This window comes from Amblyomma maculatum, chromosome 6 (genome assembly GCF_055883805.1).
Source record: "Amblyomma maculatum isolate TAMU_Amacu chromosome 6, ASM5588380v1, whole genome shotgun sequence".
NCBI classification, from domain to species: domain Eukaryota; kingdom Metazoa; phylum Arthropoda; class Arachnida; order Ixodida; family Ixodidae; genus Amblyomma; species Amblyomma maculatum.
This window is the reverse complement of record NC_139349.1, coordinates 144,051,541-144,339,898: the sequence shown is the minus strand read 5'-3', so window position 1 is coordinate 144,339,898 and position 288,358 is coordinate 144,051,541. Positions and strand designations below refer to the sequence as shown.

General features: G+C 47.7%; 1 protein-coding gene, 1 long non-coding RNA gene and 1 pseudogene across 2 annotated transcripts; 1 reads left to right on the top strand and 2 right to left on the bottom strand.

Moving 5' to 3' along the window:
• Positions 1-84,052: 84,052 nt before the first annotated feature.
• On the bottom strand, positions 84,053-179,220 carry LOC146186952 (uncharacterized). The gene is made up of 3 exons (XR_014707887.1): positions 178,094-179,220; positions 175,618-175,736; positions 84,053-84,291 (listed from the first exon to the last, which is right to left on the bottom strand). It is a non-coding gene; the product is annotated as an uncharacterized LOC146186952 (long non-coding RNA).
• On the top strand, positions 106,541-111,417 carry LOC146186953 (uncharacterized; annotated as a pseudogene).
• Positions 179,221-182,939: 3,719 nt separating the features above from the next.
• LOC146186951 (uncharacterized) lies at positions 182,940-193,310 on the bottom strand. Its single transcript, XM_084607517.1, has 2 exons — positions 192,758-193,310; positions 182,940-189,301 (listed from the first exon to the last, which is right to left on the bottom strand). The coding sequence occupies exon 2, from the start codon at positions 189,296-189,298 to the stop codon at positions 185,945-185,947; it is 3,354 nt and encodes a 1,117-aa protein (XP_084463643.1). The 5' UTR covers positions 189,299-189,301; positions 192,758-193,310; the 3' UTR covers positions 182,940-185,944.
• Between the last annotated feature and the right edge of the window lie 95,048 nt (positions 193,311-288,358).

The window sequence follows — 288,358 nt, the reverse complement described above, 5'->3', positions numbered from 1 at the left end:
CATCGAAGCACAGAACTCGGATATTTCTATCACCTGATGTTCTTTAACGGCAGTGACATTGCACTGTACACAGGTCCCCTGCTTTTAGTTTCCATCTTTTTGAAACACTTCTGCCTCAACCAAGTATTTCCATCACCCAAGGTTCTTTAACGGGCAGTGACATTGCCCGTACACAGGTCCCCTGCTTTTAGTTTTCATCTTTTTGAAAAACTTCCGGCTCAACTAAGTATTTCCATCACCCGAGGCTCTTTAACGGGCAGGGACATTGCACCGTACACAGGTCCCCTGCTTTTAGTTTCCATCTTTTTGAACAACTTCCGGCTCAACCAAGTATTTCCATCACCCAAGGTTCTTTAGCGGGCATTGACATTGCTCCGTACACAGGTCCCCTGTTTTTAGTTTCCATCTTTTTGAAAAACTTCCGCCTTAACCAGGTATTTCCATCACCCGAGGTTCTTTAATGTGCAGTGACATCACACCGTACACAGGTCCCCTGCTTTTAGTTTCCATCTTTTTAAAAAACTGCTGTTCCAACTGCGTATTTCCATCACCCGAGGTTTATCATGTACTGACATCTCAGAGTACACAGGTGCCCTTTTTTTGGCCACCATCGAAAAACTGCCACTTCAACTGGAATAGAACCTCCATCTTTCGGTTCAGCAATCAAGCGCCCTAACCACCGAAACACCAAAAACTCAGCTGAAAAAACAGATATTTGAAAAGGTTTTGACCCGCGCTGCTTCCTCCGCCGTTCGTGTTGCCGATGCAAGTGGAACTGCTGTTGGTGGTGCTGGCGGTGAAATATGCACCGCTCATGTTTGTATTGCCGATCGTACTACTCCTGTGCTGTTCACTGTTATAGACCTCTGTAACCTCTATTGGTCTGTGCCAACTCAGTTATAATTATGCCTTTTGGTCTCTGCGACATGTTCTTGTCGGCATGTTTGTGCTGCGTAGTTTTACGGGTGCCAGCCGAAGCTGTCTCAATACTACAAGAATGTTTGGACGCTGTGTGGAAGAACGACTATGCTGAAGATATCCAGAGATGCTCCCGACTAAAGACTCTCCCGTAGCAATAGAACTTGCACTGCCTTGCACTTTTTCAATAAATGTCGTCTTATTCAGGGTGGTATTTTTTTCTGTCTGCTTGCATTTGAGTTTTATTTTTTTTTGGCTTAGCGATTTTGGAAGGTCACATCTTGAATAAATACAAAAGGGACTGTGACAGACTCTGCAGGCTGGTGGCAGGTTCAGTTGCATGTCCGAGCTATCCGGGCTAGTATAGGTGAACCATTGGAAGAGCATCTTAATGCAGAAATATACAATGCACCTCACACTAGGCCTAATAAATATTAACCTGACTGCTGTTTTGAGTATGCTGTGGGCCAGAAGATAGATTTTTTGCTGTGTAGGCTGTGTGCTACTACATACCTACTAGAGTATGTCTGGACTTGCGAGGATGGCACCATTGATGACACAGCTTTTTCACAATGGGAAATTGGGTGCAGACAGTATCACCACAAACAAAAAGATCAGTAAACAGCTGAAGCAAAATGCTACGACAATGTTTTTATTGGCTCCTCCATTTAGTTACAAAGCAACCCTGCTACAATACAGAGTTTTGGCTGAGCATGCTTTATTTTCAACACTGGACCTTTAAAAAACAAAATACTTGAGCAATGAATTGTGATAATGGTTACAAGAATGGCACTGTTTGTGGCAGTGCATTACAAAAGCTCAGAAATTTTCAACAGATTTTTTTTGCAAGACTGGCATCTTGAGTTGTATAAACACCAATGTGGCACCCCATTTTGCATGTGCAGCTTACAGATGATACAGGTAGTGTTAGCTTGACTGAAATAAACCTGCCGTATTGGACCTGAATAAAGCGTACCCATTGAGAAGCTACAAGCAATGAGAAAAAGCAATCGCAACAAAGTAAGAACGTGTCAGTGTGCTCACCCAGCTGCAATAATCATCAAAGGAAATATGAAACTGTTCAGCCCCATTTGCTCCCTTGCAACCAGCATGCAACAGCAAAAAGAAGCACTAACGCGTACCCAGTGCAATGAAGCACAATGTGAAGAGAATTACAAGCAATGAAAAAAAAGGAAGACTTGTCATAGTGTGGTCACCAGCTGCAATAATCCACAAAGAAAAGATGATACTGTTCAATCCCGTTTGCTCCCTTGCAACCAGCATGCAACAGCAAAAAGATGCACTAACGCCTACCCATTGCAATGAAGCACAATGTGAAGAGAATTACAAGCAATGAAAAAAAAAGAAGACGTGTCACAGTGTGGTCACCAGCTGCAATAATCCACAAAGAAAGGATGACACTGTTCAATCCTGTTTGCTCCTTTGCAACCAGAATGCAACTGCAAAAAGATATGCTACCAACTTCTACTGTTTTTCTAAAGCTGTTCTAGATTAGCCACTTTGGAGTGAAATTAGTAACGGTGAACCATAATCGGCGTGCTTAGAAGAAAACAAAGGACAATGAAAGCGTGTGATGCTTGCTGTGAGGGTAAACAGCAGCCAATTCAGGTAAAGGCACTGAAAGTCAACATGACATGCAGGAAACACGTTCCTCGCTGTATGAACTAGTCCGCCGTGTAATGGCCTGAATGTTCCTGAAACGTCATGTTTCATTTCCTTTAATAAATTTTGGCGAGTGCATGTTTGTTTCTGCAGTTGGCAGTGCAGGTAGGTGGCCGAGTTCACAGTACAGAAAGCTACAAATGCAGACACCCAGTGTTTATGCCAGCACAGCTTGCTGACTACAGCAGCCCTCTCAGCAGCAGCACCAAAAGAAGATAAGTCTACAATGCGACAGAGCCCCAGGGAGGGAATTTCAGCCACAAATTGAAGAACTCGAGCTGCAAAAAGAAACGAATCTGCTTCAAAAACAAAGCTTGAACTAGAGGTTTCAGAACCTATATATATATATATATATATATATATATATATATATATATATATACATATATATATATATATATATATATATATATATATATATATATATATATGCAATACTGCCAGTCTCTAGTTGAGACCATAGCAGGTGGGCATTACATTCATAATATCGACACAATGATGATGACAAGAAATAAAGCAGCTCTACAAAAATACAGTATTAGGCAATTCTTAAAGCACAAAAAACTGAAAATGTGTTATCAAATTCGCACGAACAGCTCACAAATAAAGAACATATACAAGTTCAAAAACGAAACAATGGGATAACAGGCTGTCGACTGCGTTAAACAAGGGAAAGTAAAAAGAAAGCGACATTTGTAACCGAATAATGTCAGCTCACACAGTGGCCTGTAGTTTGGAACAAAAACTTGAAAATGAGTCAGCGTTCAGTACCTATACATGCTCAGTACCTATACATGAAAATAATGTTCTCGCATGTATACCGTTCTTCATGCATCCCTGCCTAGGTGCAAAGCCAGCATTTTTTACAGGTACCAAAAAGGCCAAACTTCCACGTTAGGGAACATTTGTACAGTGCCATTACAGATAAAAAGCAACTCGCTCTGTTCTGCACAGCTGCAAAACTCGGCATAGCGTCGGCTCTCAAAGTACATGCCGTCAGTGATATTAAGAATAGTGCAGAGGAAAATGAACATTTTTCTTGACACTCCAGTACACACTGATGCAAAATAACCTACCTGTGTAATCGAAGTCTGCCTCATCAGCAGCACCGTCCACCATAGGCTGAAACAGCCTCACGACGGGCAAACTGTCGACGGGGGGCTAGTACTGTGCTGAGTCACTGTCGAATTCGTTGCGAATTCGGGTGGCCATGTGGCCCGCCACTGCTCCCACCCGTTCAATGAGAGGGTCCAAACAGCAGGTGCTGATCCTCCCCTTGGAATATAATATTACTTTCAGTCCAGAGTGGCGAGAACGCTCAACAACAAAGTATTCCTATTTGCAATTACCTTCCGCCACTTTCTCTTGCTGTTGGTTGGAAACCATTTGCGTAATCCAGTCCCATACAAATTATTTATTTATTATTTATTTTACTCTCATGTTTTGCACTGAAGAGGGGAGTGCAAAAAATACAAAAATATACACTTTGACTTCAATACAAGAAATTAAACAAGGGATCAGAAAAAGAAATCATAGCGCGTACTCAAAACGCTAAAAAATACTGCAAAATTCGCAGTTGGCTAAAACAGGTCAGTGCATATCAAGCAAAATGAAAGAAAAAAAAGGAACGATCGAGGGCAAACAAGCTGAATGCCAAGATAAAAAAAAAGAACAGTCGAAGGCGGACTGAACAAGCGGAAGCTAGTAAAAGAGTAAAAATGACATTTGTAAGCGCTGCACGAAGGGCAGCAGGCAAGCAGTTCCGGGCGGCGTGTTCTTGGCAGATATGAACGTGCATATGTAAGTGTTTTGCCGAGGTATGGCAACTTTACCGACACATGCAGAAACGTAAATGTAGCGTGTGTGTGAGACAGAGCGTTATATATCAGGTTGTGTTGGTATGCGATGTTCTCGTGCCTACTCGAAAGCATCAGGCAGTGGAGGTCAGGAAAGCAAGGCACGTGCAGATAACGAAAGCAGCAAACAGTAAATTTGGTTGAAAGCGTAATTATCTATGAATACAAAACATGCTTGCAAAAAACGCTTACCGGTCTTGTGACGCTCCCGCTTCTCCTTTGCTGAGCCCTCCTTCCATTTTTGCTTCAGGTTAGCCCAGCACTTCTTCAACTGAAGTGGTCCCGCCGGATAACCCCGTGGTGAGAATTGAATATCCTCGTCACCTCCTTCCAAACCTCGTTTTTCTTTTTTCGGCAAGGAGGCCACATCGGTTTTCTTATATTCCAAATAATTTATATGCTCGGTTACAAGCTGAGCTAATAAACTTTTCTCTTCTGCAGAGAAACGAGGCGCTGCCCTGCGTGGCGAAGGCGTGTTTTCAAACGACGACGCGGAAAGTTGCGACAGGGGCAGCTGCGACATCGTCTTGCCTTGACAGATGGAACGAAGGACTAGAAAGCGACTTGACTCAACGGGTGCAAAAGACGAAAAGACTGCATGGATGGCGTGTTTGGCTCAGCTGATCAGCCGTGCAAGTTGCCAACCGAAAACATGATTCGTGCCAAATAAGCAGAGAGCACTGATCTACAGTGCCCGTTGGAAGCGTTTATCTGCAAAAATCTCTCAAATTATTTACGCGCCTGCTTATATTTACCAAGTTATATACTTTTCTTGCCTGCAACGTGCATTACGGAAACAAATTTATTGTTAATCTCGGTCACAGACGAGCAATGTGCTCTGAAGTCGAAGCACGACCTCGACTTGACGAAGCATGTGCTTGACTTGGCAAAGCAAGTCGGCGTGAGCGTCTATGAAACGCGCTGGCCGACTTGAGTGTTTTGAAGTCGGCTTGATGCTTCGAGCTGACTTGCCCAAGTAAAGTCCAAGCGCGTTTCAAGTTAGATCTCTGCATTCGGGGGTTAGACACACCCTCCATAATCGCCTTAACCAATTACTTTAATGAATGCTGGAAACAAGGCACTTTGCCGGCCGAGTGGAAGGAGGCAAAAGTGGTATTTATACCAAAACCAGGCAAACCGCTTCTCACTACCAATCTTCGACCTATTTCCCTCACTTCTTGAGTCGGAAAATTATTGGAGCATGTCAGTCATACACGACTAAGCAGCTTTCTGGAGGAACGAGAGCTCCTGCCAAACTACATGTTCGGGTTCTGTCCGGGTCTGGCCACTCGAGATGTTTTCCTACAGCTAAAGCACCACATCCTTGATTCAAAAACTCGCGATACACGCGCCATTCTCACCAAAGCATTAGATAATGTAACACACTCTGCCATTCTTAATAATCTACAAACGCTACAAGTAGGCAGCCTCATGTATAACCACATAAGCGTCTTTTTTAGCAACCGAACAGCGACTCTCACACTGGGCCCTCATACGCTTCCAAACATCAAGCTGGGTGGTCGGGGAACCAAACAAGGAGCGATTCTTTCACCGACACTCTTTAACATTGCCGTTATTCATCTCCCCAAATTACGTTCTGAGATTCCAGACATACATTTCGCCCTGTATGCGGATGACATTACAGTCTGGGCATATCGAGGCAGTGACGCCACCGTACAGACTCACCTCCAAACAGCCCTCAACACTATTGACAACTATGTGAAGGAGAGAGGACTATCATGCTCACCGTCTAAATCTCAGCTCTTTATTTACCGACCCAAATCCACACATATCGATAGCCCACCTATCACCCTGACACTTGGAACACAACCGATTCCCGTAGTAACTCAAATCGGAGTACTAGGAATGACTCTCTACTCCCATGGAGCACATAGAGATGTATTCAAAGCAGTCCAGACTCATGCTCATCAAACTACTCTACTCATCCGTCGTGTAGCACCTCGGAAAACAGGCCGTCATGAAAGAAATACGCTTCGCCTCACACAAGCATACGTTACCAGCAGAGTCGCATACGCTCTTCAATACTTATCCCTCACTAGCAAGGAACGTGATCGATTGAACACTTTACTCCGCAGTTGTACAAAAACAGCCCTGTGCCCTCTTCCTGACACTTCAACACTCCGCCTACTCAAACTTGGGGCCCATAATACGTATGAAGAACTCCGTGAAGCAACGCTGACAACCCAGACGTCCCGCCTTTCGCGTACATCAGCAGGACGCGCACTGCTCTCTTCTCTACACATATTCCCAATAGGACTCCCATCTAAAGGCGCCCCATTACCTCCTGCAATTCGCTCCAACATTTTGGTATCCCCTTTTCAAAAAGCATGAACCCAGAACGGGATGGGAAACGTAGAACAGCCAGGGCGCAAGCCTTACACAGACAATATGAAGAAGACCCCAGTGTAGCATATGTAGATGCAGCCACCTATGCAAACACCCATCGTAAGGTACTACCAGTTACTAACAATCATGCAAAACTTATCTCTGGTTGCTAAAGTCTCACCGATTCTACGACAGAGGCCGAGGAGGCAGCCATTGCGCAAGCCATGACATCCACACCCGCTGCGAAAATAATTTCAGATTCCAAAACAGCTATCTTGAACTTTGCCAGTGGTTTAGTGTCATCCAACACCCACAGCCTTTTGCGTTTTTGGCAACCCCGACAGTCTGTGACCCTTATTTGGACACCCGCGCACGCGGGCCTTGCCGGTAATGAAGAGGCTCACTCCCTGGCCCGAGGTCTCACTTTCCAGGTTGGGGAGAAACAGTCTTCCTCAGATGCCGGGGAGTGCGTGCTGTCGTTTCGTGATATCCTTACTTACCACCGTGAAAATAGTAGGACTTACGCACCCCCTGCCCCAAATCTTACAATAACACAAGCTGCCCATTGGCGCAAGCTACAAACTCGCACAGCTCCATATCCCATCCTTCTCCACGCCCACTTTCCTGAGCAGTTTTCTTCTTCCTGCAAGCTCTTTGGCAAACCTGGCGACTTTCTACACATATTACTGACCTTCCCCTCATTCCCTCATCCTCCTTCACCAGAGGTGGCCCTAGGTTACTGGGAGAAGCTACTCACCAATGCCTCCTGTAAGGAGCAGCGCAAGACCATTACATGCGCTCTCGCTCGGATAGCCCTCCAAGTTCTTTCTTTTACTTTGTAAGAGGGCCCTCCGTACATGGAGGGGGTTCTCAAATGCCATGTAGGGGACAACGCCCCCACCCTCTGCAATATTGGCAGTAAATGTTTCTACCACCACCACCACCTCCGCTGCCTCGTGCGGACAGAAGCGAGAAAATAGAGAAGGAAAGAAAAAGAAGAGAGAGAAAGACGCGCGCCACAACAACAGCCGTCGTCTACCACCGAAGCGGTGGCGGGTGCAATGACGGCCTACAACAGTTTAATATTCGGTGGCTGGCTAGCCCCCCCGCAAGCGGCGTTGACCTACCATCCCCGCCCCGTGGTGCCAATAATAACCACCTCCACCACCCATCTCTTCTGTGCGCACGAAGTGTGGGATCGCAGATGGCAGGAATGCTAGACAAGATGAGACTTATCAGGGAGTAAAAAGTAGGGAGTAAAAATTAAGCAAGCTTTTCTATGGAGGAAATTGTTTGCTAGAAATGAAAGCATTAGATCCTGGTAGACGTCCAAACGCTAGCAAGCCACGATGGCGATAAAACTGCCACAGCTGTACCCTTGTTATTCATTCTTTCCTCTCTGTGTCTTGAAAAAACACAAGTAATTGTGGCATGCTCTCTCAGCCCCGATATTACCTCCCGCAACACATAGTTGTAAACGCTCAAAATAACCCAGCAAAAACTCTGAATTTGCAAGAAAATTTTAGCAAACTGTCACACTCGAAATATGCCTATGTTATCAAAATCTTCTTGAACGTTGGCAAACAAGAACTGAAGTAATTGAGAATTGATTGTTTACGCGCGCGAAGCAAGTAGATTCAACGAAACTACGCTTGTGCTCACAATGCAATATTAAGACTGTGGCAATGCAGACAACATGACTAGAATCTGTTTGCATGCAACCAGTTAGCACAATCTGTGAACCACAAGTATTGACTACGTAGTATCTGTTGATATCTCAAACATAAATTTAGAACATCGCAGTGTGCCGAGATGTTTTGAGCAAAATAGGTTTCATAATTTTGCTCTTCCTCTTCGCTGAAAATATATATCCGGAAAAAAGCTTTGCGTTCATATTCTTTTGCTCCGACGGCCATAAAAATCGTTTCAATGTAGCGAAAACTTTAAGATCCCGTGCAGATTTTAGTATTCAGCTCTTTGCTGTAGAGAGGGTTAGGAACACGGATTGGAAATTGAAGTAGGCGCAACATAAGTGGTCGCACAGGTCTCAAGCCAAATTACAGGAAACTCATTAGTGTGGGGATATTGAGAACGCCCATATATAGTGTAACATGTTGCATTTTCTGAGAGGCATCTGGGTAAACCTTCGAAAAGCACAGGACAACATTCCTTCTCAACTTTCCGCCAAAATCATGAGACCGCAGTGCCTAATCCGAGTCTCCAGAGAAAGAGTTGCCGGATAGAGCAGACAGAGAGCTTGTGCTTTTCCAAGAACTGAAGGAAAATCAGGGCCACATGAAGATCAGCCAAGCGAATATGCTGATGACGGCTCCTGACACTAGAATAATCTCTGTTCTGTTTCGTTGCACGTAAAGAAGCATTTCTTTCGACAAATTATTCTATGCTTTAATTTCGCGTTTCATGTACCCCAAAGTGAAGAGTTCAGGTTAGGCTTTGCCTCTATTGGCTTAATTGCGCTCGCCAAATGTGCTCTTTAAGGTAGGTGTTGCTGACTGGCCCAATGGCCCCATGCAGTGTTTTAACGTATATGTCTAACTCCTCAGAATATGCTTGACGTGCTCCGACTTTGCAGTTAAGGCTGGTTCACACTGGCGACACGCGGAGGTCGCGCGGCTGGATTCGTCACGGAGGGGTCGACCCGCGACAAGCGCCGATGGACAACGAGTGTTCGCATCGGCATGCGACTCGCTTCACGACAACCCCTTCACAGAACGAGATTTGAACGAAGAGCCGACTTTAGCGCCTTTACGGACTCTGCTACAGTGCTAATGCTAGATCAATTCGAACTCATTTCGGGTATGATTATGTGCAATTATCAGCGAGGAAGTAGATCTTATTGTTATGCCCATGTTTAGGGCTGACTGTCAAAAACGCTCTAGTTCAACGAAGACGGAAGCGGCGGTGGTGTGCGCGCTGTTATTTGCGGTCTCGCGCAAAAGCAGATCACGAAATCACCTCATGCCAGAGCTTCGAGCACATGATAAAGAGTACGAATACAAACCCGAATAAGTACGTTTCACTCTCGCAGTGATCCTTGACATGTGTGCCCAAGAACACCGGGCGCTGTAATTCGTGCTTATGCGTGCATGCACACTTGAATTTTCCTGCCCAAGGAAGAAGGCAGAAGCGCCACGGGTTGGCTGAGGAGTTCTGCGACTTCAAGTCGGCTCGCAAGAAATCGGTCAGCAAGCGACTCTCTTAAACTACTTTGTGTCGCTGGCGACTCGTTCGGGTCTCCCTCTCCGTGTCTAATCGCCCCCTCCTTACGAACCGTTGCGCGCGACCTCCGCGAGTCGCCAGTGTGAACCAGTCTTCACTGCTACATCATTATATAACGTGTGCCTATAACGAAAGCCAGAGCAATTTTGCCTTTTCTTTTAGTGCACCAATGAAGGAAAAAATGTTCTTTATTCTTCTGCAGTCACATTGCGTTAACGACGAACCTGTAGGCCGTGGACTGGGTGCAGATACAGCCCTCAATTTTGACGCACCAGGTACCACCGCAGGGCTTAGGGCAGCAGTCCAGGCCCTTGGTCGCGCATTCCTCAGGGGTACACTCAACGTACTACAGTCGGAGAAACCTGCAGTCTTCGGACACTTGGCTTCGGCAAAATTTGTCAGGGAAGCAGCGGCAATCAACACGAAGGCGAGGAAGAGCGTGGTTATAAGTGCGGTGGTGCGGTGGAGACAACAGAAGTCGACACCCGTCGCCTGCGTTTTAAGGTCAAGTCATTGTAGTGGTTGTTGCAAACGAACCAGCTAAAAGTTTGTTAGGCGCACCTCTGTCTCTGCTTTGCGATGACCCTGTCGAAATCCAGGGCATGTACGCAGAACAGTGAGGAGACAAACACATCCTTATTTTTCTATGTATTAAGTTTTCGCATGCCGCTATCAAATGCACGTGCCGGGTTCGGATCGTCTTTATTGTACGTATATATACTTACATAAAAAACATCCCTAGTTTTCCATGTATTGAGTTTTCGCAGGCTGTTATCAAATGCACGTTTCGGGCTCGGGTCGTCTTTATTGTACGTCGCATTATTGCAGGCCTGTTGCTCTGCGATGCGATGGAAAACATTTTTGAGTACTGAATCCATGCAGAGCTTACGTAAATAAAAAGAATTGATTTTAATCATAATTTCATCTTTCAGTTAATATTCTCTTTTTCATTCCACTGCTCATTTCAGCATTTAAAAAGCCATGAAAGACGTGTACAAGATTAGCGGTCGTTGAATGCAGCTTTCTGTTTTACGCAGGATGTTTTTTATAGAGCATCTTGCAGCATGACGGATAATTGAACAAATATCTAGCAATGTTTCAGTGATGACTGTGCGTACCTCAGGGCCACTTTCTGAGCTCGCAGGGTTGAGTATTAACGTCGCACCCATCGTTGTCAACTCAAATACGACTGCCGTTCAGACATTCCTCTACGCTTGTCAGTGTAACTATTGTTAACGCCGCTCAGAGATTTTAGTTGTGCATGGGAAGAAAATGTGGAATTTCATAAAATAGCACCAACTTTCCTAAAGCTTATTGCAACAGTAGGACATCTTTAGTTGCCGGCGTGCGTGATAGTGTATTGAGTGAGTTTCTCATGCGCAGATTACACATGTGCATGAGAGAGAGAAAGAGAGAGAAGGCAGAGAGGTTAACCATCAAAGCTTCCTGTTTGCTACCCTGCACTGGGGAAGGGGAATGAGGAGTTTAAAGGAGAAAGATTTGCATGAGCTTTCCGAGTAGGCGCCGAACCTTAGTGAAACACCCCGTATGAGTCACAATAACCTTATACAGATTTCTCTACTTAGCTCATACAAATCTCATTATTTCTTATATATTTCTCATATAATGATTGAGTTTAGTTGGAGATTATATCACATTAGTATGAGTTTAGTATGAAAATTGAATGAGGTTATTGTGACTCAGGGTGTTTTCACATGCGGAAATCGCCGATAGCCGATGCACTTCCAAATGTAATGATGGCTGAGGCTACAGAGCAGATAATTCGAACTTTCCTAATGTAAAGAGATTTGTCGCAAATGAAATGCAGAGAAAGGGAAAGAAGACGACAGGTCTGTTGTAGTTTTTTCGGCGTGTATGGTCTGTGTTTGCTGTGACAGCTGAACAATCCTTTGGTGCTGTAACATTTTGCTCAAGAGAAAGGACGGCTCATAAACGTGTCGCAAATAACGGCATGGCGGTTCGTCCCTTTGCATTTTATCACATCGCGACGGGTACACAATTTCAGAAGGGCGTGCATGTAGAAGTGCATGGCAAGTTTCATATTTATCTTGGTCTGGATATGATCCCGAAGCATGTTCCTATTGATAGACACACTGGGCTGGGTTTCTGTTTAGTTGGGCGGGGATATGGTCTATAATCATAATCCTGGTAAAGGTGCAGTGGACCTTGTGGCTATTCTGTCTGCTGGAAATACACCTTTGTGGAATGAAATTATTATAAACTGCTCACCGGGAAGGGCTGGGTTTAACGTATGTAGAAGTGAATATGCTGAGCAAAAATATCAGTGAGTGCACTGCTGTCGGAAATACGATGCTCTCTTCCGGTAATAGAAGCGACGTATCACCGTACTACGCAGAAAATCAGCATGCAATGTGAAAATCAGCAACTCTTTACAAACATTGCAATTCGCTGAATAACACCAAGCTAAAAAGCTTTATAAGGAAAACCACGGGTGTTGTTGTGGCTGGCCTTTGCCTACACTCGAAGTATTCTAATTTTAACAGCCGCAGATTCAGCAAAGGAGGAGTGTGTATATATTTAAATACGAGAACACAGGCATTGGCCAGATGTCTCAACTCTTAGACATGCCGGTGTCTTTGTCCCCTTCTGCTCTCATCGAGCAGCCGGTATGTCAGTTTGGCAGCTTTGATGGTTGTAATAGGGACCGCCATAAAATTGTTTTGTTTCGACGCGGCATTTACAACTTCCTGCCTGCTGATACGCAAAGTTCAATGCCCAACCTGCTTTTCCCATCACATGTAGAAATATTCACCCCAGGGATATCAAGCAGTAGGAAATTACAATCGCTTCAGCCTCATGGTACAAGTCATCAGAGCTAGATCAGAGACTAGCAAATTTATCAACACAATGCCGACGTCCCGCCTGACACTCCTACGATAAAACTCCTTTACCACTAATACAGAACTGCCGCTTATGAAACACTTATACCCTCAATACTATTACCTCTATTTGTTGCTGAGAAGTATAGACCGCATCATGGCCAGCGTTAAGCTATCCGAATCGAATACTTCCGAACGGTATCTTAAGCCGGAGAGGAACTACAACACGCCCGAGCCGATAGCTCTTTGTGAACCTAGTTGGGGCAGACGTATAGATCGGAATGTTCGTAACAACACAGAAATAACAGTCAAATCGGAGGACGGAGCTGGCTCATAAAGCTGACACTTCCAGACTTACCCATTCTGGCTCTCAAACGACGACAGCAGAAAACGCTGGTATAAACGCAATTCCTTGGTTTTTTGACGCCTCGGGCAGCTCGGCTGGCGTCACAGCGACCTTGCCATGTGCCACGCCTGAATATGGCGTTTGCTAGCGGACACCTCCTCCCCAATCGCCTTTTCCAGCGTCATTATGATTAAGTGTCGGTATTTTATGCCATTTAAAATGTTCGAAGGCAGTAGAGTGCCTAAATTTTGAACCTTGCAGTGGGCTACTGGAGGCGAAATAATAGTACCAACATAAGGAGAACAAAGGTCACAGTTGGTCAGGGAACCTAAGCAAATAATTTGCATTCCAATGGAAGTAAAAAGAGATCGGTGCGTAGCAGGTTTATAACCGGCAGAGGAGAAAGCCGATGCTTCTAAAAGGTAACTCACTGAATTTGCAAAAGAGAAAGTAATCATAAGCGCCATAGGGGCAGGCGGGCAGATTAGATTAGGTCGGTCAGGCTTCCGCACCTGACAGGATTGATAGGACGGATATGGGGGACTTTTGTCCGCTGTTCACGTAGTCAAGCTATCATGGTGATGAAGAAACTGCCACTGAGGATTCGATTCCGGCAGTGGCCAAATTGGCCGTCTATCATCGATTCGTTTCCTGCGTCCGCATATTCCGTACCAATAGGCTCCATGCACACCGGCAGGCGCGCCATCTGGGAAAATGCGCTCAGCGCCGCTGGTGGGAACTTCTACATTCCGATTGGGATCTCACCCCATAGAAACACACGTAGCAAAAATACATAAAATCGTGTTTATTATTTCACACTGTAGCTACCTCGTCATGTCTTCTGAAAGACGCCAAGTGAATCCTAAAACAGATGGCAAAAATGTTAAGTCTGATATCAAAGGCGATATATATTTAAAGGTTCGCGATATGATATTTGTATTACCCGGCTGTCGGAATACCACAGGAGCGCCACACATAGAGATGCGCATCCAAATGAAATGTCTTGTTTCGTCGTATGCTGGCGTCGATTGACGTTAAAGGGGCGACGACAGGGTCGTTTGATGTATTGTCGTTTTATATTTTTGTGAAAAATATACTGGTCTGTGATTCTACTCGCAAAGTTTCAGTGCTTAGTGCGCGGCGCATATTACAAAACTATGCGATAGAAACCGGAATCGGGCCGCTACTCCCACCGAGACCAACCGCCATTTTGAAATGGTCGTGTTACGTCAGAAGAGAATATTCGGCGCAGCGTTGTCTGCAATGCAGGCTGCAGTATAAAAGGGCACGTCTCTTTTGACTTTTTTTCGTGGACGATTGACATAGTGGTCGTCCCTCATGCAAAATGAAGATGTTACCGCACAAAAGCGATATAGAGTAAGGCATTTTTTCTTCAACATAATTAAGGCGCGGTCACACTAGTGGGCTGCGCGGATATGTCGTTAGGTTCCTTAGCTTATCGACGCACTGATCTGTCGCATTGCACCGGCTACAACGCGAGCACGACCAATGGTCACCTATCACCGTAGTGTGAGGTTGTCGACCCCGCAACGCTGATGGAATTGATCAGCGAACGGTCGCCCGATCCGTTTTTGTCGGATCGGAGGCCGAGCGAGAACTTTACACCCGATGAGTGAACGACCTGAACAGCTGCGCTTGTCTGTAGCTTAGCCGTATTAGAAAAATAAAAACAAGCAGGTAGACTTTATATGTCCTCCCTTCTCATCAGCGCCGAACTGCCGGCTCTTCCAGCGACGAGTAGACCTGGTACGAGTACATGGGACTTGGGTATAGGACTTAAGTATGGCGCTTTCGAAAATGTCGGCAGCAGCTACGTTGTCAAGCCGCCTGATGGATAAAGGAGCGGCGCAGATGAAATGTGATGAAGACTACGATGTTCCTTGAACAGCGCAAGTGTGTTGTAGTTGATATTCAGTTAGAGACCTTCTCGCTAAATGAGGTCTTTTTCTGACAACGCGATTCTCATCTGTTTCGGTGCAAGCGCCAAAGCATATGCATTAAAACCAGTGTGTGATTCTATTCACGATTATGTAAATTCATCAAGTAGACTGCTCTGCTTGAATGCTAATTCATCGCTTTTGTTCATTTTGATCTTTTTCTTTAAATTCAAGTTTAACACTCATGCTTTCCCCAATAGTCCACTTCTAATATCTTTAGTTTCGGCAATGCACCCAGGCCAATACCCTGCCATGGGTATGTGCCATTATGACTGAATGCATCATCATCATTGCAGGAGTGTCATTTTTGTTTGGAAACTGCCTCCTTCCTGTCAGCTTGCCAATGCTGTTCTACCCCGCAAGCCTTTTCTATGTCATTACACTATGAGACTGAACTCTAACTTCTATTCTGGTGAAAATAGTGGAGCGCATATTTCATGCCCGCTTATCTCAGTTTATTTCAAAAAATAAACTTCTTTCTCTCTGGCATACTGGCTTCGTCCAGAATGCTCAGTAGGGTCTGCACACATTGACCTGGAGAGCAGAATTGGTTTGACTTGTCGGTCTCGTGAAATTTTTGTTCTAGGTACTTTGGATATTTCAATAAAGTTACAAACAGGCTTGATAACAAGCTTCTAATTTCTTACATAGACGCAATTCTATACAAATTGCTCGTTAACTCCTACTAGTTCTGCCTACGCCGTCGTCGTTCCTACGAGACAAGAAAATATTTACGATCGAATTTCGCACAAGACTACCCCCACTGGATCCGAATTGGACGCATGTTGTGCTGCTGTAAAGTATATCTGTTAACAAACTCAAAATTAGGATGTGTTCTGTGACTCTAAACCTGGCCTACAATCTCTTCAATCGGTTTTGAGCAACAGCAATCATGAGCAACTTGTCGCAGGGGTATGACATCTGCACCATCATGCATTGCAAGAGGGCCACAAAATCATCTACCAGTGGTTACCAGGCCACAGTGGAATAGTTGGCAACGACTCAGCTGAGGATGCTGCTCAACCGGCTTATGATGCAACCAGCATCGTCCAGATACTATTCATAGGAGCCGACGCAGCAAGGCACCTTCGACTGCTCCCCTGAAACGTGACTAGACAATCATGGTCTACGCCAGGAGGCTGGACATCGCGCTCGCACCACTTTGACCAATTACTTCAATTGCACATACCACTCGGCCTCTGCGCAGTGATGCTATAATGTTGTCTCGCCTCTGGCCAGGAGTAGCGCTTACAAACGCCTATTGCCCATCTCATCGGAATGGCAGACTTTCCAACGTGTGAGCAGTGTGAATGCGACGAAACAATTGCGGAGGCGCTTTGTGACTGTCCTCAGTTTGAGCGTGGGCGTGCCCTTCTGGCTGCTACACTCCGCCTCTTGGACTCTCGCCCTCTTAGAGAAGCTAAGATTGTGCGACACCTTCTTCAGAAAAGAAAACGGTGAAAGCGTTCCTTAAGATAATAAAGCACTCGGTGTTGACTTTTAGCTTTTAAGTGTATGCTCTCTAACCCCTTTATCTACAGATCTCTGGAAAAGTGAGACTCCTTTCTTTGGAGCTCTTCCTTTTCTTTTTCTATTTTGTTTTCCTCCCCACGTGTAGGGTAGCCTATTGGGTGCCGCCTAGTTAATCTCGTTGCCTTTTTGCTGTAGTATTTCTCCCGCTCTGATTACTCATTTCATAAAAATTAAATATCAAATTACCTAGTTCCTTGGATTCAAGAATTTTTATCAGGAAGATTCTTTTTATCGTTATCAGGGCGGTATTCCATCTCGCAGATATATACTCAATTTAAGTGGTGCATCCCTCAGGAGTCGGTCCTATCTCCTTTATTCAACATTTTCCTTTCTGCAATACCTATGCAAGACGATGTTCACCTGTACGTTTACGCAGATGGTATTGCCTTTTTCGCATAGTTTACAGATATCCCTACCTTATATCATACCTTTTAGAATTACCTAACCGATCTTGAATCCTGGCTATATATCCTTTCTTTTACTCTGGATGTCAATTAATGTTTCAATCTAGTATTTCCGCTCAGTCAGTCTGTTTTTGCTACTCTCTAATATCAAAAGCATTTCTTGACTTCACTTAATTGCTTGGGTGTTTTCTATATTCCAATGAGTTGGAGACCTCATATTGAACATATTAAGCGTAAAGGGTTCGTCGCATCAGCCACAGGAGGTATGGAATGAGATGACCGGCCCTTGTTATGATCTATAATTTTCTTGCGCGCCCTATTCTGGAATTCGTTTGCGTATTGTTTACAGGCTGCGCTGGTTACAACCTTCGACATCTTCTCCTGAATAATTCGGCCTTCCTATTTTTGCGGAAATAAATGTTCTGTACTCTGAGGCTCGAGTCATTCCCATGGATTCCCGTTTCCAGCAACGTACGTGACAGTTCATTTTAAAATGTGTATGATACTTTTCTATCGTGTTCAGGAACAATTTCAATACTTCCCTTAATTTATTTTTTCGTACATATCGATCTGGCCGTCAAAGACCGCAGGTCGTAAAAGTGCAGTCGCTTTTAGCTCCGTCGTCAGTAGATGTCTTCTCTCTTTCACAAGCCAGTTCTCTTCTATTTCACGTTAATTTGGTCTATGTGGACATTTATCCCAATCACGCCAATTATTTTCCAGTTTCTACCTTGGTTTCCATTTTGCATGATCACATGCACCATTTTCAAATATACTTCATAAGTGCCACTGCTGTTGCACAGCGTGAGGAAGAAGCGAGGGTAGTCGACTTCCTTTTTTTAACTTGATTGGGCTGTTTCACTCTGCCTACCTGATTATACCCTCATTATTATTGCAGAATATTAAGTCATTCTGTGGCCATCCGGAGAGTCTGTTTACATCACAGCAATGTTAGTGTGTTTATGGACGCTCTTTCAGTTTGTGCTGCATTTACTTCTTCTAATGCATCTTTTCGTTGGCAGTTTTTTGACCTAGCGCTGTCTCAGATCCGGGAAATTAGACTTGTGTAGGTTCCCGCCAAATTGCGGAATTTCAATGAACGAATCCACGGACCTTCTTGCGTCATCTTCCTAGCTTCCTTAAATGGTTCTATCCTTTATTTACTTCCCTACTTCTCTTTATGGGTATGGCGACGCGATTCAAACAATTTTTTTGGATGCAGTCCTCAAATGCGCCCTTTCAAACGTTTGACGACTTCCGGCAATTGAAATATAAATGGAATACTTGTCAGTAGCTTTTTAGCCAGTGCGAGATTTGTGTGACAAATTTCAGGTGTGGGATTCCATCTCCTAACTTTCATCTTGATAGGTCTGGCTTTTTTCCTTCAGTCATGTGTTCATACTCCAATGAATCTTGAACGTTGGATCATTTTTTCCTTTCGCGTCGCCGTTTGACCTCCGTCCGAAAACATTTCCTTGAAATTCCTTGCGAAAATTTATCTATACTCTTGGCTGTTCCAAATGTACTTTCGCTTAGCATTACTCAACTGGGCTTCAGCGGCAGGACAGATCGCTCCGCGGAAGATTAACAGCTAGGTATGCGAGCCTATTGTTCCTCCCATTCAGGCTCTTATTGACTTGAAATTATTCTTTTTCTCTTATTAGTATGGCGTTTTTTCTATATTAATTGATATTTACATCTATTAGTGTATAAATGTATAGTCTTATATCAAATAGTGTAACACCCATTTCTTCTGTGGCAAATCCGCCTCGTAGGTACGTGCCATTATCTAAAGGCAAAACAACAGCAATTGGTATCTACAATGCATCGTGCCGTTGCGACAGAGGGCATAATCATCACTGCCATGTGTGGCAGTCTTGCGGGAGGAGTGATCGGCTGCGGCGATAGCGTAGTGTTCTAGTCTCTGGCCCATGGTTCTCCTGTTGCCATTAAAATATATTACTCTCTCTCTCTGGGCAAAGGAAGATAATATTTTTATTCGGGAGTTATAGTTCTGCACCTAGCCACGGGGATGCTTTTTTTCACAGTATCAGAATTACACAAATTGTGGCGTAAAACGACCTTGACCAACGTCCGCAGTAGATGCAGCGCTTTAGAAAAGCTAAAGCATTCGCGTGATGGGTACTGCGTTCAACGCAATTGGCGTGCATCTCATGTTGTAGGAGAATACGGTTCACTACGGATGTGACTCTAAACTCCTGCATGCACAAGGGTGCGCAACTGCATGAGCGTCAGTTTCAGTTGAAAAGCCCTGGCGCTGGTTTGTGCTCGTGGCCTTGGCTAGAGAATGTGATGTTACTGCTGCTGGCATTTATAACCCAGAGAGCGAGAAAATTTGTGCAGACTTTTGTCACCACCAAGGAGGCATTAATAATCTCAGTGTTACCTCGGTCTCAGAAAGCAGCTTTTCGCACAGACGAACTTTAAAAAAACACTTGTTAAAGTACATTTATTGTCAGCCACAATCTTTGAAGGTTTTGCCGCATCGAAGGGCTCGTAGACGTCGGACAGAGAAGGCCTCAAAGGGCAGGTGTCCTTACTCATTCCCCTGCATGTAGGAAATAGAAAACATCAGCAAAAGGAGATTTTCTAGGCCATCAAAAAGCAGAAAGAATTCTTGATGACACAATTGGATCGACGCATTCGATCCCGGCGGAAAAGCAGGCAAATTACGAGGTAGTTATTGCTGGTTTCCGTATTAAAGAGTTGAAAATGATTGTGCTCCTATAGACACCCATTTACTGTAGACGTTTCGGCAGGAGCACTGCCTTCCGCTAGAATTTAGAAAGGCAGGGCTTCTGCGAAATGTCGAAGATTTCGTTTTGCTCAGCCGTTCTCAATTTCAATAATGTTCTGCACCCTGCTGCTTCTTTTCCATTAATTTATTCAATTTTTATATTTGTGTTTTGCGTGTCTTGTCCAAGTGCCCCTAATTCCCTCCTACCGGCTGTACCCTACAATAACCTATGCTTCATTATCCCGGCCTCTTTTCGCCCATTTGCCCTAACAAACGCTTCGAGGTTTCCCACATTTTCCAGTCCTTCGATTTCGCATACACCGAAATATTTCTATTATGCCATTCTGAAGATTCAGTAGCGCGCCGCCTGTTAGCTACCAGTACTAAATATTTGCACTTCACTTGTAATATTTTAGCTTTCGAGAACTTTATACTGTCATGAGTGGTTCTGTGCAAACTTGGTGATTATCATATTTTGCTGTACCGCTGTTGTGGTTCAGCCTTTAAGATGTCCGTCTACTGTGTCGGACTTCTCGGGTTTAGTCCAGACCAACCGCGGCAGCGTTTCTATGGAGGGGAAACGGAGTGGAAATATCCGTGTATATTGAAGAACCCAAGGTGGTCGAAATTTCGGAGTCCTCCACTAAGCCGTCTCTCACAGCGTGAGTCACTTTGAGAGGTTAAATCCTGCAAACCAAACCTCCTCGCTGAAATATCTGTCATACAAAATGCCCCTCGTGCTCACAATTATTTCTACTGACCATATGAACATTACATGACCCATCGAATAACTGCAACTTTTCGAGTATTTTAGTGCAGAAAGAATCAGGACTTGCAAATCGAGCTCTGGAAATACATTCGATTGCGACGCACGTTTTTAAACTGTTCTACAAACAAAACGCAGGAATGATTTGTGTGGGCATATCCACAGCGTCCGGACGTGGTGTTTCAACACGAAGGCATCTCAGCGTGAATAAAGGAGAAACGCTCAAACCGCTGCTCTTTTGAGAGCTTTGGACACCTTCACCAGCGCTACCCTGTCCCGTTGTGCAAAATGCCCTTTACGCTCAGTCCAGGCTTTCTTCTCACGTGACTAAGGCCCACACCCATACTACACAAATTGTCTGAGGCATTGGGGATTTTAGCCTCCATGCTTTTTTCGAGAAATCTAGAGCAAAGAACCATACACCTTCCAACCTTTTCGAGTTTATTACGCGGCTGAAATGTCTGCTCCAAGTCTCCATAGGCACAGTTAGTTGCCTCAGAGCTCAGCAGACTGTGTCTAAATTTGCAACACGAAGGCATCACAGCGTGAATAAAGGAGAAACGCTCAAACCGCTGCTCTTTTGAGAGCTTTGGACACCTTCACCAGCGCTACCCTGTCCCGTTGTGCAAAATGCCCTTTACGCTCAGTCCAGGCTTTCTTCTCACGTGACTAAGGCCCACACCCATACTACACAAATTGTCTGAGGCATTGGGGATTTTAGCCTCCATGCTTTTTTCGAAATTGTACTTTTTATGACACTGGAAGTATACAAGCTGTCTATTTGCGAGGATTGAACAAAGGTTTAAGAATCTCGATGTCGAATAATGAGATTTGAGATCGGTCAAGGAATCTGGCAGCTGCTGCTGAATCCTTTACAGGCCTCACCTGCTAAGCTATTGCTCACGAGATAGTGTTATTCGGTAATACGAAAGGCCTGCGAGAAAGGTTCGCCTTTAGCGCTTACTGAACGTAAAAAGAGAATATTATTCCTAATCTTTCTAGAAACACGCTACGGTAGCGATAAATTATAGGAGAGGTCGTAGATTGGGAGCATAGACTGCACTTACCTCTGACGCACCAGGTGCCACCGCATGGCTTGGGGCAACATTCCAGGCCCCTGGCCGCGCATTCTTCACGCGTGCATTGGGTGAATAGGCAGTCGGAGAAGCCTGTATTCTTCGGGCACTTAGCCTCAGACATGGCTGTCAGTGAGCCGGCGATGATTATAACGGCGAGGAAAAGGGTGCGCATCATGACTGCGGTTGTTCGTCCTAGGTTGACTATACAGAACGGCTGGGCATCACGGTGAATATATATGTTGCGCATAGTAGTGAGCAGCCAAAAATAGCCGTATTTTTCCTGCCAGTACTGTGTCGGAAATAAAATACACGTGTCGACTTCGAGGTCGTTGATACGTTTATATGAGGACATGGGCGCACCTACTGCTCTTGAAAAGCTTCAATACCGCGTGATAGCGGGAAAAAAGCTAAGCTTGACTAACTTTTAAAAAAAAGTCTGTTATTAAAATTGTTGGTCGTAACGGCTGCGTTTTTTATGGCTCAACATAGACAAGTGCCGAAATTCGTTTCCGCTGAGGGCGGCTTTCCAATCTTTGCTTGTTTTTTGATGAATACGTTAACATTAGTCATTTAGAAAGCGGAGAGCATATGCACAGCTTCTTAGCGAAATACATATTCTAGAAAGCCACTTTTCGAGCCCAATCTTTTGAGTTCTATTATTATGAAGCCCACTGTCATCGTCAGTTAGGCGCTAATTTTTTGCGATGTCGTGCAGGTTTGGTAGAAATTACCCAGAGCCTTCTACTATATCACGTCAGATAGCCGGGCAGTAGATCGTTTTGGTGGTCTAGTTGCTTAACCATAGATTGGGATAGAAGTGCACGAAAAGAGACTGGACAAGGGTAATATGAACAAAAAAGACACTACGAGCGCAGAATCTGAACAGGTGGTCACAGCGCTGATGTTTGCACACGTAAAAACAGTATCTTGCCATCTTTACACAAAAAACAGAGCCAGGGTAGAATTGTAGTAGAAGTATTGTAGTAGAAATTTATATCGAGCTAGCTGGGCCATAGTAAGAGACAAGCGTCTACTGGCATGTGTTCGTCGGGAGAAAAGGTCGGCTGAGGTTGTGGAGAGAGGGTGTAGGAAGTGGGAATGGTAAGAAGTTGGGTGAAGCGATTTTCCATTACTTGGACCATTTTGTTGAGCATCGCGTCCATGCGCTGCTCCAGCTTTTCGATAAGGGCGGCGGCAAGGTGCCTGAATTTAGCCTCAAGGCGGGCGTCTAGTTCTGTTACCGCATCCAAGCAAACCTACACGTGTTGCATGACTCTACCGCAGCCGAGAAGATAGGTATGAGGGAAAACAGCTAACTGAACTCGAGCAGCGCTGCACCACCGGGCGTGACTGGTTTCCGCTACACTGAGCATGGACGACTGTGTGCCTGTTTACGAATGAATAGCAAAGTGATCCAGCGGCGCTGCATAAACAGGACTTCTGTGAACTGCATTGCGTGCAGGGCAAAAGGAACTGAGACCTGGTGCGAACGTTTCGCATACAGTGCAGTGACTGGGCACGAGATATATGCGTATGCATATTCTGTGGCAAGAATTGAATTGTGACCAGCTGTGCATGCGCAGCATGCCATGAAGGGTCCTTGAAAAAGGATTGTTCATCTAGGCTGTGTGCTAGCGGGCGAAAAGTCGCGGCCTTTTACTGTTCGGTTTGGCTGGGCAGATAAGTTCCAGCAATCCTCTTGTGCTTGGGTGTGTAAGGCCGTGTTGGCCCGCTTTCAAATGTTTCTGCGCGCACACTGTAGGAAGCGGCGCAGAAGAAGTAACAAAAAAATTTCAGACGGACGCGCAGCCGATTACGCAATTCCGGCCACCGCGCTTCGCCTCCTCGTCCTCGTCGACATGAGCGAAAAGACACGTTGACTCACGCGTGTACCTCACCGCGTGGACCGAATCTTCCTCCCTTTGAGTCCTTGGGAAGGCGGCGTAGCAGCCTATGGCTTCAAGAAACTTCCGGATTTCTCTATCGGGCCGGAGGAGAGGAGCATAATTTTGTCTGCGTTGCGCTGTTTGCACGCGTCCTCTGCGTCTCGAATATTCGGCGGCGGTTATTTGAGAGCGCGCCGTGCGGTGATCGCCGGCTCTGGTTCTCGACGAAGCTACGGTAGCGATAGAAGGCAGGTCTCGGAAAGGAAAGCTATGAGCTCATGTTTCAGGTAACGCACCTGCTCGTGGAACAGGGTGCAGCATGAGTCAGTCCCTTGCGTCACGTTTAGTCGCCTCGCTGTCTTTTGTAAATAAGTTTTCTGTACTTCCTGTTTTTGTTATATAAAATTCAGTTTCGTCTTTTTGCTTCATGTTCTTCGCCCTTCGTCTCAATGTGTGTGTCAACTACAAGTCTCCCGCCAAATCGACGAGCACCTTGGAGAGGCGCAGCGGGAGAGAACATAATGATCTGAATTTACTGCACGATAGAACTGAAGCATTTCTTTGGAATGAACCACACTTAACCTACAATCCGTTTGTCAATTCTTAATCCACCTGCGGATACTGCACATACACCTTACCAATTCACTAATCCTTTAGTTGAAACCTCTACCAACTCACATATGCTCAAGAGAGTACAGTCGTAAGCTGACATGTCATGTGAAAGACATATCAACGTGGTGGCCAACTTTAGCTAAAATGTACGATCGCCCTGCACGGCCAAGCAATAACTTGCCTGACTTGGTACCTACGGCCTTGAATGGTAGATTCCTGTGCCACCCTCCCAACTGGGATGTTCTACCCGAAAGACCTACAAACATTATTGCTTCATATCGCTTGTTTCGACCATAGAGCCTGTCGGCAAAATACTGCCCGGTTATGCCATCTGCAGAATTCTGCCTGCGACAGCTATGCGCATAAAGTTTCGCTGTCAACGTCGACGCAAATGTTAGATTTTCAGTGGAATGGGGGCTTTAACACTACTTTGTGAATAATGAAAGCACAAATATTGTCGACCTGTCTGCAGCACTGTCGCGAAAGTATCAAAATGGAGGAGAGAACGAGACCCGATTGTGTGCATTTGCAGATGTCATAAATAAAAGGCGGAGAAGGAAGACTCCGCAGAACATTCAGGGCAGCAGACGGTGATTACTATATGAAGCCCATCACACGACAAATTACAACTCTTTTACAGTGTTATTGTCCTAGCTGCTGAAATTTCGTTGTTGAATTTGATGCTTCTCCTGAGAAAGTTGTGTGCACATTCCCGCAGGATGATACCAATATATTCCTGAATGACTGTTTATTACTTCGGTATTTATGCCCTTACTAAATTGAACGGAATGGAGTGATCGTCTGCAATTCTGGTATATACTGAGTGAGTACTCGTTTCGCATGCACCAATTTACTGCTTTGATATGGGCTCAAGAAACCAATCGATATACACCAACCCAAATAACAGAACTTTGATCGAAATTTATCCAGAATGTGTCAAACAATATCGGACTTCCATGTACATACTCTTCCTGTGTCTGATAACAGCCAGAGAACGCTTTTCCGTTTCCTTTTTCTTCGGATAGAAGATGAAGATTTCCAACGGAAAATAGGAGCTCCCTACAAAAACAAATTGCTGTTATACTCAGTTCTACTTCAGAATTATGCGTACATTCTGCGTAAACCGGACGGTAATAGGTAACCCAAGCTGGAGTTCGCTCCGTGACGCCTAGCGCTCGGTTTCGGAAAGAACGGAAAGAAGCGACAAAACCTACGCGCTAGCCGCGGCCGCGCAGCGCATGGGGAGTTCACCTCGAGCGCGCACTAAGGGCTGGCGTGTTTTCCGTCGGCTCCGGTGCCTCTCGCCGCGAACTGCGACCCGCCGACCCAAGCGGGGCTGAAATTCGCCGAAAAGCGTCTGGCCCAGGCCGCGCTGCCGCGGCTGCCTCCTCCGCGCGGCGGCTGACGCCGTCTCCGAGCCGAGGAGCCCTTCCGGAGAATATGGCCGCTCTGCAAGCTCAGCGAGGCTACGATCCCGAGACTATGGCCTTGTCCACGGTCCCGGTTGCCCCAACCGAAGAGCTTCCGCCGGGGTCAGCTCTCCGGCATGAAAATCTGTTCAAGCTCGTGGAACGCCGCTCCCAGCGACGAGCCAAGATAGCGTCCTCCGCCGCGTCAGCGAAGTCAGCGCTCTCAAATCAGCAAAATGGCGTCCAGCGCGAGGATGCGTCCCAAGGCGGTTCAGCTCATAAGCCGATACCGAAGTGGAAGCCCAGACCACTTCCAAGATTCCATCGGCATGACTATCAAGTCGTCCTCAAACCCAGCACACCGGTGGCCCTCCGGGATTTGTATCAATGCGGTCAGTTGGGAGAAGCTTTCAAGGCCCTACTGGGTGAGTCGGCAGCAGCTACTCTCAATCTGCTTCCTTCATAGGAGCAAAATCTCGTTGTCACGGGCACCCCGGTTGCCGACGAGGCACATCGCCTCATTGGCGAATTTCAACTTGCCTCTCCGAAAGGCTCCATTGCCATGCGGGGCCATCTTAAGCAAACCGACAATGTTTCTAAAGGTGTCATCACCGTAGCGAGCTGCGAGACCACTGCGTCCCTGCAACAAAAAATTCAATGGCGAGCCGGAGAGATCGTCGACATCCGAAAATACGGCACCTCCAACGCGGCCCAGCTCACCTTCGCCGGGAAGACTGTGCCTCGGTATGTGCATTACAACTCAGAAATTGCCCTGGTCCGGGCATACAAAAGAACAATTCCGGCATGTGTGAAGTGCGGCACAGTTGGACACCGGGCGGACACATGTCCCAACCCGAATGGTGAAAACTGCGGCCTGTGTGGCCAAAAAGTGCCGGCAGTGGAGGGGGTGCAGGCTCCTCACGACTGTCAGCCGAAATGTGCGACATGTGGGTTCGGGCACCCAACAAACTCTCCTGAGTGCTCGAGGAAATTCCGCTCGCCCTCTACGGCCAAGCGCTCGGGGCCTGCAGCAACACGGCATTCTGACGGGAAGCCAAAACACTCCGTCGCCACAACCAAAGACATCGCAAAACGTCAGACCAACATCACAGCGAAAAAGCAGCAAGAGTCCCCTGACGGAGGTGGCGCCAAGGGACAGACGCCTCCGCCACCACCGAATGGGGGAAAAGGCAACAAATCCCATACTAACAAGACGGATGGCACAGCTGACGCTTGGGCCCGTGCCGTGAAAAATGACAAACAGGTGAGTGGCATGGGTGGGGTTGCCTCCTCTCCTCCCCCTCCCTCCCATTCTCACGTTGATATCGAGCTCCAAAAACAGATGGCAGCAATCCGGGCCCAAAATGAGATGCTGCTTACCAAAATTCAAGCTTTAGAAAGCAGATTGGCTTCTAATCCTCCCTGCCCTCCTAGCCCGGAGAACATGGAGAGCGAGCCGGTGGCATCATCACCAGCCTTACCGGCGGTCCTTGCTGAGATGGAGGCCCGCCTGACTATGAAACTTACCTCAATGATCAGTGCAGCAATGGAGCAGGTCCTGACCAAGGTCATGGAGACTGTTCCGGCTATGATTTCAAAACATGTCAGTGAAAATGCCCGCCTTCTCTGACGATCGGGACCCCTGCGGGTTGTGTCCTCTCGACTTCCCAAAACAAGCCGTCGAGTCATAGACTCGGACTCCGAGGAAGCTGCCCCTCACCCGGGGACTGAGCTCCATGCCCAGCCTTTGGGTGCTGGCTCTGAGGTAGTCGCTCCCTCCAAATTTATATTTAATCCTAATGATGGCGGGGCCCCCTAAAAGTAGGCGCTTTCCACCTTCAAACTCGGCTTCCCCATTTACAATAACACAGTGGAACTGCAGAGGTTTCCGTGCCCGCTGTAAGCGGGCCAACTTTCGTCTTTACCTCGCAACTTTTGAATGCTTACCAGCCGTGGTAGCCCTCCAAGAGCCAGGGATGGGCGCCGCACTCACAAGCTATACGACATTCCAACAAGACCCATCGACTTGTCTTTGTGTCCACAAAAATTATACAGCTAATCTTGTCGACCTCGACCTCCAAATTGTATATTCCTATGTGATGGTGACTCTCCTCCCTCTCCGCAAGCAGGACCCACCACTTCACATTCTCAATGTATACTGTCCTCCTAAACTGCAACACATTTCTTTTTCAGACCTCTTCAGCCGAGCGCTGAGAGACGTGGGTCGAGACCCCCTCCTGATTGTAGGCGACTTTAACGCCCCCAGTCGGCTTTGGGGCTACCACCGTGAAGAAAAGCGAGGGCGCAGGTTGGCGGAGCTTGCGTCCACGCTGGGCCTCACTCTTCACACTGACCCCGTCCACCCAACCCGACTTGCTAACTCCGTGACAAGGGACACCTGTCCGGACTTCACCTTTACTTATAACATCCAACATGCAGACTGGGTCAACACAGAGGAGACCCTCGGCAGCGACCACTGCATTATCAATACCACAATCAGAACTCGTCCACTCTCTAAACCCACAACACAAGCCCGTCTCCCAGATTGGACGAAATTCAGACAAAATTTCGACAACACAACATCCATTACAGAGCAAGGGTACACCTCATGGTCCCAGCATTTGGTTTCACACCTTCGCTCCACCGAAACTCAGATTCAGCTTTCAGAGGTGGTATCGGATGTGGACAACCACCTACTCCACCTCTGGGAAGCTCGGCACTCCCTCGTCCGCCGATGGCGCCGGCAGAAACATAACAGAAACCTTAAAGCTCGAATTGCCGACCTCACCCAGCGAGCGGCTGAGTATGCGGCCCAGCTCGCCGACTCTAACTGGCTGGATAGGTGCAACACGGCAGCGCATCAAATGTCCAGCCGAAACACATGGCGCCTCTTTCGCGCCCTCATTGATCCAACTCAGACCCGTAGAGAAACAAAAACATCTTCAGCGTGTAATCCACACCTTCTCTGGTAATACTACACAACTCACGCACAAACTCAGGGACCGATGCAACATACAGGACACCCGTGGGCAAGCGTACTCTTATGCAGGCTCTGAGAACGCTGAGCTTGATCAGCCGTTTAAGCTCCACGACTTACGGGCAGCCCTGGGCAAAATGAAACGTGGTACTGCACCTGGCCGGGACAAAATCACTGTTAAATTACTAGCTAACCTTCCCGACTCAGCTTATACCACTTTATTGGACTACATCAATGCAATATGGCGAGGAGATACGCCACTCCCCATTGATTGGAAAACCGCTGTGGTCACATTCATACCAAAGGCCGGCAAAGCAATAAGCACGGACAACCTTCGCCCCACCTCTCTTACCTCTTGTGTGGGCAAACTTATGGAGACGATGGTGCGGGACCGGTTGTCTGAGTACCTTGAGACACAACATGTCTTCGCGGACACCATGTACGGATTTCGCCCACATAGATCCGCACAGGATGTCTTGCTTCAACTACAACGGGAAGTCCTTGACCCTCTCGAGTGCCCTCATAACGACAGGGTCGTTCTCGCCCTGGACCTTAAGGGGGCTTTCGACAATGTAACGCATGATATTATTCTCACTCATTTAAGTCAAACCAACTGTGGCCACCGTGCCTTCCAATATATCCGCCAATTCCTCACAGACCGCCAATCTTACATCCGCATTCAGGATAACGAACACGGCCCCTTCCCCCTAGGTACCAGGGGAACGCCGCAAGGCGCAGTGCTTTCTCCCCTGCTATTCAATTTGGCCATGATGCGCCTGCCGGCCCAGCTGGGTGCTGTCGAGGGCGTGCAGCATGCTCTGTACGCCGACGACATCACCCTGTGGGCTACACAGGGCTCACGTGGAGACATTGAGGCCAGCCTGCAGCAGACGGCGATTGTAGTAGACCGCTATGCTAGCCGCTGCGGCCTTCAATGCTCCCCACAGAAATCGGAATTTGTGCACATCCGCCCCTCTCCAAAATGCAGTACTAAAATTCAACTTACTCTTCAATCAGGTCCAATTCCAGAAACACAAGAAGTCCGAGTACTGGGACTCTTCATTCACCAACACCGCCAGCCAGACACCACATTGGCTAAACTCCGCAAGGTGGGGGACCAGGTGGGCCGCATGGTCCGCCGGGTTTCCAATAAACGCGGGGGGTTACGAAGCAAGGATGCCTTGCGGCTGGCAAACGCCTTCGTAACCAGTCGAATCCTTTATTCGACTCCATATCCCCACCTGCGGAAGCAAGATGAGGATGCCCTCGAAGTCATTCTCCGCAAAATCTATAAGCGGGCCCTCGATATTCCGGTGACTACCTCAAACCAGCGCCTCATGGCGCTGGGAATGGTGAACACCTTCAGAGAATTGAGGGAAGCGCACCTCACAAATCAATATACGCGTTTGTCGCAGACGCAGTCGGGACACCGCCTTCTTGCCCGGCTCCACATCAAACATACGACACTTATGGAAGAACGGGCACGCATTCCAGCGCCGTGGAGATGCGCCCTCCGCGTTCGCCCTCTTCCCGCCAAAATGGCACACGAAGACCATGATGGCAGACGCCTGGCGCGGGCGGAAGCCCTGGCACGCCATTATGGTTCTAAACCCGGCGTTTTTTATGTGGACGCCTCTAGCCCGCACCATGGGGGGTGGTACACGGCCGCAGTCGTCCACGAGGCGAAAACAGTCAACGGTCTTAGCTTCAGGGCCCGCAATATAACTCATGCGGAGGAGGTCGCCATAGCATTGGCTGCTTCCCACTCTGACTCGAAATATATAATTTCCGACTCGCGAGGGGCCTGTCGGAATGTGGAACAGGGCTGGACCCCTTATCTAACCTACCGAATACTTCAAAATAGCTCCTACATTGGGGACCCCGCTATCCGATATATTATTTGGGCTCCTGCTCATCAGGGGCTGGCTGGAAACGAGGCTGCCGACGCCGCCGCCCGCGCGCTCTCTCTCCGGGAAGTTTCCTCCTCCTCCCCCTCCGACCAGGACGCTGATCTTAATCCGGCTTATACATTAAAAGATATCGTAAATTACTACCAATCTAGCCACAGCCTTTACCCCCGCCCATGTAAAGGCCTTTCAAAGGCGGATGAGCGGCTCTTACTCCGCCTCTATACAAACACACTGCTGTGCCCGGCAGCTCTAAAACACTTCGACCCTGCTTTCTCTGGCAGCTGCCCGCACTGTGGGGTGGTGTCTTCGGACATCTACCACATGGTGAGGGCCTGCCCCTCAAATCCGGCTATCCCCCCTCACCCCAACCCAACCCGGGAGGACTGGGAGGCGACCCTGCTCGGCTGCTCCGACCTGAAGGCCCAACGGGCCTTAGTCGGGCGAGCCCGAGCGGTGGCAGACGCCACTGGGGTCCCGAACTAGGGACCGCCACCTAGTGTTTGTGAGGGTTGGCCCCTTCAGGGTCAGCTCACGCATAACCTCCTGTTTTTGTCCTATATAAATGTTTTCTACCACCACCACCAGCGCATGGTTATCTGGGGAACCTGCGCACCCCGGCTGCGCGGGAGCGCGTGCCAGGCGCGGCCGCACGTGCACACGGAGCAGGTGAAGGAGAATAAGGAGGTGGGGGAACAGTCGCGTAAAGACGCGCAAAATGCAGGCCCTCCTTGCAAGTGGTGTTTCTCATATTTGCTTTTTTTTTCGGTTTTCCGGCTGAAGAGGCTTGCTGGAAACGTGTTTTTATCCGTGCTTTCGAAAGCGAGAAATTATGATTAACTGATTGACTGTCGCCAGTGCTCGCCGCTTCAGGTCCTAAAAGGCGATCGCCGCGAAAATTGTTTTCAAAGAGCGCTTGTTCAAAGGCTCTGAGTCATAAAGAAAAACGCGCATTCGCTACTCGAAGGCGAGAACCAGCGACAGGTATTTTCAGGCACTACAAGTGGCACCTCTGGAGTTGATGAGGCATAGGAGAGTAACGAATAATGCAGAAGCCACGATGTCTCTGTTCATGCTGTTCAGAGAATGAAGGGTGCAACCTCCTCGTGGAGAATCACTGATACGCGTGCACACAGCGACGAGTGCTCCGGGAGCCGGTTGTGGAGCTTCCCTTCCCTTTGTGACTGCTCACTTAAAAGGGCCCCATTGAACTCTGGGGACAGACATTTTAGGCAACCCCCCACAAGATCAACGAAATTAAATGTTACGCCCCTAATGACCCATTCGCTTCAGCATGGTGCCGACTACACAACATGCTACCGGCGCCGTGATGCCTATTTCCTGCGCGTTCTGGACGTGTTCCCTACAAAGGCACAAAGGATACTGCCTTACCCTTTGGGTCTTGCCAACAGCTGCCAGGGGAAGTTCTCTGCTGCGGCGTTACCGTCCGTAATCAATTACCTTTAACGATGAGGGGTTTCTAACGACTTGGGTCACAGACGAGAAGTCCAGGCACGCCATTTTTTGAGGCAGTTGTCTCTCTCCACGAGGCGAACACCGAGGAAATGCGTTATGACTTTCAGTGCAGGCGTGGATAGTTCTCCAGGGAGACATTTGGCTCCGTAGTTCTACAGCTACTCTGTGCAATCCCTAGTTCAGTTATCTTCTCTTTCGAGTGGGATGTTTGAGCCCCGGAAGCACGATCGCCTAAGAGGATAGAACGATTGACATATCTGTTGTTTGAGACCGACTCGGTTCCGCGATCGCCGCTGCGTCACCACCAGGGACAAACAGCGGTGCGAGATGCGAACTGTAGAGATACTTTAGCAAAAAGGGTTGACAACCACCCTGTTACCGCGTCTACCACACCAGTTGTACGAAAGAACGCGCCGAAAGTAAATCATTGTAGTCTTCTACTTCCTTTCTTAGAACGCGATGGCAGCCAGATCGCGGCAGGAGGAAGAAAGGAACAACCACGCGCGCGCACGTGAACACGCACTCGAATGCGGTGGGGAGTAGACGCTAATATGCGTTTCAAGGCAGCGCGGAGCAACCGACGCGGACGTGCTGCGCAGAGGTTTTGCACAGCGCTCCACGGAGGGCGCTGGCACACAGAGAGGCAGAGCGCCGCCTGGCCCAGGTTGTCTCCTCTATTGAGGTGGGCTGGTTGTACATACTGAAGCTTTTAACGAGCTGCCGGTGCAGGGAAATTGCACACGCACGACCACACGATTGTGTTCTGTTCCTCGTCGTTGTCCTACGTGCACAGTTGCACTGCAGTAGCATGAAAAACTTTATATTGCAGCGTACGTTCCGCGTAAACAAGTTCTGTGCACCTCTCCAGCCTTGAGTGAAGCAAGCTGGCTTGGCCTTGGGAAAGTTGCGAGCAGCGAGAAACGCAGGCCAGCTGTAAAAACACGCGGTGTTTTTACAGCTTGTTGTTGAATGTGCGTGCCTATTTCCAGTTTTATTTTTGTCCAAGGGAAGTAATCGTTACTGCTACAGCTCTGTAATAAACATGAGAGCAGTAGAGACGGAGAAGTGCGGGTATTGCATAGCAAAGCCAGATCTGTGTGGTGCCTGCAATCGCTTGTGCCGTACAACATGATCATTCTGCGTAATACCATAACTGTCGCATTTGCTGACGTTGCCTACTAAGCATCAGATGACTCTTAAGTGGACAGTGAAAACTGGGCAGAGAGGAAGATTCTTGAAGGAAACATACCATATGCAAACAGGCCATCATCTTCAGTATCAATAATAATGTTGACACTAAAGTGCCAATGCCTTCTGCTACCAGTGCCACAAGAGCGCGAAAATTTGCACATAGCTTATAACAGCCTGCTCACCTAAATCTCGTGCGTTTATATTTGAAAGCGAAAAAATGTAACAATTGTAAGTTCGGCTAGGCGTGGATACAGGGGTAGCTCACCACTATAAGAGGGCGGAAGATTAGACATCAGGTATTGCAGGCACACCGATAATAGTGTTCGTTCCAGCTGATTGTTATATTACGCATATATCTAAAACTTACATGGACGATCGAGACAAGAAGTGGGAAAGTCCCAGACATACTAATGGTAACTCTCCCTATAAAGAAATTGCTTATTTAATGCCAAAGCATAAGATCCTTATGTCAGCATGATCATGTCCGCAAAATGTACCACCGCAAGTTACTATCTTGTGATGTGATCGCAGAATGACCTCATATGGCATATGTCATCAGGAGTCATGTAAATCACCACATATTTAAACGTGCGGTCATTGTCACAGGCATCAGGCATGAGTAATCGGATGCAAAAGTAGATGACATCTTAAGTTGCGCGATATCATGAGTATGACACCAGTACCAGTGACATGAGCGGCTTGACGACGCCGCTAAGTCACTGCGATGTTCATTAGTCATGACACGTCATGAGTCATGTGACATCACTGCGACATTGTCAGAGAGATTTTACGAGTCCTGTGCGGCATAGTTGATTGCGTAGAGTATATAACGTCACTAACAGTGACGCCAGTGGTTTGACGACGTCACACAGCCAGATAATCTGAAGGCTGCTTGTTACTGCCCTGAATGCCGCGCTACATCGAAGTCTCACTCCAAAAAATGCAGCCTTGGCCATAGGTATTGAAAACCGAGAGCGTAAGATGGTATGTTTGAAGGATTAAAGCATGTTTTCTAAATATGACACCATGTATGTTTTTTCATAATCTTTATTCATTTTTTGCATCATGTTTAAACAGACCCATACAACACTGCAACACTCTGTGGTGGCCGCTGAAAAAGTGCGATATTGCAAATTCGGTCTATATTTTCAGATTCTCCCCCGATTAGGAAAGTTCGAAAACACCAAATTTAAAGTAGTTTTCCGCTGGGTCGTAGGCACATATGAGTTGGGTTTCATCTTAAGTCCGCAGACGTCCACCTACGCCACGCACGGTGGCTCAGTGGCCATGACACTCGGCTCTGAACCGGAATACCCGGTTTTGATCCAGACCGTGACGTTATAGCGATGTTAGTGTACGTTAAATATCCCCAGATGGTCGATATTGTTCCGGAACCCTCCACTACAGCATCTATTTTTCTCTTTCTTTTTCGAATCCCACATTCCTCCCCTTGCTTAAGGCTCGGTTCATGTGTCCACCTAGAAGTTACAAATGCATCATTTTAACAATACATCGTCACGGCTCCTGGACGTTACACCCCGTTACGGCTTCAATGACCAGAGGTCGTCGGTAAGACTCCCTCACACATTTTAAAGCTCGAGTCGACAAGCAGGTTCATGTGCATTAACCCGAAGAACCGTTTAACAACTGTCCAAACCTCGGGTGACCAGCAATTAGAGGACAATTTTGGGACAAAATTGTGCCTCCCCTCCCCCTCCCCCTATTTTTCAAACAGGAATTTGGAGTCGCCGACAGACCAAGTGTCACGAAATGGGCGCACATTTTTACTAAGCCGGAGCAGCGCGAGGCCCGCGCGTCGCCGCATGGTACCTTCCACAAGATTCGAGAAAAACCTGCTTCCCCTCGCGAGAGAGCGCGTCGCCGTCGCCCTCTTTCTGACCACCCGACGATGAAGGTGGCTCGCCAGATTGGAAAACGCCAGACGTCTCTAGAACATTTTACGGGACCTAGCCAATGACGACGCGCGGCTCGACGGGAGGAAAAGAGAGCGCTCTAACCAGCGAAGCTAAGTGTGTGTGCGCGCTAGCTTTGGCGCGTGCTAACAGACAGACGCGGCGCGCCCTATTTAGAGAGACCGCGCCGCTTGTGTAGTGAGTTAATCAGTCAGCCAGTGAGTTGCGTCGTGTTCGCAAGTGCGACAACTGGACTCCCGGGGATCACCCGCTGCTGGCAAGCCCACGAGCCTCCGAGGAAGCGGCGATCGTCTTGCATGGCGGCCACATCGTGACTCTCGAGGCGTCGGACTGCAACAGTGCCCTGTGAACCATTTGGTTTTTGTTTATGTGACTCTATCGTGTATTGTTCTGTATTGTAAGCCCTTTTGTTATTGAATATATCTGTAGTTGCATGCTCAGGGTTTGTATTCTGTGAACCTCTGGTCTGTGAATTTCAAGTGTTCTTGTGTATTCTTTTGTATTGTCTCTTCATAAACTGTGTTTTGTTTGATACTTCTGACTCCGAACCTTAATCTGGCTTGAACCGGCGACAGCTGGGTACCAAACGGCCACCCCCTTCTTTCACTACAAGATAGTTGAATTCCGGCTGAGCTTGCCACGCAGGTCGAGGGCATCTCCTTTGCGACCGGAACAGCTACCCCCACTCACTCTAAGGGTGTCTGGGCGTGTGCGCACAGTTAAGGGAGCATCGTTAATAATACCTCACAATTATTGACGGGTGACACCAAGACATTGCCAAAGGTGAGGTGAGCTTACTGTCCTAAAAATTAAACACCGTCGAGTGGTAGCGTCAAAAGTCGCAATTGGCGTCCGGATCTGAATTGTTTGGGATTGATTGATTGATTGATTGATTGATTGATTGATTGATTGATTGATTGATTGATTGATTGATTGATTGACTGATTGAAAACTTTATTGAGTGCATGGGAAGTCTCGGAGTTGTGGGTGGTCCGCCTATTCCGGCAGCCCAGTGACCTTCGCCGCAGCCTGGGCCCTGCTAACCAGTCCTCGTTGCTTGTCGGGGTCCTCGCTGTACAGAATGGCCTCCCACTGCTACAAATTATGATTAAGAAGTTTATCGATAAAGGGATTTAATATTTATGTCCACACCATGTGAAAACCCGTAGCTATTTCTCCACAGTGTGGGTGCACTGTGGTGTGTAAAGTGATGGGTACCATTGGTGGAGTTTAAATGGTGTAACGAGAGTGTCTGTTTGCAGCCGGCGGAGGGTGTATTCTTCCGCCTTATCTGGAGTTTTGTGAGGTGTGGGGTATGTCTGTCGGGCCAGTCTGTAGGCCTGCTGATTGGAAAACGGTATGCAGAAAGTCGTCGTGTAGTATTCATCAGCGTCGATGCAGCGCTAATGCGTTCGTATTAATAATAATAATAATAATTGAGTGCCGTTTCTGCAATATTTGCTCATTTCGCACACTAGCACACACATAACTCTAAAAGATGGAAGGGAAAGAATGTATGATGTTTTTAAAATTATATTTCCTGTGCTTGAAGATATCAGCTTCAAACGCGCGATTTAGATGCGCTAACGTAAGACATACGATTGTGTAACGTAGGTGATAGACCTCGCTCTATTCAACACTGCCTTATAACCGCTATATGGTTCAGAGCTGGCAATACAGCTGCAGCTATTTCATTACAGGTAATTGATAGGTGTACTTTAAAAGGTGTAAAAATGACTTTTGAGGTGACACGTGCAATGCAGACGGCGTGAATCAGGTGTTGAATGTCAGCTGATCTCCCCCCCTTCGGACTTTTCGCCGATCTGTCGGAAGGGGGAGGAACGTCTGACGAGCTGTGGTTCAGGGGGTGCACTGCCGCGCTGAATAGCAAACTAGTTTTCTGCACATTGATCTTCGCGTAACACTTTCATACTACAAAACGCATCCATACAGATGGACTAATCGTAGAAAAAACTGCCCTTGGGGAGCTTTACGAGTCTACAATCCTAACGATCAGCAGGGAGGTAACACAATGTTTTATACAATTTTAAGAACAAGCACATTAAGGAAACACGAAACAATACACGAAACAGCAATATGTATTCATAAGGAAACTGACACAACGTTGTTAAAAAACAAATTATGAAGTTCTCAACGTGAATACGAAAACAAATCGAAATTATTGTGGATATAATCATTTAAACGAGATGGAAGAGTGTATTGAATGCTTTTTTACCAAGATTTAGTCGAGGTGTCAGCACTGTCCATTCTTCGCCATTTCGAGTTGGATACACTGATTCTTTTTTCTTTAGTTCTGCTAAATTCCTAAGGTTTGTTATATTATTCCTGATTTCTGTTTCGGGAAGGTGACAATAAGGCGATATTTATGCAGAATATGTGCTTTAATCACTCTGGAACGACAAAAGAAAGCTGCACTTGGATTTCCTAACGGTGAAATATATGTATTTCAGAGATATCCTTTTTGCATTAAATAAATACGCTGAAGGTTAGTGAGTACGAAATATGTTAACCGTGTATCAGCTGCGAACCGACCGATATATCTTATGCAAGCTGTTATAGTCAATTCTCTATGAGCGTAGCGATGGCTGGACACGAGTTTAGAACTGAATTTACGGTGCTCCCTCGCTCTACGCACGACGTTATTCTAGGAGTTGACTTTTTACAGCAGTGGGAAACGGCCCTGACCAGCGACAACCCGGACCAGCAAGCCTAGATTATCCAGCTAGTCCGCAAGTCAGCTGCTGCCAGCGGAGCCCTGGACTCGACCACCCAGCTCCTGCGAATTTTTACTGATTATTATGCTCATTAAAAGTTTTCTCTATCTCTCTCTCTCTCTATGAGCGTAAAAAGTATTGCGAAGCCGCCTTCGCCATAGTGCTACGTACATAAGTCTTTTTCTGACGCAGAATTAGAAGCAGCCTCTAAGCAAACTGGTTGTGTCACGAGAATGTTGAGCAGCTTTTAAACGTTCTGGTGAAATTCGGAGTCACTGTCATTGAAGTCGTAAGATATTGTCAGGTATGCGAACTGAAGAGAACTAGGAAGTGCAAAAAGAGGCTCTCCGGAATAGAAGTGGAAGAAGAGGAAGCTCACTATATCTTGGTTAGCACGTCAGGCTAAGGGGCAGAACCACTTTGTAAATAAACCTTTGTAACAGTGTGGTGGAAGGTGCTGAAGGATCACCACGGATTCCTCTCTACCTCGTTCGAGCCGACGACTCGCTGGGCTCCCCACTTTGACACCCACAATGATTCAAGACGGCGATGCACGCCAGCCAGGTCCAGCGGCACGCGCATGGCAGCATTACCGTGAGCCGCGGACCTTTACTCGCAAGGCTGGCGAAGACGTGGACGACTGGCTCACGAATTACTAGCGGGTGAGCAAGTACAATCGCTGGGATGCCACTGTAATGCTGGCAAATGTTTTTTTCTTCGCCTCCACAGCCCTGACATGGTTTGAGAACCATGAAGCGTCCTTAACGAGCTGGGAGCGTTTTGAAGAGGAGATTCGAAATTGTTTCGGGGATACCACGGCAAAACGGAAATGCGCTGAGCAGACTTTATTCCAGCGAGCCCAAGGGCCTGGTGAAACATGCACAATGTACATAAAAGAGGTCCTAAATCTCTGCAAAGCGGTGAATCCGAGCATGTCTGATGAAGACAGAGTTGGCCACCTCTTAAAGGGCATCGCGGTGGACGTATTTAACTTTTTAATTACAAAAGAAAACTTAGATTCTCCACGGCCGTGATCAAGCACTGTCGTACGTTCGAAACTTTAAAGCTGCGTCGCATAACCCCGAAATTCGGCCGTCTCCCTAACGTGACCACTGTTGCAAGCGTGGATTCTCACGAGCATTCACATGAGCCTCCGCATTTGGCCGACATGATTCGCCAAATTGTCCGTGATGAGCTCTCCCGCCATCAAGATGTGAACCGCAGTGCAATCTCCTGTGATAGCTGCTCCCTGCAGGCAGCTCCCATCCAGCGCTCTTCTTGGCGTTCTACCGCACCTCCTCCCGTCCGTGACCACCGAAACGCCACCTCCTCCGCAACAACCCCAGCGACTGGACTTTGCTGATCGCTTCGATCCTGTTACCGAGGACTATTATTTGGACCGTGCTCGTGAACCACCCGTCTGTTACCGCTGTGGTATGCTTGGCCACATATCCAGATTCTGCCGCCGCCGGAACCCGCCACCACGCTACCAGCGCCAATGGACAAATCGCCGTTCTACCGTGAATCCAGAAGTCCGTGACCCGGCCTATCCCCCTCCTTCGGGCTTCTACCGCTACGTACCACCACGCAACGACTCGCCAGTTTCTGATCGCAGCCTGACTCCTCCTGCCCGCCGCTCCCGACAATCGCCTTCTCCCCGCCGTTCTTCTCCGCCACCGGGAAACTAGCGTGTGCCGCCGATGGAGGTGCGGTCGCAATGTCATCGATATTGCCAATTCCTCTACCGGTCGTTATGCTGAAGAACCGCTTGGAAGTGTTAGTGGATGGTGTTTGTGTTATGGCCTTAGTGGATACGGGTGCTACAGTATCCGTGATGAGCTTAGATTTTAAGAACCGTTTCGGCCGCAAAAATATGTTTGGCTGGGATAGAACTGTCATATTTCGAGGTGTAGGGGGAGAATCGTTGCTTCCGCTTGGTATTTGTTATGTAAATGTAGCGATGGCTGGACACGAGTTTAGAACTGAATTTACGGTGCTCCCTCGCTCTATGCACGACGTTATTCTAGGAGTTCACTTTTTACAGCAGTGTGGCGCAACTCTCGACTTCAACAGTGGCGAGATATCAATAAGCCCCAGCCTTCGATCGGCCCTCATAGAAGAATCGCCGCGGGCGGTCCAAGTGTTTTCTGTCTTCGAGGATACCGTCATTCCGGCGATGTCCGCCATCTTCGTCCCAGTTGTGCCTTCGGGCGCGGTTCCCAATGCCTTCGACACTCTGGTGGAACCCGCTTCCCTTTCCGGTGCCAAAAAGAGTGTTTTGGTGCCCCGCAGCGTTGTTCGAGTGAACGAGGGCCGTGCCACGCTTTGGACTGTCAACCATACCAATGAACCTATCGTATTGCCGCGTGGTTTGAAACTCACCGACTTTGAAGAAGAACGCCTTTCTATGCACATCGCCGCGTTCAGTGACGGCGTTGCTCGTTCAACTAGACGTCCCGATCATGCCGATTCCCAGTTTCAGTCCATGATAAATGAATCGCTACCCACCAATGACCGCCGAATATTGATGGAGGTACTTATGAAACATGCGGACGTGTTCGACTTTGCTCGAGATCAGCCACCACCGATTCCGCCTTCCCGCACCAATCACATGATCGACACTGGATCTGCACACCCGATTAGACAGACACCATACCGTGTTTCACCTTCAGAACGTAAGATAATTGACGAACAGGTCTGTGATATGATGCAAAAAGGAATCATTCAGGAATCATCTAGCCCATGGTCCGCCCCTGTGATTCTCGTGAAAAAGAAAGATGGCACCTGGCGATTTTGTGTCGACTATTGCCGCCTCAATACTGTCACCAAGAAGGATATTTACCCGCTCCCGCGTGTTGATGATGCCATTGACTGCCTCCATTCAGCTTCCTACTTTTCATCTGTTGATTCACGGTCCGGATACTGGCAGATACCGATGCATCCGAAAGACAAGGAGAAGACGGCATTCGTGACTCCCGATGGGTTATATGAATTTAACGTGATGCCTTTCGGCCTATGCAACGCTCCGGCTACCTTTGAAAGATTTATGGACACTCTTTTGCGTGGACTGAAGTGGCAAATTTGCATGTGTTACCTAGATGACGTAGTGATTTTCGGGAGGACCTTCGCCGAGCATAACAGCCGTTTAGCGGTGGTCCTTAACTGCATGGAGAAAGTGGGTCTCGTGCTGAACTCTAAGAAGTGCCGCTTCGGTGAACGACAGATCGTTGGGCTTGGGCATTTGGTTGACAAAGACGGTGTTAGGCCTGACCCACAGAGGATTGAAGCTGTGAGCTGCGTCAAAGAGCCCAAGTCTGTGAAAGAACTCAGGAGCTTCTTGGGACTTTGCTCTTACTTTCGACGCTTCATCCCTAAGTTTGCTGACGTAGCCTACCCCCTCACATGCCTCTTGCAGAAAGATATTCCTTTCAAATGGACTCCTGAATGTGATTCTGCGTTTCGCCAGCTCAAGTTTCTTCTTACCTCGCGGCCCATACTACGTCATTTCAGCCCGACAGCTCCCACTGAACTCCACACTGACGCAGGTGGCATCGGCGTGGGTGCTGTGCTCATACAACGGCATGAAGGAAACCAACACGTTGTCGCTTATGCAAGTCGCATCCTTAGCAAGTCTGAACGCAACTATACCGTGACGGGGCAAGAGTGCCTTGCCGTCGTTTTTAGCGAACAGCGGTTTCGCTCGTACCTTTATGGATGTTCCTTTACAGTCATCACCGATCATCATTCACTTTGCTGGCTGGTGAATCTACGCGACCCCTGCGGTCGGTTGGCCCGCTGGGCATTACGCCTTCAGGAGTTCAACTTTACAGTGTCGTACAACAGTGGCCGCCAATACGCTTACACTGACTGCCTCTCGCGGCTGCCTCTCGCAACTACCCTCTGCGATGACAACTTTGACGACTATCTTGCCGCCGTTTCCGTACAATTTCCGGATCTTGGCCCTTTCCAGCGAGAACAACGAAAAGATCAAGACTTGGTATCACTTTTTGAAAAAGCTCGTGATCCGGCATCTGCGAACCCTTTCTGCATTCGCGATGGTTTGCTGTATCGAAAAAATTACTCGTCTGGCGGTGCACGCTTTCTGCTAGTCGTTCCGGCTAGCCTCTACTCCTCTGTTCTACAATCTATGCACGATGACGTTACAGCTGGGCACTTGGGGTTTGCCAGGACTCTTACGCGCATTAAGGAACGTTTCTACTGGCCAAATATGCGTCGAACGCCACAGCGGTACGTGAACTCCTGCGTGCAGTGCCAGCGGTTCAAGCTCCCCACGACTTCTCCGCCGGGCCACTTACATCCGGTGACACCACCGACAACACCATATGAGCAAGTGGGTGTTGACCTCATAGGTCCGTTTCCCCGCTCGTCCAAAGGGAATCGCTGGGTCATCGTGTGCGTTGATCATCTCACGCGTTACTGTGAAACTGCCGCCATCCCTTCCGCCACCGCCGCCGACGTCTCGTCCTTTCTTCTCCACACTGTCGTCCTCCGTCATGGGCCTCCTCGTGTAATTATCAGTGACCGAGGCCGCCAGTTTACGGCAGATGTTGTGGAGCAGCTTCTGCGCTATTGTACTTGCCAGTTGCGTCACTCTACGCCGTACCATCCCCAGACAAATGGCCTCGTCGAACGTACAAACCGGACACTGACGAACATGCTTGCGATGTATGTTGACTCGCGGCACAAGAACTGGGATGACGTGCTTTCTTTCATTACTTACGCCTATAACACCTCGAAGCATGAGACAACTTCCTATAGTCCATTTTTCTTCCTCTACGCCCGTCCGCCTCGACGTTCTCTTGATACCATTTTGCCGTTCTCTCTCGACACCGAGCCGTCTGTTTCGAGCACCCTCTGCCGCGCTGAAGAGGCTCGTAGGGTCGCCCGATTACGCACTCTGGCCTCGCAGGACCGCTCTAAGCAGCGCTACGATCGTCGGCATCAGGATGTCTCCTACCTTCCCGGCGACTTATGCCCGTATTCACAAACGCGCATCGACTCGACGCTCCACCTCCACTCGTTGGAGCGGAGAATACAGTCGCTACTCCACTCCAGGGCCGATTCGGATTCATGAACGCCCCTCGGCGTTTCCTCCGACAAGTTCTCCTCGAGAATACCTCCTCCACTCGGAGCAGCGCAAGTGGCATATGGGGACGAGATTAAGATGAACTTTTGGCCCGAAAACTGCGTGCTGAACTATGTAACATGCTTAGTTTTTCATTTCAAGTCTTCTAAACAACTTTCGCAACCGACCTCGACGTTAACAGCATAGTGTAACTTGTTTTGTGGGCTGGATGAAAATGGCGGCTGTGAAAAATGGCTGAAAATGTTTTCGCATCTGGCAACAGTCGCTGCTGGTGACGTCAGTTTCGAGAAATGGTGTGAATACTTCGGTTTATTTTTTTGGTGTGAGATCTACACTCGGCCTTTGCCGCTTTGCCTTTTTTTATTGCCAGGCTTTGACAGACGTTTTTTATTATTATTTTTTTTTTGACAGGCTTGACCAACTTTTTTTTTACCATGCTTTTTTTTATTGCCGAGCGTCAAAATACATTGCAGGAAAAAAAAGTCCAAGCCACGAACTCCTACCAGCATGGCTCTGGCCTGCTCGGAGGCGAGCTAAACATGCGTGCTGCTTCGCAGCGCATTGCAGCTCATGCACGCTGAATTCGACCCTCCAGAAGAAAATGCCGCGTGCGGTTTCCAAACAAGTAGGGAGCCCTAATTGAAAACGTGCTTGAAAAGCCATGCTCTTCGTCGGCCGCGAATATCCCTCCGTAGGAGGAGCACACCAACGCGCTCCCTCAACAGTGCCGCGCCGGCCGCGCGTCCGCAGACGTACTACGTACCCTCGGGCGACGGGCAAGCCATTTATGTCCGCACAATACAACACGCTGTTCCCCCACAAGTTCGGCGCCGTCTGCGGAAGCGCGCGGGGCGAGCCACGGAAAGTGCGCCGCCACAGCTCGCTCCGGCCGCGGGCGAGCTCACCATTTGGCCAAATCGCGCCTCAACTCTGCACTCGGTGGGCTCCGAAAAGGTTATCCATTTATCCAGTGACGACTGATTGAAATGTACCCGCGCCACACACGCGCAGTGCGACGATGCGACGATCAAACAACACAGACGTCGGTGGCTGATCACGGTTATCCATGTTCGGCGTGTGCGGCAGGGACGGCCGGAGGCTATCCATGACCACATTCGTAAAACGATAGCGTGCCAGAAGTCCCGGGTCACTGTCACTTACAGCTGATGCTTTAGCGAAAGGTTCGGTGCATCCTTGTCGCATCTTCTTTCGTGAAACTTTTGGTATACCGGTAGAACGAATTCCACACAGCGAGCGAGCGATGCGATGTCGGCCATGTTTACAAGTGGAGTGGCGGTCGAGGAGCGGCCAAGGTAGCGTCGTCGCAGACTCGAGATTCTCGAGAAAACTCAAGTTTTCTCCGCCACTGGAGGAGCGATTCGAGTGGAGATTGCTTTGTGAAACGAAAAACAGGCCTCGAGGGCCGCTTGGAGTAGAAGTTCGAGTGAAGGCGTGTTTGTGAATACGGCGGTTAGTGTGGCTCTCGACACCTCTCCGCAAGCGTGGTTTGTCCCAGAAGCTGTTGTCGCACTACACAGGCCCATTTATAGTGCTCAAACGCATCAATGAGTTGAACTACGTCGTGTCTCGCCAATGTTCCCATGGTCGCCCCTTTCGGAAAACACAGGTAGTTCTTGTCGCAAGAATGAAGCGCTGCCACTCTCGCTCGGGACTCTGACTGACAGCCCAGGGGCTTCGTCTGCGAAGGGGCAAAATGTCAGGCAAGCGAACAGGAGAGAACAAGGAAGTGCAAAAAGAGGCTCTCCGGAATAGAAGTGGAAGAAGAGGAAGCTCACTATATCTTGGTTAGCACATCAGGCTAAGGGGCAGAACCACTTTGTAAATAAACTTTAACAATATACAATGCAAGGATAGGCCACCACCTCACTCGAGAGCAGCATTTAATATTTCCAGGCATACTTACCTGTGCAGCACGATTTCTTTGACGACAGCGCCTTTGACCCGCGAGGGTGAAACGAGCCCTGTGGTGGAAGCAAAATCAAAGCGCTGTATAAGTGCAGAATAATAGTACTTTCGGAATGTACATGTACAAGGAGACGATAAGGGGATGTACACGTTACATGTACTTACAAAACAAGCAAAAGCAGAGGCTGTGAAAAGGAGAGTGGATCCAATAAAAGTGGCGGAAATAGCTGCTGCGCATGGCCTGGTGTGCCTCTTGATTTCCATTGATCCTTTAATGCAAAAGTACTCTTGAAATAGGGTATGGAACTCCTTTCTCCGATGACGGACGTCTACTCAAATTGTCTTGACTGCTGCATAGTGTGTTGCTCCTGAGCGACTGGTGGTGCAAGCTGCTTGCTAGTCAGTGTGAACATTATAAGTGCGATTAAAAGATCGGTTCTGTCTTTCTAACCCCCCTCCCCCCCCCCCTCCCCAGGGATGGCAAGATACATGGCTATCAAGATTAGTAACAGTGTGTTATCAGGAAGCTGGAACAGCAGCTTGGACTTTTGGTTATTCATCTACAGGTAAGAGCGCAGAAAACATGGACGGAACACAAGTGCAAGAACACTCAAAAAGCGCTACGTAAGATATACAATGCGATATACAGCGCTCGTTGTGTGTTCTTTCTCTTGTGTCCCATTCATGTTTTTCGCGCTTTTGTGAAAAATCAGGAAGCAGTTTGACAATATTGAGGTCTGACTCGGAATCATAATAATCTATGCCGGATCCATATTGGCCCAGAGCAACATCTATGAGCCAATAGATTGATGGCCCTTCCTCGGCTAGCCTACATGATATCTTTGTATGACATTTGGCAGCTCTTGTATTCCTTTGTGGATTAACAGAATGAGTTTTTGGTAATTGGATATCAACTACTAAACTATCAAATCCCATGGTGGGGCTGTTGATGAGAAACGGACACTCTCGGCTAAGGATTGCTGCCCTACCACATCTTGAAGACCATCGATTTTGCTGAACGCATGTAGTCCTACAGAGCGATGCGGCTGTAGACCACTGACCAGACTTATCGCCTTATGGTGGATGGCTCTATGCTGCCGGCATTGGGTCGTTCTAAGACGCATATACAAATATGCGTACTGGGTTTTGATGTAACTATGAATAGCGCTCGAAAATAATTATTTGGTTGAGACCGTGTCCCTAAAATGAAATCCGAGGACTATGCAAATGTATTTAACTGCCACGTGTACTCGGTCATGGTTTTTCTAAACTCTGCCCTCGCAAGTCAATGTCCTGTCCCATATAAGCATATAATGGGAATACGAACACAGACGAGCAACTGTGACTGCCTAAAGAAATGTACGTGTAGGTTCCGATGACATTCGCTTGCGATTCGGTTGGAATAAGTTGTAAGCAGGACACTACGGCCAGTTTTCATTTCTCTAGAGATCACTGCTGCCAACACGCCCAAGGTATGCGCCCAGCTCAGAAGGAGGAACGAATGACAGCAGAAACGTGTCCGAGTGTCCAGGGAATTCTTTTTGCCGGTCATGAGATATCAACTATGCAAGAGTAAGAATTAATATGAAGTTACTGTGTGAAACAACTTCAGAAGTGTTTGCCATGGCAGCCTGTGAAGGACTGTTCAATGACCATAGCTGAGTGCAAACGAGTAAAATGTCGTGCAATGAAAGGCAATGGTTACAGCGACTGGGCATTGTTCATAATGACAAGAAAACGACCAATATTTCAAACCACGACTTGAAATGACTGCAACTACTGGAAACAAGTTACAATGCTTAGCGATGAACCATAATGAATAAATGATTAGGCATGACCCATAATGACTGCGAATGAATGCGTAAACCGATATTTGAAGCGAAGACTTCAATGACTGCAACTTCCTGCAAAACGGGGAAAAATGCTTAGTTATGAGAAATAATCCCTGCAATGACTTAGCATAACTCATCATGACTTGAATACTACAATGATTGTAAGACAACATTTAAAATAGTCATATCACAACCTGAAGGCTAGGACATCAACAAATAACCTCCTAACTCTGAAAGCTTCCTTAGCTCATTAAGGAAGCCTTCACTAGCGGTTAGGTTTCTTCGTGTTATCCTGGAAGCTTCCTTACTGAGGAGCCCTTAGCAAAGCCGTCCTTGGTGCTTCCTTTGAGCAAGGTAGCTAGCAGCTGCCTTCATGCGCCTTCGTCGAGCTCCGCGCTATATCCGCGCCCTGGGAGAAGCGCTTCACCTCACTACTGGCACACGTGATTCCACTCTCGCGCGCATGGCGAGACGCGAGCGACGCGATCCCGGCTGCACCAAGGTATATGTACCACTTCAGCCATGGCTGCACCGGCGGTGTGACGGTGTGACGCCTGAGAGTGGGGGCGTGGGCGCACCGCCATGGGCGCACCAAGGTCCATGGGCGCACTAGCGCGTCTATTCACGCCATGGAGAGCAGGCAGAGTTAGGGCAGAGTGGGCAGGCAGCTACCCCTAGGGGGGTAAAAAATAGCCCGCGGGCGCGGCATCTCACATCAACAGCGTCAGATGGCGCCACTAAAGCACGGGCTGTAGGTAGCTAGCATACGCACCGCATTTGCTGCGCTGAGAAGGCTGTGCTGTGCGCGCTTTGCGTAGCACCAAAAACTGACATTTGCTGCTCAACTGCATATTTTTGGAAAATTTGCTACCAAGCGAAGATGCTCTGAAAAGAAAAATGTGGACGAGTGACAATAAAGCCGACGAGACGAGTGAAGAGACGGAACAGTAGACGATGCGGTTGATTTCAAAACTCATAGCTGAAGCAAACGGTAAAGCAGGTAAAATAGAGGGTTTACAAAAGTACGTCTGGCAACCATGAGCGGCACGCTGATCCCGCTCTGGCCGCCATATTTTGTTCGCTTCATCCGTTCGCTTCGTGTCCGTCCGTCAGCGCTCGCCGTTCTGTTCGGGCTTTTCACGTTTTAACCTAGCGTGCTGTGCTTGGACCTTTTTTCGGTCCCTGGCGGTTTCTGTTAGCGACGCCTAGAAGCGTATTTTGACAGCCGAGACGTGGCGGGGCCCACCGGCCGCGCTGCCGAGCGCAGTTAGAAATTGCTCTATGAGTCGTGTATGAGCCCCTCGGCAATCCGCAGCGTCATCCCTATCCAGGTACAGTATCCAGAGTTCTGTAATGTGGATTTTTTTTATCTGTGCGCCTTTGCTGTTCACTTAAACGCCTATGCGAGATCATCGCGAGTATGTTTGCTTGGTTTGCGCAATCACCGTCGTTCATCCCACTTTAAGATACTTGGTTGGTGAAATGAGCGAGGATGCAATTTATTTTATGATAAAAGGATCGTGCGTAATTTGACATAAGTTGGACTGGCGCTTAGCGCTTTCCTTCCCATGCCGTCGACGCAGTAGTTGGCATTTGTCTCGAAAATAATCGGGGTCTGCGTAAAAAAAAAAAGTGCCATGGTAATTTGTGCTTCCAGTGATTGAATATTGATTGGTGTGCGATAGGCGACGACGAGTTAATAAAATCGTTGTAAATAATTGATTAATTGATGAAATAAAGAAACTAAAAAAGGAAAAATTGGAAAGTAAGGGTTTAAAGGTAACAGAATGAAAAATCAGTGCTTGGTGATGCTAATGAAAAAAATTTAGAATGCGTAATTTATTAATTGAAATAATTGAAGAATGTGTTCAAAAGTGTCAAATTGCTCAGAATGGAAAGCCGATTGTTGCTGACACATGCGTATTGGTGTATAAAAATATAAAACGTCAAATAAAATAAAAATAAAGAAAGAAGTGATATAAATATAACATAACTTACATAACATAGAAATATAGCATACATAACAACATATAACATACTACACTTGTGTGTAGTATGTTACTTTTGATGAATTCATATTTCACTGCATGGTATTCTTTTCGCCCCTCCTGCTAGGGCCCAGTTAGGTCCTGCAGTATTTGGTAAATAAAATAAATAAATAAAAAAGAGAGCTAAAATATAACACTTGAACAAAGAAAGCATCGTGCGTGTGTGTGTGTATGAGAGAGAGACACTATCGCGTTATACCTTTAACGGCGGAGCTTAAGTGACCCCCTAATTTTTCTACAACTTTATGATATAATATAAATCTGATTTTATGAACACAGCCAGTTGCACAAGGCACAAACACTTCGCAGTATTGTGAGTTGACTTTTCAAATTTCTTTTCGTTTCAGCCGAGTTCCTCCTCCTCCGAGTTCCTCGAAGCTTCCAATGTCAGCGCTTTCATATGAGATTACGGCTTCAAATGTTTACTTTCTGACAGAAGGAATAAACAAGAAATCGACATATTTAAAAGTTCCAGTAAATTTCAGGTAGCTGTGAATTAGCGAACCATCGGGTGACTCGAAAAAATACACAAAAGTGGAGCGCACGCTTCGTTATTTTATCGGCCGCGCTGGCAGGTATAAAACCTTAGCTGCGCGCTCTGGACGTGGACCGGTCGAAACGGGCTGCACGTGAGAATATTACAACACACTAGTGGGATGTCATCTTTTCCTGCTTTTCTAGACGCCGCGGGTTTGGCAGCCGCTTGCTTTTGCAGCGTGAAACACGCACCTCGGGCACACTAGACAACCGTACTGCCCTCTGCACCAAGCACTACCATTTCGTACGACTGTGAAAAGTAGTTTCGGTAATCATGCCCGTGTCTTAAATCCAATACACAATGGTAAATTCCACCTACGTACAAAATGTTTCAAAGAACGTATTTGCACAATAGCGTTGGTTATACATGGATTGCTCCTTCTCCCGTTTCTTCCATCGCAGCATAAGCTTATCCTTCAAGTTCACAAGGCTCCATAGCGCGCAAAACAACCTTGCTGTTTTAGGTGATAGCACATTCTGTGAGCTAGCTCCCAGTCAGAGGGACGTGTAGTAATGCTTTACATGACCCTTGTAAAGCCGATTAGGACTGCAAACGAACGGTCGCATACACGCGTATACCTTGATTCCGTGCGCGTCTACGACGGTGCGCTGCCTGCAGAAGGGCACGCAACAACATGCTGGCATCATTCCGAATAGAGCTTGTAGCTAACAGCGACTGCTGTGATGTTAAAAAATGAAACAATCGCTTGTGAGCATTCCAATGCACCTTTCGGTGCATGCACGGGTTCTACAAAGGCGCACGTTGACAGCGTACTCGATGGGAGGCGCGGGCGGACTGAGCAAAATATGGCCGCCGCGCACAGTTTCTGTTTCTTTCACTAGATGGCGCTAACTTTTGTAAAGCCTCTATTATAATTGTTAAATCTCCTTTTTCCCATCAAATATTTTTCATACGGTCATAACGCCATAACATTCACTCTGATTAATTCAGCTATAATGTGGCGCGTGCGTAAAATGCATATCCTCAACAGAGAAGTCTCAATGGCGAGGATTTATTGCATCCAATGTGGCATTCCACGAATACTTACAGCGGTGATGCCATTGGTAGGTGGTCACGTATATTCACAGAGTGCTAGGAATTTCTTAAAACACCATAATAACTGAAAGCAAGAAAAGCTCGAGACAACAAGCAACTGTTTATTGGTACTGAAAATCGGCAGCCACTCAATTATCAAGTACCTTTTGGCGGCTTTGAGAAAAAAATAAAACAAAAACGCTATGAGCAACGGCTGATCTTCGCATGTAAATTTTTTTTCGCCGTTCTTGTCGTGATTGTTTTAGACCTTTTACATAAAAGTGCAATCGATTCAGCACATAAACCTTGGTCAGCTCTGTTGTGAGGGCATCAAAATGCTGGCTGCAGCCCGAAATTGTCCTTCACAAGCAACATCACATCCGCTACTGCATAGCCTCTCACAGCTGATGAAGACAGTAAATATGTCTTGGAAAAGTTCTTGCGAAGGATAGAGCAGCTCTCCGTTGTCACATATCGCTGTGGACTCTCCGAGTTTGTGTTTCCCTTTTTTGGGCTTTCCAAAATTAATGCCCTGCACTGTGTGCAGTCATTGCGTTTGAGAAAGTTTTGAGCAACATATTTCTGCCATATAATGTATCAGTCTGTCGTCACTATTTGGTCTTTGGCTCCACATACTCTGTGTTCAGCAGGAGTGTCATGAATCATGCGCTCGGCTGAAGCTATAGGTTCCCTTCCTCAATGAGATTGTCTATTGCAGGAACCTTGACTTCTGAAGCATAAGCATTGCATGCACCCAGGAACGAACTGATTTATCCACTAGCTATTAGCTTAACATCAGCATTGCCAGCGAGCACGGTTTTGGCGAGATTGTAGAACGAGAGACCGTTAACAATCAGAAATTAAATTGGTGTCGGATGGTCATCGGGCCCACATGATTGTCTTATTATTGCAAATAAATCTTCTAGGAGATTCTGGCTTGATCTAGATGTTATTAAGTACCTGCATCCATGACCAGCAAGGTAATCCAACAGTTACAATGTGCTCCATATCGTCACCCTCAGGACATCGCCACTTGAATCGCTTAAAATGCCTCCTAATCCTTTCGCATGGCACTGCCAAGAGGACATAAATGAAAGGAAGTCTATTAGGGTTTGTGCCGCTTCCAAATTTCGCGTCTTGCATCTTTCAGCACTGTAAACAACGATGGCTGCTTCCCTTTGGACCATTTATAACCGGTTTGACAGCCGGGAGCATAACAGTGTCGTTACCGCTGACGGCTAGACATCCCTACTTTTCGCTATGAAACACCATGTTCAACACAAATGACAGAGCTTCGTGTACAGAGAGCAGCAAACTGCGCGCGTGAGCAAACATGCGAGAGGAGGCGAGCACAGCCAGATCAGAATTTACCGAGCCAGACCACGCGACTACAGCGCCGCCGCTAATATCCGGGTGTCGTCCGCACTCTCCGCCGCACCGTAATGCATGGGACGCGCCGCCTCCTAACCCACTACCCCCTTCTAGAACACTATAACGTGGGTGACTGCAGCGATGTTTTTACCCGTGCGTATGAATGTGTCTTCGATGAAGCGTACGTGTATCCCCCTGCAGCCAGGTAACTTCGCGATGTGATAAATCCCATGGAAGTCTACTCGGAAGAGGGATTCGCGTTTCGATTCCGATTTAGCAAGGCGTTCGTACTGGCCATCTTAGTGGGGCTGTAGACGATGGCCTACACCGACCTGAGAGGAGCGCCACTTCCACCGCTGGTGAAGGTGCTTATAATGCGCTGCGCTTCTACTACACCGGTGCTACGCAGACTGTGATCGGTAACTTCGTCAACGTTTCGCAGCAGTCCGTGTCGCGCTGCGTTTACGAAGTCACACCAGCCGTGTGCTTACACCTGTTCCCAAAGTATGTGCAGCTCCCCAAAAAAGCAGAGGCAAAAGGAGTCATGGCCCGGTTTTTACAAAATATCCGGTTTCCCGGTGTCACTGGCTGCATTGGCTGCACTCACATCCCCATTGTCAGGAGGATAAAACGCCGAAGTATTCCGCAATCGAAAGGAAGTTTTCTCCATTAACGTGCATGTAAGCTTCCGTCGTTTGCTTTTTTCCAGCGACGTGTGCACTTTATATCATATTTAGGGTTTCCAGGTACGAGATATTTCGATATTGGAAGGTCTTTATGCATGCATTGTCATCTTTTCTTTCATGCTTGTTTTAGTACCTTTCTCACGACGAGCATTGTCGCAGGAGAGTGTTTACGTTTCGGCTCAAGGCCGCGCATTTGTCGCATATATATGTCACGTTCATATTGTTTTGGTGCGCAAACTCTCATACAATCGTCAGAGGTGAGCGAAAATCTTGTGTAGATGTCCAACGAAACCTAAGGCACCGCGTCTTTCTTTCCCCCAAAAACCAGACCAACTAAAGACGTTAAACACTGCGCCAGTCTCTTCTGTGATAAACCGCCAAGCAAAATCATGCAAAACAGTGCTTTCGTACGTCCTAATCGGTTTAAGCAGAGTTAAATCCCAGCTGATTTGTTTACGAACTAACATGAATTACGCGTCAAGTGTGCATGCACTTTTTGGTCACTTTTATTTTACTTTTGTTTCCTTGCATTTGTCTCGGAGTCATGTACCCCTGTAATCAGTCTCATTGAAAGGCATTTCGTTTCGAGCCCGAGGCTCGGAATCTTTCGGCGAATTATCCCACGTGTTTTCCGCGTGTCGTATTATCTGGGCTGAATGTTTTATTTTTATTTTATTTCTTCAATATTGCCGGCAGCCTTTTGATAGCCAAGGCAGGAGTGGGCACAACATGTAATATATTTGCTCCAAAACAGATTACAACAGTATATAAAAACATTCGCGCACAGTAATGTGCTTGCCGAACACATCGGGTTATAAAATGGAGATAATTGCGTTAAATTCGCACCTAAACACAGGAAAAAATATATATATCAGGGGCATTCACTGGAAGAATCAAACAGCTGTTCTAAACTTACTTTCTGGAACTCTGCAGATGAAAATGATTCTGGAGATGATAGGGTTGCTACATTGTAAGGTGACTTGTTCCAATCAGCTATCGTTCTTGGAAAGAACCAGAGCTTGTAGACAGTAGTTCTTCATTGAGGCATTAACATTGTTTTCTCGTGTTCGAACCGCGCACATTTCTTTCCTCACAGGCTGTCACTGGTCCAGAGCTTAAGTTTTACAACGTTGTCGAAAGCTGTCCTGAATCCGTCCACGATAGCCGGATATTTGCCAATAGCAGACTAGTGGCTCTGTATGAACAAGGAGCTATGCCAGGCCTTCTACCTTGGCGACCAGGGCTATGCCTGCCTACCATTCCCGATACCACCTCGGAGGGATCCTCGAACACGTACAGAAAAGAGGTATGCGTTGATATAATGAGGTGCGGGAAAGCACTCGTTGAAAGTTCAGAAAGAGAGTACATGTGGAGACACATTTAAAAAGCAATGAAGTGCCTGGGAAACAACTTGATTCCTCGCCTTTACTCAAGTCGAACATGCATGAAGTTGTGTGTATGAATGAATTTGCACTAGAACAGCTTTGTTGATTCTAATGAATTCTTCGCACACTTTCTGCTTAACAGGTACAACACGAGCCAGGTCAAAGCCAGGAATACCGTGGAACGGGCTTTCAGTGTCTGGAAGAGGCGCTTCGCATGGCCTAGAGTAAAGCTGCTGACGGCCATTGACCGGTCCGCAGTCATCATAACAGCTTGTGCAGCATTTGCGCAATATTTCATGTGCACTGAAAGACCCTTGTCCAGGTCCTGAAGAGGAAGACCCCGACCTGCGTGAAAATTACACCCCAAAGGAATCCGATGCTGATCTGGGCACACAAACCCGTAGCTGCCTTATTTGCTGATGCTTTTACACTGCGCGCTGATATTGACACATGCCATTCATAGGCGACGAAGATTTGAACCGGCGATTCGGAGAAGACGACGAAGCGAAACGGTGCTGCGCTTTTGTGCTGCCTTGACTGGCTGTTGGTGTTCTTCGGTGCCAGAGTGCCAGAGCGCCTTCTCTATAACGTTACGTTACAAATCTGGTGGAGGAATAGCCAGGTATCGATCCAGTCCTGCATAATCAACCTGTCAATACGGAGCTTACCCCCGTACATCAACGCCTCGGCCGCCGCCTACGTGGAGAGCCCCCTGAATTTGGACCCCTTCCGGCCGCTACCAGGACGACGCACCCTCAGACGGCCGTAGAACCTGCTGCAATGACATCTGAGAGCAGGCTTCCCACCCACATTCTGTGTCATCAGCCGCGAACACCCCCCTCTTCTCATGGCGACGTGTTCGAGGACGCCGAGGACTGGCTTGAGAACTACGAGCGAGTTGCTCGTTACAACGGGTGGACTGATGAGCGTAAGCTCCACAACGTGTTCTTCGCTCTTGAAGAGTCTGCACGGACATGGTTTGAAAACCATGAGGCTTCCTTCCCATCCTGGGCAGCCTTCTGTCGTGATTTCAAAGCCACGTTTCCTAGCGCCGACCGCCGGGAGCGAGCGGAAGCTGCGCTACACTCGCGCATTCAGCGCCAGAACGAGAGCGTGCGTATGTTCTTTGAGGACATGACACGCCTTTTCAACCGTGCAGACCCACAAATGTCAGAAGATAGGAAGCTGCGTCACCTGATGCGGGGCGTTAAACAAGAACTTTTCGCGGGACTGGTGCGCAGTCCACCACGCACAGTGGCGGAGTTTCTCAGCGAGGCAGCGACCATGGAGACAACGCTGCAACACCGAGCCCGTCAGTACAACCGTGACGTGAACATCATTAGGTCCGACGCACCCCCTGTACATGTCGGCAGTGACATGGACTCACTACGCAATCTCATCCGTTCTGTCGTGCGGGAGGAACTGCAAGCGCTCCGGATGCCTTGCAACGCAGCATCTTTTCCTTCATTGGCTGAAGTCGTCCGGGACGAGGTGCGTATGGCAGCTCAGCAAGTTGCTGACGTTGTTCCCCAGCAGCGCGTTCCTCACCAGACGTTTGACGCGAGGCCCACCTACGCGTCCGTCCTGAGTAAGGCTCCCCCGCCAGACCATAGTATCAACGCCGCAGCTCCAGCAATGGAGCCGCAGGGTCCCCGCATGGAGCACCCCGCATGGAGCCGCATGCAGCCTCGCTACTCCCCTCCGGCAATCTACCAGCCACTCCGTAGAAGTCAAGTATGGCAGCCCCGGGATCGTCGGCCCCTGTGCTATCATTGCGGTGAAGCCAGTCACCTATACCGGGCATGCCCGTACCGCCGCGTCAACATGCGGGGTTTCGCCTCGGAGGGCCTCTACCCTCGGAATGCAGAACGGCCTACTGAGATTGCAAGCGACCTTGCAGCGCGACAGTACCCCGTCACATCCGGTTACCAAGAGCGTCGGTCTACGTCCCCGACGAGCAACCGTTCGACAAGTCCCCACTCTTCCCGACGCCGCTCTCCCAGCCCTGGCCGGGAAAACTAATACCAGCGGCCTTCGGAGGCAGGGTCGCTGATGTCGGGAAATGTGGAGATCCTCCGTCATCGTCAGGCCGACCCGACGAGATTTCACTTGTGTCAGGTAGCGACAGCATCCGGCATACTACCTCCGATTTGTGTGTAACGATTGATGGAGTGGATATCACCGCGTTACTCGACACTGGTGCCGATTATTCTGTAATGAGCCGTGGTCTCGCCCGAGAATTGAAGAAAGTTTTGACAAACTGGTCCGGCCCGAAAATTCGTACGGCGGGAAGTCACTTGATTGAACCTGCAGGCAAGTGCACAGCGCGGGTCGGCATCCATGGTTTTGTGTATGTCGGAGAATTTATCGTGCTTCCTGAGTGTTCGAAAGACTTGATCCTTGGTCTAGACTTCCTGCAGACCAACGGCGCCGTCATTGACCTGAAAGAAGCGCGTGTTTCTTTTTCGACGAAACGAGCCGTGGCGCGCATTGAAAACGAAGATCCGGATCTGAACGTTTTGCGTATAGTCGACGATGACGTGAGGGTTCCGGCACGTTCTAGTGTGCTGGTTGTTGTAAAGCATGATTTGTTCCACGATTACGAGGGCATCGCCGATGGGCACCTTCCACTACTCCTCGAGAAGGAATTAGCCGTTGCTCGAGGACTCGTACAACTCCAGAACAGTTGTGCTACTGTCCTCCTGACAAATTTTGCTAAGGAGATGCGGCATCTCGCCAAGGACACGGCTGTTGCCGTCCTTCACGATGTTACTGCCTTACCTCAATTATGCACCGCCGGAACGAACCCTAAAGAAGAGGCCGCACCTTGTCATGCTCTGCAAACCGTTAAAATTAGCTCCGACTTGAGGCCCGATCAAAGGAATCTTCTCTCGGCTCTTCTGAGCGATTTCGCAGACTGCTTCGCTACAGGCTCGAAGGTCGGTCGTACTCCTGTCGCCAAGCACCGCATCATCACCGATGAGACCACGTTACCGGTATGCCAGCGCCCGTACCGGATTTCTCCTAAGGAACGTGACGCCATTAAAACGCAAGTGGATGAAATGCTTGCGGACGACGTGATCCAGCCTTCGACGAGCCCATGGGCGTCGCCAGTGGTCCTTGTCAAAAAGAAAGATGGCACCTTGAGATTCTGTGTCGATTACCGAAAGTTAAATAACGTGACCAAAAAGGACGTCTATCCGCTGCCCAGGATTGATGATGCCCTCGACCGACTACGCGATGCCAGGTACTTCTCATTAGACCTTAAAAGCGGATACTGGCAAATCGAAGTGGATCAGAGAGACAGAGAGAAGACTGCATTTGTGACGCCCGACGGCCTATACGAGTTTAAGGTGCTTCCGTTTGGTCTTTGCTCTGCGCCGGCCACGTTCCAACGTATGATGGACACGGTTTTATCAGGTCTCAAGTGGCAGTCGTGCTTGGTGTACTTAGATGATGTTGTTATTTTCTCGCCTACTTTCGAGCAACACTTGGACAGGTTGCGCATCGTGCTTCAAGCACTCAAAGGCGCGCAACTAACGATCAAGCCTGAGAAATGCCACTTTGCTTTCAAAGAACTACGCTTCCTCGGCCATGTTGTCAGTGCACAGGGCGTTCTCCCTGATCCCGAGAATACTACCGCAGTGTCAAATTTTCCACGTCCCACCGACAAAAAGGCACTTCGACGATTTCTAGGTCTTTGTTCGTACTATCGACGCTTCGTCAAAGATTTTTCTAAGATAGCTGAACCACTGACAGCACTAACCAGAGATGACATACCCTTCCTGTGGGGAGACGATCAAGAGCAAGCCTTCCAGGAGCTTAGAAGCCGGCTACACAAACCCCCAATTCTCGCCCATTTCGATGAAGACGCCGCAACAGACGTACATACTGATGCCAGCAACGTTGGCCTCGGCGCGGTACTCATTCAGTGGCAAGGCGGAATAGAACGGGTTATCGCCTACGCGAGCCGAACACTCTCACGATCAGAGGCGAACTATTCGACAACGGAGAAGGAGTGCCTTGCGGTAATCTGGGCCATCAGCAAGTTTCGACCATATTTGTATGGACGACCCTTCCGTATTGTCAGCGACCATCATTCCTTGTGCTGGCTGGCAAGCCTTAAAGACCCGTCTGGACGCTTAGCTCGTTGGAGCCTCCGTCTTCAAGAGTATGACGTCACTGTTGTGTATAAGTCGGGACATAAACACCAAGATGCTGATTGCTTGTCACGCGCGCCATTGGACTCCACTGCAGTGGAAAACGCCGACGATTTTCCCTTTATTGGGGCCATTACCCAATGCCATATGGCTGACCTTCAACGCAAGGACCCGGAACTGGCACCGCTCATCGATTATCTGGAAGGACGCGGTGGTAGAGTACCGCTTGTTTTTCGTCGTGGCTTGCAGTCATACGCTTTACGAAGTGGAGTTCTCTACAAGCGCAATTTTGAAAGATCCAAAGAGACATTTCTACTCGTAGTGCCTACGCACCTACGGCCTGACATCTTAAGCGCTTGTCACGACGAACCGTCCTCCGGCCACTTGGGAGTTAGTCGTACGCTTGCAAGAATTCGGGAGAAATACTATTGGCCGAAATTATTACCTTCAGTGCGATCTTACGTAAAAACCTGCCGTGATTGTCAACGCCGAAAGACTCCACCCGTGAAACCAGCTGGATTTCTTCAGCCGATCGCTCCACCGAAAACTCCTTTCCAACAAGTGGGGATGGATCTTCTTAGTCCTTTCCCGAAGTCAAGTAATGGAAAGCGTTGGATTGTTGTCGCGACAGACTACTTGACCCGATATGCTGAGACCGCGTCGCTCACAAATGGAACTGCCACCGAAGTCGCAGAGTTTTTTGTCCACGACATCGTGTTGCGTCATGGCGCTCCGGCTGTTATCATTACCGATCGCGGGGCAGCTTTTACGGCCCGCCTGACTAAGGCTGTACTGAACCTTACACACACTAGTCATAGACGGGCCACGGCATACCACCCGGAAACTAATGGCTTGGTGGAACGGCGAAACCGAACTCTGGTCGACATGCTGCCTATGTACGTGGATATAGAGCATAAGACCTGGGATCAAATCCTCCCATATGCCACGTTCGCATATAATACGGCACTTCAGGAGACGACGCGGCTCACACCCTTCGAGCTTGTCTTCGGCCGTCGAGTGACCACTCCACTGGATACAATGCTGCCCGTATACACCGACGACGAAGATGAGCTTGACCTGGACATTGCTAGTTTTACCCAGCGTGCGGAAGAAGCACGGCAGCTGGCAAGGCAGCGCATATACCTACAACAGCAACTAGACGCTGACCGTTACAACAAGGGACGGCGCTTCGCTACCTACGAGCCTGGAGACTATGTCTGGATTTGGACGCCCGTTCGTCATCGTGCGCTGTCTGAAAAATTGCTGCGCCGGTACTTCGGCCCATATCGTGTCCTCCGCCGCCTCAGCGACGTTACTTACGAAGTTGAATCCGCGACCCAAGATCCCTCAAGCCGCAGACGACGCAAGTTCACTGATGTTGTACACGTCGTCCGGATGAAACCCTACCACGATCGCCCCGCTGACTATTCTTGAGACTGATGGTCAGCTCATCGCATCAAGCAGCATTTGCAGCATCGAGGCGATGCTGCCAAAAAGGGGGGCAATGACACATGCCATTCATAGGCGACGAAGATTTGAACCGGCGATTCGGAGAAGACGACGAAGCGAAACGGTGCTGCGCTTTTGTGCTGCCTTGACTGGCTGTTGGTGTTCTTCGGTGCCAGAGTGCCAGAGCGTCTTCTCTGTAACGTTACGTTACAATATGATGGCGTGGACTCTGTGCAATGGTACAGCCACTGCTGTCAGTAATGCATAACTGATTGAAAAGCTATCTCTTATGTTTCAGCCCCAAACAGTGTGTATCTCATCAGTCAGGCGGACACAGTCATCAGTAAAAAACAGCATATACAGCATGCCAACTGTGCTCTGCGTAAAAATTCTTTGTGTTGCAAAAAACGAAAAAAAAAAACAACAAATGGAGGCACATTGTTGATGTAGCAGTTTAAAGATTTTGTTGAAACTTGAAAACATTTAACAATCGCACTGAGAAAACAAAAGAAAGAGTTGAGCTCAGAAACTGCGCATGTTTTGAGGCTTCATAATGAAGTTGCAAGCACCGCTCTTGGCACAAGTATTGTTGTCAGTCCTGTCACATTGTCCCTTCCTTCCTCGTCTCCATGGACATGCAGCATCAAGTGTTACCACAACGTGCTCCCATAGGGTGCACGATGTGGTACAATTGGCTATAGGCTCACAAGGACAGGTGACGTCGAAACACATGAAAAAAATTTAATAATTGACTAGTCGCCTACAAAATAAAATAAAAGTTCAGAAATATGTTTATCATCTGTGATGGAATGTAATTACGGCCCTAACTGCATTTTCGTGATTCCATTTGAACATAATGTTTAAAATAATGTAGGTCACCAAATTGTTGGTTGCACGTTTTCTTTCAAGTATGCTTTAGGCATTAGAACAGATGGATCACCAGGAATTCATATACAAACAGATTGAACCACTACTTCATGTTGTTTCGGTTTCATTAACCAAATGATTGTTGTGCCAGGCTGTTCGCCTTTAGGTACAGTGACTCATTGTTTCATTAATCGTGACTAAACACCATCTTCGTATCACAGGCACCATTTAGTTGATGAAAGCAAAGCAACATCAAGAAGAAATTCATTTATCTTGCAGTTCTAGGCAACAGACTCTTGGTGGTCCATGTATTACAACATATAACGCATAATTTGAAAGCTAACACACAACTAAAATTTGATGTCCGTAGTCCTTACTGCAAGAGTGCGAAATTAGAATTCTGCTATGTGGAGTCGGCTGCCGGCAGCTGCTTACCAAGGACAGCCTGCTTCAGTTTCTGCGCACTTTCTTTTTCTTTTAAAATCCAAAGCCGCAGTTTATGTAGCACCTTGCGCTTGTTCCTCTCATCAGCCTGCTGTTCCCTCATGTTGATCATTCTGCTCTCATGCTCCTCTGTGAGAAGCCGAAGCCTTTCCCTGTGTTCAGTTTCTTTGCGTGTTTTTTTTTTCACTCCTTATAGCATCAAAACGAGCCTCGAGCTCGGCGTCAAGCGTCTGCTGCAACAGCGCTAACCTGCCTCCACAGGCATGCTGCACACTTGGTCCAGTTGCTGTCCTTCGGTTATGTGCAGAAGCATCCGTTCCATGCACTATTGTTTCAGGCCCTGTGATTCCATGGCTCATCTGTTGCTCCATCTTCACTTTTCCTAGGTGGTGTACTTGAGTTGTGCACTGCATAGCTGCCACATCACTTGAGCGGTGCTCGGGTGTTCGCTCTGCAAAAAAAAACAAAAAAAAAAACAAAAGCTTCCAACATGAAAAGCACATATATATAACACGACATAACGTAATTATGTAGAAGAGTTACTGTTTCCGTCTGGTGGACTTTCAGCGTATTTCAAAATGAAAAATAAAATAAAGCGGTCAATAATGAGACCTCGCGACGGTTAAACCACGTATTGGTTAGCAGCAGAGACCACAAAAAATCGCATAACAAAACAGAACGCATAATCAGTTTCTTTTTTTTTTACCACATTACCCACAGCTCCTGTTTGTCAATACAGTTAGGGGGAGGGGTGGGGGGCAGTCAACAGAATCATTATGGTATAGTGGCACAAAAACAAAATATAACTCATCTTAAGTTGTTGCAAACAACTACAAGCATAGATACTACAGCAGTGAGGCAAATGATTCATTAGATTTTTGGAAACGACTTCCTGGAGCAATTTATACCATTAATCTATTTTGGGGAAAAAAATGAATTCCACCATTTGCCTGCGGAACTTGATTGCTATATAGTTATCGCTATGCTGATGACTTCGACAGTACAAGGAAGCTGGTATGCACCTTACAATATTTTAGAGAACGCACTCTCACGCGAGCAGCGTATCACTGTACAAACAAAAAAACCTTATTAGGTGGTTTGGCATGTCTATACCTAACACCCATACACCCTCAAAACAAAGTGGCTTCCGAGTGCCAGAACACCCTAAAAGAGAGTGCTTCCGTTGTCATAAGATCCTTCTATGAGGCCAATGTACTGGGGTGTATTCATCAGCATTACAACATAATGCAGGTTGTCTTCCATATTGTCTCATATGCGGGTAGCTTGCAGTAATATATTACATTCCTTTATATGGTATTGCATTTGCTACTAAGCATTTCCTAATGATTTTCCTGTGTTCATATTTGCAATTAAGCTCAATTGTATACCTGGCAACTATTTGGCACGCCAAGCGAGCACATGATACTACCAGGCTGAAGCTACATACAATTAGTATAATATTTCCAATTCCCCGTACCAGTATCAAATATTTTCTGACCTTCAAATGAGCATGTCTTGAAAAAAAGTCACAGCTCCACAGAGAATGATACTGAGTTTTTTATTCAGTACTCGCAGAAAGTTCGGACTTTTGCAATGAAATAAACCCACAAACAGTGTACCTTGGCTTGAACACAGGAACACCCAATAATTGTTGCTTAATAAGCAACAGAAAATATCCAGTCCGTTGGCATATGCAGGTTGGATAACCAGTAAAATCCCAATACGGCAACAATGACCTCTGATGTGTCGATTACTCGATGCAGCTGCTGCAGCTTCATGAAGAGAAACAGCTCCTCAGCTTCTTCAGCGCCGCTCACAGAGTTCACAACGCATGGTGTGGCAGTCGTTCCTTCTTGTTCCTGGGTAAAATCGTGTGAATAAAGATCATGAAAGACCAGCTAAGTAAATATGCACTGCACATGTCAAAAAGCAAATCAACAGCATTGCCTTTAGTGCATTTTGGTCATAACAATGCTCCCTTTGTGTAGAGCTCGACGCTGTAAATGCACCTGCTCGGCTGCCACTGATGGTTATCTCAAACCCAGCTACAATATAAAGCACTGTCATAGGTGGCACCGAAGGCATGTAGCTGGTAGTTCTTCACCAAGTCATGAATGAGAGCACTGTAAGCCCAATTCATTTGGATGCACAGGACATGCTGTCACGTCGTATGTTTAAATTATGCCAGCTTGATTCTTTTTTTAATAAAAAGGGCTACGTTAAGGCTATCTCATCAAAAGCACCTGTGATAGAGAAATGTCCTGCTTTCGACGACGTTTAATTTCAAGCATTCTAAATCATTGAATAAAGCCAGAGCCATAGTAAAAACTGCTGACAGCCCATTAAGCTAAGCAGAAGAAAAAAATCCCTGTTGGATACCACACTTGCAACGTGAACATAATTTCAGCTTGAAAGAATTATTGTTTTGCAGACATGTAATGTAGGGTAAAGCACCAAAGTGCTCTCTGTTATCAAAAGCACTGAACAACGGTTGGTGGAGAGCCGCAGGTCGCAAGCCGAGGCAACATTTCGACAAAATGAAATGGCTGCGTCTGCGTAGCGATCTAATCACTGTTAGTGTTTATATGTGTTTTTTTCTTCCAAAGAAGAAACGCCAGAGAGAGAGGGAGGGAGGGGAGAAGAAGTAGGGCAAGCAGTGAATGAATGTTGCTTCAGTATGCATTTCATAGCCTGAAACCGGTGTTTAGCGTCATAAATAAAATAAAAAGCTGCAGCAGCAGAAAAATTGTTTTTCGGAAAACGTCTACTGACAGGCCATTCAGATGTATCAAAAATTACACTCTACAATAAAATTTACCATGAATGTGGCAATATACCAAAACATGGAAATATTACTACTCCTGTAACTAACCTGAGTTATAAAGGGTGTCCCATGCCTGACGCACGCAGTTCTAGGAGTGTGATATCCTGCATAAATGTATCAAGGTTGATGGGATGCCGCAACAGAGTTGACAGGCAGGAATCGGTCTGAAGCTGGGTGCACAGAATGCACTGCATCTTTAGCCATCTTGCTCTTGTCAGTGATGAGTGGTGACAGGACAGGGAATTTCAAGGTAGCTGCAAATAATGAAGGCAAGCCTGTATGAAAAACAGATACTGAGCGGTGATAATTATGGCACCTGCACGCACTTAAGTGTGATTAGTTTGATAAAAGTTGGAAATGCGATTCACAGAACAACAAGAGAAAAATATTAGCCCACGAGAATGGGAAAAGAAATTGAAGAACATTAGATAAATACTGCTGCAGCATTCTTCACATTATTAATTCATCTGCTGAATTCTTAAAAGAGGTAGCTATTTGTTACTGAAGAAAAAAAATCAGAAATGGTGCGGGCTAAATATTATAAGCGTAACCTTTAACCAGGCACTTTGCAGCTGCAGTGAGTGACAGTATAGACGATAGATGCATTTTTGCATTCAGGAACATGCACATCTTTGTGTATTTGCACACAGAATAATTTCGAAATGCTTATTGAAGAAATATTGCGTATAAGCTAGAAGTGTTTTAAATTATATTGGGAGACACCTCGCAAGGAAAACAACCTGTCAATGCCATTCATTGACTTAACAACAAAATAAGAAACAGCAGAAAATTTAAACGTGAACAAGCTCTTGAAAGCCACTGGAAGACATCTGCACCTCTGCACAGGTTGCATCTCTTCTATTCAGAGGAGTGGTGAAGTTTATCTAGCATATGTTGGCGAGCTATAATTCATCAAGGTTTGGAGGGCTGATAAAGAACACTCATACAATACATGGTACGGCCGAGTGCTTGTCTTCCACGCTGTGTCGTGTGTGTTCTGTCAAGTCTTTGTACGAAGAGTGGTGAATCTTGCGAGTGGTACAAAACATACATTTTTGTAGACTAATGCAGTGCTTCAACTCAGTCCATTTAGTTAAAGAAAAATGACCTTGTCGAGTCTGGTTCAGCAATACAAAGATCAAAGAAAGAAACCGGTAGCAAAAGAAAGGACAACGGAGTAAGGTTCAGGAGGACGTTTATTAATATTTTTTCAAAGGCCCCTATAAACAAGGATCAATAATATTGTTACGGACGAGCAAGGTAGAAGAAGCGGGCAGTGGCGCGGGCAGGAGCGCTCGCACTAGGCCCGCTAACATGTTCATTAAACGTCATCAACACCGCCATCGGTCATGTAACTCGGGGAATGAACTGCAAATAAAGATTGATGACCTAGACCGGAAGAGTATAAAGGTAGGCTTGAACATCAATATGCAGAAGGCTAAGGTAATGTTCAACAGCCTCGGGAAGGAATAGCAGTTTACGTTAGGTAGTGAAGCATTGGAAGTCGTTGGCGAATATGTCTACTTAGGACAGGTAGTAACCGCAGATCCCGACCATGAAAAGGAAAAGATATTATCAATACGATCACCCCTCCGCTCCCTGCCCACTATCAAGCTACATGCTATGTGCAGGAAGACCCAGTTGGCAGTGCATAACCGCCCTCTTCCTCGATGCAGGCCGAGCCTCCCTGATGAGGAGGTTCGCAAGAGGCATCTTACCAATCAGAAGGCGTGCCTTCGTCCCTGCGACGTCGGGAATTAATGACCTGTGTCCCTTCTGCTTGGCTCCAGAGACAGCGGAGCACATCTTTCTTGACTGCCTAATTCCCGCAGCAATCCTAGAGCGTCTGAGAGATATGTTCGGCCCCTCCGGGATCCCATACCCCACCGTGCGCTACTTCAACCCGCTTCCAAAGGAAGGGCGCAAGCAGTTTGTCTTGACACTGGCAGAGGTCAACGATCAGGTGTGGTTGGCCCGCTGCAAAGCGGCCTACTCGAACAAGACTCCGAGCCTACATGAAGTGAAGGCCAAAATCAGTAAAGAACTATGGTTCCACCTGGAGAGAGAAAGACGCCACTTAGGGAGAAAGAAGCTTTTTGAAGATGGGGACACCCCATGGTGATCTTCAAAGAAGAAAACGGAAAACTAAAAGTGAGATATTAGAAGACTTGCTCGCGTCAGGCTTTGACCCACCGGGGTGGTATGGACGTGGTGCATATGCACTGCGACCCCGCCCCGGTGGGAACAGGCCGGATTGCAGAGCCCCTTGGCTGGGAAAAGCCCGCTCCCCGAAACAAAAAACTCCCAAACCTTGCCTTGCCTGAGGTAGCCGTAGGATGATGATGGTCGCAGGTTGAGGTCTGTACCCTCACAAGAGGATCGCACCTAGTGCATCCTTCCTTCCATCTGACAAGGCAAGAAGTGCCGTTGGAGCAGATGGAAGCTCCGGTGGTTTATGTGACGGTTTACCGTCTTCCCCCGTGCATCAGCGACGAGGCTCTCGCTGCGGCGCTTTCCCCGTTCGGAAAAGTCCGATCCGTCTCAGAAGTAGCGTTCCAGTCTAGGAGCCACGTCCGGAACGGGACGCGGCTGGTCAAGTTGGAAATGACGCGGTCACCCCCCAACTTCCTGATAGTAACTGGGACCCGCGTGATGCTGGAGTATCCAGAAATGAAACACGTGTGTTCCAGATGCGGCTTTGAGGGCCACATTGGCGCTGCTTGTTCGGCGGTATAACGCTGCGGTTGCTGCAGCGCTTACGGCCATGATAATGCGAGTTGCCGCTCTGCGTGCAAGCGCTGTGGCGGCGAACATCCAATGGTGGATTGTGTTCTACCGCGCTCTTATGCAGAGGATGCCAAGTCGTCCTCAGAGCCTGGCGTACAACCCGAAAAGGCCGCGAACCTGCAGCTGTCCGTCATCATCCAGGAGCCCAGCAGGGACGCAGAGAAGGACGACGCCGAGGCCTTGACGTCTGAGGAACTCTCTGACGGGGCAACCACGGAGCCCTCCCCCATAGCGAGCCTGTGACGGAGGTGACAACTTCTCAGAGCGACTCCGAGACTTCCTCAGACGTACCCGGCTCTGAGTCTCGTGCATTGGAGTGGCAACCTGTGGCGGGCCAGCACACGCATGGCGACAAGCTGCAGACGACGCCCGCTCCACCCCAAGTAGCACACATTACGTGGCCCACCTGGGGCCCGTATGGGCAAGTTGGGCTTGGGCAGCCACGATATCACCCATGAGGGCCCCCTTTAGGGATCAAGCGGGCAAGCCCAATTTGGGCTTGCCCCTGCTTTTTCCTATATAATGCGAGGAAGGGGCTAACTGAGTACACATTCCCACATCTTGCCCTCAAGGGTCCCGCTCGGGGAATTTTAAGGCCGATGCAAAGAAAATTTGGGCTTTGCGTAGAAAAAGCCTGGGCTAATCTAATTGGGGTTGCCCATTCAAAAGCACAATAGGTCCCGCATGGGCCGCGGCGGGGATATATGCGGGTATGCCCGCGCATTGCCTACATGGGACCCTTGAGAGATTCTCGAGGGAAGGTCTAACGGAAATGTAGGCTTCATGCAGAAAATTCCTGGGCTGCCCACCAAAAACCTAGATTATTTCCGCATGGCCTGTAGCGGGGCAGGAAAGGCTCCTTCCCGCTTCTGCCCGCATCGGCCTCTTGCGGGGCACTTTAGGGCACATCCGATGCAAATGTGGGCCTAGAGCGAATAGTAGATGGGCTAGCGCCAAATGTGGCTGCCCACTCAAAAACTGAATAGGTCCCGCGTGGTTTGCATCCGGGCTGAAAAGCGAGCATGCCTCCACGCTGCCCACATGGGTATATATTGGACTAATTGCGGGAAAATGCAACGTATATTCGTACTCCATGCGATAAAAATAAGATAAGCCCAATTGAGGTTGCTCATGAAAGGCCGCAGTTGGCCCCAAATTGGCCGTAGGCGGGCATACCGCTCTGAAACGTCTTCATGCTCTATTTAAGGTACTATTTTATTTATGTAATTCATCTTATACCTGCCGCTAATTGCATCTTCTGGATTTTTCACATAAACATTCTATGCATATCCATGCCATGAATAAAGGCTATCTAATTTTACTCTAAAAACTACGTTAATTATGCAGTACTGGCATAAACAATATGCAGCAGTAACGGTTTCGCTGTACGAGTATGTACTGAACTAACTCAAAAATTTTCCTGCGCCATTATTTTTCTACATACACCACCAAAATAAATATTCAGACCCACATTTAAGGGGTGATGTGGGACAGCCCACATAATTGTAGTGAATTGGGAATAAATTTTTGTTATGTCACTGAGTTTCGAATACAAGATAAATAAATAGTGCTCATTAATGTTTCACACTTGAGGACTAATGGAACTTGGGCAGCCCCGAAAATACCAGATTCAACACCACGTGGGCGAGCCCGAAACGGAATGGCCTCCGGAAAGCCCGCGCCGGAACTATTCAGGTGTTGGAGGGATTAATAGACATAAAAATTAAAACCTTGATCAATGGGGCGGCACTGTCTTCATAAAGGTAGGACCCATTAATGATTCTGGTATGCTGCCCATATTCAGCTATCGGGGCTGAATGCGGGCAGCCGGCTGCCCACACGGATAAAAACTGGAACCAATCACGGCAAAATTGGGCAGTGCATGCGGGCCCCCCTGGGTACGTATTGCAAATCCCGCATGAGGCCCCTATGGGCTTCCCCCACGAGCCCAACGCGGGCCCTCACATCATAGCCCATTTTGTGCTACCTGGGACATGTGAAGTCGGCATATCTGGAGGCTCTGCTGAACGCCCCGCGTCTCCTGCACTTGGCAGCTTCCGTCCCCATCCTTCCGAGTAAGGAAGCCTGGCGTTACGGTGGCAAGACGCTCTGGCTCCGCGAGGCCGCAACGCCTGAGTGCGGGCCGCGCTATGAAAGCGCCTTTGCCGGACGATGGCAAGCGTCACTTTTCCGGCACAGAGACTGTGCATCTTCTTCGAACGCATCAGCGCCCCATAAGAAGGTGCGGAAGGCACCTGACGGCTCCGAGATAGACTTCTCGGACGACGAGTCGTAATCACCATGGCGCTGCCTTTCAGACTCAACGGCCGCTGCGGACGCACCCTCTTCCTCCTCTTCGCATGTCTGGCGGTGGCTTCGATGCGGCTCAGTCGGCGCCGACCAGCGGCCATCGCTTCTCGCTCCCGGCTAATAGTCGCCTCGGTGAAGGGTAAACTGCGTGCGTTTCGTGCAGTGAGTGAGTGAGTGAGTGTGTGTGTGTGTGTGTGTGTGTGTGTGTGTGTGTGTGTGTGTGTGTGTGTGTGTGTGTGTGTGTGTGTGTGTGTGTGTGTGTGTGTGTGTGTGTGTGTGTGTGTGTGTGTGTGTGTGTGTGTGTGTGTGTGTGTGTGTGTGTGTGTGTGTGTGTGTGTGCGCGTGTAACTGAGGCTTTGTTTGCACAGACGCGCGCGCCACACGGACCATGTCGAGGCCCGGGCCCGCAGGAATCAGCACTCAACTCCGCGAGCGCCTCCCTAATTATGATTAGCGGACACGTTTACAGACTTTGCCCGACAAACTTTTCCGTGAGTCTGTTATGTTCTCCGTTTCTTTGATATGTGTAGTCGTATTTGTTCCTCGTCCTTTTTATGATGGCTATTTTTAGTTTTGCTTCCTTTAACGCGCAAGGCTTTCGCCACCCTTACAAGCACAGGGAGGTGCTTCATCTTGCGCGTTTGAATCGAGCAGATGATTTGTTTTTGCAACAGTGCAACTTCCGCACCCCCAACGATGTCCTTTCCTTTCGTTCTCGTTTTAATGTTGAGGCCTTTTTCTCGTTAACGGATTCACGGTGTTGTGGCGTAGGCGTGATCTTTCTTTCACCAGCATACAGGGCATGTGCTCATTGTACATATGGCATAGATGGGTGCGTGATTGTCGTTGACATTTTTCTGGATGGCCGCAGGACTCGTTTTTTCAACGTATATGCGCCATTCACGCGTAGTCTGACAAACGAGTTCTTTAGATCCATCATGACATACTCCCTCGACGACGCGCCCCATGTTCTGATCGGGTATTTTATTGTTTTTTAGACACAATGCGCGACATCAGGGGGCCTGGCCTGGGTGCCTCCAATTACCACGCGAAAGAACTTTGAAAACTAGTGCGATCATTACACTTAGACGACGCGTGGGTCACTCTTCACAGAGACCATTTCGAGGCAACACGAGTCTGGGGCCAGAGCGCGAGCCGAATAGATCGAGTTAACATCCCCTCCGCCATGGCACCTGACTTGCTACAGTGCTAGGTCTACAGTGCCCACCAGGCCTTAAACTATGTGATCACTTCCCGGTCACGGTTACTCTGCGAGCAGCCCCGGGCCGTGCAAACAGCCTCCTGAGGTGGCGCGTGGATGCAGTGGTACTACGCGATGAACAGTGCTTCACTGATGAACGCCGGGAGTTGTGCTTATCTGTGGCCGCAGTTAGTGACATAACACCTGCTACCTGGGACGCGCTGAAAACACGCTGGCGCGATGTTCTTGTGTGTGCGGGGAAGGCGCGGCGTGTCCGCATTACAACTATTCTGAATGACGTTCTGCGCCGTATGCGCATCGTACGGGGCGGCGAAACGCTTACGTTCGCAATGCGCGAATATCTCGAGCCGCTGCGCGAGCGTCTCGAGACATTCGCGCATCGCGAGCGTTATCACAGCATCCTCGAAGACAGTTCACGCGCATCACTCTCAGCGGGACCATCAAACGTGCAGCTTGAGGATGCCGCGGACCTCGGACACGCTCTAGCCGTTGGCCAGCGCAGTAACAGGCGAACTCGCGTGGAGAGCGTCACGTTTGCGGACAGTACGACGTCTTCGGAACCCGCGCACATCCGCAACTCGTTTACCGAGCATTTCGCGGCCCTCTTTTCGTCCCAAGGCCTCCACCAGGAGGAGAATTTTCAAGAAGCTCTCGGCTCCTTCTGTGGGCCTCTTCCTCAACTCCCAGAAGATGCATGTTCGGCACTTAAGGCCGCTGTACGGTCACTATTTGGGCGCTGCGCCCGTCCGCTCGAGGACGCATCTGCCAGGTCCTAACAATGGGGCGGACGGAGGCATGCGACCTCCGCGCGGCTGCCGCACAGAGTTCGTCAACTTCAACTTTTGTCGCATGCGTTCTGGAGGCGCATCGCAAGCTCCTCCTACTTTTTCAAAAATGGCCGCCGACCGAGCGTAGGCGAAGAAAGGCCTAGGCGGACGGTGCCTGTCGATGAAAGATAGACTTCATGTCGCTATTGCTCGTTTATTACGATTATTCGAAGCGACTGGAAGTTTGCCTTGCCATGTGCACAAGCATCGAGTGACAGTTCCCCCAGTTGAGTTGGCCTGCACCGAGTTGACGAGTGGCCGACAAACCTACGGAAGATTTACTACTGCTACACAGTTGCGGTGCCTCGACGTGTTTATTTGGAGCCGTTTGTGATTGCTGCAGGATTTTCCCAGACAGCATCAAGAAGCAGCTCCCCGCAGTGAATTAATTCCCTGTGCGCGTATACAGTTTTATAGCAGCGACAATTAGTGCGAGTGTAGCGAAAGTGATACGCTCGGAACGACTGCTGTTTTGCCAAGTTGGTGAAATCGCCTGCAAGTATATCTGTTACGAGTGAAAAGCCCACTGCGCACGCTTTGTTTTCCGAATGTTGATATGAATTTTGAGCTGTGCTAGTCGCATTCATTCGTCTGCGTGCAGCGATCGCGAGCAATCACTGATATCAATCGTGTTTCGTGTATGTGCTGTGCTTCAGTGTGAAGTGCCCTTTCTGAAAACTGTGTTTTACGTGCGCGAAACGATTTTGGCTGCACGGAGAAGCGTCGAGAAGCCGGCAACAATCTGCTGCGTGATGCTTCGTGAAGTATGTTTGCGATGGTTGCTTGTTATCGTTGCTTCGCGTGATGTCTTGACAGATGCGTTTATTGGGATTAATCGTTGTACTCCGAATGCTCTCATTACAACCGTGCGCGGACGGCATTGTTGTTAGTGTTCTTGGCCTCTTTATATATAGGTATGAGTTGTGGGCACACAACCACGGCGGGCTTGTAACCAAGTTTCAGTGCCGAGAAAAAAAAAACGCAATGCATTCTTGTTCTGTGAATGGAACGATTACCGTAGAAATGGCTGAGAAAGCTAAGAAGGTGTGTAAGATTTTTCAGGACAAGTGTAATAGATTGGGCAGTGTTATATGGTACAGGAAGAAAAGTACAAACACAAGCTGTAATGAAATGCCATCTTATGTGTTATTCAGTTTCCCCATTGGAGCAGTATAGGGCTAGAAGGATGGAAGTTTTCTGCACATTGTGCAGGACAGTCCTCATGATATTCTCATAAAAAAACGCACTGTGAGCCATAATAATAAAGAGTAAGAGTACCTGCAAGCAAGATCTCAGTAGAAAACCACCTGCACGGAAGTGTATAAGGCTCTATGGATTCAGCTTTATCATGCGGCTCACAGAGCATAGTGTGAACCTTGGGGTGCAAATACATGGCACAAGGCAAATGTTTACATCTGGCATGCTTAAGCTGCATGCAGTAACACTTTATGAGAGTGATGAATGCTGGTACTCTCAAGTATGAATCAAGGAGCAAAAATTTTAGGGATATTCATAGCATAAAATAATGAGTAGAAGGTATGTAACACGGTCACACAAACACTTTCGATACTCATTGAACTCTATCTGCATTCAACTCGTGCAATCGTGCCCGAGCCTGCTTGGATCGAAGCTGTTTCTGAGCGCTCTTGAGTTTTGAAGCACATCCGAGAGCGGGCGTCGCCACCCTCGATGTCACCTAACGCACACGAAGGAAGCTTCTCAGTGGTCATTCAAAACAGCCGTGCAGCACCGGATGCTTCAATGCTTCCTGAAAACCTCAATGAGGATCACAAGTGTTCGCGTCGCAGAGGTGTAAGAAGGAGCAGGTAATTTCAGACTGAGTTTGCTAAGAAATGGGCTGCTACCACAGTTCTTTCAAGTGCATTACAATGAAAAACCAAAGGTATATGCAGAAAATTGCATCTCATAAGCTTTTGTACTCTCAAGACGTGCAGTTTGCACATGTAAGCACTTCAGACGTCGCGTGAAATCCTGTGAACAGCTGACCAGCGGCATTGTTTTGCAATATACATTTCCCTCATGGTCTATGAACAGCCAAAAAAAAATGCTTTTCATAATGGCAATAACATGCACCTATTATTTACTGCAGATTTCCTGCTCTCATTGATTCTTTTTTTTTTTAATTTTTACTTTTTAATTATTTCGGGGTTGAAATTGCCTGCAAGTATTTGATTCATTTGAAAAGCTCACTACACATATCTTGCATTCTGAATGCTAAAATAAAGTTCGATCTGTGCAGGTAGTCGCGTTTGTTCTTCCCCCTGTAGTGACCATGCATGCACGGCTTTTTCCCTGTGACGTGTCAATCATAAATATTGATTGTGGCTCGTGTGTACTGTGCCTGAAAACAGCCTTGGGTGCGATGTGACCTTTCTGGAAACTATTTTGTATTAATGAAATGATCTCCACTGTCTGCTTTCTGATGTCACTACAGAAGCATCGGCACCACTCAGTGGCTAGATTCTTCATGAAGTATAATTCTTGCAATTATAGCTAGGTTATAGCAAGCCTGTCTTGTCTGTGCCACGTCTTTATTTATTCTTATTTTATTTATTCAGTGATTGTGTGGGCAATACATGGTACTGCCCGTGGGGCAGGACAAAAGGAGGTAATTAGTCTCCTGACGAGGTCCTGGCCCCACTGGGCGCAACAGCAGTGGGTACAAAGTACAGGCAATGCACATGCAACTACATACAACAATCTTCACCGTATATGAAACAAAAACACATGAAACAAAAACACCGAGTTAAAAACTATCACCACAGTACAAAATACGCATTCAGACACGTGCCAATAACAAAACATAAGGAAATGTAACAACAGTTATGAAACTCTTGAACAATGTAAAAGAGTAGCACAATACATTTCGATTTCGCATCTACTTTAGTCATGTATTTGGTTTTCTATTGAAGTGAAAAGAGGTTTTATTCTCCGTTTGAAAGTTGGCAGACTTCTACTTGTTCTTGCGATGTCAAGTATGTCTGGGTAATTATTACATAGTTTCATGATTTGATGATCAATTGTCTGTTTAGCATAATTAGTCCGAGGTTTATCTACAACAATGAAAGTCCTCCGCAGATTGTGACCAGTCTCCCTATTTAGATAATGACTAGAAAATCTATTATAATTGCTCGACACTTCAGAAAATACGTACACAGATAATTTATGCTTGTATATATCGTGGAAAGGTAGGATATTATGTGTTGCCATGAACGTTACGGTGTCTAAACTTTCCTTATATAATGCTCTAATGGCCCTCCGCTGCAGTGCAAATAGTCTATCATTACTAGTGTAATAGGGCGTTTATTGACGCTCAGATGGAGACCTGTGAGGACAGGACCTTGCAACGGCGAGCCCAGCGTACTTCTTCTTTGTCTTCGTCGCACACCGCACAGGTGCATGCCGATGGCTGAAGTGCTATCACAGTACATTTTCCCCCCGGGTAAAAAAAAGGAGCCATCCTGGCGACTTATGGCGCGGAAAGCACAGCGGGGTCATAGAATGGCTTCAATCGGTTCACGTGAACTGTTTCACGACCACGGCGACGCAAGTCCGCAGAGGACGTGACGGGCTCAACTACGTAGTTGACTGCAGATGTTTGCTGGAGGACCCTATATGGCCCGTGGTAGCGAGCAAGAAACTTCTTTGAAAGGCCAGGGGTTGTGGAGGGCACCCAGAGCCACACCAGTGTGTCCGGGAGATATGACGAAGCTTCGCCGGTATCACGGAGGTATTTTTGTTGCCACTGATTTTCTGTTGTGAGAGAGCGGGCGAGCTGACGGCATTCTTCTGCGTACGTGACGGCATCGGATAGCGGGGAAGATTCGGAAACGTCAGGGCGGTAGGGAAGAAGTGTGTCCATAGTACAGGGTGGCTCGCGCCCGTAAAGGAGAAAGAATGGAGAGAATCCAGTAGTGGCCTGTGTCGCGGTGTTATATGCGTAAGTAACAAACGGTAGAACTTGGTCCCAATTGGAATGGTCGGTGTTCACGTACATAGCCAGCATGTCATCGAGATTGCGGTTAAAACGTTCTGTCAGTCCATTCGTCTGAGGGTGGTACGAGGTAGCGGTGCGGTGTATGATGCGGCATTCTTTCAGGAGAGCCTCAAGAGCGTCTGATAAGAAAACGCGTCCGCGGTCACTGAGCAGTTCGCGAGGGGCACCATGGCGAAGAACCAGGTTTTTCAGAATAAAGGCAGCCACGTCGCGTGCGGAAGCAGAGGGCAATGATGATGTCTCAGTGTAGCGGGTTAGATGATCCACTGCCACGATAATCCAGCGGTTGCCAGCTGAAGTTGTAGGAAGGGGACCGTATAGATCTATGCCGACACGATCAAACGGACGGGCAGGACAGGGCAACGGCTGCAACGAAGCAGAAGACTTGAGAGGAGTTTTTCGGCGTTGGCAAGACTGGCAGGAGCGGACAAAATGGCGGACAAAGCGGTACATTCCACGCCAGAAGAAGCGTAGACGCAAGCGCGTGTAGGTTTTCAACACTCCGCCGTGGGCGCACTGGGGATCAGTATGGAAAGCAGCACAAATTTCGGCGCGGAGATGACGGGGGATGACTAAAAGCCACTTCCTTCCGTCGTGAAGATAATTGCGGCGGTAGAGCAGCCCGTCACGAATTGAAAAATGGTGAGCTTGGCGGGCAAGCGCCCGAGACAGACGACCTGGAGAGTGACTTGAAAGAAAGTCCAGAAGTGTAGATATCCACGGGTCGCGCCGCTGTTCCGTGGCCATGTCAATAGTGGCAAGCGAAGACAAATCGTAGGCGCAGATCTCATCAGGCAACGAAGAGGGAGGCAGCGGTGAGCGCGAAAGAGCGTCCGCGTCAGTATGCTTGAGGCCTGAGCGATATATGACACGAATGTCATACTCTTGGAGGCGAAGAGCCCAGCGAGCAAGGCGGCCGGACGGGTCCTTGAGGGATGCCAGCCAGCACAGAGCGTGATGATCAGTGACCACATAAAATGGTCGGCCATAGACATACGGACGGAATTTGCCGATGGCCCAAATAATGGCCAAGCATTCTCTTTCCGTAACAGAATAATTGGACTCTGCCTTGGTCAAGGTGCGGCTTGCGTACGCCACCACATAGTCTCGGATACCAGGTTTGCGTTGGGTGAGAACGGCGCCTATCCCAATACCGCTAGCGTCAGTGTGAATCTCAGTTGGCGCATTCGGGTCGAAGTGGCGGAGGATGGGAGGCGAAACTAAAAGACGGCGTAAAGTGTTGAAGGCGTCATCACAAGCAGGTGTCCATGCGCAGAGGTCGGAGCTGCCGGAGAGGAGCTGGATGAGAGGAGCAATAATAGAGGCGAAATTTAAGATGAAGCGGCGAAAGTAGGAGCATAGGCCAATGAAACTTCGTAGCTGCTTCAGTGATTTTGGGTGTGGGAATTCGGCAACTGCACGAAGTTTGGTGGGATCGGGAAGAATGCCATCCTTAGAAACGACATGACCTAGAATTGTTAGTCGGCGAGCAGCAAAGCGGCACTTCTTCAGATTCAGTTGGAGGCCGGCGGTAGCGAGACAAGTGAGAACGTCCTTCAGTCGGAGCAGGTGGGATTGAAAATCGGTAGAAAAGACTACGATATCATCGAGATAGCAAAGACAGGTTCGCCACTTGAATCCACGAAGCACAGTGTCCATGAGGCGTTCAAAGGTGGCCGGGGCGTTGCAAAGCCCAAAGGGCATGACGTTGAATTCATATAATCCATCTGGTGTGATGAAGGCAGTTTTAGAGCGGTCAGCGTCAGCCATTGGCACCTGCCAGTAGCCAGATCGTAAATCCAACGAGGAGAAAAACTCGGCGCCCTGCAAGCAGTCTAGTGCGTCATCGATGCGTGGCAGAGGATAGACGTCCTTGCGCGTGATCTTGTTGAGCCGGCGGTAGTCGACACAAAACCGGAAGGAGCCATCTTTCTTAGGTACCAACACAACTGGAGACGCCCAGGGACTGTGGGATGGCCGAATGACACCCCGACGGAGCATGTCGTCCACATGATCAGCAATTACTTGGCGCTCCGAAGCCGACACGCGATAGGGGCGCTGGCGCAAAGGTGCAGTTTTACCGGTGTCGATGGTGTGCTCTACGACAGACGTGCGGCCCAAGTCAGTTTGAGGAAAGTCGAATGAAGAAGCGAAGTTCTGCAAGAGGGCGACAAGTTGATCACGTTGCGCAAGTGGAAGATCAGCATCAATAGCATGTTGGAAAACGTCGGAGGGCGTCGAAGCGGTCGCAACATCGCAAGAGCACAGACTAACGTCGAAGGAGGGGGTTGAGTCAGCAAGAGTGGTGATATGACTGGGATCAAGCTCTTCAAGACGTCCAATGCATTCGCCACGGAGCAGGACTGCTGGGCAAGAAAATGGGTTCGAGGCGTAAAGTGCACTCTTGCCGTCTTGAATTTCGAGAACTGCGAACGGAAAAGGAGGCAGGGATGACGGGAGGTGGCTTCGGAAGGTGTAAAAATCGCAGTCAAAGGAGTTACCCACTCACAAGACAGTGGTATGAGGGCAGCAGAGAACGGAGGAATGTCGGTGTCATGGGCGACGAGAAGTTTTGCAGTGCGGGGAGGGGTATCACAGAAGGGGGCATCACAGAGGGGGGCGAAGGCAATTTGTGCACGAGCACAGTCAATAACGGCTTGATGAGTCGATAGAAAATCGTATCCGAGGATGATATCATGCGAGCAGTTCGGCAGAACAATAAACTCGATGGGGTACAAGACGTCTTGAATGAGCACACGGGCTGTGCAAGATGCGGAGGGGTGAATGTGCTGTGATGAGGTGGTGCGGAGCGAAAAGTCGGAAATCGGAGTGGTCACTTTGCGAATTCGACGGCAGAGCGCTTCACTGATGACGGAGACGGCTGCACCGGTATCGACGAGAGCGAGAACTGTGGCGCCTTCTACAGAAACTTTGATAACATTAGCGGGACGACATGGAGGACTTGAGGAATTCGAAACAAGCGCAGTTCTTGCCCCCGGAACTGCGACTGTTAGTTTCCCTCAACGGTGCTGGTAGAACGTCGCAGCATTGGAGAAAGCGATCGGCGCCGAGGAGAATGTGATCGACGAGTGGTATAGGTTTGGCGATCTTGTGGGACAAATTGAGAACCGGGCGGAATCATTTGCGAGCGTGAGTCGGTATCGTACGGGTAAAATCGAATGTCAGGCTGTGAAGGTTGGAGGCGCTGGCGACAAAGGCGCGCAACATGGCCCGGCCGACCGCAGGCATAGCAAATCGGAAGGTTGTCCGTAGTACGCCAAGGTTTCATAGGATGTGGGTGGAACCTTGAGGGTGGGGCTTGAAACGAAGGCTCAGCATGCGGCGGTGAACGGTAGGCAGGGACCTGCACATAGGAGCCAGACGTGGGCGAAGGTGGTGGCCTAGCCGTTACTTGGGCATACGTGAGAGGTGCCGTCACTGGCGGCACCACGGGGTTGGACGGCAAGGCATCAGCGACGTGTTCTTGCACGACACGGCGTATAGCAGGGGCCAAAGATGGAGCCAGTTCAGGAACGAGGCGGCCCGAGTCTTGAAAATGGGGAAGGAGTGAGATTTGACGTGCGACCTCTTCACGAATAAAATCTTTGATCTTTTGATTCAGCGGGCTCCCTTCAGAAGTTGGCGAACCACCCAGGGCTAATGCGGATACGCCTTCGTCGCACACACTGGAGCGGCGCCTAGAAGCGCGCCGCTTGCGGAGCTCGTCGTAGCTCTGGCAAAGCTTAACGAGTTCACTAACGCTGGTGGGATCTTTCGCTACCAGCATCTGGAAGGCGTCCTCAGAAATGCCCTCGAGGATGTAGCGGATTTTGTTTGCTTCCGGCATGGCCGGGTCGACTCGTTTGCAGAGGTCAACGACGTCTTCTATGTAGCTGGTAAAGGTCTCATCAGCGCGCTGAACACGATCGTGTAAACGTTGTTCGGCACGAAGCTTACGCACTGCCGGGCGGCCGAACACTTCCGCGAAATTCTTTTTAAATGTCGACCAAGATGACAGGTCAGCCTCATGGTTGCGAAACCAGAGGTTCGCCACGTCCGTCAGATAGAATATGACGTTACTGAGCTTGTATGAGTCATCCCACTTGTTGTAGCTGCTTACTCTTTCATAGGATGACAGCCAGTCGTCGACATCTTGATCGGCCGTGCCGCTGAACAGGCAAGGGTCACGCTGGCGCACGACGCCAGCACACATGATCGTGGGTGGAACGGCCGGCAGCGTCGAAGTGTCTTGCATGGCGGTCGTAGAGGGTAGTGTACGGCTTCGCAGTTCCAGTTTGGGTGGGATCGTACCCCGCACCTCCACCAATTGTAATAGGGCGTTTATTGACGCTCAGATGGAGAGCTGTGAGGACAGGACCTTGCAACGGCGAGCCCAGCGTACTTCTTCTTTGTCTTCGTCGCACACCGCACAGGTGCATGTCGATGGCTGAAGTGCTATCACAGTACACTAGTATTAATTCCGGTACCCCATACTAAACAACAGTAATTAAAGAGAGAGTGTATTAGTGAGAAATAGAGCTGCTTTTTGAGCCTGACAGGGATAAGATTTCGTAGGCGGCTTAACATTGCAATACATCTCGCTACTTTCATTCTTACATTTTCCACATGGTGGGACCATGTTAGGTTTGACTGGAAAGTAACACCTAAGAATGTATGACAATCTACACGCTCAAGCAAAGCATCATTATAGTACAGGGTCACATTGTTGAGAATGGGCTTGTTTTTTGCAGAAAATATCATATATTTTGTTTTTCTAGTATTTATTTGAAGCTTGTTTGTATGTACCCATAAACCAAGGTCATTCAGCCATGCGTTCGACGTGGTCTCAAGTTCCTCAAGGCTCTGCCCAGAAAAAAAGACACTTGTGTCGTCAGCGTACAGCAACACCTCACCCGCAGTTGAAATGTTAATTATATCATTTATATACAGTATGAATAACAACGGGCCGAGTATAGAGTCCTGAGGAACGCCGTATTTAATGTTTTCTTTTCCCGACGTAATGCCATGTATGGAAATAAACTGAGCCCTCGAGTGTAAATAACTCCGTATAAGACTTTGTGCTGTGCCTCTAAAACCATATGCCTCAAGCTTACTGAACAAGATATGGTGTTGTATAGAATCAAACGCCTTACGAAAGTCTAGGTAGATTTCAACTGTAAATAACTTGGCTTCGATGTTACGGATGATTTTATCTTTAATATGCAGCAGGGCCATTTCGGTCGATTTCCCCTTCTGAAATCCGTACTGCTGTTCAACTATCACTTTCCTTGACGATAAAAAAGTGCTAAATCGTTTATATAGGATTCGCTCTGCAACCTTGGAGAACAGTGACAACACTGAGATTGGCCTGTAATTGTTTAACTGATTGTATTTACCACCTTTGTGTATTAGAGTAACGCGAGCAATTTTCAGTCGTTGTGGAAAGATACCAAGGGCTAGCATTTGATTGGAAATATGAGATAGGGGCTATGCTATGTCTTGATTAATCGTTATGTTGTGGGTGCTGGGTATCATGATGGTGTGCCGACAAAACTGTTAATTTTCTTGCCTCTCTGAAAAAGGTACATATCTATGATAGGTACCGAGGGTTTGGTGCTGAGCCAAAAACGAGGAGAGATTCATGTCCCAATAGAGCACATGCCGTGTAATTAACTTCTGTCGTTCTATCCTTAGCTCAACAGATCAAGATGCCACCAAATGAATGGCTAAGAAAGATGGTAAGGCCCATTATAAGACTGTAATGAATTAGGCAATATTATGGTGCAGAATGAAAAAAAATGTACAATCTGAAAGGCATTTTCAACTTGGCTAAACATTCTTCCAGTTGCAATGATACAACAATATACAGGTACTTGCACACTTTTACCAGGGCAAGGCCCTTGATCACACTGAGGGGAAGACGAATTCAAATAACGAGTTGCAACTGAGCAAGATGAATTTTCAAACAAGTTTTCTTGAGACTAAACCATGAAGGTTCGATAGTGTCAACCCTCTACAGCATGATAATTCCGATAGAATCCCGGGCGTACAACCACATTATCTTGCATTGCCTTGAGCTGCATAAAGTGATGCTTCTTGAGAATGTTAAATGCTGGTGCTTAGTGTAGCAAGAAAATGGAAATTACTTGGCAAGAACCAAATGTTGAGGAGAACCAGAATGGGAGGATAAACATTTATTTTCTGGCTTCAAAGACCACTATACTGGTAACAGATGCGTGATGCTACAACTGGGGATATGCATATAACAGCTTAAGTTTGCTGCTACAGACAGGCAACATTCATTTTTTGTTCATGGTAGAGCATGCAGAAATCTGGATAAAATATCCTTTGCTTTGTTGAATTTCCTGGCTTCAACCAGAGCAGTGCAGCATTACTATCAGGCAACACAAACAGCTTGAAATCTCAAAAAAGCCATGTTACACACACCTAAAATCACTGGAGTGCTTCTAAGTATTCCACAGATATGGTTGTCAAGTGAAAATTCATGCAGTTTCATCAGCATGTACCTAGTTAGCAATCTCGAACTGACCGAAGGCTTAGTGCGCTTCACGACTCTGGAACACAGCACCTTAAAGCATGTTATGTGTCCTCTCAGAGCAATGTACTTCTCTTTCCCTGTTGAGCTCAGTGGCTATTTTTATAATATTCCCCTAAATGAAGCTGTCACTGTATACACTCATTGCAAGGACCCCTTTGTATGGAAAATTCCACAGAGCCTGTCTTCACATGCAACACTGCACGAGTGTGAAGAAGTAAAACCACAGTACAAGGTTGCATGCTTGAAGAAAACACAATTGTAATGAATGAGCAAGAGTAGTGCTTTGCCAACTTATCTATTCCTTCAATTTGTCGGAATGGCGCAGTGGTTACGGCACTCGACTACTGTTCCCAAAGACGCGGGGTCGAATCCCGGCCTCGGCGGCAGCTTTTCGATGGAGGCGAAAAGCAAGGCGCCTGTGTGCTGTGCGATGACAGTGCACGTTAAAGAACCCCAAGTGGTCAAAATTTCCGGAGTCCTCCACTACGGTGTCTCTCATAGCCTGAGTTGCTTTGAGACGTTAAACCCCACAAACCAACCAACCAACCAACCAACCAATTTGTGACAGAAAAGAACCCAGCAATATAGTCATCCACACTGCTCAAAGGCAAAACAGCATTGTCTGCTAGTGTTCAAGGTGCGATCATCACTATCATATGTTGTGCATACCACTGTGTATCACTGCTGCATTACAACAGCACCCCCCCCCCCCCTCTCGTCTACTTGGGGACTACGCATTTCCCAAGTGTGAAACTGCATGTACTAGTTTCTATCCAGCCTTAAGGGGAACAAAGTGGAAACGAAAAGCACAAAAAAAAGGCGCACAAGAAGCAGTAGTGCTGGCCAATGTTATTCGATGCAGCCCAAAGGCCTGGAGAGTGAATGAAGGGAAATGACAATGGCAAAGAAGGAAATAAACACACTACAGCGCAGGTAGGAACACATCCAAAAAGCTTCACAGGAATTTGGGCATGATCCTGGAAACATCTAAAAAGTAACATTGAAACAGACAAAAAAATAAAATCAGGAATGCATATAGAAACCTACACGCATCTAACACGGGACAGGATGACGTATCCTGCAGCATGAGCTCTTCAGGCGAGCAGAATCTGGTGGGGGGATCTAAACTAAGGGCTATTGAACCAGGCACAAACTGGAACCTTCCTGTGGCAATGAAGCGAGGGCGCCATTACGCATTCAAGAAATAGTAACCCAGCATAACATGATCAATAAAACGGCCCAAGAACACGATCACAGGAAAAGAAGAGGGATTGAAAGGCGCTCTTTCCATCTTCTATTCCTGTGATCATGTCCTTGCGCCGCTCAAATGGTCAGTGTGAACCAACTAGCATTACAGCAAGTACTACAAGCATAAAATGGTCAGCACATGTAGCATCCTAGTGGCATGTTTCCATTGCAAGGCAGATGCTGTTTGAGTTACTAAATGGCACATATGGATGAGTTGCGAATGACTATTACATATGCATGCATCCTCTGGTAGGTATGTAAAGCCTCACTGGTCCATACATTTACATTCAATGCTTTTGTAGAGACAGACTCCCTGACGAAGGATCCTGCAGCGGTTGACCAAAGCATGAAATATGTTTTTTACGGTACACCTGCTGCTTGGTGATATTGTAAAATGACCCAGAAGCCTCCATATGTGCCTGTAAATACACAAAATTCACTGAGATGAGCAATTCAAAACGCAAAGCTACATTAGATGGGTTTTTAAGCGTAGGTTGCATTGAGGAAAAAAAACACTGCCAGTTTCAGTTGATTAAGGAAATAAGCAAGTATACAAAATGCAACCATAATTTCAAACGGTTCGATGGTGGGCATAGCCAGCATTTTTTTAATCAGTCTCGAACAGGCCAGGTGGTTGTAAACAGTCAATAAAATAATTTTTCTTGGATTGACAAGATTATCCAGCAGCTTTCTCACTATATGTAATTATAATATTGACCTAGTAAACATCTTGCAGTTCAGTGCTGCTTTCCTTGCCTCTGTCTTAGCATTCGTTACTTGTTACACGAGCCACCGAGTATAAAACATCTGGGTTTGCAAGGCATTTAGCCTCCCGTGGCAAGGACTCCTAACATCCACACACACTTGCTTTCTTCCATTTTTCTTTTATTTGACAGTTCAGAGTTCCAAGCACAGTTTTCTTTCTCAGAAGAGTATTGAATTCTCAGAGGGGATATTTTATTCAATATCACAAGGTACAGTTTTGTCGCGACTCTTTTGGAGAACTGCACTGTGTTTACATGCCACTACAATTAGTATCTGTTCCTTAAATTGTATTGAGGATCTGTGTATTCACTCCACGATGAACTTGATGTATGGGCTTGCAGGATAGTTATGTAAACAGAGCAAAGGACTCGGGTAGGTAAGTACACTAGTCATAGAAGTATAGTATTTCGTGTTCACAGACAAGTCAAAATTCCATCAAGTCTGCATGCTGTCCTGGCAACTAAGTGACATGCCATTACACTTGGTCACTGTTTTACAATTAGCCCCTAGACAGTTTTTCTCTACAAGTGGGGACCCTTAGCTGATGCAAGGCAGTGGGCGCTAAGTATTTCTTGATCCCAACTGACCGCTCCGGCCATGCACTATTACTCTGTCGTGCAGTGACGCGACTTTTCAGTGCTTACTCTTAGCTGTATTGTTTTTAAGTATGAGAAACAGTGAAATAAAACTAAAACTACAACAGAAGAATAAAACACTCATTCCACACAAAACATCCAATATATACATATTTGTACTTAGAATAGTCACTTCATATCATGCAATGTTTCGAAAACTTTATGGACTCTTCCTCAGCAGCAGCACAATTGTGCCATAATTCTTGTTTATTTGTGCTCAGCACTAACTGTACAAATATTTCACTTGAAGTTTGACTGGTAGAGGCTGTCTCAATCGGTAACAATTCTTTTCAGTACATGCCGCAGCTGAGTAGCTTGAGCTGTGTTGCATATTAACACTCAATCGCCAGATTTCATTTGCTACTTTCTGTGTCTGAAATGACAAAAGCAGTGCACACACATGAAACCTAGGAAGACCAAATGGCATAGGTCAAGAAAAGGAAGTGTATGCTGCACTTGACATGAAGGCACTTATTAATATAGGCAGCACTGAGCACAGAGATGGAGAAACTAGTATTACGTACTGGGGGGCATGCGAATTGTAGTTTTGCCAACCAAACTGATTATGAATAGCATAGTCTTGCTGCTGAATCAAATATGAATAGTACTGAAAACCAAACTGAATACAAATAAACTAGTTGAGCAGCTATTTTAAATGTCTTTGAAGAAGTAAACACATTGAATTTTAGAGATAATTTGAACATGCACTGTTTGAATCATTTGCTATGGCATGGATACCATAACAAATGATTCCATGCACTTTTAAAATTTGTTACTGTCATGAACCTCGACACATTTTCTGCGTGCAAATGCATCTCATATGCAACACCACAACTGTACGTTGCAGCCAGAAATGAGGATTACGTGGCGAAATGTACGCCACTAAGAGATTGCTACCACCGGGGAGAACCGCACGGAAAACAGTGCTTCTGTACATGTTACAAGTGATGTGCATGTTTGTTTATGCTTTGCAGTCTATTTTCTCGCAGTAAAACAGGCGTGTTGTAAAATGTGTTCAGCCTGTAATTTCGGATGAAAACATTAAATGACCAGCTCCTGCATCTTTGCCGTGAGTGCTATACCGAAGTGAACGCGCGAACACTGGCAGGAGAGATATAAATATATACACTTTGCCTTTCGATGTATACGTCCGGGAGTACCTAAAAAATTCGTGCCGTCTTCTCCTCATACTAACATAAACACACCAAGTAGACGGCGAAAGGAAGTGCCGCTGGTGCATGCGTGCGTCTACGCTGTTGCTGGATGATTGCATCGCCGGCGACAAATCGATTTGATAGCCGACGATCGAGAGCCACCTTGAAGAGGAAGTTTCCCCAAACCAGCGCCGCAGCCGTCATATGCAGCGTTTCGACGTTCGAAGCAGCGCGCGCCGGGCGCGCCAATCAGAGCGCTGGAGAAATCCGCCACCCAAATGATGCCCAAAAGTGACCGTATAGCACCCTATGCGCCTCACGTGCCGAACGCGTCCGCCAGCTGGCGGAAGGCGGACGAGCGCAGCGCCTCTAAAAACGACCATACGGGGGTACGGGGGCCTTTAAGGAGCCGGCAACTTTGGAGGAGGTGCGTTGTGCCTTAGGCGCCATGAACCAGTCGACCGCTCCCGGTCCTGATGGACTCGTAACCAGTTTTTATTCTACTTTCTTTGACATCCTAGTTCCTTCTTAAGCTCGTAAATTGTTTCCTCTAGAGCGGCACCAAGCCGCCCTCGTTCAGTGTCGGCCGTATCGTTCTAATACCGAAGGAGGGCATGACGCCGTCGAGTCCCTTATCGTGGCGACCGATTACTCTCCTAACACCGACTATAAACTTGTAGCCACAATGCTGGTCCGTAGGGTGCGAATCTACCTTTAGGACTTGGTTAGCGCATACCAGTCCTGTATTCAGGCGTATTCGAGGTTTTCCATCAGCAGGACAGGAGACTGTCGTTGTATCTGCATACGCGGACGACATTTCACTCTTCGTGCGTGACAATGACAGCTTCATTGTTATTTTGAACATCTTTCCAAAATACGCAGCTGTATCAGGAGCGCAGCTCAACCCGAAGAAAAGTAACGCTCTCCGCTTCGGTCAGTTCAGGGACCCTTTAGCCGCTGCCGTACCTTTTGTGGACGCAGTGCGTGTGCTTGGCGTGCTGTTTGAGCCGAGCTGCCATGGCGTCCATGAACATCGCAGTAGCCAATCACACGCAATGACGCGCCTAGATAGAGAGCACCTAGTACTATTCACTAGCATGAAATTCCGAGGCATAGCCTCTAGTAGGCCATTAAGCATGGCGACGAACCGTAGGAGCTTGGTCAAGTTGGAGGCCCTTGAAATATGGAAGTGGAACTCCCGTGGGACTCGCGGAAAGCAGGGTCTTCTAAACAACAGATCACAAATTGCACAGCGCCATCAGATATACTCGCCCTTCAGGAAACCGGGTGCTGACACACTCTCGCGGGCTGCTCGGTCTACCGGGTGTAGAGGCAAAGCAAGTGCCCCACGCTGGTTGCCTGGCATAACGCCAGGTAACGATGGCATTGCCAACGACACGATAAGGAACCTGTACAGGAACGCGATCAAACGTATCACTGAATGCAACACTGGGAACCGGGGACCATACCGACAGCCCAGACTCATGCGGAAATAATAATACAAGAGCACATTCAGGCCCACCTTCTTAAGCAGAATATGACACTCATACAGACATAAGCGGTCAGGAACACGCTGAGTGTACTGGGCATGAAAGATGCTTGCAGAGAAATTAGCAGAACGTGGGGCATATCACATAAGATAAGCGCGATCATTAAGGTCAACCTGATTCCAAAACCATGCGTCGAAAAACGCGCAAATCTCTACGAGAGGCAAGATCGGAAGTACACGAAAGAAGTTGCGCAGAAAAAAATTACGCATACGTCGACACGACCACATACTAAGAGCAATACGGAGCGGTAGCCAGTGTGGTTGATCACCAGCTCAGGAAATTCAACTGCGCCTTGTACAAAAGAAACAATATACTTAAGTCTGAGAAGGCGGCAATCGCTCTCGCCATTACCCGCAAGGGCGAGGAGACCACTTTACAAATAATTACAGCCTCGCAAAAAGCGAGCACAAGGTACAGCAGCAGACGCATCACTGTGGTCATCTGCATGCTCAAGGCAAGAAAAATCCCCTCAAGATGTTCTATTACGTGGAAACCCGGCCATGACACTCTTAAAGGCAACCAACGTGCCGACGCTAATACCCGAGCATACGCCAACCAGAAGGCGCAGACCGACGGGGAACTTCGCAGTCACTAGACGATATGGAGCCCTCCTTGAACACCAAAGAGCGCTATGGAGAACCTACCGACCCCGTCCTCACAAAGACCTTAATAAAGAGCCGTCGGTTGTGTGGAGTAACCTGCAGACTAAAGCCGCATTAGGCGTAGGTGTCCTATTTATTGCAGTGCGCATAGCTGCCGGAAATCCCATTTACTTAGCTAGCGACCGCACATGTTCACGCTGGGCCATTCGGTACGATAAGTTTTTTATGTACAGCGAACAACCGCTCTCAACGTGGCGCCGGTTAGCAAGCGGCTTCTAGCTGAGATCGGGGCTCTTCAAGCTGAAAATGAGCATATCATCGTCTGTGCGCTCAATCTACGCTGATGGATGAGTAATAGAAGAATTTTCGTGTGTCAAATCTTCGACTAAAGATGCCGGTCCGTATGGCCTGAGAGTGGTCTTGCACGCCATCTTCCGCCATCGCGCTTCCCCAATACTCTCTTGCCAAACATCTGATGCCGCCCTCCCCGTAACACTCGGTCAAAGGAGCAAGGTAGCATCTTTGACCCCCGCTCCCACGTAGTTAAGGCGCGCGGTCCGCCTGGATACTTGCTTGCGATGTTCAGTTTACCAGTACCCCGGAGCGATCTTGGACACAAATCGGGGCGTTGGCTCAAGAGGTTGTACTGCTGACTCCAAACAATAAGTCGAGGCGCGCGACATCCACGGAAGCATCCGCGGAACGCGTCGCAATAACTCGCCCCCTCACCCCCCCCCCCCCCCCCCCTCGAAAGGCGCGGTTTTCTGCTCTTTTACGGTGGACTTCTCTCGGCTCCTTTCTGTGGCCCGACCGCAACGTTGGCTCGGATCGGCCTTTCGCAACAGGCCAGCTGTTCCCTCACTTGTTGTCAATGGTGCCGATGGGCTGCAAGAACGCACTGGGACGAAGCGGTCATCCACAACAGCCATAACTTCACTTTTCTAAAGTAAGAGAAGCATTTGATTGTTTAGAGTTTGTTCGCACATGAAACAAGATTGATAAACCTCTTACTGCTTTGACTCAGGGCACTGCCATTTAGCAGTCAGAAATCTTTTTGCACTTATCTCGGTGTCATTTCAGTCACTGTTCTAGAGAACAGGTGTCTGCCGAACTTTTTTTTATAAGAGGCAGATAATTACACAGTGAAGAAGATTCCGCACTGCAGATGATAATGCTGCGGGCAGACACAATCACCGACACAACACCAATAACGCCAGTGAGCTGAGACACTGTAGCAGCGTATACGAGCGTTGGATGATGTCATCTGCTAGCTGGTTTGCGCGTGAAATCTGGGAGTACCGGAAGCCCCGTGAGCGGAAAGGGAAACTGAAATGGCTTTGCGTATTGGTCGCGCTGTAACCGACGTCTATCTGCTAGTCGTAAATGTTGCGTATCGCCGACATTTACGCCCATGCTGGCTGCAGAAGTTGCGCATCTTACGCTCAATGCAACAGTTGTCTGAACAGACAAATTACGTTTTATTGCGTTTATGCTTACGATCGTTTCGAACGATTCGTAACGTAGTCTGAACGCGGCTTGACACATACCCCAATCTGAGTGTACTAAATCAACTCAGCAAAAGTCATGCAACATATGAGAATAAATGCCCGCTATGTGGAGAACACGCTACGCTTTACCATGTCACATGTGCTTGTCAAAAGACAAAGGTCGCGCCAATAAACAACACAGAAACACAGGAGCAGTGGTTGGCTGTGCTGTCCTGCCCGACGCCTGATGACCAGCTCAAACTGATCGTCAGAGCTCGCAAGACGGCAAAGGCTCCTGGGGCACTGGACTAAGGGCACCGCACAAGTGAATCCAAAAGCTTTATGCAATGAAGTTTTTCACTCACTCACTTCCGTAGAGTACTCGGCCGTCTTAACCACTGCGCCACTCTGTGGAGAGGATTCCATAACTGCGTTTAGCTGAGCTAATCCGCAGCAATCTTTAAGGCGAAAGCCTTCCTTGGTTAATAGTGAAAATCCCGCTTGGACAAGGTGTCCTTGAAATCTTTCCGCAAGGTGTGTCCGCAATATTCTGCGGGATATCAGCGAAGTTCTGCCCAACGTTTCAACCTAAAAGGGAATGGAACTCCTACCACTTGGGCTAAATTACGGCTAGAGCACATTACAAAACTTTCACAAATCTATGAATCAGCCCTCACTCCTATTAGTCAAGAGGTCTGCTGGTCAAACTCGACCACTAGAAACGCGGCGGGCCGATTGGTTTGTGACAGGCTTGTGACTATGTGTGATGTGATTGTAGCATAATTCCGCTCCTGATTCAAATAACTCTGCAGCACACAGAAATGAACATTCGCTGAAAGTATAGTGGCTGCACACAGTAACACCTTGTAAGCACGACAAACAAAAGCCGCTTCTCTATAAACTATTTTACACTGCTTTAGGTTTTCTACAACATCGCGCTATTTTTGTTTCCTTCCGAGAGTTCGTGCGCGCGTCTTTCACCCCAGCAAATGAAATTAGGCATACTTGGCGATGATTTGCGAGAAACTTAAATATGTTATATATAATTGATACCTTAAAGTTTCCTTAATCAGCGATGGTATTTTAGAGCCTTGGTTTAGGTCTTACGTTTCACGTAAGACTGGACGGACTAGCCAAGATCTATCGTGTGGAAATATATTTCCTCCGGCTTTTGGTGAACTCTTAAGCACTTTGTTTGCTTTTTACTGCATAAATGAGCGGGCGTTTCATGAAAGAACTGCTTTTAAATCTGTTTTAGTGCAAGCTTTCGTGGTCTCGAGGATAATGTACGGGATGGCATTCCTTAACCTCTCCTGGTCTGAAATTGAAAACTTGGAGACACTAATTGGGAAAGCCTGCAAGACGGCGCTGGAGCTACCGAACTCCCCGCCAACGGCAAAACTCATGTCTCTAGGAGTACATAATAGCCTCAAAGCGATGTGGGAAGCACAATGGAACTCAAAACTCAACAGGCTCTCCCTCATAAAATCAGGCAGAGAACTGCTCAAAAAGGTTCATGTTAACCTCCAATATACAATTGACCAAAGGGAAGAGGTACCACGAGCTCTGAGGAGACGCATCAACGTGTACCCGATTCCGCAGAATATGCATCCGGCATATAACATCGAAAGAAAAAAAAACAAGAGGGGAAGCCCTGCAGAAGAAATGGGACGAGCAACTCAACACACTTGACTTGCACACAGTAGGACCAAAGAACGGAGTGATGACTATTGTAGTCTCAACGCCTTCAAGATTGCTGATGAACTGCGCCTCGGTAAAAACGTCCAACCCCACTCACGCAGAGGAGGCAGCTATTGCATTGGCTGTAGCGTCTAACCCAAACGCTTTTGTGCTCACGGATTCCCAGAACGCCTGTCGCAACTTCAACAACGGGTTGATTCACAGGTTAGGGATGTCATTACTGAATAAGCATCCACCCAGCCACATCTCAGTCATCTGGTTTCCTAGTCATCTGGAAACATCAGGAGGAAACGAGCCGCCCACAGACAAGCCCGAGCTCTTCTATACCGGGCGTTTCCCCCTGATGACCATGGAAGGTTCACTGACCTAATAGCTTCAGCAGTTTATGCTGGCAACCTCGCGCCATATAGAACTTACGGCTCCGTTGCAGTTTCCGGTGAGAATTGTGACAGAAACTGCATTTTTTGTTTCCTGTAAACCAATTTGAGATGCCGCTGATGCCTGCTTCTATATAATGTACGGCTCGGCATTTGAGAAAGCGCCAAGTGAAAGGTGCCGCACGGACGTCTGGATCGAACGCCCGGCGGGGTCAGCTTCGTATAAGCGTGGATGGATGAATAACAACTTTTATTGTCCATCATAAATGGAGGCCCTTTACTCCCCACCCCCTGCACGTAGGCCTAGGGGATGGGGGCTGGAGCCTCCGCGACTGATGGCTAACAGAGACTTTGTCTATTCGCGGCCTCGGCCCCCAGGAGGACGGCTTGTTGCTGCCGAGCGGGGTTTTCGCTCCGCAGCAGGGCTTCCCCGCTCTTTCTGCTATTGATACCTTCCTCGACTCCAAAGGAGTCGACGCATTTCCGTATGATGTGGTCGAGGGTACCCCTCTCTCCACATGGTTTAGAAAGATCATTTTCATTTTCCCCTGGTAGGACGTGAAAGGCCGCGCATATTAGCCAATGAAGGCTTTCGCTTTAAAATTCGTCCTAGCCCGCGGATCAAACCGGGCTAACCAAGGCGGTTAGCAGATCAGATGGTAGGGCGACAGCGAATTGATCAAAAAACGATTAGAGGGTCTCCGATATATCTTAATACGAGATAGATAGACTAAACTTTAATATCCAACAGTACAGATAAGGTGAACGACGAATGCCTCCTCTTCTCTCCTATCACTTGTTTCTTATAGTTTGCCGTTAATGGTCGTCGTTTGGCGTATTGGTCGTTCAGTTGTCATGTTGAGTCAAGCTTAGCCATTGTAGTCATTACCACTCATTAAGATTATATTCTGATTTCCAGTCAGCTGCGGTCATTACAAGTCGTTGTATGAAGTCATTCCTTAGTCATGCTGAGTCATGCCTAGCCATTGTAGTTACACGGCCGCTCGATAGAAGCTGCGGCCTGCTGCGTCGCGCCATCGTCAATGGGCAAGCTCATCCTTGGAGAGTTTACACTTGCGCCCGCTATTTTTGCTGAGGACGCCACTGTTCGGGGAGACATCGCCTCCGCGGTCGCCGGCTCTGAGCGCGTGGTTTCCTTGCTTTCTGGACGCGTTCGCCTCTTGTCTGCGTGGTTAACGATAACTTTACTGTGTGCGCGTGTGTAAGCACGTTAACGTCGACACGGGACGCGCTTGCTTTGTAACGCGAAAGGCTTTCTAAGCTTATGGAGCGAAAATCTCTAGCAGAAGCTGTGCGTACCATCTGTGCGCTGATGTATCAATCGCAAAAGCCAGACGGGTGAGGAGGGCGAATAAGAATGAAAATGTTTCATGGTGATAGGTAATTAATAAAAGTTATAGACATCGATAGAGGTAATGACTAATACGGATGACCAATAATGATGAATAATAATGACTAAACATGACTTGTAATGACCAACATGTCAAACGACAACTTGTAGTGACCACAACTGATTGGAAATGAGTAAATCTGCTTAGCTATGAGCGCTAAGAAGTACAATGACTAGGCAGGCATGATTCTTCATGACTATGAAATGACCAATATATCAAACGATGACTTGTAATGACTGCAAGTGCGGCCAACGATAGGAGAAGAAAGGCAGGATTTCGCCGTTCTCCTCTTAGTCATCTTAGAGTCCTTTTAAATTTTTATACGCTGTGCTAGCTTCAGGCAACAGCAGCAACAAGGAGTGGAAATGCTCCCACTTCTTCTGAAATAAAAGCTGCGCTGAAGTTAATAAGTCCAGATGCTGAAACATAATTTCCTACCAGCTGACGTTGAACCTGCTGCCAGGGATACCAGATTGGTCTGTTTGGGGATTCATTATAGGTTAACAGCGTGAACAACGTGCGGGAACACATGAGAAGACGACACAAGAGCGCTAGTTGTGTCGTCCTCTTGTCCTCTTTTCCTATGTTCCCGTCACGTTGTTCACGTTGTTAACCTATAGTTACCGGGGAGCTGGACAGTGAACTAGGACCTTTAACGATGTATGTGAAGCAGATTAACACGTTGAGGTGACACCATAAGCTTTACTCGCAGGTTATGTTGCGAGGACTTATGAGGAAAAGGCACGAAGGATGATTTTATATAAGCATACAATTTGTTCTAAATTTTGCCGCTGGTCTGAGTCGCTTTGCAAGCAAAGCAGCCTGTTCATACAATATTTGTTTATACTCTTGAGGCTGTATGAGCCGACGCGATAAGGTGAAAAGCTCCCTTCCACGGACAACCTGCCGCCCGCTTTGTCAGCGAAAAGTCGGAAAAATACCTCTTTAGCAAGAGGCACTTTTGGTGGTGATATTGTAACAGTTGTTAGACTCAAGAATTGCTGCAACCGATGAACGAGGGCTCCGAGAGACCTGAATCAGGAAAGCGGGCAACAGGAACGGGCGGGCACTTCAACGTCCTCTACTTCGTCCCATTTCGCTCATTCTTCTTCTAGCTCTAATGCACGTGTCAATATGTCCAGACACCTACGGCGCAACGCGAACACACGACATGTTCAAGGTGGCAGGAGGTGCTAGCCCATAGAGCGTCAATAAGATGTAAGGGTGAAATGGGAAATAAAAGTGGGAGATCCCAAATCAGGCACGCTGCTCCTACAGGGCACATATGCACGTTCGTACGGCTTCGGTAAAGAAGGCTTTATATATGTGTGGGGTGATATTTCATATACTGCGGTGGCTTTCGACTGTATTCTAATTACTATGCGACAAGAGCGGTAATTAAGGGATGTGTTGAATAAGCGGGTAGCAAAGTGCGGAGTATACACTAACAAAGATCCTCAAGGGGAGTTAAGAACCCCGAGTTTTGTTTACCTCTACCAAGTTGTTGCATTACACGATATTTGGTAATGGTTTTAAGGATACATGTCAGTCGTACAAGAGCCGGTTGCAGGAAACCTGAGGTAGCTGGACCAGCTACGGGTTAATTAAAAACACGGACAATGGAGGCATGACGTACCCCGCAAGGGAAGAAATCAAGCTTTGTCAGCTTACGCGTTCATTCATTAACCGGATAATGATGTCTCAACAGGTACGACGAAACAGCAAGCTGTGTACTTTTGCTTTCAGTTATACAATATGATGCGATACGATAAGTTTTATTTTCCATCAAGGATGAAAGGAAACCAGGCTAAAAGCTGCGGCCGCAGCTTGACTGGTCCTCCACCCCCCCCCCCCCCCCCTACATAAGAGCGACAGAGCGACAGGTGCCACTTGACAGCAACGCATACAATACCAACAGAAAATACTGGTTACACAAAAGATATTGGCGTGGACAGCGCACAAGGTCCACAACAATGTACAGTAGCAAACAGACATTCTAGGCCCGTAGATAGAGTCTAAGAAATCCAAACATTAGGTAACTTTGAAAAATGAGATAATCTATGCAACTATCTTGCATTTGAAATCAGTTTAGTCACATGCACACACGGCATTCCAAAAAAAAAAGGAAAACAAATGAGTATACTAATGCATCAGAAATGATATCACCATAAGATAACACCACAAGAAAGTCATATCATTTTCAAAAGTTATACAATACTAATACCGAAAGAAAATGTTCTTAAGCAGCTTGACATTCAGCTGTAAAATGTCGGTATTATTAGACGAATAGGAATTTAAAAGCGATGGGACAGAGTATTTTAGTGTTAGCGCACCGTAATTTGTTCTACTGAAATCAACTTTCCAGATTTCGGGTTTCCGCGTGGAATGTCCAGACGAAACTTTTGGAATTAAGTTTCCTAAATTTGTTAGGATATTACTATTCTGCTCCCTTTCTTTGATTAATGCGACACATAGATTGTATTTGTACATGCCTTTCACATGCAAAAGTCCCAGCTTTTGAAACAATCATTGCACATTGGCGTGGTACATAGAGTGTGTAATTATTCTAACCACCTTTCTCTGAAGCCTACTGTGTTTCTGCATATGAGTCACTGTAGTAGCACCCACACGAGATTGTAATAATTAATGTAAGACAAAAAGAGAGTTATATAAAAGCATCATAACATTCTTAGATAAGAAAAACTTTTTTCTATGCAGAATACTAATTACTGGCGCAAGCCTAGAACATATGTAATCTATGTGTCGTTCCCAAGACATAGTGTCTGTAAAAATGACTCGTAAGGTTCTAAATTCACGCACGATTTCTATTTCCGAGCTATTTAACTTAAGTTTTAACTCCGACGGTACCAGAGTCTTGTTTTCGCACAGAAAACGATCGCTTTTGTGTTATTTTTGATTATTAAAGCGTTCTGTTTTGCCCAATCTCTAAATAACGCCGAGTTTGCAATGTTAAACAGTTCTGTACAGTTTTCTGAGACACAAAAAAATGCTAGTATCATCAGTATAGATAACGAACTTGGCCTGCGCTTCTACACGGATGATGTGGTTTAAGTATGCATTAAATGGGAATGATGTTAAAATGCTTCTCTGAGGAAACCCCGACTGCATACGAACTACACTTGCGGAATGGTCATTAAGCTTAATATTGTACGCGATGTGAAAGGTATAATTTAATTAGCTCTAACGGTAATCCACGAACACCCTACTTATTTAGTTTTCCAGGAAGCATGTTACGATTCAGATAGTCAAATGCCTTGGGGAAATCTAGGTATAGCCCCAGTACATACTGTTTGTTGTCTATGTTTGTTAGAATGTATTTTTTTTTATCTAGCAACGCAAGTTGTGTGGATCTAAATTTCCGAAACCCATACTGCGCATCAATTATGCTGTCTGTTTTTTTCAAAAAAGGGATTCAAGGCGCAGCAGCATAACTTTCTCCAACCCTTTAGAAAATAAGGAAGGATAGAAATTGGGCGGTAATTATTAAGAATGTTTTGATCACCTTTTTTTATAAATAGCCCTCACCTTTGCTATTTGCATGTCGTTGGGAAATATTCCAGAGCTTATACACAAGTTAAATATGTGTGTTAGGAAAAGTGATATAATATCAAGAACATATTTTACAGGCTTAATTTGCACATTGTGCATATCACAGTTGGCTGAGTTTTTTAGCTGTGTGAACGTTAAATACACTTCATTGTTCGTCACAGGACTGAAGAATATACTTCTGGGGTTTTCCTTAACGATGTGCTCTACGTGACTAGGCAATACAGGTAGAGGTAAGTTTACGAAGTGCTCTTTAAATGCATCCGCCAAAGCAGGACCAGAAACCAACTTGTTATTGATCTTAAGTTCACTAATCGGACAGGGAACTTGTGAACGGCCAAGAACCTGATTGAGATTTCACCAAGTAGACTTGGAATCATGCTTTACTTCACTAAAGGAACTTGCAAGGTAATCACTTTTAGCCTTTCTGATTTAAATATTAAGGCTATTTCTATACTTCTTAAATTCTTTCAAATGAATAATGTCTCGGGACTGAATTAACCTATGGAACATGTCATTCTTAACTCTAATTTTGGACATTAGGTAATCATTTATACAAGGTTTTCTTATTTTTCTAGACACGCTGATGGTGCGGAAAGGAAAATGTTGTCTGTAAAGCTCGACGAACTTATCAGTGAATAAGCAGTATGAGGCATTAGGACCTGTTGTTTCTTGAACTTTTGACCAGTCCACACTTGATATTTCATTACGGAATCAGTCTAACTGCGATGGAAAAATCTGCTGATAGGTAACTGTTATTTATTCTCCTCTCGTTTTCAAAAAGTTTCACACAAATAAAAATAGGCAGGTGATCACTGAGATCACAAGCAAGAACACCCGATTTGACTTGATGATCTGCGAAATTGGTTAATAGGTCAATTAATGTTGACGAACAAGATGTAATACGAGTTGGAAGGAATATGGTGTTAGCTATGCTTTGTGATTCAAGCAACAGCTCAAATTCTTTGACACGACTAGATATTGTTTGAAGCATGTTTAAGTTGAAATCTCCGCCATAGACAAGGTCTAAATTAAAATCATTAGCGTACGAGAAAAGAGATTCAAGAAAATTAAAGAAAATTGTGAAATTCCCTTCAGGGGGTCTGTATACCGTAACAAGGACACTCTTGCCGCTACGCAAAGATAATGCCTCAAAATCTCTTGTTGATTTAGTGAACGATGGAAGTATATCATAATTTACACCCTTCTTTATCAACATGGCAACGCCGCCTCCTCTGCTATAGCTACGATTAACATTGCATGTCTGGCATTCCGAAAAGAAAATTGCGTCACCATCGTCACGATACCATGTTCCGGTCAACATAAGTACACTGAACTGGATCTTGATTTGATTTAACAGAACTTCCAGTAGAGTTGTTTTATTTCGAGCAGCTTGCATGTTCGCGTGATATACTTTAAATGACGACTGAAAGGCGCTGCCAACAAAATTATCAAAATCCTTTAGAGGTACATATTGTGTGTCCATGACAAGTTTTGAGAAAAAATATATATGAAAGAACACCAAAGAGAAGTAATGAAGGTTGCTGCTTGCAACATTATCCAGTTTATTTAAGGCTTGAATGCGCCATGCACGTTCGCCATTCCTTCGCCGAAGGAAAATCTTAGCATTCCTGTGCCAGGCATACTGAAAGTCATGACCTTTGGCCCAATTCTTTGCTGCATAAAGCAGTTCTCGTGAGTGCTTTGTCAAATTCTCCTCAACGAACACTTGGGATGAATAATTACTTAGAGCCTGCCTCTTTTCAAACCATTCTTCTCGTGTCTCCTGTCTGACAAAACGAAGTATAATGCCAGGAATCTTGCCGCACTTGGACGGAAGGCGGTGAATAGCGACAACGTGATGTTTTGGTTAACTCTGGAATATCTACCGTTTCAGCGAGAGCATTGACCTCATTAAGCAGATTTTCGTTTTAAGTCTGGGGATTCCATGAAACTCTAGATTATGTTTACGGTTCCTCAATTCAAGATCATTTAATTGTTACCTCAGAGTTTGCACTTCTACTGTGTCTTTCTGTTCAAGCTTTTGTACCTTAGCTTTAATTTCCTTGATCTCTGTGTCATGACGTGCAGTGTCAGCAAGAATTTTGTCGTATTTTTTAGACAAGAGCTCTACAGCTTGCTGAATGTTTAGAACGGTATCCTTCAGGCTGCTCAGAAGCACTCCACGTTTCTCCTGTATATATCTGCAAGAACGAGACTAATCTGAGGGACTTCATCTGCTGATTTCTCTAGCGTAGCTACCTCTGAAACGTTGTTTTTTTTTTTTTAGTCCACCTCGTGTTCGCCCTACTCGGCATGTCTGGCACCGCCATGCCTTTCTCGTCGTTTCCTTCATGGAATTAAACTGGGATTCTTTGACCCAAGAGCATTTCCCTAAGTGATTTATCTAATTGCAGTCACTGCATGTCAAGTAGGGATCTTATTTGTCCAGTTCTGTCGTACATAACAAGAATCTCAGTTCATCAGTCATGTTCACAACCATATTTTCTGGCAGCAGCAGGCAGCAGCAGGGAAGACACAAACAATAAATAAAAAAATAAAAACCAGCCTAAACGGCCCAAGTAAAACAAGACTTACCTGCGAAAGTGAAACATATTGATTCCTCCCTGTACACAGTTCCTGCAGCTAATCTGTGAAAACAATGACCGTACCCACGCTGAGGAGCAAGGCAAAGTATTTCCAAGTTGCTGCACCCACTGCCGGAAATGTCAACTCAACAGTGGAGCGACGTTCAAGGCTATGGCATAAACCTCTCCCAATTAAATGAGATTCTTCGCCTCCTTTGTGTGACAATGCAATAAACGTACCTAGCTGCTCGCTGAAGCTTGGCTGCAGTTGCGCTCGGAAGCGTTTCACAACTTCGGAATACTAAATGTATTTTTCTAACTTATGACAGTTAACATCTTTGACATTCCATAGAAATGTGCTGATTATTGCATACTTGTGATCACAGGAAAGAATTAGTTTCACAGCTGGAACACTCGATGCGCATTCTTCCATTGCAAATACAAACGCGCAAAATTATATGGGCTCGCGAGCAGCAAATTAAAATAGGAATAAAAAGCTGTCGGCGCATATACGTAGCACCTTGAGGTAGACCGGCACTATAAAGTGCACTCACTTTGACTGGTTAAGTACAATGCCGACAGCCATGACAGCGTTCTGTCGTACAAAGTCTAAGGTCTCCAACTAAGTCGAAGATCCCAAGCTATGATCTAGATTTTACCTAATAAACACCTTCCTATTTCCACCGTAACATTTGTCAGAGAGAGAGAGAGAGAAAACTTTTAATATGCATAATAATCAGTAAGAATTCGCAGGAGCTGGGTGGTCGGTGCCCCTAGTCCAGGGCTCCGCTGGCAGCAGCTGACTTGAGGACTAGCTGGATAATCCAGGCTTGCTGGTCCAGGTTGTCGCTGGTCAGGGCCGCCTCCCGCTGCTCGTGTGTCGGGCATGGCACTAGTAACGTTGGGTCAGGTTTGTCCTGGCATTCCCAAGAGATGTGATAGAGTGTGGGGCTTGCACCGCACCAAGGATAGTAACTCGTGTATTTTGTTGGGCTTATCTTATTTAAATTGTGAAGATTAGGGAATGTGTTTGTTTGTATTTTTCTCCAGTCTATAGCGTCCGAGGAAGGAAGTTGTTTGTGTGGTGGTGAGAAAATTCTTCTTTCTAACCGTAGGTGTTCCAGCCTGTCGCCGTAGGGTCCTAGGAGAGGGGTGGGGTAGGGATGGGGATCCGCCCGGTTTGTGAGAGCTCGGGCTAGATCATTCGCTACCTCATTTCCTTCTAAGCCTTCGTGTCCAGGTGTCCATGTAATTGTGTGCGTCTGGGAGATGGAACGTAATATTGCACACGCTCTTCTGTGAGGTTTTCCGGCCAGGTAGTCCCTGCAGGCTGATTGAGAGTCCGTCACTACGTGTGATGACTTCTTTTGGTGGTCTTGTGTTTTTATGGTGATGGCTATTGCCAGTGATTCCGCTTCCGCAGGATCCTGCGCATAGATCGAAGCCTGAATAATTGGCCTCTTCTGGTGGTCAACTGCACCTATTGTGAACTTGCCAGACTCGCCGTAAGCCCCTATGTCCACGTAGACAACTTCCGCGTCTTTAGACAATTGTTTTTCCAATGATTTGACTCTGGCTTTCCTTCGACCCTTCTGTAACTCATGGTGCATGTGCTTGGGTATCGGGTTCACATAGATGTTGTTTCTTGTGGATGTCGGAATTTGTGATTTGATCTCAGAAGTTCTTAGTGTCTGCCATAGCCCTAGTTTTGACAGGATTTCCCTACCCGCCTGCGCTGTTGTTAGGCGTTGTTTCTGACTCTCTAGAACCGCCTCCTTGAGCTCCTCGAAGTTGTTGTGCACTCCGAGTGCCCAAAGACGTTCCGTTGATGTTGTTGTTGGGAGGTTTAGGGCCGTTTTTTAGGCTCCTCTTATGATAGTGTCAATGTCCCTTTTATCAGTGATTCTAATTTCGTGATATGGGAGCCCGTAGGTAATTCTGCTAACGACTAGGGCTTGTACAAGGCGGAGGGTGTCCTCCTCCCTCATCCCTTTCCGGTGCCAGGTCACCCTTCTAATCATTCTGGAAATTTGGTTGACTGTGGTTTTGAGTGTTTTGATTGTATAATCCACTGTCAAATTGCTTTGCAACCACAGCCCCAAAACTCTGATCTTGTCCTTCTCTTGAATTGTCTGGTCTCCTAGAGAGAGCTGAATTTCTCCTGGGGACTTGTAATTTCTTCTGTGTAGCCTGATAAGTTCGGATTTTTCTGGGGAGCATTGAAGACCGCTCTCCCCGGCAAATTCCTCGACTAGTTCTATAGCGGCTTGCAGAGCTTCTTCTTTTTGCGCCAAGGATCCCTGAGTAGCCCAGATGGTGATGTCGTCCGCGTATAAAGTGAAGCCAATATCATTGCGGGTCAACAGTTTTTTTGCTAAATTTATCATTGCTATGTTAAATAGCATTGGAGAGATTATAGAACCCTGCGGTGTACCTTTGTTCGGCATGGGTACTTTTGGTGATCGGATCTCTTTAATTCCTATGGTGGCTGTGCGATCTGAGAGGAAAGCCTTCACGTATTTGAAAATTTTCTCTCCGCAGTTGATATTGGTTAATTCTTGCAATATGGTTTGGTGGCCAATGTTGTCGAATGCTCCTTTGAGATCTAGTGCCAGAATGAAATTTTCGCCTTTTCGGGGTATGGTGCTGATGACTTCTTCCCTAATCCTGAGGAAAGCATCTTGCGTGCAGAGTTCCTTGCGGAAGCCCAGCATGCAGGAAGGAAAGATGTTGTTTTCGTCTATGTAATTTTGGAGCCTGAGGTGGACTACTTTTTCATAGAGTTTTCCCAGGCAAGAAGTGAGGGAGATAGGACGGAGACTCTCCACAGCCGGTGGCTTTCCAGCCTTTGGTATGGTGATGATATCCGCGTGTCTCCAAACTGATGGGACCTGTTCTTTCTCCCACAGTTCTTCGTTGATGTACTTCGTTAGGTCTTGCAGATGTTCGGTGCTTAAGTTACTAATCATGGCGTAGGTGACTTTGTCTCCTCCAGGGGCAGTGTTTCTTGTAAATGTAAGGGCGGCTGAGAAGACCTCCGCCAGTGTTATGGGGGAGTCAAGGGAGGGGTTTGGTTGACCCGCATATGAAGTTTGGCAAGCCGGAGTAGGGTCTCCTATGTATTTCTTGTGCATGGCGGTGATCAACTCTGCATCTGTGCCCGGGTATTTATGGGCTATGGTGTGGAGGGTTCTTCTTGTGGCCGTTTTGGTTTTTGAGGGGTCTATCATGCTTCTTAATATTGACCATGATTTAGCCGTGCTTAGGGTACCTTTCAGCGAATTGCAGAAATCTTTCCAGTTTTGCTTGGCGAGCTTTATAGCATACTGTTGTGCTTCAGCCGTAACCTGTGCTATCTTCATTTTAAGTTTTCTATTTAATTTTTGCATTTTCCACCGTTTTAAAAGACTTTTTCGGGCTTCCCATAAATGTAGGAGATGTCTGTCTACTTCTGGGGTTTTTGTCGTTGTGTTGATGGTCTGGGTCGTTTTTGCATGAGCATCCTTTAGGCTTTGAACCCAATCTTCAATTGTTGTGATGCCGTCGTGTGGCGGTCTAATTTGTCTGAACTTACCCCAGTCCGTTATTTTAGTAGAGCCAATGTTCCTTTTCATACGGGTTGTCATTAGGGATAAGCTAAGGATTTTGTGATCGCTGCCGAGTGTTTCTTCTAGATTGGTCCAGGTGCAATGTCTTATGTTTTTGGTGAAAGCTAGGTCTGGGCAGGTGTCTCTGCTTACACTGTTTCCTATTCTAGTGGGGGACATGGTGTCCGTCATAAGACAGAGATCCAGCTGCTCAGCCGCTTCCAACAACTTGGTTCCCTTCGGGGTGTCCTTGTGGTAGCCCCATGCCGTATGTACAGCGTTTAGGTCCCCCATAATAATAAGGGGGTTCGTTCCCGCTATGCGTGTGCATTCCAGTAAAAGTGGCTTGAAATCTTCCTGCGTGTTGCTTGGAGGACTGTAAAGGTTTAGGACAAACACACTCTGCTTTCTTCTTTTTTGAGAGATGACCTCAATGAGAACTTGATTAATTTCACTGAAAGGAAGGTCGTGCGGTATGACTGTTAGTGTGGGGGCCACTAGTGTAGCTATTTTAGGTGCCGTGTCATGGGTGTATGTGAGGTATCCTTTGAGGTATGTTGTGCATCCTGTTTCTTGGAGACAGATGACGTCATTTGTTAGAGAATGAGACTAAAAAGGTTCGCTATAAGCCGCACTTTCAGAGAGGTTGCTGGCGGTAGGACTACACTCTTTAGTAGATAGCGCTGGCAACTTAGAACAGGTTGACATCAATTTTTTTTATACAAGCTGTATGCAGGAATGAGTAAATGGCGTGAAAATAACACGCATGGAATTCGCGACATTGGGATATAAAGGGCTATGCATTAGGCTACCGTGGCCGCTGAACAACTTCGAATTGTTCACAGCCGGGTGACATTTCATGTGAAAAACAACTTGACCACTCCAATCGAGTAGCCTTGAACTACTGTCACATTAACTTTTCAGTGTACGCTCCAGTACATCCTTGCCGAGTAGCGCTAACTGCTGACATGCTCACAATAGACATGCCAGCAAATACGAATTCATTTTGCCAAATTAACAGATCTCTTATATTCTTAAAATAACAGGCTCCTATCAAGCCGACGCCTCATTCCAAGCGCAGCCAGGCGCAGCTCTCCGCGCGCGGCTCTCTCCGAGCGGTGGCGCCGTGGCGGTGGCGGCGGGAAGTAGGCGCATCCCGCCGGTTTCGGGCGGCACTGCAGGCGGCACCTAGTGCGCTTCCATCGAGCGGCCGTGGTAGTTATTACTACTCATTAAGAATATTTACTGATTTGCAATCAGCTGGAGCATTTACAAATTGTTGTTTGCCATACTCGTCATTCCGTAGGCATGATGGATCATGCTTAGTCATGCCTAGTCATTACCAATTATATATAAGCGTATTTACTGATTTCCAGTCAGCTACGGCCATTAAAGTCGCAGTTTGACGTACTGGTCATTCCGCAGGCATGATGAGTCATGTTTAGTCATTACCGATCATAGCTAAGCATATTTGCTAATTTCCAATCAGTTGCGGTCATTACAAGTCGTCGTTTGACAGATTGGTCGCTGCGTAGTCATTATATCCAATTTATGATCATTTTATTAGTCATTATTATTATTACTAACTCTATCGAAATCTGTCGTGTAACTTTCATTCATTACCACTCACCAGCAACACTTACAATTCCTAATTTATCTCACACATTGGTTATAACAAATTGGCACTGCGAACAGATCCAACGCATAGATCCTACGCACAACTCTTTCGCTCGGGATTTCGTTCCATGAGCCTAGAAGGGGTTTCGCCTTATAACTCGAAGTGGGAATGGTGTTGATCGGATATTTAGGGGAAACCCTCTAAATAGAGTAGATTTGTAATAAGGGAGTGATTACTCATTGAAATCCACCCAAGCGCAAGCATTTAGCTCCAGAGAACAGCTATACAGCTTTCTCAGAAAATTCGTAGTTAAACAAAATTCGCCTTGTCACGAGTATCGAACCCGGTACCACCACCTTCCCAAGGCAGTCGATCTAGCAGTTGAGCTAACCAAGGCGGTCAGCAAATCAGATGGTAAGGCGAGAGCGAACTGATCAGTAACTCGACGTGGGAAAGGTGTTGATCAGATAATTAGGGGAAGTCCCCAAGGTGGAGTACTTTTCTAATAAGGGAGTACATGCGGCTACAAAGATTCCTTTGTAGCCGTATAATGGCTGCATATCAGTTCCCTAATTTTACACCTGAGATGAGCATTCTGGCACACGTGATGGGTGGTTTAGAAGCGAAAGATATCAATACGCCAGCTTTTCGAGCCTTCACGTCACGGAGGTTTTCACCTTCAAGTGACCTTGCCAGATACTTCGTCTTTCTTTTTTTATTAACCAATTTATATTGGAGGCAAAAGCTTCAATAAGCTAGGTATAGCAGGTCTTCGTGTGATAAGTTTGCCCTTCAAGTGACATTGACCAAAATAAGTGTGGGTGTCCACAATTGTGTGGTGTTCAGCCATCCTTTCTCGCCCCGCCGCGGTGGGGCAGTGCTAAGACGTTCGGCTACTGTGCCGGAGTACCCGGGTTCGATCCCGACCGCAGGCACCTGCGTTTCGATGGAGGCGAAACGGAGAAGCGTCTGTGTGCTGTGCGATGTCAGCGCACGTTGTTGCTGCGACTGTAGAAAGAAGGAAAATAAAGTGCACGGGCCTGCTACGGGCTCTGTAGCTAAGCCACATCCGCTGCCTGATTTAAAACTGATTTATTTATAGGAAGGGAAAGGCGCGGTAACTGTCTCACTTGTTTTCTGTGGACACCGCAACCGCGCCGTAAGGGAAGGGAGGAAGGTGGGAGTGAAAGTGGAAAGAGAGAAAGAGGAGCCGTAGTGGAGGGCTACGGAGAAATTTCGACCACCTGGGGATCTTTAACGTGCGCTGACATCGCACAGCACACGGACGCCTCTTCGTTTCGCCTCCATCGAAACGCAGCCGCCGAGGTCGGGTTCGAACCCGGGAACTCCGGACAGTAGTCGGGCGTCTTACCACTGTACCACCCCGGCGGGGGAAACGTCCGCTGCCTCTTGTGGACAGAAAGAAAAATAGAGAAGAAAGAAAGAGAAGGAAGTGGGAGAGAAAGACGCGCGTCGCAACAGCCGTCGTTCACCACCGAAACGGTAGCGGGTGCAATGACGGCCTACACAGATAAAAATGCGGTGGCAGGCTAACCCCCACCGCAAACGGCAGTGACCTAGTGTTCTTGGTGACAGCGGCAACGCCACAATGCTTAGCCGATGTTTGTTTCTTGTGTAGTGCCTAGAATGCATCACCGTAACACCGTTCTTCGGTCCCCCTGCGCTGCCTGGCGGGTGCATCGCGGTAACTACAGGTTCCCCTTCGACGAGCAAGGTGCGCGTAGATGCAGGATCTTTTCTTTACTCGGACTATCCTATCGCCCCATTGTGCGATAGTGAAGATATGTCCGTCTGCACGGCCATCGTCACTTATGCTCCTTGCTGGTCCGTCATCATTATCGAACAACCAATCACCATCGGCAGTAGTCCAGTGACGTCGCTTGCCAAGGATATAAAAGCACGGGACTTGGACTGTATCTTCAGTGGGCTTGGTGACAGCGGCAACGCCACAATGCTTAGCCGACGTTTGTTTCTTGTGCAGGTATGTTATCTTCCCCATGCGTATTGTGTTCGATCTGACGATCGCTTCTTGCTGCTGTTACCTTGCCCACGCAGTCTTGCCTCAGCTTCACATGCTTTGTTTTGTTTCAGTCGTCGTCTCTTGTTAAGTGGCGATGTCGAGCTTAATCCTGGGCGGCCAGCGAAAAATAATTTGTCAGCCAAGTCAGGTGATAGACGAGCAATTTTTTTCTGATTTTCAAGCAGTTGCGAAAACATGGAAACAACGGAGGTAACTGAAGTTGTATCATTTCCAACAACGCCTAAACCATCTTTGCCGCAGGCGCTGAACCAGAAGAACCATTTCTAGAGCGTGTTGCAGGTTGGTTGGTTCATAGGAAGGGAAAGGCGCAGTATCTGTCACACTTGCTCTGTGGACACCTGAACCGCGCCGAAGGGAAGGGAGGAAGGTGGGAGTGAAAGTGGAAAGAGAGAAAGGGGAGACGTAGTGGAGGGCTACGGAGTAATTTCGACCACCTGGGGATCTTTAACGTGCGCTGACATCGCACAGCACACGGACGCCACTTCGTTTCGCCTCCATCGAAACGCAGCCGCCGAGCTCGGGTTCGAACCCGGGAACTCCGACTACTGTGCCGGAGTTCCCGGGTTCGAACCCGACCTCGGCGGCTGCGTTTCGATGGAGGCGAAACGAAGTGGCGTCCGTGTGCTGTGCGATGTCAGCGCACGTTAAAGATCCCCAGGTGGTCGAAATTACTCCGTAGCCCTCCACTACGTCTCCCCTTTCTCTCTTTCCACTTTCACTCCCACCTTCCCCCCTTCCCTTCGGCGCGGTTCAGGTGTCCACAGAGCAAGTGTGACAGATACTGCGCCTTTCCCTTCCTATGAACCAACCAACCTGCAACACGCTCTAGAAATGGTTCTTCTGGTTCCGCGCCTGCGGCAAATGATGGTTTAGGCGTTGTTGGAAATGATACAACTTCAGTTACCTCCGTTGTTTCCATGTTTTCGCAACTGCTTGAAAATCAGAAAAAAATTGCTCGTGATGTAAACGATATCAAGCAACAGTCCTTAGCTCGTTTTGATCCTCTTGAATCTCGCGTAGCAGCGCTTGAATTGTCTTGTGGCCACGAACGCGAAGAGCCGCGCCTTGATCTTCCTCAAACTAACAGTAAAATCACAAACGTATTTAAAAAAATGACTTAGGAAAGCGTTCAAGACGCAATAACATTATTGCGCATGGCCAGGCTGAGGAAGAAGAAGAAACCAGTGACACTCTGCTTGGCAATGTTTCTCTGTTATTTGAAGAAAACCTAAGAATTCAATGTCTTCAAATCGAACGTTGCTACAGGATAGGCAAAAAGCGCAGTGGTAGGGTTCGTCCAGTTGTTCTGAAACTGCTTGATTTTCGAGATAAAATCAATGTAATGAAGAATGTTTCAAAACTTAAAGGCTCTGAAGTTTACATTACGGAGGACTTTTCGCTTAGGGTGCGGTCTATTCGACAGAAACTCTGGGACGCCTCGGCTTCTTTTCGCAGTAACGGTTCTCGGGTACGGCTGCATTTTGACCATATGTTTATTGATGGCGTTCGGGTACGATTGGGATCACGTTTCAAATTATTTGGTTGTGCTTTCTTGTACCCCACCCGAGCCAGTTAGCCAGCATGCAATTACTTCTTGTGTAGAAAATGTGCATTCACCATTGCCAACAGCTGGTCCATCTATTTCATCACAGTCCCTTCCACCCACCAGTCCTAAGTGACTCGTTTGTGATTCTGTGAAAAATTCGACCCTACTTAATGTTCTCCTGGCGAATGCAACGTGAATTGTTTAATTCCGCTGTCGACACGTGCGAGGCTCATATTATCGCAATAATAGAAACCTGGCTTCATCCTAACATACACGACAGCGAGATATTTGACGACTCCTCCCGTTTCTCAGTTTATCGATGCGATCACACTTTGCGACCAGGCGGTGGTGTTTTGCTGGCTATATCTAAATCAATACAGTCTTATCACATTCCTCTGCAAACTAACCTAGAATCTGTTTGGGCATTCATGGAACTAAACCATCAAAAATACGTTATTGGTTGGTTGGTTGGTTGGTTGGGAACTTTGGGATATTCACGGGGGGTGGGGGGGAACCGGACACGGGTTATGCCGGCCTAATATCGCGGCGGCACTCTTGGTGTCCGGGGGGTGGGGAAGTGGGATGTTGGGAGGGGTGGGGGGTATCGACCTCCTAACTATCCTTCCACGTTCACATCAGAACTTCATGATGTGCTTAACCTTGTTGTTACACGCTATCCTGCAGCACCCATCACTTTGTTGGGTGATTTTAACTTTCCTGAGCTGACGTGGTCTTTAGAATCAACTAATAAAACATTCCCATCGTCGCAAGGCAATGAGTTCCTGAACTTTGTTCACTTTTTTCCCTTTCCCAACTAGTAACGTAACCAACCCGGGTATCAGATACCACTGCTAGCACTTTAGATTTGGTATTAACATTCCATTCTGATCTTATTTCTCACTTGACCTGCATGCCCGGCATAAGTGACCACTCTCTACTCTCTTTTAATTTCTGCATTCCATCGAATAATGCTGACAAGAAAATCAGGCGTATACGTGATTATAGCCGAGCTGATTTTCAGGCCATTAATGAAGAACTAGCTTCATTTGTGGATGTATATTTACCAGATTTCAATAACCGCCAGGTGGAAGTGAACTGGAGCATTTTCATTGCTAAAATTAACGAACTAACAGAAAGATATATCCCTCTAAGCACCATTACAACTTATAAAAATGCGCTGTGGTCTAACGCTCACCTAAAAAGGCTTTCTAACAGAAAAAAAAACGCTTTTACCGCATTGCTAAAAAATTTAACTCTATTTCTAAATGGGAAAATTATCAAGCGTCAAATAGCGCGTATATATCGGCAATGAAAAACGCAAAGGCTCACTTCCTACAGCACACTCTGCCGAACATGCTTACAAATGATCCCAAAAAATTTTGGCGTACCATCAATCCCGATAAAAATCAGTCAATTCAACTGCTAGATGAAAATGGCTCAACTATCGCTGATACTGATAGTCCTCAAATTCTGAATGAAACTTTTTGTCGTAATTTTGTACCTTGTCCTAACATCTTTCCTTCAGTAGAACAGTGTCGATTTTCAATTATCGATGCAATATACGTCGAGACCCAAGGGATAGAAATATTAATAGAAAATCTTAAACCTTCTACAAGCCCTGGTGCTGAGTTAATTAACGCTAAGTTCTTGAAAAGTACTAAACTTTATTCCTCAATCATCTTCTAAAAATATTTCAGCAGTCACTCGATACATCTGAGCTTCCAGCGGACTGGGCAATCGGCAAGGTCGTTCTACTGCGCAAGTCAGGTAGTTCAAATTCCCCTCTTAATTACCGCCCAATATCGCTAACCAGTATTCCATGTAAGATTTTTGAGCACATCTTATACACTAAAATAGTTAACTTTCTTGGATCTAACTCCTTCTTGACTAACGCTCAACACGGCTTTCGCAAATTATTTTCATGCGAGACACAATTACTTACCTTCACGCACAAAGTTCACGCTATTCTTGATCGTCGTTCATGCGCGGACTGTATTTTTTTTAGATTTTTCGAAGGCTTTCGAGAAGGTTAGTCGCAAACTACTTCTTTTTAAACTGAGCAAGCTAAATCTTCACCCCAAAGTTTTAACATGGTTAGAATATTTTCTTTGTAACCGAACACAGTTTGTACTAGCTAATAACATTCCTTCTTCATTGTCTTCCGTACTCTCTAGGGTTCCACAGGGCTCAGTCCTAAGACCGCTTCTGTTTCTAATTTATATTAATGACCTCCCTTTTTGCCTTTCTTCTAACGTTCATTTATTTGCAGATGACTGCGTAATATTTCGTGAAATTAATGACTCTAACGACACTTTTCTTTTGCAAAAAGACCTTGACGGAATCTGTGAATGATGTACCACGTGGTCAATGCAACTAAAATAACCAAATGTAAAGTACTACGTGTGTCGCGCATTTCGACCCAGCCCACTTCTTATCATCTTAATAATATCGAACTTGAACAAGTGCCTTCATACCGCTATTTAGGCGTTCACATAACAAGAGATCTAACTTGGTCTTTTCACATCACTTCCGTAATTAACAACTCCAACCGCGCTATCGGCTACCTTCGTCGTAACTTTTTTTCTGCTCCCATCTCACTTAAACTTCTGCTCTACAAAGCTCTAGTTCGCAGTAAGTTGGAATATGCTGCATCCATTTGGGATCCCTTTACTGAAAACCTAATCAGCACCCTCGAACTAATTCAGAATAACTCGGCACGTTTTATCCTTCGGAACTATAACCGTACCGCCAGCGCAACATCTATGAAGAGTACATTAAAGTTAACATCTCTTGCTAGCCGGCGAAAGTACGCTCGTCTTTGTTTAGATAGGTTTTATGCGCACAAAAAAACGACACAAAAAGACAAGGGAGACAGGACGGAGCGCAACTTTCAACTGTTTTATTCCGGAAATGTACACGACATTTATACCAAAAAAATTATCATTGCATAATCATCAGTGCCACGTGCGAGCCCAGGAAAAGCACAAAGGAGGGCACAAGTCACTCACCTCTTATATAATTTATCTAAAAAGACAAATTCTTTATCATACATTGTCAGAGATGGTGCGCTTATACATGAACTTCCGCTTTTTCTAATACGGTAGGCCTCAGCCAATTCTCGCGTAAGCGTGTCAGTGCTCCTGCACAAGATGCCGGTGCCTTGTAGCGTTGCATCACACAGTTTTTCTGCTTTCTGTTTATGGTCATTATCTTTTCCACACTCACTGATGTGCGCCGGCAGGTGTAAACCGGTACCGTTCCTCCGCCGGCGCACATCAGTGAGTGTGGAAAAGATAATGACCATAAACAGAAAGCAGAAAAACTGTCTGATGCAACGCTACAAGGCACCGGCATCTTGTGCAGGAGCACTGACACGCTTACGCGAGAATTGGCTGAGGCCTACCGTATTAGAAAAAGCGGAAGTTCATGTATAAGCGCACCATCTCTGACAATGTATGATAAAGAATTTGTCTTTTTAGATAAATTATATAAGAGGTGAGTGACTTGTGCCCTCCTTTGTGCTTTTCCTGGGCTCGCACGTGGCACTGATGATTATGCAATGATAATTTTTTTGGTATAAATGTCGTGTACATTTCCGGAATAAAACAGTTGAAAGTTGCGCTCCGTCCTGTCTCCCTTGTCTTTTTGTGTCGTTTTTTTGTGCGCATAAAACCTATCTGAGTATGAACCAACTAGCCCCACAACGCATATTACTGGAACGTCTTTGTTTACTTCATAAAATAATGTTTCATAACCCCAGTCTTCGCAGCGATCTTATACCTCTCCCATCATATGTTTCGTCACGAGTTGATCATTCACATAAAATCGGTATTCCTTTTTTTAGAACTAAACATGCAGCCGAGTCTTTCCTCCCGCGAACAGCAAAGGACTGGAACCACCTTCCCACCTTCCATTGTTGATCATCAGCATTTTTGTTCCGCGTTAGCTAATATTGTATGATTAGAATTGTAGCACCCTGTACACAACTGCATATCTACTGCACTGTATATATATCTATTGTATTCTACCACCCCCCCTTAAATGCCCTCGGGCCTTGAGGGTAAAATAAATGCAATGAAATGAATCCTAGCCCCGCAGGGCCAGGAGCAACCACTGTAAGCGCACGTTAAAGATCTCCAGGCGTGTGGTAGAGTATGTTTCGGGAGGTTAAGTGCTGTTTTGTATGCCTGACGAATGAGTGTGTCACTTTCTCTGTTTCTGCCTTTGTAGACAGAGATACGGGAGTGAATATACCATTCGGCTGATAACAAATGCCTGTACAAGCCCCGGAGATCGTGCTCTCGCATGCCTCTGTGCTTGTTCGCTATTCGTTTGATGAGTCTGATAGTTTGGTGGGTGGTGATAGTCAGCTTCAGGATTCTTTCTGTGTTGAGTCCATTGATTTGCAGGAACATTCCCAGAACTCGAATTGTGCTGACCTCGGGTACTTGGAGCAAATGGTGAGGTGTATGGAAGCGTTTTTTGCTTCGTAAGGCGGCATTTTGGGTGGAGCAACAAGAGTTCGGATTTGTTGGGGGAGCAAGCTAGGCCGATGGATGCTGCGTGCGTTGCCACTACGTCCGCTCCTGCTTGAAGAGTGTCCTCTATGTTTCCTACATTTCTCGTGGTTGTCCACAGGGTAATGTCATCCGCATAGAGGGTGTGGGAGAGGCTTGGGATTTGTGTTAGTTTGTGGGCCATCGGAATGAGGGTGACGTTAAATAGTAGGGGGGAGAGGACTGATCCCTGGGGTGTTCCGCGATTGCCTAGGGAAAAAGTGGGGGATTCTATAGGACCGAGTTTGAGTTCCGCGATGCAGTCGCGGAGAAAGGCTGCGATATATGAGTGGGTGCGTTCTGCTACCCCTAGGCCTGACAGGGCGTCAAGGATTGAGTCGTGTTGTATGTTATCAAATGCTTTGGTGAGGTCCAGAGCCAGTAAGGCTCTCCTAAACATGGCAGTACACAACACAATCCAAGAACTAGTGGAAGCTCATCGTACTGCCCAGATCAACAGACTTTCCTCCACAGAGACGGGCAGGTTCATTCCCGCCGCGCTAAAACTCTAACCAATTGGTGCACTCATTGAAAACAGCCACCTAGTTCCCCAACACATCCGGGACAACCTTACCGTATAACCCCTACCTAAAAATATGCACCCTGCTCACAAGACACGACGAAAAGCTCGAGCTAAGGCGTTACACAAACCCCGCGCGACTGACACCGAAGCGGCCTACGTACACGCGGCAGAATACTGTCAACCCACAGCACATGTCGTCAGTGTGATGTCTAACACTTTCAATAACATAGTCTCTGCCTCTGTCAAAGCAAAAACGTCGATAGAAGCCTAAGACGCAGCCATACAGCTAGCCATCTCCTCTTCCACTGCTACACTCATTTTCAGCGATTCTAAACCCGCCATTCAAAGTTTCGCAAGAGGGAAAATACACGCAGTCGCCCATCAAATGTTAACCTCTGGCTCCATAGCTCCCCGACCCATTCACATCGTCTGGGTACCAGGCCATGCAGGTAACCCCGATAACGAGGTAGCCCACTCAACTGCTCGAGCGCACGTCAACCGAGCGGGGCATACTGAAGACTGGGGAAGCACGCGAGACAGACCTATCATGATATAACACTTCACTACCGAGAACAACGACTCTTATATCCCCCACCTCACACCTCTCTCTCAAAACACCATCAAATAATCTGGCGACAGCTACAAGCCAAAACCTTTCCCTTCCCAGCTTGCTTGGCCTTGGCACACCCTGGTCAGTACAACTCCACATGCTCTCTACGTGGCGCACCTAGAGCCACCTTCAATCACATGTTTTTATGCGAGGATTTCAAGGCACGCCCCAATGGAGCCTCAGGGACCAAGAGGGTTGAGAGATCGCGGTCTCCAGCTCGGACCCAGCAGTGCAAAAGATGAGGGTTGACTGGGCTGAAGCGGTCGCTGCCAGTCACGGCCTGACAGATACCAGCCGGGATGCGTATTTGGGTTTGCTCGGTACGGTGGCTCCGCAAGGGACAAAACGACAGAAGAGACGAAGAAAGCGGGCTGTTCCGACTAGCATCTACCGCCCCCAGGAGCCGAGCAGCCTAGCGATTAGCGGCGCATGCTTTTTTAATGGGCGTCATGTTAGACGCGCGGCACTAGCTTGAGAGAGCCTATAATGCTACTACTACTACTACTACTACTAGTACTACTACTACTACTACTACTACTACTACTACTACTACTACTACTACTACTACTACTCTATAATAATAATAATAATAATACACAGAGTAATATTTATCTGCTAATGATTATTATTAACATTATAATTATTAGTAGTAGTAGTAGTATAGAGGAAGACTCGTTTCAAGAAGTTGGCACTGAATTGTCTGTAGGTAACGGCCGAATTAACTGGCTAAATATTATCTTCATAGTTTTAATTAATAATAATAATAATAATAATTGGTTCACAGAAAGGGAAAGGCGCAGTACCTGTCACACTTGTGTCTGTGGACACCTCAAGTACTCCGTAGCCCTCCACTATGGCACCTCTTTCTCTCTTTCCACGTTAACTCCCACCTTCATCCCTTCCCTTATAGCGCGGTTCAGGTGTCCACAGACACGTGTGACAGATGCTGCGCCTTTCCCTTCCTGTGAATAAATTACTATTATTATTAATAATTAAAACTGTGAAGATATTTCGCCAGATAATTCGCCCGTTACATACAGAGAATTCACTGACAACTTCGTGAAACGAGTCTTCCTCTATACTACTACTACTACTACTACTACTACTAATAATAATAATAATAATAATAATAATAATAATAATAATAATAATAATAATAATAATAATAATAATAATAATATTAATAATTAATCATAATATTAATAATAATACTAATTATAGTAGTAGCAATAGTAGTAGTAGTAGTAGTAGCAGTAGTAGTAGTAGTATAGGCTCTCTCAAGCTAGTGCCGCGTCTAACATGACGCCCATTGAAAAAGCATGCGCCGCTAATCGCTAGGCTGCTCGGCTCCTGGGGGCGGTAGATGCTAGTCGGAACAGCCCGCTTTCTTCGTCTCTTCTGTAGTTTTGTCCCTTGCGGAGCCACCGTACCGAGCAAACCCAAATACGCAGCCGGGATTAGGTACCACCTGAATCCTTGTAATGTACCCGGGTTCCCACAATAAATGTTTTACTACCACCAAGATGTCCAGATGGCCGATATTACTACTCAGTCCTCCACTACGGCTCCTCTTTCTCTCTACATTTTCACCCCCACCTTCCTCCCTTCCCTCCGGCACGTTTTAGGTGTGCACAGAAACATGTGTGCTATACTGCGCCTTTTCTTTCCTGTGAACCAAATAATATAATTATTAGTTTCCCCAAAACATACCTTAAACGAAGAGGCAGGCTCCGCCGCGGTGGTACGGTGCTAAAACACCGGACTACTGTGCCTGTGCCGGAGTACCCGTGTTCGATCCCGACCGCCGGCGGCTGCATTTCGATGGACGCGAAACGAAGAGGTATCCGTGTGCTGTGCGACCTAAGTGCAGGGTAAAGCTCTCCAGGTGGTCAAATTACTGGGGAGCCCTCCACTACAGCACCCGTTTCTCTCTTTCCGCTTTCACTTCTGCCCTCCTTCTTTCTCTTGTGGTGCGGTTGAGGTGTCCACAACAAATTTGATAGATAATGCGCCTTTTCTTTCCTATGAACCAATTAATATTATTAAACGGAGAGGCAGGTGCCATGCTAATCTGTTTTGTGCGATGGCCGCACATGTTAAAGGCGTGACCAAATTACTTTCTTTCCGCTTCAACTCCCGCCTTCTTTCTCTCATGTCAGGCAGATATTGAGCCTCCCCTTTATTTTAAACTAACGTGCAATATAAAAGCAAAATATGAATGAATGATCTTCAAATGAATAGGTGTAGGTGTCCACAAATCCATAAGTAAATCAGTCGATAGGTAAGGAAAGGCGCACTGTCTGTCACACTTTCTCTGTGGACACCTAATCGCTTCGTATAGCATGAGTGAAAGGTTGGAGTGAAGTGGAAAGTGAGAAAGAGGAGTTGGTAGTGTGCGGCTACTTTTCAATTTCGACTAGAGTTACTATATAGGCTTTGCCAACGTTCCGCGTTTATTTCTTTGGCCGCCAAGCAACCATCTAGAACCGTGAAGCCAACCCAACAGGCACGCTGGTTGTGTTGCAGTAGTAGTAGTAGTAGTAATAAAGTTATTACTGCTACTACTACTACTGCAACGCAGCCAGGGTGCCCGTTGGTGGTGGTAAAACATTTATTTTGGGAACCAGGGTACATTACAAGGATTGAGGTGGTTCCTGATCCCGGCTGGTGCCTGTCAGGCCATGCCTGGCAATCTAACGGGCACCCCGGATGTGTTGATTCATCCGTAATCGGAACAGCGTGCCGTGCTGTGCGCGAGCTGTAGCGACGTTGACTTCTTTAGATTAAGATAGCCAAGGTAATTCCTCCTTCATTGCTTTCAAGTCTGGATGTTCGGATCCTGCAAAGACGACGTATGGCTTTGCTGCACAACTTGGTTGCTTATGGGGCACTTTCGCGCAACTCTGGTAAAGCCTATATAGTAACTCTAATTTCGACCACCTAGGGATCTTTAAGTGCGCTGATATCGCACAGCACACGAATGCCGCTCCGTTTCGCCGCCAAGCGCAGCTGCCGGCGGTCGGAATCGAGCCCAGGTACTCCGACGCAGTAGTCAATAATTCCGTGGCGCCCATACAAAAGTATCATTTCCCAAACCCTAATTTAAATTAAGAAAACCTGCGGATTGAAACGCGGGTAGTGAACAGACTATAGATGCAACACAAAGCTTTCGCTCTGTCAGTAGGTTCTGCCTATGCTTAAACCCGCATAATTTTGGTAATATAACCTGTTTGTCCTATAATGCACTTTGTTATATCTTACTTGGATAACACGCTTTTTTAAGATCCGCAAACAGTCATCTAATCATTCTAGTAGATATATGCACTCAAGTAAGACATGTGATCCTTTCTGTTTATATTTTGTTTGTCGAAATTGTATAGGGCTTAAAGAACTTAAGAGGTCACTAGAGAAACTGCTTTCGGAGAATGAGACATTGCTAGCGACGCCGCGACGTTTTGAAGCGAACGTTTTATTGTGCCAGGTATCAGCCATAGTCAACCTGGGCGTCGGCTTGAGCTCCAGTGAAGCAGAGGTCAGTGCGGCTTAACTATGATACCACCTATGCCATACCGCGCTTTGACCTTTAATATTTGACGACAGCTACAGCACCACGTGTTCGCTCTGGTAGTTGGTAATAACGAGTCCATATCATATTCTCGCCAATTTAATCACTGTTATACTGTCTACCCAAGTTTATACCTCAGCCTAGCCAAAGCATAATCACGCTTTGGATTAGCCTGACTATGCTCAGCAGAGTAAAACCCCAGCCAGTTTTTCATCAACTATCTATCGCTGGCTACCTACCACTTATTATTTTACCTCCAGATATATCATTGTATATTATCATATCATTAATAATATTACATGGACTATCTTATCAGTAATTGTGTTATTACTAATGATTTTAAAGGTAAACTTGTTACAATCAACCTCATCGCTATTTATTTATAAACAGTTATTTTATCACAAACCAACCAGCAGTAATTATCTAGCACTGATTATTTATATCAGTATTGTTATGACTAGTAATCACGAAATATTTTGTCATTATATTCCTGTTATCATTACCCTTTATCTACTGTGAAATGAACGAATATTGTACCAGATATACCAGGTTTTTTTCGTTCAGTTCAGAAAACGTTTTTCTGAAAAACGAGGCTATTCTTTCAATTTCATGGGGTTATGTTCATTCAGGAATTCCATGAAAACATTGCCTAATTATGGCTTCACCGAATGGCATTGATGTCTTGCGGAGAAGTTTCTTGCTTAGTTTGGGTGCTGTTGTGCCCGGCCAAAGCCGCGCAGAAATTCAGCCGGACGCCAAACTTCTCCGGCGAACGCCTCCTTCACAACATCTGGATACTGCTCTGCAGAGCACCAGTGCACTAGAGGCGAGCCGTGCCAAGGGGAGAGCAGCGACGTGTTTGAACGCTGAGCGTCCAGACAGCTCGGCGCCGTGGCCCTGGCGGTGGACCCCTTCTCGTCCGCCGGCATATTTGAAGCAAGGGCGCAGCAAGCTCTCCCATTGGCCCTGTGAAAGGGCTGCCGTCGCATTGGACCACTTGAGCGTCAACGGTTTCTCGGTTACGGAGACTCAAGTGCTTCCGTTCGAGACTCCGAGTGTGAGTTCGTCACTAGCGTCCATCGGGAGCAGTTCGCCCCCTGAGGGAGCGGACGCGGCGGAATCTCCCCGGCCGTCGCTGCGCGAGAACAGTCGCGTATGGCTATGTTAGCTTTCAGCCCCAGAGCCGAACTGGTTGTGTAAATGCCTGTAAATAGTGTATAAAGTATTTTCTTCATCTCACCAGCGCCGAGTCCGATTCATTGCTACCGGCCAGGGAGCTGAGAGCCCTCGTTCACGAAACGGGTGACGATCGCTACGCAACCAACTCCTTGGAACAACCCTGTTGACAGTGGGCTACTGTGTGATAACCCCACTGGCACAACAGTGCGCAATGAAGAAAGGAATAAGGCGATAAAATGATAATAAAGTGGAAAAACATACACAAGTATAGTGCCTACATTTCAGAGCTTGTCAAGCAAATTTAGCAAGACACTTTCATTCGGTAATATTCGAAGCGTAAGTATGGCACGGAACAGATGCCCACAACACTGTATGCACCAGTACTGTTTCCATTTTTTTCTTTGATGCATCTTTGCTCCCAGGCTGGCAGAACGCAATGCATCTGCGCATTGATATTGCCTTTTTCTCTGTCGGGCTCACTAAGGGAAATGTTTTCGTTGGAATGGCGGCAAGTTGCTTCGTGAGCAATTCGCTCGGTGTGGCGTCGTCTCTTCATTTATTCATTTTATTTGAGCATACTGCAGGTCTGTAGGGCTGCAGGACATTGAAGCATAACATCATTAAAAATACAGACCATATAAAATGAGACACAAAAAGTCAATACAATGCAAAAAGCTCTAACTATTTATTAGTCGTTAAAATATGTTTAACGGAAGAGACCGAGCATCATCAGGCAACGAATTCCAGGATTCGACTACTCGAGGAAAGAAGCTGTATTTAAATGTGTTCGACCCAGCAAAATAAGGCGAGATATTGAGGGGATGATGTCTTCTAATATTATGGGGCTTAGCAATAATTAAGTACTTACTGGAAGAAATCCGGAAAGCTGAGTTCATATTACAATGCTGAAATTTCAGTGATTCTGTGCGCCGGCGATCAGAGAGCGGTAGCAAACTCAGGAATGAAAGCGCTGCAAAACGTCAAAAATCCCTATCAAACCTCCGGCAAAGCGAATCGCTTTACACTGAATGGCCTCGGCTTCAGTTATGCCACATTGTTTGTTGGAACTCCAGACAGGTTAAGCTTATTCTAGTAGCGGCCGGGTAAGTGATCTATACATTAGTAGTTTAGTATTTCTAGGGGATGAGTTGATTGTGCGACTGAGGTAGACTTTTTTCATTCCCTTTAATGTTATTAAATCTATGCGTTTGGACCAAGACATACTGGGAGTGAAAACGAGACGAAGGTATATTTATATTCATTAACACTCTCAATGGGAGTATTGTTAACTTTCTTGGTAAAACCAGAAGGCAACGGCTTGCTAGTGAAAGCCATAGCAATGGTTTTACAGGTATTGTCTTTGGCAGGCATTCGTCCATACGTCCAGAGGCCGTATGGTATGAAATCCGCTAGTGTAGTTTCCGAGTCCTTTGAGGATCACATATGGGCCAGTGCAGCGCGCTAGCATTTTCTGGTGTAAGCCGCACCTTCTCGCAGGCTTCCAAAGCCAGAATACGTCACCGGGGAGGTAGGTGATCTGGCGATTGTGGTCGTAATAGCAAGCTTTCTATCGCTCTTATGCCGCCAAAGTCCTCAGCCGGCCTATCCGCAGAGCTTCTTCAGCCGGGTAGAGCTCCAGCCAGGCCGAGCACGGGTCATCGTCAGTGGAAAATGGAAGGATGGTGTTGAGGGCCTGTCAAAGGGAACAGGCGTATAATAGGAAGAACGGACTGCATTCGTAGTCTCTCTCCTAGCAGTATTGAAGGTGAATGGAATGAACGTGAGAACACAGTCTCGGTTTTTATGGTCCGAAGCAACGTCCATTGGAAGAATATTGGTGAGGGTTCTGTTGACGCGTTCTGTTAAACCATTTGTTTGAGGGTAGTAAGGGGTTGAATATCTGAACAAGATGCAAGTAAACGGAGAAGTTCATCAATTTCATCGGCGGTAAACTAGCGGCCACTGTCACTTATCACAACTGTCTAGGGCCCATGCCGCAAGATGACTGAAACCAGCATAAAAAGAGAAACTTGGTACTCTGTAACGGCGGGAAGAGCGACCGTCTCACAGTAGCGAGTAGGATTGTCCATACTACAACAATCCAACGATTGCCTTGCGACTTTGGGAAAGAACACAAAACGTCGACTCTGACATTCTCAAAAGGATCTTTGGGCGGCATTACAGGGTGAAGCATTTTGAGGAATACACCTGTTGAAATTTTGTGACATGGCACTGAGGACAGCTAAGCCACATGCTGTTAATTCATGTGGCGCATCGGAGGCCAAAAAAACTCCCTCCTTGTATCATATCTGCTTGTGCGCGTATTTATCTTTGCTTCCAAGCACACACGTGCCGACCCTTCCCTTCGTGATAACCTTTCCTTTCACTCTACCCTCTCGCCCAACGTGGCTTTATATACGATGCAATAAACGCCTTCGGGCATTCGTTCCCTCGACACATACTGGTGTTCGTCACTCTGTCAGTCGCGATGTCAGATACATGGTGTCAGAAGTGGGATTGAAGCACCGCACCGCAGTGAGAAGTACGGATAGGCCATGGACAGTGTCAAGCCACCAGAGTCGCTACGCATAACCGGAGATGATGGAAAAAACTGGAAGCTTTTCAGGCAGCGATTTGAACTATTTTTGAAAGCGACAGAATGCACTGAAAAGCCACGGACAGAGGCGGCAAAGACAGCGTTGTTACTGAGCATTGCAGGCCAGGACGCCATCGAAGTTTTCAACAACTTCGTATTCGCTGAAGGAGAGAACAAGGAGGACTTCGGCACCGTGGTCAACAAGTTTGAAGAATATTGCGTCGACCAACAGAATGAGGTGCATGAGAGGTACGTGTTCCGCACCCGAGTACAGGCAGAAGCAGAGCCCTTCGAGAGTTTCTTGCGGGACCTAAAAAAGCAAGCTCAGTATTGTAACTTTGGCAGTCTCACAGAAGACATGGTTCGAGACCAGATAGTGTTTGGCACGAACTCGACAAAGCTGAGGGAAAAGCTGCTGAGGGAGAAGAAGTTAACCCTTGAAATAGCGATTGCAACTTGCAAAGCAGCCGAGACTTCTGCACGCCAGAGCGTCTTGTGGACAAAAGGAAATGACGCCCAAGTTGAGGCTGTCACTTCAAGCCGAGCAACACTACGCCCACCTCAGCGACGACTCGTGTGTTCCCGGTGTGGTAGGTCACATGCACCTCGGCAGTGCCCAGCGTTCGGCAAAGTTTGTCGTATTTGTAATGGTCCAAACCACTTCGCCATATGTTGCAGATCAGGGAATCTAGTTGCTGAAATACAGCACGACGGCAACATCGACGTTCTAAACGTCTCTATCTGCACCGTCGGCACAAACCGCGATTGGCTCGTCAAGGCAACGATCGGCAAGAGAGAGGTATCGATGAAGGTAGACACAGGATCTCAAGCGAACCTAATTCCCCTTTCAGTGTACCGAAAGCTGAACGTCGGTCCCCTGAAATCCAGCACGGCAACTTTACGCTCATACAACGGTGGCATAATTAAGCATTGCGGCTTAGTTTCGGTGCCCGTCATCATCGGCGACAGAAAGATCTGCACTGACTTCTTCGTGGTAAGGAAGGATTACCAGGCTATCCTGGGACTTGATGCGAGCGAACGCCTTGGGCTACTTCATCGAGTGGTCGACACTCCTTGGTGATGTCATCAGCGACAAAGGAATCTGCCCGAATCCAGCCTTAGTCGCCAGTCTAGTGCAGATGCCAAGGCCCGATAACAAGCTTGCAGTTCAGAGGCTGCTGGGCGTGGTTAATTACTTCAGTAAATACTTGCCATCTCTAGCCCAGAAAACGGCTGCTCTGCGATCTCTTATCAAGCAGGACGCAGTGTTTGACTGGACACATAATCATGACAAAGAATGGAGAGCCATATGCAGATCACTAAGCGAGAAACCACTACTTACAGTTTTTGATCCATGCAGGCAAACAAAAGTGACGTCAGATGCCTCCCAGAGCGGTATTGGATCCGCCCTCCTGCAGAGTTGCGAAGACGGCTGGAGGCCAGTGGCTTACGCGTCTAGAGCTCTGACAGATACAGAGCAACGGTATTCTCAGATAGAAAAAGAGGCTCTTGCTCTTGTATTTGGCTGTGAGAAGTTCTCCCATTTCATATATGGGCGGTCGCTGCTACTTGAAAGCGACCACAGGCCACTCATTGATATTTCCAAGAAAGCTATTGCCGATATGCCGCCCAGGGTGCAACGTTTTTTTTTAAGACTTCTGAAGTATGATTACACACTGCTGTTTGTTCCCGGAAAACAGATGGAGCTGGCGGACATGTTATCGAGAGCACCGGGCACTGGAGACGTCACTGCGGTGGACACTGACGACGTCGAAGTTCATGCCATCAGCGTCGTGGCAGCACTCGTAAGTGAAAGTACGTCAGCTAGATTAGCACAGGAGACCGCTTCGGATCCATACCTTAAGGATGTCCTGCAGCAGATTACGGAAGGAAAACCTATCGAAGGCCAGCTTAAAAACGTGGCTTCTGAGCTTTCGGTAATTAACGGTATGTTACTGAAAGGGACGAAGGTTGTGGTTCCGACAAGCATGCGGCCTGAAATTCTAAAGCGTGTGCATGAGGGTCATCTCGGAACAACTAAATGTAAAGCAAGAGCGAGACAACTGGTATACTGGCCAGGCCTCGACTGTGACATCGAAACCCTGATCCAAAAATGCGCCGTTTGCAGACACCATGCTTACAGCCAGCCGTCAGAACCACTACTGATGCGTCCCACCCCGACTCGCGCATGGTTCCGCATTGGAGTTGATATATTCCAGTACGCAGGGAAATACTACTTGTGTGCGTACGACGCAACGTCAAACTTTCCAGAAGTAGAGTTGCTGCACGGGACCACGGCTGCTGCAGTAATCGAAAAGCTCGGTGCAATCTTTGCAAGATACGGCATTCCCGTTGAGGTATGCACGGACAATGGGCCTCAGTTTTCCAGTCGTGAATTCGCACAATTCGCGAAAGCGTACGACTTCCGTCACGTGACGTCGAGCCCACAGTTTCCACGGTCAAATGGTCTGGCAGAAAAAGGAGTTCAGATTGTCAAACGAATTTTAAAGAAAACTTGTGAGGCTAACGAGGACTTCTGGCTTGGTGTACTGGCTTACAGGGCAAGCCCCTTGGAGGACGGTCGGTCTCCGGGAGAGCTTCTTCAAGGACGCCGCCTGCGGACCCCACTGCCTGACCTTCGGGAAGAGCCGATCGTGTTGGTGAAAAAGCACAAACAGACAAGCGTCAATCGCGCATCCCTCCCGCGCCTGAACAAGGAGGACGTGGTACGCATAAAAAAGGGCTCATGGTCACGCAAAGCCAGAGTGCTAGCACCAGCTGGGCCGAGGTCCTATTACGTTAAGACAGCAGACGATAAACTGCTACGGCGAAACCGCCAGCTCTTGCTCAGAACGAAAGAGGACTTCCACCGCGAACCATCTGATGTTGACTCGAGCGACGACTCTGATGATGATGATGATTATGCAAACACATCGGCTGATCCTCACCTGTCTTCTACAAACGTGCCACCGCCTGCGATAACATCGAGGCCATCGTCGCCAATCGTCAGAAGGTCACAGAGGCAAGTTAAACCGCCGGAACGCTTGGGCTACACGAGGAACTTTGAACAAGTCAGCAAGTGACAGCGAAATAAATTTTGCAAAGTGAACCATTGATTGAGGAGGGGGATGTATCATATCTGCTTGTGCGCGTATTTATCTTTGCTTCCAAGCACACACGTGCCGACCCTTCCCTTCGTGATAACCTTTCCTTTCACTCTACCCTCTCGCCCAACGTGGCTTTATATACGATGCAATAAACGCCTTCGGGCATTCGTTCCCTCGACACATACTGGTGTTCGTCACTCTGTCAGTCGCGATGTCAGATACACTCCTGAGTGCGGTTCCAAGTTCCCGCAGATCTCAGGTGTCCCGAAGCTGGATCGTTATGCATGACGCGTAAAACAAATACGGACACTTTCAGTGACTATCAGCAGGAACCAACGGTCGGCGTCTGATTAAACCTTTCTGTATAGCAGGTCATCACTTAAAAAAAGATGGCTGTTCAGGGTTGGGTCCTGAGCAGCATTCAAGAACGGCTCCTCGTACTGGTCGTTGTGCTGCTCTGCTCGGAATGCGCGAGTATTAGGAAACCTTGTAGATAAAGCAGCGATGTAATGATCGAAGTTCTGCCCTTCCGTTGGAGCAGAAGGGTTGAACTTCCACAAGGCAGAATGTGATGGTGGAAGTAACTGAAGTTGTTAAAGCAATTCGCTGTCGTATTTCCACTGGAATGGAGTGTCTCTATGTAGTAGGCACGTGAGCGGGTAGACGACATCCGCAAAACGAGGGATGAAGTGTCGGAAACATGAGCAAGGGCCCGAAAAATTGCAGAGCTCCTACACATTCAGAGGCAGCTGAAACGCGGTAACGGCTATGGTCTTCTAAGAATCAGGCCAGGCGCCGTCATCATCGATGAGGTGGCCAAGTACCAACACCTGTCGCTCAACAAAAACGGCGCTTGTTTGAATTCAGAAGGAGGCCAGCTTGGCGTGTGCTGTCCAGCATGAGCACTAGGCGGTCGCTGTGTTCTTTGAATGCCCGACCAAAGATGGCTACATCGCCCAGGTAGCATAAACAGACCTTTCATATAAGTCCACGTGGCATAGCATCTATGAATTTTTCAAATGTCGGAAGCACATTTCACAAACTGAAGGGCGCAACAATAAATTCAAACAGTCCATCGGGAGTGATGAAGGCGGAAGGCGGTCTTATCTGCTGGATGCTTTGGGATCTTCCCGTATCCCGACCGGAGGTGTATAAATAAAAATTATAGTGGGTCATCAATGTGGTGAAGCAGGTCGACGTCCTTTTTAGTGACGGAATTCAAGCGGCGATAATGTACACGAAATCGAAAGGTGCCTTCTTTATTCAGCACAAGAATTACTGGAGCCGGCCAAGAACTGCATGATTCTGGAAATAAACTGTTTCAAAATTTCGCGAACTTGCTCACTGATAGCCTTGCGCTCAGACGGCGCCACACGGTATGGCTTTTGGCAAATTCGGTGTGGATATTCGGTGTCAATGCGATGATTGGTCAGAAAGGAAAGGAGACTATCACATGACCAAGGCATTGTTGCTTGGCGCCTTGGACATGTGATAGTCTGCTTTCCTTGGTGTTCTTTCTTTCCCTGTTCTCCCTTTGTTCCCCTCCCCACGTGTAGGGTAGCCTAGGGAGGACGTGACGAAGGGTGGCTGTTCCTGGCCCTACGAGTGAGTGAGTGAGAAACTTTATTAAGTATATTTAAGGGAGGGGGATGTGTAGGTGGGGTCCCTAGTCCGGGACTCCAGCAGCTGCCGCTGCTACCCGCGCACGTGTCACGAGGGCCGTTGGGCCTCTAGTCCAGAGCTGGATAAGGCGGCCTCCCACCCCTCAATTGTTGGCACTGCATTCGGATCATCTGGAGGATTGTGTGGGCAGGTCCACACCATGTGGTGCAGGCCTGCCTTTTCCCGGCACTATTTGCATTTGGGGTCGCAGAACCCGGGGTGTATTGTGTTTAAACGGGCTGGTGTGTTATATGTACCTGTCTGTGGGCGTCGCCATCTAACTTCCTCCGCTTTGGAGAGCCTCTTGGCTGGGGGTGGATATTTTCTGCGAGAGAGTCTGCAGTGGTGTAACCTCTCCGCATACGTCGCCAGAGGGCCGGGATAGGGTGGTGTGGAGGATGGAGGGGTCGAGTCCCGGGGGAGGAGGGCTCGGGCAGCGGCATGGGCGCACTCGTTCCCTTCCACGCCTTGATGTCCCGCTGTCCAGACGAGGCATTTGTCTTGTTCGGGGTGTCCATAATTTTTCAATATTCTGGCAGCCTGGGGACATATTCGCCCTTTGATGTAGTTGCGGTAGGCAGCCATAGAGTCTGTTATTATATAGGCGCAGGTGGTATGCGTGGCGGCTAAAGCAATGGCCACCTCCTCCGCCATTTATATATTGTCATCGCAGATGGTGAGGGCATCAACCAGTTGTTGTTGGTGAATCACAGCCGCTACCGTGTACTCCGCTTCTGACTTTGCTGCGTCTACGTAGTAGGATTCAGTGTCCGTCCCGTACTTTTCCTGGGTGTATTTGGCCCACGCATTCCGGCGCCCTTGGTGGAACAGAGGATGCATATTGCGGGGTAGGGGATTGGCTATGAACGAGTCTGACCACCCGGGCGGTATAGCCTGTTTTTGTACGAGACCTTGCGGGCTAGTCAGGTTAAGGTCCATAAGAACGGTCCATCCCGTGCGGGTTGCTGCTAGTCGATTTATCTGGGTGGCGCGTTGGGCGGCAAGGAGTTCTTCGGCTGTATTGTGCACCCCTAATTGCAAAAGACGTTCTGTGGAAGTGCTTTGGGGCAGGCCCAGCGCCTTTTTAACTGCGTTTCGTATAATGAAGTCGATTTGCTTATAGTCTCCCGTTTTGAGGTGCAGATTCGGTGTCGAATACACAATTCTATTAATGATGAATGCTTTAACCAGGCGCAGGGTGTCTTGTTCGAGCATACCCCTGTCGTTGGTAGTGAGACTGGAATGGTAGGTCAACGCCACTTGTGGCGGGGGCTAGCCAGCCACCCAATTTTTATCTGTTGTAGGCCGTCATTTCATCCGCCGCCGCTTAGATGGTGGAGGAGGACAACACATCTTTATTTATTTAGTCAGCGTGGGGGAAAGGGGGGACCCTCAGTCCAGGGTCCCGTTGGCCGTGGCTGCAGTAACAGCGCGGCGAGCCAGCCATTGCTGGCGCTTCTGGCAGGGGTCGTGCAGGGCGGTCTCTCAATCTTCCATGCAGGGGTGGGGGAGAGGGCTTAGAGAAGGGGTAACTTGGCACACCCAAACCATGTGGTAGAGCGTTGCCCGCTCACCGCAATGTGGGCAGTCAGGGGAATAAAGGGAGGGGTACGTACCAGAGGTTTACGAGAAATGGTGTAATAAAGGTATTAGTTTGCAGGCGGCGGTAAGTTGCTGCTTCTTGAGTAGAAAGGGTGGGAGAAGGGGGAGGTAATGTACGGCGAGACAGCCTGTAGTGTTCACGCAGTTCTGTGCATGCAAGGATCGGGGAGGCATACGTGTTATCCGGGAGAGGGGAGGCTCGGGGAAGGAGCGCGCGAGCGTGTCGATGGGCAGCTTCATTGCCGGGCATCGACTGGTGTCCTGGAATCCAGATCACACTGATCCTTTTCGGAGGATTAGGGAAGAGGATTAGGCGGCTGGCGGCACCGATACGTCCTCGAAGGTAGTTACGGCTAAAGTCCCTTGATAATCAAGGGGCTTTAGTTACGGCAGGCGGTGCGGGAATCTGACATGGTGGTAGCTTGTGTATTAGTGGCGGCGGCCAGAGCGATGGCTGCTTCTTCGGCAATACTCGGTTTGGTGGTGCGAAGAGAGGCATAGTTGAGGAGAGTGCCCACTGGAGATGTCACGGTAATGGTCATGTGTCCGTTAACAGGGCCAGCAGCGTCTACGTACAGAGTATTCGGTTGGCTGTCCCATATTCGAGAGAGGTGAGCGGCTCTTGCCTGTCGGCGGTCTTGCTGATATTCTGCATGCATGTGCTTGGGGAGAGGTTTGACGGTAATGGCTCGGCGGATATACAGTGGAAGATATTTGCGGTTTTGGGTGGTATAAGGAGGGGCAATATTGAGAGATTGAAGGACATGTTTTTAAGTGGACGAGGCCGCTAAGCGGAGAAGTTGCGCCAGGCGATGTGCTTCATGCAACTCTTCAATGGTGTTATGAACGCCAAGTTGGAGTAAGCGGTCAGTAGACGTGCATTTGGGAAGCCCCAGGGCTGTCTTGACCGCTTTTCTGACAAGAGTGTTCAACCGATTGAGCTCCTTCTTACGAAGCAGAAGGTGTGGCGTGCCGTAGGTAATGCGGGCGATAATGAATGTGTTGACCAGCTGCAGTGCGTCTCGCTTCCTAATGCCGTAGTTTCGATGTTTACCTCGTTGAAGCATTTGTATAATTTGATCGGCAGTGTTGACTAAATGACGGAGAGTAGAGGAATGGGAGCGGCCGTTAGGGATAACGAGGCTGAGGACCTTGATCTCCGGCTTCACTTCTATCCTTTGGCCGTCCAGGATGACCTCAATTGGCGAGGTGTCACTGTAAGGGGGATGTCGCCGGCGATCAATAATAAGAATTTCCGATTTCTCATGGGCACAGGCAAGGCCACGAGAAGCGGCATAGGCACTGACCAGGTCTGTCGCCACTTGGAGGTTGTCTTGAATCTCGCCTTCATTACCATGGGCCGTCCAAATGGTCACATCATCCGCGTAGATGGCGCGTCGAACTCTCAGAAGGCTGTTGAGCTATTGGGAAGGTCCTTTATAATGAGGTTGAAAAGCAGTGGTGAAAATATCGCGCCTTGAGGTGTGCCCCTAGGGCCCAGACTGATGGGTGTGGAAGTAGCTCCGTCCACATTAAGGATGGCTTTCCTATTGGTTAGAAGCTCGTACATAGTTGTAGGTACAATAACCACAATTGGTGGAGTTCAGGATGGAAAGAATGCTGCTGTGGGTAACGTTATCGAAGGCACCGCGCAGGTCCTGGCTCGTACTTGATGTTGATTTGGGTGCGTAAGAACTTACGATTGTAGTTGAATTAGGATATCTTGTGTAGAGGGGGGGGCGCGGAAGCCAAACATTGCGGAAAGATGCCTTCATCTTCAACATATCTGATGAGACGGGTATTAATAACTCGGTCAAACAGCTTCCCCATGCAAGACGTAAGGGAAATAGGGTGGAGGTGCTCAACTGAGAAGCGTTTCTTGGGCTTTGGAATAAAGCGGATTTCAGCAGTCTTCCACGAGTCAGGCATAATTCCTTGTGCCCAACAGTTACTGTTGAAATATTCAGTCAAAGCCTCGAGGGCTGAATCGTCAAGAATAAAGAGAAGTTTGCCAATGATATGATCTGGCCCCGGCGCTGCACCTTTCCGCATAGCGGCCAGAGCTACGCGCAGTTCCGCGACGGTGATATCAGCATCCAGGGCGGGATTCTGCGTACCTGTGTAGCCTGGGTGGGAGCTAGAGGGTTCGGTGCAGAGATACTTTTTAGTAAGCGTTACAAACAGATACTCATTTCTACCTGCGAATCCGTGAATAATTCTTCGTAGTGCTGCTTTCTGTTCGAAGACGCCTCTTGCGGCGCGCTCTTTCTCTCCCTCTTCTCTTTCTTTCTTCTCTTCTGTCTGCACGAGGCAGCGGAGGTGGCTCAGCTCAAGAGCCAGTAGCAGGCCCGTGCATTTTCTTTTCCTTCTTCCTACAGCCACAACAACAACAACAAGGTATCTGGAAATCGCCTTCTTAACCTCTCGGGCTTTTCATACCATTCTCTCTCTCTCTTGTTCGCAACCGTACCAGCCGAAGCTTCGCACGAGGACACTGACGCTGCTAGGTGGGTTGGTGAGGCGCATTGCCACACGTCGCAGGGGTATGAGAGAAGCCAAACTGTGCAGGATCATTCAAAGCCTTCATGATAAGCAGAATCATATACGCTTGCCCGTACTATCATCTGCATCGTAGGAACGAAGATGCACTTAATAGCATAATTAGAACAGCATGCACAGCGGCCTTTGGCTTGCCAGTTTACGCTAACTCAGATCGACTACTGCAGTTGGGAATTTTTAACACGCTACCTTAACTAACTGAAGTCCACAAGACAGCACAAGTGACCCGCTTGTCACGCAATAAACCCACACCGCAATCAGCACCTCCGCCAAAATATGTCGCGGAAAACAGGGCATAACGTGACTAATCGACAGGGAGAAGCTCTACGAGCAGGCAGTGTTCCGCACACAGCGCACGAGCCGACTTCAGCGTCCTCTTTTTCCAGGCGCCACAAGAATATCAGGAACACCAGGGGGCAGTATTATGCACGAAATAGAAAGCTCAAAATCAGCCGATGGGCGCAGCCACGGTACGACGAGCGCCGTGCTCCGTCCTACTATACGCTTACTCATTTTGAAACCAGGCGGCGCTGGATGTCTGATACTAAAGCGCGTCCCCTGGGCAGTGCAGGTTCCCTATAGGCACTATAAAAAAATAAGCGCATTGTGGACACCAAGCGGGCGTTCATATTAAAAAATGATGTGTCTATGGTACATCGGGAAATGTGTATTTTCTTAAAATATGGTCTCTATGCATGGCCAACCAGCCTCGATGCACCATAGGGAGGTATTTTAATGTTCAGAAAAACGTCGTTGGATGTTACTCTGCGCGCTGTCCCCTTATATAATTTTGGACTTCGGTTGATTAAACGAAGAATCATTGTGTTTTGTGAAACGTGGCACAAATCTAACCTCTTAACTCTATTTTAAAGAGGGGGGTTGGTTTGTTAACTTTTCATATTTGCAACGGTTAAATTAGCACTCATTTTTCTTCCAGGCATATCATGTTAAAATATCCCAGTTTGCAAGGCTATGTAAAGAAAACCTATACCAGCGAAGAAGGCTTCATTTTTCTGATTCTAACTAATAATGTCTAATTCATCATTATCTGCATTCGAAGTAGAGCCACAGCGCTCGGCAACTTATCAAGCCAGGGCAGTTACTCCAATTGAAATTGCATTTATTCAACGACAGAGCTGCCACCTCATCAGCAATTTTAAAGGAAGATACGTTAGCGAGCAGCAATGTGCTGATTTCATTTTTGATTACCTGTATTCTTAGGCCTGACTTCTGACAGCCTGCGTCGAGAAGTGCACCCTAGCCTGGAGTCATGGTTGCTAAATGGAGTTAAATTAGGCTTGCAGTCACCGCATCAACAAATGTTTTGAGACGGCGTCTTTCTTACATGGGGTCTCGGTAGGTGGGTAGGTAGGTTTGCTAGTTTCCACACAGTACCCGAAATAATCTTAAAAAGAGAAGACGTGATCCAAGAAGGAAGCTTTGAAGTAGAATGTTCATTTAAACTGCACTCCCGTGAAATTATGTTGGTTTGAAGGAATTGGTAATTATTGTGTCTTGCAAGACAACAGCAAAATTGAATGACACCATACGCAGATCTTGTCGGTTATGATTACATTTCATTTAGTTGAAACAACAGTATATAGTCACACGGGACAGCAAAAGAAATACACCCTAGCAGAAGAAAAGAACAAACCATTGGGTTTACACTGGGCACGCAGCACGCCGGTAGGACTGTGGGTAACACAGGGGTTATAAGAGCGAGGGAGAGCCGAGATTATTGTGCTCTGTTGAGATTACGAAATTCGGTCGTATACTATAGCGGCAGCTGGTGCAGACTAAGATTAATTGCAAATCTAAACTGGATGGGGGAGGCTTTGTGTTCCAGTAGAGTTAATCAGCGGAAGATGATAACGATTGTCGACAATACTGCACCTACCCTTGAGGCATGCGCTTATGCGTCCCTTTAGACACTGATGTACCGTTTCGTCATTTCAGAGGCACCTATTATTAGAGATGTTCCATTCCTATTTTCCACTTCATTACGTAAATACATTACCATGTCTGCAGCTTGCTGTCGTCTTCCTCTAATGAGTTGGTCTCATGGGCACTTGAGCGACAACTGTTGCGGTTCGTGATGCAGAGCTGTGCAGTCAAGGGCTCTGAAGTGAATAGAACTGAGAAAGTACCTCAGCCATTTCCGCTTCCCAGCCGTGCCGCTTCATTGCCCAGTTATTGTCACGGAGTCCGACGCTGGCATAGATGGTCCACTCGCTCCCGTAGCTGACCCGAAGCCGCGCTTCCGTAGTGGCTGCCTGGCTTGTTTGACGGAGTATTTCTTTCAGTACTTCTAGATGTGCTAAAAAAACATCGTATATCTGAGTCTTAAAGAATACTGAAGTGTTACGCTTCCGGAATCAGCAGCAAACAAAAACCCGGCAAAGCCCAAATTGTGAGCAAATGGAAGCCTGTTTTGGGCACGTCGATTTCAGCGCAAAACGTTTTGGTTTAGATACATTCATCCTCTCTTTTCTGCACAATAACAATCAATGCGCTGGTTGCGGTGAACACGTTTCATGCCCTGTATCGGAGTTTCCTTCACCTAGTAGATGACGCGCTCGCCGTGATGGACCATTTCTGTCGACCAGACCGCAATGTTGCCCACGCGCCGTCCGCTTATTGATTTACCTTCGGAATCACAACAGCTATAAATGACTCCGCTGACTTTTGTGCACATTGCGTTCCCATTCTATTAAGCTCGTTTCACGACGAAATGTCCAACTGCATACAATCGACCGGGCCTTCGAGTAAGTTATATATAAATACTATCGACTGCTGAAAACACTCCGATCCACATTGACGCACCCTCAAACGTTTCTGTTCGTGTACCTATGAGACCAAACAAGCGGACAAGAACACGGACACCGAAAGCAAACAATCGTCGCAAAATGTCTCTGCCTCGTGTATCACCTTTCCGATTGATACAAGCAAGGTCGGGCTCCTATGGAGCGTCTTTGCCGCTGCGACCAAGAGGTCAGTGATTCACGCATCAAAGCCCACGCTCAAACATGCGAGTGCGCAGCTCAGTACAGGGGAGCATTCGTGGTCACCAGCATTCGCCCTTGTTTTGGGCAGTACCCGTCAATTTTCGTTTAGCATGTCCCACCCCTCACCAGTGCACCGCCACGGATACGGTGATACGACGCGCTTTGGTGTAGGGCAAACCGTCTCGCTTGTTTCTTCAATTGAAGCCGTTTCTTCATGAAGCGGCGCGGTATCTTTAGCAGTATATCAGCGAGATCCGTCATCCGTTCTAAAACAAGCGCGCGTGGCGCTCAAGCTTGTATAGTTTTCACTGTATCTCTTCATTGGCTGGCCCCCTAGGCAGCCGGGGCATGACAAGGCATCACCTTGGACAACGCACGCGTGCGCCCACTCAACCACAGAGAAAGAGGGGAAAGGATGGTGAGGAGAATATATGCGCCTCCTGAGGTGGCGAGGCAAGGATCGAGAGACACGCACTGCCAGAACACGAACGACCTCGGCCTGCGGGAGACGGTTTCGATTCAAATTGGGTCAAGTGTTGGCGCGCACCCGTACACGACAGCAAAACGGCGTCGATGCGCAGAGCGGTCGCGTCACGGCCGAGAAACAGCGCGACTCCGGATGCTTGCCCACAGGGGCGCTCTGTGGCTGCGTGTTTGTCGCGTGACCACTTGTCACGTGGCACACTGGACGAGTCTGGACGTCCGTGCAAATGATAATGAGGCAGACGAGCAGTCACGAGCGGGGAGGGTGCGAGGTGTCTTCGCGGAAGCGAAAAAGACGTCGCTGGACAAGTAGTCACTTTTAAAAGAGCACAGTACGTTGGTGATGTCACTAGATAAAAATGATTCTGAAGCCTTTTGTGGCCTTGTGGTTAAGCATACAGGCGGGCAATCTGGAGCTACGAGCGCTGTATTACATTGTCTTGGCACCACGTACACACAGAGTATTGCAATGTACTAAACAGTAAAGGGAACGGAGAGAAATGCAGGCAGTGCAATGGCGCTGAGCACACTGGCGATGCCGAGGTTTTAAACTAATATATTGGTGAAAATTATTCTAAACCCATGAGGCTGACGTCTCATCACACGTCACGCACGAACAGGTAAATAGACGTCAGTTTTTTACGTATCGCATTTTGCGTCATGTTTGGACATTATTCAGGAGCGTTGAGCACCTGACAGTGAAAAGCGCAAAAAGGAAATTTTGAGGGCGAAGGTCTTACTTTACATCTACGAAGGTCTTACGAAGGTCTTACAGCACATCTTACTTTGTTGAGTTTCGCAGTTACAAACAATGAGCCTGACGTCCTTGCTTTCTTGACTCAACGAAATTTTAAGCGAGACATCTAGCTTTAAAATGGTCAATGGCGCTAATTTAGCCGCTCATTTTGCAGACAGCCGTCCAAGTGGCGAGGAGGCTCTTACACGCGCATGGATATGGTAAAGTTTATTAAGAAGTATATTTGTGCAAATTGAAAGCAAATGTAAAAATCGTCTAAAATTTAATGCCGCGTTTAAGGAAGCGACCTGTTTGTATTTACTTTGCAATTGCAAGTATTGCTGTAACGTTCAAGACCGCCTGGAAAGAAAACATAGTTGTTCTGTCAATCTCAATCGATTTACGTGCAGCAGCATTAATGGCAAGTGATCGCATTTGAAGTTTCAGGAAAGCCAGCCAGTAATTCGTAAAAATAGGTCTTTTGCGAAACGAAGGCGGCATCTGTGGCTGGCGAGATCAGCAAGCTCCTGAATAAACTTGAGTAGTAAGCTGGTTTACAACTTTCTGATAATAAATATTTTAACTATTAAGCGCCTGGTTACAATGAGATATTCGTAGCTCTCCGTTAGTAATAGCCACATCAATTTTTGAAACCTCGAAAACGCCTTTAGCTTCGGCGCTGTGGCTCGGCCAACTCTGGCGCCAATAGATACAAATTTCAAAAACCCACTCTCCAAGTACTGCGCTAGGGGCCGTCAATTAATGGAGCAAATGTGGCGTCACTTTCCCTCTCCTGGCCTGCTCTGCGGTGCTCGACGCTTCTTGCTGCTCTAGTCACGCCCGACAATTAAGGTGACTTGTCATTTGAGCCATTGTTTACGGCACGAGGTGTAGTGCTTAGAGCGCGTGTTTTTCGCAATCTCGTGGCTCTTGGAGCGAGATAGGCTTGGTCGACTCAAAGCGGCGAAGGCAGTGGCTTTATAGAGAAAGGTGGTGTTTTCGAAGTTCTAAACACTAATATGGCTATTACTAATGAACAGCGACCTAATACTAGTCCCTTCTCTAGAACTATGGGAGGCTATATTAGCCAGCTCAGACCCGTTGAGGGCTCTAGCTGAGTGGGCTTAGAAGGTCGTCAAGAGCCACGGACTCAATGCCATCTAAGTGTGGTGCCCACATATGGCTCAGTGCGGATAATAAATGGTTTCCAATCTAATCCAAATTCAAACAGACGCATATATATATTTATATATATCTATATCTATGAAGGAAAGAAGCCGGCAAGGCCAAGGAAAGCGTAGGGGATGTTACTTTATGTCCTTCTTTTTTTAATGTTTACTTGGATAATCACAGAAATTAGTAATGTAATCTTGTTTAGGGGAATTAAAAAAAAAGAAGGACATAAAGTAACATCCCCTACGCTTTCCTTGGCCTCGCCGACTGTTGGCTTCTTTCCTTCATGTATTATAACGAGCACCCTCATTTCCCCTATATATATAATATATATCTATATATATATATATATATATATATATATATATATATATATATTCTGAGCCTTTCACAGATATTCTTTCATTTGTACATACCATAATCTTCTTCCTTTTGTACATACCATCGTCATCGTCCCGCGGCGCCGGCGCCAGCACGCGCCTGGGTTCACCATCAGATTAAAACGCTGACACGGCGTACCTTGCCTGCCGTCACAATTTTGGCGTCTCGACCTCGCCTTCTTTCATAAGTGGTGGAGGTGAAATTTGATCCCCTTGCTGCCTTGTGCCCTGCCTCTCGCTGGAGCTACGTTCCGGTCGCCGTTTGGCACCAGCCACCATCGTTATGTCAACCGAGAGCAGTCCCGATCCGGCCGGACCCTCTACCTCGGCTACATCGCCGCCTCCCACTGTGCCCACTGTGCCCACACGACAACGCGACCCGCCGCTGTTCGATGGTCGTCGCAACGAAGACGTCGATGACAGTCTTGACACTTATAAACGCTGGAGTGCCTACAACCGGTGGGATGATGCTTTAAAATTCCTCAACGTTTCCTTCTACCTTATTGAGGTCGGCAGGAATTGGTTTATCAACCGCGAGCCCCACACCACTAACTGACCCACCTTCAAACAGCAGCTCCGCCAATACTTCGCCGACCCGGCAGTTCGGACTGAGATCGCGAAGAACAAGCTCGCTTCCCGTCTTCAAGGTCCCGATGAGTAGTATGCGTCTTACATAGAGGCCATACTTGCAGTTTGCCGGCGTATTAGTCCCACCATGCCGGAACGTGAACGCGTGCTCCATGTATGAATGGAATCAATTATGTGGCTTATAACACCCTACTTGCCCAGAATCCATCAAGTGTTGATTCCATTATTACGACCTGTCAACGCCTCGAACAGCTGACAGTCCTCCCGATTGCAGCCCGGCTTCTCTACTGGCCCGCCTTCTACTGACCTCGATCTACAAGCCCTAATTCGAGCGATAATCCGCGAGAAGCTCCAAGCCCTCAGTCCTTTCTGCCGGTACGGGTGTGATCACTCCTCTTCTAATGACGCCAGCCTCCGCACCATCATTAAAGAAGAGTTGGCAACTATCACCCACCTGTCGCACCTGACCCTCCTGCACCTCGCCCAGCGCCGACTTATGCTCACGTTGCTGCATCCCCTCCTCCTTTTGTTCCCCCCCCCCACGACAAGCACCGCCCTACAACCACATCAACGCCGTGACGACGTCTCATCCTACGCCCCCCTATCACGCACCTTGGCGCCCCTCTCGCCCAGTGTGCTGCTATTGTGGAATCCGAGGACAAATATCCCGCTTCTGTCGTCGACGCATTCAGAACGAGCGGCGTGGTTACGACGCCTTCGAAAGTGACGTACCCTCATTATCAGCGGCGACCTATTATTCCCAGCCCACCTCGTCGATCCTCTCCCCCGCACTATACCCCCGCCGGTATCCTCGTCTGACCCAAGTGGCACCCATGTATCCCGACGCAGGTCCCTTTCCCCATACCGCAGCTCTGTTTCTCCACTTCGACCAGCAACAACTGTTCCTGTCCGTCATTCGGAAAACTAAGCGATGCAGTTTCCGGAGGTGAAACTGCACTTTGCGAACTTACCAAACCTCCTCCTCATCGCCCGTACAATATGATTTCCGTTTTAGCTGAAGGATTACTGGTCGAAGCTTTGGTTGACACAGGGGCTGCAATTTCTGTTATTCGCGCTGATTTTTGCCACCGTTTGCGAAACGTAACGACATCATATGATGAACCTGAACTTCGTGGAGCACATGACGTCCCTCTACATACTTCAGCAAAGTGTGCAGTTCGAATTGTTATAGACGGCGTCCGCCGCCATGTGCCGTTTGCTGTGCTTTCATCGTGTGCGCATGAGATGATTTTTGGATGGGATTTTTTGTCGACCGCTTCAGCGTTAATTTCTTGTGGCGACCATGTCATTCATATGACATACAGTGATTTTTCATCTGACATTTCTGAAGGACGTCATTCCCTCATTGCCACAGTTGATACTGTAGCGCCTCCACAGTGCGAAAAACTTGTTACCGTTGTTTCTGAACGCATTACTCACGGGAATGTACTCATCGCACCATCTCATCGTCATTTTGCACGTGGAATCGCCTTCCCATCAAGTCTTGTACAATTCCGCAGCGGCTCAGCGATAGTAGCTGCCACGAACACATCCCGTGAATCCTTCGTGCTGACTAAAGGAACTTCCCTGCCATGCATAGTGGATGCTCACCCTATGTCCATGATGGTGCTCACCGCACCGCTACTTCAGCAACATGATTCATCGCACGTCTCTCTTCCCATGCTGTCGAAGACAATCAGTCCGGACCTTATGCCGCACCAACGCAAAGAATTGCTTCAAGCCCATCAAGCCATTTTTGATGCCACTTCCCCACCACTAAGACGGACTAGTGTTGCACACCACCGCATCATTACTGAAGGTAACTCGATCGTACGCCGACGACCTTATCGGGTTTCTCTCTCGGAACGAAAAGTAGTCGAAGAAAATGTGAAAGACATGCTCCGTCGCGATATTATTCGTCCATAAACAAGCCCATGGTCCTCCCCAGTAGCATTAGTTAAAGAAAGGACGGATCGGTACGATTTTGTGTTGATTATCGCGCACTCAACAAAATTACCTGTAAAGATGTCTACCCTATGCCGCGAATAGATGACGCCCTTGACTCTCTCCAAGGCGCCGAATATTTCTCGGCCTTGGACCTCCGCTCAGGTTATTGGCAAATACCAATGCATGAGGGCGACAAAGAAAAAACTGCTTTCGCAACTCCCGATGGACTTTACGAGTTTAATGTGATGCCCTTCGGCCTGTGTAACGCACCAGCTACATTTGAAAGAATGACTGATACGGTACTTCGTAGCCTAAAATGGAGAACCTGTTTTTGTTACTTGGACGACATTGCTATCTTTTCGGCAACTTTTAACGATCATCTCACGCGCCTGAATGAAGTCCTGACGTGTCTTTCTTCAGCGGGCCTTCAGCTCAACACCAAGAAGTGCCACTTTGCACGGAAGGAAATTAAAATATTGGGACATCTGGTTAGCCATGACGGCATTCGTCCAGACCCTGATAAAATCATCGCGGTCTAGAACTTTCCTTGTCCGCAACGGACTGCGGATTTGCGCCGTTTCCTCGGCCTGGCGTCATATTTCCGGCATTTCATAAGGCATTTTGCAACTATTGCTGCGCTACTTCATGAACTACTTAAAGCTCGCAGCTCTTTCGTGTGGACTGAACAGTGCAACACTGCTTTTACCAACCTAAAGCACGCCCTCACATCAGATCCCGTTCTTGGCTACTTCAGCGACAGCGCTCCTACCATCCTGCACACTGCCAGTGGTCACGGTCTTGGTGCTGTCCTGCAGCGCGATGCAACTTCGCGTGAGAAAGTCATTGCCTTCGCCAGTCGGACCTTGACTCCAGCTGAGAAACACTACACCATTACCGAGGAGGAATGTCTTGCCGTCGTCTGGGCGGTTCAGACGTTTCGCCCTTACCTCTATGACACTTCACAGTTGTGACCGATCACCATGCTCTTTGCTGGTTGTCTTCACTGAAACATTTGACAGGCCGACTTGGCCGCTGGATTCTACGCCTGCAAGAATACAATTTCGACATCGTTTATAAATCGGGTCGCCAGCACCAAGACGCCGACGCTCTTTCTCGCTGTCCACTTACGGAAGCAGCCTGCTGTTTTTCTTCGCAAAGCATTTCCACCTCTGACCACAGCCGACCATCTCTTCCCCCGACGCATATCACAACAGTTTCTTTTGACGATTCTGAGCACAAACACGCACTCCGCTCGCAGCAATTAGCTGATGCCGACTGCCGGCCCATCATCGACCGCCTTATCGGCGCTTCGAACCCTCCCAATGCTAGGCTTCACCGACAGCTTTGCAATTTCAAGCTCGAAGATGGCATCCTACTCCGCTACGTGTATTGCCCTGATGGAACTCGCTGGCTCCCAGTCGTGCCGCGTGCGCTTCGCCCACGTATACTGGCGGCTTTCCACGATGACGCTACTGTAGGTCACCTTGGTTTTGACAAAACATATGACCGCGTGAAAAGATGATTCTTTTGGCCTGGCCTATCTTCTAACGTAGCTAAATATGTCGCTTCCTGCCATCTGTTCCAACGTCGCAAGCGGCCGACTTCTTCGCCCGCTGGCCTCCTACAGCCCCTTCCATGTCCCGCCACGCCATTCGACCTAGTCGGCATCGACTTATATGGTCCCCTACCTCTCTCCGATGGGGTTAACCATTGGATTATAACATCTGTCGACCACCTTACACGCTACGCTGAGACAGCCCCTATACTGACTGGTTCCGCCGAAGAGGTAGCTAATTTTTTTTTTGCGATGAATTGCCCTGCGTCATGGCGCTCCTCGGGTGCTTCTAAGTGACCGCAGGACGGCCTTCTTATCGACAGCCGTTGCCGAAGTTTTTCATGCGTCATCCACTCTTCATAAGAAAACCTCAAGCTACCATCCCCAGACTAACGGTCTGACTGAGCGATTTCATCGCACTCTATCCGATATGATATTCATGTACATCACACCGGATCACCGAAATTGGGACACTATTCTACCATTCGTCACATTCGCCTATAATACAGCAGTACAGCGGACTACCGGTTACTCTTCATTTCCTCGTTTTTGGCCGTCCTCCCACTCAATGCTCGACACTTCCTTCTTCTCTACGCCCGACTACTCCTCATCAGTACCAGCCCAGTTCTATACCGCGAAAGTCGCTACGATTCTACGCATCGTGCGATCTCTTTTCGTCCTGGTGACGAAGTCCTGCTTTACACACCACTGCGCGCCCCTGGCCTTAGTGATAAAGTTCAGCGCCGCTATCTTGGTCCCTACAAGGTCATCAACCAAATTTCCCCTGTGAACTACCAACTCACACCTGTTGATCCCCCAGCCGATCGACGCCACCGTGGAACTGAAATTGTTCATGTCCCTCGCTTGAAGGCGTTTGTGCGCCGCGGTGCAACGGTTGGTTAGGAGCGGTCAGGCTGGCCGCTTCCGATCCCCCGGGAAGATTGTGTGAGTCTTCCACGGATCTTCTTTCATTTGTACATACCATCATCTTCTTCTTTCTTTTGTACATACCATCGTCATCGTCCCGCGGCGCCGGCTACAGCACGCGCCTGGGTTCACCATCCGATTAAAACGCTGACACGCGTACCTTGCCTTGCCGTCACGACTTTGGCGTCTCGACCTGGCCTTCTTTCACAACATATATATATGTGTGTGTGTGTGTGTGTGTGTGTGTGTGTGTGTGTGTGTGTGTGTGTGTGTGTGTGTGTGTGTGTGTGTGTGTGTGTGTGTGTGTGTGTGTGTGTGTGTGTGTGTGTGTGTGTGTGTGTGTGTGTGTGTGTGTGTGTGTGTGTGTGTGTGTGTGTGTGTGTGTGTGTGTGTGTGTGTGTGTGTGTGTGTGTGTGTGTGTGTGTGTGTGTGTGTGTGTGTGTGTGTGTGTGTGTGTGTGTGTGTGTGTGTGTGTGTGTGTGTGTGTGTGTGTGTGTGTGTGTGTGTGTGTGTGTGTGTGTGTGTGTGTGTGTGTGTGTGTGTGTGTGTGTGTGTGTGTGTGTGTGTGTGTGTGTGTGTGTGTGTGTGTGTGTGTGTGTGTGTGTGTGTGTGTGTGTGTGTGTGTGTGTGTGTGTGTGTGTGTGTGTGTGTGTGTGTGTGTGTGTGTGTGTGTGTGTGTGTGTGTGTGTGTGTGTGTGTGTGTGTGTGTGTGTGTGTGTGTGTGTGTGTGTGTGTGTGTGTGTGTGTGTGTGTGTGTGTGTGTGTGTGTGTGTGTGTGTGTGTGTGTGTGTGTGTGTGTGTGTGTGTGTGTGTGTGTGTGTGTGTGTGTGTGTGTGTGTGTGTGTGTGTGTGTGTGTGTGTGTGTGTGTGTGTGTGTGTGTGTGTGTGTGTGTGTGTGTGTGTGTGTGTGTGTGTGTGTGTGTGTGTGTGTGTGTGTGTGTGTGGGGTAAAGTAAGGTAATTATAAGCTAGCTAAACGCCTTACTAGTAAACTTCATTCTTCAGATTTTGATGCCCTCCAAATCTTGTGCAATCATGCGACAGAAGCGGAGCCGTCTTCATCCGTCAAAAAGCCTATACTTAAAACCCACTGGCCTGCTTTCTTGCAATAACTGCTATACTAGAGCGCCCTCTGTCCGTATTAGGTTCTCTCTTACCGAGAAATTTTGAAAACTCTCTGAAAAAGGTTTTTTTATTCCAAATTTTTCACATTTTATTTAACTTCACTATAACAATCAAGATATTCACGAATCTTCCCTCAACAAGCTTCTAGCTTTTTCTGTCAATATTCAAACATGATAGCGTAAAGGCCACGTTCACCGAAAATCTGGCGCCGGCATTGGCATTGTGAGAGAAACAATTACAAGGGTTCAGCGCTGCTGAACCAAATATTGAGCGAAAACATTAGCTGCGGGTCACCGAGCGTTCGTTCTCTTTTTCTTCTTCCTCAGCCGACATATAAAGCCCCGCTTTAACCAAGCCGTATGAACGGGCCCAGCGCTCACCCTAGGGTCACGTGGGGTGTGACGGCACAGCGTCATGTGGGTGCGGCTGCGCTACGCCGACCACTCGAGTTGGTAGCCCAGCTGTCACCCTATTGTCACGCGGGGTATGATGTCACAGCGTCACGTGGGTGTGGCCGCGCCACGCTGAAGGTTCGAAACCTAAAGTAGCATTGCTTTCGCTATACAATCACGAGCATATAGCGCTGGCAGGCGGTAGCTGGCAGCGTCATGGCCGACCAGTAACTTATTTACAGGGTTGCCTGACATTAGGTTTGGCAGGAGCTGCCCACTGGGGTCTTCTTTCATATGAATCAGCCAGCGAGAACCGTTGCATCCACATTACCTCTACGCCACACAGGCCCATTTGTGCGGCTTGGTTAAAACCCGGCTTTATATATGGGCAGGTATCCTACGCTACCGCGCTGTATCCTTAAATGTGGAGCTATAGTGTTCCCATAAATTTTTGTACGCATCGGTAGCTTGTACCGATGCATACAAAAAATGCGCCAGCCCCTTTACAGCGGGCAGACAATATTCTAGCCTGGTGAAATGGACTGCAGACGTTCTGCTGCTCATGCGCCACGTGTTGTGGTAGCGCCGTACAATCCCACTTCCCAAGTAAGCAATGCGGGCCTGCGCTGAAGTCGCAACAAAGCGGACGATCAATGGAAACACATTAACTATTACTTCCGTAACCGGTTTCTAACGAAGCACCTACTTATTAGCTGACAATCGTAAGGAAATGCATTCACTTGGCCCACCTTTATTCGGAGGCAAGTAAAACGAATATATAGCTAAAATAGTATGTTGTAAAGGAAGTGAATATATCGCCGAGTTCTGCCTGACAGTGTCGACAATAAAGAAAAAAAAGGGATGTATGGTCGAGAGGGGATACTTTCCTACTCCATATATTTTAGACCAGTATTGGTTTGGTTTATGGGCTTTAACGTCCCAAAGCAACTAAGGCTACGAGAGATGCCTGGGACTAGTATTGATCCCGGATTTATGCCACTGACCTTTCCAAATAGTAATATTTTGTTAATATCAAAAACTAATCATAAGGAAAGCCCCCTATCTGTGGACCGCTACCAACCTATCCCGCCTTCGAATGTTGGTTATAAGACATTTGGTGCAGTCTTCGCAAATCGGCTGCAGCTTATCATATCTACTTTGGAACTCATCAGCCATGCGGCTTGAAGGCCGGTAAATGAGATCCTTGGAACCGTACACGTGAGATGTACTGTTTTGTAGCATTGCAGTGATGCTTTCGAGCAGTTGGTTGCAAATTGAACTGGCAAAAGCGTTTCATCAGATGTCTCTTTTTTTTTTCCTTTTTACTCCCTTAGTTCGCGCAAATCTTGCTTCAGCTGTTTCTAGTGGGATACTCCTTGCTACAAAGAATTTTCCGCACACTTGACAGTAAATGGTTGTATTTCATAACCAGTACCCACCGAGTCATCTACCAAAAGTGTCCACTTCGCCTGCTTTCGTTCGCTCTATTCTTGGAGCCACTTTGAGTAAGAATTATAAACATTAGAGCAGTTAGTGGTTTTTGTATAATTACTCAATACCTCTTTTTTTTTCTGCGCTAACAACGCAATCATAGACGAGATTATCCGTATAAAGCGGGACTTTGGGTCAGTGTCAGGTGGTCAGATTCATCCTCATCTTCATCAGCAGCAGCCGGACTATACCCACTGCAGACCGAAGGCCTCTCCCATATTCCTCCAATTAACCCGGTCCTGTGCTAGCTGGATCCACTTGACCCCTGCGAGCTTCTTAACCTCATCTAACCACCTAATCTTCTGCCGCCCCCTGCTACGCTTTTCGTCCCTTGGAATCCAGTTTGTTACCCTAAGCGACCATTGGTTTCCTCTCTTCGCACTACATGTCCTGCCCATGCCCATTTCTTCTTCTTAATTTCCACTAGAATATCAGTAACCTGAGCTATTGATCTGACCCACTCTTCAAGTTTCCTTTCTCTTAACGTTAACCCTAGCATTTTTCGTTCCATAGCTCTTTGCGTTGTCCTCAACTTAGAGATCTTTTCGTTAGCCTCCACGTTTCAGCCCCATGCGTGAGAGCAAATAAGATGCAACTGTAATAAACTTTCCTCTTGAGCGATACCGGTAAGCTGCTAGTTATAAACTCTTTTTGGTTCCCGGGTGCTCCCTGGGCCTTGATTGCAATCTCGGCCTAGATTTCGATCTGGCTCGAGGTGGCGAAGTGGAATTCGAGCTGAACCAGCGCTTGCGAGCTGAACCAGTGCCGCGTCCACCCGCCATCATCGTCCTTCGTTCAGCTGCCGGATTCCGATTTCTGTTTTGACTGTAGGCTCGCCGGTTTTCTGAGACGTCGCTTGGACTCCTTTGTCCTCAGGATGCGACTCCTGGCACAGCACGCACTTCGGTTCGCACGAGTGTCCGTCCTCGATGACTGGCTCGAAGCAGACAACGGCGTGTGCTGTTGGGCATGATCCGCCCACTTCCCAGGCTTGATATTGGGCACAAGCTCCACCACTGGAGCGGCCGGCGCTAGTGTCGACCTACGGAACCAAGTGGGATCATGCTATTCCTGTTACTGCTGCTGAAACAGGCGCTGGATTGAATTTGTGCATTTTACAAGCTAAATGCCGCGGTTTTCTCTGAAGGACTGGTGCTAATTAAAGTTTATGTTCTCGCGCTTATCACTTGTGATGCTAACGAAGTGTGATTGTTAGGGGGTAGAAAATATACTGGCTTCTTCGCCGAACAGCACCTACCTAGAGCAAGGAATGTTCACCCGAAAGCAGGAAGGTGTCAAATTTCTTCTCAATGAAGGCATTGGCGCCCGAAACTAAACGTTTCTGCTACAACTCACAGAAGTACGCGCTGTGGCTCGCCTTAGGCAACTTTAGCAGTAATTTCAAATGGTTTGGTTTAGTTTGTGGGGCGTAACCTCCCAAAGCGACTCAAGCTATGAGAGATGCCGTAGTGGATGACTCCAGAAATTACGACCACCTGGGGCTCTTTAACGCGCGCTGATATCGCACAACATACGGGCGCCTTGCTTTTCGCCTCCATTGAAAAGCGGCCACCGAGGCCGGGATTCGATCCCGCACACTTGGGAACAGTAGTCGAGCGCCGTAAGCACTGCGCCACCCCGGCGCAGTGCTTACGGCCACAAGCATACACGCGTCCGAAGCTCAAGTGACAGTGATAGCTGTCAGTGTGCAAGAAGGAACACAGCTATGCACAGTTGCTTTTAAAGAATTCTTCGCGTGATCCCCACTCTAAAACTTGGCTATTCAAGGATTAGCCGAATGGCGCCGCTTCTGCCGGCACTGTGCGAAGTTCCCCGCATCTCTCACCACCCGAGAGCTCCGTTTCTCTAGCAGAGAAATATGATTACCGATCAAAGCAGCGATGTAACTGTACAGCGCGTAATTTTCTCAAAACAATTACCGTGATTTATGGCCGCTTGAATCTGACTGCATGCGTTGCATGTTCACTTTAACAAAAGCGACAACGACGCTGCAGGTGCGTGGCGTCGTAGCAGTAGTTCAAACTCGCCGGTCTACGTTTCGACAGCTTGCCTACTCGGTGAAGTGCTTCCTTGCCGTATAAGTGCCCCTAATACCTCAAATAGTATTCAACAGGCCTAGACCAAAGTGTATATTGTTAAGGAAAAGTACAGAGCGGTAAACGCTAGTTCACTGTTAGACGCACACACCACCAGAACAAATCCAGCTTAGCCTGAGCGTTGTCTGCACCACACCAGCACGTCGTCGTCGTCAGGATACTGTGCACCGTGGCAGTATTCCCGCGCGGGAGAAGTACCGTCCCGGTGCGTCCTACACAGGAGAACTTGAATGATACGGTTTCAGACGGGCGGCATTCACGAGTCCTGGATGGGGGGTTGTGAAAGGATACTTGGGCTGTAGAGGGGCGATCTCAGAGGTGACATCGGTGACTGCCGCAAGACGCAGTAAGGGCCCAAGTAACGAGGCAGAAGTTTCTCGCACATCCCCACACGTCGGGCCGAGAGCCAAAGAAGTACAAGGGTACCAGGAGGGTAGTGGACGTCACGGTGATGAAGGTCATAACGACGCTTTTGAGAGCGCTGAGACGCGCCAAGCCGGTCTCGAGCAATGTGGCGGGCGGCATCAGCGCGGGCGATGGCATCTGAAGCGTAACTGCAGGAAGAGTCATCAAGAGGCAGCACAGTGTCGTAAGGGAGTAAAAGGTATTGGCCGAAAAGTAGTTGAAAGGGAGAGTATCCGGCGGTATCACGGCGTGAGGTGTTATAGGCGAACATGACGAAAGTTAAAGAGACGTCACGTCCCAGTCACAATAGTGATCGGACACATACATAGACAGCATGTCTGTCAGTATGCGATTAAGGCTCTCAGTAAGACTGTTCGTTTGCGGATAGTAGGCCGTGGTGAATTGGTGATGATTAGCGCATGAGCGGAGAAGGTCATGAACCATTTGAGAAAAGAAACAGCGGCCACAATCTGTGAGTAGTTGACGTGCAGCGCCACGAATCAAAATGACATCATGCAGAAGAAATTCGGCAACGTCGGAGGAGCAGCTGGTAGGGACAGCCCTGGTTACAGCATATCGAATGGTATAATCAGTTGCCACAGCAATCCATTTGGTTCCAGAAGTCGACGTCAGAAAAGGCCCAAAAATTCGAGGCCCACACAAGAAAACGGCTGAGTTGGGGCTGGGATTGGTTGCAGGGGCCCACTAGGTTCAAGCGAGAGTGTCGTACGGCGCTGCCACAGCTCACAAGCGACAGACAGAGCGGTAGAGACTAGACCCCCGGGAATCGATACGTGCTACGCGCTTCTCACGTACCACGATATCATCTTGCACAACCGCCTTTCTCGTCTCGCCTTACCCCCTCCGCGGACACCAACCAGAAGCACGTACGACGACCTTTGACCATTTTAGGTCAACGTTTCCCCACGACCAAGCCCACGCAGTGGCGTTCGCCACCTGCGTCGCAGTAGCGATTGCCAGCTGGGCCGTAGACCGTTCCAGCGCCGTTGTTCGCCATGAGGGTCACCGTAGAAGGCATCCCAATTTCTCGAGAAGAATTAGCAACCAGTGATAGGTTGACTAAAGTTAACAAGCTCCGGGAAGCGCGAACAACATCAGGGCCATCCGTGCCAGATTTACCTGGAGACAAAGCGGGACCGAACAAGCGCACCAAATCAACAATGTGATACGGGAGAAGATGGCAGCTGAACTCACGTCTCGGCAGCGAGGACGCTTACTAGCAGAGAACTCTGTAGCTTCTAACCAGCCTCGCTTACCCAGAAACGTTCTCAATCTGATCATGCGCCCACGCGGCGGACTACTACTCTCAAAGATTACAACCTACCAACAACTGGAAACGATCTGCACTGCTGCTCACTTCACCAGGGCCGCAGTTCGTCACGAAGACCTAATACAAGCTAACCTGATTCAGAACAATTTCATGTACTGCACCCCGGTCGTCGAAACAGCTGAACGGGTCATGCAACTGAAAAAGATCACCGTCGACAACAAAGCATATCAGATATCCATCTACTGCGCTCCAGATGATAGTTCTAGCAGTGGTGTGATTCGCGGCGTCGATCTCCGACTGGATCGAAATACAATTCAAGCAGAATTACAAGACAAGCATAACCCACCCATTGTGGACTTTCGGCGGCTCGGAAACACCGCCGTGGTACTCATCACATTCGCTCAACGCCGAGTACCTACCTGGGTCTAATTTTACAACAGTCGCCAAAGGTGCAACTTATTCAAGAAGACGTGTGAGGTATGCTATCGCTGTGGCGAGCTCGGTCATCGAGCCGACGTTTGCGCAAGCACAACTACCAAATGCAGAGGCTTCGAACTATCCAATCCTACCAATGATCACACGTGCAAACAAATATGCCATCTGTGCGGCAAGGAACATCTCACAGGCGATGGTCGCGGCCGGTAAATCTTCAGAACTTCTTACGAAGTCAAGCGCAGGAAGTGAGAGAAAATTCAAAATGCTGAGGCAGATAAATTCAAGAACCGAGAGACAGCCAAGCGGGTCACGCTTCAGCGCACCAGCCGATGGGACCGGCAATGCTCCGATAGCCAGCAGCGGCAGCCTCGAGATCGCTCGAGCTCTTTACACCGCCTAAATCTCCCGCTCCACGTATGGGGTCTCAGGAGACCTCTCGGGCCACACCAGGACTACCTGCAGTCGCCCAGCAGACACGGGCCTCTCCTCATCCTCTCTAGCAGCCACCTGGACTACCACCATCTCTACCCGATCTACGAGAACGTCAAGAGCCAGTGAGTACGGAGGAAAGGGACTCCCATTACTCTAGGCACACACAAAAAGTGATCATGAAACTAACAGCAGTAATCCAACAATTGATACTCAGATTAGAGGCTCTTGAAAAGCCAACGGCCACACTCACTCCGTCTCCCCCGTATCCGCAGGGATCACCGGAGGCAGTACCTATGGATATCGCTCCTCCGAACCAATCCGCGCAAACACGTAGCGCAACCAGTCTTTTGACTGGTCCCCTGTTTTTAGGCGTAATAAAAGAGTTCACCACCATCGTAGCACCACCAACACTTGTGCTGCCACCTTCAGGCCTACACCTTTTTAACTTCAGCTCGTCTTACCCTCCTTCACCCCGGGACGTACTCGCCGGCCTGCCGTTTATGCGACAGCCCCTCGCCGATTATGCTCCTATTCACTACTACTGACCGGCACACTTGCCCCTGCTTCATGGCAGTTTACCAGTCCGCAGCAGTGGAAGCTACTTTGTCCAGCCCCGAGCCGAGTGTACAACTTCGGCTGGTGACGTGGGTGGAGGAAGTCGTGACTAGTCACGCCCTGGACGCTTCAACCGGCAGCCCGAAGGCTGCTCGCAACGCTGCTGTATAATTTCGTTTTTTTTGGCCTTCGTAATACTTTTTTACCCCCACCACCAACATGCACATAGAACAATGTTCCATTGAAGTTATTATCTTGTTAAAGAAAACAATAGATACATGGAGGAGTGTTTGCGTCCTCGCCTGGAAATAAAAAGAACCGAGTTAGATTCCGTGTTTGGGAAAGGCTTTTTGTAAGCGACAGCTTCACTACGCCACCTAGAGCCAAGGTCAGCGTGGACTAAAATTTCACATTCAAGGAGCGCAAGGAGATGTTGTTATGCGGGTCAGCTGTGCAAAGAGATTTTGGATTGCAAAACTTTATTTCGTCGCTCAAGCAAGTCTAAGGGAGACGTACTAGATGGCCGCTCGTCCATGGGTAGCAGCGACCTCATTAGCCCGCTCGATGGCCTGTAGTTGAATGATCGGGTCCAAACTGACCAGCACGGCTTCCCACGACAGATACTGGGCCTTCCGTTTCTATAAACCATTTTACACTGTTTAGAATTTCAGCCACTCGATCTTCAAAAAGGTGGTGTAGCCTTGACTTGATTAAGGTCAGGTGTCCACCATTCTGTAGAGTCTACCCAAAAGTATACTACTAGTCTCGTATCACTAGAGGTTCAGGGCATGCATAAACCCCCGCAGTTGTTTTGCTTCCTGTTGGTTTTCGCGTTAAGACCACGATAACCCCATTCTTGCTACAACAGGGGGCCCTTAAGGCTATAAGCAAAAAACTCTAGGGGCCACTTTGCAACACTATATTGTGATGAGGTGAAAGCCTTTATAGCGCGGTGGTCCATAGCCCTCTTTCTCTTTTTCTTCTTTCACTCCCACTTCCTCCCATCCCTTGCGGCGCGGTTCAGGCGTCCGCGGATGATAATGAATCAACATTCATCGGGCCTGAAAAAAAAAATCGGTGGTGCATGCCGGCACCAGACGGTGTGGTTCCCTAGTTGCGGGACCCATATGTTCCCAGCAGCTCCTGGCCCCTGTCCGTCACTGAGAGCTGAATCGATAGGGCGGGGCTCGAAGGTCTCCCATCGCTCATGGGGTTGGAGATTGGGGGTATTGACGGCAAGGGGAAGAGGATAGTCTTGAGTTTTGTGCACTCTGCCAACACGTGCCCTTTCCTTTTTTGCAACAAGGACAGAACACATCGTGCTCCACAGGGTACATGCAGTACGGGATACGCAAGCGATCCCGCCTGAGCTTGACGCAGGATCGTCTGCCATTGCCTTGTGAGTTTGGGGTGCGGTTCTAGCCGTCTCCACCTTTCCTCTTGTACATCCGGGTAATCTCCCGAAAACTGGTAACCGGATGCGGTAGCTCCTCCGGCTCGTGCTCGGTCCGTATTGACATTTATCGTTCATGGTAATCGGCGATGGTGTTGCCTGCTACCTACGAGTGAGCCAGGACCCTGTTACGACCAAGCATCCGCAATTGCGCGCTCTATTGTTCGCCTGTGGGCATGGATAAGTTTTGTGAATATGTGGTGATGGTCCAATGGCTCTAAGTGAGCCTGTTTCCAGGAATCCTGTTTTGTAAGCATGTTTTGCTTTGTGGACAACCTGCAAATGCCAAATTGACCCTGTCAAGAGAACGTCTGGAAAAACACAAAGAAACGTCCCCCTGCGGGAAATAGCAGGAAGTGCTTTCTTTCTTTTGTCCACCCTTCCAGTCGAGAAGTGCTATCCTCCAGTGATGAATGCCTCCTATCCAAAGGAGACGACAGAGTGACATGTCCGCTGACGTGCAGGACAAGAAAGGAGCATGACTCATACGGCCATTAAGTGATTTCCCGGGAATGCAGGAAAGATTTGCAATTGTCGAAAAGGGACCATGTTGGGAGCCCTATGCGGCGCCACGTGCACTCGGGTTTCTGAGAAGTAAAACCCCTTGTCAGAACCAGCTTGTGGTTTCTTTGCTGAAGAATAGAAATGTACCTCCTCTCCTCGCTGTTCCCAAGCTTTTCCCGCCAACAAGTGATCACGCCCAACGAATGAATGCCGGACCAGTCAGTGCTTCAGACCATCAGTGCAGTGAAGTGTTCGATTGGATGCCGATACCTGAGGGGCGTGCCCTGGATTTGGTTGGTCAGCATCTTCAGAGAGGGGCTGGACATAGGGGGTTTTTAAGGACGCTGCAGAGCACGAAATGTCGCTCTGGGCCCTGGGTAAACGGCTCATCCAGTCGCTTCTCGCTAAGAACTCTTAACGCTTGTCATTTTGCTGATGTACCCTTCTTTTTCATGTAAATATTCTTGTAAATACGTTTTCTCAAAGTGCCAGTAAACCTGCTTGTACATATTTCACCAACTAAGAAGATTCAGTCCTTCTTCAACCCCGAGTCTCTGCACGCTACCAAGTGAAGGCCGGGTCGACGTAGCCCCAGCGTCACGACAACTGGTGGCAGCGGTGGGATCTGAATCTACAAGCCACAACATCTGGTGATTCGAGGTGGATCAGAATCTACAAGCCACAACATCTTGTGATCGGAGGTGGCATCTCAAGCAACAAGCAGAAGCAACAATCGGCCAACAAGAAAGCAGCTCGGAACATCGATCGCATGTGTGGGTGAGTGCTTGGCTTTTCTTCTGATGTGGACCAGGTTCTAGAACAGGGTTAGATTTTAGAACTGGTAAAAAGTGTTGAAACGCCTTTAGGTTTGGTAGTTTGCACAGTTGTTTTGGAAGTAGCCGACACTCGGAGCGATCATGGACCTACAAAAGCTGCAGAAACCGGAACTGTTGCAATTGTGTGAGGAATTGGGAATTGATACAAGTGGTTTGGCACGAAAACCCTTGATTATAAAGGCAATCACTGATCTGGGAACCGATGATGAGGAGCTCAGTGAAGCATGGAACCTCATCGCCCAAAAAAAGGAGGAGCAGCTCAGACAGCAGAAAGAGCGGGAAAAAGAGGAAAAGAGGCGTGAGCGCGAACGTCAGAGGGAAAAAGAGGAAAGGGAGCGTGAACTTGAGAGGGAAAAAGAGGAAAGGGAGCACGAACGTGAGAAGCTTGAAAGAGAAGCAAAAAAGCTGGACCAAGAAATTGAGCTCCGGAAATTAGAACTAGAGTTGAGCAAGAGGTCGGGCGATTGTCCCCAGCTAGCGGTACCTCGTCTCAACAAGGAGGCAGATTTCAAGATGTCAAAGTACATGCAGCCATATGTGATATCAGGGGATATCGGTCTGTATCTGGCTAACTTTGAGCGAACCTGCGAAAAACTGTCCTTCCAGCGAGACACTTGGTCTCAGAGATTATTGACGGTTCTGCCCTGCGAGGCAGCGGAGGTTGTCGCGCGGCTAAGCAAGGAGGACGCGGACAACTGCGAGAAGGTCAAAGCTTGCCTTCTGAGAAAGTATAGGCTTAGCGCCGAGGCGTTCAGACGACGTTTTCGGAACGCTACTAAGTCCAGGGACGAGAGTTACCCTGAATTCCTGTACAATTTAAGAGTTAATTTGGGCGAGTGGCTAAAGAGCACTGATTCCTACAGTGATAGGGACGCTGTAGTCGAGCGAATTCTTTTGGAGCAGTTTTATAGCTGCCTCCCAGAAAAAGAAAGAAATTGGTTACAGGACCGAGGCGACATTAAGTCGGCAACTGAAGCTGCCGAAGTCATTGAGGAGTACGCTTCGCGCCGACAATTCAGCAACCCAGCAGTGGATAGGCCCCGCAATCCCAAGTTCAGTGTGAATAACCGTCAGAAAAGGCACTTTGCTAGATTTGCAAACGAAGAAAGGAAGGCTTCTTCAGGCAAACGCCCTAGAAAGGACGGCAGTGAGAAAAGTGGGGAAGTGACCAACGCGCAGAACACAAAGAAAAAGCTTGAGGCTAGGAAGCCGCTCACATGCTTTAGGTGTAATGAGCAGGGTCACATTGCCGTCAACTGCCGGAAAGAAAAGTTTGCTTTCTCGTATGTCAGTGACTGCGATGAAAATATGCAGCTTTTAGAACCCTACCTGCATGACCTAGTAGTCAACGGGAAGCCTTGCAAGGTACTGCGCGATTCGGCCGCAACGATGGATGTTGTCCATCCGGCGTATGTGTCGCCTTCCGACTATACAGGACAGTGTGCGTGGATCCGCCAGGTAGTGGAGGAACAGAGTGTGTGCTTGCCAATCGCGAACGTGGTCATCGAGGGCCCTTTCGGCAAGTTAACAACCGAGGCTGCCGTTTCAGGAAAGCTTCCTAAAAGCTATCCGTATTTGTTTTCCAACAAATCGGACATGCTACTGCGAAAGAGGGGCATCCTGTTCGGAGACAGAGTTGTGCAAGCCTTAACACGTTCAAAGGCGCGAGAACTAGCTACACTGCTCATACCAGAAAATTCCACAGCGGAGGAAGCGGCAGTTAAAACAGTGGTCGAAGCGGAAGATAGCGGGTCAGAAAACTTTGAGAGCGAGGCATCTCAGATAAGTCAACTAGAAAGTGAGCTTGATAAGACACGGAATGAGGACGTTCTAGAGAGTAACCTCTTGCCGCCGGTGTCTAGCAATCTCACGAGACTTCTAAGTGGAACCCGAGAGGACTTAGCTATGGAGCAAGCCAATGATCTCAGGAATAAGCTCGAAGTACAGTGGGAAGGACCTGATGAAGTCGTTGCAAAGCTTTCTAACACTAACTACGAAGTGAAATTCCCCGGTAGGCGTAAAGCAGTGCGCATTTATCATTGCAATCTTATGAAGCCTTATGTGCAGAGGGAAGCCGTGGTAAATCTAACGTTAAACCTTCCCGAGGAGATGGGGGACAACTTGATTTGCCTCAGCGGAAAAGGAAGCAACGCTCAGGAGCTTCTCAAAAAGACGGAGCAAAGAGGAGAACTAAAGAAATCCCAGCTGTCCGATCTGGGCGAGATAATAACAGAGTTTGAGGCCTGCTTCGTGGACAGGCCAGGCAGAACTGATTTGACTGAGCACGATATTGAGCTGACTTCAGACGTGCCAGTGCGATCAAGGTGCTACCGATTTTCTCCAAGGCAAAGAGAAATTCTGGATAGGGAAGTAACTCGCATGCTGGAATTAGGAGTAATAAAACCCTCGGAAAGCGATTATGCTTCGCCTATGATCTTAGTAGAAGCTCCAGGTAAAGACCCTAGGCCTGTGGTAGACTACCGAAAGCTAAATTCTCTCACCAGGGATCAAGTGTATCCTATTCCGAATATTGAGGAGAGAGTAGAACAGGTCAGTAGAGCGGCATATGTGACTACGCTGGACCTTACTCGAGGATACTGGCAAGTACCGCTCACTGAGCGCGCCAGCAGATACGCGGCTTTCGTCACTCCGACGGGCAGCTACCAGCCAACAATGATGAGTTTCGGGCTCAAAAATGCTCCATTTTGTTTTTCCCGACTCATGGATAGGGTTTTAAAGGGGTGTGAAACATTCGCAGTGCCTTATTTAGATGACATCGCGGTTTTTTCCGACTCATGGGCGGACCATATGGTACATCTAAGAGCTGTACTGAGCCTTTGCGTCAAGCTGGACTAACCGTAAAGGCCGAGAAATGTTGCCTGGCAAGGGCGACCGTGGACTACTTGGGTCACAATGTAGGTCAAGGTTTCAGGAAACCCAGCGAGATTAAGATTTCTGCGGTAGCAGACTACCCGCGGCCGAGCACGAAGACGGAAATTCGAGCATTCCTAGGTCTGACTGGATACTACAATCACTACATCCCTAACTATTCAGCTTTGGCCAGCCCTCTGACCGACAGAACCGACAAATGTAGTCTGGGACGAACAAAAGGAAGCCTCCTTCGTAAACCTGAAGGCTGTGCTGATTAGCCGTCCGGTATTGCGAGCTCCAGACTATGGCCGAGAATTCACGGTCCAGTGTGATGCCAGTGATCGAGGGTTAGGTGCTGTTCTCTGCCAGAGAGATGACGACGGTAATGAGCACCCCGTGCTCTACTTGAGCAGAAAACTGAGTTCTAGAGAGAGGGCTTATTGCGCGTCAGAGAAAGAATGCGCTTGCATTGTATGGGCCATTCAAAAATTGCAGTGCTATCTTGGAGGGGCCAAATTCACCGTAGAGACGGACCATTGTCCCCTGGCTTGGCTGCAAACTGCGACATCGAAGAACAGTCGCCTTCTTAGGTGGAGCTTGATTTTACAGCAGTACAATTTTGAAATAAGATACAAAAAGGGGAAGTTAAATGGGAATGCGGACGCGCTTAGCCGCTCTTTCTAAGCGGTCCGAGATGTTCCTCACCATGTATCCAAATTGATAATCAGGTTTTTTTTTTTTTTTTCGTGCGCTTGTATATGTGTGACTATGTAAAGCAGCACGTTTGGTTTTCTAGGAATACGTGGGTCCTGAACGTCTTGAGAGTGGGCTTTTCTCGAACAACAATGGCAGTTTTCTTTTGACCTGGTCTCTTCAGACGGGAGCCGAGTGCTTGCTTCGACATGTGGTTGAGTTTCAGACAGCTCGAGCAATTTGGCCTACAACAATCAAGACAACGCGACAAGCAACAGCGAGCTTCAAGCGTTCACGTGCAGACCATTAAGTCGTCTCTTCATGCAGCAGCTGGGACTGCTGCCCTCCGAGACTCTTCTGGCGGGGGAGGAGGCTGTTACGACCAAGCATCCGCAATTGCGCGCTCTATTGTTCGCCTGTGGGCATGGATAAGTTTTGTGAATATGTGGTGATGGTCCAATGGCTCTAAGTGAGCCTGTTTCCAGGAATCCTGTTTTGTAAGCATGTTTTGCTTTGTGGACAACCTGCAAATGCCAAATTGACCCTGTCAAGAGAACGTCTGGAAAAACACAAAGAAACGTCCCCCTGCGGGAAATAGCAGGAAGTGCTTTCTTTCTTTTGTCCACCCTTCCAGTCGAGAAGTGCTATCCTCCAGTGATGAATGCCTCCTATCCAAAGGAGACGACAGAGTGACATGTCCGCTGACGTGCAGGACAAGAAAGGAGCATGACTCATACGGCCATTAAGTGATTTCCCGGGAATGCAGGAAAGATTTGCAATTGTCGAAAAGGGACCATGTTGGGAGCCCTATGCGGCGCCACGTGCACTCGGGTTTCTGAGAAGTAAAACCCCTTGTCAGAACCAGCTTGTGGTTTCTTTGCTGAAGAATAGAAATGTACCTCCTCTCCTCGCTGTTCCCAAGCTTTTCCCGCCAACAAGTGATCACGCCCAACGAATGAATGCCGGACCAGTCAGTGCTTCAGACCATCAGTGCAGTGAAGTGTTCGATTGGATGCCGATACCTGAGGGGCGTGCCCTGGATTTGGTTGGTCAGCATCTTCAGAGAGGGGCTGGACATAGGGGGTTTTTAAGGACGCTGCAGAGCACGAAATGTCGCTCTGGGCCCTGGGTAAACGGCTCATCCAGTCGCTTCTCGCTAAGAACTCTTAACGCTTGTCATTTTGCTGATGTACCCTTCTTTTTCATGTAAATATTCTTGTAAATACGTTTTCTCAAAGTGCCAGTAAACCTGCTTGTACATATTTCACCAACTAAGAAGATTCAGTCCTTCTTCAACCCCGAGTCTCTGCACGCTACCAAGTGAAGGCCGGGTCGACGTAGCCCCAGCGTCACGACAACCCACACGAGCTCTATGGCTCTTCGCGGAGGCTTTCATTTCGATAGAATGGCTCGGGCCGCGGAGGAGATAACCCCCCTGCGGAAGCTTCTGTAGGCTGTCTTTGAGTGGGTGACCACGATGTCCACGCTCGGCTGTGCGAGTGCGAAGGCCATGGCCGCTTCTTCGGCAACTGCGGTGTCAGTTGTCGTTATGGACGCGCTGACGATCAGCCTGTCTTTTGACGCAACCACCACCGCTGCATGGTCACAGTGTTTTCGGAGCGTGGCATCCGTATCTGTCCCTGGAGAAGTGGGACAGATACGACGCTTTTCCTTTCCTTTTCAAACACCGAATTCCTGCTTTTCTGCGTCTGTTTCTGTATGCTGTTTGGGGCGATGTTCGAGGAAGCGCCAAATGAAAGGCGCAGCACGGCCGCCTGATCGGACACCCGCGCGGTCACCTTCATAAATGCGTGAATCGCCTGGTGAAGTCATCGGTCGTGACCTTATGACATCATGACTAGATCTGAGGTCATGAAGACATCAGTTTTGTTTATTATACCTGACCGGATGTGATGTCACAATGATGTCACTTCCTGCCATGACTTCACTGAAGGGCATGGGCGGTGGCGTCACCGGGTGATCACGTCACAGTAGGTGATGAGTGATGTCATCACTATCGCTACTATCATATACTATCACTGTCATCATCAGGAACTATCACCATCATAATCACTGTCACTATCATCACCATCAGTGATGGTCACCATTACTAACTCCCGTATTTGTCACTACCTACCACTAACTAAAGTTCTCATTGACAGCTTTGAGGGCACTGGGAAATGGCTAGAGAGGCCAGTGATAAACATTCTGAATTTGTAGAACGAATGTTCCCGAGCATTCGCCCAAAGTACTACTCGGAACAAGGGCATCGGTTTATTATTAATCTTTAAAAACCGTTTTTTTTTTCATTCGCGGGCTGCTTGGTCCCTCGTGGCGGTGAGATTTGGAACTATTCTGCCATGAGAACATACGTCACTACAGAGAGCGACACAGGCTGCCATTTGCTGCGACCGCGACAGCCACTACGTCACACACGAGCTTCCGGTAGCTGTGAAAGTCGTCTGCTCGAGTGCTACATGTGCCCTTGCGTGGACTTGGAGCTGAGAGAAGCGTGGATGCTCTTAGCCCTACGGGGCTGGGATGGTAGCTCACTGCCGTTTGCGGTGGGGGCTAGCCTGCGACCGGAGGTTACACCTGTTGTAGGCCGTCATTGCACACGCCACCGCTTTGGTGGCGGACGACGGCCGTTGCGACACGCGTCTTTCTCTCTTCCTCTTATTTTCCTTTCTTCTCTATTTTCTCTTCTATCCGCACGAAGTAGCGGAGGTTACCCGGGTTCGAACCCGACCTCGGCGGCTGCGTTTCGATGGAGGCGAAACGAAGAGGCGTCCGTGTGCTGTGCGATGTCAGCGCACGTTAAAGATCCCCAGGTGGTCGAAATTACTCCGTAGCCCTCCACTACGGCCCTCTTTCTCACTTTCCACTTTCATTCCCACCTTCCTCCCTTCCCTTACGGCGCGGTTGAGGTGTCCGCAGAAAACAAGTGAGACAGTTACCGCGCCTTTCCCTTCCTCTAAATCAATCAATCAGGTAGAGGAAGTGGCTCAGCTGCAGAGCTAACAGCAGGCCCATGCATTTTTTTTGCTTCTACCTACAGTCTCAACAACAATCCTTGTGTTTGGCGCTTCGGTTAGCGACGTTAAGCGTGAAGGTAGTGGCGTCTGACTGAAAGTTCGCGTTGGCACCCAAGTGTGAAAGGCGCACGAGGGGCCCAATTCAACATCGTACCGATTGTACACTTCTGCTTCAGATCATATTTGAGGAGCAGCACACAGCAACAGCGTATTTTGCTGGAGCGTCCCGGCTCCTTTGCAACATCGATCATTTGTATACAAGGAGGGCAGACACCAGGCCGCCTGCGACTGGTTTTAATCCCCGGCTGTCCCCACGCTATCGGTGTGCCAACATGGCGCTCATTCCCTCCCGCGCGCTCTAGTCCAAAAACTCTTCTTCCTCGTCGTTCCGCTTGCAGATTCTTGCCGAATCTGCAACACGCTCCGCGCCCTGAGATGAGGCGTAACGCGAAACTAGAAGAGTGTCACATCATTGTTGCATGATGTCCAGGGATTCCAGTTCCCTTAACGCAGACCAGAGCACCACCACTCCTGGTCTGAATTGTGACACCACTTGCTCTGCTTCCAGATGACATGCTACTATGAAAAAAAAATGGGTTCACTCAGCTGCTCCGCATTATCTTAAAATGTGGCAATCTCAGTGCCCAGAGCAGTCATAGACAAGAGCACCACCACTCCTGGTCTGAATTGTGACACCACTTGCTCTGCTTCCAGATGACATGCTACTATGAAAAAACATGGGTTCACTCAGCTGCTCCGCATTATCTGAAAATGTGGCAATCTCTGTGCCCAGAGCAGTCATAGACCAGAGCACCACCACTCCTGGTCTGAATTGTGACACCACTTGCTCTGCTTCCAGATGACATGCTACTATGAAAAAAATGGGTTCACTCAGCTGCTCCGCATTATCTGAAAATGTGGCAATATCAGTGCCCAGAGCAGTCATAGACCAGAGCACCACCACTCCTGGTCTGAATTGTGACACCACTTGCTCTGCTTCCAGATGACATGCTACTATGAAAAAAAATGGGTTCACTCAGCTGCTCCGCATTATCTGAAAATGTGGCAATCTCAGTGCCCAGAGCAGTCATGCTTTCACCTAGTTCCTGCTGGACCTCTGGCATTAGGCTCACTTTTTAAGGCTCCAGTTCGCTGTCTTCCTGGTGGCCTCCGTGTAGGGCTCGACGACGACGACGCCAAGGTGGAAAAGTTGGCGGTACAGGGAAAATGCGCAGAACTTGGATGAAAGCTGAGGTTGCAGCCCTGCTTTCTGTGATGGATTTCCATGCTCAGCTTGCGGACGGAAAATACCATTTCCGCAAAGAAGGTCTTGCTCTGGCTTCGTCCCGCTTCACTATAAGCATAACGGAATTGATCCTGTTCACCTTCATAACATGGTGAGTTCATTGCGCAGCTCGAAGTTATAGACGCACATCCTTGACATCATCACCATGTTCGTTTCCTGGGCAGTTGTCTTTGTTTCTTTCTGTGCTCATAAAAGAAGGGCCGCAAGTTTCCAGGCTGTTCGATGATTTGTTCTCTTTTTCCCCAAGCTTGCGCATTGGACAAGCACTTGCAGCATTGCACAACTCAGTTCTCGCGCATGTGTAATAAACGTCGTAGGCGTTCTGTTCTGTTTTCACCTCCGCATCTTTCGTAAGGTCAACAGAGGTAGGCATGTCAACTGGAATCACTGTTGCAGCATCTTCCTCTCGCATACACTTTTCAGAAGCCATACTAGGAAGCTCTTCGAGGGAGGCTAAGTGTCTATGCTGGTCACTGTACTGTCTTGTTTTTCTCAGGGCCACGGAATCCACTTCCATTGTTTCCTGTTGACGACTTCTCGGGGCCTTGAGTGAGGTCGTGACATCCCATAGGCTCCTCCTTGCCAGCCTCGCACCTCCGCAGGCCGAAAAAGTCGATTCCTTTGGACGATCGCTCCGTGTGTATATCGTCAGCCGCAAGATCAACATGTTGCGCTGGCAGTTTCGGGGACGCTGGATTGGAGAGCGGCCTCATCGCGGAATTCATCGGCTCGACGTTTTGAAGTTTGTGCCGAATCGACGGAACGCATCATAGGACCACAGGTATACTAGCTTTTCCAAGATGGGACTCTTTTGTCCATTTTTTTTTTCGGACTTCGTGTGTTCGGTGGAGTAGTGGCGAAGCTAGGCCTAACGCGGTCCAGCCTCTCGCGGCAACCCGGGATCACGGCGGCCCCGTCGGGTGCTCACCCCTAGCCTCGCGAAGCTGACTAAAGCTAGGAAAATGGAAATTGTTGAAGGAACGGCGGTCGATCCGGAGGAATTTGAAGCGCCTAGCCAGTGATACACCAGCACAAAGTAGAGGTATGTGCCGCTCGAGAAGTCCGTGCAACAAGTTTAATGAATGAATGAAGCCTTTATTTGAAGGAAGAGATGGCTCTCGGCCGCTGTTTGGGTAATTAGGGAGTTAGGAGGGATGGGAGTGTAGTTTCGTCTTCACAGTTCTTCAAGCTGTTGCTTCTTGCTCGCCATGCTGCCTATATTTGCGCTGTAAGTCGACCTCTCTCACACTATTCGAAGCAGGCCGCTCTGACTTCCATATGCAATGCAATGTTGTATTGCGGTGCTTGATAAAATCTGATCTGCTAGGGTGGGCATGCCTTCGTGTGGAATATGTGTAATTTTGTTTATTCCTCGTGAAAATAATTGACATTCCCATATAAGGTGTTTTAGGTCTGCTGTACGCTGTTCCCGACAGTGGGTGCATATTTTGTGTAAACTTTATTGGCCATTAAAATGCAGATGGGGACAGAGCCCCCCTCATGGCCTATTGGAGGGGCCCGCGAAACAGGTCCTCCCTCGCAAATGGTGTGCTAGAGCCTGGAGGGCCAGCCTGTTAGTGGCACTGGTGATCGTGAGTCGTTGATCCCATAGCAAGGGCTACCTCTGGGAAGGGAGGATGTCGATATGTGGAACATGTGAGTAGGAACATGAAGGAAATCGGCTGGCTTGCCGCATAGTCGGTAGGTGGCGCAGAAAAGGTTGGCGAAACGTCCGTGCATGACTATCGAGTATGGGAGTGTGCGCGTTTGTAGCCGCCGCCAAAACGTTGATTGCGGGTTGGATAGTGATGGATGAGGAGGTGCGTATATCTGTCTATTGCAGCGATAGTATTTAAGAATGTCTCTGAAGTTTAGCAGACACTCCCCATCGACGGAGGCGACGTGGTGGTCTCCCACCCGGAGGGTATACGATCTCGGGCAAGGGCGTGTGCCTCTTTGTTTCCAGGTAGTCCCGTATGGCCTGACACCCAGATCAGTATTACCTATCTGGTAGGAGTCCAGCGCCTGAGTATGGCACTGGCTGGCCGGGAGATGCGTCCAGAGCTAAAATTTATGATGGCTGTTTGAGAGTCGGATATAATTTTGGTGGCGACCGATGAAGAGATGGCTAGAGCGATGGCCGCCTTCTCTGCCGTGGTTATAGATGAGATGTAAAAGGTTCCTGCTGTGACAGGGCAGCCGTCGCTGCGAACAGCCACTATCGCTGCCTGTAGGCCTGATAGCGAGGCATCGTGCCGCTTACTTATACCGATGAGACCGTCATGGAGAGGCACAGAATCCATGGCAACCCGCCGGTTTTGGGTGTGTGGATACTCGGCAAAACTTTCAGAACGTACTCATTGTCTTTGAACAGAGAGAAGTACCAAGCTGGGTTCACCTGACTCCGACGGCGCAGCGGTTTCAACTTTACTGCAAAAAAATACGAAGTCTGCAATGCCTGTGGAGGACTCGGTCACAGGGAGGACGTCTGTCCATACCCGGGCAACCTCAAGTGAGGAGCTGCGGAATTGAAAGGCCACCGCAATGTTACCAGTGCGAAGGAAAATGCTAGCTATGCGGCAAGGGCCACCTTCTGGGCAACCGAATATGTAGGCAACTATACAGGACTCCCTACGAGGTTAAGAAGAAGAAGCAATGGGAGCGAAAAGTCATCAAGCAGAAGGCAGCACACGACGAAAACAGAGGGCGCCAAAAGAACAAGCAAGAAGGAGGAGGAGACCCCTGCGTCAAAGAAGCTTTTTCCGAAGGCTGAAATCTACCGCCAACGAGACGCTACCGCAGCAGCCAGAACGTTTCAATTCTCGCACCATGGGATGCGCCAGGTCAGGGTCCAGGAGACGCTCGAGTTCGAGGTTCGCGACCAACCCATGGACTGAGCGGAACGCCAGCGGAGACCGGAAAAACGCAAGCTTGAATGGCGGGGTCTCTCAGGCTAAACCTAAGAAAGATAAAGACGAGGAAGTCGCAAATCTTAAAAAAGAAATTTGGGAGCTTAAGGGGGTGATTAAAAAACAGCAGATGCAAAAGCAAGGGCCTCACTCTCCTGCAAAACAGCTGCCGCCAGCTCAGCAAGTCCCTCTGTCACAAGCGGCGCCAACGGCGAACGGGGATGAGCAAATGGTGACTGAGGCGTCTCGCCCGCCCTCGGTGGTGGTGGGGGTGGTTGGTTGGTTGGTTCACAGGAACGGAAAGGCGCAGTATCTGTCACACTTGCTCTGTGGACACCTGAACCGCGCCGTAAGGCAAGGAATGAGGGTGGGAGTGAAAGTGTAAAGAGAGAAAGGGGAGCCGTAGTGGAGGGCTACGGAGTAATTTCGACCACCTGGGGATCTTTAACGTGCTCTCCCCTGATGGGGTTGGTACAGGTGGGTCCCCGCCGCTTGCGGCGGGGGCTAGCCTGGCGCCGAATTTTTATCTGTTCTAGGCCGTCATTGCACACGCCACCGCTTATGGTGGACGACGGCTGTTGTTGCGGCGCGCGTCTTTCTTTCCCTCTTCCTTTTCTTTCTTCTCTATATTCTCTTCTATTTGCGCGAGGCAGCGGAGGTGTTGCCCCGCCGGGGCGGTGCAGTGGTAAGACGCCCGACTACTGTGCCGGAGTTCCCGGGATCGAATCCCGGCCACGGCGGCTGCGTTTCGATGGAGGCGAAACGAAGAGGCGTCGTGTGCTGTGCGATGTCAGCGCACGTTAAAGATCCCCAGGTGGTCGAAATTACTCCGTAGCCCTCCACTACGGCCCCCCTTTCTCTCTATCCACTTTCTCTCCCATCCTCATCCCTTCCCTTACGGCGCGGTTCAGGTGTCCACAGAGCAAGTGTGACAGATACTGCGCCTTTCCCTTCCTATGAACCAACAACCAACAAAGCGGAGGTGACTCAGCTACAGAGCCAGTAGCAGGCCCGTGCATTTTCTTTTCCTTCTTCCTACAGCCACAACAATAACAACACACAATATCGCACAACACACGGACGCCTCTTCGTTTCGCCTCCATCGAAACGCAGCCGCCGAGGTCGGGTTCGAACCCGGGTATTCCGGACAGTAGTCGGGCGTCTTACCACTGCACCACCCCGGCGGGGCTGGTGGTGGGGGTGAAAAACTTTATTTGGTGGAGCCACGAAATTTTTGTTAGAAGGGCTGCGCCGGCTCCTGATCACGGGTGGTTGTCGGCAGGCCGTGCCTGGCGGCGACCGCTTCAGCGCAGTTGATCAGCCTCCTTTGTGAAGCCGGTTCTGAGCGGGAGACCGCGATCTCCCAACCCTCGTCCGTAAAGCCCTATTTGGCCGGTGGTTGAAATTCTGGCATCTGAACATAATATGTTCGAATGTAGCTCTCGGGGCCCTGCAAAAGGAACATTGGGATTGATGCCTAGATGAGGAGAAGAGTGTCAGCAGTGCTGAGGAGGGAAAGGTGCGGGCTTGAATGTATCTCCATGTTTGTTGTGGTTTAATTAAAGAGGTGTGTGGTGGAGGGTAGTGAACTCTTTCAGACCGGTAGTGTAGTGTAGTATCGTTGTACGTGGTCAGCAGACCTCTGACGCTGCCTAGGTCCTCGGTATGTGTTTCTCGGTCGACGTATGCTCGAGCAGCATAATGGGCAGCTTCGTTACCGAGGTTGCCGGAATGGGCTGGTACCCAGAAAAGTTCTATGAGTCTAGGTGTTTGAACGATAGTAGTTAGCATTTTGTGAGAGGTAGTATGTTGCTGGCCTCGGGCGAAATTTGTATGGCAGTTTTAGAATCGCTGAGGATAACGATGGCAGTAGAAGAGAATATCGCGATCGCTATAGCGGACTCTTCCGCTCTGCGCACGTTCGGGCAATGATAGATTCTGATGCTATGTGTTCGAAGCGGCTGGACACCGCGCATATCGCATATAAGCTAAGCGGTGTGGATATTCTGCGGCTTCCACGAAAGCCGTGTCGCGTTCGTTCGCATCTGCTGTGTATAGGACACGTGCTCTCTCCTCCCGTCTGGCCTGGATATGAAGGGGGTGCATGTTTTTAGGAAGTGGGTGTACAGTGAGGTGATCGCGGACTGTCTTTGGAACAGCATAAGTTCCTACTAGAGGGGTAACTATGGCCTAAGTTAGAGATAAGAAAGAATGTGGCGACCAGTTGGGGTAGTGGAGAGCCGTCCTAGTTGGACGAGGCGGTGGGCTTCCACCAGTTCGCTGAGGGTACTGTGAACTTCCAGGCCTAAGAGCCGAGAGGTTAGGGTGTGTTTAGGTAAACCGAGGGCTGCCTTATAAGCCTGTCTAATGAGAGCATCCACCTTGGCTCTCTCTGTTTTTGTTAGATATAAGTACGGAAGAGAGTAAATTATGCGGCCTATAATAAATGCCTGTACTCATCTAAGATATGCTCGCGCATTCCACGCTGCTTGTTAGCTATACGTTATAGTGAGTCTGGAGATTGTACCCGTGTAAAGGCCATTGTCTTGCATGAACATACTTAGTATTCGAAGTTTGTGAACTTGTGGTACTGGTTGGCCATCAATGGTGCTGAGCATAGGGGACTGGTAGTGCTCCCACGGGCTTGGGTGGAGTATCAGGAGCTCGGATTTGGTGGAGGACCATTGAAGCTGTGCATCTCGACATCATATCCGCCCCCTCCTGAAGAATTTCTTCCATGTTACCGATACTACCAGCAATAGTCCACAGGGTTAAATTGTTACGTGGTGACAAGCAAGAAGACGGCACAACATGGCGACAGGAAGAACAATGATTTTATGTCTGGCCTAGCGCGAGGGCTCCTCACGCGCCACTGTTAATCTTCTTCTTCGCAACAATATCACCTGCATATATAGAGAATGGGAGAGGTTTGGGATCTATGACAGCTTTTTAGCCATTGGGATGAGTGAGGTTAAATAAAAAAAGTAGAAAGGACTGCTCCCTGCGGTGTACCCCTATTACTAAGGGTAAAAGTAGGAATTTTAGGGAACCGAAACGAATTTCTGTGGTACGATTCCGGAGAAATGCTGAAATGTAAGTGTGTGTTTGGTTTCCCACATTCAGACTGGATAACGCATCCAATATGGAGGAGTGATAGACATGGTCAAATGCCTTTCGCAAGTCTAGAGCCAGCAATGCTCTTGAGCGTTTGCAGTGTCGGGGAAGGAGGATGTCTTCGGATATCTGTAGCATGACATCTTGGGTGCATAGGTGGCTGCGGAAACCCAGCATTGTGTGAGGAAAAAAGTCACGGGTTTGCATGTGTATGTAGCTGATCCAAGATAACGTGTTCAAAAAGTTTACCAAGGCATGAAGTTAACGAGGTGGGTCTAAGGTTCGATAGAGTTAGCGGTTGGCCGGGTTTAGGAATAAATGTAACCTGAGCGTGTGTCCACTCTGAGGGAAGCGTTCCCTTTTGCCAGTGTTGGTTAAAGAGTTCAGTTATTGCCTGGATTGAGTTCTGATCAAGGTTTCTGAGTGTTTTGTTCGTGATCTGATCGGCTCCTGGAGCAGACGTAGTGCGGAGTTGGAGCATGGCTGCTCTGACTTTACACTTTGTGATGTCTTCGTCTATCTCGTGATTTTGGGTTCTAAAGTACTGCGGTAAGGGTGTCTTCGGTGCGATTTTGAAGTATGTATCTTCTAAGGATTGAATAATTTTGTTGTTGCTCATGTCTACGCCATGGATAAGACGAGTCACATTTCATTGCTGTACATTCTTGACATAATCATGTTCAGGAAGACATCGTAGAAATCGCCACGTGTCCTTAAGTCCTTTGTTCCCAGCAAGGCGGTCGCATACTTGACCTCCCTGCTAATGACTGAGCTGTGCTGTGCGTGTCTCTATTTCTCTTATAAAAGTGGAAATGCACAGCTTCACAGTTCGATTGTGTTTGTTTTTATTCCATCGCTTCTGTAAGCTTGCGTGAGCTTCCCAGATGTGGAGCAAGTGGCTGTCGATCACCTCCGAGTTTTGCGTACACGGTAATTCTGATGTGGCCATGTTTACGTCCTTGTTGAGGTTAGCCAGCCACTTTTAAGGTTGTCTGTCTGCGTGTAATGTTGTGTATCATTGAGAATAATTATGCCCTCGTTTTGGAGAAATGTCCACAGTCGGGCGCCATTAGTACAGTTCGTCTTTTATCCCCATGTGATATGGCGGGCATTAAAGTCTCCTGCCACTATCAAGGGTTGGTTGGCTCTGATTTGAAGGGCTTTTTTCGTAGCCGTCATTAGAGGAGCCGTTTTCCCTTTCGGGAAAGTGTAGATATTCAGAATGAATACACTCGTTCCTTTCCGCTCTTTAGGAAGCAGCTCTATCAAATGGAAGTCGATATCTGCAACGTCCATGTTGTGATCAGTTGCTGTATAGTTGCGGTGCACCCGTCTCGCCACTCTGCACTGATGATAGTTTGTTGGTGTATGAGGGGTGTAATTGAGCAGTTTTGCAGGGGAGTTTGTTTTTTGCAAGACGATTACCGTTGGCGTTAACGGCCGGGAGCGATTGAACGTAGAGCTCCCGATTACTACGCTTGGAGCGAAAGCCTCCGCAGTTCTACCACACCTTAATGTCCTGTCAACGTCCTGCCACCTTGGGGCAAGGATGCGGGTGAGATCAGTTGAGGTACTGTTATAGAGAGTAGCTAGCCTTTCTAGAGCAGTTTGAATCTGTCTGGGAGGGGGGGGGGGGGGGGGAGTTGAGTGGTATGCTACAGATGGGATTAGCCTTGCTTATTCTGCCGGCAACTGCTCCACCGTAGCGTCACTTAGGTATTAAAAAAAAGTCCTAATATCTGTGAAATCTGCTCAACTATACGCGCGGTCACTTATAACAGTACAGGGATAGTCAAAAGTTCCCAAGCCACACGGTCTTCTTCTGAGCAGTATAGTTAGGCAGCTACGACCGCCCCAAGGCTCACAATATCTGTGCAGTGTACAAGAAGTATTATTCTAACCTCCGAGATAATTGCTTTAATAGTATCTTAATTGCCAGAATATGCCGAACATAAGCAGAACCTGCGGCCTGGGAACTTTTGACTACCCCTGTACATATTGTTACGTGGTGGCATGACAAGCGGTGAAACACGGCGACACAACATAAACAGAACGACGTGATGGCATGACGATGAAATATGCTTTAATGGCCAGCGGGCCTGGCGCGAGCGCTCCGCCCCGCGCCACTGCCCGCTTCGTCATCTTCGTAGCATTACCCGGGGCCACCGAGCGATCGTCCCGATCGATTGCTAGAAATCTAATGCATGAAGTGACGATGAGCACCAACACAGGATTGAGACATGAAACGCTGGGCACCACAATGAATGCGAAGATGGGAGGAATGCTTGCACCGGAGCATCAAGTCCAATCTTCGTTTGCCGAAGGCCAAGGCTCATGGACACGCCGAACGGCTTGGGCGGGGGTGGTGTCTTCGCTCGAGTGGTCATGAGGTCGCTTCATCGTGGGGTCGGTAGGGTCGGTAGGGTCGGCTTTGGGCTCTTCCTGGTCGTCGTGTGTTGTGGTCAGGGCTGGGGACGAGGCTGGGGACAGCGGCTGGTCGGATCTGAGCAAAAAGGGCTAGGGCAGAGCTGGGCGGCGATCTCCACGGGCTTTCGGCAGATGGACCTGGCGTACGGTTGGCTTCGACGGTGCGAGGCGAGGATGGGGATGAACCGCACCTCCAAACAAATGTTACGTGGTGGCATTACAAGCGGTGAAACACGGCGACACAACATAAACAGAACGACGTGATGACATGACGATGAAATATGCTTTAATGGCCAGCGGGCCTGGCACGAGCGCTCCGCCCCGCGCCACTGCCCGCTTCGTCATCTTCGTAGCAATATTCCACTCCAGCAGTCACCATCTATGCACACATTCACTCACAGTAGAACATAGTCCATTCCAGGTGTCACCATCTAGAGTCAAGGTCAGTGTCCTGCAGAAATTTGATGTTAATTCTCGAGATTTCGCCAGCGGTAGACATCCAGCCCGTCGACCCGGTGGCGGCAGCGGTGCCACATGCCAAACCCAGTACAAATTCTTGGTCGCCCTTAATCTGCTGTGACAATTTGGCAGAACACATGAGAACAGAACTCACAAAAAATACTGACAGATTTTGCTTACAAATTAGAAGCGAGCAAGAATAAGCGACGTCTTTGCTGGAAAAGAAATTTAGTCCTCTGGTGCCTTTCTTGCCGAGGTAAAATTTTCGTTGCTTCTTTTCATACTCGCTATCGGTGTCGGTGGATGCGCGGGCCTCAATTTCATTTTAACAACACGTCTTAACAGTACAGCTTCCTGGGCCTTCGTCTGTGCTGCTATGTCCTTTCAAAACACAAATTCATTTTCAGCCCCTTTACGCTTCGCAAGTATGATGTCGCGGTACTTCCCTGATGCAGCGGCACCACATAACAATCGACTTGATCGGATTAAGTGACCCAGAAATGCCTTCGTCGATTGAACGAAGCTCCAGATTTGAAATATTTCGAGGCTCTCCCTCAACTCGTTATATCGAGTTTTAACTGCAGATTTGACGTACACTCCCCGTTTTTTTTGTCATTTTTTAGTTTTTTTTTCTTTCTTCGCAATCTTACTTCGCATTGGTTCAAGCCCATTGTGCTTTGGCAACGCGGGCTGGGCAACGCTATTTTTATTTTTTTAATTGGCCGCAGTAACTTTTGTTAGGAACTGTCGAGAGCGGTAAACAGTGCTAGCATTACCAGATAACTGCCCGCATCGATATCTTGCTAGAAATTATCTTCCACGGCCCCAGCCGAACCAGAGATACTCCAATAAATGAGGTCAGTGACGAAAAAGGTACGCTTGAAATTAAGCATAGATGCAATAATCGCGATAATTGCGGATAGGGAAGCCATCAGTTCAGTTCAGTTCAGTCGTGTCCGACTCTTCGTGACCCTATTGACCTTGTCACGCCACACTTTCCGGCCTCCCACTATCTTCTTACATCACATAACTTCATCTGCAGCGCCTCGAGGATGCCATTCAACCATCGCGCTCGCTGCCTACCCCTTCTCCGGTGACCCTCAACCTTTCCCAACATCAAATCTCCTGCAACTCCTCTCTTCTCATCCGATGACCAAAGTAGCTGAGCTTTAACTTTAGGAAGCCATAACGAGGTCTAAAACGGCGAGTGACAAATACCTGTCTTGTGTAGTATCTAGTCTGCAGCGAAGAAATCCTAGAAAGAGACGGAACCTGGCGATACGGTCACGCAGTAATACCGCAGAGTAGCTGTACATCTTGGGACCGCTGTCGGCAGAGATGTTTTTGTTAGGGAGGGTCGTGAGAAAGCTTGTCGAATACCTTCAGTACATCAAATGACTTGAATCTAGGAAGAAGGAGGAGGGTACGAGTCATGTGTGGGAGGAAGACGGGGCTTTAAGTATGCATGGTCTTCTAGAAGCCAAATTGTTACAGCCGAAGGAAATGCGTGGAGTTGAGGTAGGCCTCAAGGCGGTTCAGAGCAATAGCCTGATGGTATTTCCAGCGCAAGGAGTTAGGAGGTCTCGCAGCTGGATTATCGCCTCTGTGAGTAGGAAGGGATGCTTCTTGAAAGTGAGTACAGAAGCCAGATTGTACCCAAGCAGTTTCTAAGTATGTAGATACCAGGTTCACTTTTTATTCGGCATGTTCCTGATGCTATTACAAATTGGAGTCCAGAGATTCGTGAAAAATATTACGAATGTCTTTTTTTTTGTCTCTTGTGTTAGTAACGAGCTCGGCGGGAGGACTGTTGCTGAACTGAAAGCATACAGTGCCTAGGAGCCGTTTTCTTTTCTTTTTGATACGAGCAATGTGAGGTTCTGAGGTTTTCCAAGCAGCTCAGATGGAATCCTCCAGTGGATTCCGCGTCATTTCTGGACAGAGTGACAATTCTTGGCTGGCGACCTAAAGTGGAGCCAGAGTTATGCAGTTACAAACATAAAATATAAACCAGAATTAGGAGACTTTTTATTCGATCCTGTGCTTTTGAGTAAAATGATGGCTCGCTTCCAAAGATACATTGTAGTCAGCGAACAAAACATTCATGGCTATCTCTCACGCTGTCGATTGTTTACTAGATGAATCGAAGCAAGAGGCGGTTATGCACATCTCAGATCATCTTCAATCCCGGTGCAGGCGGATCTTACTATAGGTATCATAACAAGAAAATAAATATTAGTAGAAGACAACGACACGCAGTCTCTACATTTGACAGAGCTGCATCCGCTGGCCGCTCAATATATGCGGATTCGAACCACCTACAACAGGTAATTTCTCTCCTTTTTCTGTGGCTTCCAAGCACAGCTAACAAAGGCTGTAATAGGCTATTTCTTAATCGGGGGACAAATGGGAGTAAATTGCAAAAAGCCACTGGCGTCAATGCTAGAAAGATCGGCAGAAAAATGCGTCATTAGCCGATTCATAGATTAAAATAGGCATCACGTCGTCAAGCAACCGTATAACCCCCAGAGCAAGAGGAGCATCTTGAATGTGTCACTTGCATGCATTCAGACCCATCTGTTATCAAGGCCATCAACACTTCAGACAATCCTATAAATGTCAGTCTACTGTATGTACAGTCGTCATTGACCGACCACCACGTTATAGCGAACTAGGGTATAGAGTGCAGCTGACGGTGGCCTCTGCATCTCTCCAAAAGCATCTCCCGTTTCGGGCCAAGTTCAAAAGAGTGCGGTTGCAGCGCCGCCAGAAATCCTATATAATGCAATGGCATTTATCAGTCTCCCTTTTGCCCTCAAAACACTGTCGGAGCACTGAATACACAATAAAAACAAAATTTGTTGTTTTATGCACCAGGCACGCGAAGCAACACAAGTTAACAATATTGTTACTTAGCTGTATTCGCAGTTCGTGATGAGGATGAAGAAGTGCAACAGACTCCGAGAAGACGACGACGCTGAGTGTCGTGAAATCAGTGCCCTCATCAATGTTAGCTGTGCGGAGAGCTTTCAGACTGTATATATTCCACGTAACATCTCTTGGTGGAGGTCAATCTATTCGATCCCCTGTCACAAGCTGGATCTCCGCAGCGACCGCCACGTTGGAACCACTACAATGACAACAGACGCCTCTACCTCTACAGCCGCCGCACCTGCTGTTGTCATGGCCCACCCCCATGACCCCGGAACCTTCTGCGGGACCGACGACGTCGACGTGGACGACTGGCTAGCCCTATACGAGCGCGTGAGCAAGCACAACCGGTGGGATCCCACACTCATGCTCGCGAATGTAATCTTCTACTTGGCTGGGAAAGCACGGGTGTGGTTTGAAACCCACGTAGATGACCTAACATTTTGGGATATCTGCAAACAAAAACTACACGAAATCAGTGCCCTCATCAACGTTAGCTGTGCGGAGAACTTTCAGACTGTAGATATTCCACGTAACAATATTATTTGCAGACGACCTCAGAAACGCCATAGTCATAGTAACGCGCGTAAACGCGTTCGAGAGTGCCCGACATTAGCGCCGTCACTTCCTTCCTCATTTGTGAGGTGAAGCGCCCATTTGAAATCACTTTCGTGTGCTTGGCTGTATATTCTAGTTCACTGTACCTGTCTGGTACCAGTTCTCCCGACTTTCGCATAAACAACAATTTATCATACACCATTCCAGTGTCATAAGATTTCATTGCACATAGCATTCATAGACGAACTGAAGTCTAGCTCATGACCGCGATTCGAGCCATGACATATGCGCCTGAAGCATGTTTTCAAACCAAGGTTTTGATGAAAATAGCTTCCAGGCGCCGCGTAAGGTATGGCAGACTACGTGGAATACGCACACACACACACCGATTATAGTAACGGCAGAACACCTTTAAAATGGCAATGGTTTTAACGCACCTAAACTGAATAGGGCGTGCAAAAGCTTTTTGCGCACAGATGGAGAGCACGTGGGTCGATCGGCTGCGGCGATAGCTACGGCTTTCTGTCCTCGCTTCCGCGTGGAATGTTCGCTTTTGTACACTGCGCTTCGACAGATATTGTTTTTTCGTTCGACCTCGGCATATATGCACGCCACAACATTCTTGATTGGTTTTCACCGTGTGAAACAGTGGCTTCACACTAAAACTTTCGGAGGCTTATCCTGCTTAGACGGAGGACGCCTTGCGGAAGCTCTGCTTGAATTACCCAGGCCAGGACACGTGAGCCAGCCGAGAGTAAGAAAGAGGGGGAAGCCTCAGTTCGCAGGTCGAGCCAACGTTTCGACAAGCGGACTTGTCTTCATCTGGGCCATGACGAAGACAAGTCTACTTAGCGAAACAATAGCTCAACCTGCGAACTGAGGCTTCCCCCCTCTACCCTTGTTCAGTGCTCGTTCATACCGTGTAGCCATCTTCTTCCTCTCGTTCTCGTCTGGAGTAAGGCCCACAAGATCCAAAATCCCAGGCAGCACAAACCATCAGCTTGATATTGGTACTGCTACGCCCGGTCCTACATCGGATCAGTACTGTGTCAACGCACCCCAATCTTGGGCCGATAGATTGTGCTGCCTTGGATCGTTGTTCGGCTCTGGCGTCCGTGTGAGAGCTTGCGCGCTAATGCATGTCCACAACATCACCCGAAAACATTTCACCAACATGAGTAAAACGCTTTCGAATTCATGCACATAAGCAGCCTTAAGCGGCCCTGCCGAATTGTTTGGTTACTGTCCATGCCTTGATTTCTGTTTACCGCCTTCAGGCTTTTATACGTAATTTACTACCATCCCGTCACGTCTTACACACTTCGCTTCTATCCAATTTATTGATTTGCTGCGACAGACATTACGTATATAACTGAGAGGTTAGACAGTTCTATACCCTTGCTTCTTTAAAGCCATATTATGTCTTAGAGAGATTAGCCTGTTCTTAGAAACAAACAAATTATTGCCGTATCCCAAGCAGCGACTTTTTATTCTACTTCATCTGAGCCCTCTGTAATCGCATTCATGAGCGAGCTGCTTTGCGCACACCAACTGTCACTATCATCACCCAGAAACTTCATTGCGGAACCCAAAAAGCCGGGAAACGCCGTATCAACAAGTGACATTCACGAGTCACGTGACAAGTTTGAAACGCATATACACGTCGTTCGCATTCCCATGACGGGCAAGCCACAGGCGTCACTAGAAAGTTGGAGAGAGGAAAGTAAGGGGTAGATGTATTAATTCCAGAATAAAAATCGATTTAACGTCCTCAGCTGCCTTCATGAGACATGTGAAGTGAGACAAGCACAGTCTGGTGACGTGCGCTCTCTAGCCCTAACCAACTTTTCGTCCGTCATGTGTGTCCATCAAGCAAAGTCTGAAAGGCTGATGTGAAGCAAGCTCTAACACGAAACATAACAATAACTGAGCAGGCTACTTCAAAGCGTTCGGGACTTTGTGGCTGACTGTACTGAGCATTTTTAGAACGGATCGTCAGTTCAGCGAAGCCTCTATGCACAATGCTCTTGCGATAACGGTGTAAATTCGTCAGTGCATTTACCGTCGGACGATTTATGCTGTATAGGCTCGAGCGCTAGACGTGCGTGCTAAAGAGCCGTGATTATAGCCTGAAACTGATGTTTTCTAGCAGTCGAGTCGGCATTTGCTAAAAGGTTTACGACCTGGGATTGAAAACGTCTAGTTTTCAAATAAGCATTTTGCTATTGTAAATTGGCCATCTGGCTTCAGCATTCGAGGTTTTATTACTCAAAAACCTCGCGCTATGAGATTACCTCGTTTTGCTCGCTTTCGCGAACATATTCATTTATCGTTACACGACTGCTGCCGGCACGATCCGCCAAGCAAAGTAGGCTACGCTGTCTTGCGGCGCAGATGGACTATAGGTCTAGACAAGACGGCGCGCGGGCGCATTGTACAACGTGCGGCTAATCAGTCTAACGCGAGTCTGAACCCGGAAAGTTTAGAATACATCACCTCCCTGGATGTTTTCTCCGTCTATAGTTATTTGCAAGTCAAGAATGTACCGGCAGAGACCCCTAGAAGGCTTTCAAGCCAACGGCGTCAGTGCTCAACTCTGGTCTCCTTCCAAATGAGACTAACCCTGGTCCATTTCTCTCAAGGCTGAACAGCTTCTTTCTTTCCTTTCTTCTGGGGACTGAACACTATCGCCTTTTTTTTACCAGTTGGCATGAGAGGGGAATAATTCTACTGTGTTGCTTGGAGGTTCCATTCTATCGACGCCATTGATTGGAGGGCGTCCTTTGAGGAACTAAGTCGCTACTTTCTTGACATGTAATTGGCTATATAGACCGCATTTTTCTACACAGACTTAAGGTTCAGCTCACTAAACAGCTGCGACCGATATATGGGTACCAATACGCTATGACCATTGAGTCATTTCTGTCAATATATTTCGTTTTATCTCCCCTTATGTAATTGGTAACCAAAGGTAGAATGGACAGTGTTAATGGCTAGAAATAAGCAAGCACGTCAGCACCCTCGGCACTGTTCAGCAAGAAGTTTCAGTGCAATGATGCTCAATGAATAAGCAAAGAAGACAGCACCTCTGACGTCTCGCTCTGGTCGCTGATTGTGGAATGTCGCTCTGAAATATTATGCTTTGCGTTCCCGCTCATTCCTCTGCACTGTTTATCGTCACCGTTATCTCCGTTTTTCTTCCTGCGACGTGCCGAACGCAAATAGGCAGGATCATTAACTTCTCCCAGCGGTCACTGGGGCTCATGGACTTTTCTTTGACGTCGTCGAGATCGGAATTGAGCTTCCAACAGTCCTCTTCTAAGCGTATGGTTTAACGACGTAACTAATTCTATACACTTCCCCTCTGGTTATCATGAAACCACAGATGAAACACTTTCGACGAGACTAAGAAATCACTTCAACTGGTTCGCTGCACTAACCAGTAAACTCATAATGCCCAAAACACAATAACAATTTGAGTTAGGTTATCATTTAGCGCAGGCATTTGTGTGCGTACTCACTACAATAAATTGCAAAACGTATGTCTGATTTCTTTGTGTTCATATTATTTTCAGTATTTGTTATGGTAGATATCTATATACATGTGATTCAACCACGGGGAACTAAGTTCTGCCTCTTCAAAGGCATACACTTTCTTTTCAAGCACGTCAAATAGCTAATCCCGTTCACAAATGTATCGCTACACTGTGGCTGTCCCACCAATGAGACGACTGCGATCTACCAGCGAAATCAAAGTTAGATATGACCCTGCTGGTCGTTTCTATCCTTAATCAGAGACTTGCGCTGACACGCAAATCTCCAAACTGATAGGCCAAGCGTGAGCACACCACACGTTCACGGTTTGCAGGGGAGCGATGGCGCGCATTAGGTGTGCTTTAAAGTCAGGCTGAAAGTGCACCCGTAGTGTTTCGTTCCAGTTGCTAAGCAAAGATTAATCTAAAACTGCTGAAGTCTAGTCTTTCTCCATAACCAGCACACACTGCAGGTAAGTGCTACCATGCACAAGCTTCCGACACTTGTTCGCCAAACGAACTTCGTGAAAGCATGGCGAAGGCGCTTGAACTCTTCCAGAGCCACATCACTGACCTGTTTTGGGAGTTTACCTTTCCGCAAATTAACTGGACAAAACTGCCATCACCTTATAATGCCTCCAAAAATTATTTGACTTTAGATCTTAACCTAGTTTATTAGTTGTCTTGCCCATCCGTGGATCCAAATATATTGGTTTGGTTTGGTTGATAGGATTTAACGTATCACAGTGACTCAGGATATGAGAGGCGCCGTGGTGAAGGCTCCGAAAGTTCGGACCATCTGGGGTTTTTTAACGGGCACTTACATCGCAAAGTACATGGGCGCCTTGCTTTTCGCCTCCATCGAATAGCGGGCGACGCCGGATTTTTTTATCTGTGTCATTCCCCCATCTCCATTCAGCCATCCGTCAATGGAGCTTCATTGCTGAAATAAAGAAGTACAATTGTTTTTTCTTTTTTTTTGCCACAGAAAGCAAATGCTTCTCAATATTTTGAAATGTTCAGTAGGGCATATGTCGTGCACATTTATTTTACACAGGCCCCATAAGCACGATAGGTGCAGGGGGATGTCAATGGGGTTTAATGTTCCAATGGTTTATGGGGTTTAATATCCCCAAGCGACTCAGGCTATGAGACGCCCTAGAGAAAGGATCTGGAAATTTCGACGACATAGTGCTCTTTACCGTACACTGACATCGCACAGCAGACGGCCGCATATTGACTGCATCGAAAAGCAGCCGGGATTCGATCCTGCATCCTTTAACACAGAAGTCGAGCGCCCCAATCACTGCACACCGCGGCGGGGTTCCAATGTATTGGACCTCATATTTACAACAGCCCTAAAACATGCCGTAACATCATCTTTATAGTAAATGCATTTAGTGACCATGATCCCGACCCGTGACTAATAACATTCCGCTTCCCTTTTCTAGCATAGCGCGAAAACAAATTCCCGGTTACAATGGAGCTGATTACCTTGCTTTTGACGCAGACCTTCAATAATTTAATACAAAATGCTGTTCCCTTCTTTCTTTGACAGGTCTTACAATGATAACTGTTTTTTGTTTTGTTTTTTCAGTGAAGCAGTCAAACTTGGCAGGAAAACACGGCTCCCTAGCTATAAGCAATCGCACATTCAGCCCTTCATTCGCACGGCAAATAAGAAAAGAAGCGTCTGTACAAAATGCAAAACGAACGGATTATCCGAGTGCTTGGAATAAGTAAAAAGCACCCTGAAAACATATTTCTCTGTTCTCTGTGACGGTAAAGATTAATATGTTTCGCAACTCCTTCTTGCATTATAGAACAATTCGAGAAAATTTTGGAAGATAATAGGTCTTTAGTAATGACATTTCGATAATGTCCAAAACCATCCAACTGTTTGTTTGTTTTTTCACATTATTATCCACTTGAGAAGAGCATTCCTGATGTTCCCCACGTACCTGATCCTGATTGTCTGAATATGGCTCCGATTAGCATCACGTTAGATGGCATAGCCCGTTTGATCTTAAGGCTTCCTTTTCAAGAAACGTGCATGAAATCGATTCCGAAATACTAAAGTATAGTGTTTCACCCCTTTACGTTTCAAGTCATCATTTCCTTTTCCTTCGAGACACGTAGCCCCCTCCAAAAAAAAAAAAAAAAAAAAAAACGTTGCAGGGGTGCTCCACCTTCAAGGGTAAAGAGCGATGGCGTCCCGTCCCCAGCTGCACGTGTGGGCTTATTTTCGCATGCACGCACTTTGCCACCTCCCTTAATCACCGATCTATTCATTTGTGTCTGTTATCCCATACACACTCTTGCGGTTAAGTTGTAAGCTATATCATATTGATACCATCGAATATGCGAAAGACCAAGCCCCATTTCATCTAGCGATGCGAACGTCCGGCGTGGCCAAGGATAGCATGTCTGACTCGGATTGCACGGGTCTTAAAGGGTGCGATTCCCTTTGCCCCCTCATATATTTCAAATTAAAAAACATATACAATAAATTCAAAGCTCGAGTTGGCAGCTCCTGCCGAATTAGCCAAATCACGTGGTCGCGTGACGTCAAACGTCGAATCGGCTGTGTCATGTGATCTATTTTTTTTTTATTTATTTATTCAGGTTACCCCTAAAGGCCCTCCAAAGGAGGGTATTACATAGGGGGATCGCCTGACGTCACGTCCATACGTCCAAACAGTGCGTGGCCATGCCAGCTACCCCCTGTCAGAGCCTTGCCGATGAAATTTTGCTCACAACGCTGAATCCCGATTTTCTGAATAACGGCTCCTTCAACGCTGTCGCATTAAATAAATATGTTTCATTACCCCACGTAGCCGAGGCTCCACGGACGTCCGTTATCACTCAATTCCGATACCTAAACTTTATGTATCCGTAGTACAGCGCTTGCTACTGGTGCAACTAGATGCCCTGACGAATATCAGCGTGTGCTATGGTACCCTTTTGTACTGCTCGTGCTCGAAGTGCTCTCGTGTTGGCGCATGTACACACCAGAACGAGAGCACTTCGAACACGAACGGTACAAATCGGTACCATAGCGCGCGCTGATCTTCAGTCAAGGCATCTAGTTGTATCAACAGCAAGCGCTGGACTACGGATACGCAAATAGGTGGCCAGCAGTGAAAGCTTGCGATAAGGGGAAGACGGCCGCTAGCGAGGAGTCATCTGTTCTGGTCATCCCGTGACGACGCATTTTTCCTTTCTACAGTCGTCCTTCAAGACAGTAAATCTGCCAACCCTTTTGCTCCTACGAGCAATGAAAGAAAAAGGCAGAAGTACCCTTGGCACGCCGTTGGCTTGAAACAACGCAGGCTAAGCTTGTTCATAGGCTGTGTAAAGTCACCGCAAAGGAGGCAGACTTATCCATCCCTTTCCGCCGCTTCATCCGCTAACACTGGTGTTCGGATGTAGTACACTGCCGCGCCGAATTCACTCTTCGCCTCAGCCAGCTAGAAACCCAAAAAAGAAAAAGAAACAAGAGGGAGGGGCGATCGTCTTTCTCTCCGTGTTTCTTCACTTGTTGCTGGAAAAAATGGTAACGCTAAACTTTGCAGCTAAGCGCATCAATCAGATTGAACCGGTTGGCATTTGCCGCCGAAATGTGCGGAGTGTGAAGTGATAGAAGGCTGTGGATCTCGGCCGAGAGCGCAGGCTTCGCTCTTTATGTCTGCTCTTTATCCCAGCAATAACGTAGAGCAGTTTGCAAAGTCGTTAACGCCTGCGGCGCGGCTGCCTAAGCGGATGCGGCCACGCGGCGTTCACGTTTTCACTTTCTCGCAAAAGTGGCTGCAGGGTCTTGCTTTGAGAACCGGCTTCGACACGAGTGGAATCTGATGAAGACCGCGACACGCAGTTCAAGAAGGTGGCTGTTTAACACGTGAAATGTCAAGCTGCTGGTGATACCTTAATTGCCTGATCCAGCTACCAGAGAAAATAACCTACGGGCTTCGCAGCCGTATGCTGTTTTCCTGTTATGTGTTTTATTTATTATGCGCCATCATGCGATGCTAGAGGTCACACTGTGACGATGTAAGAGTGGCTGTAGTATCATATTGATACACGCCAGATATGCGCCGATGAATACGAGGATAATCGTGCGAACGAGTAACAGCACACTAAAGCCAACCGCTTTCTTTGAACCGTTTTAAGTCTCATTCAGTGATTTGTTTCGAAGCGCCGTCGCAGAGGAGCCTGGAGGCGTGAAGCGGAAGTTGATTCACTACTACCGTCGCGCATGCGCAGAACCGAAGATCACGTTCAGGCGAATGATGTGGGGTCTTCGTTGTCTCACTGGTTTCCTCAGCAGTGCCTCTTAATTAAACCGCCTGGCAACGGTTCTGTCGCCGCCACCGAGCGATTTCATCGTCCACAGTCGCAGGTTAATTTAATAAACAATTCAAACTGCGTTTCTGTGTCCCAAAAGCGTGTGCTATTCTACTTAGTCCATGAGCATCTTCGGTTACAGGTGCGGAACACACACAGACACTAAGGTATAGGCGGGACTAGATCCCGTCAACCTTCCTTGTGTCCGTGTTTGTTGATGAACAATTAGGCTATAAATACGGAACATGTATATACGTGGCCCGTGCCATTTCTTAGTTTAGTTGGAAGGTATTATAAAAAAGGGAAGTTTGAAATGTCCTTTTTCAGAAAGGCGCATTAATTTTCTATGTGGCCTCTGCCGCCTGCTAATGAACGTTTGATACCGGTGCACACCACAGTTCCTGCATGCCAAGCGTGGAAAGATAGCGGCTGCTCTATCTCATATATCTGCACGCATCCTCAGCCATAAGACATCTGAAAGGTAAGCTTCTCGCACTGGTCGAAGGATTCATCTATGCACTGCGGCATTTGTGACAAGAGCCACCCCAATTCTTGTATACGGCGTACGGAAACCACAGTGCACCAGTAGCTGAAGTCAACCACCGCCGGTGAAGACTGTTCGAATTGTGATGTGCATGCACCTATATAACGGTAAAGAGCTATCCATCCCAAGAATTTTGAGCTGAAACAACCCATTTTGCTCACTTCACTTCATAATGAATTACAGCCTGAACGACAAAATCTACTGAACGTTCACCATATTATCACCGAGATAAGTCTTCACAAAGCACAAGCAACAGCAGAAGTCCTTACATTTACGCTTCTAATCCTAGTTCGTGACTACACTTACAAAGGTGGAAATGGGGCTGGCCTTCTCGTTCTTCTGTCAGCCAACTCGGAGAAATGCAAAAGTAGGAAAAACGCTTCTATATTTAAGGACATGATAGCCTTAATAGCTCTCGACTGCGGGTCCTTTCGCGGATCCTCGTTTGTGTGCACTCTGCTGATCGCCTAATCACTAACCGCTTAATATGTGCCTCTATCGGCATGCAGTCGTAGGCTAGCCGTTGATGTGAAGGGCCATCCGACGTAGATACCTTTAACCGAGCCGTACGGACATTCCTGCGTGGCCTAGGAATAGCGACGTGCCTTACTCCTCGCCCAATAACATTAATAGGAAGGCCGGATTTTCCCATCTCACTCGCACCTCAGATTAGAAGCCCGTGTTGGCAGCGCACCTGCCACGTCACGTGGTCTTGTGACGTTACACACACAGTCGACCAATCAGCGGTCGGCCATGTCACCTCTCAACTACCGCCTGCCAGAGTAAAATATGGGTGTGATTTTTCAACAGCACCAGATTTCTTAAAGAACGTGGCGTTTGACGTCATCGCTTGAATACGTTAGTACCAGGCATGCAACACGATCCCTTGAAGAACAAAGGCTTCCCCAGACACTGAAGTTATGTGGAGCGTGTAAGTTATTATAAGGAAGTGTTGAAGGCAGAGGAGAAGCAATGGACCGTTTGCAAAAGTCTGGAAGTCAGCTTCTCTACCCAACGAAAATCCCTTCAGCATGGCGGCGAAACCTGTTTTAGGGGCAGAAATTGAGTACAGTGCAGGACACATCCATTGTGACAATTCCTCCCCTCCCTTACCATCCCGCTTTGCTATCGCGAAGGGATGCTGCCCACCAGGTGTGTGCACACTTAATTCTCGAAATAGAAATATTCAGCGCTGCATCAAACTTCTCCCTCAGCGACAGGTCGCGCCGTCATGGTAAAGGAGTTTTTTGCTATGCAGGAAAGCTGACTTGAGTTTTGCAAATTGTCTATATAATCACTTTAACGTGACAGTCAAGGCCCCGTTCACCAAGAGTGCCCACGTTGTGAGCGAAAAATTGTCAGCATTTCTCTGGCAGTCGACATGTGACCGCAGTCAGATTGGTCGGCGCGTTGTGCGGCGTAACGAGATCACGTAACGTGGAGTAGGTAGGAGTTTCCAACTGCGATAGCTCCATCTATGTAGGAGGGTGAAATGAGAATTGATCAAACCCGCGAGGTGCCTTAGATCCCGCACATGTGACAGCTTGCGACAGAATGCTTATGACAATGTGTGAGATGACGTAGGCAGGAAGTAAGAGATTCTTGGCTGAAAGTAACAAAGAATCACTGCTGGAGACATCCGTCCCTATTGCGCAGCAAAGCAGCAAAAGAGCTTCTCCCAACAACAGCGAAGCCCTCCGGCTTGTGTGCGTACAGGGGGAAAAGGCGGCAGAACGAAGCAAAACAAGCCTTTTGCGGTGCACCCACTGTTGAGGAGATTCGTTAGGCCCCATCTAAAGTGTTCTTAATAAACTCCCGTTGCCCGCAAAGACTCTCAAACCTCGCCTCGCGGTATCCGCGGTGCAGCGCGCGCTAATCAATTTTTATCATCATGTGGCATGGTTGCAGTGGCGTCGCGAGGTGGGTGCGGGAGGTGCGGACCGCATCGGGTGCTGCTGGGCAGTGAGCGGGAGAAAGGGGCGGGGAGCGAAATTAATTTTTGTGTAAAGACGCGACAAGGTGCGCATTGTTGCCGCTGAAACACTGACTGGCAAGTGTGATCTTCTCGCAGAACGAATTATTCTGTTGTGGGGAGTGCTTGAAAACACATGCCTTAGGTTTATGCCAGAGGCTCCACGCCATTTTAACGTTGGACCGGGCCTGTGTGCGTGCGTGTACCCTGGAAACACCAGCATTAACCTGACACCCATCGGAAACCGTCGCCGCGCCGCTTATTTTGGTGTAGGTGCAGTTCAATCTTCTTTTCCTAGCGAGGACCGCTGGCAGTATCTCTCCATCAGTCTTTTGTCATATTCATTTATCTCCTGTCTTTCTCGCTCCTCGGCACGGTCACACATCCACCTCACACTTTCAAAACACCGAAAGGCACGGAATGCCAGTTTCTCAGTGGAAGGGCAAGTCTGATCACTACACAGAGGAGGTACAACGGAAGTTGCGATCCGGTCTTAAAACGCGGAAACGGGGGGACTTTGCGCCTGATGACTCTAGCGACGCCACGTACTGAATGGCTGGACAGGAAGAAATGAAATAGGTTCCACCGTTGTGTTCAGATCGTAATAGTTAGTTTTCTTTGCGCACACATGTCGGCGCTACACTGACACCACTACACTGTACTATACTTCATCACCCTTTTTGCATGTGCATGGTAACCAACCATTCAAGCTGCCTCATTACCCCCTCCAATACCTGCATTAACTCTAACACCCATTTCACCTATAATGCGGTCAGATCTGTCGCTTTCCCTATACATTGTAGTGCCTATAGAATAAGTGCAGCAACATAATTCTACTGATTTCCGAAATTCAGACTCTCCAACTTTCTTTGCAAGGAAACTGCTTCCAGCTGGTGTGCTGGAGCCATATCCACCATTGCAGGGCCGCGTGTGCACCGGAAAACCCCCGCCACATGAATCATTTTTGCTTCACGAAACGATTCGCCGCTGCAAAATTCTAAGTGCGAGGCTCATCGATGGCCTCTTATTTTTAGCTACAAAAGGGTCCAAAATCGTCTTAACAGGTTGCCCTCGCCCGTGCACCTATGACGTGGTGAATACGAACAGCCGGAAGGAAGAACGGCTGCAAGCTTGACGGCATAAACGTTGAGGTGCGAATAGAGTGGCACGATTCATTCCTCCTCGAAATATGCGCAGTGTGTTACACTTTCACTCATTGCCGTTAACTGCAACCGGACATGTGCACATTGAGGACTTGAATGATGAGACAAGCAGCACACACAGTCTCTCCTAGAAGTAATTTATTACCTCAATGTTACATCACCTCATAAAAGATTTGAATACCCTGTATGCAAAAATGCTTTGTATATAAAATGGAATTAAATAAATACACAAAACAGTGTAAATACGTGATTGCCGTATTCCAAATCAAGTCACTTGGCTTCAGATTACTGTTTTTTTTTTATTCTAACATCACTGTCGTGTTGAAGAGGTGGCACAGGTATGCAGCTAGAGCTTCGTTGAAAAAGCTCTTACACACAGTGCCACAATGGCCCTCTCCAACAAATACATTCATCACATGTGGAACAGTTGTAGTTGCACTACGACCTGCAGTGATTGAAACAATGTGCTGATTGGCTAGGTTGATTTCCTATTTGACTTTAGCACGCCTGTGTATTTATTCCTAGATGTAAATGCACACCAACCCCTCCTTAGGACAATGTGCACACACCCTGTGAAAGGACGATTGTACTCACTCACTCCTTCAGCACTCTACGCGTGACCAACACGAGAGCACACGTCACACACCAACAAGGAACTCTGAATAGCGCAGTGACAAGGACACAGAAAGGCTTCACAATGTTTAGCCTCCTTGAAAGAACAATGACACCTCCCCAACAAAACACTGGCATACCTAACAAGACAGAACCTTGAAAACAGCCATGCAGTCAAGAGGCCCATACAACAGGTCAAAAGCATCGAACAGAGCCCGTGCTGCATTTAGAGTCAGGCCAAATTATACTATCAAATCAAAGAAAGAAACTCCTGCAGGCATTCTGACCATGTCAAGCAGAGCAACGACAAAAATGGCTGCCCTTGCAATTCGCAAGGTGTTACTGCGGCTCTGGCAAAAGAATCCATTATGAGTGGCCAGTGATGCTCCACCGCACATTAAAAAATGACCTGAGCGGCCCAGACATTCTTCCACGCTGAACAACATTAAGTACAGCCAGTACCAATGAGCGCACCAATAACAAAGACTGTAGAAAAAAAGAGCACAGTATCTTGCCAGTGCACCATATTCACACAGATGAAAAAAAAGACGAAAACAAATCAGCCACTATTTAAACACAAGAGGTGTGAACAGCTTGAATTGCCGACCTCCCACTTCTAGGAATCATCAACCATGCAAGTGTAACAACAGCGAAACATCCCAAATAATAAAGAAAAAAGAAGCTATCTATTCTTCCATAAATATATTAAATAAAAACTCATAACACGACTAGCTATACCACAAGTGTCGTCGTTGCCTTTGTGGAATCTTTAATGGTGCACGTTCCCACTTTGGAATGACGGCATAAAAAGTAAAGAATGCAGCATGCACACAAAACAAAAAGAAAAAGCCTTCAGACAAATCTGCATTTCCACTGGCAAAGCTTCATGGTACATCTGCTAAAGCACCGGTGCAAAAATAGTTGCTCCACATTTTCTCAGCTTAAACCAGAAACGTCAAGAAAAAGTGCGCAAGAATACATATAATAGTATCTATATATTAGGCTCTGATGACATCCATCGGCAAGTGCAGCAAAATGCAGTGGTACTTCTCAAGTTTCACACACTAGTGCAATGGTGAACTAAGAAGAAATAAATATGATGTCACCCCAGAAAGACTAGGCTTGCGAAAAGACGCGGCTCTTGGGACATCTGTGGTTACTGAACACAAGGATGACAACAGTGGACATGTTGGCAAGAGGAGGAAAAAAAAACCAGTGCAGTACATCATGACAAAGATAGCCCCAATACATTAAACTGTTTCTGTACTTGGTCACTGCACCATGGCACAGGTCTAGGGGGGAAGCTGCCAACAGTGATATGCTGCGACGCGTATCAATAGTAAAACTTCAGTTTCACATGCCAGCCGCAACATCTCATGCTCTAGCACCTAGGCTTAAATAAACCCCGCCACTGGAATGCGAACCTTAAAAGAAGCAAGAGTTGAGGCATGTAGTGAGGGACAGCCCTTAAACAAAGTGAGCGCAAACAAAAATGCACATTGCTGTGTGCCCGTAAAAAATAACAAGTAAAAAAACATCATATTGTACTGCAGGAAAAGCTTCTCAAACGAGAAACAGAGACGACCCTCGCGCAGAGCATCCCGTCAAGTTGGCAAAACACGTTGGCAGAATACAGAATGCACTGACCACGTCTCTCCGCAGTGTAATACAGGTGCTGATCTAAAGTGTTCGAGTGGTCAGAGAGAGAGTCAGGCATTCAGTAAGCTCTTACAACTATATATTACCCTGTGCAATAAAGGTGAACCGTCCAACAATGTAGCACACCGAGGCATGTCTCTGCTGACATGCGCAAAAAAATGGAAATGAAACAGAGAACACTGCTGAGTAAACATCACTCGAGCCACTCGTCATCATGAAGTACACCTAGTGATTAGAGTTTGTACAAAGTATATTGACTTATTCAAAAACAGCACTAAGCACTCCAACCAGACACTATGATATCACGTTTTCCAGTGCAACACATAAATGCACCATGGGCAGGAAAGAGTGGGGCCAAAGGTACAGACTCTCACACTAGATGGCAAGAGCTCTTTGGAATATGCCATACAAGTATGCCACCAGAACGATTTTTTTTTTCCCCTTAAAAATAGATATAGTATATATATTTATATATATTTATATATATATATATTATAAGCAACATCTGTGTGTATACGAGTAACTGTGGTTTTCTTGCTCTCAACAGGTATATCAGTAGAAAATTGTCATGTCACTTCTGGTTTCACCGGTGCCCCTCGGAACGTTTAGTTTGTGTGGTTCTCTGCTTCTGGCTTGTTGGTCCTTAAGAGCAGTCCGCCAACATGGCTGTTTATCTGGTGTAGTGAATGGCAAATGGCAAAATGTAAAGGCTTTACACGGGGCCTCGTTTCTGGCCCACACAAACACCTTGCACAGAAAAATGTCTAGAAACAAAAAGCACAGCCGCTAGAGCAGCGGTAAAACAATAAATACAAGAACAACCTAGAGCACCGGAAGAAGAAAGGCATGCCTCCTGATCAGGCTTCCGCTCCATTCTTGTGGTGGTGGGATTGCAGGTGCTTGTCGTATTGGTCCTTCCGGTAGAAAGTGCGCTGGCACTCGCCACAGGTGTGAGTGCTGATGCCAAGGTGCTGTCTCCGATGACGCTTCCAACTGCTGTAGTGGGTGAAGAGCCGTTTGCAGTCGTCGCACTTGAGCACCACATTTGAGGAACTACCAGCCTGGTCACTGGCAGGAGAACCTTTAGGCTCCCTTTCAGGCAACCCTGGGTCAGATGCCACCGCTTGCTCATCACCTTCGCAGCCATCATGTTTGGAAACGACTGCGCTACCGTCTTTCTCCCATGGGTAGTCCGAATAGCCGAGGGGTGATCGCCTTTCACCGAGAAGCGTCTTGAGGATGTTTCCATTGCGATCGAAGGTAGATGGCAAGTTATGTTTCTTGGCTGTTGTCAGTGCCGAACGCAGCTGTGAGAATGGCTCAGTGGCTTCAAGCTTGATTGGTATCATGGTGATTTCACCATTTTTTGGCAGAAGCTCAATGATGTCCTTCGAGAGATGATGCTTCATCTCCCCATTGACTGATGCATCCTCTTGGCTGTGGCCAAGGTGACTGGTGCGGGTAGGAAAACCCTTCTTTGCTTCTTCAATCAGGATCTCGCTTCTTGTCTTCACTCGCTTCTCAGCAGGGACCGACTCACCGTTTGAGAGACTGGTGTTGTGTTTCCCTTCGGCATTCTTGGAGGTTCCATTGCGGCACCAATTGAGAAAAGCTTCCCGAACCTTTTGAAAAGGTTCAGTGTTCCCTACTGGAGGCACATGGGCTTCGGAGGGAGTCTCGGGAACCACGAGATTCCCAACCTTCGACATATGTGAAAGCACATGTTTCTCCATGACGTCCCGTGGACCACATGCGTCACAGGCATCGCAACAAAACCAATCCACCAGGAGATGGCTTAGCTCCTGGTGTGCATGTGCATTCTGAGGGTCGTCAAATGTTCGCAGGCACAGGTTACAAACTGACTTGTCACTGCAAATGTGCACCGAATCAATGAGTGGCTGACAGCACTTCAAGCAGTCCTTTGTTGTTGTTCCGTGCCTGTGCTCTGAATGGGGTGTGTAAATACTGTTTACTGCATCGCCTGCAATATTGATGATGTTGTGCACGTCGCGAAAGTGAGTTACCATCTGCTGCACTTCTGGAAAACATTCCTTGCACCATCCGCAGCGGTAAGGCTGCTTATCCACTTCGCAAAGCTGATTATCTGCGCCCGATTGAATCGAGCTGACAAATTCCTCGAGAGATTTTTTATTTGCAGGGTCCACATCGTGTAAGCCAGGCTTCTTCTGCACTGATATGTCGAAACTTGGCAGCATTGAGCTGTGCTTGTCGAGAACGTGCTCCACCAGAGCATTGCCATCTTCTAAGGTAAGGTCACAGCAGCAGCAAGTGTGGCTCTGAGCCTGCACAAGCTCCTTGTGTATAGAATCGATATGCTTGCTCAGCATGCTAGTTTCTTTGAAACAGTGACCACAGTAACGACAGATGTGAACTATCATATGCTCCTGAAGATGTTTTTTCGTGGGGAACTTGGCAGAGCACAAAGCGCACGCCTCTAGAGCCAAAAAAGTGCGAGGCATACCAGCCAACCCATCATCCTTTCCATCCTGACTAGAAGAATCTTTTCCCTGTTCAATGGCTTTAGAAACGGCGGACAAGTCATCCTTACACTGGTGGTCGTAGTATGACTGTTCGTCGGGAAAAAACTGAAAGCACACCAGGCACGTATATTTGTCAGCAGCAGAGTTGAGGGAGTCTGCATCTCCGTTGAGGCCGACAAGAACTGTGTCGTCTGAAGTGGCATCACAGTCTTGGTTGCCTAGCTCAAGTTTCTTAACGCAAAGCATGGTTTCGTCAGCCGACTGCTGAGATGGCGTCTGGCCCATGAGCTGAGGCAGCATGGTGTATTTTGACGGTCTACCTCTTCGGGAACGAACTATTGTGTTCTTGTCGTACTCCTCTGGGAGCTTCGAGTGGGAAGATAAAAAATGGGAAGACAGGTCAGAAGCACCTTCCGCAATGTGTCCGCAGACAAAGCACTTGAACTGATCACCAGAAAGATGCTTCTTCTTGTGAGTTGTCAATGACTCAGAACGAAAGAAGCTCATGCAGCAGTGTTCACAAGTGTAGGGACGCACACCCGTGTGCATCTTTTTGTGCCTCAGGTAGCTGCTTCGATTTATAAAAGTCTTCTTACAGACTTCACAAAGGAAGACGCCCCTTTTGGTGGGGTCACAGAGCCCAGTGCCTGGAAAAGTTGGACTGAAAGCAGGTGCTGCTGCTAGATCGGCTGTTTTGGTTTCCTTCTTCACTTTCTGTGCCTCTGAAGACAACATACCTTGGAGGCTAAACTCTGACAGCATACCATGGAAGACTTCCTTAGCTACCTCCTCAATTCGCATCCGCTTTGCGTCGTCTGCCTCAGGTGTAGGTGTGGGAGCCTTTGGCGCCCACACACGTTTTCTGCCATGTTTGTCCTCTTTGTGCTTCATCAGTTGAGCCTTCGTCCCAAACACTTCAGAGCAAAGGTTACACATCCACTGGTGTTTCATTCCATTCAAACTTTTGGCACTACCTGCATCTCCACTGTCTGCCGGACTAGAATCTGCGCCCTCCTTGATTGGCTGTAGAGACAGTGAGTCAAGCACTATGGTTTCCACGGGTGTCTTTGCAGCAGAAGCAGAGTCGCCCACAAGATCAACATCACTGGTGGCACCAGTGGCAAACCGGTGCTTCGTCCGAATGTGCTCCTTGAGGGTGTCACTGTTTTTCAGCCACATTTCGCAGACAGTGCACTGGCACATATTCTGCATCATGCTGTTGTGGATCTTCTCGTAGTGCTTGATCCAGAGGTAGCGCCGAAAGAATTGCTTCCCACAGATGTCGCACGTGTAACGATGACCACACGAATGCATCCGCAAATGCCGACGATAGCTGCCGTAGTTGGTGAACGTCTTGGGGCACAACTTGCACAGGTGCAGGGTCTTGCCATCGGGCAGGGAGCTGGTTGAAGGAGAGTCTTCTCGGCTAGGGCTGTTCTCGCAATCGGCGGCATCGTCAGCTACCTCCATGGCGGCAGTAGGCGCTTCTGAATCTTTGGCTTTTTCTGGGGATGGGCTCTCTTCTTCCTCAGATTCCCTCGAAACCGAGTAGTCCTCGGAGAAGCATTCCAGGCAGTGTTGTTGCAGCTCTGTTGGGCTGCTGAATGACGTCCAGCAGAGGCCGCAAACATGCTTTGGTGCGTCGCCTCCATCACTGGCATTGCTGCTGTTGTGGTTGTTGCTGCCAACGTCCATGTTGCCATCTGGCATGATCTGCGCAGGAAGGAATCACTCATGAATAAATGACATCAGCACAATAAATATTGCTCCAAGAGCTTAATCCAAAAACAGAAAACACTGCTTTCAACAATAATTACCGGAATCTCCATATCAGCACCAACCCATTTGTTGCCATTGACAGGGTGCCATTTTCTTCGTCCCCATGAGCACGACGGAAGTGACAATTGATTGGAATAGCATTACAGGTTAGGTTCCTAGATCCTAGTGTGATGCTTATTTACTTGGCAGTCATCTCAAGCCTACGAGCATGTGCATGGCTTAATTCTGTTACACATAAATTTACATAATTTATGTTCACGCCTTAATGCAGTTTGCACGAAACAAACACGTGAAAAGCAATAGCAAGGGCAAGGAATTAAAACATGTGCTACCATGCTCTTACAATTTGCATCAGTTGTTATTTGCATCATTTGCATAATTTATGTTCACGCACTAAATGCAGTTCGCACGAAACAAACACATGAAAAGCAATAGCAAGGGCAAGGAATTAAAATATGTGCTACCATGCTCTTACAATTTGCATCAGTCAGATTTGCAGTGCATCTAGTTATTGTTCCATAGTCGGTTTCTGCAGGCATTGTGTTTGATTAGGGTACCTGTGATTGTGGCAAGTTGGTTATTCATGAAGACTGTAGCCCACAAATTTCTGCCACAGAGAGAAGATGGCAAGCAGGTATTGCATTTGGTCTACATTGATGGTAGGCCCACCTATGCTTCATCAAGCAATAACAAATTAAAGTAGAAGACAGGTCAAGACTCTTTCAAGTATCTATCTGCCTGCATGGTATGCAATATCAGGCGTGGAGGCAGCAAAGAATTTTTAATACATATATAGCAGTCAATGTTACAACACGGAGAGCATTTGTGACAAAGCTAAGCCTGCATTTTTATGTCTCCAAGCTGATTTTATACCAATAGAAAGAGCACTGCTGCAAACGCCTTGTAGAGAATCGTTATAAAATGGCACGGAGAAAAACCTAAGAATATTCCTCGCATAGCTGTCCCGTGCATCACATCCATAAAGCCATGTGCATATCATGCACGCCACAGAATAAACTCCTGTCGCCTATTTGCTTTCCATTCTGCAAAGTCTTGTATCTTCACAGAACTATAAGAACCACATTCTGTCAAAATTTTCTGAAAGTTAATCTCTAGTGCATGCTATCACAAATATGAATGACACATAATGAGACATTAGCTCAATTTGGTACTTCTTAAGTGCAGAATAGCCCTATTTCCCACAAATTAATTGCTGCACATTCATACAACACACAAACTACTAACAGCAGAATGAAAGATATTGAAAACGTTTAACAAATTCTGCCAAAGTTTGAGAATTAGACCAATTTTCCGGCCTAAAAATAGACAAATAGTTGACCAATTATTTATAAAACTGCTTCTTTCTACGTTATGCTGAAGGCAAAGTGCAGCCAAGTGAGTAACGGCAAAAAAAAAAAGCAGCATGAACTGGCCAACAACCAGGTCTTTAGATAGTAGCAGTTTTCTTCTAATAAAAAAAAAAAAACAATGGAAGGACTGTGATGGAACCTTGGCTTGAGAGAAGCTGGTTATAAAATCTCCCATGCTGCCTCTCGTGTGGCCGAGCAGCGATAGCCAGCTGTTTGTGGAGCCTGCAGCCCTACGGCACACTGCCACACTGTCCAAGGTGCGCGTGATGTTGAAAGCTGGGTCAGCAGACGCACGTGCTGGGGCTCTGCTGCGTCTGGCTGCACTTTTGGTTTTGTTTACTCTCGCCCCCCTCTCGGCCACACCTGTGCGTGGTACCCGTACATCTGTGCCCTGTTTTCTGCACTCCTCCATGGCTTAACGCGGGCTAGGCACGACAAACAAGCCAGCGTATACATCACGGATATGATACATCCTGTATTCTGAATTCACTTTCGCACTCGCACTGCAATGGGTTCAATGCTTCATTTTATGTCATTTGAATACAAGCACTAGGCCTTCGTCACAGGACACTGCACAACTGAATGATCAAACAAAAATAGGCAAAGGTGAAAAAAATGAAAAGGTCAACATCAAAGAAATGTGCTTCAAGCTAAAAAAAAAAGGTAATGTTCAATGCAGTCCTATGGTCCTCAGTATATATCACCAAAAATTAATAATTACAACATAACGGCCCTCGTCGCAAAGCACAAACAAACGGGTGTGATTCCAGGCATAGTTTACTGCGGTACAGTTTACCATTTTAGAGTAATGCAGATAAAGCCGTGGAATTGATTTGTTCAATGTAAAAAATAAAACTATAAAAAATGTGTCCAGCAATTGTGCGACCTGCCAGAGTACTAGGTACTGGTAGGATTGTAGAAGCCATGCAAAGCTGCAATTTAATGATACAACTGCATAAGAGATAATAAGCGGCTTCATGTTTCACATGTGCACTTGCATTATGTTCCCACGTGCGGTCTAATGCTCAAAATGCGATCACAGACCACAAGAAACATCAATAACAGTCAGTACCAGAGAAACTAGAGGAGTCATATGAGTGCAAGGGCCAACAATCGTAAACGCTGGAGCTTAACACAAAACGTGTAGTAAATGCGTGTAGAAAAAAAAAAATTGAAACGGGAAGAGGCAGCATAACACTCCACACTCCGAAACAGAATGCATTTCGCATTAGCTACACGTACGGTTTCAGAAACCATGCACGTAAAAAAAAAAGAAAGGGAACCGTCGCCCGCTTCACTTAGGGCTTCGCGGTTATTCCCTCGTTTTAAAACCAAACGTCGCTAAATTTCGGAGAAGATCATCCATAATGTTTATAACAGCCCATTCCGTGAGTCAACTTCCCCACGATCAGACAACAACAACAACAAAAAAAAAAAATAACATCAAAGAATGATCCCAGCTCTTACGTTGTACCCATTGCTTATGGAAGCAGGCACGCAGCGACCGCGTCGGCAAAACATCCGCACATAAGCGAAAGACTGACCGCTCGCTCCTCCAGAGCTCCTCTCCCGTAAGGACACGCCGGCCTAATCAATCCGCAAGAATACGGCATGTACCGATCCGTTTCAAGCGACGATAAGAGGCGAATTACAAGCCATCGCGCCTTGCACGGTGTCATCAATCACTTGCGCTAACGCCGAGCTAAAGAGGAGGGGTGGTAAGCTTTCACCACCCTAAAGAGAGGGAGAACTGCGAACCAGACACGAACACCCACTTATGAGCCGGCGAGGCCCGACTTATCCCGGTAAATACAGCGTGGCCCATTAATTATGCCGGCCGGCCGCCCCTGGCCACCCCGGCAGCACCTCCGACGGCGGCGGTAAATAATGACCAGCGGCGCGATCGCCGGGGCTGGGCCGGCGGCCCAAGCCGAGTCGCCATCATAACGGCACCAGCGCGGAGGCTAGTGGTCACGGGGTCCTTGGGCGGCCAAGCACTGGCCGCGAAGGGAGTACTTACCTTGGCAGCGGCTCGCGGCAAGTCTGGTCGTCGAACCACCTAGACGACGACCCGCAGATCGGCTCGGACCACACATAAGTAACACGACGGGGGAAAGCTCGCTGGTAGGCCGAAAAGAACACTTCGTCGTCTTCGGTGCTGCCGCCGCCGCCGCAGACTCGACCGGGCGCAGCAGCAGTCGTCGTTCGCCAGCAACACCTGTGCCTCGCCGCCGTCGCTGCCTGCGGCCGCCGCGCGCCACCCCCGTGAGGCAGCACCACCCTGGTAGCCGTGATCGCTGGCGCCATCTAGCTAGCGCCGCGAGCCCAGATGGCCGACCGGTTTAATGCGCCACGAGCGGCACCGAAGCGAAGGGAGAGAGGGCGAGAGCCGCACCACGGGGGTGACCGAGGAGGAGGGCTGCCCAGCCAACGCACTCGCGCGAGCTCGGGCGCCGGGAGACCACGCAGCCGGAGCTCGGAGGAACGAAACCCTCGGGCGAGAGCGGCTTGCGCAAGTGCCTCACCTCGCGGGCGGCGGCCACTGCAGCGCGCCGCCGCGATGGCCACTGCTGCGCCGTCGGTTGTCGACATCGTGACGATCGTGACAGCGGGCGACGCCAGCCGCGCTCCGCGCGCGCGCCCGACCGCGAGATTGCTGCGCGCTTGCTTGTTTGTGCTTCCCTCCTGCGAGACACCGCTACGACTGCAGCGGCGGGAGGCGAACTGGTGCGGCGTTTGCGACGCCTAGCTGGCTTCGTCGGGCCTTGGCATTTTGATTACGGCCCGTCGGGCCGCGACGCAGGCATGCATGGCCCGCGTGCATGGTGTCTTGACGTGACGGCCGGATGTGGTCCATGGCCGGGTGGCACCCGCCTCCCACTGCATCGCCGAGTCCGCTCCTTTGCGTCAGACAGGGAGGACCGTGCGAAGGCGCCTCATGCGCGGCCCACGCCGCCCTGAGGGGGCTCTCTTTGTCTTTATTCCGTTTCTTTGCATTTCTCGCACCCTGTTGCGCTCAGGCATAACGTGAGAGACCCGACGTTGCCGTTCTCGAATAAGGGCCGGGTATTTTGCGTACAGCCCTGCCGCTGTGAATCCGCGGGCGCTTGTTTTTCGCTCTTTTTTGAAATGAGTAGGAAACAACACCCGCCAACGAAAAAAATAAAATGTAGGAAAACCGAACTGGTTCACATTCTTTTGGCGGATGAACTTGCAAAAAATTATTGGGTAAGCAGGCCCACTTCCGATAGCTTATTCCTCTAAATAGCTGCCCATAAATACGCGCCGTCAGTAGCAGCGAACTCTGTTTAGCACTTTCATTACACGGAAGTGCGCAATGCGAGTATCCACGAGTGTCAGCCTATATATTGTGCGAGAACCACTATTATACCATTTTTTGCCAGTTTTCAGCAGTACTCTTAGAACCTGCTCCCAGCTCGCCCGCTGAATCCCAGTCCCACATTCTTCACAAAACACCTTTAACCCTCCCCTTCCAGAAGATAAAAATATACAAAAGCCAGAGTTACCATGCTCCCCTGAACCTGACTGACGGAAGCACCACTCAGGACGTGAAAAGAAAATAGAAACGGGTTGCGAAGAAGCAAAGCACGAAGTAGATATAACATCTTTTTTTTTTTATTCATTTACAACCCCTCTTCACCTTTCTTTTCCCTTAACAGCCCCATTTGTGCATCTGAGGCAATAATGTTATAAAAAGATGCTCTCAACCTCACCGCACTGTGAGCAAAGGAATAAATAGGAAGTGAAAAAAGAAAGAGATAGAGATTGTGTACTGTGACGTAATGTATGTGACATCGCTCAGCACACGGCGTGTTTCGCCTAAATCGAAACGCGTCTGTCGCGTATGGGATGCTCTATGTTGAGGGTCAAAACCCCGAGAAAGCTGCAGTTGACCCTCACAGCGCACAAGAGAGCTTCCTACAGAAACCAGAAGTGGGACATTCGCAGGAATCGAAATTTATTATTTACAGGTTGCTTTGTGCGAAAAAAAAGTTGTTTCGCATTTCTTTCTGTCTCCGTCGGTATTGTGTTGAGCTATAGATTGCGATTAGAAAGACATGTATACACAGGAAATCAACTTTAGCTGCGAACCCTGCGACCTGTCTGAAAATATTTTGTGTGCTGATGGTGGCAAGGGTTTCTCACAAGCATTTGAGTGCAATGCATTCAAAAGTAAACAAAAGAAAAACACTTTTTCAGCTTAGCAAGTATGTGCGACGAGACACAATAAATGTAGAAGAGGTACAAGAGCTTATTTGTCGATTTTGTACACAGAGAAGACCGAGGAGCAAGCCTGCGCTATCAATTTGGCAAAGCCCGTCACACTTATATAGTGTGCATTTCATATACAGTACGAGTATTACTGATAGCAGCCACAAAATCAGTGCGCTCTGAGATCGGCTGACTGGTAATGGACTGCGGGTTTGAAGTCCACTACTGGCGCATGACCGATTTAGTTGAAGAAATACGGGAGAGCCCCTTGCCCGGCAATGGTTGCCGTCAGGCTACTGCGATGACGGTCACTTGTGATGAAACAAGTAGCATTTACATGCGCATTTAAGGACATAAGCCTAGCTATCAGTAAGCAAGAAAAAAATCATTTGTGGTTTAAATAAACTAAAGCAGGAAAAAAGTCTAAAGGACTACTAAGCCAAGTAGAGGCGACAATAGCAAACAATCAAGCCACATATTAAATGGGAGGGCTCAGGCTACGTAGATAAAGTGGGCTATAAGTTCTGACAGATTATTGTGAGGCGTAAGAAACTCATTAGAAATAAGTAGTTAGTGGTACGATCTACCTACCGATTGCAAGTAGTTAATGTTTAGAAACGCCAAAATTCAGTACTACTACTGTCGTACGAGGATAGAGTTAAACTGGGATCACCTAGTTGGCATACATAATCGGTTTTGGTTGTTGCCTCTCCTTTGCAAGCGTCCGTAAATTCAGCATCTTTGATTACCGAGCTCATGAAAACGTTTTCAGTACGAGGGAAAAAAAAAAAACGCACAGTCTCAAAAGAAAGCACATGCTGGAAGTTTTCTTTCCGTTAACGGGAAGCGGATCGCGCACTCCCCCCCCCCCCCCCCCCCCCTCCGTTCGCCAAGCAAGTCGGTGGCCACGTTCACGAACATGTCACCTTAATGCCCCGCGGCGACGTACTGTTCGTGCCTGAAGCCGACGTCACTTCCTGTCACGGGTAGTCAAAGCCGCACCTCTTGGCCCGTCGGTGAAGGGGAGCGAACAATATCCGAGGAGCTCTTCGTCAGCCTCCGCGGGACGTATTGGCTGACTTTCTTGGAACAATGGCGTCCCCTGCCCCTAAAAAGAAATAAAGAATGACGCGAGAAGGAAGCAAAAGAAAACCACGAGTGGTGCCAAAGTCTCGAGGTTTCAGGGTGTGGAGACATCGCCACGGCATGTCTTGAAAACGACAAAAAGATGAGAGGAAAAAGAAGAGAGAAGGGGAGGGGTGGAATAAGACTCTTTCTTTGCAGTTTCGCACTTTCGCTGCGCTGCCATTACGCTGTGTGTCACGTTGCTGCAGATTTACCGTTCCTGTCGCTTTTGTGGAAGGTGCTGAGCGAAGCAGGTTTCGGAAGAGCTGGTTATTTTCCCGCCAGCGCCATCTATATCACATGTTGTCAGTTCATTTGCATTCGATGCGACATAAAGAGCACCCCCCCCCCCCCTACACACACACACACAAAAAAAAAAAAAAAAACATGACACGTGTTAGGGAGCTTGACGCGTCCATAACGGCTGTTTGAAAGGCAATGGTCAGGCAGCAATACCCCCCCCCCCCCCCCCACTCTTTTGCACACAGACAAACGAATGGATAGACGAATGAATATTTGTTGACATGTCGATGAACTAATAGTTAACTCGCAGTCATAAGGACACAAGTCGGAGACATCGTCGGAATGACCCACTAAATATGGTGAGAAACTCCCCCACCCCTTCACACTGCTCGTGTAAGGCCACTTCGTCTAGCGCATGCAGGCAACAAGGTCCTCCTTAATCCTTGGGAGACCGAAGGAACGAAGTTGATTGAAGGCAATAGCATATGTGGGTGTGACACACAAATAAAGCATCTACATAACGACCACGCCAGTATCTATAAAATAGATAAAGAACACTGTAATTTCCCGGTTGCAGTAAAATGATTGCACGAGGTCGCATAATTATAATATTGGCAACTTGGCCCTATTTTAAAAGCGACAGGAGAAACCTAGCTTAATCGTTCGTTGACGTAGTCTTCAATTGCGATTTTGGTGCCTTTCCAGGTCCCTAAGCGTATTTCCGTATGATGCGGGTCATTTCTTTTTTTTTTTTTTTTCTGTTTCGTTTGACAGAGATGGGACACGGCGTTTAAACTATTCTGCTCCACTATCTGTATTACACTCCAGTAGTTGAGCAGTGAGAGTATACAAGGCTGCTCAAACCACCTACTCGAGTACATTTTGGTAGCCACTCAGTTGACGAGCACTGGTAACTTAGCTAGCCCAACATTTTCCACTCCCATGTCGACGCAGTCAGCAGGGCCTATTTGTTTTTACCTACAGTGGGACATATAACTCATATTTACAGTAACCGCCGTGCATGATATCTCCTCAGCTGATATTTTTCCGCAGTTAAAACTTTCCTCGCTACACCGAAATGAATGTATAACCGGCATACCATGTAACAAAACATATGCTCAAGAGTGTAAATGCTTCTGGCTTGTTTGAAGCAGTTGTGTATCAAAAACGGTTTCGTTTACGGTTCAGAGGAGAAATACACACGCCGAGTACTTTGGCTCATAGTTATCAACTGGTTCTTCTTTTATTCCTTTTTTTTTTTTTTTTTTGCTACGCTGCTGTAGCTGGTGCAAGTTAAAAAATGGTTCTAGTATGTCCGCTCTCGAACTATTTCCACTTGTAGCAACGAAAGTTATCCCTGTGTTTTTTGGCTGGTCCCTTTGAAGCGCGCAAATACTGCGGCTGCAAGCGTCATGACAGCAGCGCAGAAAGCGAGCGAGAACAGAGCAGGTAAAAGTTCTCTTTCCGTTTGCACCAGGTGGGACAGTGGTCCGTCCTGTTTCCTTGCTTTCAGAGACATGCTAAATAATCTTGTGGGGAATAGAAATGAAGCTGGGGTCTGATATATGACCTCACAATTCACTCGGTTGTATGCTGCACCCCCGTTCCTTCCTCTTCACCTTGTTATAGATTGCGATTGTTGTTACAGATTGTGTATAGACTGATAGCAACGCATCAACATTTCTCGCAGACACTTTTTTGTCGATAACATGAACCAGGGTAAAAGGTGAAAATGGATAAGATGTATTTGCAGATCACTCATTTATGTACTTCTAGTACATGGCGGGCTCATTGGTATCGATTAGAGGAGTGTTACAGTGTAAAGGGAGTGCAGCAGAAAATTTTAATCGACGAACAACAGCTTCACAATACAAAACGTTAGCTAATTAGGTTACACTGATACTACTTCTGATAAGACACTCCAATACTAACATTATTACTAAGTATGTGAAATTATATTTTCAAATTAAATTATACTAAACATTAAGGCTGTTCTAACTAAGGTGATGACTACGACAAGAATAATTAAAAAGGTTTACATACAGCCAATGAAAATGCGCGTGAGCTTTACTTTTCTGGAGCATGTTACATATTATTATATCGCCTGTAGGTGAAGAAATGACAAAGACGTCAAAATTCCCTACTCAGTCGTTTATTGCGACGTGGTAATTTCCTTTTAGGCGACTTAGACCACATGAGATGTCCAGTAGCCGTCCACTTTCGAGTGAATATTTCGAGCTCAATTGCGCCATCATAGCCTTGTTATCATTTAAATGACCACTCCACTGCCACAGGTAGGCTCGCACTTTTCCGAAGCGACAAGGCTTCAAATGGAGGAACAAATGGGGAGCGAAAGCTTTGCTTGTGGGCAACCAAGAGTTGCGTCGAACACGACCAGCGTTCCGTTTAACGCATCAAAGTTCGCCGGCGTTCTATGCAGTATCCACTTTCCCGCCCTGCGCACGCAATATTGGCAGACGCTCTCCTGCTCCACTCGGTCAGCTCTCGTCGGCGGCGAATGCATGCGCAGTGGGGAAACTGCCGTTCTCTCCGCATCTGTTGGGATGTCGCATTTGTGGCGAGCACCTGACAAGTCACTGGGTAACCTACGAACGGTTTGCGAATGCGCAGAGGGGCTGCATGACGAGGCACGTGACGTCACGCAGCGACGTCTGATGCCGCCACCGGATCATAGCTTAAATAATAGAGGCCGTAGCTTGGCGACGATTACAAGCCGGAAACTTCACAAACACTGTGCGGTTGTTTCACACCTAGACAGATGATAGAATCGGTGATAAATGCAAAATCTGCGAAGCGAAGGGGACCCTCGACCATACAACTGGGAATTACCTAGATCACCATGGCTCTAGGGAAACATTAAAGGTAGAGAATCCTGCTGTGAAGCGAGATCCTCGCTGACCAGCAACGACCTATCCGCTGGCGGCTGAGGCAGCGAAGAACCAATATATATTTGCCAGTATTTAGTCACGCAGGTCCCGGCCCCCGTTCCTCGATCCTGCGTCCCAGGAGCAGATAGAAGGCGGCCTTCTTATTCGGTGGAAAATAAAGTTTTAATCAATCAATCGGTGGCGGAGCACCTGTAGAACGGCGCAGCTGGTTGCTATGGTTTCGGCGCATGCGCAGTTTTGGCCTAGGACAGACAGGGCGAAACTCGCTTTTAGTAGCCTAGTGTAACGTTCGCAACAAAAAAAAAAAAAGAAAAAGAAAAAGAAAAGAAAAGAAAAGCAGCGTAGGCTCGCCAGTGCATCTTCGCCCGATCAATGCCCGACCATGTCACCTCCGAAAAACCTGCCTGTCAGAGCCACTTTCGTGAGTTTTTGAGGCTGTGGCACTTCATAAGAAGGTGCAACGTCCCGCTGTTTGCCACCTGCCAACGGCCATCTGTCAGAGGCATACTCGATTGTGATTTGCGGAGGAAGTAACATTCTCGCTTCACTGCGATGTTAGTGCACTTTAAAGGACCCATGTTGGTCGAAATTTCTTGAGACCTCCACTACGCCGTCGCTCATAGCCTGAGTCAATTTGGGACGTCAAGCCCTACAAACAAAGTCAGCATTCTCGCTTTAAAATCGCGCTAGAAGTTTCGCTGGGTTTACAGGAAAGGAAAAGCGCAGTTCACTTCTAGCGCCAAAATGGACAGCGTGCAGGTATACGGGGGACAGGTGCATAACATTTCGGGACAGCTTCGCACCTTAAGAGGGCAATGTGGTAGCATGTGTTCATAATTCGTTCTGAACGGATGGAAGCTTCTGAAGACGGCGATATGCAATGTACAGGGTCGTCCACTTCTAGCTAGAACACGGTCGCTGCTTTTAAAGCAACATTGTATCTGACGCAGGCAGATATCGATGCAAAGCGATGCAAGCACACAGAGACACGGATGTGCTGCTTCACATGGCCAGCCACTTTAGATTACTGCGTGGCCGGGTCTGATGCAATGACACCTTGAAAGCAGTGACCGTGTTATAGCTAGAAGTGGACGAGGCTGTACAACGCGAGAGGGTGGCCGTTGAATACGCGGGGTCACCTGCAACGGAACGGCGTATCCAGGCAGCGCGAACCATGTATGGCCCAACACTGACACTGTGCTGGCATTGTCCGGTCCTATAGGTCCAGTGCATTACCAACGCGCTACAAATACTGGACCGATGATTTGTTCTGTCTGGGTAGTGGTCTGAATCAATAGCTAGCAGCTTAGCTTTATTTATTTATTTAACTAGTTATTTATTTTTATTTATACACACTACCTACACCGCCCTCACTGGGGCATTATTGTTGAGACAAAACAACATAAATACGAACAGGCATATAGTACACAATAAATTAGGCAAATGATGCGATGTACAATGTACTCAGAAAACCCATGCACTATAGTAAAAAAAAAAAGAAAAAAAAAGAAAATTAAAAGAACTATTGTAGGCACACAAACACGGCCAGAAGACACACACAATATAAGGAAATTTTACAATGCAGCACTACTTTAACAATAGACCTTTTAGAATAATCAACTTTGGGCAAATTTCAATAACAGCTAAAAAAAAGCAACAACTATAGGACAACAAATATGACGCTCATATTGACATGTGGTTTTGCAAAGCGGCCAGAATGAACCGACGTAGGAGGAGCGCCAGCGACCGCGCAGGGAGACAGTTCCAGTCATGCACTGTTCTTGGACGAAAAAAAAAAAAAGAAGCTATAATTGAATGCGTTTATACGGCAATTGTACTCGCGCACCCTCAGTGTGCGGTCAGTGGGGGCGGAAATGTAGCTGGATTAATTGATGTAATTGCCTTTGACAATTCCAGTTTTATTTTTAAGCGCGTTATAAAAGAAAGAGAGTATGCGATATTTGCGCCTGTCTTCAAGTAACAGCCATCTCAACTTCTCGTGCAAACTAGAGCTTTTTTTTGGAAATTGTAATCGGCATACACAAACCTAGCAGCCCGCTTCTGGACGTGCTCCAGTTCCTCGACATTCGACATTCATGTGAGTGCTGCTCGCGCCGGCTCGGGTGTGAAAAACACTCGCTACCAAAAAGTGTTTTATTATAGATTATTTTAGCCTCAGCTTGCCACCTGTCAGAGGAGAAGGACCGGGCATACAATGGAAATTCTACTTGCCTTCCAACTATAGTTGGAAGGCATTTAGAACCTGCCGACTACCTCCTGCAAGGACCGAACAAGGATCGGTGACTAATGGCGGTAGTGCTAACGCTCTAAAACAATCACATGCCACTAGTGGCTTCCGAATTTCGTGTGCAGTGCTCTACCAATTCAACTAGAGTGGTGACCGTTCAATCTGCTATTCTCTTTTTACCCAGAATAGGCTATATTTTAGACTTCTAGGCCGAGTCACACACTGCGCAACCACCATCTATGTAGTTTCCACCGCGTTTAATTTACGCCCCACGTATATCTTCGTATTAATGATAATAATTAGGTGCTAGTGGTGTATAGGCAATTAAAAAGTATTTGTACACATTCCATCTATATCGTTAATGACTTTCCTTGCGTGTACTCCGAGATATTGAAAAAATATATCAATTTTCGCGGTAGGAGTAAATACATATGACGGAATATTAGTACAGCCCATAACTTCAAAGCGACTGCCCCTCTCGAATCGCATTCTGTGGCCACATCCTAGCACCTGTCGTATGCTTCGAGAAAACAATAATTTATAATTGGCGATCTTTCTTTCTTTTTGGCTTCATAGAAATTGCATAAAGCGGCCGTTTGTAAGTTACAGGGAACAAAGCAAGTACGTCATGCTATTGAAAGCAGCGCAACAATTATGATGGCAGCACAAAAAAGGTATTTTATTTCGTTTTGCAAGATCAAGGACCCACAGGTGCGAACAGCTGCGGTTTTTAATAGGAATTGCGCGTATATATACACGATACAAATATGGTCATTTGTTTTCGAAAGAAATACCTTATTTCTTATTTCGAGTTTGTGCTTCCACAGCCGACATTATAGGCAACTGGTTCAAAAGCCAATTATAACCCAGAAGTTGAATTCGTGAAAATGTTGCTCCCCAAATACAACTGCTGAAGGAACTCGGGGAAAACTAGCATATGCCGCATATTTACAATATCAGTCACTGCAGTCGGTTGATAGCGACGATAAACATCCTTAAATCGCTTTCATCCACAGCACAGGTTTGAAAGTTTAGTTTATCTTTAAAAAAAAGGAGTATCAAAAAAAAAAAAAAAAAAACTGCAGTGTCCCAAAAAAGTTTTCTGTGAGTCCCAAATTAATTTTAGGATGGGCTCGGACTTAGTCAAGCTGCTCTAGCAGCTTTTATCCAGGAAACCTTCCAGCAAAACTGGAAAATAAACGATCTGAACTGAACTGAACTAGTACCTGTTAGAAAGTAGGCCTCCAGGGCATAGGTATACTAACCTGACATCTAGTCGGAACTGTCTGATGGAAAGTTTCACCGCAACACAGCGAACCAGAACATTTGGACAGCTGGAACTGCAGTGGTCTATTAGTTTTCACGAGAGCTCGTTCCTATTCTGGTCCTGTCTGGAATTTCATGCCACACGCACTGTCGGGAAGCAGCCCCAATATAAAGCCCCGTACTGCCCTCACGCAGCGTTGAATCTCGAAGGATAGCTGTGGCACCGCGAGGAATGTTTTCTTAGCTGATGAGCATAATTTTGGGCATACCTTACATGAGCGTCAGTATTCCGTGGATGTGGCTGGTAATGAGCGCTTCACACTATAATTGCAGTTATAAAAGAAATACGGGAAAATTTGCATTCGTAAACATCTTTTTTCGGAACCTGCCATTTCGGTTTTTGCCCGCGAAAATGAAAAGCAGCGAAAAACCATTCTCTGTCCCTCAACTTAACAAGTCATCATGTTGGCTGTCTAAATTGGCAGCGAAAACACGAAACAATGCACAACAAGCGCCGGACATTTGAAGTAACATTGCTTATGTATAAATTTACACCTTAAATTTCACTTGATTTCCGATCTTGTATTAGAAAATAGACAAAACCGGAATCTAGGCGCCGCAAACATAAAACGGTAAGGGACGTCGCTGCGGGTAGCTGTTATTCGCGATACTTATAATTATCAACGCTAGACACATGAGTAATCAATTTGCGAAACGATAGCTGTTCCCGAACGCACAGCAGGTGTCCTCCACTGCTTCATGCAATAGCGGTGGGACACACCAACAAAGTGCTCATCGCAAAAGCAGTGAAAGAACAACATAGGGGAACGCATAAAGTGTACATTTCACTGCTTGTTCAAATGAAGAACCAGCACGTTTGTTCCACACTTCATTGACAGCATCGCCACAGCTCAGATCGTTCACACTGAGAGAAAAGGCTGAAGGAATGACAGAAGAAGGGTCGCATGCTTCGAACGCAGTACTTTTTTACAGCTTTTTTCTCCGAAATGCCAGCAGCATGGCGCGTCAGCACTGCAGAATCGAATACACAGTCCTCCGCAAGTCATCGGCTTTCTTTTTTTATCCCTTCCCCTTTCCCTCCACCTCTCTGCGCAGTGTTCGTTTGTCCGTGGCTGCGGCTAGACGCGCTCAGAACAGCTGGCATGCAGTCATTGCTCCCTAATGCCAACAGCTGTCAGCTCGGGTTCAGGTGCATCCAACGGAATGCGTTTTGTTTTTGTCCCCGATGTTGATTAAAAGGCGCGCTGGCCCGTGTTACTGCAAGCATTCACGGGCCCACGCTTTTTCGGTCTACGCATGACGGATTTTCCTCCCAAGATTACCTGATTCGTGCTAGTTGAGGTAGCACTTGAACTGCACCCATCGAGGTAGGCAACATCGTGCACCACCAGTAGATGGGTGATCAGCGAAAAGCTCGGGGTGATTCGGGCATACGGTGCTGTTAACAGGGCTGCTAACTTGGACAGCTGTTTTAAAGGTGAAAGCATTAATGTCGGCGCGGTCCTGCGTACCGCACATGTCTGTGTTGTTTTCAGAAGAATTAGGATCAAACGCATAGTTGTGATCGATTGGGAATGATGTGAGGATTCTGCAGAAAAAATTATGTCAATAGGATGACTAGTTAATTATTTAGAGCCAAAAATGTAGAAGTAAAATCAGTCATACCACACTGAACCAGCTAAAGGACACAGAAACACAAGAAGAGGAGTGCACGGGATAGCGCTGCACTAAGCACTAAGGTTTACTCGAAGAAACGGCCGGCCAAGGAATCACGGGACGTATACGTATAAAACCCTCACAAGAGGGCAAGTAAGTATCGATTCAACAGAGTGAGTCTCAGTTGCTAAAAAAGCTATCCACAAACTAGAAAAATCAGGATGCGGAACAATGGGAGAGCATGCTGTCCAGCGGCAACCCAATCCTCCAAAGAGGACTGGTCATCCATGCCCAGCAAGCAGCAAAACTCAGTGGTGACCTGGAATAGGGGCGCCAACCCTGTGAGACAGAGCCAAGCCATCGACGAAAAGAAGTAGAGCAATAAAGTTTATCCTATCCTATCCTGTCAACGCTGTCCCGTGCACCTCTCTTGTGTTTCTGTGTCTTTTGCTGCTTCAATACGTTGGATTCGCACCAACTATAGCCCAAATAGTCACCATGTTGGAATCGATAGCCATACGACTAATGTCGACATCCAAGAGATGTGACGTCACGCCAACTGGAAGTGGATGTGTTTCTGACTTAATGAGCCATATAAATGCGTGATAGTGACTAGAAGTGTGTAATGAGCATCAAAATCTCCCGTCGGCGAGATTTGTCCGCGACATATGTCAACGGGATTCCTCGAGTGACAGATGCTGTATCTTCCCTTTCCTGTAAACGAATTATAGAACGCCGGTGAACTTTGATGTTTTCAGCAGAAAGCGCGCGCGATGTACCGCGTGCAGCAGCAACGCTCAGGCTTTCGCATTTCACCACTGCATATTATGGAGTGATATGGGAACTTTTATGAAAGATTGTAATCGAATCCGAGACCCTTGTATCTCGAGCTAGACAGCTGCCCATTGGCCACGCAACCCCTTTCGCGCTGCTTTCTTAAAACATAGCTCCTGATTTATTTATAGAAAGGGAAAGGCGCGGTAACTGTCTCACTTGTTTTCTGTGGACACCGCAACCGCGCCGTAAGGGAAGGGGGGAAGGTGGGAGTGAAAGTGGAAAGAGAGAAAGAGGAGCCGTAGTGGAGGGCTACGGAGTAATTTCGACCAACTGGGGACCTTTAACGTGCACTGACATCGCACAGCACACGGACGCCTCTTCGTTTCGCCTCCATCGAAACGCAGTCGCCGAGGTCGGGTTAAACATAGCTCTATTTTTGTCGGGTTGCCGGTGGAGAGACGGAGGGTGTGTCGCAGGAGCTGCAGCTGGTATATGTCGCGTCGTGCTTTGGCTGACTCCCCTGAAAACACCGACACGCCTTGAGGTACTGCCAAGCAACAAAGTAGCCCAAGCAAACCAAGCTAAATAAGGTCAAAATACGCCAGCGCTCTTCAGTCGAATGTATCTTAATGTCATGGAAAATGGGAGCATTCTTTTGGCCACACGATCAAGTTGGTGCCAGAAGAAGTGAGAATTTGATTCTGAGGTTGAGATTTTGCTCTTGCGAAATGCTTGTCGGCCAGAATCTCGATGTCTGCAGCAGCACATTGAACATCACTGCCAGGGACGACAACAAAGCAGATTTTTTTTAGTTCGTCCTTTCTTGACGATGACATCGTTTATAAAGCGCCCCACATACGGCGGTCTGGTTTTCTTCCTTCACTATAGCCTCGAATATCATTGTTAGGCTAACCGCCACCTCCCACATAATCGTTGACTGAATCTGGTGGTGGATGCAGTGCAAAAAATTGTAAGGTGCATTTGGCACTTAGATCTCTCTTGTGTGCACTGTAAGGCGATAGCCTTTCCCGCGACTCTGTACTCATTTGGTTCTTCTTCCATCACTCCCTTTATTTTTCGCTCCTTTTTCACTTTTTGTTGTTCTTTTCATCTAACGCAATGACGCAGCCTGACATTAAAGCTTTGCCACGTTTTTTGATTCCTGCATAATTTCGACGCCTGTGGCTGCTCTAACGTCTGCTTACTATATCGTCGTCCATGGCTATTTTAACGTCGAATTAAGGTTTTTGGCTCTAATTAATCAACTAATTATTCAACATCGACAAACATTTCCACGTAGAGACATTTTTTTGCGCTCTACCTGGTGCAGTCATTTTTTTTACTCATAAATGACGTCACTCTTCAGCAGGGATGGTGTGACACCCTCAGCGGACGGACACTTTCTGTGCACAAAGCCTATAAAACTTTCGCCTTAATAGTACTCTGCGCTTCGTGGCGCCGCAGCTTGCAACTGCAACGCTGTTATAGAAAGGCGCTGAAAGTTCACAAAAGTGACACAGAGAAGACAGTACCGGAGTGGAAGTCCCAGACGCGGCCGCAGCGCAGCAAAACAGATCGCTTCCGCCAGCACGCTTGAACACAAACAGTTGGCGTCTGCTTCCTGCTGTAACGTGAGGCTTAAATGTTGTTATTCTCGCCTCGGCCAGATATCCAAAGGCAGGAATCGTTGGGCGAGAACAACGGGTGCGTTGCATGCTCGTCAAACGTATCACCGCGAGAACTTGTCACCAGCCTCCAATTTTTCGTGATTTGCGTCATGCCAAGAGATTATACGTTGAGTTAAACAAGAGGCTCCACCTGGCTGCATCCCTTTAGTAACCAAAGAAGAATAGTAAGGGTACTTATGATCACCCCAAACACCACCAAGGTAACCTTGTATGCTTCCCTTGAACACACTGAACAAAGGTGAGCAGACAGTAAGTTCCCGATAATATCCTGAGAAGACGAATTGAGATGGATTTTCATCAACACCGACGAGTGATGGCGCCTGCCATCGCACGTACTGCCCATGCAGCCAACTGTTGCTCGCATCACGCTAGCAGGGACGAAGGAAGGCAAAGGCTCAGACACAGATAAACTGCACAGTTGAGTGAAAGGGCGGTGTGTGGCTCCTTCAGCCAGGCAAGATCATTACATTGTGTAGCAAGTCATTCTAACTGATGTCATTTACTGGTTTTTGAGAGTTGACAAGCACTAGAGATGTAATCACAAATATGTCGTCGCAATGTATCCTCAGAACATTATGACGTAACGCGGATTCTTTCTCTCGTTCTTTTCGAAAAGAGAGAAAGAATCTCTTTCCTTGCGGAAGTTTGAACTAGGGATTTTACATGACGTAAGCGGCGCCAAAGCCGCAGTGACCGTTAGAGATCTAAAAGCATCTAAATAGCGTTAGCAAAAAGTGTGCAGCAGTTTTGTTTCTGAAGCATTGTTACCACCCTGTCAAGCTTGCTTCATTCCCACGAGCTGGATTTGTAGCACTTCCCCTGGAGGCTTGGAAATTACCATCGTCACCATACAAATAGCGCCGCCGATGTTACGTTTTTTATTTGTAGGCCCCGAGTCTCGATCACCACCTGGTTTGCGTCAAATTTGCGAACGCTAGAATGAGAACTGAAATAAGCGGCGCATTTTTCTGCCAATTCAAGTACAGCATACATGCTGCCTGCGGGCAGTTTTGTTGATATAATGCGAATTCGGAATAAAGAGCAGGAGTGTGAGTGTGTTTTCGATTTGGTGTCTTTCCGTGTCACACCTCAAGATTAATCTCTGTCCAAGGTTATTTGATACCTATGCTCAAAATAATGACAGTGTTGTAGAAGCACAAGTAAAATCCACATATCACAAACGTTCGCAGATATTTATCATTTATGTTTATCAATTACATGGATTCAACACGTGCACGTTTATTTTTTGAACTTACATCGTTCTTTTTATATGATGTACGTAATGTTTAGGTATTCTAAGACTGCATGACTGTGATGCTCCTTGCGCTTTCTAGGGTATAAATATACGGCAGCGCATGAGGTTTGTGCCGCTGCCAGTTACATGCTGAGTTTAGTAACAGAGCAATATTTGGATTGTAGTTTCTGTGGATGAAATAAATTAAACACGGAAGATTATATTTCTAAGGCTGCGACCCACAGATTATTGTTCCTATATGTAACGCATGGCATAGTCCCTTTTCCGTATCGAACTAATTTAATTTTTGATTTGATTTTGGTGTTTAACGTCCCAAAGCGACTCAGACTATGAGAGACGCCGTAGCGAAGGACTCCGGAAATTTCGACCACCTGGGGTTCTTTAACGTGCATTGACATCGCACAGCACACGGGCGCCTAGCTTTTCGCCTTCATCGAAAAGCGGACGCCGAGGCCGGGATTCGATCCCGCGTCTTTGGGCACACTAGTCGAGCGCCTTAACCACTGCGCCACCCCTGCGGGGCCGTATCGAACTAATGTTATTACCTTGAGTACTTTTGCGTCCCCTCCCCTTCACTAGTCCTGTAGGTGCGTTGGTTGGATTCGAGTTCAAACGCCTTCGGGCACAAACGACTACACAAACTGACAGTACTCCCAGCGTGTCCCTTACACAGCCTGTAGCGCGCACGAAGCTGGAAGGGAGCCACCTCGAGGAACGCGTGCGAACGTACCTCGCATGGGATCCGTATTCTTCAGTGCGTGGATTTCATATTTCGCCTCGGATACTCACCCATTTTTGTGAGCGAGCCCGTGAAGGTGTAAGGATTCACCTGACACCTTATTTGCCCTCATCCGACCGACCGCCGGTTGACTAGGACCTCATCTTTGACCCGCCACGAAGCAGCCGAGCTAAGCCTAACGCTCGGCGTGGCACCGCTTTGTCCGCAGCGCAGAGCTGCGTCTCACGCCATCCCTGCGGCCGCTGAGCCATCGCCGCAGCTGCTGTAGCCTCAAAGACGTCGACATGGAGAACCAAGTCGACGGTACGCCCATCACTCCAGAAGAATTTGACGACGACCCCCGCTGGACCCGAATTGTTAAGGCCCAGCGTTCGGCCTACCCTAGAGGAGACGCTACTCCTCAAAGCGACCCCCTCAAGTCCGCAATAGCGTCCCCGCCATCACTGAAGACTCCCAGATTACGTCACCATGTCCCTCTACCTCGACTTCCACAAGAAGACTACAAGATCGTGTTCCGCCCCGGCGGTGGCCTCGACCTCCGCACCACTACCAATGGGGCCCTCCTGACCTCACTTTGTGCCATCGCCAAAGTTGACTATGCCACCGCCCGTGCCAAGGATCGCGTACGTATCAACCCATACAACAACTCATTCACTGTTAGTTCACCCTCAGACCAACGCACCCGGTTATATGTCCAAACCTCTGAGCTGCGTCTCGCAACCAATTCGTACCCCCTGCGCGCTTATGTTGCCGCTCCTGACAACGCTCTCCGCGGTGTAATCTACAACGCCGTGGACCAACAAAGCCAAGAGGAGATCATAGCAGACCTTCAAGCTATGAACCCCAGCAATACCTACGCCATTGCCGATGCAAGACAGATGGGGCGTACGCGGTCCATCCTGATCACCTTCGTCGGCACAAAAGAACTACCCCGCACCGTGATATTCAACTGCGGCCTTTTTATCTGCCACCCTTTCCGCCGCAAGGCCGAAGCCTGCACCAATTGTTGGAGCTACGGCCATCGCTCCGACGTATGCACCCAGCCCAGATCCGGACGCTGCACTCGCTGCGGAGCCGTGCACGAGATTCGGGAGCCCCCCGACTGCACACCTAAATGCATCTTGTGCCAAGGCACACATGTCACGGGATCCCGCCCGTGTGGACTTCGCTACGCGCGGACCGGTCCCTCTCCAACCAACTCCAGCCTTAAGTCAACGTTATCCACCCCACCGCCATCAAAACCGTCCACCGAAGACTCCCGCCCATCTAGACCCAGCCAGCGGTCCAACTCCGGGACCCGCCAAGGACGCAGCCCCCGCCGCCGCTCCGTCTCTTTTCCGCCACTGCCGAGTCAAGACACCTCATCGACTTCTTCCCAGGTGAGCCGGCCTTTGCAGCCTCCCACCCCCGACCCCGAAAAAGAAGAGCTCAAAGCTCAAGTCGCTGCCCAAAACAGGGAGATTACCCTGCTAAAACAACAGCTGCAGGCGTTGTTGGGGCACCTCCAACTCCCCAGCCCTTCTTCACAATGCCCCCCACCACCTGTCACTCAAAAGCCCCAGCCGCCCCTACCCGCCCCCATGTCCATCTCCTCCAATGCTTCCTCCCGCGCCACCTCCCCTTCCCGCACCCCTCCACAAAAGAGGCGATCCACCAACCAGCCCACATCCATCCCGGAGGTGGAGGCCGTCATCCACCACACAGCCTCGTTTCTTGAAGCCCATGAGCAACGCCTCATGGCCGCAATTTCTACGCTGCGTACCGACACGCAGAAATGGATGGAACAAATTAACGAACGCGTAGCCAGAATTGAGGCCCGCCAGAGTGCCCACGAAGCCGAACTTGCCCAGACGACCCTAATGGTGTCATCCCTCCTCCCCTCCTCCTCATCTCCCAATCCCCCTGCACCAGCAGGGGCACCCAGGCCTCGTGATGGCCAGACACCCCTCACGCCTTAATTTCTGGCAGTGGAACTGCCGTGGTTTCCGCGGAAAGCGGAACGCGCTGCAGCTCCACCTCCAGAACATCCCTCCCTCCGAGCTCCCCGCTTTAATCGCTCTCCAAGAAACTTTCTCCCCAGTTAAGCTGCGCGACTTCACTGCTTTCCATCCTTCTTCCTCATCCCCCCCGAACATTGCCACTCTGGTTCACCGCAACTACACGGCGATAGAGCATCCTCTCGACGTTCCAGAGTGCACGCACCTTTTCCTAGAACTCCTCCCCCGGCGGCGACAGGATGCCAGTCTCTTTGTTCTTAATGTCTACAGCCCTCCTCGCACACCTTCAGCTCCTCTCCTCCTCCTTCTACGCAAAGCCCTTTCTCGCGCACATCGCAACGCGCTCCTCATTCTTGGGGATTTCAATGCACATCACGTCAGCTGGGGTTATCCCGGGAACAGTAGGAAAGGTCTCGCGCTGTGGACATTCATCCAGAACGAACAGTTATCCGTCCTTAATGATTTTTCTGACCCAACCCGCATCGGCTCCAGCGTCCAACGCAACACTAATCCGGACCTTTCCATCTGCAAAAACGTCGTGGATGCAGCGTGGACGAACACCTGGGTCTTTCTCGGCAGCGACCACTATATCCTGTCCATCTCTTTCTCTCTTCCTAGCCTATCCTCCCGCCAGCGTCTGAGCCAGGTAGTCGATTGGGATCGGTTCCGCCACTCACGGCAACATGCCCCCACCTCCATCTCAGACCTTTCTCAATGGACTGCCACCTTGCTCAAAGATGTTTCATCCGCCACCTCTACCGTCCCTACCCCTCCTCACTCCTCCACGGCTGACAGCCGCCTCCTTCACCTATGGGAGGCGCATCATTCCCTGCACCGCCGCTGGCTTTCACAAAAACACAATCGCTCACTACGCCTCCGCCTTGCCCGCCTGGGTATGGAAATTGAGGAGCACTGCTCATACCTCACCAGGCAGCAGTGGGGCCAGACATGCGACCGCATGGCCGGTAATCTCGGGCTGAGGGATACGTGGGCGCTCCTACGTGCCCTCCTTGACCCGTCGCATGTCAAGGCCACGCAACGCAGGGATGTGACGCGCCTCCTGCAATCCTCACCGCTATCCGATTCCGATTTCCTTCTTGCACTCCGAGATCGCTATCTTTGCACTTCCCCTCCGTCCCCCCTCCCTTCTTACTTCGGCACCATTAATTCTGCGCTTGACGCAGATATCACTTTGGGGGAGGTTTGTGCGGCGCTACATAAGCTCCGCACCACTTCCGCACCAGGAGCAGACCAAATTTCTAATAAGGCCCTCCGTAACCTGGACACATCATCCCTAGAGGCCATTACGGACCTCTTTAACAAACATTGGCACGAACGCACCCTGCCTTCTGAGTGGACCCACGCTAAGGTGACCTTCATCCCCAAGCCCGGCAAACCCATAGACATTCAAAATCTCCGTCCTATTTCCCTCACCTCTTGTCTCGGTAAGCTCTTTGAGCACGTCGTTCTAGACCGCTTACAGAGCTTCCTCGAGGACAACCATCTCTTCCCCGATTCGATGTTCGGCTTTCGCCCATCCCTCTCTACACAGGATGTCATGCTCCAGCTCTCCGAAGAGGTCCTTCACCCTCTTCACGCCAAGCGCACTCGCGCGATCATGGCACTGGACTTGACAAAAGCATTTGATAATGTCTTCCATACTGCCATCCTAGACGCCCTTTCTACCCTTAACGTGGGCTCCCGAATCCATAGTTACATCAAGGCTTTTCTTGCCCATCGCACGGCTGAGATCTCATTCGGCGCCCTCTCCTCTCCTACTTTCCCTCTTGGAAATCGAGGTACCCCCCAGGGTTCTGTTCTCTCTCCCCTTCTCTTCAACATCACCCTTTTTCCGATGGCACGTGCTCTAGCTAGCATTCCTAACCTCTCCCATGCTTTCTACGCTGATGATATCACCCTCTGGGTGACTACCGGCAATCTTGGTGAGATGGAAGCCGCTCTCCAGGCAGGCGCTAAAACGGTCGCCGATTATGCTCGCACGGTCGGGCTAGCTTGTTCCCCGTCCAAGTCGGAGCTCCTGCTCCTCCTGGCTCGAGGCATAGCTCCAACCTCATCTCCTAACCTTAACGTCACTATCGACGGACATCCCATCCCTTCTGTCTCTTGCATCCGTATTCTCGGTCTCTTTCTGCAATCCAATGGCAAACACACTACTGTCCTTTCCCGCCTTACTACCACCGTCCAGCAGACGGTACGGCTGATCCGACGGGTTGCTAACCGACACTACGGCATGCGCGAGCACGACCTCCGTCGTCTTGTTCAGGCCTTTGTGCTAAGCCGCCTCGTCTACTCCCTCCCCTACCTCTTTCTGTCTCGTACCGAGGAAGACAAGGTCAACTGTCTCATCCGCCAAACTTATAAGTCGGCTCTCGGGCTTCCCACTTCCACCCCCACTTCTCGTCTACTGGCGATGGGCGTCCACAATACTCTTTCAGAACTTGTGGATGCCCATCGCGTGGCACAACTCGATCGTTTATCTCGCACCACCCCTGGTAGAGCCCTTCTTACTTCCCTTCGCTTGACCCCTGTCTCCCCTATCTCTGTCACCCATCCCTTGCCCAGCTCCCTCTTCTCCATGCTCACTGTCAAGCCCCTTCCCAAGAACATGCACCCTGAGCATCATGCCGCTCGCCGATCTGCCCGCGCCTCCACCCTCTGGTGCCAGTACGGTACACGGTCTGACGCCGTGTATGTTGATGCGGCACCCTACCTCTCGCATCCCGCCTATGCCCTGGCCACTGTCTCTAATACACGAGCCCCCCTCTCCGTCGCCACTATCCATGCTCTCACTTCCACTGCCGCAGAGGAAGCAGCCATCGCCCTCGCCATTGCCAGCACACCAGCCATTTTCATATTTAGCGACTCTAAGACCGCAGTCCGCAACTTTGCAAAGGGTAGAATCTCTTCCTCTGCGCTCAATATCCTTAAGCACTCCTCCCCCCCTTCCCGATCTATCCAACTATTTTGGGTTCCGGCTCACGCGGGGCACCCTGGAAATGAGGCGGCAAATTCTATCGCTTGCGAAATGACCGACCGAGCTGGCCCCCTCCACCCCGGGATGGACACGCGTGACTCCCTCCTCACCTTCCATGACATCACCCTCCACTACCGCAACTCCCGATTATCCCTCCCTCCCCCTCACAAGTCCCTATCTAAAATCGAACAGAATACGTGGCGCCATTTACAGGCCCACACTTTCCTCTCCCCTGCACGCCTTGCCCTTATTCACCCTGGTGCCTTCTCGCCCCAATGCACGCTTTGCAGCTCTCCCCGAGCAGACTATGCTCATATTCTTTACTCTTGTCCGGCGCACTTTCCCCCCGTCTCCTGGCAAATAAACAGCCCGCAGCTGTGGGAGGCTGCTTTGGCCAGCTCGGAGCCGCATATTCAACAGCGGCTTACGACCTGGGCAGCGGAAGTCGCCGCCAGGCGTGACCTGGAGGCCACGACCAGCAGCCGGAAGGCCACCCACGGAACGGCGGCAACATAATTTTACTTTTTTTTTAATTTTTTGGCCTTCAATGAATAAAGTTTGTACCACCACCACCACCACCACCACGAAGCTGCAGCAGGCGCCCTCCGTAGCAGGAACACGAGCGAGCGCTCAAGGTGGGAGTGGAGGCAGGGAATCAGGCGACGGGACGGGGTACGGGGAAGAGTAGTTCGAGGCGTCACTGCAAGATGTACCAGTTCGCGACAAAAATGAGGAAAAAGTGCATTTGCCGCTTAACTTTGGGCAAGAAACAATGTGATTTTAGCGTTTGGAAACTCCACATTTTAATGAGTACAAAAGAAAGTGACCTAACATTTGATGCAGTATCCTTTTTGAGAGGACATCGGTTACCTTACCTTCGTATCATGTCCTGCCCGTTCCCATTTCTGGTGTCAGCCGTGGTGGCTCAGTCGATCGAGCATTCAGCTGTTGAACTAAAGGACGCAGCAAGATCGAACTACTGCTGCGACCTCTTTTCGATGAAGTCCAAACGCAAATGCCTCCGTGTGCTGTGCGATGTCAGTGCAGGTTAAAGAACCCCAGGGGGTCGAAATTTCCAGAGCCTTCCAATACCGCACCCCACATAGCCTAAGTCGCTTTAAGATGTTAAACCTCATAAACTAAACTGTTCTATTTCTGCTCCCCCCGCCGCGGTAGTGCAGTGGCTCCACAACTGTGCCGGAGTATCCGGGTTTGATCCTAACCGCTGGCGGCAGCGTTTCGATGCAGGTGAGACGGAGAGATGCACGTGTGTTGTGCGATGTAAGAGCATGTTAAAGAACTCCGGATGGTCGAAATTCCTCCGTAGCCCTCCACTAAGGCTTCTCTTTCTCTCTGCACTTTCACTCCCACCTCCCAACCTTCCTTACCGCGTCGTCCAGGTGCCCACAGAGAAAGCTTGACAGATACTGCGCCTTCCCTCTCCTGTAAACCAATTTATTGTCAGAGAATGAAAAAATTATATGCTTAAAGCCGAGTAGGACGTTAGACAGTTTCAGAGCGTTAATTAGCTCTATTCCTGGCATTTATAAAGCTAGGTCGCATTATTCTGACACATTAGCGGCGCTCGGATGACGCACAGTAAAACGAAACTTTCGTTCCGCTAAATTGATTCCGGTTTGTGAATCACCGAGGTCGGACACTTAGCACGCCCACTCGCATAAAAAAAAATGTGGACCACTATTTGACACAGAAAGTTCGGAGAGGTATCGAACGATTCAGTGCGTTACGGAGCACAAAACTGCTAGTTGAATCTGGGCCTAGTTTACGCTAGGTATTCGCACCGATTACATTTGCCATCCCAAACCATACTTACTACGCAGCGTGCCAGCAGCAGTAAAGCCGAGATTGTAGTCCAGGGAGCCTCCCTTATCACGCCGTTCTTAAAGTTGTGCAAAGGAAATGCGCAGCACCCGCCACACTGCTGGGTGGGACGCCTGAACTGCACCACAAGGTTGTTGTTGTGGCTGTAGGAGGAAGGAAAAGAAAATGCACGGGCCTGCTACTGGCTCTGTAGCTGAGCCACCTCCGCTGCCTCGTGCAGACAGAAGAGAAAATAGAGAAGAAAGAAAGGGAAGAGAGAGAGAAGGACGAGCGCCGCAACAACAGCCGTCGTCCACCACCGAAATGGTGGCGGGCGCAATGACGGCCTACAACAGATAAAACTTCTGTGGCAGGCCAGCCCCCGCCGCAAGCGGTGGTGACCTACCTGTCCCAGCCCCACCAAGGGAGTGCTACATGTGAACGGAGGAACGAGAAGCCGAAAGAACGCAGAAAGAGCTTCCGTGGGGGAGGGCTCTGGATTAATCAAAATTTGGTTCGTAATATAAAATCCGCCGGCGGCTGTTTGTTGGATACCCGACTCCGCAAGTTGCACATAGTAGATACCGGGGCTGGTAAACATCTTTTTCTTCCTTTTGTATATACAATAAATAACTACTACAACAAAACATTTCAGCTGGCAGTCATGAGAAGACTGCACACCCACCACTGCCGGCACGTTTTGGTCACACAGACTGCAGTTTCCACCATTCGGGGTGGGACATGTGTCCACCCGTTGTACAATCGTGCCGAACTTCACACATGCTGCAATTGTTCAGATTAATTTCTCAGAAGTGAGATCTCGGATGTGCAACACCACCTCTTCCACCTCTGGGAAGCTCGGCACGGCCTCATCCACCGATGGTGCCGGCAGAAACATAAAAGAAAGCTTAAAGTTTGAATTGCTGAGCTCACAAAGCGAGCGGCTGAGTACGCGGCCCAGCTCGTCGACAACTGGGTAGATAGGTGCAACACGGCCGCGCGACAAATGTCCAGCAAAAAACACATGGCGCCTCTTTCAAGCCTTCATTGATCCAACACAGACCAGCAGAAAAAGTCAAAAACATCTTCAGCGTGCAATCCGCACCTTATCTGGAAATACTGCACAAGTCGCGCACGAACTCAGGAACCAATATTTGTGCTCCATACAGGACACCCGTGGGCAGGCATCTTACGCAGGCTCTCTGAGAACGCTGAGCTTGATCAACGTTCCAGCTCCACGGCCTACGGGCGGCCCTTGGCGAAAATGAAACGTGCTACTGACCGGGCCGGGACAAAATCACTGTTAAATTACTAGCCAACCTTCCGGAATCAGCTATACAACTTTATTGGACAATATATCAGTGCAGTATGGCGAGGATACACGCCGCTCCCCATTAAGTGGAAGACTTCAGTGGTCGCATTCATAACAAAGGCCGGCAAAGCAATAAACAAGGATAATTTCCCAGAGACATACTCACTCACGAGAAACTCCTGCGTTCAAATCTGCTCCGCCCCAACGGCTTGTACACGAGAGCTTACTGGTTTCGTTCTGTCGAAAAGCCGTCGCCGTACGACATCGTTCCAATCGTGTCGGGAAAAAATGCTCACGTGATTTCATATCAAAATTATGACGCAGCCGTTCTTTGTGAGCCCCGCCGGGGTGGTGCAGTGGTAACACGCCCGAGTATACTGTCCGGAATACCCGGGTTCGGACCCGACCTCGGCGGCTGCGTTTCGGTGGAGGCGAAACGAAGAGGCGTCCGTGTGCTGTGCAATGTCAGCGCACGTTAAAGATCCCCAGGTGGTCGAAATTACTCCGGTGCCTTCCACCACAGCACCTCTTTCTCTTTTTCCCTTTAACTCCCACATTCCTCCCTTCGCTTACGGCGCTGTATCTGTCAAACACGTGTGACAGATACTGCGCCTTTCCCTTCCTGTCAACCAATTATTATTATTATTATTATTATTTGTGACAACGTCACGGTGGTGTGATATACCATTTCGCTTCTCATTTAGCAGCCATCGGCTAGTAAAGTAGGGGGCTAGTTTGCGATACGGATTCGAAACGACGACATACATACGCCAAAGAGTTTGCCGATCAATGTAAATGTAGGCCTCCAACGAGAAGCTAGACAGAAACTGCTCCTTCCTTTCCCCAGATATCGACTTGGACAAAACAAATAGAGGTCAGTGCAGAAGCTGCATTGTGAGAATGCGAAATCATAAAGCTGCCCCAACATTTTAAAATTTCTGCTGTTTTTCCTTCTTTTATTGCGAAAGCAATACTACTTTCACTTTCAAGCCTTTGCGGTGCGACGTCGGTGCACATGAATTGACCTTTCGCATGACCTCTGTGTGACGTCACGCCTCAAAGCCGGGCGATCAACACGCGCCGTCCGTGAGAGACGGCGGTGCGCATGAACGGCGGCCTAACTCCCGCTCTCTCCGCCTGGAGCGCCACAGGTGTTATGACGTCACGCCTCAAAGCTTAATCGGTGGAAATTAAAGTTTTAATCAATCAATCAATCAATCAATCTGGGCGACCGGCCTGTGCACACAGGACGTAATGCTCCGCTTGAGACACGACATCATTGAAAGCGAAACCAGGGACGCGAGGGTACTACTAGGTATAGACCTGACAAAGGCGTTCGACAACGTGAAACACGCGGCAATTCTTTCTGGCCTCCAAGAATTGAGGGTCGGAAAGAAAACGCACGACTACGTAAAAGACTTCCTGTTGGGTATAACGATAAAGATAAAGTTTCAGGGCATTGAATCCTCCACCGTCAAACTAGGAAGCAGGGGTACGCCACAGGGTTCAGTGCTGTCCCCGTTCCTCTTTAATGTTGTCATGCGAAACCTCCCGGCAAAACTAAGCAAAGTGGAAAACTTGAAATTCAGCATGTACGCGGGCGACGTCAACCTGTGGGTCACCCAGGGGAGTGACGCGAGCATCGAGGAGCGCTTGCAAGCGGCGGCGGATACCGTAGTGTCCTACACGGCCGAAAGGGGCCTCTCGTGCTCTCCACAAAAATCGGAACTGTTTATCTACCACCCGAACGCGCTCAGGTGCAAACGCCAGATAAACATCAGCGTAACAGTAGACGGCCAAACAGTGTGAAAAGTCGAACAAATTAGGATCCTGGGCTGTTTCTACAAGCAGATAGGTACAACGATACAACGGTAAAGAACCTGAACGCGTACGCCACGCAGGTCACGGGTCTGTTCAGGAGAATCGCACTCAAGGGTCGGGGCCTTAAGGAACGAAGCCTCCTGAAACTAATGCAGACTTACATCACTAACCGCATATGTTACGCCACACCATTCCTAAACATCAGATCAGACGAAAAGCAGAGAATAGACGCACTCATCAGACGATGCGCGAAGAGGGCTCTGGGACTACCCATCTCGACCTCGACTGAACGCCTCCTCGAAATGGGGGTGCACAACAATTGGACGGAACTAGCGGAGGCTGTGCGCATGGCGCAACTAGAAAGACTGAGCAGAACCACCACGGGTAGAACCATCCTCGGCTGGGTGGGACTGCAGTCAGATAGAGGAACAAGCCACAAAGTAGACATTCCACGAAAGTGTCGCGAATATATAATAGTGCCCCCCCCCCCCTACCTAAAAACATGCACCCCCAAGGAGAGGAGACAAAAGAGGGCCGAGACTGTCGCAAAGAAAGTGAAGAAAATGAAGCCGGGGGAGGTCGCCTACGTGGACGCGGCTAGCGGGAAGTCGGGGGCGGCGGTGGCTGCGGTGGCTGCGGTCGTCAACGGCCGCGGCGTACCCGCCGCCGCCGCGTCCGTTAGAAGCCGAAATGTTGACACGGCTGAAGAAGTTGCAATAGCGCTCGCTTGGGTTGGAACGGAAACCAGTATAGTTAATAGTGACAGCAAAACAGCTGTCTGGAACTTTGGAAAAGGGAGGGTCTCGAAGGAGGCAGCCAAAATTTTAGAGAAAGGAAAACTTGAAAGAAAGATTCGAATTATTTGAACACCCGCGCACGAGTCCACCCCCGGCAACGAGGCGGCGCAAGAGCTAGCCCGAGTTCTCTACTTCCGGGCAGCCGTAGAGCCGCCTGATTGCGATGGGATGGACAAGAGGCTGCAAACTTATAAGGAAATTTTAGAACACTACAGACTTAGCACAAGGTCCTCGCCACCACCGGACTGAACGCTAACTAACAAGGAGGCCGTCGCTTGGCGGCGCCTGCAAGCTGGGAATTTCCCAATTCCCGTCTGGCTTTACCACACGCAAGTGGAAGAAAAGGCGGACGATAAATGCGATTGATTGATTGATTGATTGATTGATTGATTGATTGATTGAAAACATCTTTATTTATTCAGTATTCTCAGAACATGTGGGTGGGCCGCCTATTCCGGTAGTCCATTGGCTGCTGCTGCTGCGCTGGCCCTCCCCACCAGCCAGTGCTGACGGTCAGGATCATCGCTGAGCAGAATAGCCTCCCACTGCTCCTCCGAGGGGTTGGGAATGGGGTCAACTAAGGGATTAAATTGACATGTCCACACCATATGGTAGAGGTTAGCTACCTCTCCACAGTGTGGGCACTGCGGAGAGTATAGTGTAGGGTACCACAGGTGTAATTTAGCTGGTGTTGGGTATGTGTTGGTTTGTAGTCTCCTAAGGATGTTCTCTTCTAACTTATTGAGGGATTTCTGTGGTGTTGGGTACTCCTTTCTGGCTGTTCTGTATGGCGCGAGATTGTCAGCATACACTGCTAAACCTATCAGGTCACGGCACCCTTCATGGTCATCAGGGGGAGACGCCCGGTATAGAAGAGCTCGGGAATGCCTGTGAGCGGCTTCGTTTCCTCCTGGTAGTTCCAGGTGACCGGGAAACCAGATGATTGATGCTTGGTTGGGTGGGTGCTTAGTTAGCAATGACAACCCTGACTTATGCATTAATCCGTAATTGAAGTTGCGACAGGCGTTCTGGGAATCAGTGAGCACAACGGCGTTGGGGTTAGATGCTACAGCTAATGCAATAGCTGCCTCCTCTGCGTGAGGGGGGTTAGATGTTTTCACCGAGGCGCAGTTCACCATCGACCCCGCAGGCGTTGAGACTACAATAGTCATGACTCCATTCTGTGGTCCTGCTGCGTCCACGTAAAGGGTGTTAGTCTGCTAGTCCCATTTCTTCTGCAGGGCTTCTCCTCTTGCTATCCTCCTCTCGATGTTATATGCGGGATGCATATTCCGCGGAGTGGGGTACACGTTGATGCGTCTTCTCACATCGCGTGGGACCTCTTCCCTTTGGTCAATTGTATAGGGCTGATTAACATGGATCTTCTCGAGCAGTTCTCTGCCGGGTGTTGTAAGTGCGAGCCTATTGAGTTGTGAGAGCCATTGTGCTTCCCACATCTCTTCGAGGGTATTATGTACTCCTAGAGCCATGAGCTTGGCCGTTGGCGTGGAGTTCGGTAGCCCCAGGGCCGTCTTGTAGGCTTTCCTGATGAGTGTCTCCAACTTTTCAATTTCCGACCTGGAGAGGTTAAGGAATGCCGTCCCGTACATTATCCGCGAGATCACGAAAGCTTGCACTAAGCGGATGGTGTCCCTTTCCTTCATGCCATGGTGTTTATTTCGGATACGATGTATCATCCGGAGGATTTGCTCGGTGGATGTTGTAAGCTTCTTCATTGTGGTGATGTTCTGTCGCCCCTGCGGGATATACTGCCCTAGGATCTTGATCTCCGTCGGTTTCTGTACTGGGTGGCTCTCTATATACACCGAGATGTTCTGTGCTAGGGGTGTCCTCGGGTTCTTCAGAATTAGCAACTCGGACTTTTCCGGCGCACACTGGAGGCCTCTCTCCCTGGCGTACCGGGCCACCGTGTCCGCTGCTGCTTGAAGACGCTCCTCGATCTCGGCGTCACTCCCCGAGTTGCATCAGACAGTGATATCATCCGCATACAATGCGTGTTTGATGCCGGGAATTTCGGAAAGAAGGCCTGGCAGATCTTTCATAGCTAAGTTGAACAAGAGGGGTGACCGTACCGCCCCTTGCGGAGTTCCCCTCGGGCCTAGAGTGATGAGATCTGATTTTATTCCACCGAAGTTTATAGTGGCTTGCCTGGCTGATAAGAAGTTTTTGATATAGTTGTAGGTTCTTGCGCCACAGTTGGTATCGGCGAGGCTTTGCAGGATATTTTTATGTAGAACGTTATCGAACGCTCCTTTCAAATCAAGTGCCAGGATGGCCCTTGTCTGTGACTTGGGAGGTGTCTCAAGGAGGTCTTTGTACAAGCACAACAGGGCGTCCTGTGTTGATAGGTGTGGGCGAAAGCCGAATTGAGTGTTAGGTAGGAGGTTGTTATCTTCTAAGTATCTACTTATTCTCGTGTTCATGACCCTCTCTATGAGTTTCCCCAAACACGAGGTCAGCGATATCGGTCTTAGATTATCCAGTTTAAGGGGTTTGTTCGGCTTCGGAATGAACCGAACCTCGGCTGTCTTCCAGAATATTGGTAACGTTCCTGTAGCCCAATGCTGCTCGTTGAAGCATTCCACCAGCGATGTGATGGTGTCATCGCTGAGGTTAAATAAGAGCTTCGCTGTTATCTGATCTGGATCTGGGGCTGCATTTTTTCTCATGGCCGCGATTTCTGCTTTGATTTCTTCTTTCGTGAGTGGGATGTCCAGCTCGGGATTCGGCAGCCCAGAATACTCCGGCTGTTCCACGACTTGGTCCGTGCACAGATACCTGGTCTTGAGCTTTTCCATCAACTCTGTGTCCGTACCCGGGGTGGCGTGTACGATCTTCGTGAGCCTGTCTTTAGTGGCAGACTTGCTGCTTCTGGGGTCGATTAGGACACGTAGGAGCTTCCAAGTCTTTGACACCCCTAGCTTCCCCTGAATACCATCACAGAGCGAATTCCAGTTCTGTCTGGCTAAGGATATGGCATAGGATTCTGCCTTTTTGTTTATCTCCTTTATTTTTTTTTCTTGAGTTTGCGGTTAAGCCGCTGTCTGCGCCATCTCTTTGTCAATGAGTGCCTCGCTTCCCATAAATGTAGAAGGTGCGGATCGACCGCTGGGCAGTCCTCTGTCGTGCAGACCTCTTTTGTAAAGGCTTTCAAAGTGTGCACCTCATCTTTAACCCATTCCTCTAGGTCGGTAATAGGGTTTGCAGGAGATGTCTGAGCCTTTCTCCACCTGTCCCAGTTCGTAACTCTTGAGATACCTATTTTGCGCTTACACGCATTTGTGCTTATCTCCAGAGAGAGTATGAAGTGATCGCTTCCCAGGTGCTGTTCGGTATTCTTCCAAATGGCGCTTTGTATGTTCTTGGTGAACGTCAGGTCAGGACACGTATCTCTACTGACACTGTTTCCCAGCCTCGTAGGGTAAGTGGGATCGGTGAGGGTCGATAACCCTTCTTGCGTCACTACTTCTTCCAGTTTTTTACCTTTTAGTGTCACTGCCGGGTAGCCCCATGAAGGGTGTGGTGCGTTGAAGTCGCCCCCAATCACGCAGGGGGAATGGCCCACTAAGGTCAGAAATTTCTTTATGAGGGAACCCAATTTTGCGTGCCTGTCTTTAGGAGGGCTGTATACATTCAATACGTGCGTGCTTGCCGCTCCTCTTTGGAGAGGAAGAATAGTTATATAGCAGTGCAGACTCCTGAGATATAAGTAGATTTAGAGCAGCCTGCTTTCTCCTGCATCCCCGGCGGTTCCACTGCCAGATCTTTGCTCTAGGTTTGGCTGGCATGTTGAATCCGTATCGGATGGCTCGTCCACTTGTATTGTACGAGCGAATTTCGACTTATGTCTTTTATACGCATGTTCCTTCCGAAGTGCAGAAATTGCCGTCTCCGTGTATCGTCGGTTGTTTGCAATCTGCTCTCGAATTTCTTGGAATTGGGCGTTGACGTAAATTGGAAAAGCTTGAAACTCCTTCTTGAAGGACCTCAGTTCTTGGATAATTTGTTGATAGACCTCGCCTAAGGCGGGCTGGGAGCTAGGTACTACCTGCTGTTTTTGGTTTTGAGGAGTCGGCTGACTTACCGGGGTTATTGCGTTAGTAGTAGCTCGCTTAAGCTCTTGGTTTTGGATCGTTAAAGCACTGACTTGTTTTTTCAGACTTTCCATCTCTTTTTTGAGTGCTGCCAACTCCGTGTTATTCTGAGGGGAGGACGAGGGGAGGGGAGGCCACTCTGCAAAGCTCACCTTCGAATCTGAAAGCTGACCCGAGGACGTCTTCTTCGGCGCCCCGGTGGTCTTGATGAGGTTCTCCTTCCCTTGTTCTTTACCCTCCTCCACGTGACTGGCGTTCTGGGTGGAGCCTGTTGCCCGGCGTCTTGAGCTGGAACGGCCGCAGGAGGCGGAACGAGAGCGGGAGACTGATGACGACGCTCCTCTGTGTCGCTGTGCAGGCTGCTTCTTCTGCCTTGGCCTGCTCCTATCTTCTTCATCTTCAAGTTTCGTTGTTGATGCCGCGTTTGATGACGCGGCACTAGCGTTCTTGTTCAGCGGTCTTTGGAATTTCTCCTTGCAGTCTCTTGCATAAGTCTTGTGTGGGCCCTTGCACAGCGCGCAAACGGGTGTGCACTCGTGCGTCTCATCTGGACTCGGCGTTCCACAGGTTTGGCAAGCAGCCCCCTTGGGTTTCGGGCAGACATCTGATTGGTGACCTGGCGTTCCACAGTTGATACAAGCCGCCCTTGTTTTCCGGTAGATGTAGCAGCGGCGCTCTGACCACCCGTAGTTGACCGTGAAGGGAACCTTCTGCCCGGCGAAGACGATGACTGCCGACGTAGTCTTGCCCAGTCGGCGCGCTCCCAGGATGGTATGGCTGGGTGAGGACACGTCTTGGAAGATAGAGTCATCACTCACTTCAGGCTTGATATTATGTATGACACCCCTCCAGACATCCTCTGGCAAGGCAACATAGGCGGTGACCGTTATGCTCTTGCCGTCGATGTGCAGACAATTAAGCTTGGCGAGGCGGAACGCGTCTTCCTCACAGTGAGTACACACCATTATAATTTTCTGCTGGCTAACAGCGCGCAGCGTTGGCTTTTCTTGTAGAGGGGTGTTGAGGGCTGCTTGGATCCCTAATTCGAGATCGTAGGAGCGTGGAGCCACAGATTGCAGATCCACCGTGGTTTTAGGTCGGGTGATGACTTTGTATGGAAAATTCCTGAGACTCGGTAGACGCGGAGGTCTCGGTGCAGGAGGCTCTCGGTGTTCTTTGTTCTCCTGCTCTTCCTTGGGAGGCGTGGATTTAGCTTGCGCCGCTCTGTCGTTGTTGCGCCGGGACCATATGTTCCAGCCATGGCTGTTGTCTTCCTTCGGGAGATCCTGCGGGATATCAGCTGCTGCTGGGATGCTGGTACAAAGCTGAAGTCCATCTCCGTCGGGTCGTAGCCTCTTAGAGAATTCATCGTGGTCGTGGTAGTCATCAATGAAGCGGGAGCACTCACTGGCGGGCGTCGTTAGACCCGCGTTGCGCGAACGCTATGCCGCGCATCCGCGGGCGCACCGGCGTCTCCGCGGCGGTAAGGCACCCCAACCCCTTGGCCGTTAAGTTTAGCGCTCTTCACGGGGTAGCGAGAAGTCAGACAGCCGAAAATGTGGCACTCACAGGCTCACTGGTGGTATCAGGCGATGGCAGGTGTTGAAGGCAACCCGTGGATGCTAAATATATGGTGATCCAATATAAATGCGAAACCTGCGGAGAAAGGGGTACTCTAGATCACATAATCTGGCAATGCCTTGATTTCCCTGGCGCCAAGGAAAACATAAATAGTAGAGAAGCCTGGGAACCGCTACTGCCCGCCAACCAGCAGCAAGCTATCCGCCTGGCGGCTGAAGCAGCGAAGAAACACTGTCGCTTCGCCTGTCTTTAGTCGCGGAGGCCCCGGCCTCCGCCCCATATGCCTGCGTGCCGGGGGCGGGGAGTAGGGGGCCTCCTACATCGGTGGATAAATAAAGTTCATAACAACAACAACTGGGCGACCAACTCTCGCCGTCCGTGAAAGACGGTGGTGCGCATGAACGGTGACCTAACCCCCGCTCTCTCCGCCAGGAGCGCCACAGGTGTTGTGACGTTATACAGCTTTATAAAGCGGCGACCGATTCGCGCCGACCGTGAGAGACGGCGGTGCGCATCACTACGATGCCTCCTACTGCTAAGAATGCTTTCGCAACCTACCGGGCTTAACCAAGCTAAGCCTTTGCCAACTTTTTATTTTTCCACTTTTTAATTTTATTTTTCTATTTTGAATTTTTTCGTACACTATCCAAGGACACAGGGACGTCGGGAACCTTTGCAGCAGTATGCAATTATCATTATTATTCTTAATTAATACTATCATTTCTTATTAAGTCGAAAGCTTTTCTTAGCTCATGGTGGAAAATCTCGCGAGCGCGAGATCGGTCCGCGAGACAAGCTCTCCTTGTCTAGCGTTCCTGCCGTCTCCATGGAAACGTAGGGGTTGCGACGACGAGCAACGCCGTACCGCCAATCGCACACTTACAGTAGCACTACAACGAACGAGTGCCAGGGAAAGAAAATTTCCTTATGCGGCAGGTGCCCTGGCCTTGCTAGCAAATGCTCTAAAAAAGGGTTCGTGATGCACCGTGCGCAGCAAGGCTTTCGCATTTCTCCTCTGCAGATTCTGCAGTGCTCTCGTAAATTTTATTATTTCATTAAATATTATTATTAACTACTATAAAAATTTTGTTGTCCTTATTTGACGTCGTTAACTGTTAATGACACGATTTTAATTCCAACTTTATACCCTGACTCAAAACTCACTTTCGGTCATGAGTGCTGCGGGATTCCGGCTTCCCGCCGGTGCCTTTTGAACGGTCACTGCCTTATACCCGCGGTTTTCCCCCGTCAGGGTGGCGCAGTGGTTACGGCGCCAAGGACGCGGCATCGAATCCCGGCCTCGGCAGCCGCTTTTCGATGGAGGCGAAAAGCAAGGCGCTCGTGTGCTGTGCGATGTCAGTGCACGTTAAAGAACCCCAGGTGGTCGAAATTTCCGGAGTCCTCCACTACGGTGTCTCTCATAGCCTGAGTCGCTTTGGGACGTTAAACCCCACAAACCAAACCATCTTTCCCTTTCTTCTAACTCGGGCAACGGAGGGTTGTTTGACGTAAAACTGCGCAACAAACTAATAGTAGCGCCATTTCCTCTCTCCTCTCCGGCGCTGCCGCTCCTCCTCGCGCGTTTCGACTGTGGCTCCACCTACGCGGTGCACGGCTAGCGCGCGCTCTCCGGAGCAGGTGGCGCGGTAAAGGCACTGGCGCCGGGTCTCACTAGAGCACTTCAGCTTGCCTTTTGTCGCAGTGTTCATGTTAAAATATTACTCGCTGCTGAAACATCTATACAGAATGATGACTGGGATTTCCTACCAAAATAGTTTCAACTGTCAGTGTCTTACACCACGCGTACGCGATTTCGGCGTCGGTTGAACTCTCCTTTACCTCCGTGCGTCCGTCATTCGTCATCCATAGGCCAAAAAGTTCGGTCTACTTTAAAAAATTGTAACGAGACAGCAGACGGGAACAATTTAGCAACAGTCTGCGTATGGTTTATTTGCAGCTTTGACTGGCTTGCGAGCTACCGTTAAACTTGAAAAGCGTGGCAACAGTAGTCTTTCATGTGTTTTCAACTTCAGCTGCAGATCTATCAGCGCTTAGATGCGTGACGAGTGAAATCAAGAACTAGCACACCAATCGAAATCAATGCATGAAACATGTGGCTTTATCCGGTCATCTAAGAGCCGTCGATGTTTTGTTAAATGAGGCGACACACTCAAAACATGTAATTAGCTTACATTCACCACAAAGACAACGCCTCAGAAAGAATGGCTGAGTAGCTAAAAACCAACAATTTTATTCTATAGGCATGTTTAACGCGAAAAATGTAAACAAAAATATGATGCTTGGGCATGTGGCACTTTCCAAGGCGAAAAACTGAACGAATTTGTGCAGAGGGTTTGGCAGCATATTAGTTTAAAGATGACTTCGGGGTTTTTTTGACATTCGAATATTTTAGTAAAAATTTTACTGTAGATTCTCCTCTCCGTCCTGACGCATTCTACAAAATTTGGCCGCCGTACAATAATCCGTTCGAGCGCAACATGACTTTAAAATATGCTGTTTTCATGGCTTAAGTTGAGACTATTTCTGCCGGCAACGCTGAGTTTCTGACGTCACAAACAGTATACCGGCGTTACTGTCTACTTCCCGCATGATTATGAAATTGTCAGGCTTGTATTGAACTACCTCAGACATATTATGCAATGCTTCATGATTTCCATACTTTATTTTCACCATCCAACGCACGTACGAGTATTTCTCTAATACTGAGTGTGACGTCACCATTTCGTCACCTGGGACGTCGTTTCTGGCCGTGAAAGCAGTTTCGGTTTTGATTTGCTGTTTTTTTCTTTTTAAAGATACTTCTAATTGGAATTTCAAAAAACGGTTTTTTGTGTTCGAGTCAGTACGTGCTGAGGAATGTAATTCAACCACAAACATAGAATGATGGAAAAACCACCGGAGTTCACCTTTAACTCGCAGAGCAGCGGCCATAGCGTTAAGGTAGAGTCCGCCCGGCCGATTGGGTGCCGCGAAACCTTCCTCCGCGCCGCATCTTGATTCGCGGACGGCATTATAAACGACCGTTTGTCATCATGTCCATGTGTGCTGTACCAGAAAGCGCAGCAACATGGTATTTCGAACGAAGCAACTTAAAAAAGAAAAGAAAAGAAACATGCGAAAGAGGCGCGAGCAGTAGCAAAACACATGACGATATGCGCCGCGCGAGCGTAGTTTTGCACCGGGGGAAAGGAGGCGCGAAAACACATGACGCTCGTCCATTGGGAGGGCCGAAGGAGAGAGCCGGAGCGAAGAGTTTGACGGCTTGACTGTCGTTCGCTCACAGGAACTGTTCTGTCCGTACAGGAAGACCAGTGTGTACTCGAGCTCTCCGCTTAGGGTTGTACCCTAGAGCGCAGCTCGAGCCTGTCGATCGGCATCCAGCGGTCCCTGACCGGGGTACCTTGCGTTGGTTCCCACTGTCTCTCAAAGAGGCCGTCCTAAGGTCACCGCGAGAGGGATCACAGCAGGCAATTGCTTGTTTGCGGCGCGCATTCCTCGTCACTTCGTGCGAGCACCAGAGTCTTGCTGCTCTTCGCGCGCTCCCGGGAAGCGGTGACTGAGTGTTTTGAGTGTGTCGCTGAAGGACGACGTTCCCCTAGGCGTCTCGTTTGTGTAATTCGAGGTTTGTTTCATTGCAGCGAATCGTTCGCCTCCCTGCGGAGGTTGAGTGCGCGTTGTGATGTTTCAGTATCCGTGTGGCGAACGCTGATCGGGGTCTTGGCTGGCGCGAGTACAGTTACATAGAATGTAGCACGACGCTCGAACCCGCTGTGGTTTGTGGCCTGTCCACGTAGAAACCAGCGCTGACAACAACAGGCGAAGAGTTTTTTTTTTTTTTTTTTTTTGTCAAAATGCGGCACAAAAGCAGAGCGCCGAAGAAGACGTGCAAGAAAACAAAGCAAAAACGCAAGAAAGGCCTCACCAGATACCTTGCTAGAGGTAAATAAATGAATAAATCTTTAGTAACGGAAAGCGAAGTATATGTCACACATCTTCATGAACACCTGAACCGCGCAGTAAGGTTAAGGCAGGAAGGTGGGATTAAGAGCGTAAAGAGATTCAAGGACTACAGAGTAATTCCGACCAGCTGAGGATCGTTAACGTACATTCACATCGCACAGCACACGGACGCCTGTCCGTTTCGCCTCCATCGAAACGCAGCTGCCGGCTGTGGGGTTCGAACCCGGTTACTGCGGTTCGGTAGCTGGGCGCCTTAACTACTGAGCTACCGCCGATACTTACCAGGTGCCGAGGCTACCGTGATCAGCGGAGGGAATTTTTGATGGTAACCGCGCTGTGATTTTGTAGCGAGAGCTGTACTCAGTGCAAACGTCGAGCACTGGTTTGACCTTCTGGTCAGCCTCAATATCAAACCTTCGCATTAGGCCATAGCAAGTGTTCTATCGTTGCGCAGTTTATGTCGAGTATAATAGCAACGCAAGTTATGTTTTCATATCTCATGTCGGGTATTACAGAGGTTTACTAATTACGCGTCGTAAATAATTACGCTTAGTTTATTGCGATGAAAATGAACGTTGCACTACATACAGATATATATCGTAGGATAGCATATGTGTAATGGCACTGGACTAATTGCAGGCAGATGTTCTACCTTCATGTCGTCGCTGCAACACTGCATCACCTTTTTTGGTAAATTGAATATTTTCTTTGTCGCCAGCACGCCCACTTTACCGGGTAAATTCAATGGCTCTGAAAACCGGTCAATGCTCCTTGTTCGTTGATTGATAGCTGCTGCGGTTATTAAAATGCAAGCTGTCGTTCACACTGACAGCTAACACATATGTGTCATGACTTTCATGACCGCAATTTATTATAGTGCATTCTTAAAAGGGCACCGACTGAACTTAGGTTTCAGCCCAATTTGAAACGAGGAAAACAGCAGCAAGTCAGGTACATCTTCAAAATGCCAACCACGTGAGGCTAGTTCTGAATTTTCACTTGGCATGAATTACTGGCAAAATCGCAAAGTTGCATGTTAGAAAGGCCAAGAAACTTGCCACCAAAAACCTAGTCTTTCTTAGTGGCGATTTGGGCAAGGCCATGACTGTACCATGTGGCTGCCATGGTGGCCGGTGATGCAACAATGATAAGGGTTTTTGCCGTTCGGTAGTTCCGCGGGCAGTCGAGAAGAGAAACTCGCAGGATTTAGCCTGTCAAACCTATTATAACGTGTAAGCACGTGCTTTTTTTCGTATAAATTTAACTCGGTGTACTTGACGTTGTTTTCACGATACTTACCTGCTACAAACTTTCTTTGGCTATGAGTTTGATGAAGCTGTAGTTTCGGCAATACATGCGGTGCCATCTGGGAGCCACCGCGTCAAATGTCGGAGGTTTAACCGTGGCCTCCACGATCACTTGCGGTGCAACGGCCCTCTTGCCCTCCGAGACATGTTTAACGTTACTTGTGGCGCCATCTTCCAGCCGCAGTTTCAAATGGCGGATGTTTACACCTGTCTATAAAAGCCTGGTTATAACGAGTGCGACAGCGTCGCTGAGGCTCAGTGGTTAAAACGCTCGGCTACTCAACACGAGTATTCATGCTTCGAACCAGACTTGTTTTTATCGGCTGCGTTTTTTAATTTTGGGAAGCTTAGCTCTCACTATACTTACATTTGTGGTTTCTCGTCCGTTTCTCTATCACTCTCAGATTTAAGATGGCGGCCAAGTCAGTGATTAGAAATAGAGAGAAAGTCTCTCTCTCCCTCTCCCCATTCGTCACGATCCTCCAAAAATATGTGATTGAGCTACGTCTTTAATCGTACGCTTGAGGAGATTGGGCTCCTTTTTAGTGTTTAAGCACAAGAGGTCAGTCAGTGGCCAGTCATATAGGCACTCTCTCTGTTGTCTGGCAACTTTAAGAGATCCGTCGGGCTGAATCGCTCGTTGGAGCAGTATAGTTTGGATTAGCCGCGTGAGGCCTCGTGGTTGAGACTTCACTAAACAGCAGCTTATCCAATCAGAGCGAAGGCACAAACAAACAAGAACGGTCGGACAAGGTTCTTCGTTAGCGGTGGCGCAATAAATCTATGCTGTATTCCGATGCCGCAGAAACTTGCACAACGTTGCCGTAATTTCGAAGAAACCATGCACTTTATCTATTTTAACCAGAAAGGTAGCGTCACTGGTAAGTGTTCGCCTTTGTTTCCAGTATGGACGCATGTTTACGATTGAGAGGCACAATGCAAAATGGGACATTTTATCAAATTAGCGCTCAGTGTGCGGGTTGCTCAACCCCTTGCCCAAACACAGCTAGCGGACAGAGTTCTTTGTGAAACCCAGACCCATGGATTCTTAGAGAAGTATAGGAGCCCGCTCTTGAATACCTTGCTTATTTTTATGCTCAATCCCTAGAGCCCCATTAATCTCTTTCGCTTATGACTGTTTGAAGCCTGCTTGACCTGTAGTAAATAAAGTGAAGCAAAATTCCTCATGTTCATGAGTGAGTTACGAACCGAAGGCGGCGAGAACGGTTTACCTTTGCTGGACTTTGCATTACGCCACTAGTCTATCGAAGTAGTCGTCCATAATTGCAGGGAATTCAGCACAACACAAGAAAAGGGACACCATGGGCGATTACTCCAACTGTTTATTCAATTGCAAGTAACATACATATATATCCTTCTCGGCTAAAGCGTACGCGTGCAAAGTATCAAGGAGAGAAATCAACCTAATCACAGAAAGCGTGACAGAAATATTTGCTCAGCGTCGAACCTGTTTGTTTTATATAGCAGGCCTCTAAAGTCTCGCGAGCCGTCTGATGTCTGCCTCTGCCCAGGATCCTCACGTCGCAGAACCGCGGTATTCAATTGGTGGAAGCCCTACAGTGCAAAACAAGTCGCTCACCCTCATTATTGTCACTGTCTTGCATGTTCCCTAAGTCGGTCATTCACGCAATATAGGACTTTTCACAAGACAGTCGTATCTCATAGACGACACTGGTGGCGCACTTGGCGAACTTCTGTCAATGCCTGTTCTGACAGCCAACCTTTTCCTTTTTTTTTTTTTTTTTTTTTTTTTTTTTTTTTTTTTTTTTTTTTTTTTTTTTGCTTTCGAACGTTATGCGACGGCTTAGCTGGACAAGCTCGCAAGGGACCACCGGCACATTAAAACGGTTTGCCACTTTCTTCTGCCCGTGAGAAATGTTCTGGACGTATGGAACCACAACAGGCCTTTCTTTTTCCGCCAGTTGATTCTTGCTCGCACCAGCCTTCATTGTCTTCAGAAGTGTTTCCGCCACTGGCACTAAGACCGACTCAGGGAAGCCGGCTTCAACAAGCCTGTCCAATTGGTTATTGGAGTAAGCGCCCGTGGGGTCCCCTTTTTTGTGCGTGTTTGTGGTGAGCTGAATTCTCTGTAATTATGTGTGACAACCAACTAGCTCAGCAGTTAAGTCTCTCAAAGTAGTCATCCACCCCGCGTGTTTATAATTGCCAATTTCTATTTATTTTATTTTCTACACTTTCTCATTCCGCCTTTCTTCCCCAATTCCGTTTCTTACGATGATTAGCATGTCAGCGAATCTTAAACGCCGGCTAAATTCTACGCTTTTCATTAAACAGTTCTCTCTTTTTTTCTCGTACTTCACATTGCAGTCTTCGTCTTCGAAGGCTCCGTCCGTGAGTTTGACCGTGAAAACAAAGGCTCCAATCAAAACCGAAGTGAGAACCGAAGAAATATAGCGCACACAATTCGCATTTCCTCATTTGGCTTAACGGCGCTAAATCGTCCGTCATGATCGTCCTATAAAATAAATGTTTATACCTCCAACATCATAATGTTACATCACTCGTTAGAAGATACTGATGAAAAGAAATGAAAACAGAAATTACGCAGCACATACGAAAATTTCGTCAAGTCAACTTTATTGCGAAAAAAAAAAAGAGAGGGAGGGGGGGGGGGGGGGGTGTCAGCAGGTCCGTCCGAGGGGATGAAGATCCAGGTGACACAGGCCCACGCCACGGCTCATTTTTGGTTGTCCGTATTGTCGCTGGCCTGCAATTATTCCACGAATCAAGTGAAGGATTGGAACCGCGTTCTTCTAGAACGCGGTTTGGTCCAACAATCCCAAATTATGGGATGTTTCGCCGCAGAAGCAAAGGCTTGACTAATTTACGAGCTCAGGAAGTTGGAAATTAAGTATGTGTTGTGCAAAGTAGAAAATGTCGTGGTGTCAATTTGTGGGAGTATGTGGTGCATTCTCCGCTTTGCGCGGGCGCGTCGACTATATTTCTTTTTGCTATATTGAACAGAAGTTCCCAGTATTGCAATTTTTTTTTATTGTGTGCAGCTTCATCTGAAGGAGCAAGAATTTAACTTCAATTCAGACTCATCACTTATCTCTATTTTCCTCATTTTACCCTTCTTTCCCTTAAGGATGCGGACAGTATGAATGCTGTTGCTTTTGATTTTAGGTCTGTATTTGAACTCATGACTACGGCACAGAGCTTTGTGGAATGCTGAATGACATTGCATACTTATATCGCACCGACTCTTAAAACTTCCGCAACACGGTAGAGCTTATCACAGGAAACAACAAACGCGCACGAATATAAAGCTTAATTAGAGCGAAAAGACACTGCCCAGTTCCACTGCGGTGATTGACAGCTCAAGGACACAGTAAGCCAAGCACAATCAGCCTATAATGTCCGACTTCTGCATATTCAATGGTTAAAAGTGCAGAACGCACTCTCAGAGAACACATAACTCATGCGTTGACCACACCTAAACAACCGGAGAACAATTGCTTCCTGCGAGATTGGTGGCCTTAACTTTAAACTAAATAGCTGGGAACACTTCCTGGATTCACTGACTCTGCTTTGCATACAAGTCTCTCTATCGTTCGCTAGCGCTTTTTTAAGTAACGCCAATCTTGGAAGATCGCGTCGCTGCCTCCTTTCCATATCCGCATAAGGCTTTACCAGTTCCGGTTTCCGCCTTCCGCCGGCAGTCGGCCATTTTGTATCCGCAAGTATCGCATCCTTCGCCCCGTGCGTCAGCTCGCCTTGCCTAGGAGCCTCAGACGCCCTGGCGCAGCGTACTTCAACGTTGGAGCCGACCTTGTGCCATCACACCGCTAGGCCGTTTCACGACCTGTAGTAGAGTAATCGACTCGTTATATCGGTATTAGTCGCAGCCATTGACTCGCCGAGAATGCAAAATGGCAGCGCTTCCGTTCAAGACCGAAAGCCGGAAAGTTGTGTGAGGAGGAATAGCCTCGGGGAAGAGAAGATTGGTGCTGCTTCACCTGGTCGACAGAAAACGTCGCGTAGGGGTTCTAACATAAACAAACGCCATGGAATACTTAAAGGAAAGAAATTCGGTTAGTAACAGCCCAATGCGCCATTCAAAGTGACAACAACAGTAAAATAGCGTAGCGGCGCTACAGACATTTGTCAAATAAAAAGCGGCCGTTATCATTACGTGTACCGTCATTCATAAATTTTACAGCAGATAAAGGGAGAAGACATACAGATGGGGGTAAATGCCTCCTTTTGCTCTCTGCCGTAGTTCTGTAGCACTGTTTGGAGTATTGGGGAACAATATTAAGACATCCAGTCAGTCGCCCTTCTCAAGCTTTCGCTTTATCGAGGAAAGCAAAGCGCTTTATATAAAAGCCGTGAGCAGGCTTAATGGGAAATAGTTGAAGGCGAACAGCGACAACGCGAACCTGTGCAGTAAAATTGTTCACAGTGCAGCTTCAATGTTCTTTTATGTCTTCTCCCACCAAATGTTGTCACTAATGCGGAAGCTTTGGTGAGTTGGGTCACCGCAGTTGTCCACAGGTGGTAGTACAGTGTACGCGCTCCGTTTGCATTCTTTTAACTGTTATACACCTTAATAAAATTAATTGGAAGCTTATCAAGGATCCTGCCGGATTCTTTTTTCACCTTTGAACTTGCACTCCTTTGATTGCTATCATTGCGCTTGTTCTCATTCGTATCAACAGAGAGGTTGACATTGCTGGTGTGCGGCAGCGGAGGTAATACCATTATATCGCAGAACTTACGTTGTGGCGATTATAGAGTCGACCAAAGAAACGAATATCTGGCGTCTGCTTAATGTTCTATTGGCACAAAACGTCCTGTAAAAGGAAAACGTTAAATGCAATTCTTCAGTGAACAGTGCGACCTCTTCTGTGGTCTTCAAAAAGTGGATAATAAAATCGAGCAGTTGAATTGAGACACGTACTAGTTCCCCATAAACAGCGTTCAAATAATCAGGTATATTCTAGGAATACATGCCGTATACACAGAGTAGTAAATAAACTTCGGACATAGTAACATATTCTTGCGGCAACGGTATATGACTGTATAGTTGGACTAAAGGTTCCTGCGCAAAACTGATTGTTTGAACGTTTTGTAATTAGAATAGACTTATCTGAACAACGACAACCGAGAACTAGTAGCTCTTATTTCTAGAGCGTCATGCGCTATGTATTGAGCGGGAAGGGAGAGAGGAAATATTATTGAGTTCTGCCACCGAGAGCGGTCCCCTAACTGTAGCCCAGTGCTGATTGCGATGCCCCGGAATTAAGCAGAGTCGAGGCGGCTTCAGCTTCAGGAGAGCATGGCACCGTTCAGTTCGAAGCAAAAGGGCTCCGTGGAAAAAGAGGTGGCGTTTTTTTATCGCGCAAATATGCCCTTTGGTATAACGGTTCAGATATATTGATGCAGGCCAGTGGAATGCCAACAACACTCGGTGGCTGGCCCATTTGTCCATACTCTTGCATCAGGCGTCCGGGTAGGGTGGTAAGCGTGGTTTCGAAGGTGTACATTGCAGGCCGCGCGAAGACCACCACAAGTTGTAAGGAAATGGTCTAGTGTCGCCTCCGTAGCGGGATCCGGGCAAAAAGGGCTGCACTGCTCTTTTTGCCCGGATCCCGCAAAGTAGTCTGGGTGGTCCAGGAGGATTTGAAAGCAGGCGTTAATGCAGCACTCATGCGGATTCTCCTCAGCGCCACCTCCTCATGACGAATCAGACCGTCGGGAAGGTTTGATCCACACGGTAGAATCAAAGCACGCGCGTGGAGCGGCGGGAAAATTCTGTCGCAGGCACTACGGCGTCTCCTGGATACAACTTCAACAGGTAGAGGGTATGTCACCCTCTGGGAACAGGATGCATCATCAGATAGTGTCAGAAGGTGCGTAGAGTGCGGAGCCCACAACACACGCACCAGGGCAAGAAACGTATGCACTACTTTAGAAGATGCCATTGATGATGTCTAAGGTACTAGCTATACGCCGTAGGCTCAGACTGCTTGTGTGGATTCTATACGTAAGAGCAAATGGGTCGTGGTTGCAGCACAGAGGTTATCAGCACAGAGAAGGAGGCAGTGCCGAAGATGTTTCCTAGGCAATTCAGCGGGAATCCATTTTATTACGGTTGCTCTCGGTGTGATTGTCTATAGTATACCGGAACTGCACCTCATAACATTACAATTAACATGGCGTTCTCGCTGAATAAGGCGTCAGCAGCTGCCACTCTGCATTTCGAAGGTGCCCAATTCACCTGCCAGGGAATGGCGTCCGCTATGTGATTGTAACCATAACGTCCATTTCCGCCGAGATACCTTAGGACGCCAATGGTTATTTTAGTCTCTGTATTACATGTCATCCTCCTCCTGAGTATTTTTTTTCTTGCTTCAAAGGAGTCCATTTTGATGGGAGGTATGAACAGTACACCAAAAATTGTTGTACGTTCCCTCCGTTAGTAGTCTGTTCCTCTTTTGCAACTTTCGGAAGCACTTCTGGTGGTAGCACTTCAGGAACCCAGCATTAAAAGGAAAAAAAAAAAAATGACGGACGCTTAAGTTCCTCACGCGACGGCGTTAACGACTCCCGCCTTAACCCCGAAAATCCATTGCGGATACTCTTCAACGTATACATGCAGTTTCCTACTCCCATTTTCTCTATTTGTTTTCGTTATCCTGCCCATACACTTTGTAGAATGCTGTCTGAATTCTACAATATCTATAAGGACACCCGACACAGATATAAAGTACTGCTTTAACCAAGATGCACAAACGTGCTTGCTTGGTCTATATAGAGTAGCATGCCTGTCTAGGGATCCAAGGCTATAGGGTTTGCTTCCCACTTCACAGGATCATTTCGAATCGGCAGCTCCTGCCAGCTCGGCCATATCACGTGGTCTTGCAACGTCGTACAAGCCGCCGATCAATCAGTAGCCAGCCATGTAACCTATCAAAGGTATGACCTTGATTATTCTAAACTGCGCGGCCTTCAAGGAGAAGTGTAAGGGTCCCTGTATAACAGGTGGGGGACTAGTTGGCGCATGATGCTCAGTAATGGCGGCGCAGCGACGACTGAAGAAAGAGAGAACACAGCACAAGCTTTTGATACGAACACAAACACTTAAAGGCTTATGGGATAAAAAAAAATAAAGGTAGAAAACGTGTCAGCAGTGCCTCTCTTTCCATACACAGAAATGAAATTTCTATTCTATAACAATTTTTATGGATTGTTGCGAGGAATTTATGGCAGTTTTGTTTTCTGTCTGAGTGGTGCTGCTTGCGATATTGTATTTAGTTTGAGCGTGTGCTTGCTTTTACTGCATGGACACTGGCTTGGTTAAAACGCTTGCTAATTTTTATTTTTGAAGGGAAAAAATTCATTGTAGATTAGCCTTAACCACAGATGATAGAAAGTTTGTGCGTGATTGCTGTAAGTCATTTGCTGGGGTGTGAAGGAGGAAGCTTGGCTCCCTCTGTTTTAAAAGTTTGTAGCGTGCGCTTGAGTTGGGTTCTCTCTTTCGTGCCTTTCGCGTTGCGCCGCTGTTCCTGCAAAGCGTCCCAGTGTTTATCACCTGCAAATTACCGCCAGCCTGAGGCATGCTAGTGATTTTTTTGAAACTCCGAAGCTTCAGACGTTTAACGCCGCCGAAAGCAGATAGTTTTTCGACATGGGGTGCTACCACTCGTGGTACAACAAAGCACCGCTCCTCGACTCGCTGAGCACCAAAGTCGCCAGACGTAAAATGAAGAAAGAACGCAAAAAAAAAAAAATAAAAAAAATGGATGGATGGATGGATGGATGGCACAACAAACACAAAACTTCTTAGCTTAATGGGCCTTATCTCATTGTCGACAGTGCAGAAGCAAACTATATTGGCGGGAAAGAGTAACATTTTTTAGGATGGCAATGGATAATGGTAGCCGCAGTCAAGTGTGTAGGAGTCGGCCATCGGCTTCTGTTGCTAACGGGCAACAGCCAGCCCGGCTCCCCCCCCCCCCCCCCCCTTTCTTTAGCTTGTGGGGACTCTCGCATGGTGGTCATTAGCACAGGCGAAAGTGGTGGTGCTGTTGTCGCCACTCTCCGTTACGCGTTCGGCTCGGCCGAATGTCGATGCAACTGCAGTGGTGTGTTATTAATTCGAAAGCTGCTCTTGCCTCGTGCTACCACAAAATGTGACCAGAGAGAGTGACAAGGAAACCTATTTCGCACCTGTCAGTAGTCCAGAGATCGATAATAATGAAATCAATTACTGAAAAACATTCGTGATAATTATGAGTTGAGTCTTAGTTAATAATAGTCTCCGTTAGTCATGGTTACATTCTCTGACGTCATAACATTTCAATGTTTAATGGCGCCACTGCATTTCCAAATTTCCGTGTATAATACAACGCACTAAAAGGGCAAACGCAGGCGCACAAGCAGACTTAATGGAGAGAAATGTTAACGCATTGCCGTACGTAAGAAAGCTTAAGTACCCGCGAATTTTTTCTTCTCTCCTCCATGAACATGACACGTACCCACAGTGGGGGATTGGCCAGGGTTTAGTGCAGGCCCTCTAAGATATGCCGGAATCCCCCACTGCGCGCAGTTCTCTTTCTTTTTCTTCTTTCCCTCATATCTGGATGCGGGTTTGAGGTGCGCGTTTGAGGTGCCTTCTCTTTGAAGCTAGATCAGGATGTCTTAAAACCCGAAGCTATAGAAGGAAGTTTAATCAAGAACATGAAACTTGTGCCATGTGAGATAGATTCCCAGAAACAATTGAACATCTTATACAAGAGTGTGGCCGTATCCATCCAGCTGTCGATTCGGACATACTCACTCTAGTCGAGGCCCTGGGGTATAGAGGTAACAAAAGCAGTGGGAACGAATCGGCGGTAGAGGTAAGCAAAATACGTTTTAAGGCGAAAGCCTTTAATGGATCATGCTGCCGTGGACAAAATGTGTCCCGCTTTTGCGGCGCCTCTGATTGGCCGAGGCGGGATGACTTCATAGAGGTCTCGACCAATCACAGAGCACCACCACAGTATGATCGAATGCGTACTTTATATTGCCGTATGTCAATAAATGACCAATTACTAAACAATTCAGTTCAGTTCAGTCGTTCAGTCGTGTCAAACTCTTTGTGAGCCTATGGACCATCTAAAGCCACCCTTGCCGGTCTCTCACTATCTTCCTAACATCACATAACTTCATCTGCAGCGCCTCGAGGATGCCATCTAACCATCGTGTTTGCTGCCTACCCCTTCTCCGGCGACCCTCAGCGTTTCCCAACATCAAATCTTTCTCCAGTGGCTCCTCTCTTCTCATCAAATGATCAAAGTAGCTGAGTTTTAACTTTAGAATTTGACCTTCCAATGAGCAGTCAGGGTTTATGGTCGACAATATCGAATGATTTGATCTTCTGGCAGTCCAAGGAACTCTCAAGTGTCTTCGCCAGCACCACAATTGAAACGCGTCAATTCTTCGGCGGTCAGCCTTTTTCACAGTCCAACTCTCGTATCCATGCATCACAACTGGAAAGACAATAGCACGAGTTATATGGATCTTGGTTGGCAGACTGATTCTGCCAACCTGCAACACCTTAAAGACCCCAATAAACTGATTCAGAAGCTTAACAACATCCGACTCAGTGGAGCCTCCTGGCTAGGCTTCTATAGTCTTATGCGCAATGGCAACAGACGTTCAACATCGCGCTGATCGAAATCGGCGACACCTACGCGTTTGACGACGCTGGTCTTGAGGGTACTTTAGGTTATTTCGGTTTGATTCAGGTCAACGATTGTTCTGGAGCCGACTTACTTGTTCCTTTGTATCAGCCAGTGACTCAACGTTCCTTAGATTTAGCAGCAGTTCCTGAAGCAGCCATTGTTTCAAGAGGAATCGTGCTGTTGCGCACTCTCAGTGTACTCACCCTGTCGCCGCTCCCGCCAAAATGTGAGCTGTTGCCGCCTTGTGGGTAACAGGAGCTGTCAGAAAGAAAAGAGAGGGGAAATGGCGCTCCCAGGCCCAGTGACGGCTGGCTTCGAGTGACCCTATCTAAGGCGGATTTAAAAACGAAGAGAGGACGGGGAGGAGCGAGCGACGAGCAAGTATTTCGAGAGACAAGTTATAAGCCGAAAAACAGCGTTTAAGAGATCAACACTGCCGCACTGACCTGGCTAGAAGCATCTTTAGAGTTTCTTAAAGTCCTGAAAAAATGGGCAACTGTACATGAAGTTTCTCTTCCGCACTTCACCCACCTTTAGAATTCTGCGAAAGTTGTGGTTTCTTATTTGGCTTTGCCAGTGCAGAACCGAATTCGCTTCACAAGCGCTTAGTGGCGCAACCGTGCACTCCTCCATGAGGTGATTAAAATATTATAGTGGTGTATTTGCTCGCGTAATGAAGGATGGGCATGTACTGTGTTATCGAGGCTTACCAGAGAGGCGACAACTAGGAGTAGGTTTCCTTGTCAATAAGTATATAGCGGGTAATATAGATGAATTCTATAGTATTAATGAGAGGGTTGCAGGCATCGTAATTAGGCTTAATAAACGGTATAAACTGAAGGTTGTACAGGCCTATGCACCTACATGTAGTTATGATGACCAGGCAGTTGAAATCTTCTGTGAAGATGTAGAATCGGCAATGCGAAAAGTAAAGACGCAGTATACTGTACTAATGGGCTATTTCAATGCCAAGGTAGGGAAAAAACAGGCAGGAGACAAGGCAGTAGGTGACTATGGCATTGGTTCTAGGAATAGCAGGGGGGAGTTACTAGGTGAGTTTGCAGAGCGCGATAACTTACGAATCATGAATACCTTCTTCAGCAAACGGAAGAACCGGAATTGGACATGGAAAAGTCCTAACGGAGAGACTAAAAATGTGTTCAACCCCCGCCATTATGCAAGATATAGAGGTAATCTGGAAAGTGCGATGCAGTGACCACAGGATGGTGAGGTCCCGAAATAGCCTAAATCTGAAGAAGGAACGCAACAGATTAGTAAGAAAGAAACCCATCAACGAATTAGCGATGAGAGGGAGGGCAGGAGAGTTCAGGATCCTGCTACAGAATAGGTTTTCAGCTCTAACTGAGGATGGCGACATTACCCTAGAGGCAAGGAACAATAATTTCAGAGATGTCATTACTGAGTGCGCGGTAGAAGTAGGCGGTAGGATAGTTAGAGAGGATACCGGCAAGCTGTCTAAGGAGACGAAAGATTTGACTAAGAAACGCCAGAGGATGAAAGCTTCCAATCCAACAGACCAGATCAAATTGGCCGAGATATCAAAGCTAATCAATAAGCGCAAGGTGGCCGATATAAGGAAGTATAACATGGAGAAAATTGAGCATGCTGTAAAGAACGGGGGAAGCCTTAAAGCAGTAATGAAGAAATTGGGCATAGGCAAAAACCAGATGTATGCGATAAGGGACAAGGCGGGCAACGTCATCACTAATATGAAAAAGATAGTCAAAGTAGCCGAGGAGTTCTATACAGATCTCTACAGTAGCCAAAGTAGTCAGGACCGTAATGAGATTGGCGGTAGGGAAAAGCAGTCAGACGTTCCACCAGTGACGAAGGACGAGGTCAAGAAAGCACTAGAAGCTATGAAAAGGGGGAAATCAGCTGGAGAGGATCAGATAACTACAGATTTGCTGAAGGACGGGGGGGATATCATGCTAGAAAAACTGGCCACCCTGTATACGCAGTGCCTGGTGTCATCGACGGTACCGGAACCATGGAAGAATGCAAACATTATCCTCATTCACAGGAAAGGGGACTCTAAGGACCTTAAAAATTACAGACCAATCAGCTTACTGTCTGTTACGTATAAGGTATTTACTAATGTAATCGCTAATAGAATCAGGACAACCTTAGACTGCAATCAAGCAAAGGATCAAGCAGGGTTTCGGAAACGGTACTCTACTATCGATCATATCCATACCATCAATCAGGTGATAGAAAAATGCTTGGAATATAACCAGCCCTTATACATAGCATTCATTGATTACGAAAAAGCATTTTACTCAGTTGAAACCTCGGCGGTGATGCAGGCATTGCGAAATCAGGGGGTAGACGAGCCGTACGTGAAAGTGCTGGAAGATATATATAGTGGCTGCACAGCAACCATAGTTCTGCGTAAAGAAAGTAACACAATTCCCATAAAGAAAGGTGTTAGGCAAGGAGACACAATCTCCCCAGTACTATTCACAGCTTTTTTAGAGGAAGTATTCAGAGACTTGAAATGGGAGCAGTTAGGGATAAGGGTAGATGGAGAATACCTCAGTAATCTGCGATTTGCTGATGACATTGCCTTTGTAAGCAAATCGGGGGATGAACTGCAAATAATGATTGATGACCTAGACAGGAAAAGTAGGAAGGTAGGCTTGAAAATCAATATGCAGAAGACTAAGGTAATGTTCAATAGCCTCGGGAAGGAACAGCAGTTTACATTAGGTAGCGAAATACTGGAAGTAGTAGGCGAATATGTCTACTTAGGACAGGTAGTAACCGCAGATCCGGACCACGAAAAGGAAATAACAAGAAGAATACGATTGGGATGGAGCGCATTTGGAAAGCACTCGCAGATTATGACTAGCAGCTTACCGGTATCTCTCAAGAGGAAAGTATACAACAGTTGCATCTTGCCTGTACTCACCTATGGGGCTGAAACGTGGAGGCTAGCCAAGAGAGTTCTACTTAAGTTGAGGACAACCCAGAGGGCTATGGAATGAAAAATGGTAGGGGTAACATCACGAGATAGAAAGCGTGCAGAGTGGGTCAGAGAAATAACTCAAGTTACCGACATTCTAGTAGAAATTAAGAAGAAATGGACATGGGCAGGACATGTAGTGCGAAGAGAGGATAACCGATGGTCGCTGAGGGTAACAAACTGGATTCCAAGGGAAGGAAAGCGTAGCAGGGGGCGGCAGAAAGTTAGGTGGGCGGATGAGATTAAGAAGTTCGCAGGGGTCAAGTGGATGCAGCTAGCACAGAACCGGGTTAAGTGGAGAAATATGGGAGAGGCCTTCGCCCTGCAGTGGGTATAATCAGGCTGATGATGATGATGATGATGAATGAAGGCGCTCGCATAATGACCTACTTTCGCTGTCAAAACGTGCTATTTTTAATGCCGCTGCGTTTCAGTCTCGTTCTTCAGAAAGTGCGGCGTCGGCGATGGCGTTGCCAGCGAAACTTTTTGAGCACATGCCACTGGCAGGTGTTACGTTTCGAACTCCCCTTGTGACGAGTCGATGCTGATGAAATGGACGTCCGCTTTTGGGCGTCCGAAATGGACGTCCGACTCAACGGGACCCCTTCACAGTTCGCAGCACCAGACCCACCCAGGACGCAGCGGCGTGGTGTCGCATGTCGGCGGCGACGACAGCATCTGTCCCAGTTTATTTCCGGAGGACCAAAACCGCTAACAAATTCGCTTAAGAGCGGACGCGCCTGTTTGCAAACAGAGCGCAGCGGCACCTGCTTGTTAGCGCAGGGGATGATGATGATGATGATGACGACGACGATGATGATGATGATTATTATTATTATAAACTCTTTATTTACTCCCAAAGAAGGGGAACCAGCCGAAAGACTGGTTGCACTGTTTAGAGAAGGTCAGCAGAGATCCCTTTGGACTCTGCGCCCTCCAATGCGCGCAAAATGAGCTGGCGCTGTTGGGCGAGCTCGGTGGTACTCAGGAGGGACTCCCACGCGTCCACTGTAGCTGTATTGTCTGCGTTGTGTCGTATACATGTCCACACCATATGAATGAATGTGGCCGGTTGTGAGCAGTGTTTGCAGCTAGGGGCAATAAGATTTGGGAAAATTTTGCTATATAGCCATGGGTTTGGAAGAGACCGGGTCATTTCCCCCCGTGGAGAGCGGTCACTGCATTCTTTCCCCGCAGAGTACTCGCGCGCCAAGGGCCCGCGTGGGTGGGGCATGGATTTCGACCTTGGGCAGCCAACAAACCTCTTTTCAGACCTCCGTTTCTGTCGTCGCCCTTCACGGAGTCGCCATTGCAGGCAGAAAAGAATCTCTGACCCAGTCACTATTAGTACCGCGTTGACAATGTCCGGCCCTACATGTTTCATGATGTTTGGATCATGCCGGAAGAGTGGAAAGAGTGTGCTAGGAGGACGTCTCTGGTGGGCGGTTCCCGACATTTGTGCATGTAACGAACTCGAAAGTGATTGGACTTGCCAGAAGGAGCTATAATGTCCTCAACTAGGGACTTGGGGACAAGAAACCAATCAAAAAGAGAGTCCGAGTGGTCGCTTGGGTGAGCTTTCTCTGATATCGCCATGTAAATGTAAAGTTCTCTCTGATTCTCGGCGCGTCTCTGCTGGAACGACCACCGCCAGATGTTCAAAGGCCTCTAGCCCGACGTCTGACTCGGCTTTTCGCTACTCGTGGGACCGCTGCCGGTTGGTTTGGCTTATAGGGTTTAACATTGCAACGCGACTCAGGCTGTGAGAGATGCCGTAGAGTGGAGGACTCCGGAAATTTAGACCACCTGGGGTTCTTTGACGTGCATTGACATCGCACAGCACACTTGGGCTTTGCTTTTCGCTTCCATCGAGAAACGGCCGCCCCGGCCGGGATTGTAGATCCCGCATCCTTGGGCACAGCAGTCGGGCGCACTGACCACTGCGCCACCACGACGAGGCGTACATTGATTTGCAGACGGGTTGGCTGATGTAACGGGACGTAGCATTCGGCTGAGTTGGCAGTCTCGAAACTTTTTTCCTCTGTTTACACTGCAGTGGTTTAGTTTCGGGTCTCTGTATGCTTCCGATTTTTAATACGAGTAGTTCGTCATTGGCCTGGGTATTAGCAGCGATAAACGCCATCCAAACCAGATACTGACCAAAGAATAGCTTTTTTTATTTTTACCCCACGGGTTGTCTGGAGAGACACTGTGCACCTGTGACGCTTTGTATTAAGGACAGCAATAGCCGGGCCACGTAGTAAAGGCGTTTGAACAGAAGTTCGCTGGAGTTCGTCGACAGGACCACTCGGTTTCTTCTCTTCATGTAACCATTTACACACAATTAAAGGACACGGGCTCAATCTTTCGGCACAGCGGCTACGTTGCGGCGGATGTGAAGCGCTACAGACCTCCCTGTGCGTTGGAATGTCAGAGCTCAGTAAAGTTCTTAACGTGACCGAAATTGTAGCCGAAGCCCTCTACTATAAGGCGCCTCTCTTACGGTAACTCTGTAGGAAACAGTGCAAAATTCAGTTGAAAACAAAACTCGTTCGGGCAACAGCGCTCCAGGTCGGAAGCAAGGTGTTCCACTACAGTTTCAAGCAGAGCTATTTAATATTGCCACTTGTGAACCTTCCCGTGAGTCTTATGTGTCAAGAAACGGCTGTTCAAGTTGGTTAGAATTCGGCGGTTTACGAATAGTAGCGGCGCCAGCGGTCATGGAACTGCGTCCAAGTAACAATCTTTCAGATTATCAAAAATTATTCAACAACTACCTACCAGAAAAATTAGTTGAAGAGATGTAGTGGAAAAATATTTCGACGTAACACCCATCGAAACAATTAAGATGAGAATAAAAGAAAATAAGCGCTGTTCAGAAAAAAAAAACAAAAAAAAAATACACGACAGCAATGGCAAGTATAAACTGTATTCTTGCGCTGCCTTTGGGAATTGTCATCATCGTTCATAGGTTCGTTCGGCGCCGCGCTTGTTTGCGAAGACACCTGAGAGAGAGAGAGAGAGAGAGAGAGAGAGAGAGAGAGAGAGAGAGAGAGAGAGAGAGAGAGAGAAAGTCTTAAACACGCTGCAAGGAGTCATAGTGGTTCGATTCCTGGCGGTGACAGGATAGTTTTTCTTAAGTGTGAATTCGTGCGGACGCGTTTATTGCCGAGAAGCTCTGTCTACACCACTCATGAGCCAAGAAATGATTTCGCATTAAAATAAAATAAAAAAAAAACAAGCGATATGTAAATACGATACCAAGCCGCTTAAGAAGCGTCATGCAAGAGACAGAGCTTGTGTACGTCGAATTCTTTTAGCAATGCAAAAGCGCAGTGTCTAAATTCTCGACGGACGGACGGGCGGATGTAAGGAGCGTCCCCTTTGAAACGAGGTGGTGATAGTCATCATCATGCTCAACCGTTCTTTCTAATGTTTTATAACTTAGACAATCTGTCACCTTTATTGATTTTCCTTTTATTCTCGGCTTATCTTTAAACACCCGTGTTTAATTTCGACTTAGCTTGCATTCGTCCCCTCCCTGCAATTTGTCCACCAATATTAAAAAAAATTACGAGGAACTTCAGCGACTAAAGTAATGAAAGGCGAAAGCCTGAGTTCCGCATTCTGATACGCAACTGGCACTAATTAGTAATTATTTATTTGATTAGTCAATAAATAATCAATGACATTAAATAGGCAATAATAGATTACTTAGTTATGCATTGCTTAGTAATTAATAATAATTAATCAGTAACAGACTCTTGAGAGTTCCTTGGACTGCCAGGAAATCAGGGTGACCACCGTCTCCTGCATTCTCTGGCACAAATTCCGTAGCTTTAGTGTTGCAATAGAGAAGGCATTTACACCTGGTTTATGGTGGTATAAATGGCATACTGCATGGTAAAAGCCATTTATGCAGGCTGGATTTACAATCATGCAGTTGATTGTTGACTTTACAGTTGCAGTTGCCCGCTAATAATAATAATAATAATAATAATAATAATAATAATAATAATAATAATAATAATAATAATAATAATAATAATAATAATAATAATAATAATAATAATAATAATAATAATAGTCTTTATTTATTGACTGAGACAACAGGGTGGGCAATCGCACAGTGAACTCTAAAGCTTTTTTTGTCAATATTTGCACTAAGATACGTAAGTTGCACTGCGCAAAAATGATGTTCTCCTATTTTGGTTCGAATTGATATTCCAAAAGCAATACTTTTGTTGGCATTGACAAAACGACAACACTACTACGCCAGTTGTAACTTGTATTAGTGCAAAACGTGCAGTTTCTTTGCTGCATAAAGTATTGGTTGAAGCTTGCGAGATCATCGTATCGCTGTGCCGACGCTTCTGCTCGCTGTAATTTTTCACACCGTTCTTTCTTTCTTTCTTTCTTTCTTTCTTTCTTTCTTTCTTTCTTTCTTTCTTTCTTTCTTTCTTTCTTTCTTTCTTTCTTTCTTTCTTTCTTTCTTTCTTTCTTTCTTTCTTTCTTTCTTTCTTTCTTTCTTTCTTTAAAAAATGATTTAGTACAGTAAGTAATGTGCAGTAAGATTTTGGGTGCATAGCAAGGGCTGTGGGCTATACACAATACCCAATACAATGCAACATATTGCAGCAAGCGAAGACGAACACATTCCGCTAATGAAATAAGAGTCCGAAATTCACAACATCTTAAGAGAAAGCAAAGGAAAGCGAAAAAAGTGCATTATTCTTCGCAAAAAATTCCCGCCATAATTTTGCATGTTCATGACGGCCATTTGCAGAGATTACAAAATATTTGTTTTCATTTTAATGTCATTGGGAATGCCATTTCAAATCAAAGCTCGACTGAACTTTATTAGTCGTTGCCCGTAATTATTGCGACACACTGGTCACTTGAAGTATTTAGCACTAGCTGCTCTTGTCTCTCTTTTCGGACCTAAAAGTAAGTATGTGGAAGTGGTTCATTAAATTGCAGAACTTTGTGAATGATCTGCTCTACTTTTAAAGTGCATATGAAGTGAAGAGGAAGAATTTGCAGACTTTCCTAAAGAGTATTTAGCTAGAGTCAGACAATTTTGGGAAAGTAATAATATTTTACCGCTCTCTTCTGAATAAGGATTATCGGTCGAGATATGTTGGATACGTGCTACCTCATGACTCTGTGCAATACATTAAATGGTTCTTTTGCAACATGCCACGTAATAGCTGAAGATGTCACATGTGACTTTTTTTATGAATTCCTAAAATATTGTCTCATGGCGTATTATTATCGACACAAAATGTACAGGGTCATCCACTTCTGGCTATAACACGGTCACTGATTTCAAAGCAATATTGCGTTGCACGCAGACGCATATCGATGCAGAACGATTCAAGCACAGAGGAAGCCGGACGTGCTGCTTCACATGGCCTGACACCTAACTCTATTGCGCAGCCGGGTCGGACGCAATGACGATTTGAAAGCAGGGGCCTTGTTATAGCTAAAAGTGGACGGGGCTGTGCTTTCGTCCATCAGAGGCAGGTGAAGTTTAATGAATGAATGAATGAATGAATGAATGAATGAATGAATGAATGAATGAATGAATGAATGAATGAATGAATCCTTTATATGAATGAAGGGATGGCTCTCGGCCGCTGTTGGGGTAATTAGGGAGTTAGGAGGGATGGGGTGTACCTTCTTCTTCACGAAATTACAGAAATTTCTATTGGCTTACGTTTGTTTTCAAGAAATTTCGCGTAGAGTTTAAGTTGGAGAATCCGCCGGCAATTAAACCCTCATAAGAGCCGGCAAGCATTCTGACTAGACTCGGGGGAGGATTTAAAGTGGACTCAAAAAGAGAACCAACAGTCGGCTGGAGTTCGAGAAAATGCTTTGTTTGAAATACATTCTTCGACAAGAAACGTCGAGGTTCCCCAGTGCCGCGCACGAAACGCTGTGCCATCTTTGCGGTTACCCAATCTTCGCCTTTGAATTTCCACCACCAAACTTTGGGCTCGGAGAATTGAATGGAGGGAGTATAAGGTTCCAAACCAGCAGTATTCCGACAAAGACAGGTTTCTACCCATCCACTTGCAATACGTGAAGACATCGAAACACTTCAGACATAGCCGCCTATCGTACACTGCGATTTATTTAACACCAAGGCGTCATCTCTGACAAGACTGACGTCATACATAACCGGTGTGTTGTTGCTGTTTACTTCTTCACCGCTTCTCTTATTTTCTTGTGCGCATTTATTTCTTTCCCAGCAAGACGTTGAACGGATTTCAATGGGTAAAGAATGCAGAATATGGATGCTAAAGTAAAGAAGCTAGGGAAGGCACCAGGACAGGAAAAAAAAAAAAAAAGAAAGACGGGGGTGAGTGCGGGGTTCAGGCAGACGGCGGACTCTGAGCAACGTGGCATCGTGACGCTTCAAACAAAGCCGATTCGTCAGCGGCGGCTCTCGTTACAGCCGCGCAGGGTGACAGGGCCGTGAGGCAGCGGACAAAAACGCACAAACAATGGGACGAGGACGGCGAAGGTTGGCGATGCGCGCAGTTGGAACCGCAAAGCGGCTCGCGGCTCGGGCATGGCGTCGACGCGGTCTGTGTGGCTCGATCGCTGGCAGCGTCGCAGCTTCGTCGTCGGCGGCGCCGCGGGCGCGTTGGCGTGCCAGTTGCTTTGCCCTGTACGACGCAGGTCAGCGTGTGACGCTGCCGTGTTTTCACCCGTATTAGCTGCTTCGAAAAAGGGAGCAAGCGGTACGGCAACACTTTCTTCTTATGCAACAGTGAGCATACGCCGATTTCAAAAATAAAGAAGGCTATTTCATTTGCAGTAAATCGAGGGGCTCCTCTACGTATTAATAGTTTTCATGCCTCTAAGAGGCGTCACCATCCCAATTTTTGCATTACTTCAGGGACTCGCCACTCTCGCGGCCAGCGGATAGACTATGAGAAACCATGGCGCAGGATGCGCAGTTGCGGCAGTTCCATCTAACTACAACCCTAGGTCTTATTTCGGTCATTACTTCTATTGAACTACAACCACTATGCGCCAAACCTAGAGAGTTTATGCAGCATCTTCTGCCTCAAACTTCAATTTTCTTTTTTTTTGTACCGCGTCATGTTATATCGAAAGCAGTGTAGGGAATCCTTCTCGAGATAAAGACCTTCAGCTTCATCTCATCGTTTATAAGAACCGTGCCGTGTACCCTCAGATCATACCTTATCTTGGGCACGGTAAAAAGAGCCAATGAAACAAAAATGACGTTACACTGCTGAAGAATTCACGTACAGAAGACTAGTGTACACAAGTTCTCCCCGATTGTGTAGCGTCTTTTTTTGTGGGCTGTTTTTAACTTTCATTATGAAACTACTAGCTGAGAAACAGATGCGTATCTTGAGGCATGAAGGGCCTCGAACCCTCTCTTTCAAAGGAAGCAGAAGCTGCTGCCCTAATCGGGAGAAGTTCTTTGAACAAGCCGCCTTTTTCCTTAGTCGCCACTGCCTTTTATTTAGCCTGTGTAGTGTGATAATTCTTCCCCAGAGAATCCGCCGTATGCGTGAGTAATCTGTGGATGCTCAATAACCTAGCGGCGCACGATAGAACCCTTCTGGACTGCGCTTCTCTGCACCGCTCCCATAGGAAGCACATGTGAAGCGGTCATGGTCGTCTGCTCGGCCGCTTTCCAGCATGGCTACGCCACATTTTCGAATCCTATCCTTTCAGTAATTCATCCTATTCTTTAGTTTTATCTGTGGCACTGATTCTTAGATCAACTTCTTGCGATAGCTGGAGGCTCTTGGCAAGCCGATGCAAAGGGACGAAAAAAGCCAAAAATATGGAATGGAATTGCGGATAGCTCTATTTTCCTGCTTCATTTACTTTTTGGTTAGCTCTAGACACGCGATTTGCAAAATATTCGCATATCACATTTAAACTTTGTCCTGTGTGGACCGCTATACCCGCCCCGGTGTTAGAGCTTGAGCTCACTGCACGAGCTATTATAAGACGCGGAACAGCTCAGGAGTCACGAGTCGGCTATCGTACGATTCACCTCCTTAGACGTTCAGTGCGCGGTCGCCGGCTCATAAATTGCCGTTCTCCCGCACCAACACCTCTTTCCGACCTCGATCGATGACTGGGTCGGTATTCACATTATCGCGGCTTTATTGGGAAGGAGAGCAGGCGCCGCTGCCTCACTTCAACTAGAGTTACTATATAGGCTCTAACTGCAACACCAGGATACAGGAAAGGACGATCAGGGAAGGTGGGATTATTCGCGCCAGTTGTCCCCTCGGCAGCCCAAACTTGGTAAATTTAGCAAGCTGGCGTGTTGGCAAGGTTAGGCAAGCTTACGAAGGATGATATCGGGAACCGTGCGTCAAGGAACGCGCGTCAAGTTTATACACAAGCATTTGCACTTTTCATCTCAGCTGAGCAAGGCAAATCATTCTCTCTCTCTCTCTCTCTCTCTATCTCTCTCTCTCTCTCTCTCTCTCTCTCTCTCTCTCTCTCTCTCTCTCAATGTTTGGTATTAATTGGTAGTCGTTATTGAGCATTAACCTAATTGGTTAAACTATTATCAAGCACTTCTCATAATATTTTACGGCTATTCATGTGTAGTAAGTAGGCTGTCTAATGAATTTATCGTAACGGTAAATGAACTGAATTTCAGTCTGGTTGCGAAAAACACTCCCTCGCCTACATCGCGGGAATAACGAAGGAACCTTTACGGAGAGCTTGAAATGACTCGCATCCCTTTGTTTCAGTTCTTAAAACGATTGCGTGCTGGTAACGTGTCTTAGTCTTTCAGGACACATAGAGAAAAACTATGCAAGGTTCGCGTAAACTAAAAACGCGCACTCTAAATTTCTGCGAAAAGAACAAGAAGGCGGAAGTTGTTACATGGACTGCACATTGCCCTCTTATGATGCTCGTAACTCAACGGTCCTCTTTGCAAAAGTCTGTCTGTAGAGCTATGCCATTTTTTTTTCTTTTTTAGCTTTTAACCTTCACCCTTTTCCAGAGACCATTGGGTACCTTAACGCGTTGCGCAAAGCCAGGTTATAGGAAAGGCAACAAATTCCGTATTTCCTTGGGGTCACGTGAAAACTAGTGGTTTGCAAAAAGTCTACAGTCTCCGTCTATGCATGTGCTAGGCATTTGAAGCCTGTGTGCTACAGTTTTTGCACGTGCCGAGACGCGAACCCGGTTTCGGTTTCCCGTTCAGGCGACCGGTGCCCCCGACTGCCTTTGATGGGATTAGTGGACTCGCTTGCAAGGGGCCGCGATTGTCACGACCACCGCCATTTTGCTGAACCCAATGCCATCCTTTTTTTGAGAAAGCGCGCATGCACGCTTCCACAGTGAGCTCTCAGGAAATGAGCTGTGACAGGGCGTAGACGTGTAGCAACACCGTCTGGTTCCATATCGTGCATTCATGTAAGGCTTGCTCGTATATATACATGTTCGAAAGTTTCTTCGCCGCTTCTCAACTCTTATTACAACCTAGCAGCTTTAGTTGTTTATCGCGCGCTTCGTAGATGTTCCTTTTCATCCCTGCACACAGGTCCGCCAAGCACGTGACAGTTTCTGAGGCCTGCGGCATTTTTTCCTTTTAATATTACGAAATGAACTAACACTATCATGGTTTTCGTGTCTGGCATGCCACCTGAGCGACGATAGTGACCGTCGCCAAGGCCAACCTCTCATTCTCGTCTCTGCCGCAGTATCGTTTCCTATTTGGTCGCAAGGGCCGTTCTCTGGCAGCGGCCTCATCGGATGGCTTCGCGCTCGTTAATCTTGCGGAGCCATCCTTCCGGTCGGTCTTTTCGTCACGTGCTAGGTGGTTACCTGCAATCGGACACCGCCTCCAGCGATGCCTATCCCTTACGCTGTCCTCTCTTATTTCTCTTGCACGTCTGCTCGGTCTTCATCTGGGCGTCCAGCTTGGGCGAAGGAGGCCGCCGCGGTGTGGATGTGAGTCACGCGTGCTGCGGCAGCGGCCCCGTTGCTGACGTGAAGCGACGTCCGCCGCGCTTGGCAGGGACCGTTGGACTCGTCGGCCAAAGGATGAGCGCCGGGCCAGGTACGGGCGCTCGGCGGCGCCTGCTTTTGCTGCCGCGAGGCATCGCGCGCTGGCGCAAGCGACGCGTCGCCGCCGCCGTGTACTCCGGCGTGCCATAACCGTGCAGGGTTGCGGAAGCTGTGTAGTGCCGACGTCGGCTAGACGAGCGCTGAGCTCGCAATGACTATGGCACGTAATAGGAGATGCTTCATTGCGAACAAGGCTCGTATTCTGGAAGTGACCTACCGAACGGGCGTGTCCAAATAGGCGTAGCGTATTCCGCCTAAAAACCCCCTAAAAAGAAAAGAGAAATTCACAGAAAATGGCAAACGTGTACCGTGTCGGTATCGAAATCTGTTAACTGCATATGAGCTAATGTATCCTTTAAATGAAGCACCGCGAGTGCAGCAATTAGGAAATAGCCTCCTCTTGTTTCCTAAAGTGTAATCATTTCAATCCAAAATGGGCAAATTGAAATATTTTGGCACCACAGTTTTTTATACGTGAGTAGGGGCAAGCAGGTCGATTGCGTGTGTTATCCAGCTTAGCGAGTTCTGGGTTTCAAAAGAGAAGCTGTAATAGGCAGTGCATATTTATCGACTTCAGGCGTATCATCATGGCCCCGATCATTAGATTTGCAAGTGTAACACGAGACCAAAGTCACCTGCACCGGATCGATAAAACTGAGAACGTTCAAAAAGTTGGCTCTTAGAAGTATAGTTTCCCCTTATCCCAAAACAGAGCCGGAGCGGTTCTACGCATACGAGCTCAATTTCTTTAGCTAGCTACGCGTAGAAAAATATCTTGGTCAAAGTTTTATTTTCTGCTTCGCAAAAATAAGTTTAACTTTGACTCCTCTAAATACTGCGTCTTCTACCTTACTAACCGCACCTCTACTGTTATGTCATAAAAACAAGAGCGCGTATTTTCGAATGCGTGTTCCTCCCAAAAATCATGATTCAATGGAAAAACTTGATTCACGTGTTTGGTGCGACGTCAATTTTACAGGACCTTTTAATTAGAAATGGTGTTGCTCTTAATAATGCCTCTATATTGCCTCCTGAGCCGTCGCAGGTTACATGCAATCTCCAAGGGAGAATTCGATTCGAAATTACTAAATTGCGACAGATCCGAGTTTGCGACACAGGAACATACACTCACAATTTCCTTGTTGTCGTTGCATAATTTCCTTCGCTGCTCCCAGTCCCTTCTCCTCCTTTTTCCTTCTCTTTTTTTCTCCTCCTCCTTTAGCCCCTCTCGTCCTCTCGGCGCTATCCGATGAATATCGATGGATGCATTTCTATGCATTTGTAATCTCCGGAGTTGATTGTGTACAACGCTGAAGCGCTGAAGTTGTGGGCACTAGGAATTGCCTGTACACTTTGGGCGTGCAAATCATGGCCCTGTATGACCGCTGGAACAATGCTCTCAGTAAAGTTTAATGCTACTACTCGTCTCCTTTTGTCTGCCCTCCTTCAACACAACTGGAAGGGCTTGCAGTATTGAGGCAGGTAAATATGTACAGCATCTGTTCCTTATATTGAACTAAAATAATTTTCATACCTTAATACAATTTTTATAATATTTGCTTCTGTAGTACAGTTACTGTACAGGTAAGTACAGTTTTAGCAGAGATGACGTAACAAGACGCGCGCATTTGCTGTTCAGTCCAATCGGCGAGGAGCTGAGTGGGCGTGAAATTAGTAGAAAATAGCCGAAAAATGCATTCCGAAGAAAACGCCAGCACACCGCGAATACAAGTGAAGCTTCAAGTCACTTGCGATTGTTCTTCAACAGGGCTGCTCACGAGGTGTTTTTTTTTTTTTTTTTTTTTTTTTAATAAGTGCCTTCTTCAGGATGTCGATGATTGTGTCACAGTATTACCGGTAAAGCTGCCATAGCACGTCTTATTGATAAGGTTTGTCGAGATTACCGGTGCTGGGCGAAAAAATATATCAACAATGCCTGGTGGTGCAAGGACATCGTTGCATTATCGGTGGTTAAAACAAATCCTTGTGTGGCGATAAAACGCCTAAATGAAAAAGTATAAGAAAACCTCGTGCTCATACCTTACTTTACTAGATGCTACACAACTCAACACAGAAGATTTATTTGAGCGTTGACCCACAGTGACCGCCACACAAGAGCATACGTCTCAGCAACATCCCGTAAACGACGACGAAGTTGCCCCGGAGTCCCCCACAGGAAGCTTGAGCCGCCGCTAGATGCCCTCGTCGGCGCAGTAGTAACAGCTGCAAGGTGCCTATACGTGCAGCTCGTCTGTAATGACCTTGAATTTTACTAGTATTCCATTAGTTGTATCCGAAGTTCGTAGTAAGGGGCCTCAATTGCAGTACTTCAACCAAAAAAAAAAAAAAGAAAAGCTAAATTCAACTAAGGTGGGATTTATCGCTTCAATTTGGCCGGCGATTACGATGCTCAGTCAAGAAATTTGAGCGTAGCTCTTCACGTATTGTTTGAGACACATGTTTCTATACATATGAAGCTTTAATGTAATCAAATGATCAATAAACTTTATTGAATTGGCTCTTAATCTTATGAACGCGCGCTTTCGAGACACCTGCCGACGGGACCGCCGTGTTTCAATGGCCTCGCCTCGAGCACCACGTGGGTGACGTGGACGCTTTATTCTGAGAAAATATATTTCACTGCGGATAATTTGTGCATTCCTTGAGTTCCCACTGCAAGGGCATGGCGCGACTGCAGTAATGGCTCCCGTGTGCAGCTCCCCTTTCAAATTGACACTCCCGTTCATGCACTTCGCCACTGGTAGTTAAATCACATGTCTATTAATTTGTGACCCTATTGCAACACACGTTCTTTCAAACATGCATAACATACAGAACTCCCACAACTATTTATTTATTTATTTGTAATAACCTCAGTGTACAGGTGTACATTACAGAGGAGAGAGGCGGATACGAAATACTTAATATAGAAAGACAAATTGTTCAGATAATATAATTGTACAACACTAAAGAAAACTGCAAAACAATTCCACTGCTGGACCTGGCACGCACGCACGCACGCACGCACGCACGCACGCACGCACGCACGCACACACACACACACACACACACACACACACACACACACACACACACACACACACACACACACACACACACACACACACACACACGCACGCGCGCACACACACACACACACACGCACGCACGCACGCACACACACGCACACACACACACACACACGCACACACGCACGCACACACGCACGCACACACACACACACACACACACACGCACGCACACGCACACACACACGCACGTTCACGCACACACACACACACACACGCACACCCGCACGCACACACGCACGCACACACGCACACACACACACACGCACGCACACACGCACGCACGCACACACGCACGCACACACACACACACACACGCACGCACACACGCACGCGCACACACACACACACGCACGCACGCACACACGCACGCACACACGCACACACACACACACCAAACGCGTGCGCACGCAATAAAAGCAACAAGGAACGGAAATATGCAAAATGAAATGTTCAGGAGAACAGCATTAGTGTCGAAAATATCCCATCAAAAACATAAATTGTCCAAAGGCTACAAAGGCGAAAGAACACTCAGAACACTCGACATTTTTATTAATCCCAGATTTAACCATGCAGTACGAAAGCTTCTGCGTGGCCTAAAAGTAGCACGTCTGATTCGGCAGCCAATTGTCCCGAGTTCGATGCATGTATCATCTTTCCATACGACAGTTGCTGTGTTGGCCGCTGGACACTCGACTAGATGGTTATACCACCTTCATGCATGCCTGCAATCAGTATGACGCGCAAACTGCCATATTTCATAAGCATAGCCGTGACTTTTCGCTCACAATACTTGTGCCACCGCATACCTTCACCTCCGCTTCACACCTTCCCCTTTTCCACTTCTACGCAGCCCACTATTCACGGGAAACAGCAGTATCATTCACAATGTTCGCCATAGCTGCCGTGCCTGCAATTCAGTCGACACCCAATGCATATTTCCCCAAGTACAGTTAGGCTTCGCCTTTAAGTATAGGACGCAGGTTGCTTTAAAGGATCCCTTCGGAGCCCGCACTGGTTTATCCAAGCCGTCTGCGTTCCGCATAACCATGGCAGGTTGCCGGAGGCTGAGCATAATATATTGCGTCCCTGGTTAGTCAGAGCAAAGTGCGATACGGTGGCCTTCTGGACTTCTTTGCAGGTATACCCAGCGGTTACGCCGATACCGATGGCGACGCCGGTCAAGCGAGGAACAGAAGAGCTGCGCCCTAAAACGACACTTATGGATGTCAGTTTGATCAAAGCCGATGCTAACAGTCCGCTTTCTAAGCTCTCCAGCATGATCATGCACTCTTAGCCCAGGCTGTGTGAGGGGACCAGCCGCTCTACGAACGCAATAATAATAATAATAATAATAATAATAATAATAATAATAATAATAATAATAATAATAATAATAATAATAATAATAATAATAATAATAATAATAATAATAATAATAATAATAATAATAATAATAATAATAATCATCATCATCCTGACTTTACCCACTGCAGGGCGAAGAGGCCTCTCCCATATTCCTCCAATTTCTCCGGTCCTGTGCTAGCTGCATCCACTTGACCCCTGCGAACTTCTTAACCTCATCCGCCCACCTAACTTTCTGCCGCCCCCGCTACGCTTTCCTTCCCTTGAAATTCAGTTTGTTACTCTAAGCGACGACCGGTTATCCTCTGTTCGCACTATATGCCCTGCCCATGCCCACTTCTTCTTCTTGACTTCCACTAGAATGTCAGTAACTTGAGTTATTTCTCTGACCCATTCTGCACGTTTCCTATCTCTTAATGTTTCCCCTAGCATTTTTCGTTCCATAGCCCTCTGCGTTGTCCTCAACTTAGGTAGAACCTTTTGTGATAGCCTGCATGTTTCAGCCCCATAGGTGAGTACAGGTAAGATGCAACTATTGTATACTTTCCTCTTGAGCGATACCGCTAAGCTGCTAGTCATTACCTGCGAGTACTTGCCAAATGCGCTCCATGCCAATCTTATTCTTCTTGTTATATCCTTTTCATGGTCCGGATCTGCGGTTACTACCTGTCCTAAGTAGGCATATCCGCCTACTACTTCCAGTGCTTTTCTACCTAACCTAAACTGCTGCTCTTTCCCGAGGCTGTTGAACATTACCCTAGTCTTCTGCATATTGATTTTCAAGCCTACCTTTCCACTTTTCCTTTCTAGGTCATCAATCATTATTAGCAATTCATCCCCTGAGTTACTTAGCAAGGCGATGTCATCAGCAAATCGCAGATTACTGAGGTATAATAGCGACTGCAATCTGATTTTCAAGGCATCTGGTGGTAATTTGCTATCCATGCACCATTTCGATTCTCGATGATGAAGCAGCGGCGAAGATTCCGCAACGAATATTTTGCGCAGGATATACTACATATCTGTCAACTTTGCGCTGCATCCACGTGCACGCCGCAGTAGGGCAGATAGAGGAGGGAGATCCAACTCAGCCGGCAACGCACGCACCGGACCTGATGGGCCAGCAAGGCATATTTCAAGTCTAATGTTCAAACCTCAAGTCGGGAGTACTTGTTGATCATCGGCTATATGTGCAGCAGTTTCCCTTTACACGCAGCCCCTTTATCATGCTTTTGCCACTCTTTTTGGTTCCATATCAGAGGCAAACGTTCGTTATAACTGTGGTCGTTATAAGCGTGCTCGACTGTATCTTGTCGCTGCGTATCGTAATGGGGCAGCGCGCAGCCAATCGCTTAGTCAGACACGGGTATGAAGTACCAGCATGGGCCCCTTATTGGCCGACGTATGCTCTGGCTTCTACAAGGATGTATAGTGTTAGGTATGGAAGGTATGATTCAGAAACCTCATTCGTGGAGGCCAAGTGCCAAGTTCGTTGTCAATCTGGTTCCAAAGAGCTGAAGTTCCTGGTTCTGGCCTTATTTCGCTATAAACGCTCATCCAGTGACGCCTCTGTAAGCGAATTATTTAAGAAGACTAACAGGTCAAGATATAAAAATGATTTGCTTTAGTGATGCGAAATCGAACTATATGTAACGCTGCAAGGAATGACCCCTAAGACTGCCAATGAGAAGGTGTGTTACAGTGGCTGAAAAGGCGAACCACAGAAATATGCTTCCATCAAGCATTGTACCCACCTAAAATGCAAATCAAGGAAAGAGAAAAAGGCACCATTCCTTTCAAGGGAGCGGGAAAGCAATGTTCTTGTAGCATCCCGAAGAATAAACAGGCAACATTTTAGGAACTCTTCACGCAACTTTAGTTTTTAGCCCTCATGAAGGTGCGAATATCTTGCCATTAGCAAGCCCTCGCCTCAGAACGGTGTGCCAGCCGGCGACGATCGGCTTGACATCGAGAACCTCGGGTGTTTTCTTACGGACTAAATCGTGCTTCATAGTCATCGTCATCATCATCATCAGCAGCAGCAGCAACCGGACTATACCCACTGCAGGGCGAAGGTACCTTCCACGTTCCTCCAATTAACGTGTTATTGTGCTAGATGCATCCACTTGACCCCCAGCGAACTCTTAACCTTAACCTCTCACCTAATTCTCTGCCACTCCCTGCTAGGCCTTTCCTTCGGTTGGAATATAGTTTGCCACCCGTAACTGCCATCGGTTATCCTCTCATTTCACTACATGCCCTGCCCATTCACATTTCTTCTTCTTTATTTCGGCTAAAATGTCATTAATTCGAGCTATTTTTCCAACCCACACTATGCGCGCTTCCAGTCTCGAAACATTACACCTACCATTTTTCGTTCCATAGCTCTCAGCACTGTCCACAACTTAAATAGAACCTTCTTGGTTAGCCTCCACGTTTCAGCCCGATAGGTAAGTACAGGAAAGATACAAATGTTGTATACTTTCCTCTTGAACGATACCGGTAAGCTGCTAGTCATGACTTGCGAGTACTTGCAAATGCGACCCATCCCATGCTTATTCTCCTGGTTATTTCCCTTTCGTGCTCCGGATCTGCGGTTACTACCCGTCTTAGGTAGACATATTCACCTGCCACTTCCAGTGCTTCAATCCTGAGTTACTTTGCAAGACAATGTCATCACCAGTGAATTGCAGACTACTGAGGTGCTTTCCATCAACCTCATCCCACCCCCAACCTTAACTGCTCCTATTCTCAGTTTCTGAATACTTCCTCTAAGCAAGCGGTGAATAGTACTAGAGAGATCGGATCTCGTGGCCTAAAACCTTTCTTTATGGAAATTTTAAGTCTTTCTTAATGGAGAACCATGGTTGCTTTGCCGACCGTATTGATATCTTCCAGTATTTCCACATATGACTCATGTGCTCCCTGAGTTGGCAATGCCACCATAAGAGGGTCGCGCTTACTCGGAGTCAGCTTAGGGTGGTCGGTACTTAATTAATTTACTCTAATTGATTTGGTTTGGTTTGTGGGGTTTAACGTCTCAAAGCGACTCAGGCTTTGAGAGACGCCGTAGTGGAGGACTCTGGAAACTTCGACCATCTGGGGTTCTTTAACGTGCACTGACATCGCACAGCACACGGGCGCCTTGCTTTTCGCCTCCATCGAAAAGCGGCCGCCGAGGCCGGGATTCGATCCCGCGTCTTTGGGAACAGTAGTCGAGCGCCGTAACCACTGTGCCACCCCGGCGGGGTTTTACTCTAATTGAATTTGCTCGCTCTTTCAAAATACTTGTTTGAAGAATTTCGTCACCCTTGCTGACCGAATTAGCGACATAAGAAGCAGCGTAATAAACAGCAAACTAAAACAGAACAATGCAACATTATATGAAAACGAAATAAACCCAATCGCCTTTAAAATACTATCAGCGTAAGCTACTTTATGAACGTAACCTCACCATCTTCAGAGCCATTGGCCTTCAGCCTGCACTCAAATAGGTGTAAAGACTCGGGGGAATGCAAGAAATAACACGGAGATACGCAGATAACATGAAATTTTCCACTCTAGGTAATGTAAGCGATCACTAATTCTCGGAATTTTTCTATCGTTTCCTTATCTATGTAGTTATGTATATGGGGTCTAACTTCGATTAGCATTGCCTCACTGTTTCTTGGCTCCGCTTTCCTGGATCACGTAGCTGTCCGCCCCGCTTCCCCCTTCTCTTTTGGTTGCACATTTATATGAGCAGTCGCTGTTTTATTTTAAGTCGTCAAAAAAACATCAGTGGCAAAAAACATTCTAAAGACGGACGTCGATGCCGCAGCTCGCACACTAGAAGGGCTCGCTGAGGCGGAAAAATAATAATATTAAGGGGCATTTAATTCCCTAAGTATGACAGTGCGGTAGCATAGAGCCTGCTCTGCACCTCCACATACCGCGCATACATAGTACCGATACGTAGCGAACATCTTATTGCATCAAATGGTGAAATCAATCAACGATCAGCAGTAGCTTTCAACGTTCGTGAAGAAGCAAGATATTCGTCGCTGTATGATCAGAACTGAACAACGGGATTCAAATCTCCTACTGAAACAGGCTCTTCAGCCTTGCGCAGCGAGAAAATGTGCTCCGGAGCGCCGTAATGGAATACGCCATTAGACACTGTAGTTGCGCGTTGACATGGCGTTCCTATCATTTCGCCTGTGTAACTCTCCCTGTCGTTTCGGCCTCGGCTCTCCGTTCCAGCGGTCTCGCCTCTGTGTCGATTTTGTAGTAAAGTTCGAGGTTAATTTGCGAGAGCGTTTGGAATTGACGACATGCGTACGTCCATTTACATGCCGTTGGTTCTGAATGTAGGTGTCCATCGAGAAGGGCGACAGGTACTGCGTCTTCCTTTCCCCCAAAACCAAAGCAACTAATGAAGTTTAACACTTTGACAAACTCTGTGCCAGTCTCTCAATGCCAAAGATTAGCGGAATGAAAAGGAGGTGTTAAAGGCTCTACTTCGTCTACTCTTAAGGCGAAATATCAGCGTCCTCCCAGTTTATAGTTTTTTTTTTTGCATCTTTGTACACACTCTCACAGTATGTGGAGAACGCCAAGAAAAAAAATTGCCCGACTGCACGGAATGAGGGAGCAGAAAGCGTAAATATCGAATGATGTAATGATAGAAAGGAGAAAGCAATAATTAAAGTAAAATAAAAATAAATGTATTTGAAGAACATGAAATTTCAAAATTCTTAGACTTGGAAGAATTTTGGATAGAGTTGGTCAGTCAGTCGCAAACAAACACAACTTAACGCGAGAGATTTGGTGCTCGATCGATTGAAACTAGAAGTGGGAGTGATAGGCGGGGCCCTAACCGGATAAGTTTCACTGAAGTGTGAACCGCCTGCAAGGAAGTCGAATTCAATTTCTCTGCACATCTGCATAAATGCAAATTTCAGTGGAGAATTTTGCAACAAAAAAAGTGTTATTGTCACTTTACACGGCATTTACTGCATGAACGGGCATTCCAAAAGGGCAGTATTGGACATCTGCTGTACTAAGCAAGGGGTTAGCCTTTTCATCATTTTCATTTCATCCTACTTAACTCTCACGTCGGCGCCAATGGCCTCAGCTTCCTTGGCAAGTACTTCGGTCTTCCGACGTGAAAACGGTTCCTCTACAAAACAACAGTTCAGTTCTTTTCATGGCACATAGTTTGCGTACCTGCAGGGACGCCGACTGACCCCAAATAGCTTTTCGGACCTATTCATTCCATGTGCTTGCGGCCAGTTACTTCGATATGTGGAGACAGGATCTACCTTGGCGCAGCCAAGCACAGCTGCCAAAGATGAACTGATGTCAAGGCCATCACATCGCTCGGCCATGTTGCGTAACGAGGCCACCTCCCAACTCGACCGTGTCACGCTGTTTTATGTCGTCATTTATTTTATTTACTTACAAAATACAGCAGCCCGAAAGCCAAGCAGGGTAACACTGAGTTTATGCTCGAAAGAAGCTCAATTAAAAATAAAAAAATCGAGCAGAGGATCAGGTAAACTGATTACGAAGTCGCGTTAGCAGTGGTGCTTTTGCTTTAAAGCTTTTGCGTTGAAGCCCTCTCATCGGACTGGAGGTGATCATGTGCTTTTTTAGATTCAGGCTCTATTTTAGGCATCCCGCTTTTCTTGTTGAGCACTGTCTATGCATAATCCAAAGCACGCTATAACCAAGATAGAATTCAGACTGTTTTGTGTTCTATTATGTCGCACGTACTTCATGAATACGCAAATTATCCGTTGGTCTCGAGCCCCCAGCACCTGTCGATAAACTGAAGGCGGCGTAGTATGCTGAGAATGTCTCGTTCTGGACAGGAGCTTTATTAGAGACTGAACCTAGTAACAATTAGGACGAGGATCCTATCTAACGAGCCTAACCTAACAGTGCTGTTCGAAGAGCTTTCCTGCATTAAATTAAATATCCAAGGGCTTAGGTTACAAGGAAAGCTGAGTCACACAGTGTGAAAAGTGGGAAAGTACTATATACTATGGCCGTACTAGAGATGCACGAACTAGGGACAAGATTCTTGATCAATATGGACATAGCTGACGCCATCGATGATCCTTAATCAGTAACAAGAGGGTACTAGTTATCAAATAAAATCGCATAATAAAAAGTACAATTTGAATTTTCTCCATTCCTACGCCCTCGGTAGTGCCCGGGCGATGTTGTCCTCGGGATGTTTACCGAAAACAGGCTCATGTGGCCCGCATTCACTTTAGCTTAGGTTTCGTGTGGTTATTGCTTTCTGTGTGACCTCCACCAGCAAAGGATTGAGCAGTGAGCGCCGACCACACAGGAGCTTTCATTATGCCAAGCATTCGGACTCTGTTGTTAAGTTTAGTTCGCGCCAAGAACAAGCTAGGAACGCGAGGTCATCTTTCCAATGACAGAAGAAACTTGACTGATACGGCATATTCCCGCGTGTACCGATGTCAACTCCGAAAAGCCGTCATCTTGTGCATCTTTAGTTAACGCACTTGCTTCAGGCTGACCTTCGATCTTAGGTGGTCCTAGCTTCTGGTCGATTCTTTCCTGCTGCTACGTCACGTGACATTCCAACACAATTGCAAAGAAGAAAGAGACCTTGGAAATATCTGTCCTGTCTGCACAGATAAAACCGAACATATATCTCTCTCCTATCCTCCTGCCGCATGCAAGATACATAATTTTTGCACATAAATCACTTTCCCTTCACGCAAATTCTCATCTCCTTTCTTCTGGAAAGACACAATCCCGTAGATGCCACTGGGGGCCTACCTCATCCCCAGAAATCGCTACGTCCGTTAATGCTGGTGAGGTGGACGAAATGTCGTTGAAATCGTAGAATCAGCGATGAGAAAAGTAGAAACGCTCTTTATTGTACTCACTGGCAGCGTCAGTACTAAGTTAGGCAAGAAGCTGGCCAGGTTGCAATGGTCGACAGTAGAGGGTGGAGCAAGTAGTATCGTATTCGCAGAACCACATAGTTTATGGACCAAGAATGCTTTCACAAATGAGAATGGAAGATCCCAAGCACGGATATAGAAAACAAGATACACTTCGCACAGTACGTGGAGGTTCTAAGCAGGGAAAATTATTCACCAAGAAACGCATAAATAAATAAGGAAGAAGATGAAAGTGCAACAGCCCTGAATCTTGTTCGAGAGAAGATGTCGCATGTTGACCGATCAAGATGATACCGATGCTGGCACAGAAAGTGAGGAGATTATGAGTGCAATCACAAAATGCGTTGTAGAACTACGGCAGACGGAAGCTCGACAAAATATTAAGAGCAGCTCCTAGTAGACGACTCATATATTTACGCCGATTACGCTGCGTGGCGCGACGCTGCGCATGAGGTAAATGGGAACGAGGTCAAGGCGCGAGGACTCGGGCTGTTACTAGCCTGACGCGGCTGTCTCTGTTGTCATACACTCCTCGCTCAACCTGAACATAAAGCCATCCCTGTAGCAATGTTATTAACAAACACCAAAGCATAAAAGCCTCGAGCCACATAGCTAAAACAAAACCGGCAGAACAGTCGGAGCTATAAGTAAGTTTAAAAGCTGTACAATGAAATATGATATGGAAAGCTTCCGATGTGCTTAAAAGCAAGGCGCCCGTCTGCTTGCGATGACAGTGTACGTTGAAGAACCCCAATTTTCGGAGGCCTCCACTACGGTGTATCTCAAAGCCTGAGTCAATTGGGATGTTCAGCTTAGTTTATTGAAGGGATTTATTTCAACACCATAAGCTGTGAAAGACAGGGACGGTCTAAGAGCACTAAATGCTCTAATAAGACGTGGGTAAAATTACTTAGCACTAAACGACAAGCAGGCCAAAATAATGCTTTAGGTGAAGCTCCGAGGAGAAACACGACTTGTAATGTAGGAGTAATTCCTCATTTACGCCCAGCCACGCGTAGCTATACGGCTACAAAGCAAGGATAGCATTCACAAAAACAATATAGTCGAAGAAAAAATCATCGTGGTGTGGGGTTCGAACGCGCGACCGCCGCCTTGCGGGGTAGTCGCTCCACCAGCTAAGCCAACCAGGCGGCGGCCGGCAGGTCAAACGATGGGGCTAGACTGCAGGCTTCGAGTGGTTGATCAGTGAAATTGTAGGATTCTCTTTGTCGTTTTTAAAAATTTTAGGATTTTCAGCGTATAGTTAATCCAGGTGTGACGTGTTAACTTTTTTGCGCACAGATGAAATTTGGCGGAGACGACGACGCACAATCCACAGCGCGAGAGTGTGTTCAGTCTGAACACGGAGCAGTGGGCTACGGCAATAACTACAACTCGCTTGCCACACAAAATTCCTAAGCTTGAATGCGCTTCGATGTTTCTTTTTCTCCTCCAAGCTCAGCATACGCAAGCCACAATATCTTTGATTCGGCTTGATGGTGCGATGTAGTGATTCGCTCTAAAATAGTGAAGTCAGAGTTCAAGGTTATTATGCTGCACTGTTTGAATTACTCGCGCCAGGGCATGTGCACTTTGACGTGACGATCTGGCGTGCCAATCAGGAGTCAGGCACAAGACAATTTTATTACTCGCCTCATGAGTTCACATGAGTGCTTTCGCATCGTCGTTTAACAAAAGCAGAAGTCCTCTCCAGCGTAAAAACTATACTTTTATAAGAGGTCCAAGTATTTTGGACACCTTCATGGTATGCAGGCTAAAAGATGTGCGCTTAAAATGATACCTTATTTTTTGTACTTGTATTACCTGCTTCTTAAAATTAAACAACACAGTTTGCTCATATTATTACATCTCGTTCGCAAAGTTTTGTCACCATCTTATCGTTTAATGTGAGCGCCTCCGCAGGAGTTAAAATAAGGTCGTCTTTGGCTTTAGTATTGCTTTTCGGGTCTGCTTCCAAGCGCAGAACAAAAGTTTCATATTTTCCCCATAGTTGTTAGCTGTCCGCAACAACGCTATACTCTCTAAAGTATATTTTCGACTTGAACTATATATTTTCTTCATATATATTTCCCCACTATACGTAAGCTACCACATTGTATGCAATACCAACCAGTCGTAAGCCACCGTATTACATGAAACACCACATAGATACGAAGCCCCGCTTTAACAAAACTGTACGAACGTACATGCGTAGCCTAAGGTTAGTCTGACTGAATCGACATCCAAGGTCCAAAGGAGGATGTACAAGGGACATCCAAGGGAGGCTTCAGTTCCCATCTATCCCTCTCTTCTGAACGGAGCAATCCTAGTAAGCATCTCCTGCCAACTTGCCAGGTCATATCTTCGCGATGCGTAACACAGCCTGTCAACCAATCAGAGCCCTGCCATGTAACTTGCCAACTACCGCCTTCCAGTGGCATGACCGTGATTTTTAACGCCGACTCCTTCAGCGCTATTGTGTGAAAGAAAAACCGACAGATGCAATAAGGTAAAGAACAGGTAAAGGCCGATTCACACGACGAACGAACCGTTCGCGGGCAGAGCACATCATCCGACGTCATTGGCTCCGCCTCAACCGCGGGCAGCGGACGAGACGGCGGACGGAAACTACCGGAGGCCGGGTCCGAACCACCCCACAGCTCCACCACTGCAGAGGACAGCGTTCCAAGCCAACCACGCCGCATTGTTGACTAGGGTGCATCGATGGGCAGGAAGGCGAGAGCATGGACGCACCCTATCGTTGACACTACAAAAGCGCCACCACTACGTTAAGAAAGGAACGAAAATACCATTGTTGCCCCTTGCAAATGCAATTCTGCTAAGAAAATAGCAGACCACTTCCATATTTTGAGAGGAGGAGGAAAAACTTTATTTAGCCCAATATTATTTGGCGGTTTTTGGACTTCTTTAGAGATGTCTGCTTGTTGAATCCACAAGAGTCTTCTCCGTCGACTTCGTCCACTTTTTCACAATGGTCGGTTGCCCTCAGTCCAGGGCTCCGCTGGCTGCTGCCGCCCGTTGGGCTCGCTGTACCAGACATTGCTGGTCTTCGCAGCGGTCGCTGGACAGCAGAGTTTCCCATTGCTCCGCACTCGGATTTCGAATTTTGGGGACCACATCTATGCTTTGACATGCCCATGTGATGTGATATAGTGTTGGTTTTTCATCGCACCACGGACATCTGTCAGCGTATATGGTAGGGTGCATTTTGTTTAGTATGTGTAGGTTTGGGTATGAACCCGTCTGTAATTGTCTCCATATGACAGCTTCCTCTCTGGTGAGAGAACTGTACGGTGGGGGATATCGCATTCTTCTTCCTCTATAGTTTTCTAGTATGGCCGAGTATGCCTTGGGTGCTGGCAAAAGTTCCGCGGACCCGTCGGATGCTCGGAAAGTAGTGTATGCTCGAGCTATCCTGTCAGCCTCTTGGTTCCCTGCCACCCCCATGTGCCCCGGTACCCACATAATTTTGTGTGTGGTCGTGTTTTCTTCGTGGTTTTTAATTCCGTCGCTCGCTTCGAGGAGTATACGGAGCGCGTGACGACCAATCCTACCATTCATGAAATTTCGACAGGCTGTTTGAGAGCCCGTGAGTATCGTTAGCGACCGCCCAACTCTATAGCCCTCCGCCACCGCTAGAGCAATGGCTAGTTCCTCGGCCTCTGCTACTGTGCAGTGTCGGATAGAGGCGCTGGTCACTTCGCGTAGAGACTAATCGACCACCGTAGCCACTGCAATTTTGTTGTGTCCTCCTCTCGAAGACGCGTCTGCATAGGAGAAACACGCGCGCCTGGTTTTGGCCTGCGAAGACTGCGCCTTCCGCGGACGAGGTGGAGACAGTGACGTCGGGCCACGTGGTGCTCGTCCGCCCGCCTACTCCAGCGATTTCGTCAGTCAGTCGGTAGAGTAGTCTGAATTTAAGCGGGTATGCAGAGAAAATCTAAAAATCAAGTGCGCTCTTAAAGCTATCGATTACAGCTCTCTGTCACACCATGTAAAGAATAAGCGGTGAGAGGCTGCGATAAGCTCGCATCGATATAAATGTGCAACCACTATCGTGCGCCGGGAAACTCAATTCCTGGGAGTGTTTAGAAGGTGCGCTATTCTTTTAGCCGTCAGAAGACAGGTTTTTGCAGCCCAATCGTGATACAAATAATTTTTCACTCAGTTATTCACGCGCTCTATTGTGAAAAACTGCGCCGAAATAAACACACCACAAGACAGAGGACGGGACAAAGGCGCTTTTGTCCCGTCCTCTGTCTTGTGGTGTGTTTATTTCGGCGCAGTTTTTCACAATAGAAATATGAACCAACTAGCCCAAGAAACGGTATTAATGCAGTTATTCACGCGGCTTATTTTATTGTAACAGTCTCATGAGAAAGCTTATGATAAAGCGTCCGTGCCGTAATATGATGTAACATACTTAGGAAATACAATGAAAAAATGAACTCATTAGTAGCTTCCACAGCCCAAGTGCGCTGTTCCAAAATAAGAGTAGCTTATTCATTTCCCTCGTCTCGATTATCGGCTGTTTTCATCTTGAAAAAAGTCGTCAGCGAAACTTTTGTTTCGTAATGGGTTGCTACATGAAGTGGTCACTTCGATGGGCAAAGTTTCGGCGTTTCGTAAGAGCTTCTAAAATTTCTTCATCAAGATCGCAAGATCTTGCTTGATAATACTTGCGAAAGACGATCCCTATCGAATAATGCGCCTAATCTTTACGACTCCCGATGGACCCCATTGCATTTGATCCGGCCAGAATCAGAGCTATCATTAGTCAGCTGAAACGAACATCATTATGTGGTGTTGATGGAATCACATCACAATTACTACATAACACTATTGAATACTGCTTTGTTTTACTAAGCTTCATTTTTACTAAATCGCTTAATGAGAGCTATTGACCAAAAGACTGGAAAACAGGGAAACTTGTCCCTATTTACAAATCTGGCGACTCACACAAACCATCCAACTATCGCCCCATATCCTTGACATCAATACATTGAAAATTGCTTGAGCACGTGATCTTCACCAACCTTGTTAACTTTCTTCAATCTAACCAGTTTTTTCACCCTTCCCAGCATGGGTTCCGCAAATTCTACTCGTGCGAAACACAGCTACTTATGTTCACTAACGATATTCATTTTTGGATTTAGGGTTCGTTACTGATTGTGCTTTCCTGGACTTCTCCAAGGCATTTGATAAGATTAACCATCAACTTCTTATTCTAAAACACAGTCGCCCTAACATCGATCGTGTAGTACTTAACTGGATAATTGCATTTTTGTCCAACGGCACACAATATGTCACAGCTAATGATGGGGACTCCCCTCAGGTACCTGTCTAATCAGGGGTACCTCAGGGATCCGTCTTGCCTCCATTACTTTTTCTTAACTATATTAATGACTTACTCAATGTGCTTCTAGCTCCACCTGTCTCTTCGCTGACAACTGCGTAATCTATCGCAAAATAACTAACGATTCTGATATGATATTACTTCAGAATGACCTAAATAACATCGGTTCTTGGTGCTCTCTTTAGCAAATGGAACTGAACGCTACGAACTGCCAAGCAATGCGAATTTCTCGCAGTGAGTTATCCTGTCCCAGCAACTCTATTAATCATTCCCCACTGGATTCTGTTTCAGCTTATAAGTACCTCGGCGTTCATATTACAAATAATCTTTCTTGGAAGACCCATGTTAACTACATAACATCCAAAGCCAATGGCATGCTTGGGTATTTAAAGCGGCACTTTTCACTTGCACCATCTTCACTGGAAAAACAATTGTATACTACATATGTCCGATCGAACCTTGAGTACGCCTCTTTCATATGGGACCCCGGCCTCGTATCATTAAATAACACACTGCAGAGTGTACCAAATCGCTCAGCTCGTTTTATCATCAACAATAATGACCGTACTGCAAGCGTCACTAACATGAAGCTAAATCTAAACTTGCCGCTCCTCACTGTCCATCGAAAGATTTCCCATATCTGCCTCTTTCATAGAATTTATCACAACAGCGACCAACTCAGATCGAGCCTTCTTATACATGCCCCTGATGTTTCTGCACGTGTCGATCATCGCTACAAAGTTTCTATACCTCGCCAAAACGCGATGACGTATGGACACTCATTTTTACCAAGAACACGCCATGACTGGAACTTACCTGCTGACCTGGTCGCTATCACCGACAACCATCGCGTTCGCATTTTGCTTACTAACTTACTGTGAAACTTTTTACTGCTCGCACATCCCGTTAATTTCTTGTGTACTTCATTCCTAGATAAATTGGTACAGAAATGACTAATCTTACATGCAACAACCTGTTCCGGTCAATTTACCTGATGTTTTGCAACTTACAAGTGTGTTTAAAATAAGTGCAGTTTTGTTTATTGTTGTTCTTTAAGTGTGTTTAAAATAAGTGCAGTTTTGTTTATTGTTGTTCTTTCCCCCATTTTCTTTCCTTCAATCCAATTCTACTCTACCATCCCCTCTACAATGCTTTTGTAAGCCCTAAGGGTAAAACAAATAAATAAATAAAAATAAATTGTATGACAAGAACGGTAGTATATGGTTTTGCCCCAAGTCTTTTAGAAATCACGTTTTCATTCACAACCCAGTAAAATGTTTCGTTCGTGACGAAGATATTCCCGATACCTTTTCCTACCGAAATGACCACATCATGGATCTAGCCGCTACGAAATAAAAGATTCTTCGATATCTGTTTTCTAGGTGTAAACAGCCCAGAATCGGGATAAGGAACATAAACATGCTACTTTTATTTTGGAACCGCGCGGTTGGGCTACCGAAGCTATTAATCAGTTCATTGTACGCGACTTTTTCTTTCTCTATAAGAATTTCCCCTTATTTTCATGGTGCGTCACGTGCGTCAAATAGCTGGCAATAAATTCGAGTAAAAAATTCTCCATAGTGTCTCTCACTCTTTTCGGCTGGGACGTTTAGTAAATGTCACGAATAGACATGATTGAATCTAGTTTGCTTGCTGTTTTAGGACGGAATTCCTCTGAGTGATTCAGACCCAGCACCGGCCTGCGATCAACACTCCATCTGTGTATGATCTAGCAAAGTTGGTCTAGCTAGTTTCAAACGGCATGGCGTCACTTGCTTGAAACAGATCAGAAGTAGAGCGGCCTTGTTCATCACCACATTGTATTAGAGCAGACTATCGTACTCCTAAGGCTCCTGTAGTGGAGTACGCGTTCTTTGTTGTTTTGTAGGTACCGTAAGCTGCGCTCGGCCTCTACTGGCTGCTAGGATTGCTGATTAGATACTTATGGAAGTGAGGTTAATAATGGCGACGCCTTCTTGGAACCCCGAGACGCTCGAGATAGAGTTTTGTTTAAAACAAGGGTCAAAGGCTATAAGAAAGAGTAAGCCACTGTGCTGGTTCTTGAATCTGCTTCTCTGCACTGAAGCAGGCAAGAGAAGAAAAAGAGGTAGGGAATGTAAAGTGTGACGGTATGCTATAAAAACATGGTCGAATATACGAGTGAAGTCAGCGTCAATTTGGAGGTGATCGATATGATATGACGGCCGACGAAAAGCAAGAATTTTTTTTTTCTCTAGTCAGGCTAGCCCTCGCTCTTTAAAATAGGGGCGATAAATCATCCGAGGAAGAAAGGGTCAGATAGCGTCATGTACTTTTTTCGACCTGTCGATAGTCTCACGTCGCGCCAAAAAAGTCCAGAAGGTGTCTAGAATGGATCTGCCCATCCCGTGCTTGCACACAGCACATGCGCCCTGCATGGTTACTATCTACAACTTCCCGCATTTCACCGTCTGTGAGCGCTCAACCATGTGTTTCCGCAGTGTGGCATAAGCGTTCATGCACAATCAGGTCCTTTCGCGCGTATTAAAACATCGCTATAGAACACTTTGTCCGGGTATCTTTCCAGTGTATACATAGTTGTGCCCAGTATAGTCTTGCTAACGTGGACACCTTCACATTGTCTATGCACATCACAACACGGTCAGATCGTAGACGAATGTGAAGAACCGTCTACCGCAGAGGACACCCCCCCTTCCCCCCCGCCCTCCCCCTAAAGCCATATATGCCCCCAGCGCCGCCAATAGCTTCACCTCGATGTTATAGTCTCCACGCTTGATCTGCTCCTTCCCCCCCCCCCCCCCCCCACACACACACGTCCCCACATGCACACACACTCATCTTTTGCCCGCGCTGTTCCCATCGCCCAGTTTGCTTGACAGCAGGTTAACTTGGTTCACTCTAGTATTCTGTGGTTGCCGTCCTGTCCGGCCTGCTCAGTTTAACCTTAGCAGACCGTCACTAAAGTAAACTTCACATGAACGAAGTTCACTATTGCACTCAATGCTATTTACAGGGACAGCTTATAACCTTTGGCTTTTTGTTATCACAGGCCTTCTAAATACAGTACTTGATTCATCGGCGATCGTCCACAGCTAGCAGCAGTTCTTTTTAAACGCCTTTCGTTTCCGTACGAATTTCTTCAACAAGGACTTACTCGGCACGGCGCTTTTTCTCAAAGATTAAGTTGATGGTCAGCAAAAGCGCAACTGATAAAGGCGCACACGCGTTTTACAGTATTACCCGAAGCCGTCGGGTGGAAGATTCAGGCGGGAGGCGTTTCCTAGAGAAGCCGCCTTGACGTCATCTCGGATTAAATTCTATTTTTGCCCAGACGACTATCTAACACTCATGAAAGGATTGTGACACGCGGTCTTCTGACATGGATGCTGCCTTGAAGGCTGCCGGTCTAAGTATACCATTTGTGTTAACGGTGACAGGCTCAGGTAACATGGTGACCTTTGGAAAAGGAAGCTGCGCGTGCTTCGCTGGTACTTATACTGAAATTACAAAAAGCAGAGAGGCTTTGGGAAAAAAAAAACGGAAAAACCGAAACAGCGAACTTGTACGTGCTTAAAGAATGGAAAGGGAACAAAACAATGGAGAGGAGCAGTGCAGACACGGAAGTAAGAAGCGCATTAAAAAAAAAAGAATAATATAACAACTCAGTGCACATCTTAAACAGATATCAATAATGTCATAGCACAGACACTAAGAAGCATAACCTATATAAGCGCAGATACATTGCAGACGCAAATAAAAACGTGTTAAGCATCAGCCTCTTCCAAGTGTTTTCCAAGAGCTAAGCCAAAGGAAAGAGCTCGTTGGTGGAAAACTCAATTAGCTCCATTTGCGACCAATTATTCAGTAGAGTCCCGTGTGGAACAGCGCGAACACGGATAAATAGAAGGGACGAGGTAAGAGACGAACACAGCGCTATCAGCTGGAGATTATAGCGCCGTTTTCGGCTGTTACCTCGTCCCATATTGCTCGTCTGTGTTCGCGCTGCTCGGTAGAGAATATTTACCTACGCAGCACTCAAAAACCGTTTAGCGCAATTTATTGAGTAGGCGGTAGCCTCTGTCACAGCGTAGTATACACGTGTTCGAACTTTCCCTGAAGAGCATCTTGCACGGGTGGGGATGGCGGACTCAGTAACGGTCTGCTTATTGCCGGGCAAAACTACCCCAACGATCTCATCCGAGAATAGCCGTCACGTGCTACGTGCAAAACTGAGACGTATAGAGCTCGAAACGAAGCGGCGTTAAGTGGCCGTCGCTGGGCGAGAGCGAGAAGCCGTGGCCTTCTAATTGAAGCACGTTCCTATCTCCCCAGCTGTTCGTTCGCGCCAGCGAAGCGCGCCGGGAACTTGAAGGATTATGCAGTAAATGATCGGCGTCGTGTATTAATGACGCTAATAGCCGAGGGAAACCTACGCTCCAGTACCTGCGCTTCACGGCGTCACGTGCCCGTCGACCGACCGACGGCGATGCAACGCTGACTTCAAATCGCCCGTAAGGAATAGCGGATGGTCGCACAACGGCAGCGGAATCGTTGTCCGGGCCGTTGCACCGCGCTGATAGCAGCCGGCGTAGCGAGGGGCAGGGCCGAGATAGGCGGTCAAATGTAAAAAACGCCTGCACACGAAATGGAGCAATTCCTTCGTCTCTCGATGCGCTGCCACGTTTGGAAGAGAGAGAGGAAGGCGCCGCCGTAGGCGAGAAAAAAAAAAAAATAAGAAGAAGAGTGCGTGTTTCTTCCCGTCGCGGACAGGGAGTTCATCGCCGACCTTTTATGCGTATCGTTGAAAACAGCGGGTTACAAACAGGTGCCATATTTGAAGTAAAATGAAAACAAATGTGAATTTTTATTCTCAAGACGCAAGGACAGGCACAGAAAAGACAAAAACTCAAAATGGTATCATCCTCGAATCATCATCAGGTGGACTATACCCACTACAGGGCAAAGGCCTCTTCCGTATATCTCCAATTAGACCTGTCCTGTGCAAGCTACCTCCGCAAAAATGCCGCGAAGTTAATAACGTCATCCGCCCACCTTACGTTTTGCCCTGCTGAGCTTCTGCCTTCCCTTGGAATCCATTTTGTTGCCTTTAGCGTAAACATCGTTGGTCAACATCGCACAGAATAATACTACATGACCGTGCGCTCACATCACCAGAAATAGAACTGTCGCGTTTGATAACAAATGCAGCCACGTAGACAATTTGGTGTCAACGCCGGTGGAGAAGTTTTTCTTTCATGTTAACTCCAGTTGCGCAGGAAGAAGCACCTAGACGTCTCGAACGCAGCAACGCCAGCTAGAAAGGTAAATTAACGAAACATGGCAATGCTATCGCATTTTCTGGGAGAAATTCTGTTGCAGTTATAATTCAAACCTTTCGCAAAGCACTGACGCGATAGCGTCAGAAGTGTCATGAACGCCAAAACAGTCCGGCTTCTATGCGAATGCCAACCATGGCAGGTTGCAGGTGGTGTTTTAGAGTGTCTCACCGGGCAGGTAGCAGGGGCAGAGAGAAAAATCCCCCTATGTAATTGTTACGGAGAGCAGTGAGACGCCAGACAGTGAGTGACTCAACAGAAAACTAAAATCAGTATGAATGAATTCGCGAAAGTGAAAATATGAAATGACTGCAAATACATATGAAATAATAATGGAATAGGAGTTTGAATGACAAAGATGGAATGGAACGAATTGCACTCGTGACATAAAAATGCTTTGGGGCTTCCTTTGCACAAAGCCAATTTATCACCCCCAAATTGTTTATATAAATGCAATTTCGCGTCGAGCCCTCGTCAGAGGCATGACCAAGAGCCAAATACGCCAAAATAAAGGCGTCCGAGTCTACAACTGTTTCCATTTCTCTTCCGGTTCGCCTGTTCGCACAGAAAACTCCAGTTCGTCACATTACAATTCTAGCTGCAAGCACTCAACGACTTTGCTTCGACTCATTTTTATGAAGTTCTGCATCAGGCCTCGGGTCGAAATTCTAAGTGCCTCAAACTTGAATTGGAGTAAATGCAAAATTATGCGATATGTATTCGTGTGGTGAAGCAAAATTTTTACTTTCGATTGCTTTTATATTTCAAACCGTAATCAAAGGCAATTTGGAATGGCCCAGATTTGTGTCGACTGAATATAGGGGGTATTCATGTGACGTCACAGCTGACGTCATTATGCAGCCGACACCATCTTTGCGTCCTGTTCTGACGAGTACTAGTACGGGGCGGAGATTAGCTTAGCTGTTCGTGCGCGTCCGCTTGCTCTGTTACTCCGCCTCAAGCAGTACCGTTGTTATGAAAACTCAATCGGCATCATGAGTGACAGTTCCATTTATCGGCAAAGTGTGCGCGATGCGGACAGAGACCTGTACGAAACAAAACTTTTGTACCGACCCTTGTGCAGTCGATATGCGCAACTGCACGGTAAGCGCCGGCATATGCCCACTCATAAATATGTGCGGCATTCATGAATTCCTTGTCCTACGGTCGAGATTTGTCAAAAAAAAAAAAAAAAACAATCGCAAGCCTACTGACCACTCGAAGAACGCAACTACGTTAAAAGAGGCTGGGTTAAGAGCCGCAGTTGAAGCAGACGAACTCGCTCTTTGTGCAATTACGTGCGTGCCATCCAACGTTTTTAGCTGATATTCTGCATAGAAATCGCGTTTGGTAGTCAGTGTCATTTATACAAAACTTGCTTGGTGTACTTGCCCCAATCGATCAGAAGTCAGATGTTTGTATCGTCTGTGGCGGTAAGGAAGCAAAAGAAACCGCTGCCACGGGCCCCAGCGATGGCACCGGTGGCGCCACCTCGTTGCCTTGCGGGCTCGCAATAACTTTTTGCAACAAAACTCTAGAACTCTTGAAATACAGCGCAGTTTTGGCCAAGCTAAATTTTATTTGTTATTAGAGATAAATAAGTTTATAAAGTTCTTCAAACCTTCTGCAAAACAACCCTGCCCGCCTACGTTCCTTCGCCGAATCTGCATGCGGCCTGCATTGATTAGCAGCCGATGCGAACATCCGAAATCTTCTGATCGAATCAGGCAAGTAGAGCAAACACAAAGTTAGGCGAGAGCCCTCTTTGAAGGATTTTATTGTAGCAAAACACGACGAGGAGATGTTGGCGGCGCGCTGCATGCATGCGCATGACTGGCAGCGATACATTGCCGCGCTGCTCTTTTACCGAGAATGTGTCTTCCGAGTGCGTGAAGAACAGTCGCGCACGGATAGTGACAAGAGCTGGCTGCTAGGGCACATCCGGAAGATTCCAGTCCAGCCCATTTTGACATACATTTCTCATATTACATGATACTTGTACGGTTGAGCACTGCCAGCCATACGTGACGTCGCATCTCGGTGAGGTGTCTCGTTCGAGTGGAGTTGTTCGTGTGTACTTCCGGAACCTTAAAATGCCGGGGTCATTCGCGCAGATCTTCAACTTCCGTTGCTTACACTATGCACGCGTCTATTACGGTATAGGATAGCTCAATAAACTGCCGCTGCTTGTAGAACCGCACGACAGCACTTGATACGTACGTTCGCTCTGTTCGTTCCGTGGACACAAAAATGGCCGACTGCCCCTCAGTTACCCACAATGCACCACGCACAGCGCGTCAGTGAATACCCCCTATATAAGGACACTTCTATACGCGAAAAACGGGCTGCACAAATGTGTTTCTGGGTTGCTTCTCACACTGGAATTCGATAGCCAGTGGCAGAAACGGCTGGCTCTTTCACTTTATAGAGTGCATTTAGCCATACCTTGATTCACTTTCGCGAACACTGTGAAATAGTGATCATCCGATATGGTGCCGTTTTGATCGTGTCCGGTACAGAGAAGGTATCGACCTTCGCCTGACCAAAGGAGAAACAAATTGGTTAAAAATTGATGGCTGCTCAACTGTGTTAAACCTGGATATGCGTAGCGAAACCTACCAAGCAGCTTGTTCACAAAGTCCGACTCGAATGTTATCGTCGCCGATGCACTGGCTGCAAACCGTAGGGTATGATCGGTGATTTGGTGCGTCTTCTTGGCGCCTTCCGAATCGTCTTGCTCCATTTGACCGGCTTCTCCTCCCCCCGCTTCTCTCTTTCCTTCTTCTTCTTCTTTTTTCTCCCTTGTTCTGTGGCTCGGAGCAACCAGTTGCCATGGTTACGGCGCATGCGCAGCAGCGACTAGCTACGCTTACCTGAAATGAGTCGCTGAGTAGCCTAGTGTAGCTTTCGACACAAAACTTAAGTTCTGCTTTTACGGGTTTGGCGCTATAGCGTCGAACCCTTGCGGATCCTCGTTCGTTTACATGCACAATTGCTACTAGCCTAATCACTAATCACTTAGGTGGTGCCTCTCTTCCCTCACGCATGCTCATTGGCATCCAGTCATAAGTTATTGCATTGCGTGAAAGAGCGTCCAACGTAGATAAAACTCCCCCGCTTTAACCAAGCAGTACCGACGTGTGCGTGCCTGCGTCGTGGCCGCGAGCCTGACTTTGGATACGAATGTCCGGAAGGTTTGATCTCCGTCTTACCCTCCCATCTCACATAAGGTGTCTCACGCCTGGATCCTCCAACTCTGCCAAGCGATGTGGTCGCACAGTGTTATAAACCCGACAAACAATTGAGGTCTGAAAATGTCACCTCCAAGCTATCGCCTGCCTGAGGCATGGCCGTGATTTTATAACGCGATAGCGTCAGAGGCCCTAGCGAAACTGGTCATTCTCTTCTTCTTCCCCGATGCACTGCGCCGCTAGAAGTCTTATCGGAAATGCAGGGTCTGTTGTTGTGCGCTGAATACATGGACGAAGATGGCTACTTGAAACAGCACGTACGGAGTCGTATACTTTTAAAATGATCGTACAAAGTCGCTTTTTTCGAAGCGCCGTTACGCCTAATACGGCCACATATTGAAGCAAAGTGAAGATGATATTGAGAGATCTGGAGGTGGTGCTTCGCATGGCTTCCCACTTAGCTACACTTAGCGGCCACGTGGTCGCGTGTTCACCCTAAATGTTGACGACCCTGTACATGACAGCATTGACCCCGCCGGGTTGGCGCAGTGGTTACGGCGCTCGACTACTGTTCCCAAGGACGCGGGATCGAATCCCGGTCTCGGCGGCAGCTTTTCGATGGAGGCGAAAAGCAAGGCACCCGCGTGCCGTGCGATGTCAGTGCACGTTAAAGAACCCCCGGTGGTTGAAATTTCCGGAGTCCTCCACTACGGCGTCTCTCATAGCCTGAGTTGCTTTGGGACGTTAAACCCCACAAACCAACCAACCAACATGACAGCATTGTGTCTCACCTGCCACCCGCTGAACCCACTCGACGGCTACTCGAGAGCACGATCCGCGTGCCTGGCTCTGGTCGAGAACAAAGTATCTGTGTCGCGATGGCGGCAGAGCGCCGAGCGTTTTGCTCTCTCTCAGCATGCATAGAACCCAAGCACAAAGTTTAATCGTTCCCAAGACCCACTGACCACAAGTTCGAGAAGTTTTGTCAAATTACATTTACGGTTAATAATTTTACGCTCTACCGAATCCACCCAGCCTCAGCCCCGTTTACAGCACGTAAACGCAGCCGCGGACGTCCGACCAGATTGGTGTTGGTAATTATTTGTTTGTTTATTTTAGATACCCTAAAAGTCCAGAAGTGCATCACATAGGAAGGGGTTGGAATGGGACCAAAACAGGATGTGAACGCAAACACGATAAGAGATGATAATATGAGGGTATGACAGGGTAATACGTTTTTGAGCAAGTAATCTTTATGCAAAACTAGCGAAAATAGACGGGTAAACAATATTCCAACTTAATAACAGCAGTTGAAAAGAGAAACATGTGCATTGAATTCAGCAGAGCAGGTTTTAAAAGCATGTACGTTGTGAGTAACAGTCTAAGAGAGCAAGTAGTAGGCACTAAAAGAAAAACGGAATATGGGCGCAGGAAACTAAACACAGAACAAGATGCTAAAAAAAGAATCTGTCGCACGCTCACCGAATCAGACACACAGATGACAGCGAACCTATACAAACAACGACAAAGAAACACAATTTGACTACAATGTATCTGAAAAAGCTCGCAATGCTGTCTGGAACGTGATAAATCTGCCAGAACATCGATATTAGCCGGAACCTTATTCCATTTATTTATGTCAAAGTTAGTGGTGAATTTTGCTGTTTTTGTTATTGCGAAATTGGGAAAATTTTGTTTGATTTGCAATGATCAAGGCTAGATGAAGCATGCGGAGCCGGAAAAAGATAGGAGCCAGCAAATTCCGATTTATTAAGGTGTGAAGAAAATGATAACCGCGCCAATTTCCTTCTGGAAGCGAGCGATGGTAGACTCAATCAAAATTTCTTTAAACGATGATACGCTCTAAAATCTTGAGTATGATGATGTAATGAACCCTGCTGCTTTTTTCTGGACTTCCGACTGGATTATAGGAGGAAACTGGTTGTTTCTCCACTACTGATTCATGAACGCGGCACTCACAGCTGCCTGCGTAGAGTTTCAAGAATAACCTCTAGCATATAGCCGCATGCCTAACACCAAATTTCATTGAACCAAGCTCATTTTATAGCGAAAGCTACACTGCTGTAGGTTTTCAAGCCGTCGGCGTGGCACCGTGGCAGGAGCTGCCAACATGGGTCTCTCGTTTCACACGGGACGGATATGTCAGAATCAGCCTGCCAGGACTCTGATATTCAAGTTACCCCATATATAGGCCACTAAGGCACGTTCATACGGCTTGATTAAAGCGGGCCATTGTATGTGGGCTGATAGCCTACGCACTTAAAGGCGGAGCTTAAGTGTCCCCCATATTTAGATGCAATAAACGCCTTTACCACCACCACCTAAAACGCCGGTGAAATTTGATGCGTTCAACGGAACGCTGGTTGTGTTCGATGCAACGCTCGGTCGCCTGCAGGCAAAGCTTTCGCTCCACACTCGGTTGAGCAGCGTTGAACACGTGGAATTTTTTCTCAAATCTCAGAAAAACGTCGGCGTTCATTGGCCCACTGGGCGTAGTGCAAGCTTTGCTGACGTAACATGCTCCACTTAGTGACAAAGAAGAAGTAATTACGCGTTGAGTTCAGCTAACGTCGCCGAGAGGACCGTGACACGCCCTCAAAGAAGTGCGCCCATTTAATCATCTCCGCAATCTTTATCGCGAGACTTCTCGATAATCATTCGAATCAGATGAAGCAAGGCGGATGTGGTGAAACTCGATAAAAAGGGGTAGAAAACAAAAGAAGAGCTGCCTATATGCCAACATTCGAGCCGCACTTGTGCGACTCGAGCAACGTCGCTTGTGTCCTTGAGTTCCGCTGACATTGAGCTAGAGGCATGGTGCGAATATCTCTCGCGGGGCCAGTGCTCTCTCGCGAGTTGTGAAGCGGAGAACCGAAATGCCACGTTGTGCGTCCGCATCGCGGCTTCAGGAATGGCGCCGGCTGCTGCTTGCACCTTCGCGCCAGCTGAAAGGGCGATAGGTCGTATCAAGTCAGCCTTCCCCGGCGCCCGGGCCTCGGAGATAGCGCGCCCGAGACATTGCCGTGTTCGCCGTTAGTTGCGAGAGGAATTCTCGTCGACGCGCGCGGCAGTGCTCAACGCCACTGAAAGGCTGGAGAGAGGAGGAAACTGAGGAGGAGTCCTCTGCGCGACCGCTCATGTACTGAAGGATTTGCGTGGCGGCATTTCGCGCATGTGCGCGCGCAGCGGCATCGCCCGCGTCGCTGAGTGCTCGCAAGGTTGCGGCGGGTCACAGCACCCTGCCTCCACTCGCGTCACCTCCCTGCACGCAGATGACCTCTGTCCTCATCAAAAAAGGGAACAGTGTAAATAAACACTGCGGTAAAGAGACTAAAAAAAAAAAAAAAGACGGAGCAGCTCTCAGCTTGATGCTTGGGCAGGCCCGGGCGCAAGATATATCAATTAGGGAAAGGGTGTGCAGTCAGTGATTGCCCCCGTAATAGTAGTAACAAATTCTTTTTTCTTTTTTTCAGGATCGTTCTGCTTTCAACATATGATCATTACTTGCGTCATGAAGAAATGTATACGTATTGTTGGCTTTTGAATGAAAAATCAATGTTCCGTTTCATAAAAGTTTTATCTGTACCAGACTCAAAAGTGAGCTATACCAGGTTGCATAGTTTTAAAACTAATCATAAGACAATCATAAAACCTAAATCCTACAGAAGTGGCGCACGAACGCACTCCATATCAAAACTCCACTTTCAAATCTCTCAATTTAATGAATTCTCGTGCCAAGACTGCCCCCCGGTAAGGGGCTTGCCTCACCTCAGCACAGGAAAGCGACAGCCTCACACGTACTGCCGCGACAGCAGATTTGACTTGCAACTTCCTGTTGCTTCCGCGCAACCGCGATAGTGTGATATCTTAGTGCGCCTTGCAAACGTATTGAGTTTTCTCGGTGTAGATCGAAACAAGCAAATAGCGTCCTTTTTTCTGTGGTCCTCGAAGTGCATGAAACAGACGAAGGCAACTTCATGCTGTACTCATTCTGGATAAAAACTAATTATTTGCCTCTGCTATCTTTTGCTCGACAGCAGAACACGCATTTATCGCCTTGACCACAAACACCTTTTATCTCCTAGAAATAAAAACTTTCCCCAGCAGTCCAATCATACTCAGGGCATCCTCGCCAAAAGGGACAGGTTGCTGACATTTTGATGTTAATGGCTATCTAAGGTGACCTCCGGGACTCGCATCTATAAGTCGACGTGAACGCATGTATTTTACTTGCGAAACCGGTCATCTATGACGCCCCTTGTACTTCATTTTCTGTTCGTTTGTAGCTTTCAAATGCTCGGTTTTCGGCGAGGGTGATCACTTTTCGATTAGAGCATGGTACTCTGCCGATGCAGGCCAACTAGTGTTATTGCCTCTGTCCGTTGCCGCCAGCTTAATCGTCACAAAACTAATTCTTCAGGCTGTGAAAGGGTGTACCGAATCGGGTGTCATGAAAATATTTAATAATGTAAAGTTAGATTGTAGGGAAGATGAAAGTCGGGAGAGTCATTTGCCCGGGACTCCACTGGCGCACTCTTTCTATGAGCTGACGCTGAAGTCCTTCTTCCCAGCTAAATACAGCTGCCTCCCATCCCTCCAGCGTTGGCTGAGTTTTGATACCAACTGCTTTGCTTCTTTTTGGAAGATCCGTACCATATATGGTACAAGTCTTGTTTTCTCAGGCCAAGATATGCATTTTTATTCGATATGATTCGGGTTTACTTTGTGGAAGCTGGTCGTGCTATTTCACCCGCTCGCCGTTGTGCTGGAAGAAATGAGATATACAGGTCTGATAAAAGCCCTTCAAATGTAAAAATTTTAGTTTGATCAGAGTTTCGGCTAAAAACCACAAAGCCTTCAAAAGTGATGAGCGCTCTGCTCACAGCGTACGAGTGTAACTTTCAAATCTTAAAACCAAACTATGTGATCTGAATGTTACATATAAAGTATGAGCAGTGGACGGTTGCACAGTCCCGCGCTCTCATGAAAGCTAGAGTAAGGCCGTCTCAAACAACGTCCGACGACATATTGCAGCTAGAGGCTTAAATCTGTTCTGGCGATTTGCTCGACATCGAGTTATTCTAAGGAGGATTGGCGCGTGCTACCACGTCGCTTGCTCCTCCATGTCCGCAGTCACACTCGGACATTGTCAAAGTTTTGCTACAAAAATTTATCACGTTGTAGTGAACTGTGCGAAGATATTATGAAGACGAGGATGAACTAGGCGAGGATGTCACAAAGACGAGGAGAAGAACGACGAAGTGCCGCTGCGCTGCTCGAGCTCGCTTGTGGAGGCCTAGACTGGCAGTGTTCTTGTGTGGTTCTCTGTGCAACTTGGAGAGGGCTAATCCCTGTTAAAGGAAAGTAAACACCCCCTTTCAACGTTAGTATGTATTTTACGCAGAATAATTCTTCATCGCGCGAGTATGGTGTTTCAAGCATTACAAAGGAAACATGGGGTCAGTAACTTTGTACTCTATGTAGCTGTGTAATAGCAGACAATGAAAACGCAGTTCGTGTGAAGAATGCCAGTCTCAATTCCTAAAGAGGTGATTTGTGTGGGTGCATGTAAATGCGAGGCGCTGGTTGTTGACGACTACCGTTAAGCGCACACGACTGAGGAAAGCACAACAACTTTTGTGCATGAACGTCCCTGTGATGGTCTGCTTTATTATAGATTGCGCCCACAACGATTTCTTTTGCACGAATGAAGGGAGGGGGGGATATATTTGTGAACTGCATTGCATTATAAATCTATTTGCTATTCAATGCTGCCCAAGTATGTCCCCGCTTTCAGATGTGTGGATGTTATGTAACGAATAAAATCGGGAGCAAATGTCATATAAGTGTGGTATTACATTCCCTATATGTGCCTTGATTCCATAAAATGTTTGTGAACAAGCAGAGCACACGACGCGGTTGATCTCTTCCCCTACACGCATGAGGAATAATGTACATTCGTATCTAAATTAGCACGTGGACATTAAAATTTATGAGCAGAAAAAAAAAACAAGCAAACTTGGTCAGCTTTAGCAGTCAAAATTCATTCGACAGTGATAAAATATCTAACATATTTTATGCACAGTGCCTAAGAGTCGCCCACTCTTGCTTACCTGTCGTGTTCAATGCTCAATTTGCATTTCTGTTTCTGTAATTCAGTAGTTGTGCGATTCTGGCTTTAAATTCGCTCCAAAGTGCGCAGCCAGTGTCCATCGCTCTGCATTCAAGTCAGCCGTTTTCACACATCAGGTAGCTATTGCTTCCTCACCTAACGTTTATTCCTTACAACGTCGAGATGCAGCAGACTATACACAGTCGAGGTCACTACCATCGACAAACAAGCGCCACTTTATGAAGAAATTTTAAGAACGGCTGATCTTACCTAGACTCATTCAGGAAGCAGTCCTCTACAGAGCCTCTATACTGGACAAAGTGAAGCAACCCCTCTTGGCTGCGAAAATCCCGAACGCACCAAGGGCCTGAAGGTGACCAAGCTAAGAAAGAAGCGAGCGTGTCCAATGTCCCAGTGAAGCCAATTGACCGTTACCGAAAGTCAGGTGGCCTATTCTGCCTTATATTTCGTTCTCATAAGTTAGTCCATTCATTAATTAGACGCGCCTTGTTACGCCGAAGCAGGCCACTGTCACGTGTAAGCTTCCGTATTGTGCGGGTTATCTTTTACGGCCGTTAAAAAGACCCACCTCACGAAAATGGTACCTTTGTGATCCGTTTCAAACCGCTATTTTTCGAGACAATGTACCACTTCTGATCTGATGCTTTGTTGCCGAATCGAATAAAAGAAAAGTAACCAATTAGAATATCCTGCGTAATGACTGAAGAATGCTGCAGGCGGTCACACGATCGTCAACAGCCCTCAGGTGGTTTTAATAGCATGCTGCGTTTTTCTTAAATGTCGGTTAGCTTCAGCTGTGGCGTCTGGTGCATGCTACTGCCAAGGAGCACCTTGCGCCGTTTACAGATACATTCATCTATAGTTACTGCCGGCGCAGTGCGAACCGCGGGTGCTTTCTCCGAGCTGCGTCTTTGCCCTACGATAATTGTTCCATTCTGCGTTTCGAGTGAGCGTGCACTGGCATAACGCCAAGAAACGAGCAGAGAATGTGGTCATTGCGGTGAAGCGATAGTCGCGTGTATTTTCTTCCAGCCATTTGGCCGCAGTACAACGCTGCAATCGTGGGGCCAATTTGAAATTTCTTGAATAGTGCGCCATCCAGTAGAGCGCGCGCTCCAGACGCTACAGTTTCGCTTTATCTTAAACAGCGTGTGCAGCAGAATTCCCTCTCTCCACTAAAGCGTTGTCTCGCTGGGATAAGCGGTTGCTTATGGCAACAACGTGTCGCTACTGCAGCTTAGATCTAGATTTTTTCCGTCAAAGTTGCAAGAGTCAGCGTTTCGCTCTTGTAATTTAGCCGTGCAAGTCTGCGCCACTCTGAATCCACGTTTGTACTATGTTCCATAAATGGGGTCTTGTTATATAAAAGCAAATAGGAACGAGTGTAGTGCTCGTCATTCTCCAACCAGGTCTGTTGGAAAGCGTGGCTTGTTGGTGCAAAGCGATTTGCGTGCGTGCGTGCGTGCGTGCGTGCGTGTGTGTGTGTGTGTGTGTGTGCGTGTGTGTGTGTGTGTGTGTGTGTGTGTGTGTGTGTGTGTGTGTGTGTGTGTGTGTGTGTGTGTGTGTGTGTGTGTGTGTGTGTGTGTGTGTGTGTGTGTGTGTGTGTGTGTGTGTGTGTGTGTGTGTCAGCGTGTGTGTGTCAGTGTGCGTGTGTGTCAGTGTGCGTGCGTGTGTGTGTGTGTGTGTCTGTGTCAGTGTTGGTGTGCGTGTGTGTGTGTGTGTGTGTGTGTATGTCAGTGTGTGTGTGTGTGTGCGTGTGCGTGTGTCAGACATTTAATGAACGGTATATATCGAGATTAGGTGAGTGGGCCATCATTCCCGGAGCCCATTGGCTTTTGGCTTTACCGGTGCGCCAGCCTAAGCTGGTCTTCCCGTAGTGAGTGGAACAGCTCTGCCTCCCAGTCATCACTTGTTTGGACATAGGTACTCGGAATGTCGTACGATCCGCATTGCGCCTCCTACGGTGAAGTGGATGAATTATATCACATAGTATAGTGCACGGTTGAGAGTGTAGCCAAGCACAAGACGAAGAAACAGAAGCGAAGACAAAGTGTTCGAGCTCTCGGGTTATTCGTGTCAGTTTCTGTGGTTTCGTCTTTTGCTCGGCTACTAGAGTGCGTCCATTCTAAATCTGATTAGGTGGCAAATATTTTTAGAGGCCTTTTTTTTTTTTTAGATCTGAAATGCACTTTACCTGAGTGAGGACGCCTTAAGAGCGGCTCGCTTCCCTTCTGTCAACACGCCTCACTGATGATGGCATAGTGAGGCTTCCCTTGGAACGCCCTTTGCCTTAGGTAGGCGCTGCGCTACCTTCAAGCTCCCTTTCATCGCCCCTTCACATGAACGCATGCTTCCCTGCACAACTACTCACTTTGCGCTTGTGCAGTAGGGCATCTCCGGCGGCTCGGGCGACGCCCGTTGCGAGTGCAAGAGCGCGCAGAGCGGACATTCGCTGCTGCTCCTGCAGAGCCCCTCCTAAACAGTTGCATGATGCAAGACCAACGATTTTTCTCTGTCAAGTACAACTTTGGAACAAAACATGTCAGATAAAAATTAGAAGAGTTCAACGCATCTGAATCGAATATTGATCGAAAGCAATAGCTGCGGGTGACCAAGCATTCTTCTAATTCTTCTGCTTCTTCTTCCCCAGCCCACATATAAATCCCCGCTTTAACTAAGCCGTATGAATGTGCCTTAGTGGCCTAGAGAGGTAACGAAATGCCAAGGTCCTGGCAGGCTGATTCTCATAAGCGTTTCATGTGAAACGAGAGACCCAAGTTGGCAGCTCCTGCCAGCCCACATATAAAGCTCCTCTTTAACCAAACCGTATGAACGCGCCTTATTGGGCTCTAGGAGAAACGTGAATGCCAGGGTCCTGGCAGGCTGATTCTGACATAACCATCCCATGTGAAACGAGAGACCCAAGTTGACAGCTCCTGCCAGCCCACATATAAAGCTCCTCTTTAACCAAGCCGTATGAACGCGCCTTATTGGGCTCTAGGAGAAACGTGAATTCCAGGGTCCTGGCAGGCTGATTATGACATAACCATCCCATGTGAAACGAGAGACCCAAGTTAGCAGCTCCTGCCAGCCCACATATAAAGCTCCTCTTTAACCAAGCCGTGTGAACGCGCCTTATTGGGCTCTAGGAGAAACGTGAATGCCAGGGTCTTGGCAGGCTGATTCTGACATAACCATCACATGTGAAACGAGAGACCCAAGTTAGCAGCTCCTGCCAGCCCACATATATAGCTCCTCTTTAACCAAGCCGTATGAACGCGCCTTATTGGGCTCTAGGAGAAACGTGAATGCCAGGGTCCTGGCAGGCTGATTCTGACATAACCATCCCATGTGAAACGAGAGACCCAAGTTGGCAGCTCCTGCCAGCCCACATATAAAGCTCCTCTTTTCCTCTTTAACCAAGCCGTATGAACGCGCCTTATTGGGCTCTAGGAGAAACGTGAATGCCAGGGTACTGGCAGGCTGATTATGACATAACCAT

Coding starts and splice junctions, on each gene's coding strand:
- LOC146186951 (XM_084607517.1), bottom strand. CDS start 189,298: ATGCCAGATGGCAACATGGACGTTGGCAGCAACAACCACAACAGCAGC.